The sequence below is a fragment of the Moschus berezovskii genome, chromosome 11 (assembly GCF_049115385.1).
Source record: "Moschus berezovskii isolate FMDL1 chromosome 11, NW_MosBer_1.0, whole genome shotgun sequence".
Taxonomy (NCBI): Eukaryota; Metazoa; Chordata; class Mammalia; order Artiodactyla; family Moschidae; genus Moschus; species Moschus berezovskii.
The window spans coordinates 20,743,863-21,032,220 of record NC_142470.1 but is presented as its reverse complement, the minus strand read 5'-3'; the positions used below and the strand labels follow the sequence as shown (position 1 = coordinate 21,032,220).

The 288,358-nt window shown below is 46.6% G+C and overlaps 2 protein-coding genes across 5 annotated transcripts; one reads left to right on the top strand and one right to left on the bottom strand.

Annotated features, from left to right (window-relative positions):
• Positions 1-145,080: 145,080 nt before the first annotated feature.
• On the bottom strand, positions 145,081-272,324 carry LPIN1 (lipin 1). 4 transcript variants are annotated; one of them, XM_088841197.1, is made up of 23 exons: positions 272,162-272,324; positions 238,099-238,155; positions 195,346-195,546; positions 194,338-194,433; positions 191,124-191,431; positions 188,251-188,376; positions 185,768-185,872; positions 182,163-182,292; positions 180,525-180,843; positions 179,518-179,611; positions 178,661-178,851; positions 177,590-177,683; positions 176,794-176,863; positions 173,379-173,456; positions 173,133-173,225; positions 169,552-169,631; positions 164,046-164,172; positions 162,673-162,821; positions 162,070-162,156; positions 156,978-157,130; positions 153,146-153,260; positions 151,504-151,607; positions 145,081-147,622 (listed from the first exon to the last, which is right to left on the bottom strand). In XM_088841197.1, exons 1-23 carry the CDS (start codon positions 272,240-272,242, stop codon positions 147,463-147,465), a joined length of 3,018 nt encoding a protein of 1,005 aa, XP_088697323.1. In that variant the 5' UTR covers positions 272,243-272,324; the 3' UTR covers positions 145,081-147,462. The 4 variants fall into 4 exon arrangements, with proteins under 4 accessions (XP_088697323.1, XP_055255077.2, XP_055255078.2 ...); XM_055399102.2 differs by lacking the exon at positions 173,379-173,456; XM_055399103.2 differs by lacking the exons at positions 173,379-173,456; positions 185,768-185,872.
• A 5,813-nt stretch (positions 272,325-278,137) lies between these two features.
• NTSR2 (neurotensin receptor 2) lies at positions 278,138-285,617 on the top strand. Its single transcript, XM_055400423.2, has 4 exons — positions 278,138-278,761; positions 281,568-281,817; positions 283,872-283,962; positions 285,197-285,617. Exons 1-4 carry the CDS (start codon positions 278,138-278,140, stop codon positions 285,438-285,440), a joined length of 1,209 nt encoding a protein of 402 aa, XP_055256398.2. The 3' UTR covers positions 285,441-285,617.
• Positions 285,618-288,358: the final 2,741 nt, after the last annotated feature.

Genomic DNA, 288,358 nt, shown 5'->3' with positions numbered 1-288,358 from the left:
AAAGAGAAAATGCAGGGGAAAGGTCACTCCATATAACTGCATTCTGTATGATTCTGGATAAGAGGTAAACTACAGTTCTTGTTCTGAGTTCTCTAGAAGCCAAGCAAAGAGAGAAACCTGAGCAGTGACAGGATTAATGGTGCCCATAAGATGAAAATAGGCCTGTTGTTCACAAATAGCTCTCAGCTTCTACTAAAAATGTTTGCAGCCACTGTGTAACTTCCATCACCATCATCACCACTACCACCATCACCACCACTACCACCCTCACCACCATCATCACCACCACCACCCTCACCACCACCACCACCATCACCACGACCACCACCACCACCATCACCAGTTCAGTTCAGTTCAGTTCAGTTGCTCAGTCGTGTCTGACTCTCCGCGACCCCATGAATCACAGCACGCCAGGCCTCCCTGTCCATCACCAACTCCCGGAGCTCACTCAAACTCATGTCCACAGAGTCAGTGATGCCATCCAGCCATCTCATTCTCGGTCGTCCCCTTCTTCTCCCGCCCCCACCTTTCCCAGCATCAGAGTCTTTTCCAGTGAGTCAACTCGTCGCATGAGATGGCCAAAGTATTGCAGTTTCAGCTTCAGCATCAGTCCCTCCAATGAACACCCAGGATCGATCTCCCTTAGAATGGACTGGTTGGATCTCCTTGCGGTACAAGGGACTCTCAAGAGTCTTCTCCAACACCACAGTTCAAAAGCATCAATTCTTTGGCAATCAGCTTTCTTCACAGTCCAACTCTCACATCCATACATGACCACGGGAAAAACCATTGCCTTGACTAGATGGACCTTTGTTGGCAAAGCAATGTCTCTACTTTTTAATATACTATCAAGGTTGGTCATAACTTTCCTTCTAAGGAGTAAGCTTCTTTTAATTTCATGGCTGCAATCAGCATCCGCAGTGATTTTGGAGCCCAAAAAAATAAAGTCTGACACTGTTTCCACTGTTTTTCCATCTATTTCCCATGAAGTGATGGGACCAGATGCCATGATCTTTGTTTTCTGAATGTTGAGCTTCAAGCCAACCTTTTCACTCTCCTCTTTCACTTTCATCAAGAGGCTTTTGAGTTCCTCTTCACTTTCTGCCATAAGGGTAGTGTCATCTGCATATCTGAGATTATTGATATTTCTCCCAGCAATCTTGATTCCAGCTTGTGCTTCTTCCAGCCCAGCGTTCCTCATGATGTACTCTGCATATAAGTTAAATAAGCAAGGTGACAATATACAGCCTTGACGCACTCCTTTTCCTATTTGGAACCAGTCTGTTGTTCCATGTACAGTTCTGACTGTTGCTTCCTGACCTGCATACAGGTTTCTCAAGAGGCAGGTCAAGTGGTCTGGCATTCCCATCTCTTTCAGAATGTTCCACAGTTTATTGTGATCCACACAGTCAAAGGCTTTGGCATAGTCAATGAAGCAGAAATAGATGCTCTTCTGGAACTCTCTTGCTTTCTCCATGATCCAGCGACCTCTGGACAGAGGTTCATGACATTGTAAAGGAGACAGGGACCAAGACCATCCCCATGGAAAAGAAATGCAAAAAAGCAAAATGGCTGTCTGAGGAGGCCTTACAAATAGCTGTGAAAAGAAGAGAAGCGAAAAGCAAAGGAGAAAAGGAAAGATATAAGTATCTAAATGCAGAGTTACAAAGAATAGCAAGGAGAGATTAGAAAGCCTTCCTAAGTGATCAATGCAAAGAAATAGAGGAAAACAACAGAATAGGAAAAACAAGAGATCTCTTCAAGAAAATTAGAGATTCCAAGGGAACATTTCATGCAAAGATGGGCTCGATAAAGGACAGAAATGGTATGGACCTAACAGAAGCAGAAGATATTAAGAAGAGGTGGCAAGAATACACAGAAGAACTGTACAAAAAAGATCTTCACGACCAAGATAGTCACGATAACGTGATCACTGACCTAGAGCCAGACATCTGGGAATGTGAAGTCAAGTGGGCCTTAGAAAGCATCACTACGAACAAGGCTAGTGGACGTCATGGAATTCCAGTTGAGCTATTTCAAATCTTGAAAGATGATGCTGTGAAAGTGCTGCACTCAATATACCACCATCACCACCATCACCACAACCACCACCCTCACCACCAACACCACCATCACCACCACCCTCATCACCACCATCACCACCACCACCATCACCACCTCCATCACCACCACCTTCACCACCACCATCACCACCACCATCACCACCACCACCATCACCACCTCCATCACCACCACCACCATGACCATCACCACCACCACCACTACCACCATCACCACCACCACCACCACCACCACCATCACCACCATTACCATCACTGTTCCCAGCAACACATCACAATTGATATCATCATCAAGATCAACTTATACTGTGTTTTTCAAAGTAAATGTGAGCTCAATATCATGATCATGGTCAGAAGTTTTTAATAAAATAGAATAAAACAAAACAGTTGGGGTATGATGACTGTTATTCAAGCATTTAACAGACTGTACCAAAGGAAAGGGGGGAAAGTGGAGTGATGGAAAAACCACAGACTTTGAACTTAGACCTGAGTTTGAAATTGACCATCTAGTTGCTGTGTGACCTTAGGTAAGCTATTAAACTCTCTGATGCTCAATTTTCTTAAATATTAAAAAGGAAAATATAGCACCTAACTTTAACCTTTCTGATCCTCAAATACCTAACTTGAAGGATGTTAATGAAAACTGAAAGAGAAAATTGGTAAAGCACCTAGCACATGATTGGTCTCATCTAAATTCAGTAGTTATTACTCTTGTTCTTCTAGGAGACACTTAAAGACATAAGTAGAACCAATAACTGGAAGTTGCAGGAGAAAGCTGTCTGTGTAATGGGCTTTTAGTAACTGGAATGGCTCAAAAACAGAAGAGTCTGCCTTCAACAGAGTAAACTCCTCCTTGGAAAGAGGCAGAACAGTGTAAGGGAAAGATCATCAGAGTTATTTGAGAGAATCTTGCTCCCATTTCCAAGCTGGATGAGCCAAAGAAGTCTTCCTCATTCCCCCATCAAGCTGCCACTTCTCCTCCCCAACTCCAGAGTAACCAACACCTAGACTCCTCTCACCATAAATTAGTGTTGCTGTTTTTAAACTCTACTAAATGGAACCATACAGTATGCAATCTTTCAAGTTTGGCATCTTTTACTCAGCATGTAGTTTATGAAATATTCTTATATGTAAGTGTAATTTATTCTCAATACATCTTTTTTTTTTCATTCAGTTTGTGAGTTGTCACCTTGAAACAAAATGGCTCTCAGAACAAAATTTCCAAATGGCTAAACTTCTGTAATCATACCAAATGATGGCTGTGGTTCAAAAAAACCACTGGTTTGGTATTTTTGAATCACAAGATGATTCACTAAGTTGCCCTGGAGCATAATGCATAAAACGTGCACATCCTTTATAATAAATGAAATAAACTGAGCGATAGCAGCCAACAGCTTACATAAAGGCAGGCATATATCAAAGCCTTAGAGGACTCCAAGAAGAAAGATTCAATTCGAATAAGGAGAGAATAAACATTGCCTATGCAAATAGGTGAAAAAAGAACAGAGACTTCCTCTAGGGTCACCAACAGAGTTGTTAGAAACACTCAGGCGTGAAATAGTGAGAAGAATGCAGAAGTTCATGTCGTACAGAACTGGTACTGACCTGCTAGTCTATGGCCCATTAACAGTGTGATCTTGAATGTATTACTTCACTCTCTGAGTCTCAATTTCTTTATCTGCAAAATTAAAATAGCACCTATCTCTTAGGCTTGGTTTAAAGACAAAATTCAATTCAATAATTGTGTGAGACAGAAAGTAGGTGTTTGTATGATTAAGAAATGAAAATGCCACCTCATATTCCTGACTCCAAACAAACTTGATTTTTTTTTGTTTCTATGTCAAGGGTATTAGGAGGGCTTCCCTGGTGGCTCAGTGGTTAAGAATCTGTCTGCCAACGCAGGAGATGCAGGAGACTCGGATTTGATCCATGGGTTGAGACGATCCTCTGGAGGAGGGCACAGCAACCCACTCCAGTATTCTTTCCTGGAGAATCCCATGGACAGAGGAGCCTGGCATGGTATAGTCCATAGGGTCACAAAGAGTCAGACATGACTCAAGTGACTGAGCACACTCACAAAGGGTGCTAGGAGCTTTCTGAGGGTAGAGTATGACCTTTATTTATCTAACAGTCCCAAGTGCCTAACATTTTGTACAGGAAATATATATCGATTTGAAGCTTATTTATCACAAGGCTGATGCGTGGTTGTGCTTATGCTTATATATTTGGAAGGAAGACAGTAACACTAATAAATACTAGTTTTCAAAGTGACTGGCATCGTGGCTCATGATGTCAGCCATGATGCCAGACACTTTGCAGATGGTAATGGACTATGATTTAATCTTTATAATAACTTTATGAAACAGAGTTTTACAGACCCAAAATAAAACTCAGAAAAATTAAGGTTGTAGATCCAGCTAGTTTAGGATCAAGGTTGGGACCAGGTCCATCTGTTCCCAAATGCCGGGTTCCTTCCACTCACCATAGTTTCTTACTGCTTCTCACCATCTTCTGGACCCATTCATTAATTTAGTTATTTATTGCTTCATCCATTGCCTCAATCCATCACAAATATTTATCAATTACCCACCACGTACCAGATTCTCTTTCAGGCATTTGCAATATTCTGACAAAAGGGAGATGAAGCCTCTACCCTCACGAAGATTATATCCTAGTTGAGAAAGGGTAATAAATAAATAAATAGGATTCAAATGGTTGATCTATGGTATATAAATGGTATATAAATATGGTATATAAATAGAGAAATACAATTCAGGGGCGGGAGCCTTCCTACAGAGGTGTCATCCAAACTGGGGCCTGAAAAACATCCTCTTAAATGGATCCAGATGACATTTCCTCCTGCCCTTTCACATACCCTCTTTCAAAAACTGACCCACAAAGTATTCTAAGACATCCTCAGGCCTCCCATGGGGAGCAGTTTTGGATTTACAGATCAGTAGGAATGGATCCCAGCTTGCCTCCCTGCCAAAGTCCCGTCAGCACTGACAGATGGTTCCCATGGATTACTGCCTTCCTTTCTGTCTGGAAGGACAATCTACCCAAGCGGGCAGACAATCTACCAGAGGTGGATGATTACGAAGAATCATCCAAACATTTTATGCAGCAACTGGCTCCTGTGGTTTTCACCCCATGGGAATCCTTGGCTTACATAGTTTTGTCTTTCAACTTCTCTGTCCCATTAGGGAAAAGAGCCACCAGTGACAGGGGATCCACCAGACTCCAAGCCCAGTCTTTACATACTTATCTGAAAATGTATCTACATATGAGACTCTGCATCTCATTTCCTTCTGTTTGGCGGGGCCATCTAACATTTGTTCACAAAGATGGCAGCTGACCTTTCCTCCAGGGAGGTATTCATTTGTAGATGAGGAGTTGGGTCCATCACAGATACATTCAAGGCAGACTTCTCCCTACTAAGCTGGAGAAGGAAATGGCAACCCACTCTAGTATGCTTGCCTGGAAAATCCTATGGACAAAGAAGTGGCAGGCTACAGTCCATGGGGTCACAAGAGCCGGACACGACTTAGTGACTAAACCAACCTCCCTACTAAGCATGCAATGTTGGGCTGTAGAAGAGAACTACTGCGTCCAAACAAGGAGATGGAAGTATCTGGTCAAGGAGAAATAGCATGAACTTTGAAGTCAGACAGACCTGGATTCTAAATCTACCACCTTAACAATGTGATCCTTAAGGAATCACTTAATTTCTCCATCTGAGAAATGAGGTTATTGAAATCTAGACAGGTTTGGGAGGAAGACCTTCCAAAGGAAAAGGGCTGGTCCTAGGCCAAGCATACAATGTGAAAAATGTATCCAAAGAAAAGAATGGCAAATGTAGGTACCTCTGAAATGTCCTATAATCTAACATCTATAATCTAATATCTAATCAGTTTTGTGACAGTAATAACATGATTTTTTTCAGCCCACCAAATGTCCACCCATCTCTCAAGATGGAGTCACATGGAACAAGCTCACTGTAGTGATGAAAAAACAGAATACCAACTTTGAAAATGGTAAGGACGATTAGAATTATGATAAAAAAAAAAAACCTCAAGGTCATATCAGCATGACTAACAGTTTCCCCCACTGGAAAGCACAGGGGAAACCACATTATAATCAGGAGGTTGGCTGGTGAACATGGAATCAGAACAAGAATTAGATGAAACACCTGTTTCAAGGCCTCAGGACACTGAAACCAAAATATCCACAGCCCCTCTCCCAGGACAGTGCCTGTATAGGCACTGGTGAAGTTTACCTCCACACCTTCTGTTTCCTGGGGTCCTTTGTGATGGTCTTATTTTTTTCCTTAGAAATACTCACGTGCTCAGTTGAGTTTCTTCAAATCTCTTAGACTTAAGGAACATTTTTTTCTGCTGAAAGTAGTTTTGCATTGCTCTGTTCTGATCTCCTGAGGTTGATTTTATAATTTAGATTTCTGAAAGCAATGTCAGTTGTATCCACAATATTTATCCATAGATTTTACAGAAATAGTAAATGTCATAGATTTTGTATAGCATTTGGAACGTAACAGAGATTGGAGAAATTTTGATGATGATTTTATGTACTGGTCAGAATACACTTGGGCTCCAGATTAGGGAATATATCAAAAGAAACAGCAGGAAATGTAAAGGACGGGGAATGAGTGCATCATAAATCATGGTCGTTTCTTGATTCCTTCTGCAAATAGTAAATCCTATCTCTTTACCATGAGACTGGGCATGTGACTCAAGCTGAACTAGCCATAGGACCCCAGTCCTATAGTCACAGAGACTGGCACAGAAATGAGGCATACGTCCAAAAGCAGCCTAAAGGTGCCCTTTGCAAGTCCTTGTAAGACGGATAAGCTGTTGTGCTCTAGTGTTTTGCACTGGCTCGGAGTATAGGAAGATTGGCTTCCCGCAGAGCTCAGTTGGTAAAGAATCTGCCTGCAATGCAGGAGACCCTGGTTTGATTCCTGGGCCAGGAAAATCCACTGGAGAAGGGATAGGCTACCCACTGCAGTATTCTTGGGCTTCCCTTATGGCTCAACTGATAAAGAATCCACCTTCAGTGCGGGAGACCTGGGTTCAATCCCTGGGTTGGGAAGATGCCCTGGAGAAGGGAATGGCCACCCACTCCAGTATTCTGGCCTGAAGAATTCCATGGACTGTACAGTCCAGGGGGTTGCAAAGAGTCAGACACGACTGAGCAACTTTCACTTTCAGAGTATAGGAAGAGGCCACATCCCTGTGGGTAAAGGACAGAGAATCCCCTGACAGAAGAGAAAATTCCCACCATCCTGAAATGATGTAGATCATACAGCAGGAAATAGGGGAGCAGAAAAGGGGAGGACAGAGTTTCTTCTCATTCCTGGGGCTTCTCCTTGGGTCTATATTCTGAGGAGATAGATATATGCAGGGTGCTCCTGATGGGAAGTGGAACAGTGGTTGCTGCTACATCCAATTATCCAGAACTAGCCAGACAGATCAAATCAACCTGGAAAAATCCATGTGGATGGACCAGGGTCTGTATGCTGAGAGAGCAGGCATGGTACCTATTTCTGAGCTACTCTGTAACTCCCTAATTTTATTCCAGCATTCACCTGTGCTCTGAAAAAATGGGGAGGGTCTGTAACCACCCAGAGCAGCAGAAATGTCTCAGTATGTTCAGGCTGCTATAACGAAGATCATACTGAGTGTCTTATAAACAACAGAAAGCCATTTCTCACAGTTCTGGAGGTTGGAATCTGAGATCAGGGGGCTAGCATGGTCAGGTTCCCGTGAGAGCCCTCTTTAGAGTCCCAGACTGTTGACTTATGATGCTCCCGTGACAGACAGAAAAGAGCACAAGCTCTCTTGTGACTCATAAAGGCATTAATCCCATTCACAAGGGCCCTGCCCTGGTTCAGTTCAGTTCAGTTCAGTCCAGTCACTCAGTTGTGTCCGACTCTTTGTGACCCCATGGACTGCAGCACACCAAGCCTCCCTGTCCATCACCAACTCCCAGAGTTTACTCAAACTCATGTCCATTGAGTCGGTGATGCCATCCAACCATCTCACCCTCTGTTGTCCCCTTCTCCTCCCGCCTTCAATCTTTCCCAGCAACAGGGTCTTTTCCAATGAGTCAGTTCTTTGCATCAGGTGGCCAAAGTATAGGAGTTTCAGCTTCAGCATCGGTCCTTCCAATGAATATTCAGGACTGATTTCCTTTAGGATGGACTGGGTGGATCTCCTTGCTGTCCAAGGGACTCCCAAGAGTCTTCTCCAACACCACAGTTCAAAAGCATCAATTCTTTGGCACCCAGCTTTCTTTATAGTCCAACTCTCACATCCATATATGACTACTGGAAAATCCATAGCTTTGACTAGACGGACCTTTGTTGGCAAAGTAATGTCTCTGCTTTTTAATACGCTGTCTAGGTTAGTCATAGTTTTTCTTCCAAGGAGCAAGCATCTTTTAATTTCAAGCCTTCAGTCACCATCTGCAATGATTTTGGAGCCCAAAAAAATAAAGTCTGTCACTGTTTCCACTGTTTCCCCATCTATTTCCCATGAGGTGATGGAACCAGATGTCACAATCTTAGTTTTCTGAATGTTGAGCTTTAAGCCAACTTTTTCACTCTCCTCTTTCACTTTCATCAAGAGGCTGTTTAGTTCTGCTTTGCTTTCTTCCATAAGGGTAGTGTCATCTGAATATCTGAGGTTATAGATATTTCTCCCGGCAATCTTGATTCCAGCTTGTGCTTCTTCCAGCCCATTGTTTCTCATGATGTACTCTGTATATAAGTTAAATAAGCAGGGTGACAATATACAGCCGTAATGTACTCCTTTTCCTATTTGGAACCAGTCTGTTGTTCCATCCACGTCCAGTTCTAACTGTTGCTTCTTGACCTGCATATAGATTTCCCTGTCATGGTAATCCCATCTAATCCTAATTACCTCCTACAGCCTCACCTCCTAATACATTCTAATGGGGGTGAGGGGAGTAAATTTCAACACAGGAATTTTCAAGGAAGATAAACATTCCATTCGTAACAATGAGTAAAGAGTAAGCAGCAGCCTCGAGGCAGCCTTGAAGCTTTAGCAATCAGGATTAGCCACTGGTTGAGTGGCTCAGACAGAAAACAATCTCCCTGCAATGCAGGAGATGCAAGTTCAACCCCTGGGTCTGGAAGATCCCCTGGAGAAGGGAATGGCTACCCACTCCTGCATTCTTGCCTGGAGTATTCCACAGACCGAAGAGCCTGGCAGACTACAGTCCATGGGGTCGCAAAGAGTTGGACATGACTGAGTGACTAACACTTTCCAAGCGGAAAGTGTGTCTTCCCACCAATGGTGTGAACTCACCTCCAACCCTGAGCACCTCCACTCCATGACACAGGCAGGCATAGATTCAGCCTCCACTGACAACCCCAAAGGACTTGATGTTATGAAGCACGTGACATCTCTCTTCTCCAGTTGCATTATGTATAATGACACTCAATTCATTTATGCAGATTGATTTGTGGCTCTGGCTCTCCCTTTCTATAGGGAATTTGGGAGCTGCTGATCTGGATGTCCTAAAGGAAATCAGTCCTGACTATTCACTGGAAGGACTGATGCTGAAGCTCCAATACTTTGGCCACCTGATGCAAAGAACTGACTCATTGGAAAAGACCCTGATGCTGGGAAAGATTGAGGGCAGGAGGAGAAGAGAATGAGATGGTGGATGGCATCACCGACTCAATGAATATGAGTTTGAGCAATGTCTTGGAGAGGAGATGGTGAAGGGTGGGGAAGCCTGGCATCCTGCAGTCCATGGGGTCGCAAAGAGTCGGACATGACCAAGCAACTGAACTGATATGGATGTCACAGCCTAAAAGCAGACAGAACCTATGAGCCTAGAAACAAATCCTGATATAATCTCATTACACTGGGAAAGGCAAAGTCTTTCTTTAAGTAAAGAGTATGTAATAAGGAGCAGAATTACTTTCCAAAAATGTCCAAAGAGCTCACGATGGGAGAGAAAAATCCCACATGTGTTTTACGGGGTCCAAAGGAGGAAAATTTGAACCAATGAGTAGAAATTCTACCACGATGGATTTTTAGCTCATCTCAACGGGGAAAATGTGCAGATCCTTATACTTGATAATTAAGAGCAAAGGATGACTCCCATTTTCCTTCCGAACTCACTTTTAATTCCTTCAACATGCTCTAAAGAGCACAAACATAGGCTTATGAAGCTAACACAACCATACAGGGAACAGCACCACTAAGGGCAGCTGTTATCCTGGGTAGGTACCTGCTAAGATCTTTACAGACACCTTCTCACTTTATCTTCACAAGAACCCAAAGAGGTAGGTACCATTGTTGGCCTCATTTAAGGATGAGGAAACAAACTTAGAAAGGTTAAGTAACTTGGCAAATCAACTCTAGTCTTAACTAGTAAATCATACTTTATTCATGTTTTCTAAGGTTGTTTTCAGTGTATACAGCCAGTTAATGACACACTACATGAAAAGGATTTGCTACAGAGGATCACCAGGCTGTATTGTCCTGGGATCCACCAGGAATGCTGAGTGATCCTCACCCAAGTGCAATGGGCATCAGGCTTCACAGAAGTCCCTCCACCAACTTCCAGGTATATTTCTTGTCAAATGTTTGCTTTGTTGCTTTGCGCACTCATGTCCATAAGAATCTTGAACTGGAATTTTTTCAGAGATGGAATGAGAAAAGCAGAGCAAGAGAGAAACATGCAGAAAAGTCCTTGGCAGGACATTGGAAGCTGCTAAAAGTTGGATAGAGAGGTGATGAGCAGAAACGTCTGAAGGTACAATTTGAGTCCAGATGGCCAGCTAGATTTTGCACATGAGAGTAACTATTTTGGGAGAGGCAGACGTTCTACAAAGACTTTTTTTTTTTTGTCACATCCCTCTAAATAGAGGCAGTTACTCTTCTGGGACAACACGTCACACATTGTATGCCAAAGTCATACTCAGTACAGAGAATTTTGTATTGTCTGCTCATAAAATTTTAGTATCTTCCAATAGCTTTCAACATAAAGTTTGAAATGTTTTAATTTGACACACAGAGCCCACATGTCTGGCCGCTGTGGTCGCACCTCTCATTCCTTCTACATATACACACTTGGCCCCAGAAACACTGAGTTGCCTGTAGTTCTAGAAACAAACTTACTGTTTCATGACTTTCTACTTCTGCCTTTAAAATCCTCCTGCTCTTTAAAGTCCTCCTGCTCTTTTCCTTAAATCTTATTTATTCAAGACTCAGGTCAGCTACCCATGGGCCTCCCCAGGCCTGCTTCCCTTCTTTGCCTGCATGGTATAATGTCATTCTTCCCTTTGCATGCATTCATGCTAAATCGACTCAGTCGTGTCTGACTCTTTGCAACCCTATGGACTGTAGCCCAGCAGGCTCTTCTGCCCTTGGGATTCTCCACTCAAGAGTACTGGAGTGGGTTGCCATGCTCTCCTTCAGGGGATCTTCCTGACCCAGGAAGCAAACCTGGGTCGCTTAAGTCTCCTTCATTGGCAGATGATCTCTTAAGTTTCCTGCACTAGCGCCACCTAGGAAACCCCTGTCTGTGCTCTGTAACAACTATAAACGTCCTATACCATCTGCATCAATTTATAACTCACATTGAGTTCTGTCCATTGTCTCCCAGCACTGCTTCCATCACCATCAGACAGTAAGTAGAGGGAAAGGATTTCATTGATTTCATAGCCACAGAAAGTTAGCACTGTGAACGATTTTAAAACTAAACAATTTTGGGTGGTCCAGTGGTTAAGAATCCACCTTGCAATGCAGGGGACACCAGTTCAATCCCTGGTCCGGGAAGCCCCCATATACCGCAGAGGAACTTAGCCCATGTGTCAAAACTACCAGGCTCTAAAGCCTGAAAACTGCAAATACTAAGTCCACTTGCCTGAAACAAGAGAAGTCACTGCAATGAGAAGCCTGCACACTGCAACAAAGAGTAGTCCCCAGCCAACTCGACTAGAGAAAGTCTACATAAAGCAACAAAGACCCAGTGCAGTCAGAAATAAAAATAAATATTTTTTAAATGGTCCACATCAAAAAAATCTTTTTAAAGGAATTTTTAAATAAAAAATAAATCTTTTTCAGTTCCATGTAAGCTAAAGTCAGTACATAAAAACCAATCAGACTTCTACATACTACCAGTGAACAACTGGAGACAAAAATTTGCAATAGCTCCCCACAAAACGAAGCACTGAGGTATAAGCTAACAAGTCACCTCCATCAGAAGCCAGAAAACTTGATACAAAGGGCCAGAAAGATTTTAGGCTTCAAGAGCTATTAGCGTGTCTGCTACATATTCCTCTTTGTTTTTTCTTGCCTTGCTTTGCTTTTGTTTTTTGTTTTACAACACATTATAGACAGCATACTAAAAAGCAGAGATATCACTTAGCCAACAAAGGTCCATATAGTCAAAGTTATGGTTTTTCCAGTAGTCGTGTACAGATGTTAGAGTTGGACCATAAAGAAGGCTGATGGCTGAAGAATTGATGTCTTTGAACTGTGGTGCTAGAGAAGACTCTTGAAAATCCTTGGACTGCAAGGAGATCAAACCAGTCAACCCTAAAGGAAATCAACCCTGAATATTCCTTGGAACAACTGATGCTGAAACTGAAGCTCCAATACTTTGGCCACCTGATACAAAAAGCCAACTCACTGTGAAAGACCCTGATGCTAGAAAACATTGAGGGCAAAAGGAGAAGGGGGTGACAGAGAATGAGATGATTGGATGGTATCACTGACTCAATGGACATGAGTTTGAGCAAACTCGGAGAAATGGTGAAGAACAGGGAGGCCTGGAGCACTGCAGTCCATGTGGTTGCAACAAGTCAAACACGACTGAGCCACTGAACAACAAAAATGTAAAAACCCTTCTTAGCTCACTAGTAATACACAATAGGCCATAAGCCAGATTTGACTCACAGGTCGTACTTTACAGATCCCTACAAAATCTTAACAAAAGACATCAAAAAGCTAAAAAAAAGGTTGGGGGGAGACACAGTGAATTCATAGATTGAAAAGTGAAAGTGAAAGTCACACAATCGTGTCCAACTCTTTACAATCCCATGAACTGTGGCCCACCAGGCTCCTCTGTCAATGGACTTCTCCAGGCAAGAATACTGGAATGAGTTGTCGTTTCTTTTTCCAGGGGATCTTCCTGACCCAAGGATTGAACCTGAGTCTCCTCCACTGCAGGCAGATTCTTTACCAACTGAGCTACTGCTGCTGCTGCTGCTAAGTCACTTCAGTTGTGTCCGACTCTGTGTGACCCCACAGACGGAAGCCCACCAGGCTCCCCCTTCCCTGGGATTCTCCAGGCAAGAACACTGGAGTGGGTTGCCATTTCCTTCTCCAATGTGTGAAAGTGAAAAGTGAAAGTGAAGTCGCTCAGTCATGTCCAACCCTTAGCGACCCCATGGACTGCAGCCTACCAGGCTCCTCCATCCATGGGATTTTTCTAGGCAAGAGTACTGGAGTGGTTTGCCATTGCCTTCTCCAAACTGAGCTACTAGGGAAGTCCTATTCACAGATTAAAAGACTCAATATAGTAAAGATGACCAATTGATCTTTAGACTTAATGTAACATCAATCAAAATCCCAGAACATTTTTGGTAGATATGGACAAGCTGATTCTAAAGTTTATATGGAAAGGCTAAGAAGCTAGAAAAACCAAAATTATTTTGGGAAAAATAATAAAGTTAGAAAAATTACACTAATTAAGACATTACAAAGCTATAATATTCAGAGTAGTATTGATACATATTGGTGAAGGGATAGACACAGAGATCTTGGGATAGAGTGACCCACAAATATGTCCACTGAATTTTAGATAGAGGTATGAAAACAATTCAATGGAGAAAGAGCAATCCTTTCAACAGATAGTTTTAGAACAATTGGATAATCCATATGCAAAAAAAATGTACGCATGCCTTATGCAAAAATTAACTGAAACATATTAGTTCAGTTGCTGAGTTCTGACCAACTCTTTGCGACCCCATGGACTGTAGCACACCAGGATTCCCTGTCCATAACCGACTCCGGGAGCTTGTTCCAACTCATGTCCATCGAGTCGGTAATGCCATGCAACCATCTCATCCTCTGCTGTCCCCTTCTCCCCCTGCCTTCAACCTTTCCCAGCATCAGGGTCTTATCCAGTGAGTCAGTTCTTCACATCAGGTGCCCCAAGTATTACAGCTTTAGCTTCAGCATCAGTTCTTCCAATGAATATTCAGGACTGATTTCTCTTAGGATTGACAGGTTTAATCTCCTTGTAGTCCAAGGGACTCTCAAGAGTATTCTTCAACATCACAGTTCAAAAGCATCAGTTCTTTGGCGCTCAGCTTTCTTTATGATCCAACTCTCACATCCATACATGACTACCAGAAAAACCATAGCTTAAAACATATTAACTTAAATATAAAAACCAAAAATTATAAAACCTTTGGAATAAACATAACAGAAAATATTTGTGGCCATACACCAAGAACACAGTCTGTAAAAGAAAAAATTGAAAAATTAGAGTCACCAAAATGAAAACTTTTGCTCTAAAGGGTTTTCTTTGGCATCATTTTATTAAAGAAAAGGGATGTTTACAGAGATTTAAATGAGTAGATGCCAGTGCCTTTCTGCTCATCGTCATATATTCCTTGGTTATACTCTTGATACAGAGAGTCAGACATTTACCTTGGGTTGAATAATGACTAGAACTATACACTCATTCTAGAACCATCATCAGATGCAACCCTTTCTCTTGTGTGGCTGTAGCAACTCAAAAAAAAAAGGCAAAAATTAGAAAACCATGTAGAGGAGAAACAAAATTAATCATTACATTTTTATAATGACATTTTCAAGTATTGTTTCCTCCTGGAAACCTTCCTCTCTGAAACTCCTCCTGTTGGACGTCAATTTAAAATACCACCACAGCATTTCTGTCAGGGCATTTCCTTTGAAGAGACTTTTCTAAACGTTGGTCAACAGGCTCTCTCTCATTCAGGATGAATGTTATATGTGATGAACATCTTTGATATCATTCCTGCTAAGGGGAAGCAGTCTCCTTTAAGTTTCACAGTAAATTGGGGAAAGATGTACACATTGCTGTATTTTCTTCCAGGTTGTAAGAGAAGACTTTAAAAGGTGGTATGCACCTCATAAATGATTTTTTTCTTCCCTCATTTTTGACCTCAGTTTATTTTTACCATGTCAAGCACATCACATTTCAAAGCTTCAATATACTCCTTAAATATTCGAGTTATACAACTCACAGTTTCTCAAATATCACGTGATCTGGATCCACTGGCTAGTTCAGCTCCTTCTGCTTTGGGCTCTACTTGACCTAATTGGTTTCTTTTTAACTTTTCTTCTTTGCAACTTGATTAGAATGAAGAGGAAATAAAGGGGGAGGAAGAAAGTTCAATAGAGGGTTAAGGGAGAGGTAAAAATGGAAGGAAAGTTATGACCAACCTAGATGGAATATTAAAAAGCAGAGACATTACTTTGCCAACCAAGGTCCGTCTAGTCAAGGCTATGGTTTTTCCCGTGGTCACGTATGGATGTGAGAGTTGGACTGTGAAGAAAGCTGATCACCGAAGAATTGATGCTTTTGAACTGTGGTGCTGGAGAAGACTCTTGAGAGTACCTTGGATGGCAAGGAGATCCAACCAACCCATTCTAAAGGAGATCAATCCTGGGTGTACATTGGAAGGACTGATGCTAAAGCTGAAACTCCAATACTTTGGCCACCTCATGCGACAAGTTGACTCACTGGAAAAGATTCTGATGCTAGGAGGGATTGGGGGGGGGAGGGCGAGGAGACGGGGACGACAGAGAATGAGATGGCTGGATGCCATCACCGACTCAATGGACAGAGTTTGAGTGAACTCCGGGAGTTGGTGATGGACAGGGAGGCCTGGCGTGCTGTGATTCATGGGGTCGCAAAGAGTCGGACACGACTGAGCGGCTGAACTGAACTGAACTGAAAAATGGAAGAACAAATGAGAGTTTAAAAGAGGAGAGAATCTTTAACCCAAAGGTATTTTAATCACACAGTTTGGGAACTTCTGTCCCTATGAAGCTGTAGGGACATGTGCTCTAGAGCGAAGTTTTGTAGCAATGGTCATGGGGAGATGCACAAGAATGGACAGGACTGCTTTGTAATGAACTTTTTATGAGTTCTCTCTGGTTGCAAGGTATGTGTGAAACATTCTTTCCTTGGGTCAGAGATTTTATTACCTTCCCAATGGCCAGGATTTCACTTCAATAACTGATGGAAAACATTTGTGCAGTATTCCAAGGGCTGAATAACCAGCTCATAACAGCAAGCCACATCTATGGGGAGAAATTGGAGCAGTCACTCCAGTCCAAAGAGCCCAGACAGTCCAGAAGAGAGTTCTTAAACAGAAGAATAAGGATGCTAGTCCTGGCCAGGAGAGGAGAGGGGTGCTGGGGGTGGTGGGCGGGAGGTGGAGCAGGGGACACAGGACCACCCACCACAAAAGCCAAAATACCCAAGAAAGAGTTTATCCAAAGATGCCCTGACCTGAAACCTTCAGCTACAAGTAAAGACAGAAGCGTCCTGAATTTTGGGAGAGCCAAAGAATGCGACTTGACCAAACTTAAGGTGTCACGGTTAATCTTATTTGTCTTTGCCTAAAGCAACTAACTACAGTTCAAGGGTGGAAGTTATTGAATTTTAAGTTGAGAACAAAAGACCTGAACAAGCTTTGCCACACTAGCCATGAAGAAACAAAAAGGAGAAAAAGCAAAATGTAACAGGAAGAAAAAAGAGGAAAGGAAAATGCTACTGCTCATTTAACACTTTGTAAATGCTTGCCCATGTCGTAAGGACTTTACGAGATCTCATTGTTGTGGTCAAAACAACACTGAGTGCATCCTGTTTTCTTTTGACTTCTCTTAGAAGAGAGGGGTCATTCAGACTAAAGGGATCTTAACAATGGAGTGATTTTAACCTTGTTTTTCAGCAGAAGCAGAAACGGCGAGGTTGGGATGATTTGGGAGAATGGCATTGAAACATGTATATTATCATATGTGAAACGAATTGTCAGTCCAGGTTTGATGCATGATACAAGATGCTCGGGGCTGGTGCACTGGGATGACCCAGAGGGATGGGATGGGGCAGGAGGTGGGAGGGGGGTTCAGGATGGGGAACACATGTACACCCGTGGCGGATTCATGTCAATGTATGACAAAACCAATACAATATTATAAAGTAATTAGACTCCAATTTAAATAAATTTATATTTAAAAAAAGAAACCTTTGTTCAAATGAAATTATCAGGAAACTCACTATACAAAATCAGATAAAAACTGAACTAAGATCTGAGAGGACTTGTGTTTCCTGAACAAGAGAGTTGATGATAGCCCAGGCAAGAGCTTGGGTCTCTTTCTTAGTCCATGTTCTTCCCATCAACTCACAATCATCTCTTTATGGAAAAAGCCTGATAGACATTCTTGAATTCATGTCTCATCTCTCCAAAATGATCACAAGTCTTAAAGGCATATTTCAAGTCTCACATCCTTCTTTTTGTCCTTCGTTCCATATAGACAGGGACTGACACACACCAAGAATCAATATGCATCTGTAGACAAAGTCTGGGGAATTTTTCAGTCATGCACATAGGTGCAGAGCAACCTTAAAGCTTATAAAGAAGTTGCATTGGTGAGGGGGCATTTGAAGTGTGTCCTGAACAACCCACGGGTACAGGTAAGGACACAGGCTGTGAGGTCCTGTGTTCCTCTCAAACAAGTTTATTCCAAGTGGTGTATCCATGAAGGTACTGCCCCAGAGTGGGTAGGCAAGTTTCAAGATAAAGGAAAATAAATTGCATGTGTCTGAAGCTGGGAAAACACAAAATTGGAGGATGAGCAAAGATTAGTGAGCCAAGAGGTCCAAGTAGGTCATGATGCTAATTCTGCTAAGATTGAGGAATTTATTCATTAAAAATTGAATTATTCAAATATTGTTATTATTATTAATTATATACATATCTAGGAAGAGAATGACCAATTGGTTTCTTAACTCCCTGTCCTCTCGCTTTCCTGCTGTATAAGGTGATTAGATCAGATGGAGGCCCGTGAGAAACACAGAGCTCAGTTCAGTCAACACTTACTGTATATAAATGTTGGGGAGTATATGGATAAAAGGTATAATGATTGCAGGAATGTAAACTGGTGCAGCCACTGTGGAAAACAGTATAGAGGTTTCTCAAAAACCTAAAAATAGAACTATCATATGACCCAGCATTTCCACTCCTGAGTAGATATCCAAAAAAAACCAAAAACACTAATTTGAAGAGATATACACACCCCAATGTTCATCGCAGCATCATTCACAGTTGCCAGGATATGGAAGCATCCTTGAAGTAATCCATCAATAGATGAATGGGAAAAGAAGATTTGGTACATACATATACAGTGAAATATTACTCAGCCATAAAAAGAGTTAAATGTTGCCATTTTCAGCAACATGTATGGACTTGAAAGGCATTATGCTAAGTGAAATAAGTCAGACAGAGGAAGATAACTACTGTATGATATCGCTTATTGAGGAATCTTAAAAATACAACAAATACAATATAACAAAAAGTAAGCAAACTCACAGATATAGAGAACAAACTAGTGGTTACCAGTGGTGGGGGAGCAGCAAAATAGGAGTGGGCGAATGGGAGATACAAACTGTTGGGTGAATTGTACAGGGACATATTGTACACGGGGAATATAGCCAATATTGTGTGATAAATGTAAATGGAGTGTAACCTTTAAATTTTTATATTAATAAAAATTAAAAATTTGAAATAACATGACAGTCCCTTGGACTACAAGGAGATCAAACCAGTCAGTCCTAAAGGAAATCAATCCTAAATATTCATTGGAGGGACTAATGCTGAGGCTGAAGCTCCAATATTTTGACCACATAATGAGAAGAGCCAACTGATTGGAAAAGACCCTGATGCTGGGAAAGATTGAAGGCAGGAGGAGAAGGGAGGACAGAGGATGAGATGGTTGGCTGGCATCACTGACTCAATGGACATGAGTCTGAGCAAGCTCCAGGAGATGGTGAAGGACAGGGAAGCCTGGTGTGCTGCAGTCCACGGGGTAGCAAAGAGTCAGACACGACTGAGCAACTGAACAACAATAATCATAATTTAAAAAAAAAACATTTACTGTATGTTAGGTACTTTGTGAAGAGAAAGAATATCAATTTCCTTAGCTTCAAGAAACAAATAGCTGCTCCTTTCCCTCAAGAATAAGAAAAACACAACCTGCCTTCAAGAAGCAAATAGTCTCTTCAAAAATGTTTGGGTCGTTTCAGTTCAGGGGGCAGTGCTAACGTGGTGTCTGGTGCCTAATGGATGCTCAATCCATATTTGATGGAGTGAGTAAAGGAAGGCTAGAGGTGCCACTGGGGTGGTGTGGAAGCATACAGGAGGGAAAATGAACACAGACTAAAGTGAGGTGGCTGTCCAAAAGTCATTTGATAAAAATGTAATGAGTGCAAAAGGAATGAACATTTTAGAGTACTCCGCACTTTACAAGATACTTTTGCAGGAAACATCTCATTTGTATTCACATCCCCCAATAAAGAAGGTATAATTCTCCTTTGATTTCCTTATAAGCCAATAAAGAAATAAGCTGGCCACGATCACTCAGCCGGTGAGAGTCAAAGTTGGGCTCTAACCCCACAGCTTTCAGCTCTGAAGTGGATGTGCTTTCCAGGGGGCTGTGCTGCTACCAAGAATTGCCAAGTCTCCGCTCTCTCCTGGGTACTTAACATTGAAGGTGTATTTCCACTTCCACTACAGTTGGCCCCTAAGGAGTCATTTCAACCTCAAAATGGGAGAGTGGCGAACCTTACTTTCAAAATTTTTGGATTCATACACCTTGGGTATGATGATTTTTCCCTTTTTCTTTCCCTTGCCTCATCCCATGGAAAAATAATGGTGAAAAGGAAAATGATATTAGTATAACTCTTTGCGACCTGTAGCCTGCCAGGCTCCTCTGTCCATGGAATTCTCCAGGCAAGAATATTGGAGTGAGTTGCCATTTCCTTCTCCTGGGGATCTTCCTGACCCAGTGATTGAACCTAGGCCTCCTGCATTGCAGGCAGATTCTTTACCGTCTGAGTCACCAGGAAAACCCTGGAATAAGATAATTTTAGTAAAATAGTAGGCCATGATACTTAACAAAAACTCATAAAATGGATGCAAAAAGGTCAGTCTTAAGCACAGGAAGGTGTTTTTAACAAAAGAACATTGCCACACACACACATACAGTTTTAAGGTATGGTTTCATCCATCTACCTCTGTAAAAAATTAAACTACTTTTTGCAGTTCTCTGTGAGCACCAGGTTCCTGTACATTCTTGCATGTAAATGAGAAATAACTCAGGCTGTTAATGAGAATTCAACATAAAGCTAGCACCAAAGCATGGTGCTGCATTATGAAATGGCTATTTACATTTGTTTAATTATCTGGTTAATTACAGGATCATAAAATCAGAATGAACTGGGGAGTTAAAGGGATAGCAAAGACAATGCAATTGATCATCTCTTACTCCTTATCAAATCAAGGTTCGCCTGCACAAAATTGCTCCTAGAAGCTTGCTCCCTGTTGCATATCTCGCCAAATCTAAATGAACCTGAGGCCCCTCATTCCTCCTTTGGGGGTGGCAGAAAGAAGAGTGGGCCAGAGGTGTGGCTAGAAGTCTGACTTCACCTTGAAGAAGTCCCCAGGCTTCCTCTTTCTCTTCCTTCTCCTGTCCCACGTCAGTCCTCCCAGGGCACCCTATTCACAGTCTTCCAGCCAGAGACAGAACAGTCACCCCAACACTCCCTATCTTGTACCAGAATATTCCACTCATCACCCTGTCCAGCCCAGTCCACCTCCTTATCACAGCCAATCCATCACCTCCTCTCCGGCTCAGGACAATGGCCAGGGCTTACCTCTCAACTGAGCTGTGTGTGATGCTCAGTTGTGTCTGACTCTGCAGCCCCATGGACTGCAGCCCACCAGGCTCCTCTTGCATGGAATTCTCCAGGAAATGATACCGGATGGGGTGCCACTTCCTACTCCAGGGGATCTTCCTGATCGAGGGATCAAACCTGCATCTCTTGCCTCTCCTGCATTGGCAGGCAGATTCTTTACCACTAGTGCCACCTGGGCAGTGCCACTAGGCTGTGGACATCTCCTAACGGGCCTCCCTCGGCCTCCCTCTCACTGGCCTCCATCCCCTAACGGAGCCATCTTGTACTGCCAGAGTAACGCTCTACATCACAAATCGGAGCGATTCGGTCTCTCAGCAAAAACCCTTTACTCTTTCACATCACCCCTGGGGACAACGAGAAACAAGGTCCTTCATCCTTGACATATGCCCCACTTACCACACTTCTTTAATCTGAAAATGCACCATAAATAACAAAATGACAAGCATTATATTACAATGGCAATCTAGTATTTTTGAAATTGGACTTTCTAATATTTAATATGTACCAACAATGGAGTACAAGTCTATTTTTCCCTGAAAAAAAAATGGCATTATTTAATTGACAGTGTACTTTAGAATCAAGGAAATGAGGTATGAAGGGAAAATGAATAGGAAAAAATGTGCTTCAACTATTGGGGAAAAATGGAGAATATTTTGAAAACCAAAACATCCCCACAATAGCTTTATTATCATTTTCCTTAAAGAACATGAACTTGAAGACAGATGAGCCTGAATTTTGCACCAATTCTGATACTTTTTGGACCTCTGATCTTGGGAAAGGTATTTAACCTACTAAACTTCATTCTCTTCCTTTGTGAATTTTTTTTTTCTTGTTTTAATTTTATTTATTTATTTATTTTTTTGCATTACAATAGTTTAATATGAACAATCAGAACTAATTAACAGTATAACAATATTTTACAACTGAAATAATTAAAATAAACTATAAAATTACTACATAAAACAGGTCTGATCTAGCTTATTTACTTTCTATAATCTCTTCAGTGCTGCAAAACCATTTATTTCTTTTTTTTTTCATGTTTTAATAAACACTTCGTCTTTTTGTATTGCTTTTTTTTTTCATCACAATAATAGAAATATAACATCATATATCACTGTAAGACACATTTCCACATAAATGCTGATAAGCACAAAATATTTTTCATCATTTACATTTTAACTGTAATAATATATGGCAGAATTAAAGCTGCATCCATCATGTGTCTAACTCACCTTGCTGTAATGAATTTTTAAATGTAATGGTTTCTGTCGCAAAGTAAAATCGTACATAATGTCTAGTGACACAGTACGCTGGTGGATGGGTGGATTTGGAAAATGGAAATGCAACTTCATTTTTAATTAGATTTATAAACTTCACCACCTCCACCTCCAGCCAGCTTCCCAACCCTCCCTCCCACCACCATTATTTATTTATTTATTTATTTATTTTTAAATGAGGCTTTTAATTAATGTTTGACAGAGCTGATTCAGGTTGAATAGACTAAATTTCTTTAAACAAACTTACTTATACTCCAGAGTCCTTTAAAAACTTAATAGCATTTATACATTGAAGGTATTTGATTTTCTTGTAACTAGCACTTCAAATGCAACAAGCACTTGAAGCAACAAGCATTTGACCCAACAAGTAAAACTTTCTACAGTTCATAACTTTTATAAATAAAATAAATTAAATGTACAGTGAATAAGTTCTCTGAAATATTTCAATATTTCTGCAGGTTTAGTAAATCGTAAAATACATTTCAACTAAAATTCACAAATCTAAAAATCTGTTAGGCATTTTTAGGCGTTTTAAGTTGGAAATGAAGACCAATGTTACATCGTAATATGCCAATTACAAATAGTACTTCAAATAGCAAATACTACAGTTTGTCCCAAACTTTAAAAACTATTCATGAACTCAACACTGAACTATTGATGGCTATGAGAATTGTTTCCTAGCCTTTTTGAAAATTTCAACCCATTTACGTTTAAGGTAATTATTGATAAGTACGATCCCGTAGCCATTTTCTTTATTACTTTGGGTTCAAGTTTATACACTCTTTCTGTGTATCCTGTCTAGAGAAGATCCTTTAGCATTTGTTGGAGAGCTGGTTTGGTGATGCTGAATTCCCTCAGCTTTTGCTTGTCTGTAAAGCTTTTGATTTCTCCTTCATATTTGAATGAGATCCTTGCTGGGTATAGTAATCTGGGCTGTAGGGTATTTTCTTTCATCACTTTAAGTATGTCTTGCCACTCCCTTCTGGCCTGAAGAGTTTCTGTTGAAAGATCAGCTGTTATCCTTATGGGAATCCCCTTATGTGTTATTTGCTGCTTTTCCCTTGCTGCTTTTAATATTTGTTCTTTGTGTTTGATCTTTGTTAATTTGATTAATATGTGTCTTGGAGTATTTCGCCTTGGGTTTATCCTGTTAGGGACTCTCTGGGTTTCTTGGACTTGGGTGATTATTTCTTTCCCTATTTTAGGGAAGTTTTCAACTATTATCTCCTCAAGTATTCTCTCATGGTCTTTCTTTTTGTCTTCTTCTTCTGGGACTCCTATGATTCGAATGTTGGAGCGTTTAACATTGTCCCAGAGGTCTCTAATATTGTCCTCATTTCTTTTAATTCGTTTTTCTTTTTTCCTCTCTGTTTCATTTATTTCTACAATTTTATCTTCTAGTTCGCTAATCCTGTCTTCTGCCTCTGTTATTCTATTGTTTGTTCCCTCCAGAGTGTTTCTGATCTCATCTATTGCATTATTCATTGTATATTGACTTTTTTTTATTTCTTCTAAGTCCTTATTAAATCTTTCTTCCATCTTCTCAATCCTTTTCTCCAGGTTATTTATCTGTAACTCCATTTTGCTTTCAAGATTTTGAATCATTTTCACCATCAAAATTTGAAATTCTTTATCAGGTAGATTCCCTATATCTTCTTCTTTTGTTTGTGTTGGTGGGCAATTATCTTGTTCCTTTACTTGCTGGGTATTTCTCTGCCTCTTCATCTTGCTTATATTGCTTTGCTTGGGGTGGCCTTTCCCTCTTCTTGCAGTTTGTGGAGTTCTCTTTATTATGTAGTTTCTTCGCTGTGTGTGGGGTTGGACGGGTGACTTGTCCGGGTTCCCTGGTTAGGGAGGCATGTGTCAGTGTTCTGGTGGGTGGAGCTTGATTTCTTCTCTTTCCTTTAGAAGACAATGGCTGCTTTTCTGGGAGCCTGATGTCCTCTGCCAGTATTCAGAAGTTGTTTTGTGGACTTTACTCCGCATTCAAATGTTCTTTTGATGAATTTGTGGGGAAGAAAGTGGTCTCGCCGTCTTATCCCTCCGCCATCTTGTTCCTTCCTCCCCAGAACACTGGATTCTTATATTCCACTTGATCGTGGAGTACCTCTTCCCAGCTGCTCCAGCAAGGCGCAGCCGCTGTACCTTACCTCGGACGAGGGGTATCTCCTCAAGGCTGCCCCTCCTGCTTTGAATGTGGATCAGCTCCTCTCGGCCCTCCGGTGCCCAAGCAGCCACCGCCTCCTGGACGTGGTACAGCTCCTCTCGGCCACCGCCCTAACCCTGGGTGCGGGGCAGCTCCTCTCAGCCACGATTCTGCACGTGGTCGGTTGCGCCGGGAGCCGGGCGTCTCTCGCGTCTGCGCCGCCGGGAGCCGGGCGTCTCTCGCGTCTGCGCCGCCGGGAGCCGGGCGTCTCTCGCGTCTGCGCCGCCGGGAGCCGGGCGTCTCTCGCGTCTGCGCCGCCGGGAGCCGGGCGTCTCTCGCGTCTGCGCCGCCGGGAGCCGGGCGTCTCTCGCGTCTATCATACAGTTTCATCAAAGGATGAAATTATATAAGGTGAGTTACACACTTAGGACATTCATAAAGCAAAGAGCTAATAAATATAGCACATAATGAGAATGGATATTACCAGAATCACTTTTCCCTCCCACCCCAAAAATGTATCCTAAATATCACATCTCTCTTTTCCTCCATTGATATTAGATGTGGCAACTGTAGAAAAATAAATGTATATAGTTGAACGAAACATCAACAAAACTCTGGCTATTTATAACATGAAAATATATTTTTAAAATTCCTACTTTAAAAGAAAATCTGTGCCCTAGCCTATCACCTTCATTTCAAGTAATTATAGAAATTTCAAATTCACTTTTGTAAGAAAAATGTTTAGATGACCCATTAGAAATGAACACGATGGAACTGGATGCTGTGTTTAATGTGGCTAAGCATCAGAATGAAGGACATAACTGTGTTACATACTAAATTTAATAATAATAATTTTCATCATTAAATCCTTTATTCCCAATCTGGTGGACAAGGAGCCGTTGAAACTCTTCCCAAGCTTGCCCTATACCACTAGACTAATTTAATACGCAAGACAGAACTAGCTGCATAAGCTATCCATGGTACAGTGGGTGTTATTTGAACAATCTATGCAAGGAATCCTGGAGACAGTGTTGGTATCCTCTCAGTCAATCATGGCTCGGGTCCAAAAGATTTTGTCACTGTAAATTAATCAGCCCATCCTCCCCTCACACTACCAGGGCCAAATATGAGCAGAAGCAGAAAAAGGAAAAAGGAGTGCCTGTCCTATTGAATGGACACTGCAGAAAAGGGACCATCGCAGTCAAGTTCTGCGCAGGGCCTGATGCTGCACAACCTTGGGACGACAGGCGCAAGGACAGAATGAAGAAACTTAATTACAGCGTGTTCAAGGAGCTCGTGGAGCTGCCTGGGGAGGGAGCCCTAATGGGTGTCAACACAATTAAGTTTCTTCACACACATTTGAAAATAACAGACTGTGACACAGGCTCAATGGCCATGTTGTCATCTCATCTTCACGGTGATTTGACATCCCGGATATCAGTGCAGAATTGAATTAGAGGAAGAGGTCGCACAGTAATTTCCCATTCTGGCTTTTCAGTTTCTCTGTTAGCCAAGGGAGAGCAAGCCCCACAGTCATTCTGGCAGCCCAGCCTCCCACACCCCACCCAAGTCCAGGCTCCTGCCTCAAAAAAAAAGCAGGATATGGGTCCGCATCAGTTCCTTGGCTGCCAACATTTAAAAGGTTTAGAAGAAATGCAGAAGCTCGAAATGATGGAGTGCATATGCTGAACACTCCCTAAAGAGCTGTGCCCCCAGGACCCCCTCCGTCTGCCCTCTTCCCCATTCTCCTAATCCCTTCAGGAGATTTTCTACTTGCTGCCTGGCCTGGCAACTCACTTTTCCTGAATCTCAGTCTCTTCATTTCTGAATGGGATTAGGCCAGATTAGAATCACCTAGAAAATGCTTTTAAAAGCATTAAAATCTAAATGCTTTTAGATTCATTTCCCCTACTGAATTGGCTTCCTCAGGGTGTGAAACCCAGGAATGTGTACTTTTAACAAGTTCTCCAGCCCCCGAGGCAACCAGCTGTGTACCAGTTATCCATTAGAAAGTTAGAGAGGACCAGATGATCTAGAAAGGGTTGTTTTAGTTCTGCTGCTTGTCAAGCTGCTCTTCTTATCTTCGTAGTGCACCTGGATCACTTATGAGTTACCAGCCGACATTGTGTATTTACACATAAAATAAAAGCGAAGTCGCTCAGTCGTATCCGACTCTTTGCGACCCCATTGATTGTAGCTCACCAGGCTTCTCAGTCCATGGGATTTTCCAGGCAAGAGTACTGGAATGGGTTTCCATCTCCAGGGGATCTTACCGACCCAGGGATCAAACCCGGGTCTTCCGCATTGGAGGCAGACGCTTTTACTGTCTGAGCCACCAGGGAAGTCACATAATGTTATGTCATATTGTGCAGATTGAATGACCTGGCATTGACCCCAAATCAGGTTATTTGTCCTGGCTTTTACGTCATCACAGCATCCCACTGTTTACTTGTCCATCTTCCCTAAGGAGCTGGGGACCTTGTCTGTCTTGCTCACAGCTCTATCTCCAGGGCTGACACACACAAAAGTGCTTAATCAATTTTGGTTAAATGATCATATTAAGGATGTTGAAACTGATGCTCAGAAAGGTTAAGTAACTAACTCAAGATCATAAGAATTTGAAATCAGGGCTGTCAAACTCATAAACTAGTACTATTCTTAATATCTTTATCCAAGTGGCTGGCTTCCTCTTTGCAAATAACTTGATAAGTATCTTTGCTCAGAATTCCAACCCTAGATCTCTTTACAAGTCAAAAGACAACTGTCCTGAGACTAGCACACTCAGACCTTAGATGGAAGTTGGCCAATGTGATCAAATAAACCAAGTGCTCAGAGAGGTCCCACTCACTGGGGGAGACTGTCTTTCTTACCCAGGTCACAAGGGTGCCTCTCCGCAGCTCCCAGCCATTGGTGTGCGTGCTTTCTCCTTAAGAGTCCTAACACTCCCATGAGATCAAGATGATAATCCTCATTCTATCGATGAGAAAATCCGGGTTTAGAGGAATTCAATACCCAATAGGGTCCTACAGCTGGTGAGCAGTGTCATATGACCTGGGTTCACCTCTTCCCCCAGCAAAGAAATATGTGGCATGTGGTCAAGAGTTTCACTTCCAATCTCATTTAGGTGAAAATTACCTAGAAGTAAATTGGATTGTAATTGCAAGCTAGAAAATTACGTTATTTATTTACTGACATGATTTTAGCTTATGATAAAGAATTCTGTGTCATTCTTGGCCCTTCTAAACTTAAACTTCTCCATCAATATTAACTTTGCTATTGGTTTGCTTGGTTTACAAGACAGTTGTCATATCTTTTTTTTATCTTGTGGCTTTTGAATGGGTCATTAGAAAATTCCGTCAGTAGTGGGATTTCAGCTGTATGAATTCAATATATATGCTGTTATGCCAACAGAAACCACAACCCCAAGAGTGCATTGGTCCTGCTGGTGGGTGGTATTGTGCAGTTTCACTTCCCCTTTTCACGTCCTTGGTGTAAAATGTTTTGTTTGTTCTTTTTCCAGTGATTGAGATACTGATGAAAAAATAGTCTGCCCCGTTGGAAATTAGAAGCTCTAAATAAATCATGTTTGCATCTGTTTCTGTCCAGGTGTTAACCAGTTTTAGCAAAAACCTACCATGTAGCTAGAATGATGCTCGTTGTTGGTTCAGAGCAGAGGGAATGGATGACAACAGAGGACATGCCTTGGCGGGAGAATCAGATGACCTGAGCTCAAATCTCACCTGAGAGCCACCCCTGAGAAGGGGTAGAAATTCACCTATCCTGTCTGATAAGGGTGACATCAGCACCTCTCTCAAATAAGTCAGGGGAAAGTAGTAAATGAAGTCCTTATAGGAAGCACCCTAGCAACTGCCTAGTATAAAGTATGCATTCAATAACGCAGAGACCTTGAATTGTTTTCTTTATTGAGAAACGCCACAGCCAGTGCCATTCAAATTTGCCCAGCAGACCTTTCTCGGGCCTTCTTGTCTTCAATGGCTTTGCTTCTGTGCTCTGGTCCCACCCGTCTGGATCCCTCCCACCGGCACTCCTCATCTCCCCTCTCCTTCACTTCCCTCTGTGGCATCAATCCATAGTCAAGCGATGTATCTTTCATGAGCTAAGACTCACTCTTGGGGAATAAGGACCTAACTCGTGAAATGGGAGAAGAATATATCCCTAAGAAACAACCTCTTCTTCTTTTGCACTTCAGAGTGACCCCAGTCACCAGCTTCCCTGGTGGCTCAGATGGTAAAGAGTCTTCCTGCAGTGTGGGAGACCCAGGTTTAATTCCTGGGTTGGGAAGATCCCCTGGAGAAGGAATGGCAAACCACTCCAGTATTCTTGCCTGGAAAATCCCATGGATGGAGAAACCTGGCAGTCTACAGCCCATGGGGTCCCAAAGAGTTGGACACAACTGAGCGACTTCATTTTCACTTTCCAGCCACCAGATCAAAAGGAAAGAAAGTCTGACAGTCTTTCACCAAAGGTTCCCTCCATCCCACAGACTGGCACCTCCCAGTGACACGGCACTTTCAATGTGTGGTCACCACTGCTATTCACCACTGCTATGTGTGAGCTCCTGCCACTCAGCCTTCAGATATGAATCCTTGGAAACTTGGTCTGAAATCTTTCTTACCCACAACTTTTGATTTATGCTGTTTCTGTCTAAATGACAAGAACTATGGGGGAGTCATTTATAAGATTAGTCACTGAAGCTTGGGGAAAGGGCTCTGAAAGCTGGGAAAACAATCCAGGACCAGAAACTACATGGCCTTGAAGCAAACCTCCCTCAATGGAAACCACAGACCAGACCACAGCAGGTCCCCACCCAGCAAAGCCCTGCAGACCAGAAGCTCTCAGATGCACAGAGACGCAGGCGTCTATCTCATTATGAATTATGACTCTTTCCTAAAATCAATCACCAGGTATTAAATTTAATTTTTAATGAGAAATACACATTTTTGTAAACCCTGTGTAAAAGTCAGACCATACAATGTAAAAAAAAAAAACACTATAATCTCACAACCACCGGTAACATCAGTAAGCATTTTTTTAATATATAGCATCAGTAAGCATTTTTATATATTGTTTATATTTATATTTAAAATTTTATATATAAATTTATATATATGCAATTTTATTTATAAATTATCAAAATATTTAAGAGGACAGTCATAAGAAAAATATTTATAATATCAAAAAGTGGATTGGAATTTAAATATTTATGAATATATTTATATATATTCTAGTATAATAATTATATATAATTTTTATTATATTATATAAGCATGTATTTGTATATTATACATTTCATATTTATATATTATATACATGATAATGTTTATTTATATAATGTACAAGTATGTATGATATATAAGGTATATGCATGTGTTAGTCACTCAGTCATGTCTGACTCTTTGCGACCCCACAGACTGTAGCCTGTCAGGCTCCTCTGTCCATGGAATTCTCCAGGCAAGAATACTGTAGTGGGTAGCCATTCCCTTCTCCAGGGGATCTTCCTGACCCAGGGATCGAACCCAGGTCTCCAGCACTGCAGGCAGATTCTTTACCATCTGAGCCACCAGGGAAGCCCATATAAGATATATAGGTATATATATCTCATGTAAGTATATTATATATACTTAGATTTCTAGGTTTAGATATAAACATCCTCAGTTTTGACACTATAAACAATACTGTCATACATGTTCTATTACAAAATCATTGTCTTGCTGAGGATTCACTTCCCTGGTGTTGGGTAGGGATCAATAATCCAGTACTCTCAAGTCCCTAGAGTAGGAAAGGGCAACTCACTCCAGTACTCTTGCCTGGAAAATTCCCTAGAAAGAGGAGCCTGGAGGGCTACAGTGCATGGGGTCACAGAGTGTCAGACAGGACTGAGTGACCGAGCATGCACACATGCACTCTCAAGGTGCAGGAAATATAGCATCATTTTTTCAATATCAGTTGAAGTCCCACGTAAGCCCCTCATTTGCCGAGGCTGGCTGGAAAGCTATCTACAGTCATTTTCTGTGGTCCCTCCCTCTGCCCTGGGTGGTGCCAGAACCGGGAAAAGAAAGGCAGGCCCTGGGCTTGGTTCACAGTGCTCACCAGGGCTGTTGCTCTGTGACCCTCCTAGGGTTCCCCTGGCAGAGCCTCACCCTCTGCTGGGCCCACCCAGAGGCTAGAGCTACAGCTGCCAGGATCCAGCACTTGCTGCCCAAACTCCCCGAGTGGCTGCCTGCATCACAGATGAAGGGCTCCAGCCTGTGGCTGCAGGCTCCGCCTCGGCTCAGCACAGCACAGGCTTGATCTTTTAACTTGTGATGTGTTTGCATTGCCACACGTAGGATACTGGGTCAAGTGCTCTGTATGTATTTCTAAGACTTTCAAAAAGTCCTTTTAAATTATTTCTCATGAAAATATCATATACACAAAAACACAGGAAAGTATTGACACAGTATACAGGATTATAAAATAAATATATCCAGGATCCAAGTGAAGAAATGGATCCTTAAAATTCCTTTTAGATCCTCTCTCCCTTTCCCTAAGTGAAAGTGAAGTTCGGCCAGTCATGTCCAACTCTGCGACCCCATGGACTGCCGTCTGCCAGGCTCCTCTACACATGGAATTCTCCAGGCAAGAATTCTGGAATGGATAGTCGTTCCCTTCTCCAGGGGATCTTCCCAACCCAGGAATCAAACCCAGGTCTCCCACGTTGCAGGTGGATTCTTTACCATCTGAGCCACCAAGGAAGCCCCATAATATTGAATTTTGAGTTTATTAGTGCCTTGCTTTCACAAGTTTTATTTTCTCAGTCGTGTTCAACTCTTTGTGATCCCATGAACTGTAACCTCCCAGGCTCCTCTGTCTGTGGGATTTCCCAGGCAAGAATACTGGAGTGGGTAACCATTCCCTTCTCCAGAGAATCTTCCCAACCCAGGGATCGAGCCCAGGTCTCCCATACTGCAGGCAGATTCTTTACAATCTGAGCCATGAGGAAGTAGCTTTCACAAAAGTATAACTAAACAATAACTATTTCTAAACTTGGTAAGGTTTTGTATTCTCGAGGACTCTGTACGAATAGTATCACACTCTTCAAGTTCTTTAGAAACTGACTTTTATCATTCGACTTCAAGTTCTTTGAAGATCCACTGTGGCTGATGCATGAAGCCATGGTTAATTCATTTTGCCAAAGAATAGTGTTCCAGCAGAAGAACGACCACAATTTATTCATGCATTCTCCTCTTGATCGACATCTAGGATGTTCCCAGCTTTTTGCTGTTCCAACCAATGCCACTTAGAACACATCTTTGCAACTCTCCTGGTGCACACAAACAGGAATGCATTCAGTCTCCATACCTGAAAGGAACTGCTGAGTCAGATGCACTGCCTGGCTTCACCTGAAAAGAGATAATGTCCATTTGTCTAACACGTTCACACACATCTCACACTTCCCCCAGCACTCGTCAAGTTCTGTTTTCTCTACTCTTCTTCAGTACATAAGTTCTGCCAATCTTGTAGGGATGAAATGGTGTCTACTTGTCATTTTAATCTGCATTTCTCTGATTTCACACAAGAAAGAACATCTTTGGGTACGTTTATGGGCCATCTCCTATTTCCTTTTCTCTGAAATACTTGCTCCGTCTCTTGTCCAATTCTTTTTTCCTGTTTTGTTTGTCTTTCTCATTTTGACCTTTAGATATTAAACCATTATTGATTATGATGTTCCCTGAGATATTGTTTCCATTTTTAATTGCAAACAATATCTTCTTCTTAAAGTATAATTTACATACAATAAACTCCACAAATTTCCATGCATAGTTTGAAGAGTTTTGACTAGCATTTCACAGTAAGCAATCACCTAAAGTTAGGTTCACTGTTTGTGTTGTACATTCTTGTGTTTGAACAAAGGTCTAATGACAGATATCCACCATTAGGGTACCATACAGATTATTCTCACTGCCCTAAACATCCTCTGTGCTCTGCCTATCCATGCTTCCCTGCCCCCAATCCTTATTAACAAATGATCTTTTTACTGTCTCCATGATTTTGCCTTTCCTGGAATGTCATACAGTTAATCATATAGTATTAATATGTAAACTTTTCACACTGGCTTCTTTCTCTTCAGCTCAGCTCAGTTCAGTTCTTAGTAATATGCATTTAAGATCTCTTCATGTATTTTCATAGCTTGATAGCTCATTTCTTTTCAGCTCTGAATAATCTTCCATTGTCTGGGTGTACCATAGTTTACCCATTCACCAAAGAAGGACATCTTGGTTGCTTCCAAGTTTGGGCAATTATAAAAAACACTACTAAAAAAATCCACGTGCTTGATTTTGTATTGACAAAAGTTTTTAACTCCTTTTAGTAAATACTGAGGAGCACAGTTGCTGGATTGTTTGATAAAAACATGTTTAGTTTTGTGAGAAACTGCCAACCAGTCTTCCAAAATGACTGTACCATTTTGCATCCCACTAGCAACAAATGAAAGTTCCTATCTCTCCACATCCTCACCAGCTGTGGTGTCATCGCTGTTTGATTTTGGTCATCCTAACAGGTGTGGGAGATCGTGGTTGTTTTAATTTGCATTTCCCTAGATATAGGATGTGGAACATTTTTTCATAGGCTTACTTGCCACCTGTATATCATCTCTGGGGAGATCTTTGTTAAGATCTTTGGCCCAAGTGTTTTGTTTTCTTATTGTTGAGTTTTAAGGGTTCTTTGTATATCGTAGGTAATAGTCCTTTATCAGATATGTCTTTCTCAAGTATTTTCTCTCCATCTGTGGTTTGTGCTTTTATTCTGTTGACAGTGTCTTTCACAAAGAAGACACTTTTAATTTTAATGAAGACCAGTTTATCAATTCTTTCACAGATCATGCTTTTGTGTTATACACAAGTCATTGCCATACCCTAGATCATATAAAATTTCTATGTTGTCTTCTAGTAGTTTGATTGTTTTGCATTTTACATTTAAGTCTGTGACCCATTTTGAGTCAATGGTTGTGAAAAATGTAAGATCTGTGTCTAGATTTTTTTTTTTTTTGTATGTGGACATCCAGCTTTTCCAGCACCATTCATTAAAAATATACCTTGGCTCCATTGTATTGCCCTTGCTCTTTTGTCAAAGATCAGTTGGCTATATTTATGAGGGTCTTGGTTGTATAATTCTTTTAGCACATGGCTGCTTGCGGTTTGGTGATATTTTGTTGAAGATTTTTACAACTATACTGATGAGAAATATTGGTGTGTAGATTCTTTTCTTATAATGTTTTTGGTTTTGGTATCTGTAGGAAGATTTTCCCTATGAGATAGATAGATCAGGAGATAGATATGACTATTCAGACATTTTGTTTCTTCTTCAATTCATTTGCTAAGTTGTATTTTCTAAAGAATCTAAGTTATTAAATTTATTGGCACACAGTTCTTTTTAATATTCCCTAAAATGTGCAGTGATTTCTTCTCTTTCAGTCCTAATGTTTATAATGCATTTTCTTTTTTTCTTGACTAGCCTTACTCAGGGTTTATCAATTTTGTTCACCTTTTCAAATAACCAAATTTTGACTGAGTTAATTTTCTCTAGGGTTTCCTTATATCTATTTCATTTATTTCTTCTCTAATCTTTATTACTTCTTTCCTCCAACTTACTTTTGTTTTAATCTGTACCTTTAACTATTTTCTTAATGTATAAATCTATGTCACTAATTTTAAACTTTTCTAGTATAGGCAAGTGAGACATGGAAACTCTCATCAGCAGTAATAGAAGCAGAAGTTGGTCCTCCCCCTTTAGAAAAGAGTTTGGTCTAACCTAAATCAGTTAATCATGGATATAAACTGCAACTCAGAAATTCATTCCAAGTTATATACTCTGGAGAACCTCTTGCCCATTTGTTTCTGTAAAAATATTTATAGAAGCATTACTCATTATGTCAAGAAACTGGAAATAACTCAAATGCTATACTAAAATAGTATAAATCAATACTAGAACATTAGCATGGATAAGTAAACAGAATGCAATGGGATATTACAGAGGAGAAAAATGAATGAACTATAGCCTCAATCACCAACACGAATTAATCTATATTCATGCTATAAATCTAAATAATAATGTTGCATGAAAAAGGGGGGTCACAGACTAATGCAAACAAAATCAATCAAATCATTTAAAGTTCAAAAACAGCAAAGCAGGAAAACCATTTCTTATCTAAGAAAAACAAGAGACTGATTAACACAAGGTTCAGGATTGCTATTTCCTTTCAAGGTGGCAGAGCTGAAAGCGAATAGAAGAAACAGAACTCAAAAGGGCAGACAGAGGATTTCTAAGTTCCTGGTCATGTCCTGTCTCTTAATCTGGGTAGCTGGTACACGGTTCCAATTTATTATCACTAACTAATCTTCACACACACTTTTTACTTTCTTTATTATAAATTATGTATTTCATCCAAAAATGCTCCACAAAAAAATGAAAAAATGATTTTAAACTCTGAAAATTCCAAGGCCTAGTTCTGTCAAGGTCAGGTCTACTGGTGATCCATTTAATAAGTATTCTCTCAACACCAGCTCCATTCCAGGTATTGTGTTGTGTGCACTGGAGACATAGAGATGAATAGGACTGTCCTCAGAGTTCCCAGAAGAGACCGATACCTACATGAGTGTAACCTCAGAAGGCAGAATAAGTTACAGAGTTTGTGAAGCCACAGAAAATGGTTTAGAAAGAGAGCTTAGCATCATTGTAATATCCTGTAACCAATAAGAAAAGAGGTAACTCAGAGTTTTACAAAAGGAGTGCCAGGATCAGAGTCTTTTCTTGGGATATCTAATGGTGCAAAATATGCTGAATGCCTTGCAGCAGGCAGAAACCAGGGACAGGAAGCAGAAGTCTATAGACACTAGAGTAAGAGCCCACAGAATTATCAACAGCCTGAACCAGGATAGTGAAATCAGGATGGAGAAACAGGGGATGTTGACGTGCATATGGCAATGGAGGCAGGAAGAGCATTGTTGAGAGACAGGGACAGTTGTCTGTCAAAAAGATGGAGAAGTCAAAGATGACCCTAAGAGAGGTCCAGCCCAGATGATGGGAGGATGGAAGGAGAATGGAGGCAGAGAAACACAAGCCAAGGAGAGGCTGAAGGGGCCAGGGAAGGAAGGGAAGAGAGGCTAGAGAGTTCACTGTCGGGAAACACACAGGCAAAGGTCAGGGTGGGCATCCCAGGAAAGACCTCCTGTAGGAAGTAGGGAAACATACATCAGTTCCTACCTCTCACTCCCAGTGATTTTTCCCCCTTTGGGTCAGATGATTCTCTACAGCTTCATGATCTTCCATTTGCTGACCTGCCTGATAGATTTGGAAGAAAGAAATTCCAACCCATATAAGACTAATTCCCATTTGCCTCTTTCCCACAGTTGAATAGGGTCTGCAGTGAAATGTACACTTTTCATCAAGGCTCACCTGTGGACCACGGGCTGCACCCACATGGTAGAAGAAACCTTCATTCAAAACTTGGAAGCTGACCGACTTTGGTTTGGACCTGCATTTCTTTCTAGTTCTGTGACACTGGGCAGTCCACTCAGTCTTTTTGAGCCTCAAATTCTCTCACCTCTGTGATGTCGACAGGATCTTCCCGGGTGGCTGAGTGGTAAAGAATCAGCCTGCAATGCAGAAGATGTGGGTTCAATCCCTGGGTTGGGAAGATCCTCTGGAGAAAGAAAACCCACTCCAGTATTCTTGCTTGGGAAATCCCACGGTCAGAGGAGTCTGGTGGACTACAGTCCATGGAGTCAGAAAAGAGTAGGACATGACTTATCGACTAAACAGCAACAAATGTAATGTCGAAAAAATACATGCTCCAGTTGCTTCACAGAGCCATCAAGTAAGGATACAGGAGAGAACTTTCCGACGATGACTGTAGTGAGAACCTTTGTTAAGAGCAGGATCTGCAAGGGATCAGAAGCACCAGTCACCACAATGAGGAAATTAAAACAGAAAACCAACTGCATGAACTCTTCCCTATTTCATCTGCTGTTCTGGTTTTTTTCAATACTTCCAATGTGTGAGCTTCTAAAACCCATCTTGGGTTCTGGATGGAAGTGATGCAGCAAGAGATCCACAGAACATGATCAAGTTAAATAACAACCAACTAAAGGGGAAACACCAGCCAGATCACACACTCTTCTTTAAAAGTGATTCCAGAAACAGTATTATCTCAACATAAGCCCAAAAACAAGATGAGGGAGGGGATGCCAGAGGGAGGGGAGGAGAGAAGGGAGATGGGATGCTGCTTGCAATAAGCATTTTCCCTGTGCCTAGAGCTGTGCTAAAGGTTTACACACACATTTCCCCATCTGTTCTTCACCACATAGCTCAGCTGTTAAAGAATCCATGTACAATGCAGGAGACCCTGCTTCGATCCCTGGGTCAGGAAGACCCCCTGGAGGAGGGTACAGCAACCCACTCCAGTATTCTTGGACTTCCCTGGTGGCTCAGTTGGTAAAGAAGCTGCCTGTAATGCAGGAGACCTGGGTTCGATCCCTGGGTTGGGAAGATCACTTGGAGGAGGGCATAGCAACCCACTCCAGTATTCTTGCTTAGAGAATCCCCATGGACAGAGGAGTCTAGTGGGCTGCAGCCCATGGGGTCACAAAGAGTAGGACACAACTGCACAGCTAAGCACAGCACTGCTCTGCAGTGTAGGTATAATTTCCTAACTTAATAGATGAAAAAATTGGGGCTCTTCAGATGCTAAGTTGCCTAAGAGCCTGTAGTTAGGCAGAATTAAAGTTGAGATTCAAACCCTGGTCTGAGTCAAAGCTGTTGTGCCCTTACACCACGTGGTCTCCCAAGCTGAACCCGAACAAGGAACCACTGAAGGACTCCACGCCTTGCACTAATTATTTACAATTTTATCCTCAGTTCTTCCAGTTGTAGGAGGGAAGGCTTGCATGTAATTAACTTAAGGATGAGTTCTCCATAAATTATACTTCAATCTGGTTCTATATTTGAATAATTAAGTTTAAAACAGAAAGACTAATGAAACTAATGGTTACCAAATTACTAGATTTCAAAAATCATTGATTTTCTCATTTGCCTGCTAAAATTAATTGATCTCATTTACATATACAGATTGCATTTTGCTTTAGCTTTGAGAATGTTTATCTTCCAAGTTTCTCCACCAAAGTTTCAAAATCCATTTGCAAAAATGCAATTTTATTTCAATTATGCTCATTTGCATGGAAACCAAAGCCTTATTGCTCTTCCAATTAATACTATTATGATTGTTCCTTTCATTTGAATACAATGCCCTATAACTTAAAGAATAAATTTTTAACCCAGCCAAGCAACTTTAAAAATACATATGGAAATGATCACTGTGCTGTAATGCAATTTCTTCTGCTAAGTAAGAGAAATAAAAGCACATTCTCCTGTTACAAAATACAAAACACTTTATAAAATACATTTTTAACAATATCTACAACACAAAATCCTAAGATATCATAACCATGTAATATTGAATGTTTAAATCTCACATGATTAGCAGGTATCTCTTGGAATGATTAATCAGACAAAATTTCTAAGAAATACAGAAACAAAAGGATCCAATGACTTGCAAAAAAGCTGAAAGTCTTACAACTCACTGATTTTTCAAAGAGAAAGGCACCACCTACAAAGCTGGTGGATTACAAATTAGCAGTTTTATATCTTTTATATTAGCATATATGTTTTACAATAAAATATAAGTTGAATAAAAACATTAGAAAGAGTAATTATAGTTTTGTGAAACTTTCATGTCTGTTTTAAATTTTTCTATGGGGATATAGAAATATGTGTTTGAGTATATCTGTGTGTGTGTGTGTGCTGTGTTGTGTATGTGTGTGTGCATTTGTGTTTGTCTGTGCAGGGTAGGAGTGACGGCCTGTGTCATTTCCATGACATGAAAATGTACTTCTTACTGCAGATTAAGGTCAAGAACTTCAAAACAACTCATCTGGTGGATCCCCTTTGTGCAGAAGAGTTTTGAAGGGCTGATATTTCAAAGATAATAAATAACTGACTTCAGCAATGGATAGCGTGCATTCAAAACTTGGCAAGTAACTTCATCTCCCTACACCTAAGTCTCCTCATGTGTAAAATAGAGAAAATAATAGTAATACGCCACCAGTTTGTTTTGAAGATTAAGACATAATATATGTAAAGTGTTTAGCACAGGGCCTGGCATATAATAAGCAATAAACATTGGCCATCTGTATCTTCCCGAACAGCTGAAGAGTTTCTTGTCTCTGATTAAATATATCTACTTCTAGCTGTGTCCATTTCCCATCAGTCCACACCCATATTGAGCCCCTCCTCACCTCCAGGCCATTTTCCAGGGGGAGAGACGAAGGAATGAAGGAAAGGGTCATGCATCCATGAACCCCAGTCTTACCCTACTTTCAAAAAGTGCTGAATCACCTGAGTCCCTCAGGACACTTGGATCCTTCATCTGTCATACTTGCTTCCTTCAATACAGTTTACTGCCAGAGTACGAAATGGGAAAAAAGAAAAATCTTTTTAAAAGACTGTAATAACCTACAAGGGAAAAGAATCTGAAAAGGGGCATAATATATATAGGGGCATATACACACATACACACACACACACATGCACACGTATGTATATCACTGAATCACTGCACTGTACACATGAAATGAACACAATATTATAAATCAACTATACTTCAATAAATATACATATAAATATTTGAAAAAAAGTAGTCAAAATATTGATGATCCTGAAATAATGATGTTTAGGGTCACTAAGGCATGGAAAATGTATAAGGTATGTGCTAGAGATTAGATTGAAACATCATCTATTTAGAGGAATCTATGGATGGCATCACCAACTCGATGGACATGAGTATGAATGAACTCCGGGAGTTGGTGATGGACAGGGAGGCCTGGCGTGCTGTGATTCATGGGGTCGCAGAGAGTCGGACACGACTGAGCGACTGAACTGAACTGAACTGAACTGATAAGGCAAGCTAAGGGCTTTGAACTTTACGAAAGCGAAAGCCGCTCAGTCATGTCCGACTCTTTGTGACCCCATGGACTACACTGTCCATGGAATTCTCCAGGCCAGAATACTGGAGTAGGTAGTCTTTCCCTTCTTCAGGGTCTTCCCAACCCAGGGATCAAACCCAGGTCCCCTTCATTGCAGGCAGATTCTTTACCAGCTGAACCACAAGGGAAGCCCATTGTATAATAGTAAAAATGGGCAACAGTTGCCAAGTTCTTACCCTGCCTGGTGCCAAATGCCTCACACACATTATCTGAACTAAACTTCATGACACCCACGAAACAGATTTTCTGGTTCTCCTCAAACCCATGGGAAATCATGGGAAAGCTAAAAAGTCAAGAGCCTGAGAAATCTCTTACATGGTGACGTTGAGATTCACATCCCAGACAGCTAACTCTGGAGCCAACATCCTTCAAGTTCTCCTGACTTCCTAGGGTCACAGGGAGCCATCAGAGGCTGGACAAGAAAAGACCAGCATTTTCTCTGTTTTTCCTGTAAACTGAGAACATGTCAAATCTGGGAGATTTGGAGCCTGGAAGGCTGCCAGCTAATCCAACAGCCCAAGCAAAGGGTGAGAAAGAAAGGAAAGGCTGTTTTCGGGGTGGAGGACTGGGGACAGACAGGAGAGATCGGATTGATACAGATCAGCAACTGTTTAAATGTGAGGCCAGGGGTGACCCAGCAGGGACCAAGAACAACTCTTGGGTTTCCAGCCCTCATGGATGAGCAAAGAGCCTGCACCCCTAAATGTCACAGGAGCCAGTCTGGGAGGCTAGAGCGTGAATCCCGTGTGGGGCACGTTCACTGCAATTCAAGTGGAACAATGGGGAAGGCAAAGCAAATTTGCATACAAAGAGGCAACTGAGCACTGGAAGAGGCTGGAACCAGACTGCATGGTGATGAATCTTCATTCTGACACTTAAAACCATGTGACTGAGGACAAGTCAGCTAATATATGTAAAACACTGCCTGACACATAGAAAGAAAGTGGGGAGCTTTAGCTATTAGTATGATTACACAACTATATGAAATGAAAAATGGAAGAGGCAGAAGTTCCTCGGGAATCACCGCTTTTTCCTTTTCCCCATCCCTGTACCATGTATTAGGTGCCACTTTGAGGTGCTAGGGACAGCAGAGGAGCCAGAAGGCACTAGAGAAAAACCTACAAAAAAGGGGTCCCTTCCAGGTTGTTCCTAAGGTCAGTCCCATTCCTAATCAGGACACAGGAGCAGAATGGCCTCTACGTTCATCCTTTGCTCTTTGACTCTGGCTCTTTGTTCTTTGTTCTTCTGACTTTGCTGGGGGGGGATGATTCTTTGTTCTTTGCTGGCTCTGCCCAGGTGGGTGACCATGCTGTACTTGAAGTTGGGCCTGACTCCTTTCAGAGACTTTTTAGATGTGACTGAGTCAGCCCTGCCTTCATCAATGGGAAAACAGAACCTCCTGAACAACCAGATTTTGCTGACTTACGTTCTCCACGGGAAAGGGGCAAAGGTGGAGAATTAAGTTTATTAAGAGTTTACAGGGGCTTCCATAGTAGTCCACTGGTTAAGAGTCCAACTTCCAATGTAGGGCACTCCGGTTTGATCCCTGATCAGGGAACTAAGATCCCACGTGCCATGGGGCAACTAAGACTGCACACTGCAGCAAGAGAAGTCCATGCACTCCAGCAATGACCCAGCGCAGCCCATATAAAGAGTGCGAGGTTACACTGTGAAGAGCGCTCTGTACACATCGGCTCCTCTATTCTCCATGGCGGACCTGTAAGGTAGGCAGTCAGGTAAGGAAACCGAGGCACTCAGGGATCCAATAACCCTTCCAAGTCTCAGAGCCGACTGGTGGCCAATCAGGGCTCTAACCCAGGTTCCCTGAGTCCATCACTCCTTGCAGTTTGTCATCAGGGACAAGGCCAGATCCAGAGAGCTGATTGTTGTTGCTGGTTAGTCCTTAAGTCGTGTCAGTTTTTTGCAACCTCATGAACTGTAGCCCACCAGGCTCCTCTGTCCATGGGATTTCCCAGGCAAGAATACTAGAATGGATTGCCATTTTCTTCTCCAGGGGATTGCCATTTTCTTCTCCAGGGGATCTTCCCAACCCAGGGATCGAACCTGCGTCTCCTGCATTGGCAGGTGGATTCTTTACCACTGAGCCACCAGGGAAGGCAAGAGAACTGATTAACCTATCCTGAAGTATTGTGTCACGTTCCCAGCCCTTTCCACTAAAACAGAATGCTTCCTAAAGGGAGAAAGACCCAGTGGACTAGTTTTCTCATCCCTAAAGCACTGAACTGGGGAGACCGCTCCCCAACCACCAGTTAAGCTCACTGTGGTCCCTTCCCTCAGCACCCCTCAAGGTTTTCTATTTTTCAGGCCCTGCAATAAAATAACTGAAAATTATGACAAACTTAAAACAGTATAGAACAGTATTCAGAGATACAACCACATAGATACAAGTAACCATCTTGTTAAAAAAAAAAACTTTTTAAATTAAATATTGATCCCAGGGACGGCGGAGCCTGATGGGCTGCCGTCTATGGGGTCGCACAGAGTCAGGCACGACTGAAGCGACTTAGCAGCAGCAGCAAATTTAATTAGGTTTCCCTTACCAGGGATTCTCTCATATTTGCCCTGATGTCAGAGGGCTTCTTGATTCTTGTGTGTCCCGTAAGTTTTTCCAGGCCTTGACACAGTGGTGGCAAGACAATTAGCCTGGTGTCCTTCCCATGAAAGAAGACCAGTTCCCATGTCCTCACCTCAGTCCAAACAAGCCAATGCCATAGCACTGACCACTCAATGAATCTGACTCTCTCATCCTTTGTCAGCTCTTAATAACCATGACATCTCTTCATTCCCTGAGCTCTGTGCTCCTCCCTTGGGCTTTGAGAGCTGTGTGTGTATAATGTATGTTTCTTTCTTGCTGTCTATTGTTTGGGCTAGATGCTTAAGTCAACCAGTTTCTTAAAGGGACTGATTCTTTTTTCCTACTTGAACATTTCCAGATTTCCACTTCCAGCAAAACAATCCTTTTTCCAAGACAACGAAAAAAGCTAGACAAAAAAAATTTGTATGTATATGAAGATATTGGAAGGGACCAAGGATTTCAGGAGCTAATAAGCCTGAAAAGAAGGGAAACAAAGAAAGGTGATTCCCACATTTGACATGTTTTTGTTCTTGATCAGAAAGCCAGTGATGAGAAAAACTGCAGAGATATCAACAGTTCTAAGCAGAAAAGGCCTGGTAATGCCCGGGCTTCCTGGTTGAACCCCAGAAAGGCAACAACCCAGGGATAAGAATGAGCAAAACCCAAGGGCATGCTACACCAGCTAACACTAACCAAAAGAAAGATAACTCACTAACAATTGTAAAACAATGTATCTTTGGTAGAAAGGGAAAAAAGTCCCCAGAAATAAGGATGAAGAGGGTATACAGAATAAAATATAGAAACTCCGAGTCTGCAATGCCCTGTATCAGTCAGGGTTCATACAGAAGTGAGAGGTCACGCCAGAAAGTGGAGCAGGGAAAAGTCCACATGTGGAGTTGTCAATTAAGTGAAAGCTGGTGATCTGCGAACGGGTGAAGGGGGGCAGATGGACCCACAGAGCTGAGAAATGAGCCTGGGGAAGAGTATGGCGTTCAGGTTTAGATTCCCAGGCCGAGGAGGAGTCTGTGGAGCCACCACAGGTCCACCTGGACCTGCTCTCAACTCTGAGATTTACTGAGATGACGGTATCCCCCATGGACCCTACCAAAATACATATACAATTTGTAGTAAGAATGCTGTTTTCTGGGACTCCCCTGGTGGTCCAGTGGTTAAGACTTTGCCTCTGATGTGTGTGCATGTGTAGGGGAGAGGGAATATGGGTTCAATCCCTGGTCAGGGAGCTAAGATCGCACATGCCTCAAGGCCAGAAAACCAAAACATAAAACAGAAACAATATCATAACAAATTCAACAAGACTTTTTTTTTCTTTTTTTTTTTAATTTATTTATTTTAGTTGGAGGCTAATTACTTTACAATGTTGTAGTGGTTTTTTGCCATACATTGATGTGAATCAGCCATGGGTGTACATGTGTTCCCCATCCTGAAACCCCTCCCTCCTCCCTCCCCATCCCATCCCTCTGGGTCATCCCAGTGCACCAGCCCTGAGCACCCTTCATGCATCAAACCTGGACTGGCAATCTGTTTCACATGTGATAATATACATGTTTCAATGTTATTCTCTCAGATCATCCCACCCTCGCCTTCTCCCACAGAGTCCAAAAGACTGTTCTATACATCTGTCTCTTTTGCTGTATCACATATAGGGTCATCGTTACCATCTTTCTAAATTCCATATATATGCGTTAGTATAATGTATTGGTGTTTTCCTTTCTCGCTTACTTCACTCTGTATAACAGGCTCCAGTTTCATCCACCTCATTAGAACCGATTCAAATGTATTTTTCAATGGCTGAGTAATATTCCATTGTGTATATGTACCATAGCTTTCTTATCCATTCGTCTGCTGATGGACATCTAGGTTGCTTCCACGTCCTGGCTATTATAAACAGTGCTGCGATGAACATTGGGGTACACTTATCTCTTTCAATTCTGGTTTCCTCAGTGTGTATGCCCAGCAGTGGGATTGCTGGGTCATATGGCAGTTCTACTTCCAGGTTTTTAAGGAATCTCCACACTGTCCTCCATAGTGGCTATACTAGTTTGCATTCCCACCAACAGTGTAAGAAGGTTCCCTTTTCTCCACACCCTCTCCAGAATTTATTGTTTGTAGATTTTTGGATAGCAACCATTCTGACCAGCGTGAGATGGTACGTCATTGTGGTTTTGATTTGCATTTCTCTGATAATGAGTGATGCTGAGCACCTTTTCATGTGTTCGTTAGTCTTCTGGATGTCTTCTTTGGAGAACTGTCTGTTTAGTTATTTGGCCCATTTTTTGATTAAGTCATTTATTTTTCTGGAATGGAGCTTCAGGAGTTGCTTGTATATTTTTGAGATTAACTCTTTGTCAGTTGCTTCATTTGCTATTATTTTCTCCCATTCTGAAGGTTGTCTTTTCACTTTGCTTATAGTTTCCTTCATTCAACAAGACTTTTTAAATGATCCACATTAAAACAATAAAAACTTTTAAAAAAGAATATTTTCTGGAATTTAGTCAAGAATTCATCCTAGAAGCTGGATTCCTTTCCTCTTTGAATTCTGTCATATGTCCCTCCTGAGCAGATCCTGACAAAACATCAGTACTTTGAGAAACATTCCTCCAGAGATTCACTTCCTTTTCCTTTTTCTTACTCTCAGTCACCAAGACTTTCCCGGGGTACCATCATCTCACATAGGACCACAGGAATTGTCCCCACCGTCCCCTCAAAGCTGGTCCAAATGATAGCTGCATGCAAAGCACTGGGGACCAAATGAACTGTGTGCAGAACTCAGGACGAGAGAACTGAGCTGGAACTCCAGCTCACAACCTCTCCAGGACCATCAGTAGCTTGAAAACAGCCTGAACAAGGGGGTCCCTGCCTGAGCTCACACACACCAGCTCCTCTGATGTCAGCCGGAACTCTGGGTACAGACAAGCAGGTGGAATTGGCCTCCATGCCTTAATCACAATGTTATGTTTCTCTCTGGAGTTCAGTTCTGTGCTTGGCATCTTTTATGCAATTCTTCTCAGCTTCCATGATACCTTTGGAAATCTCCCCACCTCTGGCTTAGATCCCCCTGGGTTATTTGAATATCTTAAAAGATGGAATGATCACTGAAGAATTGATGCTTTCGTAATTGTGGTGCCGGAGAAGACTCTTGAGAGTCCCTTGGACAGCAGGGAGATCAAACCAGTTAATTTTAAAGGAAATCAATCCTGAATATTCATTGGAAGGACTGACGTTGAAGTTGAAGCTCCTGAAGCTCCTTTAGCCACCTGGTGTGAAGAGTCAACTCATTGGAAAAGATCCTGATGCTGGGAAGGATTGAGGGCAGGGGAAGAAGGGGACGACAGAGGACGAGATGGTTGGATGACATCATCTGGTGTTGACATCGTCACTGACTCAATGGACATGAGTTTGAGCAAACTCTGGGAGATACTGGAGAACAGGAAAGCCTGATGTGCTGCAGTCCATGTGGTTGCAAAGAGTCAGATATAACTTAGTGACTGAAAAACAAAAGATGGACAAGGCCTATAAAACTCTCAAAGAGCTTCTGCCAAGATGCTAGAAAAGAAGCATCTTGGGTTCCTGCTTGGAGGGTGGCTCCCTCGACATCCACTCAACCGTCCACTGTGAAAGGAAGAACAGACAAATGCAGTAAAGGCAAACTTTTTTTTCACTTCTCCACCATGGCTTCTTTCCATGGTTGACAAAAGAAACAGAAAAGTAGGTTCTCAGAACTATTCTTCCCAGTAGGTGGCTGCCAAGGCATCTGCTTTGAATGCTTTCCATCTCAAATACCACCCTCACCATCCTGCACGGATGCCAGAACTCCCACCATTGGAAACCCTTCATTCTGGCCTTGGAAACTGTTGGTTTCCAGATTCTCTGTTCAAACCCAAAGAGCCTAATGCTTTGTGACAGAAGTTCCCAAAGTGTTTTCCTAAGAATGTTCTTCAAAATTTCTTAGAAAAATAGCCCCATGATCTAAAAAGGGACAAAATAAAAAAGAAGGGACACATTACATGTCTTTCCTGAGGGTCATAATGCAAATTAACATGTTGAAGGCGCTAAAGATCCCACAGTAAATAAAATCATTTCATTATGTTCAACAGTGTTTCCTAAAAAGATCTCCTCATGAAACCCCGTGTTGTTTTTCTTCCATCTATAAACACCACCCCCCCCAGATAGACAGAGACTTCTTTGGAAAACCCTGACTTAAGTCATCAATTTACAAATAACAGTGTGTCCAGATCACCAGACTCAAAGTCAAGAAAACGTGGTCTTCTGTTACCAGTATACAATCCCACCAAACCACCATTTCATCACTTGGTTGTTACAAACTTTCTCTGGCCTCTTCCAGCTCTTTCCACATCCCTGTCAAATAACCTTTTCAAATCACAGCAGATAACCTTTTCAAATACTTAACTGCAAAACCTGCAACAACCAGAAATGAACACCCTCAAATTCCTGCCCCATCTTTGAAACTGTTCCTATGTGTTTCCTCCAACCCCTCTGTCTTTTCTCCCGATTCAGAAGAAGTGGTGTCACCCTCTACAAAGTGAACCCCTTTATCCACACCATGAGATTATGTAGTCACCTCTCTTCTGAATATTTCTCCTCTGCTGATCTTTTAAGGCCCATATCTGTTCCAATTTGAGTTTTTTCAAAACACGTTCAACAAATAATCAGTACGCACGCCATGCCTTCATGGTCTAGAGGGCATGTGAACATACTGTCACTTTAGTTGTGTCCAGCTCTTTGTGACCCTATGGACTATAGCCCACCAGGCCCTTCTGTCCACAGAATTTCCAAGCAGGAATACTGGAGTGGGTTGCCGTGCCCTTCTCCAGGGTATCTTCCCAGCGCAGGGATCCAACCTGGGTATCTTGCATCTCCTGCATTGGCAGGCAGGTTCTTTACCATTGGCACCACCAGGGAAGCCCCAAGAAGGCTTGGGGGTGATATAATAAGACTCACGGATGTGTGGTACAGATTTCAAAAGTATCTCCACACTCTTTATTCCACCTGCTTATATCCATCCATGTGAAAATAGTATTATTTTCATTTTATTTGGCAGATGAGGAAGTAATAGGTAAACCTTATAAAGCACTCATTCACTAAGCATTTGACAAAAGTTAATCTCTTCTAATCCCCATCACAACCCAAGGAGGCAGGAACACACTTTTATCCTCCTTTAGTAGATAGGAATTGCAATAGAGATAGGTAAAGCAATTTGCCCTGCTAATCAGTGGTGAGCTAGATTTAAAATACAGGCAGTGTCTTTTTTGAATTGTGATTTTTTTTTTCAGGGCATATGGTCAGTAGTAGGATTTCCAGGTCATATGGTAGCTCTATTTTTAGTTTTTTAAAGAACCGCTATACTGTTCTCCATCAGATCAGATCAGATCAGTCGCTCAGTCGTGTCCGACTCTCCGCGACCCCATGAATCACAGCACGCCAGGCCTCCCTGTCCATCACCAACTCCCGGAGTACACTCAAACTCATGTCCACAGAGTCGGTGATGCCATCCAGCCATCTCATTCTCCGTCGTCCCCTTCTCCTCCCACCCCCAACCTTTCCCAGCATCAGAGTCTTTACCAGTGAGTCAACTCGTCGCATGAGGTGGCCAAAGTATTGCAGCTTCAGCTTTAGCATCAGTCCCTCCAATGAACATCCAGGATTGATCTCCTTTAGAATGGACTGGTTGGATCTCCTTGCAGTATAAGGGACTCTCAAGAGTCTTCTCCAACACCACAGTTCAAAAGCATCGATTCTTCGGCGATCAGCCTTCTTCACAGTCCAACTCTCACATCCATACATGACCACGGGAAAAACCATAGCCTTGACTAGACGGACCTTGGTTGGCAAAGTAATGTCTCTGCTTTTTAATATACTCTCTAAGTTGGTCATAACTTTTCTTCCAAGGAGCAAGCGTCTTTTAATTTCATGGCTGCAATCAGCATCCGCAGTGATTTTGGAGCCCCAAAAAAATAAAGTCTGACACTGTTTCCACTGTTTTTCCATCTATTTCCCATGAAGTGATGGGACCAGATGCCATGATCTTTGTTTTCTGAATGTTGAGCTTCAAGCCAACCTTTTCACTCTCCTCTTTCACTTTCATCAAGAGGTTTTTGAGTTCCTCTTCACTTTCTGCCATAAGGGTAGTGTCATCTGCATATCTGAGGTTATTGATATTTCTCCCGGCAATCTTGATTCCAGCTTGTGCTTCTTCCAGCCCAGCGTTCCTCATGATGTACTCTGCATATAAGTTAAATAAGCAAGGTGACAATATACAACCTTGACGTACTCCTTTTCCTATTTGGAACCAGTCTGTTGTTCCATGTCCAGTTCTAACTGTTGCTTCCTGACCTGCATACAGGTTTCTCAAGAGGTAGGTCAGGTGGTCTGGGATTTCCATCTCTTTCAGAATGTTCCACAGTTTATTGTGATCCATACAGTCAAAGGCTTTGGCATAGTCAATGAAGCAGAAATAGATGTTTTTCTGGAACTCTCTTGCTTTCTCCATGATCCAGCAGATGTTGGCAATTTGATCTCTGGTGCCGCTGCCTTTTCTAAAACCTGCTTGAACATCTGGAAGTTCACGGTTTACATACTGCTGAAGCCTGGCTTGAAGAATTTTGAGCATGACTTTACTAGCATGTGAGATGAGTGCAATTGTGCGGTAGTTTGAGCATTCTTTGGCATTGCCTTTCTTTGGGATTGGAATGAAGACTGACCTCTTCCAGTCCTGTGGCCACTGCTGAGTTTTCCAAATCTGCTGGCATATTGAGTGCAGCACTTTCACAGCATCATCTTTCAAGACTTGAAATAGCTCAACTGGAATTCCATCACCTCCACTAGCTTTGTTTGTAGTGATGCTTTCTAAGGCCCACTTGACTTCACATTCCAAGGTGTCTGGCTCTAGGTCAGTGATCACGTTATCGTGACTATCTTGGTCGTGAAGATCTTTTTTGTACAGTTCTTCTGTGTATTCCTGCCACCTCTTCTTAATATCTTCTGCTTCTGTTAGGTCCATACCATTTCTGTCCTTTATCGAGCCCATCTTTGCATGAAATGTTCCCTTGGAATCTCTAATTTTCTTGAAGAGCTCTCTTGTTTTTCCTATTCTGTTGTTTTCCTCTATTTCTTTGCATTGATCACTGAGGAAGGCTTTCTTATCTCTCCTTACTATTCTTTGGAACTCTGCATTCAGATGCTTATATCTTTCCTTTTCTCCTTTGCTTTTCACTTCTCTTCTTTTCACAGCTATTTGTAAGGCCTCCTCAGACAGCCATTTTGCTTTTTTGCATTTCTTTTCCATGGGGATGGTCTTGGTTCCTGTCTCCTGTACAATGTCACGAACCTCCGTCCAGAGTTCATCAGGCACTCTATCAATCAGATCTAGTCCCTTAAATCTATTTCTCACTTCCACTGTATAATCATAAGGGATTTGATTGAGGTCATATCTGAATGGTCTAGCGGTCTAGTCACTGTTCTCCATAGTGACTCTATTAATTTACATCCCCACCATGGGATTAACATATATACACTGCCATGTAGATAGCTAATGCAAGCCCGCTGTTAGTGCAGGGAGCTCAGCTTGGCACTCTGTGATGACCTAGAGGAAGGGGACGGGGGTGAAGGGAAGGCCAGGAAGGAGGGGATATATGTATACATATAATGAATTCACTTCATTGTACAGCAGAGAACTAACACAACATTGTAAAGCAACTATCAGTTCAGTCGCTCAGTCGTGTCCGACTCTGCGATCCCATGGACTGCAGCACACCAGGCCTCCCTGTCCATCACCAACTCCCAGAGTTTACTCAAACTCACATCCGTTGAGTTGGTGATGCCATCCAACCATCTCATCCTCTATCGTCCCCTTCTCCTCCTCCCTTCAATCTTTCCCAGCATCAGGATCTTTTCAAATGAGTCAGTTCTTTGCATCACGTGGCCAAAGTTTAGGAAGGACTGGTTGGATCTCCTTGCAGTACTCAATTTAAAAATACAAAACAGGTAATGTGATGCCAGGGGCAGGATCCTGGGGGAGAGCTTGGCACTGCCTCTCAGGAGCATTCCCCTCAAGGACAGGAGGAGGCTGGGAAGAGGCAAGTCCTGCACAAAAACCCAGATATTCAGTCTGAAAGCTCAGTGCTACGTCCATTCATCCTGAGATACAGTTCTCAGAGGGTGTGAAAAACCTGGGACCGTCAGAAGGGCGAGAGAGGGTGTAAGCACAGGAACTTTGGCTGGGTGCCTATTTCTGTGCCTGTACCGCAGCATCACAAACGTTATCCCCTTTAGTTATTCTTACCCTCCAAGGCTGTGCACGTGATCCTTCCTATCTCCGCAAAGGTGATCTGATTGGAGAGGAGGAGTGATTGGCAGCCCAGGCCCCACCTCTTGCAGACAGTGCCCACTGAGGGCGACCCCTACCTACTGACCCGGACAGTGGGCTACTGCAGCTTCTCCGCTCAGTGCCCAAGTGGACGCTCCGCCCTGGCCCCTGTGGGCAGCCGTGCCCCGCAGAAGGGCCGATGGGTGCCCCATGCTGGGAAACTGATGAAGCCTGGTGTCCGCCCAGAAGGAGGACTTCAGGCTCTCTCCATAACTCCGTGCCTCCAGCTGGCGCCCAGCGACCTCACGTGTATCCGCCCCTGCTTTGCAACAAGTCCCAGGAACACTGCGTATATTTCATATACCGAGAGAGGACAAGAGCCGTGTGCTCCCATCATAGTCAATGCTGCTGCTGCTGCTGCTGCTGCTGCTGCTGCTAAGTCGCTTCAGTCGTGTCTGACTCTGTGTGACCCCATAGACGGCAGCCCACCAGGCTCCTCCATCCCCGGGATTCTCCAGGCAAGAACACTGGAACGGGTTGCCATGTCCTTCTCCAATGCATGAAAGTGAAAAGTGAAAGTGAGGTCACTCAGTCGTGTCCGACTCTTGGAGACCCCATGGACTGCAGCCCACCAGGCTCCTCTGTCCATGGGATTTTCCAGGCAAGAGTACTGTTGCCATAGTCAATGCTGGCCACTTCCAAATCGTGATGAGAATACGCTTAAGGAGACTTGGCGGGAAACGGTTCTGCCTAGGATCGCCAGGGCCGGGGAGCTCAATTCTGTTGTGGGTTGTTGGGCAGGAACCACCCCTTCACCCCGCTCAGGATGAGGATGACCACCGCCCTTGACAGAAGGAGCTCGTCCACCCAGCCAGTGACGCAGGACACGGAAAGACCTGAACGTTTTAATACTCAGGTTTCAAGACAGCGCTGGCTGGAGCCGCAAATATTTCCCTCCTTTTCAAGAACAGAAGGAGTCAGCCAAATCGAAAAGAGGTTTAGAAGAGGAGCCCAAGGCGAACAGATTGTACTCCTAGGAGGCCCAGTGTGTCAGACTTGGCGATTCATTAGTTTAACTAGACGTGAGGACCTTGGAAATTTTGTGGAGCTACCCCTGGTGGATGGTTTGCCACTTGGAGAATGTTTCGATGGCCGTACCCCCAGCACGCTTGTGCCCCTCGATAAAAATAAGCGTGATTCAGACTCCATTCCAGAAAGACTGCACAGGACACTTCAGCATCCCAGCCCGCTACCGGGTCCCCATTCAGATGGCTCCTGATTGGCTCCTTTAACAAGTTCTGGAAGGCTCCCTTGTTGAGTTATGATGTTAATGCATTAGGGATCCCTATTAAGCACTGCTCCAGAAACGTTAATCTAAATTATGTGTGGTGCTAGATACTTCACAGATATTATTTGATTTCATCATCATCAGAAGCTTTTTTTCAGCCCTAGAAACTGGCTTAAAAACTTGCCCCAAGTTAATGCAACCAGCAGTTCTCTTAACATTAAGCAGTTAATTTTAACATCACTACAGACAATGCACGTATCATTCAATACACAGGTTTCTTTCATACCCCCACCTACCCCAGCCCCCAGCACAGAACAGGGAGTCTCAGCCTGTGACCCGACTTCTACCAACTTGCCTCACTTACTTTTGTATCACCCCCAGTTCTCTGGGGTCACTTCCCACCTGGTCTCCACTCCAGCAGCCCCACCCTCCAACACTGATCACACAAGATGAACATATGAAGTACTGAGTTGCAAACAGCAACACTTCTGTGTTCCAGCCACTTTTGTCCCAAATGCTTTGATCCAGCTTTGTCCAGAACTTAGAATCAAAGACACACTGTCTTCACCATGCATAGGCTGCCTCTTGCGAGTTGATACGTAACTGTCTGCTGTGATACATAGAATATTTTTACTCTCATTTTATAAATAATGAAATTGGGATTCAAGGAAGACCCTTGATAGACAAAATACAAGCTGTGGGACCACAAAAACAAGGCTTTTAATTCCCATCCCATTCCTTCCTGTGTGACCTTGGACAAGTATTTAGTTGCCTCCAGTCTCAAGTTCTTCCTCTGTAAAAATGAGACTAATCCACCAGGTCATGGAGAAAACTGAATTAAGCAGCATGAAAAATACAAATCCCTGCCAAGAAATAGGAGAGAGAAGAAGTGCTAATAAGTAGGGCAGCCATGCAGCACTGGTGAAGGTGAAATGAGCCCCGGGTTCCAGGCCGAAGGAGCTTGTATGTGTGTGCTCAGTCGCTCAGTCGTGTCTGACTCCTTGCGACCCCATGGACTGTAGCCCGCCAAGTTCCTGTGTCCATGGAACTCTCCAGGCATGACTGAGCTTAATCCTTGCAGAAAGTCTTGGGTCCAGAACCTCATTCTGAGTTCAAAGGGATCAGGAAAGTGGAATCAGATTGTTAATATGAAATGATTTTGAGAGTATCACACCTCTTTAAAAAAAAAAAAAAAAGACTTCTCAACTCAGTCAACCAGTGAGTACATCTCAAGTTCCTCAGGAGCAGAAGCAAAACCCAGTCCCTGCTCTCAGACGCATCAGGTTTTACTGAGAAGCTAAACCCACATGAGAGAAACAACTGAAAACCAAAGCTGAAATCTGCATGCTACAAAGGCAGGCTGGATGGGGGGAGTCAGGTAGGAGGAAGGAGAGGCTTGAATTTGGAGGTAAAGCTAGGGTGGGAAATTTCTACTCCAGGTTGTTAAGACTGAAATATATCAGAATGTGAATATGACCCAAATTTCTTAGACAAAAGTAATGGTGAAAACTTTCACTGAATGCCTAGTACATGCTGAGGATTCTCACATAAAGTGAGAAATGTGAAACTATTTTTACGGATCACAAAACTGAGACCCAAAGAGTGAAATCCCTTGACAGACAGCAAGCAACTAGTAAATAGCAAAGCTGGGAGTCAAATTCTGACCTGATGGATTCTCTCTATGGAGACACAAGGAGGCTCACATAGAGAAAATTTCAAAGATCAGAAGAAGAGGAGACTTCTTCAAGTTTGAGAGGAAGCCTAATGGACTGTGAGGGAGAATGGAGGAGAGCTGAGAGGGTGCTGCTAAGCTATGGTCCTGAAGTGTTTGAGATGTGTCTTCCCCAGCCATTGGGCACATATTACTTGGATGGGAAAGATGGTTTTAGAGATGGGGTAGCAGGTAGGGAAGGATGCTTTTGAAGATTAGAGGAAAAGGGATGAATGAATCCGGAAGTATTCATGGAAAATCCATGAAGTGTTCATCCCGAAGGAGCTGGTAGGTCCCAGTTCACACCCTTCAGTGTTACAAGACCTGAAGCCTCCTCCAGGCATTCAAAGGACACCTGGGCTGTTTTATCTTCCTATACTTTCCACTTGGCGTGCGTGTGTGACAAGTCACTTAGGTCAGGTCTGACCCTTCGTGACCCCATGGACTGTAGCCTTCCAAACTCCTCTGTCTGCAGGATTTCCCAGGCAAGAATCCTGGAATGGATGGCCATGCCCTCCTCCAGGGGATCTTCCTGACCCCATGATCAAACCAGCATCTCATGTGGCTCCTGCATTGCAGGCAGATTCTTTACCACTGAGCCACCAGGGAAGCCCGTACTTTCCACTTGGAGTACTTCTATTTTACAAACTAGCACAATAACAAGATAACATTTTTTACCACCTAACATAGGCTACCTCTTTTGTTGACTTTACTATTGCCTAGAAAATCCCATGGATAGAGGAGCCTGGTGGGCTGCAGTCCGTGGGGTCGCTAAGGGTCGGACACGACTGAGCGACTTCACTTTCACTTTTCACTTTCACACATTGGAGAAGGAAATGGCAACCCACTCCAGTGTTCTTGCCTGGAGAATCCCAGGGACAGGGGAGCCTGGTGGGCTTCCATCTATGGGGTCACACAGAGTCGGACACGACTGAAGTGACTTAGCAGCAGCAGCAGCAGCAGCATCTTCTCAATGTCCTCAGGGCTTGGTGAAATGACAGGCATTACTGAAAATCAGTACACCTCTTTTAGGCGTAAATGAGGCATTATTTTGGTTGATAACTATTTATTGTGTGTTTCCCGTTAGTCAAGCACTGCAGTGGATACTAAAGATACAAAGCAAAACACAAGTCACTGATTTTACAGAACTCAAGAGCTAACGGGGAAAAGAGAAAAAGAAAACAGAAACTGAGACTGCTAAGCTATTTGCACAAGGCACCGCTCACCTTAAGTCAAAGAATTTGCTGTCAGTTTACCCAGTAAGTCTATTTCTGGCACCTGATATGTAATACATAAATATGCTCACTGAAACACAAGTTTAAATCATTGAAAGCAATACATATGCCCAAGAACTTGCACCATTAAATAATTCATAGTACATCTATTCAGTAAAGAATTTTCCTTTTATTTGTTAAAATGATGCTTACAAGTTTTTTAATTCTAGAAGGAAATCCTTGTGTTGCTATGTTAAATGAAATAAATAAATAAATTTCACTCTGTTTAAAATATATATCTTTATAAAAGACTAGAAGACAATATCCAGGTGAATACTGACAAAAATTTAGCCAGCAAAAAATAAAATAGCTTTGGTTTGTAGTTTGTGCCCATCCCTGTGATGTGAATATCCCCACCATGCTATTTCAAGCTGCCAATGTGATGTCACTATGTGTTTGAACATGAAATGGGAATAAATGCACCTGGTTGGCACCCAGGCTGATCCCAGCCAGTTTCAGCACTACAGGCCATAAGCGCAAGATGCTGACAGTAGTCTGAAGGATGCAATTACGAGCAATCAGTTCAGTTCAGTTCAGTCGCTCAGTCATGTCCGACTCTCTGCGACCCCATGAATCACAGCACCCCAGGTCTCCCTGTCCATCACCAACTCCCGGAGTTCACTCAAACTCATGTCCATAGAGTCGGTGCTGCCATCCAGCCATCTCATTCTCTGTCGTCCCCTTCTCCTCCCACCCCCAATCCCTCCCAGCATCAGAGTCTTTTCCAGTGAGTCAACTCGTTGCATGAGATGGAAAGTATTGCAGTTTCAGCTTTTGCATCAGTCCTTCCAGTGAACACCCAGGATTGATCTCCTCTAGAATGGACTGGTTGGATCTCCTTGCAGTCCAAGGGACTCTCAAGAGTCTTCTCCAGCACCACAGTTCAAAAGCATCAATTCTTCGGCGATCAGCTTTCTTCACAGTCCAACTCTCACATCGATACATGACCATGGGAAAAACCATAACCTTGACTAGACGGACCTTGGTTGGGAAAGTAATGTCTCTGCTTTTTAATATGCTATCTAGGTTGGTCATAACTTTCCTTCCAAGGAGTAAGCGTCTTTTAATTTCATGGCTGCAATCAGCATCCGCAGTGATTTTGGAGCCCAAAAAAATAAAGTCTGACACTGTTTCCACTGTTTTTCCATCTATTTCCCATGAAGTGATGGGACCAGATGCCATGATCTTTGTTTTCTGAATGTTGAGCTTCAAGCCAACCTTTTCACTCTCCTTTTTCACTTTCATCAAGAGGCTTTTGAGTTTCTCTTCACTTTCTGCCATAGGGTGGTGTCATCTGCATATCTGAGGTTATTGATATTTCTCCCAGCAATCTTGATTCCAGCTTGTGCTTCTTCCAGCCCAGCGTTCCTCATGATGTACTCTGCATAGAAGTTAAATAAGCAAGGTGACAATATACAGCCTTGACGTACTCCTTTTCCTATTTGGAACCAGTCTGTTGTTCCATGTCCAGTTCTGACTGTTGCTTCCTGACCTGCAGGTTTCTCAAGAGGCAGGTCAGGCGGTCTGGTATTCCCATCTCTTTCAGAATGTTCCACAGTTTATTGTGATCCACACAGTCAAAGGCTTTGGCATAGTCAATGAAGCAGAAATAGATGTTTTTCTGGAACTCTCTTGCTTTCTCCATGATCCAGCAGATGTTGGCAATTTGATCTCTGGTGCCTCTGCCTTTTCTAAAACCTGCTTGAACATATGGGAGTTCTCGGTTCACATACTGCTGAAGCCTGGCTTGGAGAATTTTTAGCATGACTTTACTAGCGTGTGAGATGAGTGTAATTGTGCGGTAGTTTGAGCATTCTTTGGCATTGCCTTTCTTTGGGATTGGAATGAAGACTGACCTCTTCCAGTCCTGTGGCCACTGCTGAGTTTTCCAAATCTGCTGGCATATTGAGTGCAGCACTTTCACAGCATCATCTTTCAAGACTTGAAATAGCTCAACTGGAATTCCATCACCTCCACTAGCTTTGTTCGTAGTGATGCCTTCTAAGGCCCACTTGACTTCCCATTCCAAGAGGTCTGGCTTTAGGTCAGTGGTCATGTTATCGTGACTATCTTGGTCATGAAGATCTTTTTTGTACAGTTCTTCTGTGTATTCTTGCCACCTCTTCTTAATATCTTCTGCTTCTGTTAGGTCCATACCATTTCTGTCCTTTATCGAGCCCATCTTTGCATGAAATGTTCCCTTGGAATCTCTAATTTTCTTGAAGAGATCTCTTGTTTTTCGGATTCTGTTGTTTTCCCTATTCTGTTGTTTTCTTCTATTTCTTTGCATTGATCACTGAGGAAGGCTTTCTTATCTCTCCTTGCTATTCTTTGGAACTCTGCATTTAGATGCTTATATCTTTCCTTTTCTCCTTTGCTTTTTGCTTCTCTTCTTTTCACAGCTATTTGTAAGGCCTCCTCAGACAGCCATTTTGCTTTTTGCATTTCTTTTCCATGGGGATGGTCTTGGTCCCTGTCTCCTGTACAATGTCACGAACCTCTGTCCAGAGTTCATCAGGCACTCTATCTTTCAGATCTAGTCCCTTAAATCTATTTCTCACTTCCACTGTATAATCATAAGGGATTTGATTTAGGTCATATCTGAATGGTCTAGTGGTTTTCCCTACTTTCTTCAATTTAAGTCTGAATTTGGCAATAAGGAGTTCATGATCTGAGCCACAGTCAGCTCCTGGTCTTGTTTTTGCTAACTGTATACAGCTTCTCCATCTTTGGCTGCAAAGAATATAATCAATCTGATTTTGGTGTTGACCATCTGGTGATGTCCATGTGCAGAGTCTTCTCTTGTGTTGTTGGAAGAGGGTGTTTGCTATGACCAGTGCATTCTCTTGACAAAACTCTATTAGCCTTTGCCCTGCTTCATTCCGTGCTCCAAGGCCAAATTTGCCTGTTACTCCAGGTGTTTCTTGACTTCCTACTTTTGCATTCCAGTCCCCTATGATGAAAAGGACATCTTTTTTGGGTGTTAGTTCTAAAAGGTCTTGTAGGTCTTCATAGAACCGTTCGGCTTCTTCAGCGTTACTGGTTGGGGCATAGGCCTGGATTACTGTAATATTGAATGGTTTGCCTTGGAAACGAACAGAAATCATTCTGTCATTTTTAAGAGTGCATCCAAGAACTGCATTTCGGACTCTTTTGTTGACCATGATGGCTACTCCATTTCTTCTAAGGGATTCCTGCCCACAGTAGTAGATACAATGGTTATCTGAGTTAAATTCACCCTTTCCAGTCCATTTTAGTTCACTGATTCCTAGAATGTCTATGTTCACTCTTGCCATCTCCTGTTTGACCACTTCCAATTTTCCTTGATTCATGGACCTAACATTCCAGGTTCCTATGCAATATTGCTCTTTACAGCACTAGACCCTGCTTCTATCATCGGTCACATCCACAACTGGGTATTGGTTTTGCTTTTGCTCCATCCCTTTATTCCTTCTAGAGTTACTTCTCCACTGATCTCCAGTAGCATACTGGGCACCTACCGACCTGGGGAATTCCTCATTCAGTATCCTATCATTTTGCCGTTTGATACTCTTCATGGGTATTACGAGCAATATTATAGTTTTATTTATAGTTTTCTAATTTTCTATAATTCAGTGAGAGGAAAGCACATGGAATTTGTAAAGCTTGTTTCCCCCAAAGAAACAGTCTCTAGGTATGGCCATTAGCTAAGGATCTGATTTAAGCAATACTGGTAGGCTTTTTCTTTGCACACCAAACTAAAGAAATTCTTATGATCTGGTTTTGCATTCCATTCAGTAAAAAAATATCAGGAGTTTCAACGAACCAGAGACGACAGACCCTTCTTGGTCCTGATACAAACCACCCAGGAATGATGCAGGTCACCCTTGAAATGATGTAGGCAAAGAGGACCCTGATGACTGAGCAGGAAGAAAGGAGTCATCACAAAATTAGGCTACAGCCTACTGGAACCCTGACTAATGGTCAGTGTAATCAACTGAGACAAAACCCTTTTCACCCCCACGGGTTATGCAATTTTTTTCTTAATGAAACTAGAACTCAGCATTAGCCTCTAAGAAGTATAAAAGCATATAAGTGAGTCCGTAGGCAAGTAATTTATCTTCTCCAGCCCTCAGTTTTCTCATCTACAAAGCGGGGACCTTAGTACACACCGGTCACCACATCACAGCTGTGATGTGCTTCAGGGCATACAATGGAGATGTGCATTCTCATTTGCCTTCTTTTGCTCATTCTGCTGCCTTAGGAAGGAAAGGAAAGATCCAAAGAAAAGTCTGCCAACAGAAAAAGAATTATTCATACATAAGAAGCTCATGGCCTCACAAAATGGCCCCATAGGCTTCAGGACAGCAGGAGCACACGTGTTTCCTATCTGCAAAAGCATGAAACCACACGCTTGTGCTTTTTTAAAAAGCCTCCAACAGCTCTGCCCTAAACACACAGCTATCCTATAGCAAGGGAAAAAAATAAAGCTTTTTAGAAAGTCAGATTTATTTTGCATCTAAACCTGCAGCTCAGACAACAAGACGATTTCAGAGAAGAAAAAACACAGGGTTCCTGCCTGCAATCATAAGAGCCACTTCCAGCCGTCACCTTCCCACCAAGAGATAAAGAGTTTAATCAGAAGGGGTGGCAAAATTGCTAAATGCCGTTCCAGGTGGCACACATATACAGGTCCATCCCTTGACTGCATCCACAGAAACTCATTCCACTCTCAGAAAGCGTAAGGGCTCGTCGCTGACAACACTACATGCAAACAGATGCCAGGACCAAGAGCTTCACAGCCTCCAAACGGCAGCCAGGCATCCGCTCTCCCACCCTGGAGGGCTGACCTCATCACAGCTTCCAGCACCGAAGGACAGAAAACACGGCTTGCTCTGCAGCATAATGCAACCTGGTGCTCAGCAGCTTTCAACAGACGCCAGGTTCCTACACGATGCACCCCTCTGGAGACACGACAACCAGTCTTCTCTGGCTCTTCTCTCCTACTCTGGCCAGACTGTCGGCAGCAGATTGATTTCATGTTTGGATTTCATTTTAAACCCTTCTCTATATATTTAGCCTTTTTTGTTCGATCCTGGGATTGGAAGGCACTGGGGATTTTTTTTTAAAAAAGATGATTAAAAACAAACCACTTGTGATGGTTAATTTTATGTGTTAACTTGGCTAGATTATGGTGTCCTGTTTGGTCAAATAGCAGTGGAGGTGGTGCAGTGGAAATATGCTTTGGATGTGATTATTATAAACAACCTCAGATATGCAGATGATACCACTCTAATGGCAGAAAGGGAAGAAGAACTAAAGAGCCACTTGATAAATGTGAAAGAAGAGAGTGAAAAACCTGGCTTAAAACTCAACATTCAAAAAACTAAGATCATGGCATGCAGTCCCATCACTTCATGGCAAATAGAGAAGAAAAAGTGAAAACAGTAACAGATTTTATTTTTCTGGGCTCCAAAATCACTGCGGCCGATGACTGCAGCCTTGAAATTAAAAGACACTTGCTCCTTGGAAGAAAAGCTATGACAAAACTAGACAGCATATGAAAAAGCAGAGACATCACTTTGCCAAAAAAGGCCCATATAGTCAAAGCTATAGTTTTTCCAGTAAGTCATGTGCAGATATGAGAGTTGGACCATAAAGAATGCTGAGCGCTGAAGAATTGATGCTTTTGAACTGTGGTGCTGGAGAAGACTCTTGAGAGTCCCTTGGACAGCAAGGAGATCAAACCAGTCCATCCTAAAGGAAATCAGTCCTGAATATTCATTGGAAGGACTGATGTTAAAGCTGAAACTCCAACACTTTGGCCACCTAATGTGAGGAACTGACTCATTGGGAAAGACTCTGATGCTGGGAAAGATTGAAGGTGGGAGGAGAAGGGAACGACAGAGGATGAGATGGTGGGATGGCATCACTGACTTGATGGACATGAGTTTGAGCAAACTCTGGAGACAATGAAGGACAGGGAAGCCGGGCGTGCTGTAGTCCATAGGGTCGCAAAGAGTTGGACATGACTTAGTGACTGAACAGCAACAACAACATTTATATCAGTGAACTTTGTGTAAAACAGATCACCTTTCATCATGTGGATGGACCTCATCCTATCAGTGAAAGACCTTAAAGACAAAGGCTGAGGTTTCTCAAAGAAGAAGGAATTTTGCCTCCAGACTGCAACATAGAAATTCTGCCTGCTTTCCAGCCTTTAAACTCAAGACTTTTACCTGAATCTCCAACCTACTGTAAGCCCTACAGATTCGAGACTTGACAGCCCTCACAATTGTGTGAACCAGTTGCAGTGGTTTTCAAAGTTGAAGTTTGCAAAAACATCCCCTCCAGAGCTTGCTAGGAAATGCAGGTTCTGAAGCTCCAACAGGAAGATTTGGTTTCAAAGACACATCCCAGGTAATTCGAATATGATGTCATGTGGCCCACGAATGGAAGCTATTATCTTAGCAAGGCCAATAGCCTGTCAATACAAAGGGTGAGAAGAGAGTGGGTTCCCTTCACCCTACTCCCTGCTTCAGTCCAGTCAGCTCCAGAGATGCTGGACATGGAGGATGGTCATGCATGAAAATTTAAAAAGTGAAAGTTTAGTCGTTTAGTCACTCTTTGGAGTCAGACTGTAGCCTACGAGGCTCCTCCATCCACGGGATTTTCCAGGCAAAAATACTGGAGTGGGTTTCCATTTTCTTCTCCAGAGGATCTTCCTGACCCAGGGATCAAACCTGGATCTCCCACATCCTAGGCAGACGCTTCACTGCCTGAGCCACCAGAGAAGTCCTATGGTCATGCGTGGGAAGGGGCAAAGTCATTCCAGCCTGCCATCTCTTTCTGACTCAGTTGGTAGAAGGAGAAGTCGGCTGGGACAGCAACAAAAGACAGGGTCCATGTTGCTTCTCAAGGGAGTGTTGGCTTAGCTTGAAACTTTGAAGAAGAAAAAACTAAGGCTTGCTGGTGCCATGAGTCAAAGGTTAATTTGAAATGAAATCAGCATTGAACTGACATTCATTTTCCCTCCTCCATCAGCAGAAACATGATAAAGAAAATGTCATTAGTCAACACGAGGAGCTGGAGAAAAAGAACCCGCACATCCACCTTCTACTTCCATATTTGAGCACAAGAATCTTGAACGATTCCCTCCAGGCAGTAGCCTTCTCAGTAGCAGCACTTGACTGGCTCCCTCCTGTTCATGTTCAGTGTCTCACCCCTTCCTTCATTTCCATGCTAATGAGTCATCTCCAAATCACCCCATTCCCTTTCCTGACCCCGTCCCTGCTGACTTGCTTACAGCTGGCAGAGGCCTCCTCTGCGAGAAGCATTACCCAACCATCCTAATTACTCCTTCCTTTCTCCTCGGTGACCTGACCGGAGGCTGAAACACCACCCATATTTCTCCATCAGTCACTTTAACTATTCCGCAGTTGCTCATAACTGTCCTCTGCTCCGTTCATCACTAAAGTACCCGGGGCTTCCTGAACAGCACATAAAGCCAACCACACTTGGGGATGAAGGATGGTGAAGCATTCCACTTCATAACCTTTATCTATAATAAGAATGCTCAGAATTACAAAGGGCAGAGCTGGAGGTTAGAGAGAGGGAGGGGGAGAGGTGGCTGATTACAGGATGGTTTTAGAAACTTCGGGAAAGATAAGAGAGCATGTCTGTCTGGAGGAGGAGAGATGAGAGCTGCAGGAGAGAATAGGGAACCAGGCGGAGGGTCCAGCGAAGCCCTGCCCTTTGTAGCAAGGAGTCAGCACAGGCATTGCTAAAGCCTGGCACATCATGTTTGCAAGAGGGGATGAGGGTTGTTTAGGAGGAAATTAGTACCTTAGGGTTTTCTCCAGTAGCTAGGCGAAACTCAGTGAGTTAATAAGTTACATAAAATTCTTCACCCTAGGAGCCAAGTGATTCTGTGTCTCCATAGTCACAAGGCATCTGAGAGGCAGTCATCACAGAGCTCATGTGGAAATGTGTGTGATGAAGCAGCTATTGGACTCGAATATGTGGAGTGGGTTGCCATTTCCTTCTCCAGTAGAGACATGAAGGCCTTTGTTATAGTCCACAGCTAGATACTAAATGTGATGGATCATTGTCTTTAAGCCCACAAGGAATCCCACCACCAGTTATACAAACTCTTGTGTGGGCTTCTCCCACGTTGGCTGCAGGCTTGGTCATGTGAATGACTTTGGCCAACAGGAGATCAGGAAAAAATAAACAGGGCGCTTTCCAGGTGGCATAGTGGTAAAGAATCTGCCGGCCAATGCAGGAGACATGGGTTAGGTCCCTGGATGAAGAAGCTCCCCTGGAGGAGGAAATGACAACCTGCTCCAGTATTCTTGCCTAGGAAATCCCAGGGACAAAGAAGCCTGGCAGGCTACAGTCCATGGGGTCACAAAGAGTCAGATACGACTGAGTGACTGAGCGGGTGCTTGTGCATGTGTGCATACACACACACACAAACACACACAACACAAGCAGAGACTTGATAGGCTCATTAGGGCTTACTGTCCTGGAAGACTATGCCATGAAAAAGCTGGACTATCCTCCTTGAAAGGCCACGTGGAGAACAGAGACACTGGCTGACAGCCCTAGCTAATAGCCGGAAATGAGGGTGAGGTCACCTTGAGCCATCTCATGCTCGCAGAACAGCCAAATGACATGAGTGGCCCCAGATCAAACTAGCTCCCAGGCCAAATTGCAACATATGAGCAGATGAATTATTGCTATTCAGAACTACTGAGTTTGAAAGGATTTGTTATACAGCAATAGATAGCTGTTACGTACTTCTAATTGAAAGAGCCTGCAGCCATTCAGAGAAAATATTAGAATACTTTATAAAATCCAACAGTTGTGCATGATTAAAAACTTAACATTAAGCAGTAACAAAGAATCTTCATAACCTAATAGAGAATCTGGTAAAGCCTCACAGCAAAAAAAAAAATATATATATATATATATATGATGGAGAAATAGCCAAGGCATTTCTACTGAAGAAGGAGCACTCCCTGCCACCATGGTGTCCTCTAACTTGTGTTAGAAGTCTCAGATAACCCAACAGACAAAAGTAAGAAAAGAAAAAAAAGAAAAAAGTATAAGAATTGAAAACAAAGACAGAACAACAACAAAAAAAAACATACCAGGACTTCCCTGGTGATTGGGTGGTTAAGACTCTGAGTTTCCACTGCACTAGCTGCTGGTTCAGTCCCCGCATGTCCCATCTCATGGCCAAAACAAACAAAGAAAAACTATACCTATTTACAAACAATGTGATTGTCTGGGGGTGGCTAACCAGTCCTGGAGAGAAGCCCCCAGCCCATCCCCAATGATCTTGCACCCGTGCCTTAGCGTCACCAAATTCTCACTCCTCTCCTACGCACCTTACATTTTCAAGCCTCAACATTTCTTTGCTGTTGATACTCCATTTTGCAAGGCACTGTCCCTACTCATGAGCTAATGCCCCATAGTCTTTTCAAGTGGCGTTATCTTTATGAAACTTTCCCCAGCTTCCCAAAGAAAAGACGTGGCCCCCTCTTCAACGCTCCCGTAGAAGTTCAGTTGCAGAGAAGTCGTGTTGTTTAGCCTGTGTCTGTCTGTCTTTCTATCTCTCCCTCCAGCCTGTGGACCCAAGAGGACTCAGTCAGTATCTGATTCATCTTTCTCCCCAGCACACACTGCAATATAGAAGGCCTCAGTAGATGTTAAATAAATGTACGTCAAGTGGAAAATGAATGAGATATGAATGATGATGAAAACCAAAATACTGTGAAGTTAGTCAATCATAATGTTCAACAGGAACTATGGTAAATGATAATAGAACCTAAAACTTACATTTGCTATAAAACAATGTGTCATCCAAACAGTATGTCCCAGATTTATTAAATATTGCACAAATAAGGAAAGAAAAATAATTACAGCCAAGCTACATGCAGAGCCTGTTAATTTGTTATGTTTGTTGAAAGAGTGTCTCCATGTAAATACATATTTTCAGAAACATGTTTCATGGAACTGGTGAGTTATGAACATGCCTTGAAAGTTAAACTCTGAAAATTGGGTGATTTCCCTGAGTACAGATTTATTTAAGACTTCCATTCATGATACAACTCATCCTTCTTCCTCTAGGAACATTTAGTTAATAATTTTAAAGATTTCTGCTTCAAATCGAAGCATTCTTAAACCACATTAATCCATGCATACTAATTACATATTTCTTTACCAAAAAAAAGAGATAGAAATTAAAGGATAGCTTCTGCACTGTAGTGTTCACAGATAAAATATCTGTTCATCAAATGAATAGGAGTAATGCTATCACAGGAAGAATTTTAAGCCTGTAAGTAATCTCCCATTTTCTTGCTTAAATCCACTTGCTTTAAGCAATATGGTAGCTACTAGTGGCAGGTGGTTAATGGTCACCTGAAATGTGTCTAGGACAACTAAGGAACTGCATTGTCAATTTGATGTGTTTCGATTAATTAAAAATTACATTTAAATATCCACATTTCAGTGTAGCCAGTCACTATCATACTGAACACAGCAAATACAGAATATTTCCATCCTCTCAGAAAGTTCTACTGGATGGCATTGCTTGTACTGACTTGGCCAAAAAGTTCATTTGGGTTTTTCAAAAACCCCAGCAAACTTTATGGCCAACCCAGTACTAAACTGTAGATGGCCAAAATACAATAAATACAAATGAAATTAACAAACAATGACCAGTTCAATCAAAATATAAATTCTGACCCTAAGACATATAAAGAGGAGGAATATTCTCTGCCTTCAAAGAGCAGATGTGTAAATAGTAAAATAGAGGGGCATCCCTAAAGCAGATAAGCACAAAAAATGACATAAAAGAGAATGATATCTAGTAGATCAAGGAAAGCTTCACCAGAAGATGTGCTATTTGAGCCAGTTCATATGGGAAGGGAAAATCTGAACAAGGGCCAGGGCAGGAATAGAGGACCATCAAGCCAAAGGAGCAGAGGTAGGGGAAGGTACAGAAGAGCATCCTTGAAAAAGCATGATGTCAGGTGGCCAGCTCACAGCTTGGTGAGCCTCGGATGTGCAAAATGAGTGGAGACGGGGCAAGCGACAGCTCAGTGGGGAGACACAAAGGCCTGGGAAGCCATGTGCTGAAATTCACAGCTGTCCTCGGGACAACAGACTGGATTCCGTTTCAAGCAGAAAGGTGATATGGCCGGATCTGTCTTTAGAAAGGTCATTCCTGACTGTTGAGAGGAAAATGGACCAGATAGAGACAAATTAGAGATGAGGAGACCCAGGAGGAGACTGTGGACATAAAGCAGAAGAGAAGTGACCAAGCTGAACCAGGACAAAGCAGGTGAGGCTGGAGAGGAAGCAAGGGAGGTGAGTGTTGTTTACTTGCAGTAGATGAGTATTTATTTTTAAAAGACTTTTTTTGGAAAATACAGCAAGTGTGAGACGTGTGATCATCCTGACATCCCAATAGCATATGTTACAAGAGAAAGTGTTGCAGCGATTTTTATGATGGGCTCGGGTGAAAGCTTGCGAAACCACTTCAAAATGCTAAGCATGCAGCCAACCTTAGTAAGCCCACCACTGGTGCTGAGGTCAGGCAGCCAGGGTGCAATCGAGTCATGGATTTCTCAGGATGAAAGGAGATACCAGCCATGCCCGGGGAACAGGACATGGGGCACAGGCAGCTGGCAGCGTATTGTTTTGGCCACACTAACCAACTATTACATAGGTTTACCACAAAAATCACAATTTGAGATGAGGAAATGGCTTGAGTTTATACAGCAAATACTTGAATTTGAATGTGGACTTGCTGTGGAAACTCATTCCCCTGCATGGTTTCCCCTTTCGCAGAGCAAGTTAGGTTTTAGGCCTATCTTGTGAAATTATTACTTTCTTAAGTAAGTTTGCATGAAGATACTCTGGAGTGAGTTCCAGTTTCATCTTCCATCTCCAAGTGGTTCCCTAATCCCCACTTGAAACGAGTACTTTTTTCCAAATACATTAAACACCCGCTATGCCGTGAAGTTAACTGCAGCTTTAGTTACGGTTTACTAAATTCACTTTCCTATAACCCAAATAAAGAAATACAGAAAGGAAAGAAGACTTAGAGCCTTCATATATACCATTCTCCATGTACTACACAAAAAATTATAACTTTTTCCAATCTATCCAGACAGAACCTGGGGTGTTGTATGGAATAAATATGAAGGAAGTTGGATAATGGTGGAAAGAATGTAAGGTTGAATCAGGCTAAACTGTGGCTAGGAAACCACTACCCACAGAAATTCCAGGTTTACTGTTATATTTTGGTGGCAGGGTTGGGTAGGTTAGGAAGGGATTTGTTCTGTCAGTTGGTTGGCTGACACATGGACTAAAGGTAGCCTATATTAAATAAAATTGATATGCCAAAACTATTAATATCTTGGTTACCACACAAAATACTATATGAATTTTGTTTAGCATAAGATCATCTAAATCTATCTTCCTGTCCTTCCCTTTTTAAGTCAGAGAAGATCAGTAATTTTAAAAAGTTCTAAAACCCTAGGCTAGAGAAAACCAGGTCATGTAGAATAGTTTTTTAGTGGTCATGAAAGCAAAGACTTACTGATGCAATTCTCTAGACTCTTTAAAGAAGGTCCCTGCTCCAAACCAACCTGGATGGAGGAAACCCATCATCCTGCAGGTCTCAGATATGCATGGATTCATCAGGCAATCGTGACTCTTCTAGGCCCCCACGGGGCTTCAGAGTCAGAAAATTATCAGACAGAAATTCTCTTCCATTTCCTCCCATGGCAGAGGGCTGCCAGGTCCCTCCTCTTCTCTGAACTCTACCTCAACTGAGAAGAACAGGGCCATCCTCCTGTGTCCATCATCTGTGCTGGAGTCCATCGGGCTGTCCCAGGGACCCCCCCCAACCAGGGCCAACCACATATCAGAGTGGCGATGCTGTTGCCATGGATCGTGCCAGCATCTCCTCTGAGTTTGTCTCCCCTGAGAACGTTCTAGGCAACATTAGCAGTCCAGTCTCTCTTCTCCACACCTTCAATGCCCATTGCTCTGCACCAATTATGGCTTGTTTGGAAGCAAAGACCTACATTCCGGTATTTGGGCCCTGCACCTAACATTCATCCCTTATGGAAACAACTGATAGGAAAACAAAAGTGTGAAAGTCAAAGTCAAAACCTCCCCCCATACTTAACCCATCCCTCACTGTAAAACCGCTGGCACATATTTGCTCAGAAATGCGCCTGGCATCATAGCCAAAAGCAAAAGAGAAAACACTGGGAGCACACCTGGCAGGCTGCACAGCCCCTACCCTGGAGGAATGAGCACAGGGCAGGTCCAGGTGACTGAGCGCTGAGGATGCAGCGGAGGCAGGTGGGCGGGATGCTGTTGCAAGGCTGGGTCGCCAAGCCCCACCTCATCCGGTCCCCTCTGTGCCCTCCCAGGTCTGGAAAGTGCCCTGAATGAGCGTGCCTCAACCAGATGTGGGCGTGATCCGTGGCAACAGCATTGCCACTCTGATATGCAGTTGACCCTGGACGGTGGTGATCCCTGGGACAGCCCGATGGTCTACAAGTGAACAAAGGGCAACCCCAGCCCCCAGGAGCCAAAGGATGGGACAGGATCATCAAAGCCCCACGGGATGTCACTCACACACTGTTCCGAGTCCAGAGGCTGTCCTGGCAGGAAGGCGGTGACGGAAGTGATGCTCATTACGGAGCAGTGGGAAACAGACCCACACAAGGTGCAGAGCGCCCTGGTCTTATGCTGGGTGGCGTGGAGGTGGACTGCAGTACCGTGCAAGGCTCTCTTCTCCAGGCATAGAGACCGATTTACCACGAATCCCACACATGCCTCCCACACGCTTTGCTGGGGTCTCCTGTAGGCAGGAGAAAGCAGCCCCCTATAGGGCTTCATGGAGCCCACATCAGCACGGGACAGCTCTTGGGATGGCTCGGCCATCCTTCCCAGGCACAGGGAATGGAAACCCGCTGGGATCAGTGAAGGGCAGAGGTCTGGGGAACTGGCTCAGCCTCTGAATTTGATCCTGGTTTACTCAGCACCTCTCAGTTGGGTGGTCTCGAGTCCTAACCCCTCTACCTGCAGTTTCCTCTTCATTAAAATGGAGGTAGTAAGAACTTTCTCTTGGGTTTTGTGAGAATAGAGTAAGGACATGAACATAAAGCGCTCAGCCCAAGGCTGTCGCCTGGTAATAACAGTGACGGTGACATTTACGAGCCTGGTGCATTTACGAGCATGGCTTGAAGCACTCTGTGTGTCACCTTGTTCATTCCTCCTAACAGCTCTAGGAGACAGATATGATTAAGAGTCCCGTATTTGGAAACCAAAGCACAGAGACGCTGAGTATCACCTCTTGGTGGCCCAAGGTAACACAACTAGGAGGGAGGTGAAGCTGGACTCTGAACCCAGGCCACCTAAGCCCAGGACCTGTGGCCTCAATCACTGGTGAGAGTGGCTCACCAGGCAGGAGAGGTCGTGATGGTTTTGTCGTTTTGACAGCCTTGTAAGTTTATTGTGAGAATTAGAAATAAAACATAAAATGTTCCCAGGAAAGTCTATTGGTATCCAAAAACCAGTAATGAAGAATTAGCAACTATCACAATTGTTACCATTCTAACTAAGGACAGAGGATGAGACGGTTGGATGGCATCACTGACTCCGTGGACATGAGTTTGAGCAAGCTCCAGAAGACAGTGAAGGACAGGGAAGCCTGGCGTGCTGCAGTCGATGGGGTCGCAAAGAGTCAGACAGGACTACGTGACTGAAGAACCGGTACGAAATATGCAGCATGGGAAATAGAGCGAATAATATTGCAGTGACTTTGCATGGTTACAAATGGTAACTAGACTCACCATGGCGACCATAAAAACATCAGTTCACTGTGTTCTGCACCGGGAACCAATATAGTGCCACTGATCAACACTTAAAAAAAATCTGTCAGTTACAGAACCAGTAGCTGGCCTCAGAGTTAGTCCCAGTGTAATCACTGCCTCCCCAGGAGAAATCTCCTACTTCTGTGTTATGGTTCCTCAACTCCTTTGAGTTATGGTTAATGGCACTGGATCAGCACCATTCAGTTCAGTTCAGTTCATTTCAGTCGCTCAGTCGTGTCCGACTCTTTGCGACCCCATGAATCACAGCACACCAGGCATCCCTGTCCAACACCAACTCCCAGAGTTCACTCAAACTCATGTCCATCGAGTTGCTGATGCCATCCAGCCATCTCATTCTCTGTCATCCCCTTCTCCTCCTGCCCCCAATCCCTCCCATTAACCCCTCTGAAATCATCTTGTTTAATCACTATTTTCCAGACACCATAGTAGGTCCTGAGAACATACCTGTGAAAAGACAAATGAGCTTTCTGCACTAGTGGAGCCAACGTTCCCGTGAAGGAGACATGCCAAAAATATAGTGATAATAATACATAATTTCAGATAATGAAAAGTTCTATGAAAAAAATTTACTAGAATTACTAGATAGAGAGAGGCTGAGAGTGGTCTTAGAGGACAGTGACCTTTGAGATGTACCTCTGTATCCTCAAGCCTAAGTCCAATTGGCTAACATGAAACAGTCTTCAATATGTGTTGAAAGCAAGGTGAATGGTGGATGAACAGATGGATGGATGGATGAGTGGACAGCTGGGAGGATGGACGGATGGATGGATGGACAGATGGATGGATGGATGGATGGATGGATGGATGATGGATGGATGGATGATGGATGGATGATGGATGGATGGATGGATGATGGATGGATGATGGATGGATGGATGGATGGATGCATGGATGGATGGATGATGGATGGATGGATGGATGGATGGATGCATGGATGGATGGATGATGGATGGATGATGGATGGATGGATGGAGGATGGATGGATGGATGGATGGATGCATGGATGGATGGATGGATGGATGGATTGGTAGATGGATGATGGATGGATGGATGGATGGATGGATTGGTAGATGGATGATGGATGGATGGATGGATGGATGCATGGATGGATGGATGGATGGATGGATTGGTAGATGGATGATGGATGGATGGATGGATGGATGCATGGATGGATGGATGGATGCATGGATGGATGGATGATGGATGGATGGATGGATGATGGATGGATGGATGGATGGATAGATGCATGGATGGATGGATGATGGATGGATGGATGGATGGATGCATGGATGGATGGATGGATAGATGGATGGATGGATTGGTAGATGGATGATGGATGGATGGATGGATGGATGGATAGATGCATGGATGGATGGATGATGGATGGATGGATGGATAGATGCATGGATGGATGGATGGATGGATGGATGGATGGATAGATGCATGGATGGATGGATGGATGGATGGATGGATGGATTGGTAGATGCATGGATGGATGGATCAACAGACACTGGATCCTACCTGGCACTTATCAGTGCCTCTTCACCACCTTTACTCTCTCTGGCCCACTGGGGCCAAGACAGGTCCCAGAGAGAAGACCCAGTACCCTTTCCATATCTGGTGAGCCACCCCTGAGACCTCACTTAAGTGTCTTCTCCACAGACTCAGTGGCTGGGACATGTCAGCTGTCTGAGGTTACCAAAGGTTTGCCTTCCTCCTGAAATGCTTGCTCTGTGTTGGGATAAAGTCGACAGAACTGGTGCTGCCCACTGTCCTTTTGGAGGAAGTCAGACCCACTGTTTCTGAGTGCGTTTTGGTGCAGGCTGTGAAAGGGCTGTAAACAAACATGGGAAAATGCCAACTCTAATCCACCCCTCCCAGATTTCCCCAAGCAAGATCAGCAGGTTCACTGTCCCAGGACTTTGGCTTCTCACCAAAATGTGTTGAATACCTGGGTACTTAATGTGCATCTACTTGTCACAGTAACTCATTGTCTCACTCTCTGAGAAGGTAAGTGATTTTCTTAAGGTCGCTGGTATAGAATGGCAGGGTCACCACTCAGAGCCAGTTCCACTGAAGCAACATCAGTCAGTTCAGTCACTCAGTCGTGTCCGACTCTTTGTGACCCCATGGACTGCAGCACACCAGGCTTCCCTGTCCATCACCAACTCCTGGAGCTTGTTCAAAGTCGTGTCCATCAAGTCGGTGTTGCCATCCAACCGTCTCATCCTCTGTCATCCCCCTCTCCTCCTGAAGCAACATGGAGGAACAGAAATCAAACAGTCCTTCCTAGCCTAACAGACATGGGTTTAAATCCATATTCAGGATTTCTTAGCCCTGTAACCGGGAAACACCAGAGTAGAGTTTAGCGTAACTGTGGCAATTCAAATCCCAGAATCCAGCAAATTCCACGAAATCAGAAGTTTTTACAACCGTGTCCCAGCAGAGGGAGCTCATGCTGGTGGCTTATTTTTCTTTTTAAAATACATACTGAAGTGACTGACAAATTATATTTAAAACCCTGAACAAATTAATATAAAGTAACAATCTTCCAGATCCTGTATGCCTACAAACAAACAAACAAAAATCAGCTTAAATGACACCCCTCCCTCATAGGGGGCTTCCCAGGTGGCGCAGTGGTAAAGAATCTGCCTGCCAATGCAGGAGACTCAAGAGACGCATGTTCGATCCCTGGGTTGGGAAGATCTCCTGGAGAAGGAAATGGCAACCCACTCCAGTACTCTTGCCTGAAGAATCCCATGGACACAGGAGCCTGGCGGGCTACAGTCCATGGGGTCTCAAAGATTCAAACGATTGAGCACGCAAGCACACACTCCCTCATAAGATGCTGTGGCCCATCAGACAACGTCTCCAGGAATGCTCTCTGCTCGGGATGCGAGGCCTGGTGCCTCCTAGGGAGCCTCTTCCCTGAACCTCTCTCTGCTGGAAGATGGAGAAATTTAAGGCGGACGTGAAATTGGAGGAAGTAGGTGGGAGGAAGGGTTTTTGAGCCATTCTCTGGGGCAATCCATACTATGGAAAGTTACTTTTAATTTGTTCCATATGAATTGTGAAAAACATGAAATATTCAAGGGGTTTATCATAATTCTCAATGAGATAAATACTGTGCTCATGCAATAAAAAAAAATGTTTTTAAGTAAAATATGTATTTAGTCCAAAAGCTTCATTTTTAAAAAGTTAACATAAGGAAATGATTTCCTAAAGAGTCTTTCGGTCTGAGACGAGAGACGGACTCAACCGTCTTAAGGATACAGATCAGATTTATCACTCTGGTTACGTCCCTTGACTACGACAGACCTAAGCCAGGAGTTTCTAAGCAGCAAGATTAAATTCTGAAGAACTCAAGCATGTGCTGCTGTACTGTGCCGTGTGTGTTAAGCCTTGCTCAATCCAGGTCCTACAGTCCCACCTACCCTACTTCAACATTACCAACTGTGCAACCCTGGGCAAGTCACTGAATGTCTCTGAACTTCAGTGTCTCTGAACTACCTCCCATGGTAGATGAGAAGATAGAATGAAATAATAGAGCTTTGTTTGGTGAACCATCTAACACATATAGGTGTTAGCTACTATTGCAGCTTGGGGAGAAGGGAGTCCAGAAACACGCTCAAGTACATGCTGTGGGTTGAATTGTGTTCTCCCCTCTCCCAAAATTCTGGTGTTAAAGCCCTAACCCCCAGATGCTCCAAACGTGACCTTATTTGAAAGCACAGTCCTAATTAGGAAGGTGAGATCACACTGGAGTAGTGTGGGGCCCACATGCAACGTGACTGGTGTCCTTATTAAAAGGGGAATTGTGGCAACAGACACACGCAGGGAGGACATCAGGGGAAGATGAAAACAGATTGAGATGGTATGTCTACAAGCCAATGATGCCAAAGATTACCAGCCAACCAGCAGAAGCTAGGAGCAAGCGCTGAACAGATTCTGCCTCACAGAGGGAACCAAGCCTGCCAACACTTTAATCTTGGACTCCGGGCCTCCAGAACCCCGAGGCAACAAATGTCTGTTGTTTAAGCCATTCCATTTGTGGCACAGTCAGCCCTCCAGATCCGCAGGTTCTAAATCCTTGGATTCAACCAACTCCGTATCAAAAACATTTGGAAAAAAAAAATCCAGAAAGCTCCAAAAGGCAAATCTGAATTAGCCAAGCACTGGCAACCACTGACATAGCATTTGCATGGTATTAGGTATTTAATCAAGATTGCTGGGAGAAATATCAATAATCTCAGATATGCAGATGACACCACCCTTATGGCAGAAAGTGAAGAGGAACTCAAAAGCCTCTTGATGAAAGTTGAAAGAGGAGAGTGAAAAGGTTGGCTTGAAGCTTAATATTCAGAAAACAAAGATCATGGCATCTGGTCCCATCAATTCATGGGAAATAGATGGAAAAACAGTGGAAACACTGTCAGACTTTATTTTTGGGGGCTCCAAAATCACTGCAGATGCTGATTGCAGCCATGAAATTAAAAGACGCTTACTCCTTGGAAGGAAAGTTAAGACCAACCTAGATAGCATATTAAAAAGCAGAGACATTACTTTGCCAACGAAGGTCCGTCTAGTCAAGGCTATGGTTTTTCCAGTGGTCATGTATGGATGTGAGAGTTGGACTGTGAAGAAAGATGAGTGCCAAAGAATTGATGCTTTTGAACTCTGGTGCTGGAGAAGACTCTTGAGAGTCCCTTGAACTGCAAGGAGATCCAACCAGTCCATTCTAAAGGAGATCGATCCTGGGTGTTCATTGGAAGGACTGATGCTAAAACTGAAACTCTAATACTTTGGCCACCTCATGCGACAAGTTGACTCACTGGAAAAGACTCTGATGCTGGGAAGGATTGGGGGCAGGAGGAGAAGGGGACGACAGAAAATGAGATGGCTGGATGCATCACCGACTTGATGGACATGAGTTTGCGTGAACTCTGGGATTTGGTGATGGACAGGGAGGCCTGGCATGCTATGATTCATGGGGTGGCAAAGAGTCGGACACGACTGAGTGACTGAACTGAACTGAACTGAACTGAGGTATTTAAAGTAATGTAGAGTTGATTGGAGAAGGAAATGGCAACCCACTCCAGTGTTCTTGCCTGGAGAATCCCAGGGACAGGGGAGCCTGGTGGGCTGCCGTCTGTGGGGTTGCACAGAGTCGGACACGACTGAAGCGACTTATTAGCAGCAGCAGAGATGATTTAAAATATACAAGAGGATGCAGATAGGTCATAAACAAATGCCACATCATTTTATATAAGTACCTGAGCATCGGTGGACTTTGGTATCACAGAGATCCTGGAACTGATGCCCCACAGATACTGGTGGACCACTGTACTTGGTAACAGCAGCCCTACTGTACTCTGTACTTGGCGCTAGTAGTAAAGAACCCACCTGTCCATGCAGGAGACGTAAGGGATTCAGGTTCAATCTCTGGGTTGGAAAGATTCCCTGGAATGAGAGCATGGCAACCCACTCCAGTGTTCTTGCCTAGAAAATCCCATGGACAGAGGAGCCCAGTGGGCTACAGTCCATAGAGTCCCAAAGAGTTGGACAGAACTGAAGCAACTTAACATGCATACACAGTACTTTACTGTACTTTGTAAATATCCCAACCTCTCACCCAAGGGTCATAAAGGACTTAAGAAAGTAGCGTAGCCTGCGTGTTGAGTTGCTCAGACATGTCTGATTCTTCGCAGCACCATGGACCACAGCCCACCAGGCCCCCCTGTCCATGGGATTCTCCAGGCAAGAACACTGGAGTGGGTGGCCATTTCCTTCTAGGTCTGAAAGAACCAAAGAGAGGATTCTAGGTAGAAAAGGGGCTGAAGTTTGTTCTGGGCAGAGGAAAGAGGAACAAACCACAGGATGAAGAAGTTCCCAACAACCCCCCGCTTGCTTTCCTGAGCATCCTTCCTCTTTCTCCTGGAGAAAGAGGGAGCTGACTATCTCAGTGGCACACAGCAAGACCCAGAATTGGAAAGGACTTTGGAGATGCAGAACAAATCTCTGGTTTTACAAACAGGAACACAGAGGGGAAGGGAGAGGCAAGAAGCCACTCAGGGTCACTTGGGGAGCAGAGCCCAGCCAGAACTAGAACCTGGGACTCTAGGCACCACCAGGTGCCTTCTGCTTCCAGCGTTACTGTAACTGACACAAAATGGGCTCTGATTAAGCACAATTGTTGTTGTTTAGTTGCTGTTGTTTAGTCTTCTGTAACCCCATGGACTATATAGCCCATCAAGGAAACCTGATTAAACGCAAATTTCCCTTTAAGTCAAGTCTCACTAGAAGAAAAAAAAAATTATCCATGGCTTTTGTTGGTATAATACAAATTTTTTGTTTTCCAGGATAATCAATATATAAACCTGGACTAGTGTGAGATTTGGGTTTCCCGGGTGGCTCAGCGGTAAAGAATCTACCTGCAACTCAGGAGACGTGGGTTCAATCCCTGGGCCGGAAAGATCCACTTGAGGAGGAAATGGCAACCCACTTCAGTATTCTTGCCTGGAGAACTCCGTGGACAGAGGAGCCTGGCGTGCTGTGGTCCATGGGGTTGCAAAGAGTAGGACACGACTGAGCGACTGAACTGAACTGGTTGTAAAAGTCATAGGGAGGTTGGACATGAAAGGTTCCAAGTCCTGCGTGGGTTCACCAGGCTCCCCCATCTGGAGACCACGAGTCCTGGGCCACCCTGGGCCAGGCAATGCGGGGTCTGCCAAGAGGGTCCTCTCCTCCAGACACTGAGAGGAAGAACTCAGAATTCACCCTGGAATCCTGACCCCAATCTCTCCTCTCCTAGGCTGCGTGATGTAGGACAAGCCCAGCCTCACAAAAGGCAGCTCAGTGACTTCACGTGGATGAAGGCAGAGTGCTGGCCAAGTAACCGTGGCGTTCCTCCCACTCTAAAGGGCTGTGCTCATTTACAAAGATAAATATTAGGATGAAAGATCAAAGTAGACTTGCATGTGGGAGCCGCTGACATAAGCTCCCTTGACTTCCTTCCTCTCTGCCCGTCTGCTCTGTGACCTTCGTCTTTCTCCCTTCCTTTGCTTCAAAGTGAATCCCCTCCTCCAGGAAAGGGGAGAGGACAGCACCAGCTTATGTGTCCTTACTGCTTGGCCCCAGGTCCCTGGCTCTGGACTGAGCCTTTGTGCAGTATTATCACCTCATTTAATTCTCAGAACTCTAGGAGTAGCTACAGTTGTGCCCAGTTTACACACTTGAAAACTGAGGCTCGCAGAGGTAAAGCAGCTTGAGGTCTGGGTCTTGATCTCCAAACTTGCTCATCTTCTTTTCTAATTTAACCCTGTATCACAGTACAAATTCTTTGGTCCCCTGAAGTGAAGAACTGCTTCACTGGAAAAGACCTTGATGCTGGGAAGGGTTGAGGGCAAGAGGAAAAGGGGATGTCAGAGGATGAGATGGTTGGATGGCATCACTGGCTCAATGGACATGAGTTTGAGCAAATTCCAGGAGACTGTGAAGGACAGGGAAGGCTGGCGTGCTGCAGTCCATGGGGTCTCAGAGAGTCGGACACAACTGAGCGACTGAACAGCAACAATCATAGTACCAAGTTTACCTGGGAGTCCTAAATCTGTCCCCTGCTCCCTCCCAAGGGTCAGGTTCAGGCCTCCATCCACCCTCTTTTATTTTTTCAACCTGAAACACACCGGATCTTTGATCCTCGCTGTAGCACGCAGGCTTTCTGAGTTGTGGCATTTGGGATCATAGTTGTGGCATGTGGGATCTAGTTTCCTGACCAGGGATCAAACAAAGGCCCCCTGCATTGGGAGCACAGAGTCTTACCCACTGGACCTCCAGGGAAATCACCCCTCTCTTCACTGCTTCAATCTCACCTGTCTCCCTAAGTCATGCCACCCCACCTCTCCCATCTCACAAGTTCCCTTGTTCTCCTGAAGTTCTGTCTCAATGGCCTTTCCTCCAGTCAGTGAATTCACACATCAACACATTTCCCAGCCTCAGGACACTGGAGGATTGCTTACAGGTGACTATTTCCCACGCAATCGAACTAGTTCTCCTCTGCCTCTTTCACTCTGGAGTATCATGGGGGCAAACATGGACTGAGAGGCTCTGGGCTCGTCCCTGGTCAGTTACTTTCAGGTCTCACTGCTAATTTTTCTCCTAAATCTTTCTCTGATTCTGCCTATTCCCTGCCCAAACCTTCCACACTTTCCCATAAACTACCGCCCTGCTGGAAATAACACCATCATGCAAGCTATCTTCCAGACACAGGGCACGGGTGCAAGTATTTTGTGGATTCATCACAATGCACTTCCAAGGGAAAATAAGAATCAGGTCATCTTGCATTCATAAGAATGCTGATCTGAATGCAGAATTCAGATGCCACAGAATTGCACTGTTTATTCAGATAGATGCCAAGAAGAAAGCTTAACCCTTCCTACCTCAGAATACATTTCCATAAGCTAGAAAAGGGATCTCTTTGCAAGGGTCTGGAATATTTACGCTTCACCAAGAATAAATCAACATCTGTGAATAGGAGATATATGAAAGGGACAGTAGAGCTCTAAATTTGGAATGTGGTATTACACAATAAACTAACATCTAGAATAGAGAAGATTCTCTGTTCCAAAGTGGGAAGGATAGCAGGAGATTCAGCTTCCAGTTCTGGGCACTCCACACTATAAAAATATCCTCTCTTTCTTCTCACATCTTCCTAAATAAAGTAAAGAAAAAAATTTTTAAACACCTTAGCCAGGAATGCTTAGGATTTGTCATAGCCAGAGTATGAACAGTTAACAAAAAAGATAAGAAAGGAGAGAGGCAGCAGGGTGGTGCCAATCGTATATTGACAATTAAAGGATGAACCAAAGCATCATATACAGAAAAATTAAGTCCAAATTAACAAAAGGAGAATTCAGCTCTAATGAAAACCCACTGACTGCTACCTCTAATAACACAATTTTCATGCAAAAAGAGGTATGAGGGTGTTGTCCAAACTTTGAAGAGTCCAGATCATTGCCTTGTTTTCTGTTTCATCACTCCCAAGATGAGGGTGAGAATTCCATCCAAAGTTTGTTGAAAGAAAGAAGTGATGTCATGTATATACCCAATCTGCCTTACAGCTTGGCACCTGGTAAGCATTTCATCATTTTTAATGCTTTTCAAAGTTGAGTTCAGTGGGTCCTTTAGAACTCTCGTTCTTATTCACCACAATTGGAAGAACAGAGCTATTTATGGAGTGCCCACTATACATTCATCACTGTACAAGGGACTTATCAAGTGGAGTGTGTGGGTGCAACCCATGTGATATGTGGCATGAAATAGTCAAAGAACATTGCCTCTCTGAGCCTCCAACCATTGCAGGATTTATTTCTAATAGTGTGACGCAAGGTGTCTGCATTTCTACCTGAGACCTGACCCTTGTTTTCAGCTCAGACGCCAATAAGGAAGTGAGTCTTGCTTCCAAAAGGCATTCACCACACCCCTCCCTCCTCCACCAAGCAGTGGAATTCTACATTGAAAGAGGAGGTGGGAAGTTAAGAACAGAAAGCCATGCCTGAATTCACAAGGAAAGGCAGCCAACGTTTCTGGCAGAGTGCTGACGGAAGCTACCCTCCTCGGAGCTCCAGGAAGAGTGACTGCACAAAGGAAAATGGGCAAGTGCCCCCAGAGATAGTTCAGACGTGGTCTCCTCTACAGGAAGATGCCGTGGAAGCCATCACCCCTCAGGTGATGGGCTGAGAGGGTGGTCCTCCCAGACCACATCCTACTGGTTACCAGTCACTCCTGATAAGGAGGTTCTCGACCCTGGGTGCACTGCACATTTATCTGTGAAACACGCTCGGTTGCCCCCTGAAAAGTGAAAGTGTTAGTCGCTCTGTCATGTCCGACTCTTTGTGACCCCATGGACGGTAGCCCCCCAGGCTTCTCTGTCCATGGGATTCTCTAGGCAAGAATACTGGAGTGGGTAGCCATTCCCTTCTCCAGGGCATCTTCCTGACCCGGAATTGAACCTTGCTCTCCGGCCTTGCAGGCAGATTCTTTACCATATGAGCCACAAGGAAAGCCCCTTGGTTGCACCCCTGCTGCTGCTGCTAAGTCACTTCAGTCGTGTCCGATTCTGTGTGACCCCATAGAGGGCAGTCCACCAGGCTCCCCCGTCCCTGGGATCCTCCAGGCAAGAACACTGGAGTGGGTTGCCATTTCCTTCTCTGGGTTGCACCCCTAGCTTGACCTAATTAGACTCTCTGAAGATGGTGCCCCGGCAACTCGCAAATAATAAGCATCATTATCCTACCTTTGAACCACTACTTCCAATTCTTCAGGATCTCTCCTGCCTCATTCTCCTACATCTGTTTTTGACCTTAAAGAGACCTCTAGGTCCTGGATTCCTCCACTTCCCACACCCTCTGGGTCTCTCTCCCTTTCTCTCCCAATCTGACATCTGGATTAGTTTGTGGTCTTCAGAGAACTAGAACCAATAGGAGATAGAAACAGGGATGATATAGACACAGAGACAGACAGACAGAGACACACAGGGAGATTTATTGTGAGATTAGCTCCCGTAGTTAAGGAAGACAAGTCCCACGGTCTGAAGAGCAGGCTGGACCCAGGGAGAACCAATGGTGAAGTTCTAGTCTAAGGCAGGAAAAGACTCATGTCTCAGCTCCAGCAGTCAGGCAAGTGAAGTTCCCTCTCACTGAGAACTATTTTCATTCTAGGATGGTCCTCAACTGATTGGATGAACCCCAGTGACATTGAGAGGGACAGTCTGCTTTACTCAGTCTACTGATTCAAAGGCCAACCTCATCCAGACACACCAACACAACTTCACAGACACACCCACATAAGCTCACGGACGCACCCAGAATAATGCTTAACCAGACGCCAGGGAATCACGTGCCCCAGCCAAGTTGACACAAAACAAACCATCACAGGTTGATGATCTGGACTACAGTGATATAATAGTTTCTGCTGTCCCTGCCAGGTGAGCGCCAACCCTCCTGCATGTCTATACCCAAAGGGCTCAGTGGTCTTGGGGGAAAGTGAATGTCCTGGATTGGGCATAGCTGCAAAGTCATCTCTCCAACCCAGCTGGATCCTATGCCCTCCTTTCAACCTCTTCCCTTCTCCAGACACCTCCATCCCAAGTTCCTTCAATACACACGTTTAGCACCCCTCTCCAGCCCCCTACTAAACACTTCTCATGGCCCTACAACCTCATGCCTCCTGAGCTGTAAACCCAAACATACGCATTCCCATTGCTACTTTATTTTTCCCAATTTTCCAAAGCTTTTTCCAGCTGCACTTGATGTCCACTATTATCATTTCCTCTCCTCTATCCCCAATATCTATCCATCTATCTATAATCTTCCTGTCTCCCCCATTCTCTCTTTCCTGCCTCCTTTGCCTCAGACTTCAAACATGTTCAATTCTCTCCCATCCAGTATTTGACAGAACAATGCCTGCACCCAAAGATGTCCAGTTCCCAGAATCTGTGAATACATTACCTTATACAGCAAAAGGGACTTTGCCAATTGATTAACTGAGTACCGTAAGCTGGAGAGATTTTCCTAGGTTCTCCAGGCAGACTCAGTGTTATCACAAAAATCCTAATAAGGAGGGAGGAGAGTCAGAGTCAGAGAAGACATGACAGCAGCTGCAGAGGTCAGAGTGATGAAAAGAGGGGACCATGAACTAAGCCATGCAGACAATCTCTAGAAGGTGCAGAAGGTAAGGGAATAGATCCATCCCTGAGAAGAAATGCAACCCTGCATTGATTTTAGGACTTCTCACCTCCAAAACTGTTAGAGCATATATCTGCGTGTTTTAAGCCAATAAACTGGTGGTAATTTGTTACAGCAGCTGTAGGAAACTAATATACATCTTAAAGATGATCTCCCTTCATTCAGATCACTCTTTAGCCCACCATCCAAAACTCACCTTTCTTTCTTATACGAACTTCTAAAATTAATTTCCTGACCTCCTTTCTTAATACTCCTGCAACCTTCCATTCATTCTTTACCCTATAGCTTCCTGTCCCATCCCTATCGATGTGGATTTTATAATTTATTAGTTATCATAACTCACTGTCAAGTGCAATGGAAACCATCCAGTCATATCTTATTAAAGTCACTGCATGAGTTTACTGAACGAGGAGAGGGGGCAGGGTTTGACTGCCACACAAATACTCTCGTCCTGAAACCTACAGCTCCAGCCAGACCTTTCCCCATGGCTTCAAGTCATTATGTTCACTGCCGGCTGCACGTTTCCATATAGGCTCCCGTTAGGAGCCTTAAATTCAAGTTGTTCGAAACAAAACTCATTTCCATTTCATGGCCATCCACCCGGCAAAAAGCCTCTTAATAATCTTTCTCAGTTTGAATTACACCATAGAAAAAGTCATCGATTATAAACCCAGGGTTCATTTTCAATTCAATCCCACCAATCTTACATGGAGACTATCTCCTGAATCCATACATTTTTCTTCATTCCCCAACGGTTGCTATTTCATTCGAGGTCACCATTATTTCCTGCCTGGAATTACCTCTTAATCTATCTACCTGCTTCTACCTATATTGATCTGCTATCCCCACTGCAACCAGAGTCATTCATCTAAAATGCAAATCTGACTCTACTCCTGGCGGACAACCTTTCAGGGCTTCCTGGATGAAACAGAGCAAGCTGTGCAGCTCCCAGAACCCTTGATAAGTGCATGCCTGTTTACCTCTCCAGTCCCATTTAACTTCAGCCTCTGTCTCAAGCATCATGCACCAGCCACAACACAAACCCAGCTATTCCTTTTGCTCTTGTTCATTCAGATCCTCCCAATTCCCTGCTCAGTTACTTATCCTTCAAGATTCAGTTCAAGCATCACCTCCAAAAGTAAACTTTTCTAGACTCTCCCCGGCTGAGCAAGGCTCCCCTCTTCCAGTCTCCCGGAATGGGCTTCCCAGCATTTGGCACAGCACCCAGTGCATAGTAGGCAGTTCTGCGATGTTTGTTGAGTGGATAAATGAATATGTAAACAGTCCATGATAGTTAAAGGATGCACCGATTGAGGGGAGAAGAGGCTCTAGAAAGATAGTGGCGGACACCTCACCCCTCCTGGAGAGTCAGGGAAACGGCTTGAGAAACGGCCTGAGGAAGGAGAGGGACTGTGTGCTGGCCAGATTAACAGAGTCAGCTTCCCGGGCGCGTCACCTGCATCACTGCACAGGCACCCTGCTTGTTCTAATCCTCTGTGGCTGCCATCTTGAAATTCTTCACCTTTGAACATGGGGACCAGCATGTTCCTTTTCACTGGACCTGCAACATAGGTACCTGTTTGGACAGGTAAGATGAGAGTGTCCAAAGGCAGAGGGACAGGAGAGCTCTTCAAAGGGCTCATTGGGACTCCTGAAGGCAGCATGAGTCTGCCTGAGCTCCTCCAAGCCAGACACGCAGCCACAGTAAGAATGAATCTGTCCACCCTTTGCCCCCGCCCCACACACTGTGCATCTTGATCTATTTATAAATGTTTAGAGTTTCAGAGGGAAACACAAATCCACATTTCCAGGCCTTTTTCTGCTCAAGACTTAAATGTGCATATCATGGGGCAAATCAGATCCATATGTTTCAGATTCGTTTACACTCTGTTCAGCAGAAGGGCCTCCTACCGCCTCCCCAGGAGAACAATCTTGAGTCCAAGAAGCCATTGATGCCCTCTTGAAGCTTCTGAGTTTAAACAAAAATGGAAGGGATTTGGAAGACCTGAATCTGACTAAAGAAAACTGGATTTAAACCTCAAAAGATTCAATTACATTTTGCAACTCTTCATCCCCCGGGTTAACAAAGCTTAAATCCATCCCCTGGGTCACCCCAATATCCCCATGGCAGGCGGGGCCCCCAAGGAGGGAGATTTCCTCCCAGAGATGAGTCAAGGCCTTGATTGTACATGAGGAACTGGAAACGCAGAGGAAATCATATCGACAGTTGTTTGAGAGAAAAATAAGCCTCGTGCTCATACCGCTGCATTTAGAATCACAAATCTATAGGACTGAACAGGATCATTGAAATCATCCACAGTAATAACTACCATCTGTGAAGCGCTTTACACTTGATAAATCACTTTCACACTCATTTTCTTATCTAATCCCCGTAGCTATTTTGTAAGGGTGAGATGGTTATCATCACCTTCAATTCAATATCTAGGGGAAAAATGAGGCTCAGAAAGGTTAGGCAGATTTCCCAAGTTCACACAGCAAACAGCAGCAATGCCGGACCCAGCCTTGTGCTCTTGACAACCCCCCCAATACTCCCGGGGCTTTTCCCCAACCCCACTCACCATTTCTCAGGATGAAACAAGGCCAGCCATGTCCAAGGCCTCCCCGTCGTGCCATAGTCCGCTTCGTTCAGGAAGGAGACGACAAAGCCAGAATACCCACCTCCCCACCTGGTGCCTTTCCGCTTCTCTCAGTGGCCCCCTCTCTCTTTGTTGGAAGACGGGAGACAAGAATTCTCCTTTCAAAGGAGCAGCTTTATTGTTTCTGACATTGCAACAACCACCTCTTAGAAATAGCCATAAGCAGAGCAGCTCAGTTTAACCTATGTTATCTTTCCAATTCTTATAGCAACCTGGTAACACAGATATTCTGTAACCTCTCTTCCTCCTGGAAGAAACTGAGAGTCAGAGAGAATAAGTAACAGCCTCTGTGCTGCCCTGGTGGCTCAGTGGTAAAGAACCTGCCTGACGATGTAGGAGACCCAGGTTCAACCACGGGGTCGGGAAGATCCCCTGGAGAAGAAATGGCAATCCACTCCAGTGTTCTTGCCTGGGAAATCCCACGGGCGGAGGAGAATGGCGGGCTACAGTCCCTGGGGTGGCAAAGGGTTGAACACGACATAGCGACTAAACAACAACAGTGTAACATAAATGTACACAGCCAGCAGCCCAGGACTTCAACCACCATTTCTGACACCAGGTCTAAACCACAATAATAGCATCTGGCTCCCATCCCATGAGGATAACCTGTGGCAGAAAATGGAGCCAATGGAGGGGAAAAGGGAGAGAGGAACGATACCTCTAAAGGGCTGCGAATGGGCCAAATTACTACATGGTTTGCCCATTTGGCCAGGGTTATTAAAGCCTGTAGGAAAATCTTATGCACAAGGAGCAAGACAGAGAGGCGGGACAGGCTGGCTCGGAGAAGACTCGGGAGCACATGTGTACATGCACACTAAGGACGCTCAGCTTGCTCCGCCCCGGCCGGCCGCTGCGCTGCCTGGGTCGTGCCGTTTCCAGTTGAGAGGTGGCGGCCGCCGCAGGTAGATCGCTCCTGCTGCTCGTCTCCTCGCGGGGCGCCGGCGGCGGGGGCGCCGGCGGCTGCGGAGCGCTGACTGCGGGCTGCTTCCCCGCTCTGGGCGTCAGCCGCCACCGGCAGCAGCAGAAGCACCGGACGGTGAATGGTGTCAGATCAGAATTAAGTTGACTTCTTGGACACCTTGCTGGTGTTCAAGAATTGCTTATTGATGGTGCTGGAAAGCTCTCTGTGTTCGAATTGAGTACAGGCACCCAAACTGTTATATGTCAGGAAAGGGAAGATGGCCCAGGAGAACAATCCCAGATAAGATTTGGAGCAGTGATTATCTGTGAACCATCAGAGTCAGCCAGTTTTGCTCATTTTCTGCCTTCTGAAAATTTGCATACTGCTTTGTTGTACTTTATGGACTGTTCTCTGTATAAATTCAAATAGGTACTATATTTTAGCAGCTGAAACATATTTAGTGTGTTAAAACCAAATCAGCATTAACTTCATCTGTAGACCTCAAGTCTAGATGAGCAGCTGTTTTAAACTTGTGGTATACCTAATCAATAGTGCCATACATTGTTAGCAAAATATTGTACCAGTGACAGACTGGTTCCAAATAGGAAAAGGAGTACTTCAAGGCTGTATATTGTCACCCTGCTTATTTAACTTCTATGCAGAGTACATCCTGAGAAACGCTGAGCTGGATGAAGCACAAGCTGGGCTCAAGATTGCCGGGATAAATATCAATAAACACAGATATGCAAATGACACCACCCTTAAAGCAGAAAGCAAAGAACTCAAGAGCCTCTTGATGAAAGTGAAAGAGGAGAGCAAAAATGTTGTCTTAAAGCTCAACCATCAGAAAACTAAGATCATGGCATCCGATCCCATCACTTCATGACATATAGATCAGGAAACAGTGGAAACAGTGACAGTTTATTTTGGGGGGCTCCAAAATCACTGCAGATGGTGACTGTAGCCATGAAATTAAAAGACACTTACTCCTTGGAAGAAAAGTCATGACCTACCTAGATAACATATTAAAAAGAAGAGACATTACTTTGCCAGCAGAGGTCCATCTAGCCAAGCTATGATTTTTCCAGTAGTCATGTATGAATGTGAGAATTGGACCATAAAGAAAGCTGAGCGCCAAAGAATTGATGCTTTTGAACTGTGGTGTTGGAGAAGACTCTTGAGAGTCTCTTGGACTGCAAGGAGACCCAACCAGTCAATCCTAAAGGAAATCAGTCCTGGGTGTTCACTGGAAGGACTGATGTTAAAGCTGAAACTCCAATACTTTGTCCAGCTGATGTGAAGAGCTGACTCATTTGAGAAGACCCTGATGCTGGGAAAGATTGAGGGCAGGAGGAGAAGGGGACAACAGAGGATAAGATGGTTGGATGGCATCACCGACTCAATGGACATGGGTTTGGGTAGACTCCGGCAGTTGGTGATGGACAGGGAGGCCTGGCATGCTGTGATTCATGGGGTCGCAAAGAGTCGGACACGACTGAGCGACTGAACTGAACTGAACTGAAAGAAGCCTGGGAGAAAGAACAGGGTGATTTTTTGTTATTGTTTTCAGTGTAGAGGTTTGTCCTGCCCCAAGGAAGGCAGTATATTCTAGGAAAAATAACAGTGAATCTAACACTGAATCTAGCCTATTTATTGATCCACTTCTGGCTTTCTCTTTTATTTCATGTGTTTAGGTGATTGCCCAGAAATGTCTTATGGGACATTTTTTAAATAGAGGCAATATTGCATGCTCTGAGTAACCCTGAGAGATGTGAGGCTGGGCAGACTTAAAGCTCTACTCTTACTGCCCTTGTGGGATAGCATGGGCTATGTGATATGCTACTAAAGAAGCCAAAAGAATATAGCAAGTATTGGCAAAGAGATTGTATTGCTGATGAAACCGATTGTCCCAAATGTCAAAACTTAACGCTTCCAGAAGTTCCCATTATGATTACCTTTTTTTTTCTGAATATGATTTATTTTTATTTTATTTATCATTTTCTTGTTAGATGTAAATACGAGTCTGTTTGCAAAAAGGGACCAATAACGTTCACACTTCTTTTGTACCATTTTTTTTTGTACCATGATTATCTTTTGATTGAGCTGTTTGTGTGTAGTACTTAAGCAAGTACTACAATAAAATTCCAAAGAATTAAAAGATGATGTAATATAAGGCTTGCATTTTTAAAAAATAAATAAATAAAGATGCTCAGCTTAACCTCCGGAGAAGGCAATGGCAAGCCACTCCAGTACTCTTGCCTAGAAAATCCCATGGATGGAGGAGCCTGGGAGGCTGCAGTCCGTGGGGTCGCTAAGGGTCAGACACAACTGAGCGACTTCACTTTCACTTTTCACTTTCAAAAGGTTGGAGAAGGAAATGGCAACCCACTCCAGTGTTCTTGCCTGGAGAGTCCCAGGGACGGGGGAGCCTGGTGGGCTTCCGTCTATGGGGTCACACAGAGTCGGACATGACTGAAGTGACTTAGCAGCAGCAGCAGCAGCTTAACCTCTTCCAAGTATATGCAAACTAAGCTATAAATTAGTACTAATCAGTACCCAGGAGGTGAATTAATTAAAAAGTTATAATTCACAAGAGGCCTACATTATCACCAAAGTTTATGAATATGATAATTAATTACTTGGCCCAGATGTTGAAGGAATGCTTAATTTCTTGATCTCTTGGTTTCTAGTATCCACTGATTTTATTCAGCACTATAATGAAGCTAACAATGATTATGTTTACTAAATCATTATTTGAACAGTCATCATTTTATTAATGAGTTAATATGCCGGGTCTTGCTATGCTGGTTATAAATATTATTTAATTTAACCTTCACAACAACTACATAAGATGGACATAATTATCATTTTATATGTGCTAAAAAAGAAAAATGGGCTCTGTGATCTAAGAAGCCAAAGTCACACAAATTAAATAAAGAACTGCGTACACAAACTTGTGTCTGCCCAATTCCACCTATGGCAATGACCTTTGTTTCAAATAAACCCCTTGACATTTCTGGTTTATACAACTTCAGGTGCTAAGGATTTATTTCAATGGCTCTGGCTGGTTTTCATTCAACGCTTAGGAGTTACACTTAAACCTCAAATTTTTAGGCACATAAGTTCATTCATTTCCATGCTGTGTGTTCATTCCTAACTTGTTTCTCAGTTCCTCTTTAACCAAAACCAAACTCAAACATTTCTGACTGGTAGGTAGTACAAATAGGGAGCCAAATTCCAGTCATTGTGAGGACTGGGGGAGCAGAATGAATGTAAACAAGTTACATCAACAAAGTCTCTAGGCCCCACTGCTAAGGAAGCAGTGGAGAAACTAGAATTAAAAAAATAATAATAATATGATTCCGTGTGGTTTTGAGTTTTTAAGATGTTTTCAATTTTAATAGTAAGTTTGTATTTTCTACCATGAAGATATTTTTCTTTTGTAATAGGAAAATGCATGTTAATTGTTGAAATTACAAAGGACAATTTGACAGGGTATAGAATTTTTGAGTCATAATCCTCACAAACTTTATAGATGCTGTTCTGTTGACTGCCTTTATCCAATGTTGTAGACGAATGTCCAAGGATTCCTTTTTTCCACTGTACTTGTTTTTTTTCTGTCTGAAGTTTTCTAAGATTCTTTCATTGTTCATGGAATTCATCATTTTCACCAGGATTTGTCAAAATGTTTGTCAGATTTAATTAAATCTTCTGGCTAAGTCTCCTGGATAGGGTTCACAACTTACTTTGGTTTCAGAAATTTTTTTTCTTTTGACTATGGTTGCTGACTTATTCTTTAGGCCTAAGAGTTATTCTTTTTTCTAGTCCATGTTTATTTCTATCATCTTTTCTCTGATTATTTTTTTTATCTCTGTCATTTTTTCCTCTACCAAATTTCACTCTAATTTGGGACTCTATTATTTTCTTTACAATTCTGGATTTCTACTCTGCTATTATTTGTTTTTTTCTTTATTTTCTGGAATCTATTTTATCCCATCATGGTAATGCAATTTCAATCAAAATACAATAGAATGTCTTGGAAGGCTTAACACCCTAATGATTATCTATAGGAATAAAGCTATAAAACTAAATGGGACATTGTGAGGGAGGGAAGGGAGAACAGTAGAAATAAAACGAGGAGAATCTGTGCAATAAAAGATATTAAATTGAAATTTGAAAATAAAATAATAAATACAATGAATCGTAGACTTTTGTCAATAAAGGCAGGCAAATCAATGGAACTGGATCATTTTGTTTATTCTGAATAAAGTATCTCAACTGGGAGGAGAAAGGAATCCGCTTGGCAAAGGCAATGAAAATCCTAGCTCACTTACTTAGGGAAAAAATACCACACTAGAACCCTGACTTATATTTTACAGTCTGTGACATGTATGCTCAGTCACGTCTAACTCTCTGCAACCCCGTGGACTGTAGCCCACTAGGCTCCTCTGGCCATGGGATTTTTCAGGCAAGAAATACGGGAGTGGGTTGACATTTCATAAATTAAAGATTTCATTTTTTTAATACTTAAAGAATACTTAGATAAGATTGATGAATATTTACATAATCTTTATATATAAGAAATAATTTGAAGTATAACAACAAAAACAAAAGCCATAAAGCAAAATCTAACAAATTTAGAAGAAAAAAAATTGAAGATACAAATGGGAAATTTTTAAAAAAGAAAGAAAAAAGGAAGAGAGAGAGAGGTCAGAAGGAAGTATAATTGATCAGGGACCCACGAAGCCTTCCTTGAATAAGACTCCCCTGCTGCCATGTCCTCAACCTGCCTTTTGTCTGTGGAAAAACTTCAGTCAATGAAGAAATTTAATCAGAGAAGTGAGAAAATGCAGAAAGAAAAGAAAATAGTCAAGCAAGACAAAATAATATTAGTTTAGCCATTAAGCAAAGTCCAGGACATTTAACTCCTCCTCAAGGTCTGTAGATAATATTCTGAGCCATGTCCTCTGAGTTATTTTGCAGATACTGAAACCCCCACCAGTGGAAGAAGTGAACAGTATGCTGCCCAGATCATTTGGAACCAGAAAGTTGAAAATGTGGACTCCTGCTTACCTCACTGCCGAGGGATCAGAAGAATGTCTAAGAGCTGATCACATACCCCACCCGCCCCCTCCCTCATCCTGTCTTTATAAACCTTTCCCTGAAAGCTTTTGAGGAGTTCAGGTCTTTTGAGCACTAGCTGCCCTGGACTTCTTGCTTGGCACTCCTTGCAGCAATTTACACTGCATCTTATTTCACCACAATACAGTGTCAATAAATTGGCTTTACTGTGTGTGGGCAAGCAGACCCAAGTTTGATTCACTAGCAGGAAGGAAGGAGGGAGGGGGTGAAGGAATAAAAAGTAAAAGAAATATGTATGGCCCAAAACTTAAAACAGGTAACCTCACTGTAATCAAAGCATTATAAATGGAAGGTAACTCTAGTCAGAACCGTACCTGGAACAACAGACTGGTTCCAAATAGGAAAAGGAGTACGTCAACGCTGTACATTGTCACCTTGCTTATTTAACATATATGCAGAGTACATCATGAGGAACGCTGGACTGGAAGAAGCACAAGCTGGAATCAAGATTGCTGGGAGAAATATCAATAACCTCAGATATGCAGATGACACCATCCTTATGGCAGAAAGTGAAGAGGAACTCAAAAGCCTCTTGATGAAAGTGAAAGAGGAGAGTGAAAGAGTTGGCTTGAAGCTCAATATTCAGAAAACAAAGATCATGGCATCTGGTCCCATCACTTCATGGGAAATAGATGGGGAAACAGTGGAAACAGTGTCAGACTTTATGTTTTTGGGCTCCAAAATCACTGCAGATGCTGATTGCAGCCATGAAATTAAAAGACGCTTACTCCTTGGAAGGAAAGTTATGACCAACTTAGATAGCATATTAAAAAGCAGAGACATTACTTTGCCAACCAAGGTCCATCTAGTCAAGGCTATGGTTTTTCCCGTGGTCATGTATGGATGTGAGAGTTGGACTGTGAAGAAAGCTGATCGCCGAAGAATTGATGCTTTTGAACTGTGGTGCTGGAGAAGACTCTTGAGAGTCCCTTGGACTGCAAGGAGATCCAACCAGTCCATTCTAAAGGAAATCAATCCTGGGTGTTCATTGGAAGGACTGATGCTAAAGCTGAAACTCCAATACTTTGGCCACCCACCTCATGCAACAAGTTGACTCACTGGAAAAGACTCTGATGCTGGGAAAGGTTGGGGGCGGGAGTAGAAGGGGACGACAGAGAATGAGATGGCTGGATGGCATCACCGACTCTATGGACATGAGTTTGAGTGAACTCCGAGAGTTGCTGATAGACAGGGAGGCCTGGCGTACTGTGATTCATGGGGTCACGGAGAGTTGGACACGACTGAGCGACTGAACTGAACTGAACTGACTCTTATTTTACCAACAAAGGTCCATCTAGTCAAAGCTATGGTTTTTCCAGTAGTCATGTATGGATTTGAGAGTTGGACTGTAAAGAAAGCTGAGCGCCGAAGAATTGATGCTTTTGAACTGTGGTGTTGGAGAAGACTCTTGAGAGTCCCTTGGACTGCAAGGAGATCAAACCTGTCAATCCTAAAGGAAATCAGTCCTGAATATTCATTGGAAGGACTGATGTTGAAGCTGAAATTCCAATACTTCAGCCACCTGATGCAAAAAACTAACTCATTGGAAAAGACCCTGATGCTGGGTAAGATTGCAGGTGGAAGAAGGGGATGACAGAGGATGAGATGGCTAGATGGCATCACCGACTCAATGGACATGAGTTTGAGGGAACTCCGGGAGTTGGTGATGGACAGGGAGGCCTGGAGTGCTGCAGTCCTTAGGGTCGCAAAGAGTTGATGACTGAGCGACTGAAATGAACTGAACTCTTAACATGTTCTCAACTTTTATTTCTTGCTTCAGTGGCTCTATTTGTATGCATTTGTGAGATGCAAAAGGATTTGACTGGAAAGCCTTGTAAGACCTGAAGTTGGCAGAACTCACTGGAACCTGGTTCAGGAGAAGGCAAATAAGTAGAATAACATAATTGTGCCTGAAATAAAAAAACATAACAGGTAGGACTAAGCTCAGATGACAGAAAACTCACCATGGTCGATGTTATCCAATCATCCAAGAAGACATTCCAGAGCCTGGAATCTTGAACTTGACCTCGAGGGAAAAAAAAAAAAAACAGAACAATAAAATCGTGCATGTGTGCTAAGTTGCTTCAGTCGTGTCCAACTCTGCAACGCTATGTAGTGTAGCCTGCCAGGCTCCTCTGTCCATGGGATGCTCCAGGCAAGAATATTGGAGTGAGTTGCCATGTTCTTCTCCAGGGGATCTTCCTGACCCAAGTATGGAATTTGCATGGAGTATTCCAAACTTGGCAACCTGCCTGATGTGACCAAGATGACTATGAATTCTCAAGCGATAACTGAGCAATAAGAAATTTATTAAATCTAGTTTGCAAGGAAGTGTGCTTATGCATCATACTTTATAATTTAAAAAATCAATCAATATATTATTTTCACATAATCTTCCTGTAACCCCTAGTATTAGGCAATGCAGAGGTCATACCCCTCATTTTAAGAAGAGGAAATCGAAGCCTAGAGAGATGGGATGATGCACCTGCAGTTGAACTACAAGACCTTACTGAAGGAAGCATTTTAGCCCCATTTCATAGGGGAACCCTGCCTTTTTTCCTGACCACTCCTGTTGTCATGTGGAATAAAAATTGCCAGCTTCATGCTTCCACAGTACAGCTGCACCAGCTTCAAACAGTGGAAGCTCATCCAAATTTCAAATGGTCGTGCTAAGGAACACCAACTGCTGCTGCATGTAAAACGTTCTTGACAAATCCAGATGCTCTTACCACCAAGAGAACTGAAGGCCTTTCTGGAAAAAGTAGGGAAACGCTGCAGTGAAAGTATAAAAGTTCTCGCCACTGTAGCATCAGAGCTGTAAACAGATAAATCAGAAAACACTTCTTGGGTTTCCCTGATGGCTCAAGATTAAGAAATTCACCTGCCGATGCAAGAGACATGGGTTCAATATCTGATTCAGGAAGATCCCACATGCCACAGAGCAATGAAGCCCATTCCCTGCAACTGTTGAACCTGTGCTCTAGAGCCCACGAGCAACAACTACTGAGGCCCAAGAGACCTAGAGCCATGCTCCACAACCAGAGAAGCCACCAAAATGAGAAACCCCACACACCGCAACAAGCCTGCACAGCAACTAAGACCCAGCACAGCCAAAAATAAATAAAAACCATTATAAGAAAACACTGCTTGGGACATGCCGCCAACCACACAGAACTTGCTGTACTGATACTCCTTACACTGGACCTCCGTTTCTCCAGGTACAAAACTACAAGTGAGAAGCTCCCTAAGTTCTCCTTCACCCCAACTCTTATAGGTACCACTGTTTGAGAAGGAAGTAGGCACACACAGAGAGAAGATTAAATAGGGCAAGAGGACTGGAAACCATGTGATGAAAAGGCGTGACCAAAGGAACCAAGGACTAGAGATGAGGAGACACTGGGGGACCAGAGTGAGGTCAGCAGGGCTGGTTTAGGAAAGACTGACTCGATTCACCCCCACGAGGCCACACAGAGGCAAACAGACTGATGGGTAAAAGCCCAGGGAGTCAAAACTTGGGTCTAAAAATAAACAGACCCATCAGAAGATGAAACAAGCAGCTTCCAGGGAAAGGAAAGAGAAAGGAGAAAAACAGTTATTGCCCTCCTGTCTCAACTTTGACATGCATGACCTCTGACCTCTATAACAATCTTGATACCCGGGCATTATCAACCCTATTTTCCAGGTTAGGAGACTACTGCTCAGAAAGAAACCACATGATCAACATCAGGGTCATGAGTTACTGAATGCCCCATTAGAAGGATGTTGAAATGGAGGATGAAATATTAATTCAAATGTATTTAGGCATCACATATTGAAGACTGGAGGAAAATTCCCTCCATCCTCAGAATCCCAAAATTATATTGTCCCTGGTGACTCAGGGGTAAAGAATCCACCTACAATGTAGGAGACATGGATTCAAGCCCTGGTTCAGGAAGATCCCCTGGAGAAGAACACAGCAACCCACTCCAGGATTCTTGCCTGGGAAATCCCATGGACAGAGGAGCCTGGCGGGCTACAATCCATGGGGTTGCAAAGAGTTGGACATAACTTAGCGACTAAACAAGAACAACAACTTCCTAATCACAAAGAAGGATCATGTACCCCAAATACTGAATGGGAAGAAAAAGTCCCATTGCCTCCCAGCAGCCACCACCATGATAACCCACCACCATCATTGCCATCACCACCACCATCACTACCACCACCATCAGCAGCACCATTATCACAGCGGTATCTGTCATGTGTCAGGTACTGCTGCTGCTGCTGCTAAGTTGCTTCAGTCATGTCCGACTCTGTGCGACCCCATAGACGGCAGCCCACCAGGCTCCCCCGTCCCTAGGATTCTCCAGGCAAGAACACTGGAGTAGGTTGCCATTTCCTTCTCCAATGCATGAAAGTGAAAAGTGAAAGTGAAGTCGCTCAGTCGTGTCTGACTCCTAGTGACCCCCATAGACTGTGGCCTACCAGGCTCCTCCGTCCATGGGATTTTCCAGGCAAGAGTATTGGAGTGGGTTGCCATTGCCTTCTCTGGTGTCAGGTACTAGTATAAGCTATAACGTGAGATGCTGATTGCCATCAAATACAATGGCTATCAAAGTAAGTTTCTTTGTCATCATTTCACAGATGAGAAACTGAGCCTCAAAGAGGTAAATTATTATTATCATTGAGCAAGTAAATGGTAGAACTTGGGCTCAGGCCAAGTTCTGATTCCAAAGCTGGCACTGTCTTCAGAATACCTATCCACTCTCTCCCTAATGCCCCCAACACGCCACCATACCAGTCGTGCACCTGAGCATAGAATACGCCATGTTAGGAAGTAGAGGATCAGGTGTTAGAGCAGTTCCTGTTTCCATGGTTTGTGTTTTTTGTTTTTGTTTTTGTTTTAAAAAAAAAGCTCTCTTGTAACAGAGATCATGGCATCTGGTCCCATCACTTCATGGGAAATATATGGAAAAACAGTGGAAACAGTGTCAGACTTTATTTTTTTGAGCTCCAAAATCACTGCAGATGCTGATTGCAGCCATGAAATTAAAAGACGCTTACTCCTTGGAAGGAAAGTTATGACCAACCTTGATAATATATTAAAAAGCAGAGACATTACTTTGCCAACCAAGGTCCGTCTAGTCAAGGCTATGGTTTTTCCCGTGGTCATGTATGGATGTGAGAGTTGGACTGTGAAGAAAGCTGATCGCCGAAGAATTGATGGTTTTGAACTGTGGTGCTGGATAAGACTCTTGAGAGTCCCTTGTACTGCAAGGAGATCCAACCAGTCCATTCTAAGGGAGATCGATCCTGGGTGTTCATTGGAAGGACTGATGCTAAAGCTGAAACTCCAATACTTTGGCCACCTCATGCGATGAGTTGACTCACTGGAAAAGACTCTGATGCTGGGAAAGGTTGGGGGTGGGAGGAGAAGGGGACGACCGAGAATGAGATGGCTGGATGGCATCACCGACTCTGTGGACATGAGTTTGAGTGAACTCTGGGAGTTGGTGATGGACAGGGAGGCCTGGCGTGCTGTGATTCATGGGGTCGCGGAGAGTCGGACACGACTGAGCGACTGAACTGAGCTGATGTAGCTTTCACAACAAGTGTTAGTTCACTAGCTACCACTCTTCTTGAGTAACATGAACTTGATGGCATATTAAGAATGAGCCTGGCTTCTCAGCTCTCTGTAGCTCTCAAAAGGAAGCTCCAGGACACTGGCCAAGTCAGCAGGAAGCTCTACCTGCAGAACTTCAAGGAGACAAGATGCTACCTTTCAGAGCATTTCATTGTTGTTTAGTTGATAGGTAGTATCCAGCTCTTATGCAACCCCACAGACCGCTGCCCACCAGGCTCCTCTGTCCATAGGATTTTCCAGGCAAGAACACTGGAGTGGGTTCCCATTTCTTTCTCCCTGGGATCTTCCGAACCCACCAATACAAGCCACACCTCCTGCATTGTCAGGCAGGTTCTTTATGCCCGAGGCACCAGGGAAGCTATGCAGATCATAGCGCACTGGAAAGATTCACCTCCCAGAGCCATCCTCCCCGTTGGGGGTGCAGGCTTGGCTTACCCTCCTCACAAGGTGCGAAGGCCATCAGCAACTTTCCCCACACTCAGCACTTTTTCCAACTCCCTGGCTCTTTCAGCTGAGGCTGCAATGTTAAACACGTAGTTTTGTAAATTAATTCTTTGAAGATTCACTCTTGTCAGCTAACTTTTCTCACTGCATTAAGCCAAGAAAGTCACTTCCTTGCAACAGAATTTTCCCCTGTCATGTACTCTCAAGCCTTTTTAATTTAAGACAATGTTCCAAACTCTCTATTCAGCAAAACCCAAAAAAGGTCACTTAAAACTAGTGGGGAAATTGATGAACCCAGCTTGGTCTTGGGTTTTAAAAACTGGGTGTATCATCAGGAGGGCTTCCCTGGTGGCCCAGACAGTAAAGAATCTGCCTGCAATGCAGGTAGGGTGGGGAAGATCCCCTGAAGAAGGGAATGGCAATCCACTCCAGTGTTCTTGCCTGGAGAATTCCATGGACAGAGGAGCCTGGTGGGCTACAGTCCACGGGCTTGCAAAGAGTCAGACACAACTGAGCAACTAAGACACACACACATTATGATCAACATCATCATCATCTGGGATAAGAAAAGAGGCAGAAGATGAAGAAGCATTCAGCCAGCATTTGACTTAAAATAGTCCCAGTTTTCCAGTTTTGTTTTCTTCTCCAGGCTCAGTTCAGCAGTCATGTGTGCCTTGAACAGATTGACCAAACCACAGGTAAGTGTCACTACAGGTGAGAACTTAGAAAAATGAGCCCCTGTCCCTGCCCTCCACGAGGTCACAGCTGAACAGCTAAAGGACACAGCATCCACCATGGGGCAGACAGTCTTCAGAGGTGCAGGGGTGTCCTGGGGGCTGCTCTGGGCTAGGAGGCCTGAGTCCTGGCGTGGGTTCTGACTGCACCCCTCATTTACTCCATAAATTTGGGCGTGTCTCATCCCCTGCTGAATTTCAACTTACTCATCTTCTAAGAGAAAAAAGGTAGAACCAGATGATAACTAAGATTCCTTCTCTCGCTAGCTTTCTGAGAGTTAGGAAGAGACAAATGTTCCAGGAGAAAAACAAAGGTTCTAGCAGAAATGAAGAGAGGGCTTGTCTTCAGGTTGATGGGGGGAAATGCTGGGAAGGTGGCCATGCTGGGCTTTGAGAAACACCTAGAACATTGATGGATCTGGAAATGAAGTGCTGAGAGACATTCTTGTCAAAGGGAACAGATGACAGCTCAGAAGCTGGGAGAGAAAGGGAGATCAGAAAGGTAAGCAGAGGGGAGACAGAAGGAAAAACAGGAGGAATGCCACCTGATGAATAAGAATAACAGGATCTGTATAGTGCTTTATAGCTCACAGAGCAATTCCATAAACATGGGCTCATTTAACTCTTGTAACAAAACTGGGAGGCAGGAATTGGCACTTTACCTCTTCTTATGGTCTCAAAGGGGATTCCCTGGTGACTCAGATGGTAAATAATCCACCTGCAATACAGAAGACCCAGGTTCGATCCCTCGGTTGGGAGGATCCCCTAGAGGAGGGCATGACAACCCACTCCAGTATTCTTGCCTGGAGAATTCCATGGACAGAGGAGCCTGGTGGGCTACAGTCCATGAGGTCACAAAGAGTCAGACACAACTGAGTGACTAACACATGCACACACACATGGACTCAGAGTGGCTCACACATCTGGTAAGTGGTGGAGCCAGGACTCACACTGAGGTGTGAAAACTGACTGCAAACCCCACGTTTCACACAACCACGATCACAAGCTCAGCAGGCTGCCCCCACACGACAGAGGGTCCAAAGGAGGTCGGCACACACATCCCTGGCTGTGCTAATGGGTAAAGTGATCTCCAGAGGAGAGGAAGGAGAACCATGCTGTGTTCTGATTAGCCCGGGACCACAGCTTTCAGCGCTAGGTCCCACACATCGTAAATCCCCCAATAGGAACACTGCAGAGAATGGATAGTATTCCTAAAGCCAAGCAATGTTAGCCACAATTGAGGAATCCTGGCACATTTGAGTGAAGAAGACATCATGGGTACACGGTGTACTAGAATTATCTGAAGGGCTATTATATCAGCCAGAGTCCCAACTGGAAACAGATGGCTTAATCCAACTGGGGTCATTCAAGGAAGATTTGTCTACAAAGGGACTGTTTGCAGCGGAATAGGTGTGAAATAAAGTGAAAGTTGCTCAGTTGCGTCTGACTCTTTGTGACCCCATAGACTATACAGTCCATGGAATTCTCCAGGCCAGAATACTGGAGTGGGTAGCCTTTACCTTCTCCAGGGGATCTTCCTAAGCCAGGGATCAAACCCAGGTATCCCGCATTGCAGGTGGATTCTTTACCAGCTGTGCCACAAGGGAAGCCCAAGAAAACTGGAGTTGGCAGCCTATCCCTTCTCCAGCAGATCTTCTCAACTGAGTTATCGAACTGGGGTCTCCTGCATTGCAGGTGGATTCTTTACCAACTGAGCTATCAGGAAAGCCGGGAATAGGTGTAGAGGAACCAAATGAATAAGGCTAGAATACGAGATGCTGTTCCCCTGAGACACAGAGTATATAAAGAGGAAGTTGTTCCTGAAACCTGAAGAAAGTCATGTAGAGAACAAGTCTCCTTGAAAAAAAAAAAAAAGCAGTATCAGTAAGAACAAAGCCAATTAGAAGGAAACCCCCAGGCAGGGACCTGAGTAATCAATCACACATTCCAGCTTCCTCTCCTCTCTCCTTTGGCCTCCTGCCAGGACACTCCTATGGCCAAATCCAGACAGAAGTCAGAGCACACAGGACCGCACTGATGAAGCCCAGTGAATTCCACACAGGTCAGCCTCGCAGGGGAGAGGGCAGAGTGACACTGAGGAGAGGTCTGGAGAAGCAGAGGGATGTTATCAGCCATGGCTGTTCTTACAGAAGAACTAGACTTGGGGGTGAGACCATAAGGGGAAATGGGGAGGTGAAGAAGGAAGTAGGTCCAAGGAGACTTTATTTGGAAATGAATTTTAGCTAAATTTTACAATAGAAAGGAAGAAATCAATAGTCGGAGAGGGAGGGCTAAATTAGGAGGTTGGGATTAATAGATACACACTACTATGTATAAAAGAGATAACCAACAAGGACCTTCTACATAGCACAGGGAACTATACTCAATATTTTGTGAAAGTGAAAGTCACTCAGTTGAGTTCAACTCTTTGCAACTTCAAGTCCTATACAGTCCATGGCATTCTCCAGACCAGAATACTGGAGTGGGTAGCCTTTCCCTTCTCCAGGGGATCTTCCCAACCCAGGGATCAAACCCAGGTCTCCCGCATTTCAGGCATATTCTTTACCAGCTGTGCCACAAGAGAAGTCCAAGAATATTGGAGTGGGTACCCTATCCCTACTCCAGCAGATCTTCCTGACCCAGGAATCAAATCAGAGTCTCCTTCATTGAAGGCAGATTCTTTACCAACTGAGATATCATAAAAGCCCTTTTTATAATAACCTGTACAGGAAAAGAATCTGTTAAAAAAAATAGCCATATATATGATATACATTAATATGTATCAGTTATAAATGTTATAAATATATGTCAGTTATATATATATATATAGTTACATATATAACTAACGTGACACTGTAAATCAACTATTCAATTTTTTAAAAAGTCTCCCCCTCCAAAATAACTAGGAAGACTACTAGTTCATACTGAAATTCCCATTGCCAAAATTCAAGTCAAGGTTAGAAGACCAGAGAGTCACAAATTCTCTAGAGGAAATTCAGTGGTAAACTGTATTAAATGACTTGTAAAGTTTCTTCTAACCTCGATATTTCAATACTTCATACATAACAAAGGAGATAAAAAGTAAAATAATAGAAGGGACTTTTGAAATCTATCTAAAATTTCCCCCAATCTTCCTCCTCAACCTTTTTCCAAATTAAGTACCTGCATTCATTGCCTAGGATGTTTAAATAAAGGATGTTCATTGACTAAGGATGGTACCCCAGAGTTAAAATTCTGATTAGGTAGAATTCTGAAGTCTTTTGAGTTTTTTAAATGTATCACTTTTTTGGTTTATTTTGAAAATAGAATACCTTGACAAGGAAAGGAAATGTTCTTTTTTATGTGATCTTTTTTTTTTCCACCAGTCCACATGGTATGTGGGCTCTTAGTTCCCAGTTCAGTTCAGTCGCTCAGTCATGTCCGACTCTCTGCGACCCCATGAATCACAGCACACCAGGCCTCCCTGTCCATCACCAACTCCCGGAGTTCACTCAAACTCATGTCCATCGAGTCGGTGATGCCATCCAGACATTTCATTCTCTGTCGTCCCCGTCTCCTCCCGCCCCCAACCTTTCCCAGCATCAGAGTCTTTTCCAGTGAGTCAACTCATCGCATGAGGTGGCCAAAGTATTGCAGTTTCAGCTTTAGCATCAGTCCTTACAATGAACACCCAGGATTGATCTCCTTTAGAATGGACTGGTTGGATCTCCTTGCAGTACAAGGGACTCTCAAGAGTCTTCTCCAGCACCACAGTTCAAAAGCATCAATTCTTCGGCGATCAGCCTTCTTCACAGTCCAACTCTCACATCCATTCATGACCACTGGAAAAACCATAGCCTTGACTAGATGGACCTTGGTTGGCAAAGTAATGTCTCTGCTTTTTAATATACTATCTAGGTTGGTCATAACTTTCCTTCCAAGGAGTAAGCGTCTTTTAATTTCATGGCTGCAATCAACATCTGCAGTGATTTTGGAGCCCCAAAAAATAAAGTCTGACACTGTTTCCACTGTTTATCCATTTCCCATGAAGTGATGGGACCAGATGCCATGATCTTTGTCTTCTGAATGTTGAGCTTCAAGCCAACCTTTTCACTCTCCTTTTTCACTTTCATCAAGAGGCTTTTGAGTTCCTCTTCACTTTCTGCCATAAGGGTAGTGTCATCTGCATATCTGAGGTTATTGATATTTCTCCCAGCAATCTTGATTCCAGCTTGTGCTTCTTCCAGCCCAGCGTTCCTCATGATGTACTCTGCATATAAGTTAAATAAGCAAGGTGACAATATACAGCCTTGACGTACTCCTTTACCTATTTGGAACCAGTCTGTTGTTCCATGTACAGTTCTGACTGTTGCTTCCTGACCTGCATACAGGTTTCTCAAGAGGCAGGTCAGGTGGTCTGGGATTCCCATCTCTTTCAGAATTTTCCACAGTTTATTGTGATCCACACAGTCAAAGGCTTTGGCATAGTCAATGAAGCACTGTACAAAAAAAATCTTCACGACCAAGATAGTCACGATAACGTGATCACTGACCTAGAGCCAGACATCTTGGAATGTGAAGTCAAGTGGGCCTTAGAAAGCATCACTACGAACAAAGCTAGTGGAGGTGATGGAATCCCAGTTGAGCTATTTCAAATCTTGAAAGATGATGCTGTGAAAGTGCTGCACTCAATATGCCAGCAAATTTGGAAAACTCAGCAGTGGCCACAGGACTGGAAAAGGTCAGACTTCATCCCAATCCCAAAGAAAGGCAATGCCAAAGAATGCTCAAACTACCGCACAATTGCACTCATCTCACACACTAGTAAAATCATACTCAAAATTCTCCAAGCCAGGCTTCAGCAATATGTGAACTCCCAGATGTTCAAGCAGATTTTAGAAAAGGCAGAGGCACCAGAGATCAAATTGCCAACATCCGCTGGATCATGGAGAAAGCAAGAGAGTTCCAGAAAAACATCTATTTCTGCTTAGTTCCCAACCAGGGATCTAATTGGTGTCCCCTGCATTTGAAGCGCAGAGTCTTAACTACTGGACAGCCAGGGAAGCCCAGGAGTGTTTTTTTTCAGACCAAACAACTTCAGAAGACCACTTTCTACAGTATCTCAAGACATGTCAAAATTTTCAGCGATAATTTCCCCAGAATCTTTCTAAAATGGGGTCCAAAACTACAAATAAGGGAGTAACTGACAAGTGACTTGCAAGCTTTATTAACCTTTAGGTTTTTCCCTCTTGTTTACCAAATAACTATAATAATATGTTCCCCTGACTTATTTACCCAAAGGGTTACATTGTGATCACTGCCAAGGTTAATTAAAATCTACATTTGCTGATGTTTCCATTTCCTGAATTTTCAAACAAATGCTTTAGTAGACTTTAGCAATTTCATAATTAGCCATAATGTATTTCATATACTAGCGGCATCTCCTGTGGGGTTTGTGTAAATGAGTAATAGCAATGTTGCTCTGAGTGAATAATAGTTCCGTTAACTCCATTGTTACTAAGTAATTTACACTCAGTTAGAAAACCAAGAAGGTCATTTGGAATTGTGTGCATTGAAAATTGCCATACCTTGGTTACACAATGTGCTTTCCATTATTTCACAATGCCTCCAAGAATGGAACTAATAAAGCTGATATTCCATGGTGTAGGGTACAGACTAGCAGTTTGATGTAATTTACAAGGAACAGATTAATCTATTCAGCCAGAGAAAAAGACCACCCAAGGTTTAACTGCCCAGGTGAGATGCAAAGAAAAACTGGCTGACAACTATTTTCTCGCAGAATTAAATGGATCCAATTGGCATATATCCCGAACAAGCATGACAGAGCCATAGGTCGATGAATTCCAGTCCTGTTCTAGGAAAACTGTGAATTAATTCAGTTATGTTCAGGAAGCCGAAACACTGCAGCCATTAGGGAATCTTTTAGAAGTCATGGTTTTTATTTCTTTGTTCCTACAAAGAAGACGTGATTGTGAGCTCAAGCCATGTCACGGCACATTAGCACAGAACACTGCCTCCCAGGAAGGCCCTTGAGAAGGGCAAGAGGAACACTCATGCCTGGGAAAATCTTCAAAATGCAATTCTCAATGCCAGAATTTCACCTAATCACCACAAAATTCTTGCCACCTACATAATCTCTCCTACCCTCTCCCCAATATAAGGTTTTTAAGTCCTAAACCAAAAAAAGCAATGCCTGCCTCTTCTCTGCATTCATTCAACAAAATCCACTGTCATTCAACAAAATCCACCTGTTCACATTCGTTACAGACGTGTAGGCTCTTCACCTACACTAGGCAAGTCTTCACAGACCAAGTGTCATCCCACTGGCACACTAAGTCTGCCGTGCATGAACATCATTGGGGTTTTTATCATTATTTTTTGTATTTTTGCTCCCTCACAACAATGCTGCTGCAGATGCTTGCTAATGCAGCATGGCTCACAGATGCAGGGACAGACTCGCATGGGTAATGACTGTTGAAAGTGAAAATGTTAGTCACTCAGTCTTACCCAACTCTTTTCGACTCCATATTAGCCTGCAAGTCTCCTCAATTCACGGGATTTGCCAGGCGAGAATGCTGAAGTGGATTGCCATTCCCTTCTCCAGGGGATCTTTCCAGCCCAGGGATCAAACCCAGGTTTCCTGCATTGCAGGCAGATTCTTCACCATCTGAGCTACTAGGGAAGCCCCCACATGGGTAATGGACTTGCCCAAATCACCTGGTGCCTTAGTCCACTCAGGCTGCTATAACAAAAATACCAGTGACTGGATAGCTTATAAACAGTGGATATTTCTCTCTCATAGTTCCAGAGGCTGGAACTCCAAAATCAAGATGATGGCAGATCGGAAGTCAGGTGAGGGCCTGCTTTCTGGTTCATAGTCTTTCTGCTGAGTCCTTGCCTGGAGGGACAAGGGCTCTGCCCTGGGGTCATTTTTATAAGGGCACTAATCCCATTCATGAGGGCTCCACCTTCACGACCTTGTGTATGTGCTAAGTTGCTCCAGATGTGTCGACTCTTTTCGACCCCATGGGCTGTAGCCTGCCAGGGTCTTCTGTCCATGGGATTCCCCAGGCAGGAATACTGGAATGGGTTGCCATTTCCTCCTCCAATGACCTCATCATGACCTTCATGGCCTCCTCATGACCTCCTTCATGACCTCAGCATCTCCCAAGGGCTCACCTCCTAATACCAACATATAGGGGGTTAAGTTTCATCACCTGAATTTAAGGGGAACACAAACATTCAGCTTATTATACCTGATTAATAGTCACAGAGCTTGGGTAGCATTCCAGGTGAGTCTGACAGCAAATCCCATAATCTTTCTACTGCAGCATACTATTTCAAGCATGATAGTGTCCACCATTTTCTCATGAGCTCAACCAAAATCTTATAGAAGACTCATCCTCATCACTTCCAGTGGACTCACACATACAAATGTCTGGTCCTCATTAACCATTTCCCTTGTGCCAGGCAGTATTTAAATGCTTTTGCGCTGCTTCCACACCGTTCAATCCTTACAACTATCATAAGGAGACTGATTAGTATTATTCTCATTCCACAGATGAGAACAGTGAGGCACAGAGGGGTTAAGGAACTTTCCTAAGATCACACAGCCAGCACATAGAAAAACTGAGATTCACAACCAAGTAGTGTGGCTCCAGAGTCTGTGCTTTGAACCTCTATATTGCCCTCCGTCATCATACTCTGTCTTCATTTATTCAATAAGCTACCACTTGCTAAATGCCTCCTGTGTGCCATCATTGAACAGGTCCTGGGCATTCAAAAAGTAATAAGATGGTGTGGTCATTTCTGTGCTAGGCTAGGCGCAGCGTAACGGGAGAGATGGAAGTCAAACATGTAAGAGCAATGGAGGAAAACACGCCGTGAGGAGAAAAGGCGATAACGCAGAGGCAGGGGACAAGGTCCTTTTTAGAAAGAGTGGTCAGAAAACGCTTCCTGGTGCAATTCGAGATTCATAACTTCAGAGAAATATCGATGATGGATGACAGGGACACAGATTCTCCCTTCACAGTTCATTTCCTCGGCCTGAGTTTACATCTCAGCCTGGACCCTTCCCAGCATGGGGCTTTGACTAAGTTACTTCTTTGAGATCCCTTTTTTGTTTTTGTTTAGTCATTAAGTCATGTCTGACTCTTTTGTGAACCCATAGACGGAAGCCTGCCAGGCTTCTCCGTCTGTGGGATTTCCCAGGCAAGAATACTGGACTGAATGGCCATTTCCTTCTCTAGGGGATCTTCTTGACTCAATAATCAAATCCGCGTCTCCTGCACTGGCAGACAGATTCTTTATCACTGAGCCACCAGGGAAGCCCCTTAATCAGCTATGTTGATCTCTCAGTCATGTCCAGTTCTTTGCAACCCCATGGACTATAGCCCACCAGGCTCCTCTAATCCATGGAATTCTCCAGGCAAGAATAATAGAGCAGGTAGCTATTCCCTTTTCCAGGAGCTCTTCCCAACCCAGGGATCATACCCAGGTCTCCCACATGGCCGGCAGATTCTTTATCGTCTGAGCCACCAGGGAAGCCCTCCAATACAAAATAAAAAGGTTAAAAAAAAGACGATGAAGAAGAGTGCAGCACCCACATCCTGGCCAGGATGATGGGAGGTTGAGGCCAGTGGTTAGAACAAAAAATACAGCAGGTATGAGCAAGGTGCAGGTTTCCGATGGGCTCACAGCATCACCACGAGGCCCCAGGGGGCCTTTGCTGAGCATCCTTGTGTCCTTAAACAGGGACCCTAAAGGCAATCAACACAAAGCTCAGCTGGAGGGGAAAACGTCCCACAATAGATCAGCTCTGCCTGTCAGTTACTGTTCCAGAGACAGACAGCCTTTCTGAACACTGTTCTGCTAAGGGGCAAAGGTGCTACATCTTATATTTTTCAAGAGGTAGGTCAAAAAAACATTGTAAACATGAAATCGATGACTGTTACCAAAACAGAAAGAAAAACAGATTGAACGAGGAAAACTTTTGAACTTCTACATGTCAAAAAAATTCCCCAAACAAAATTAAAAGGCAAAGGATAAGCAGGAAAATATTTGTAACTTAGCAAACGTGAATACAGAGTAATTTGTACAAATTAATGTAACATGTACATCTTTCTTTTTTTCAGGAAAAGGGCATTTACAGTAGAACTATAAATGGTCAATAAGCATTTCCAAAATGTTTATCCTTACTACTTAGCAGGAATGCAAATTAAGATAAGGTACCTGTTTGTTTGTTTGTTTTTGCCTAATTGGTAAAAATGATCTTTCTTCTCTTTTCAAGATAATACTTAGCACTCTTGAGAGTGCCACAGTACAGGTCTTCTCCCACAGGTCTATAAGAGAATAAATTCCAGGAAAGCAATTTAGCTAAATGTATCAGAAGCCCTAGAAATGTTATCTTCTTTGATCTAGTAATTTACTTCTGGGAATCTGTCCTAGTAAAACCACCAGAAATGTGGATAAAGATTTATATTCCACAGTTTTTAATATACTGTCATTTATACTGACTAAAAATAAACAAAAAGGAATGCAAGGAACATAAACAGCAAAAAAAAAAGAACTAATAAATTAAAGACGGGGTAAAAATAAATATAGTGGAGAGACAAGATAGAATACTAAAAGATATATATTCAAGAATTATTTGGCGACATGGGAAAATGTTCCTGATATAATCAGTTAAAAAGGAAGGCTTGGATATTATTCTTTTAAAGGAAAATATTACACAAGCATATATGCACACACAATGATAATTCACTCACATGCTCATAAGACAGGAGGAAACACAATAAAATACTGACAATGATTATCTCTGAGTGGTACATTACAGATGATTTTTTCCTTCTTTAGATTTTTCTATATCTCCCCAATTTCCAAACTAACATATCAGGTTGGCCAAAAACTTTATTTGCATTTTCCATAATATCCTATGGAAAAACCTTTCTGGTTAACCCAATAGCAAAGAAAGGCAATGCCAAAGAATACTCAAACTATCGCACAATTGCACTCATCTCACACGCTAGTAATGTTCAAAATTCTTCAAGCCAGGCTTCAGCAATACGTGAACCGTGAACTTTCAGATGTTCAAGCTGCTTTTAGAAAAGGCAGAGGAACCAGAGATCAAATTGCCAACATCCACTGGATCATGGAAAAAGCAAGAGAGTTCCAGAAAAACATCTATTTCTGTTTTCTTGACTATGCCAAAGCCTTTGAATGTGTGGATCACAATAAACTGTGGAAAATTCTGAAAGAGATGGGAATACCAGACCACCTGACCTGCCTCATAAGAAACCTGTACGCAGGTCAGGAAGCAACAGTTAGAACTGGACATGGAAAAACAGGCTGGTTCCAAATAGGAAAAGCAGTACATCAAGGCTGTATATTGTCACCCTGCTTATTTAACTTATATGCAGAGTACATCATGAGAAACGCTGGGCTGGAGCAAGCACAGCTGGAATCAAGATTGCCGGGAGAAATATCTATAACCTCAGATATGCAGATAACACCACCCTTCTGGCAGAAAGTGAAGAAGAACTAAAGAGCCTCTTGATGAAAGTGAAAGAGGAGAGTGAAAAGTTGGCTTAAAGCTCAACATGCAGAAAACTAAGATCATGGCATCCGGTCTCATCACTTCATGGCAAATAGATGGGGAAACAGCGGAAACAGTGTCAGACTTTATTTTTCTAGGCTCGAAAATCACTGCAGATGGTGACTGCAGCCATGAAATTAAAAGACGCTTACTCCTTGGAAGGAAATTTATGACCAACCTAGATAGCATATTAAAAAGCAGAGACATTACTTTGCCAACAAAGGTCCGTCTAGTCAAGGCTATGGTTTTTCCAGTGGTCATGTATGGATATGAGAGTTGGACTCTAAAGAAAGCTGAGCACCGAAGAACTGATGCTTTTGAACTGTGGTGCTGGAGAAGACTCTTGAGAGTCCCTTGGACTGCAAGGAGATCCAACCAGTCCATCCTAAAGGGAATCAGTCCTGGGTGTTCATCAGAAGGACTGATGTTGAAGCTGAAACTCCAATACTTTGTCCACCTGATGCTAAGAGCTGACTCATTGGAAAAGACCCTGATGCTGGGAAAGACTGAGGGCAAGAGGAGAATGGGATGACAGAGGATGAGATGTTTGGATGGCATCACCGACTCAATAGACATGGGTTTGTGTGGACTCCGGGAGTTGGTGATGGACAGGAAGGCCTGGCGTGCTGCAGTCCATGGGGTCACAAAGAGTCGGACACGACTGAGCGACTGAACTGAACTGAACTTAATATATACATGGTGGTGGTGGTGGTTCAGTCACCAAGTCGTGTCTGACTCTTTGCAGACTCATAAACTGTAGCCTGCCAGGCCCCTCTGGTCCTTGGGCTATTCCAAGGAAGAATACTGGAGTGTGTTGCCATTTCCTTCTCCAGGGGATCTTCCTGGCCCAGGGACTGAACCCTGCATTGCAGGTGATCTCCTGCATTGTAGGCAAGTTCTTTACAGTCTGAGCCACCAGGGAAGCCCTACAATATATACATGATACATATATCATATATACATTCATTGTTATAATTTTTTAAAGTGTTTTGAAAACAGAATGGAACAAATGAACGACAGCAACATGTATTACTCCCCTCTTATATCCATATCCTTGGAGGGATGTCACCACACTGACTCTGAGCCAGGTGACTTGGTCAGTGAGCTGTTACACATCGTGCTGCAAACAGAGGCTCAAATGCATTCACACGCTGGAGCTTGTCTGACCTGGCTGCTCTTGGATCTCACAACAACTACCATGGGATGGAGCCTGAGTCTGTTTGCAGTGTGATGGGAGACACGTGGCCCAGTTACCTCACTGCCCTAAACATAAGCCAGCTGACCTCCAGAAACAGAGCTGCCCAGCCAACTGGCAGCTCACCACCAATGCAGAAATACCACCCAGCTGAGCCCAATCTAGATCACCAACCCAGAGAGTCATCAAATAAATAGGCTGTTGCTCTTTTAATCACTAAGATTTGGGGTCCTTTCTCATGCAAATAAATGACATAGGAAAGAAGAAATGGTTCTAGTAGTAAAGTGGGAAAATCATGAGTTTCTCCATTGCATTCTTCATTTAGCTGCTCAGTGACTCTATTTCTTAATCTCTAACATGAGAAATAACAGCGCATGACTCCCTGGGTAGCTGTAAGAGTCAAGTGAGTTAGGATGCATGAAAGTGTCTGACATACAGTGAGACTAAATGAACATGGGATGAATCTGAATTACTATTGTTAGGAATCGTTAAGAAGAAAGAAACACTTCAGAACATTAGAAACAGACGAATCAGGATACAGCTATGTCCGCAGTGTAAAATGGACTAAAAACATTATTTCAGTTGTCAAAGGATTTCATTATTTTGAGGAGAGGATAAAGCCTCAGGCTGGAAACTGGGTCCATAAGTTTTATACCCTAACTCTTCTAATGACTTGGAATGTGGCATAGGACACTTTTTTCCCCAGACTTTAAACTTTTTATTTTATATTGGAGTATATCTGATTAACACTGTTGTGATAGTTTCAGGTGAACAGGAAAGGGACTCAGCCATACATATACAAGTATCCATTCTCCCCCAAACCCCAGGATACTTTTTTTTTTATATAGAAATTAACTCCTAAGTGGTAGCCTCTCAGGTCTGAGCCAACTACAATAGTGCAAGGGAATATGACTGCATTTGGAGACAGGCATGTAAAGAGGCAATTAAATTAAAATGAAGTCTTTAGAGTAGGCCCTGATTCCCTGATGACTCAGATGGTAAAGAATCTGCCTGCAATGCAGGAGACCTGTGTTTGATCCATGGGTTGGGAAGATCCATTAGAGAAGGAAATGGGAACCCAGCCCAGTATTCTTGCCTGGGAAATCCAATGGTCAAAGGAGCCTGATGGACTACAGTCCATGGGGTCACAAAGAGGCAGACATGACCGAGCAACTAACACCTCAATCCAGTGTGACTGATGTCCTTATAAGAGGAAATGTGAACATGTAGAGGCATCAGAAGAAAGACCACGTGAGGACACAGTGAGACGGTTCAGTTCAGTCCAGTCACTCAGTCGTGTCCGACTGTTTGCACCCCCATGGACTACAGCACCCCAGGCCCCCAGTCCATCACCAACTCCCGGAGCTTGCTCAAACTCACGTCCATTGAGTCGGTGATGCCATCCAACCATCCCCTTCTCCTCCTGCCTTCAATCTTTCCCAGCATCAGGGTCTTTTCCAATGAGTCAGTTCTTCGCATCAGGTGGCCAAAGGATTAGAGCTTCAGCTTCAGCATCAGTCCTTCCAATGAATATTCAGGACTGATTTCTTTTAGGATTGACTGGTTGGATCTCCTTGCAGTCCAAGGCACTCTCAAGAGTCTTCTCCAACACCACAGTTCAAAAGCATCAATTCTTGGGCTCTCAGCTTTCTTTATGGTTCAACTCTCACATCCATACATGACCACTGGAAAAACCATAGCTTTGACTAGACAGACCTTTATTGGCAAAGTAATGTCTCTGCTTTTTAATATGCTGTCTAGGTTGGTCATAGCTTTTCTTCCAAGGAGCAAGCGTCTTTTAACTTCATGACTGCAGTCACCATCTGCAGTGATTATGAAGTCCAAGAAAATAAAGCTGTCACTGTTTCCATAGTTTTCCCATCTATTTGCCATGAAGTGATGGGACCGGATGCCATGATCTTCGTTTTCTGAATGCTGAGTTTTAAGCCAGCTTTTTCACTCTCCTCTTTCACTTTCATCAAGAAACTCTTTAGTCCTTCTTCGCTTTCTGCCGTAAGGGTGGTGTCATCTGCACATCTGAGGTGATTGATATGTCTCCCTGCAATCTTGATATCAGCTTGTGCTTCTTCCAGCCCAGCGATTCTCATGATGTACTCTGCATATAAGTTAAATAAGCAGGGTGACAATATACAGTCTTGACGTACTTCTTTCCCAATTTGGAACGAGTCCATTATTCCATGCCCACTTCTAACTTTATGAGAAAGTGGCTCCCTACAAACCAAGAAGAGAGGCCTCAAAAAATTCAAACCTGCTGACACCTTGATGTTGTATCTCCATCCTCCAGAAATGGGAGAAAAATGAATTTCTGTGGTTTGAGCCACTGGCAGAGGCGACAGGAAATGTGAGTTTCCCAAATGGGTCACTAGGGGGTAATAGTGAGCAAAGCCAGTCTTACGCCCATCTCTTAGTTCCTGGACCCAGGTCATCTATCGCTTCCACAGCCTATCTCACTCCAGGAACTATATTTGTCTGTCTCCTCACACCTCCTTGTCCAAGGGCTCCTGGAGGCCAGGTCTGTTTTCATTGCTCTCTGCACCTTTCATAATTCACAGTGCCCAGGATATAGCGAGGGGGAAGAATAGAGGAGAAAAGTGCTTTCTCACAAATATCATGCCTCCAACAAAACATCAATTCTCTGGTCTTCAAACCTGACACAGGGACGATGGGTCAAATGTTAAATTGGGACCGTCCCAAGATGCCTGTGGGGATTCCCTCGTAGCTCAGTCAGTAAAAAGAATCTGCCTGCAATGAAGGAGACCCGGGTTCGATTCCTGCATGGGAAAGACCCCCTGGAGGAGGAAACGGCAACCCACTCCAGTATTCTTGCCTAGAGAATCCCAGGGACAGAGGAGCCTAGCAGGCTACAGTCCATGGGGTCGCAAAAGTTGTGATTTAGCGATTAAACCACAAACCACCACCATAAGATACCTGAAGCATCGGTAGCTACTCAATTTGGGACAGTTCCTTAAAGACCTGGAAAAAATTTAAATACCACCAGCAGCATATGTATGGCTGAGAAGAGGGAGAGGGATGCCAAGGACCAGGGTATCCAAGGTAAAAAACCAGATGCTGAAGATGAAACCCATTTCCTTGCCAGGCAAGGCTCCCCTTATGAGGGAAATGGGGCTGAGAGATAGTCACCTGGGGTCACAGCAGAGTCAGGTCTCTGTCCCCAGGACCACATCAGGTTCTGGGAGTTGGAGACAGGAGGGCAGAAAGAGTAATGGTAAAAAGAGCTGGACAAGGATGGGCTCCCTGGCCACAGCCAACCCCGGACATCTTGCCTTGGCCAGAAGGGGCCTGGAAAGGAAGCAGACACAGAACAATTGGGAAAGGTCTAAAAACCACAGGAGTTTGATGAATAAAGCCAAGAGGCTGCCCAGTGATGCAATTCATGGGAGACAAAAAAGAAAGAAAAGGAAATAAATAAGAAAAAAGAACTCTCCAATCCTACCCAGGAGCATTCATCATTCAGCGTGACCTTCCAGGAATCTGCTGACAAACACACAGTATTCTGTGTGACTTTCTGCCTGGGTCCTGGAATGACTGAGAAAAGGAGGAAGGCAGGGAAGGGGCTGGAAAGGGGCTGGGGAAACTGAGGAAACAGGAGGGTTGGGGAGCTGAGGGAACCTTGTTCCCAGCACCGCACGTTGTTGGGCGCCATCTGCTGATGGTCTGGGGAACTACAGTCATCTCCCTGACTAAAGTGAAACAACGTTTCAGAGAAGGTACATGTCAGAGGAGAGGAACAAAAAATTAGATTTCCACCTCTGATGAGCCACAAGCGTCCATGTACCTCGAAGGTTACATTCCTGTTAGGTAAGAATTGTTCTGCTTGTTTTACAGATGGGAAACTGAGGTTCAGGGAGATGATCCATTTCACCACAGGCGAGGCGACCAGTGCGTTGTCTTTGAAAAATCCATGCTCTTTCTGATCTCATAGAGCCTGGAATCATTCCTGGAGTGTAAATGCTCTGTCAATGAATGACTCGACAAGGCTTGAATAACTGAGTCTTTTTGCAATTTGTCTGTTTGAATCCAACAGAATAAGAAGAACTAAATGCAAAAATAAGAACAGCAGCTCTGTTTGTCAGAGGCACTCAGGAAATGCCCAGGGCTTTATCATCCTCCAAGACTGCAAACTACTTCAAAGCCTGGGAGGGATCTGATTTCTTTCTGACCTCTTCAGAGCACTGAGCTATCCTGCAGGGACCACATCAGGAAGAAGCTCAAGCTTCACCGGGTCACAGGGACTTGAACCAGTCCCAAGTAACAGGGGGCAGCCACCACAGAGAGTTCTGAAAAAAACATTCACTGCCGTCACAGCCTTACTCCAGTCACCCCTTTTTCTCCTGTCCCAGACCAGGACCCTTCTTCCTCTCCAATGTCTGGTGGTACTCAGGCACATCCAGTCTCTTGATGCTAGGCCCTACCTACCTCTTCATCCACCACCACCCCCCCAACTAGTTACCACACTCAGACATATACACTCGGGTTTCCTACAAACATGCAAGCATGCCTGCTATCTATACTCCTACACACAGGCAAAAACTGCACAGATCATGGACTCCAGCACAGAACCCTCAACATTCACAGACACACTGGAATCTGACACTTCTTTGAATCTCGGCAGTACTTTTCTTCCTCTTGTTTTCTGGCTGAGATGACTAGCCTTCTCAGACAAACTCCTATTAAACCTTCAAAGCCCATCTCCAATATCACCCCCTTGTAAAGCGACATCCCTGACCCAAACTACATTCACTATTTAGTTGTTCTCTTCTCTGAATACCCAGAGTTTGTGCATATTTTATATACTACCATGCGTAAAGACCCTTCATGGATCACGGCCTTGTCATGGTAAAGGGGCATGAGTCATTCAGGGAAGCTATGAGTCATGCCATGCGTTCTAACAGAATGTGGTCCAGTGGAGGAGGCAATGGCAAACCACCTCAGTACTTTTTTCCAGTAATTGTGTATGGATGTGAGACTTGGACCATAAAGAAGGCTGAGTGCCGAAGAATTGATGCTTTCAAATTGTGGTGCTGGAGAAGACTCTTGAGAGTCCCTTGGACTGCAAGAGGATCAAACCAGTCAATCCTAAAGGAAGTCAACCCTGAATATTCCCTAGAAAGACTGATGCTGAACTTTGACCATCTAATATGAAGAGATAACTCATTGGAAAAGACCCTGATGCTTGGAAAGATTGAAGGCAAAAGGATAAGGGGGTGGCAGAGGGTGAGATGGTTGGATGGCATCACCGACTTAATGACATGAATTTGAACAAACTCTGGGAGATAGTGAAGGACAAAGGAGCCTGGCATGCTGCAGTCCACGAGGTTACAAAGAGTCAGACACAACTGAGCAACTGAACAGCAAAAACATAAAGCACTATCTTCATCTACACATGCCCTAGATAGAAGTAGACATTCAGTAGGTATTCATTGAAAGAGTAAAGAAGAGAATGTGCCCACACTTCTTATGAACCCTGAGAAAGAGAAGAAGTATCAAAGTGGAAAGGAACCTGCCTGCCACTAGCAGCTAGATCCCAGCTTTAGGATCAGGCAGCTCTCAACTCCTGGATCTGGTCTAGAGCCCCTCAGCAAAGGGGTGTGACTCTCTGGAGGGGAAAGGAAGTGAGAGGCTCCCAACTTGTGGAAGAACAAGGGACAGCTAGTCAGAAAAAAAATGACCCTAAGGTCAGCTACATGTCCGCAGTATTGAGATCTAGAAGCTTCCGCATCAACTCAGCTCCTGTACAAACCTGGTCGAGCCCTGGGCACTCATTTTTTGTGCTTAGGCTCTAATCTCTCTTGATATTTTCCCATCATATGGGATTTGCTGAGTGCCTAGGCTAGGAAGTAGCACTGTAATTCTTTCCTGATTGAATGCTTTAAAAAGAACAGGGACTTTAAAAGAGGACAGGGACTTCCCTGGTGGCCCAGGGGTTATGACTCTGTCCTCCCCATACAGGGAGGGTTCAATCCCCGGTTAGGGAACTAGATTTCACACGCCCCAACTAAGAGTTCAAGGAGATTGAAGACTCCATGAGCTTCAACTAAGACTTGGCACGGACAAATAAGGAAATAAACCTAAATTTTTTTAAATATATGTTTAAAAAAAAAAGAGGACAATAGGGATCAAAACCATGGTAAACCTGCCCATCCGAGACTCTCATCCCTGCCCCAAGACACTGAGCCCTGGATGACAGTGACCCCCCAAGGGAGGGAGAGGAGCGCCAACAGTCAGTCAGTGGCCATCCCCTGAGCAGCAGCCACTTGACCTGCACAAACAGCTTCAAGGTAGATGCCACCTTTCTTCTCTGGCAGCTGAGGACAGAGGCTCAGAGAAGCAGAGGAACCTGCCCAGGGGACCCAGCTGGTCAGTGGGGCAGCCGGCCTCACACAGGGGCTCACTGCAGTGCATCACCCAGCCCAACATGGACAGCCCCCCACAGACCCTGGGGGCTGGGGACCGGGTACAGAGACAGCAGCCTTCCTTTGCCGCTTATCTGTTAAATGACACCCCTTTCAACTCTTTACTTCACATGGAAATGACAGGGACTCTACAAAAGGTTTGAGGGAAACTTGGGGCTTCCCTGATAACTCAGTTGGTAAAGAATCTGCCTGCAGTGAAGGAGATCCCGGTTCGAGTCCTGAGTCAGGAAGATCTGCTGGAGAAGGGATAGGTTACCCACTTCAGGATTCTTGGGCTTCCCTGGTGGCTCATCTCATAAAGCATTCACCTGCAATGCGAGGGACCTGGGTTCGATTCCTGGGTCGGGACGATCCCCTGGAGAAGGGAAAGGCTACCCACTCCAGTATTCTGGCCTGGAGAATTCCATGGACAGTATGGGGTCACAAAGATTCGGACAGGACTGAGCAACTTTCCAAAAAGCACAGAGAGGAAGGCAGCAGCTGAAGTCTGCTCTTTATTGGACGAGCAAGCACATCCAGGGAGGGCCAAGTGAGGCTGTCCCAGGGAGGCAAGGCCTGCAGACCAGGGGCTGGCCCTCCCACCCACGGCACCAGGGGCGAACCAGCGCTGCCCACCCCCCCACTGTGGGGCAGTGCCTCAGGCCTTGGGAATGTAACACTGGGTTAGGGTTGCAAACAGGTGCACCACCACATTTTTACCAAAGGGTGGCCAAGGCAGAGAAGTGACAAGATCCCATATTACAGGATGTGAAGCTAAGATTCAGGCTAGCAAACCCTTGATCAGCCTTCCTCAACAGTATTGTCATGGAGCGTGGAAGAAACACTCACTGTCTGAGCCAAACACTGCCTGGCTATTGGGACACAAAGGCAAAGACACACCAAGTGATGATTCTTACAGCAGAAACAAAGGACACATCAAAATGACAAGACCTTCCCTCTGGGAGAGAAAGATGCCGAGCGGTGGCAGGGATATTTGCACCATTATTTCCCATTTGTTTATTTATTAACAAAAGGGCAGTTATATTCTGAAGCAATGGGGTTGGGACTTCAACATATGAACTTGAGAGGTTATAATTCAGCCCATAACCCCTAGATTATCAAGAAGCAATTTCCCATGGATAAAGAAAAAGAGGCTGGAATATCATTCAACCATAAGAAAGAATGAAACATTGCCATTTGCAGCAAAGTGGATGGACCTGGGGGCTTCCCTTGTGGCTCAGCTGGTAAAGAATCTGGCTGCAATGCGGGAGACCTGGGTTTGATCCCTGGGTTGGGAATATACCCTGGAAGAAGGAAAAGGCTACCCCCTCCAGTATTCTAGAGATTTGGAGGGACTGATGCTGAAGCTGAAACTGCAATACTTTGGCCACCTCATGTGACGAGTTGACTCACTGGAAAAGACTCTGATGCTGGGAAAGGCTGGGGGCGGGAGGAGAAGGGGACGACCGAGAATGAGATGGCTGGATGGCATCACCGACTCTGTGGACATGAGTTTGAGTGAGCTCCGGGAGTTGGTGATGGACAGGGAGACCTGGCGTGCTGTGATTCATGGGGTCGCAAAGAGTCGGACACGACTGAGCGACTGAACTGAACTGAACTGAAGTAAGTCAGACAGAGGAGGACAAATATCATATGATATCACTTATATGTGGAATCTAAAATATAATACAAATAAATCTATTTACAAAACAGAAATAGACTCACACACATAGAAAACAAACTCAAGGTTACCAAAGGGGAAAAGAGGGGAAGGATAAATTAGGAGTCTGGGATTAACAGATACACACTACTAATGTATATAAAATACATAGACAATAAGTATTTACTGTGTAATACAGGGAACAATATCCAGTATCTTATATTAACCTATAGTGGAAAATAATCTGAAAATACATATATATATGTAGAACTGAATCACTTTGCTATATGCATGAAAAGAAACAATATTTTAAATCAACTATACTTCAACTTTAAAAAAATGAAATTTAAATTGCTTTAAAAAAAAAAATTTCCCTCAACCCGTTCACAGCAAAACTCCTCAAAGTGGTCATCCACACTCATTGCTTCCACATCCTCACTTTCATTCCCCTGAAAACGATCTCAGGATTCTAAAGACTTCCATGACACCAGATCCAATGGACCCTCATATACAACCACCCGCCAGGCATCTTACATTTAACATGACCTAAAACCGGAGAGAGCAATGGCAAGCCACTCCAGTACTCTTGCTAGAAAATCCCATGGATGGAGGAGCCTGGTGGGCTACAGTCCATGGGGTCGCTAGGGGTCGGACACGACTGAGCGACTTCACTTTCACTTTTCACTTTCACACATTGGAGAAGGAAATGGCAGCCCACTCCAGTGTTCTTGCCTGGAGAATCCCAGGGACGGGGGAGCCTGGTGGGCTTCCGTCTATGGGGTCACACAGAGTCGGACACAACTGAAGTGACTTAACAGCAGCAAATGGAGTTAGGGCCTTTCCTAGTGGCTCCTATGGTAAAGAGTCTGCCTGCAGTACAGGAGACCCGGGTTCAATCCCTGGGTAGGGAAGATCCCCTGGAGAAGGAAATGGCAACCCACTCCAGTATCCTTGCCTGGAAAATTCCATGGAAGGAGGAGCCTGGCAGGCTACATTCCACGGTGTCACAGAGAGTCGGACACAACTGAGCGACTTCACTTCAAATGGAGTTAAGTGGATGCCTCCCTCCGCCTGTCCTAATTCACTTTATCTGCTATCACCGTCTTGCTAGTTTAACCACAAAACAAGAAACACTCTTGATTTCTCCTTTTCTTTTAAGCCTCACATTTAAACAATCAGTCAGAATCCCTTGATTCTACCTCCAAAGTATTTCTTACATTCACTGGGTGCTCAGTGTCTCCACTGTCCCTCCCTTGGTTCGAGCCTCCACCTGCCTGATACCTGAGTTGCCTCTCTGCTACTCATCCTTCCCACAACAGCATCCCTTAAAATACCTCAGTGAATTCCCTGTGCTCTTAAAATCCACTTCCTCACCATGGCTTAGGGAGGCCCCAAGTAATCAGCCCCCCGCAATCGGCCCCCGCCATTTCTCCTATCATGTCCCTCCAGCTGCTGTCACACCGGCCTTCTTTCACTGCTCTGAACACACCTGGCTCCCTCCAGCCCCACGTAATATCCTGTTCCCTCCACCTGGAAAGCTCTTTCCCCAGCTCATTTGATGGAAGACTTGCTCTCAACCTCAAAGCTCAACTTCAGCACAGACCTTAGCCGGACCCTTTACAAAAGGAACGATCCCACCCCCTCCCCAGCCGGACCCTGCAGGGATTCTGCCTCACCTCCAAGCAGCTCCTTTTAGAGCTCCTCTTGCTCATGCTGTTACCGTCTGTACATCAACTACAAGGGCAATGCCAAAGCAGCAGGGACCTTCTCTCCCATCACTGCTGCTGCTGCTGCTAAGTCACTTCAGTCGTGTCCGACTCTGTGTGACCCCATAGACGGAAGCCCACCAGGCTCCCCCTTCCCTGGGATTCTCCAGGCAAGAACACTGGAGTGGGTTGCCATTTCCTTCTCCTATGTGTGAAAATGAAAAGTGAAAGTAAAGTCGCTCAGTCGTGTCTGACCCTTAGCGACCCCACGGACTGCAGCCTACCAGGCTCCTCCATCCATGGGATTTTCTAGGCAAGAGTACTGGAGTGGCTTGCCATTGCCTTCTCCGCTCCCATCACTGGACCAGCGCAAATAGAAAGAGCCACAGCTGAGTGGAGGCGCCAGCAGATGTGAATGGAAGCGTCAAGGTCTAAGTGTTCACACAGCACCACCCTGGACAAACACACCTGGCCGGCCCTCAGAACATTCAGGCCATTCCGAGCAGGTGTCTGAGGAGGACTTCAGTCCTGACCACCTGAGATGCCTTCCCCCACCCCCAGCATTCAGGGAAGAGCCACTCAGCCAAAGACCTCTGTCTTTGCAGGTGTCCCTGCTCCCTGCCCCCAACAAACAGGACAAGAATCTTCTCCATTGCTTGGTTTCGCTTTTCTCCCTAGGACCGCCCCCCCCATTAGCTCCTTATCACCTACAGGCACTTCAAGCCATTGTACCCAGCCCCACCGGCCCACTCCGGCCTCATCTCCCACCATGAGCTCACAGGGCCTGCACTCCAGGCACACAAACCCCAAGAACCCCACATGCCCCATCTTTAAGCCCTCGGTTATGTTTTACTCCCAGCCTGGATCGCTTGCTTGCTTTTTCTCTACTTCTCTAGACTTAAGCACTCTTCCAAGCTACTCCACACCTCTGTATTGATATTTCCCTTTTGAGTCTCTTCCATCGAGTCTCTTGGATTGATAGATACCAGTTCACCCCATTAGAGGGCTGTGAGACCCTCTAACACCAAGCTAAAGTTATTAATAGCATGTGATCACCAGAGAAAAAGGTCATGGCCGGGGCAGGACAGCTGAGTAAGATGCCACAGAATGGGGTGGAAGCTGGTATGGGAAAAGAACTGGATTTGGAGTCGGATGGGGACCAGAGTTCAAAACTCACCTTTGACACTTCTTAACAAGGCAGGCTTGACCAAGCCACTTGCCTTCATGATCTCACCTTAGATCATGAGGTAAGTGAAAGTGTTAGTTGCTCAGTCATGTTGGACTCTGAGACCCCACGGACTGTAGCCTGCCAGGGTTCTTTGTCCATGGAATTCTCCAGGCCAAGAATACTGGAGTGGTTGCCATTCCCTTCTCCCGGGATCTTCCTGACCCAAGGATCAAACCTGAGTCTCCCACATTGCAGGCAGATTCTTTACCATCTGAGGCACCAGAGGTGATTAAATGAGATCATGTAAAATGCTTGGTGCCCAATTAGAGTCAATAATTTTCCAGCCCCTCCTCCATCCCCAGGACTCTGCTCTGAGCCACCTCAGCACTTTGTAGCCTCTCTGCCTCTATCTCCTGTTCTCAGCTCTGACCTGAAACTCTTGGGTCTGAGAGATGCATTTTGGATATCACCCCAGCCTTCCCCAGCCTAGCTCCATCCATAGACCTCACTGTTGCAGCCTTGCCCCTGCTCACCTCCCCTGATGTTTGCAACCATGTGAGATTTCAAATTTCAGACTCAGGTTCAAGTTCCAGCTCTGCCACTGACAGGTCACCCGATCTTAGACTCAGTAAAACACATCTTCACAGGATGGCATTGATCCACTTACCAGCCCTGGTTTAACCCTCTGGTTGACGTGTGAACGTGCTCTGTGACCTGCAGACTCTACCTCATCATTGTTACTTGGAAGCCAGGAAGTACGTTTTCTCCACGGTTCTTCTCATATCCATGAAAATTAGGGTTCAGTTCAGTTCAGTCGCTCAGTCGTGTCCGACTCTCTGCGACCCCATGAATCACAGCATGCCAGGCCTCCCTGTCCATCACCAACTCCCGGAGTACACTCAAACTCATGTCCACAGAGTCGGTGATGCCATCCAGCCATCTCATTCTCCGTCGTCCCCTTCTCCTCCTGCCCCCAACATTTCCCAGCATCAGAGTCTTTTCCAGTGAGTCAACTCGTCGCATGAGGTGGCCAAAGTATTGCAGTTTCAGCTTTAGCATCAGTCCCTCCAATGAACATCCAGGATTGATCTCCTTTTGGATCTCCTTGCAGTATAAGGGACTCTCAAGAGTCTTCTCCAACACCACAGTTCAAAAGCATTGATTCTTCGGCGATCAGCTTTCTTCACAGTCCAACTCTCACATCCATACATGACCACGAGAAAAACCATTGCCTTGACTAGATGGACCTTGGTTGGCAAATTAATGTCTCTGCTTTTTAATATACTATCAAGGTTAGTCATAACTTTCCTTCCAAGGAGCAAGCGTCTTTTAATTTCATGGCTGTAATCAGCATCTGCAGTGATTTTGGAGCCCCAAAAAATAAAGTCTGACACTGTTTCCACTGTTTTTCCATCTATTTCCCATGAAGTGATGGGACCAGATGCCATGATCTTTGTTTTCTGAATGTTGAGCTTCAAGCCAACCTTTTCACTCTCCTCTTTCACTTTCATCAAGAGGCTTTTGAGTTCCTCTTCACTTTCTGCCATAAGGGTAGTGTCATCTGCATATCTGAGGTTATTGATATTTCTCCCAGCAATCTTGATTCCAGCTTGTGCTTCTTCCAGCCCAGCGTTCTTCATGATGTACTCTGCATATAAGTTAAATAAGCAAGGTGACAATATACAGCCTTGATGTACACCTTTTCCTATTTGGAACCAGTCTGTTGTTCCATGTCCAGTTCTAACTGTTGCTTCCTAATCTGCATACAGGTTTCTCAAGAGGCAGGTCAGGTGGTCTGGTATTCCCATCTCTTTCAGAATGTTCCACAGTTTATTGTGATCCACACAGTCAAAGGCTTTGGCATAGTCAATGAAGCAGAAATAGATGTTTTTCTGGAACTCTCTTGCTTTCTCCATGATCCAGCGGATGTTGGCAATTTGATCTCTGGTGCCTCTGCCTTTTCTAAGACCTGCTTGAACATCTGGGAGTTCACGGTTTACATACTGCTAAAGCCTGGCTTGGAGAATTTTGAGCATGACTTTACTAGCGTGTGAGATGAGTGCAATTGTGCGGTAATTTGAGCATTCTTTGGCATTGCCTTTCTTTGGGATTGGAATGAAGACTGACCTCTTCCAGTCCTGTGGCCAGCGCAAATTAGGGTAATTGACCGAAATTACAGACCACATCCTGTTGGACGATAGCAAGTGAAAGTTGCTCAGTCATATCCGACTCTTTGTGACCCCGTGGACTATAAAGTCCATGGAATTTTCCAGGCCAGAATCCTGGAGTGGGTCACCTTTTCCTTCTCCGGGGGATCTTCCCAACCCAGGGATTGAACCCAGGTCTCCCACATTGCAGGCAGATTCTTTATCAGCTGAGCCACAAGGGAAGGTATATTGCATGATACCTTAGGATAATTTATCACTCTGCCACTCCACTGTGGGTTTCTTCTGTCTTCCCCTATGGAAGCACAGTCCTGGCACAGAGAAGATGCTCAGGAGTTTGTCATTGGAGTCAAGGACTTGCAAACTAAATGACTTCAATTTGACCAAACCTCTCTTCCAGAATCTCTGGGCCCATTTCTTCATCTGCAAGATGGAGAGCATGTGACTCCATGAGGCAAATGTAGTACAAGTTCTCGTCATCCCTCTCCATCAGGCTTTCCTTCTGGAATCCTCTCTGGACAGGCTCCCCACCTCCACCCAAGCGCCACTTGTTCTCATCCTCATGCAGCCTTTGTCCAAAGGAAAGACTGCAGATGAACGACACACTCTGTGTGTGAGCTTGTGATCACATCGACGCCTGACCAAGCGTCTCATCAGGTACAGTTCCTGTGACTTAACCTGATGGCTCACCTGTCCAGGAATATCCATACCCGCCGAGAGAACCAATCACATAGGTTTGGGGGCTGAAGGAGATTAGAACCCTAAAGATCGCTGGCGGTGAAAATTCAGATTCTGTGATGACAGATAGGAAGCAAGGTTCTTCAGGGAAATCCACATCCCAGAGGGACACAGCTAAGAAGAGACTGTGATGGAGACTTCCTTGGTGGCCCAACAACTAAGATGCCATGCTCCCAATGTAGGGGCCCTGGGTTCGATCCATGGTCAGGGAACTAGATCCCACATGCTGCAACTAAAAACACCCTGCATACCACCACCACCACCACCACCACAGCAACAACATCAAAGATCCTGTGTGCTGCAGCAAAGACCCAGGGCAGCCAAATAATTAACACATAAACAAATTTTTAAAAAACAGGCTATGATGTTTTCCATCCATCTAAATACCTGCTGCTGCTGCTGCTGCTAAGTCACTTCAGTCGTGTCCGACTCTGTGTGACCCCATAGACGGAAGCCCACCAGGCTCCCCCGTCCCTGGGATTCTCCAGGCAAGAACACTGGAGTGGGTTGCCATTTCCTTCTCCAATGTGTGAAAGTGAAAAGTGAAAGTGAAGTCGCTCAGTCATGTCCGACCCTTAGCGATCCCACGGATTGCAGCCTACCAGGCTCCTCCATCCATGGGATTTTCTAGGCAAGAGTACTGGAGTGGCTTGTCAACCTCAGTTCAGTTCAGTTCAGTCGCTCAGTCATGTCTGACTCTCTGCGACCCCATGAATCACAGCACGCCAGGCCTCCCTGTCCATCACCATCTCCCGGAGTTCACTCAAACTCATGTCCACAGAGTCGGTGATGCCATCCAGCCATCTCATTCTCGGTCGTCCCCTTCTCCTCCCACCCCCAACCTTTCCCAGCATCAGAGTCTTTTCCAGTGAGTCAACTCGTCGCATGAGGTGGCCAAAGTATTGCAGTTTCAGCTTTAGCATCAGTCCTTCCAATGAACACCCAGGATCAATCTCCCTTAGAACGGACTGGTTTAATCTCCTTGCAGTACAAGGGACTCTCAAGAGTCTTCTCCAACACCACAGTTCAAAAGCATCAATTCTTCGGCGATCAGCTTTCTTCACAGTCCAACTCTCACATCCATACATGACCACGGGAAAAACCATAGCCTTGACTAGACGGACCCTACTGGGGTACAATTCAAGTCCAGCCACTTCCTAGCTCTGCTGACTGAGGATAAGTTAATTTTGCCCCTTTTACCTTACCATTTGTAAGATGGTGGTAATAATCCCTATTTAAAGGATTACTGGGATGATTAGAATAATTAAATAGATATATTAAAATCAATAGAAGAAATAGACACAATAACTAAAGACATGGAATAGTTAGACATAGAAACCCGTTCTGTGATAAGTACATCATTTGCCTGCATAATAAGTACTCAATTGGAGTTGTGCTTAGTCACTCAGTTGTGTCTGGCTCTTACCACTCTTGGACTGTAGCCCACCAGGCTCATCTGCCCATGGAATTTTCCAGGCAAGAATACTGGAGTGGGTGGCCATTTCCTACTCCAGAAGTACTCAATAAATAAAATTAAACTTAGTGTCTGGACTCAAAATTTACTTTTCATGCGACTTGGGTCAGGATCTTTCTTTTCTGCACTCTAGAGTTTTCATCTGGAAATCAGAAACAACTCCCCCCAGCAACCCTGTGATGAATATAATATGACGTCAGAGATGGGATGCCATCAGACCTGCCACGAGGCAAAACATAATTTCCTTCCATGGGTTATCGATAGGCTGGGAGCTGGAGGTCAGGGGGCTGAGATCACACATCCCTCCTTCCTTGCAGCACCAGGAGCCCCGGAGCCAGCTGCTCAGATTTGATTCTGGGACTCCTCTTGAGCCCCCAAGCAATTCTTAGAAGCCACCCAACTTGTGATGTTCGTCACATCTACTATGTGCTAGGCTCTGAGATACCTATTTCCTGGCTTCATCCCAGGCCATCTCCAGATAGCAGAAGTTCTGTGAACAACGAATGTGTCCGCAGGATCCAGGGAAGCCCCCCACCAAAACAGATCACCACTCCTGAGGCTGCAGGCACCCTTCCAGGGGAGTGCGGGGCACGCAGCTGCAGCTGGGGGCTGGCCGGGCCAATGCACACTCGCCTGATCATGTCAGAAACCAGTGGGAGAAACACGACCCGCTCTGAGACTCACAAAGCTGCCAGGTCAGCCCCCCTCTCCAGGTGCTGCCCCTGGGGAACCTTTCAGGGCCTTTCAGGACAGCGAGCAGCACCGTTCTTAATGCATTCCCTGTGGGGCTTCCGGACCTTCCCATGGCTCTGCTTTCAGCGTTTGCTTCAATAAATTAGTAAATGGAATTCAGGTAACAGTGATAATAGGTGATGCCTTGAAAGGAGCTTACCTAGCCACCTATTTTAGTTCCATTTTCATTGTGTGAGTCCGCCCTCCCGCCCGTCGTCAGCAGCAGATGTCGTTGGTAATAGGTACAATCTGTCCTCTTCCCAGATAAAAGCAGGGAATCATAGACTCTGAGCCAGAAGGAAATGTAAAATTCACCTAACCCGGTGGTTCTCAGACTTTAGGTTATATTCAAACCACCCCTTCCAAAAGGCCTGGGGAGACCGACGACTGCAGCCTGAGCCCCGAATGTCTAATTCCAAAGGTTTGGGGTAGGGCCCGAGAATTCAGATTTCTAATGAGTTACCATTGCGGAGGCTGATGCTGCCCTTGGAGAACTGTGGTCCAGCCCATCAATTATTACCTTGATGGTGGAGCAACAGGAGCCCAGGGAGGGGAAGGGACTCTCCAGAGGTGACACCAGGAGTGGGAGGTGGGGGGCGGACTTCTGACAGGCAGGGCAGTCTTAGCCCACCTACCCAGGGCCCTTCAAGCTTGTTTTTTGCTGTATAATCACCAGTGATGATCTGGTCTCTACCACTGGAAACTAATGACAGAAGTTAGAGTGGGGATAGCCTGGGGTCTATCTGATGTGTTTTCAAAAAATGGTCCCCAGATTTCTCAGTAGAGAAGAGACAGGGCAATGGGATGGGTTAATGGCTCAGGGTGGCTGGGCTGGAGGCAGTGGGCAGGGAAGACCCGATGGGCAAGACCCATTCCAGGCCCCACCCCCGCAGTCCGCTGGCCAGGCTCCAAGCCGCATAAGAGATTCCCTGTCCCTACCTCTTTCTCTGCTCATCTGTCCCTCTGTTCTCCACAGACCAGCATGGCTCAGGGAAGCCTGCCCCACAACAGATCAGAGCCGCTGAAGAGAGAGATCCTTATAATCTCTGTGCAGAGAAACTCAGCCCAGCTCTGGCACCAGCTTTGGGTTCAAGTCCAGCTCCATTACGCACGCAGCCTTCACTCTCCTTGCCTTGAACATGAAGTTATAATCAGCACAAAGCCCCTCTCATGATGCCTGATATAGAACATGTGTCCATGTCACCATTCCACACCGTTGTTCTAACCCCAGTGGTGACTCCACAGGTTTTTATCCAAACTGAAGACCGTCCCACAAACAGAAAAACAGCAGAGAATTAGAGATGCCGTCTCTGATCGGGTGAAAAATCTCTTAAATGCCTTTGGAGGCTGTTCTGCTGAGCTGACAGGAGCTGGTCCATTCAGACAGGAGGAAGGGTCTGCAGAGTTATCACCGCCAACATTTCTGAGGGGTCTTGAGGGTTTGCAAGAGCCTTTTAAGTCAAGCCCACTTTCAACCTCTATCACGTGTCTCCCACGTTCAGGACCAGCAGCAACTGAACCACTGAGGCCAGAGTCAGTCTTTAGCAGGAGTTAAACATAAATCTTTAAGTTACTGGGTCCAGAGATTTAAAAAAAAAAGCTACAAACAAACCAAAAGTCCAGATGGAGCCAGCTGGGACCAAGATGGCAAAGAATCTGACCTTGAACAGACCCTGTCTCATTATACACTGACTTGACTATAAAGCATATTCACACCTGCCAGGGGTCGGACATTAAGGACCAATAAGGATAAAGGGGTGATGCCTCCTCCCTCAAAAAGCCCTGCCCCTTCCCAGAAGACTAATGCATGTGCCTCCCTGTTATTAGCCTCACTCCTCCTCCCTTTTTCTTTACTCTTAATTAAATTCCTCTTGCCACATGGGTGAGAAATTGATCTGCGACCTTAGCTCCCACTTCTCCATCTTTTGGCCACTGAATAAAGCCTGTGCAGCATTGATCCGGCTTCCATTTCATTATTCCAACAGCTCGAACCCAAAAGGAAAAAGAACTGTTTCCTCGGAGGTTGGGCACCTCGGTCAAGCTAGGGCCAGAGCAGAGTACATACGATTTAATTCTGTACCAGCTTAGCCAGGGAAGAAATGACCTGTGGGAGAAAACAGAACATGGTAAAATCCAGTGAATGCATGACTGTGGTTTAGCAGTTCAGCATAGCAACCAGGATATATGAATGTTGTCCTATGACTTTAGTCTTTCCCTGACTTGGGTGTGAGTTTGAGCAAGCTCTGGGAGTTGGTGATGGACGGGAAGCCTGGCATGCTGCAGTCCATGGGGTCTCAAAGAGTCAGACACGACTGAGCGACTGAACTGAACTGAACTGACTTGGGTTTTTACGTTGAAAATACTCTTTGGACTCCCCAGGTGGCTCAGTGGTAAAGAATCCATCTTCCAATGCAAGAGACTTACATCTCTTGTATCTAGGATTGGTGCTAGAATAAATATAGGTTCAATCCCTGGGTCAGGAAGATCCCCTGGAGGAGGAAATGGCAACCCACTCCAGTATTCTTGCCTGGAGAATCCAATGGACAGAGGAGCCTGGTAGGCTACAGTCCATGTGGTCGCAAAAGAGTCACTCACAACTGAGAACAGCATAGCTTTTTGTTCAATCTATGTATAATAATTCATTAAATAGTTAAAGCTAATACTTACAATGAACTTAGTAGGTGCCAAGAACTGTTCCAAATGTTCACAAACAATAACTCATTGATTCAATCTGCACAGATTACAGGTATCATCTCCATTTGAAAGGCAAAGATGCTGGGACCTTCCTGGTGGTGCAGTGGCTGGGGCTCCAAGCAACACCAGGGGGCCCAAGTTCAATCCCTGGTCAGGGATCTAGATTCTGGTCACCGCAACATGCCACAGCGACAGACCCCAAGGGCCAACTCTAAGACCCAGTGCAGCCAAATAAACATTTTTTAAATAAATTATAGAGGTGAAGATGCTGAGACACAGAGAGGTTAAGCAACTTGACCAACAACACAGTTAATGAGCCAAGTCAGTGTGGCTGACTGAGTCACTGCTTACATGCCCTGGGCCACCCTCCCAGGATCCAGCTATCCCTGTGCATGTCATGGGAATTCATAGTTACTGATGTACTTGTTCACCTGTCTCGTTGTCAGCCCCGCCACCAGTCTAGAGCTCCTCCTGATTCCTTGGTGACTTAGGGGTAAAGAACTGTCCTGCCAGTGCGGGAGACCCAGGTCCAATCCCTGGGTTGGGAAGATCCCCTGGAGAAGGACCCACTCCAGTATTCTTGCCTGGGAAATCCCATGGGCGGAGGAGCCCGCTGGGCTACAGTCCGTGGGGTCGCAAAAGAGTCAGACAGGATTTAACCACTAAAACAACACAACAACCCTAGGATGTGCTCATGGTGTGGTCGTTAGCTGTGTGTTAGCCTGGCATGTGCCTGGTGTCACAGGCCTTCAGCAAATGCTGAGGGACAAACGTACGAGTGAAGAGATTATGGGAGAGGGAGTTCGCACATCTGTTTGAAAAAAATACAGTACAAGGGGACTTCCCCAGTGGTCTAATGGTTAAGACATAGAGGGTTCAGAGGTTGCAAGTTCAATCCCTGGTCAGGGAGCTAAGATACCACAGGTCTAGAGGCCAAAAAACCAAAACATAAAACAGAAACAACACATTGTAACAAATTTGATGGTTCACATTAAAAAAAAATACAGTACAAGAAGATCTAATATTGACTGAAAGAATTTTTTTATATGTCAGAAAATTTTTATATATGGTATCATTTTTCACCTGCAAAACAAACCGGTAAAGAAATATCAGCTCTATTTTACAGATAAGGAATGAAGGGGTTAAATAACATGCTTAAAGCCATTATTCCAGTAATCCCCAGGGTCAGAAAAAATATTGTAGAGGTCTCTAAAATGAGAGGAAAAAAAAACAGATTCCTATGTGTTCTTTCTGGAGCATCCCATCCAGGTATGTAAACCTGTGCTTCTCTGTGCTGTTTACTACTCTGTGAACTGTGGAAAACTGATAGTAAGGCAGACAATTTTTGTCCATGGAAATGCAAATGAATTTGGGTCCTTGGAGAAGCAACTATTATTGCCCCGTGGACACTGCATTCTTTTGCATCTATTTGCAAATTCATTTCCCAATTCCTGACTGCCTGTGTTGTATGTTCTTTGAATTCTCCATTCAACCTGTTTCTTCATTTTACTGGTTTCCTTGTTAATGAGTTAAGTAAAATTCTTAGCATGTATTCATTATATATTCCCATGAGCGTTTTGATTTTACCTTTATTTTAATTTTAGCACCAATTAGTATTCAAATCCATGTTTGTTGGTTCTTTCCAATTTATTATACACACATGTACACACACACACTTCACTGCTGATCGCAAGTTCTTTATCATTAAGCTCTCTGTCAAAGGCAAACTAAGCTTGGCTAAAATGTCAAAACAACACATGTTTAAATAGGCCTTTTAAAAATTGTATTTTTCAGAACTTCCCTAGTGGTTCGTCCAACTGTTAAAACTCCATATTTTCATTGCAGGGGGTGCAGGTTCAATCCCTGGTCAGGGAATTAAGATTCCACATGATATGGTTGAAAACTTTTCAGAATGGTGTTTTTCAGTATTGTCTATTAAGGGCTGAATTGGAAAGGTTTGACTGGGTGATATGGCAGGTCGCTCTCAGGGGCAGCCCTGGGTTCTCGCTGTAGTATGCATTACCCTCTTCTTTATTCTGTGCATTTTTTGTTTCTCTGCTTACCTGCCTCCACCTCCGCGCGATCCACAGGGCCTGAACCATGCATTTTCTACTGTCCTTCCTGTGCTACACAGTGGCCCAGAGCACACCAGCACATGGTCAGTGCAAAAAAAGTCCAGGTTGGATTCAACCGAATTGCCTGAACTGGATCAGCCTTCAAAGTCTACCCAGGAACCCTTACTTTCCCAAAAGCTGGGTCACGGAGAACTGTCTTCCAGAGATGCTATTCTGAGAAAACAGGGGAATCCCAGATCTTTTATTTTCCCTATAAGGCGACCAGATTTTCAAAGCAGGAAAAAATGGCTGCTGCCATCGGAGAACCTGAGCTAATAGGCCCAGAGCTCCTACCCATCCGTACACACTCTAAATGAGACAGCATGGCTTTAACGGAACAAATTCTGTAGCGTCCCCCCAGCTCAAACCCTAGCTACATCACCAATGCTTCTCTGAGTTTCAGCTTCATCAACTGCGAAGGTTAATTTTTATACATCAACTTGGCTAAACTATGCCTGGTGCCCAGATATTCAGTCAAACACCAGTCCAGATGTTGCTGTGAAAGTAATTTTTAGAAGTGATTAACATTTAAATCAGTAGACTTTGTTAAGCAGATAACTCTCTGTAATGTGAGTGGTCCTTTGTTCAATCAGTTGAAGACCTTCAGAGGAAAAGACTGAAATCCCCTGAGGAAGAAGGACCTCTGCTTCCAGAGAACCTCTGGACTTGAGCTACACCATCAGCTCTTCCCTGGGTCTCCAGCCTACCAGCCTGCCCTGCAAATTTCAGACTCGCAGTCCCCACTATGGTGTGAGCCACCTTCTGTCTCTTTCTTTCTCTTCCCCTCTTCTTCTCCCTCTCCCTCTTTCTCTTCCCTTCTCTCTCCAGATTAAAAAAAAAAAAAAATTTAAATGACAGTCCAGGGATGAACCTGCAGAACTGGGTTGTCTTGTATGTTATAGAACAATAAAAATTCACTTTCAGAAAGCTTTCCTTACTTGGCTGAAGTCCCCCTGCAGGTAAATGAAGGGACAAAGGAAACCATGAAGCATCACAGTGAATCCTCTGCTGTCTGCTCTGAGTAACCACCTCACTCCCAACAGGTATCTGCATCTTTGGCTAGAAAAAATAGAAAACTTAATCCAACCAGCTGGAGCAGGAAATGGCACCCTGTTCCAGAATTCTTCCCTGAAAAATCCCTTGGACAGAGGAGCCTGGCGGGCTACAGTACATGAGGCTGCAAAGAGTCAGACACGACTGAGTGCACAGACACACAATACATCCGGAGAGTGGATATTTGCCTGGCATGCTGCTGCTGCTGCTGCTGCAGCCCACCAGGCTCCCCCGTCCCTGGGATTCTCCAGGCAAGAACACTGGAGTGGGTTGCCATTTCCTTCTCCAATGCATGAAAGGGAAAAGTGAAAGTGAAGTCGCTCAGTCGTGTCCGACTTTTAGCGACCCCATGGACTGCAGCCTACCAGGCTCCTCTGTCCATGGGATTTTCCAGGCAAGAGTACTGGAGTGGGTTGCCATTGCCTTCTCTGTTGCCTGGCATGAGGTGGTATCAAATCCATAATTCACCTGAAATGTTGCACAACTAAAAAATGAAAGATGATTTACGAGAATGTGATCTCTTCTGAGGAGCACTCTACCAACCCCAGAAAGGTCAATGGGAAAGTACTCGAATGTCTTATGTCACCCATGGTCCCCAGGTTATTCCACCTGATCAAATGCAGACTGAAACCAGTAGCTTGGCTGCTGCCACCAAGACCCCGGGTTGCATTCTCAGGACTTGTTTCAATTGCATGTGTGTCTATGAGTCAGCTGTCCTCCTGAAGGGATGTCACTCCCCAAGGTGTGACTTCCACCCTCTCAACTCCTACCACTATTCCGAACGTATTGACAAAGGCTCTGAAATGGGAAAGACATAATAATTAATTCCAGGACCGCGTCTCTCTCTTCTGAAAATTCACCCTCATTTTATTTCACTCTGTACATGAATTCAAACATATTGTCTAATACAACCCAGGAGAGACTGCCCACTGAGCCCAAATATACATTAAAGAAGGCTCTCAAATACGGACACTGAAAATTGTTTCCCATTTGTGAATTTCCAGATAGGAACTAAAGGCCAGAAATTGAAGTCTAACATAATCTCCCTTCAAGTGTCTCATTCTGCTCAGGATTAGAGAAAGAGGTCCTGACGGAAGTAGCTTTTGGATGGATTTATTCTGAAGCTGCTGTCTCCTAAGCTCCTTCCAATGGAACAGATGTGATTTTATTTTTTAACACCTGCAAAGGGGCAGATGTCCAATGCCATGTCTCTCATACACCCCAGTTTCCCAAAGATCCATGAAGAACCACAAGTGCTCAGTACTACTCTCACACCCACATACGTTAGAAAACCCTAGCAAATTCCTAGCGCTATGAAAACTATGGTGACGAGACCAGTTCATTGCAAAGTTCAGAGCTCAGCCAAATGCCATTACAGATTTCAAAAATGTCTGTGAGAGGAGAATAAAGGGAAAACATATGGAAAATGTTCAATATGCTTGGTTTCAAATTCAGCAGAAGCCCCGTGAGTCTGGCCAGTTGTTTGTCATGTTTTTTGTTTTTCCCAGAAACACAAATTCAGCAAGAAGCCTTCACCTTTGAGGAGGCTCATGGTGATGGCTACAAACAGGCTGCTCTTCAGAAAGTGACATTTGAGACACTGCCGTCTTCCTGAAAACTTGAAACATGTGAAGTCTCTGAACTTATTAGAGGCTCCCTTCTGCCTCTTATAATCTCTTCTTTTCTGTCTCCTCAGATGTTCCTGGCACCCCCATGCTGAACCCTGTATCCGCTCTGTCTTCGCTCCCTCCTGTCAGCAGAGTGCACCACATTTATTTTTAGCATTTTGTTTCCTGATAATTCATTTTGGTTTTTTTTTTTTCTCTGCCTTACTCAAGAAGATGGAATATCCCTCATAAAATAACTCCATCCCCCAGCTCACAAGGGTCTTTATCTTTTGTAGATAATATCCACCACCATCCACTGTGGTTGAACCCACAGTCTGGGTCTTTCAAACCTCCAATAATCAGAGTTTATGATCCGAGCACTTCCGAGCAAGCTGACCACCCCTCCCCCCAGAGGATGGAGATACAGATTCAGTCGGTCTGGGGTTGGACTTACACATCATGATGTTTAAAACACCCTCCCCCAATTAATTCTAATAACCCACAAAGGTGAGCAGCTTTTATGGTAAGACCTCGAAGATTCTCTGCTCTGAGACTTCTCACCAGCATCAGCCACAGCTGTAATTCTTGTGGGAGGCACGCAGCTGCGACCTCGGCTCAGGACAAGGGAAGCCCACAGGGTCTGGCAAAGCTCTGCCTCCCGCCAAGCATCTCCTTCTCTTCATGTAAAACTCACAAAGCTTATGCTCAAAGATTCCCAGCCAGAATGCACCAAAATGTATCTGTTACTCCTCCTCCATCCTGCATGAAGAACTCATAGGCATAGAGGAAACAATTGGTAGGTGTTTTAAAAAAAAACCTTGACAAGCAAAGAGAGAACCAACCAGTCTATCCTAAAGGAAATCAGTCCTGGATATTCATTGGAAGAACTGATGCTGAAGCTGAAACTCTAATACTTTGGCCACTTGATGTGAAGAGCTGACTCATTGGAAAAGACCCTGATGCTGGGAAAGACTGAAGGCAGGAGGAGAAGGGGACGACAGAGGACGAGATGGTTGGATGGCATCACCAACTCTATGGACGTGAGTTTGAGTAAACTCCAGGAGTTGATGATGGACAGGGAGGCCTGGCGTGCCGCAGTCCATGGGGTTGCAAAGAGTCAGATATGACTAAGTGACTGAACTGAACAAGGTGTCCACAAACCCTTCTCTCCTGGAAGAGCAGGAGAAGGGCTGGGATGAAGACAGCCTGGATCTAAGCTCAGGTGAGACCCACCTGCCTCTCCACAGGTGTGAAGATGCTGTGTGCCCGCTTGGCCAGCCTTGGACTCAAGAGTTTGAAAGAGTCGGGGACAGAGATTGGGACCCACCCCCCTGCACACATTGTTGGAGCTGTGCCCAGGGCAGGGGGTTATCAGAGAGGGTCTGAGAGTGTCCAAGACTTGTTCGACCCAAAAATGAGTCCTGTCCTGACTCCAGGGTCCTCCCTAAGCAGACCAGCCTTTCCTCCTCCGGGAGTTTAGGTCTCGGGGGACAGACAGACTTCCAGGGGAGGGGGAGACGGGAGCAGCGTTGGTGGGGGCGGTAGGGGCACCAGGGCCCATGTCAGAATCTCTCCTGTCCACCTCTTTGGGGACAAAAGTGTGTCCAACTGGACACATTGCCTGCAGTTCAGGCCGCCAGGTGGGGAGTCCTTGGGGCTGAACCAGACACATGTCTTGGGCTGACTCTCTCTGCAGGATTCCTGGGCTCGTCCTGTGTGCCTGGGCTCCCAGGCACTCAGGTTCATGTCAGACCTCAGAAGTCATCCTGGGTTTTCCCGGGCGCCCCTGGTTCCCTCTCCTTCATGCTGTGCTGCTGCCATGCTCAGGGCCTCAGCCTCCCCTGCCCCAGGGGGCTGCCCCATCCTCTCCAGTGAATGCTCTGGGCTCAGCCCACCCCTCTGGCCCACGCACGCTGCCACCGCGGCCAGCGCAGTGACCCTCTCCTTCATTCAAATGGCCTGCCCTTGCACGTGTGATGAGGCCAGACCCTCTGGCCTGGCTACACCTCTAGACAGTGTCTCAACACGCTCCTAACCCCTCCTCCTACCATCAAGTTCATGAAGCTGCTCCCACCCCCATGCCTCTCCCTGCTTTCCAGGCAGAAAAGATGCAGGCATCCCTGGGCACTCAGCCCAGGCACCGCCGCCCGGGGAGACCTTCCTCTGCCTTCGCGCTCACCGTCCACGCCCCCACCCCAGGTGCACTTGACCTTCCCTCAGCGCTGCTCCCCCAACCCGCACCCTGACAGCTCTGTCCCTGGTCCTGCCCACCTCAGCACACGGCTTCTTTTGTTCTTTTTTTTTTTTTTTGGCTGCTGCACAGCTCCACAGCTCGGCATGTGGGATCTTAGTTCCCTGACCAGGAATAGAAACCAGCCCCCCTGCCATGGAAGCATGGTGTCAGAATCAATGGACCACCAGGGAAGTCCAGCACATGATTTTTTTTTAAATTAATTTCTTTAATTGGAAGCTAGTTTCTTTACAATATTATGATGGTTTTTGCCACACACTGACATGAATCAGCCTTGGGTGTACATATATCCCCCCATCCCAAACGCCCCTCCTGCCTCCCTCCCCATCCCATCCCTCTGGGTTGTCCCAGAGCACCAGCTTTGAGTGCCCTTGCATTGGTCATCTATTTCACATATGTAATGTACATGTTTCAATGATATTCTTTCAAACCATCCCACCCTCGCCTTCTCCCAGAGTCCAGAAGTCTATTCTTTACATCTGTGTCTCTTTTGCTGTCTTGCATATAGGGTCGTCGTCACTATTTTTCTAAATTCCATATATATATGCTAATATACTCTATTAGTGTTTTTCCTTCTGACTTACTTCACTCTGTATCATAGGCTCCAGTTTCATTTGCCTCATTAGAACTGACACAAATGAATTATTTTTAATATTTGAGTAATATTCCATTGCATATATGTACCACAACTTTCTCATCCATTCATCTGCCGATGGACATCTAGGTTGCTTCCATGTCCTAACTATTGTAAACAGCAGCATGTGATTTCTTAAACATCCATCTCTCCCTGGCCACGAGCTCCTCAAGTCCCCTAGCACCTGGCATTTTATTGGGCATCCCCTGGCATTTCATTGGGCTTATAATAGGTCTTCAGGCTTCCCCAGTGGCTCAGTGATAAAGAATCCACCTGTAATGTAGGAGCTTCAGGAGACTCAGGTTCAATCCCTGGGATGGGAAGGTATCCTGGAGAAGGGAATAGCAAACCACTCTAGCATTCTTGCCCGGAGAATCTCATGGACAGAAGAACCTGGTGGGCTACAGTCCATGGGGTCGCAAAGAGTTGGAAACAACTGAGTGACTAACACACTATTGACTCGTTAGGATAAAGATTTTATTTTCCGCATACCTCTTCTCATCCCCAAACCTTCTAGTATAAATGACATGATATTTTGTAGGTCTATAATTTTTTACTCCTCCTGAGGCTGAGAATTGCTCCATTTTGTATTGCTCATTACTCTTTCCATGTATTACGAATGCTCACCACTTCCCCAAAACATATATTATGGGAGAATACAGCTTCTCAATAACATTTTTTCCCATTGTCAAATCTCTCTCCCCTCCCCCCCCCACCCTTTTACAAACAGAAAAAAGAAAAACTCAAACTCAGGATGAAACACTACTTCCTCTAAAGCACAGTGACCCTCGCCATCACAGGAGGCCTTGGCAGCCACCTGCCCTGACTCCCCAGGGCCGGTCTGCCTTTGTGTCTCTCTCCAATCCCTCTTCCCTAATCTGTTCTCTCATTCCACTGCTGCTGTTCAGTTGCTCAGTTGTGTCCGACTCTTTTCCTCCCCATGAACTGCAGCACACCAGGCTTTCCTGTCCTTCACCATCTCCTGGAGTTTGCCCAAGCTCATGTCCATTGTGTCGATGCTGCCATCCAACCGTCTCATCCTCTGTCATCCCCTTCTCCTCTTGCCTTCAACCTTTCCCAGCATCAGGGTCTTCTCCAATCAGTTGGCTCTTGGCATCAGGTGGCCAAAGTATTGAAGCTTCTGCTTCAGCATCAGTCCTTCCAATGAATATTCAGGACTGATCTCCTTTAGGATGGACTGGTTGGATCTCCTTGCAGTCCAGGGGACTCGCAACAGCCTTCTCCAGCACCACAGTTGGAAAGCATCAGTTCTTTGGCACTCAGCCTTCTTTATGGCCCGGCTCTCTCATCCGTACGTGATGCTGGAAAAATGACTACTCATTTCATTAGATAATGCTAGTTGTTGTCGCAAATAAACCTCTGAATCTCAGAGGCTATCACCATAGAAACATTTCTCACTCCACAAATTTCACGAGCGTGTTCAGCTGGCCACCTACCACCAAGTGGGTCGGTGATCCAGGTTCCTTCCGTCTTGTAACTCTACCCTGGAGACCTTTGCTTCCAGTGATGGAGAAAGACAGCAAATGTGAAAAGGGCACACATGTGTTTTATCTGCTATGGCCCAGAGGTGGTTCGATCACTGCTGCTTAGATTTACACTGCCAAGATGCAGTGGAACTCAGCCCCCAGATAGGGGGCTGGGAACTGGGGGACTTAGTCCCTGGGAGGAAGCTTTTTTTCAGCAGTAACTCTCCAGAACAGTAGGACTCTTTAGAAGACAGCTAGCCACCTCTGCCACACGTTCTAAGGCTCAGGGTCCCCAGATTCCCTGTCCCTGCCTCATTTTCACAGCAAGACCAATATCGATTTGTATTTCCACCAGGATATTATACAGAAGGAATGTAGCAACTGAACAGGAGTGTTGTTCCTCTGTGCAGCTAGGATGTTGTAACACGTCTATGGCAAACGCAGAACAGAAGGCTGGAGAGGATCACACACCATCCATTCCGTCCCCTGCCCCAGACACTGCTTCCTCAGCTCACACTCTGCTGCTTCCAGCCGGCAGGTCTCATGGTGCCTGGCAAGTCCTCCAGTGTAGCCTGACAATGGTGCCTTTGACAGGAGTGTCCATGACATACGCTCCATCGCCCACCCAAGCGGAACTGGGTCCTTGCAGATATTTTCGAATTGAAAGGTTGAGCTCTGGTTGGTGAGAAGAACGGGCCCTGGTTTGCAACTGTTTCTGGTCAAAACAAGAGGAGCTTACCCCATTTTTCGAAATGTGTTAGCTCTTTCAAAAGCAAAAGGCGTTGTGGCACACACAGTGATTCAGCCCTGAGTAATCTGTGGAAGAGTCTGCAGGTCTTTCTCACGGCTTGCTCCCTGCTCTGGGTCCTCTCATCTCCACCAGCTCTGCCAGGACAGATGTCAGTGCCTCTCTTGTGTGTAGAGTTCGGGGCATACGGTGGAGTGACTCTGACCTTTGCCCACTTCACCGTCATCACCCCAGCGGCCACCCATACTACTGCCACTCTCAGTGGGCACCATGGGATGGGGCCTGTTAGCACTTGAGAACATTCTGGATTTGGAGATCTGAGTTCCTGCTCTACCTTTTACTCATCAGAGGACACTAGACAAATCAGTCTCTCTGAATGTCGATTTTCTCAAGAAAACGAAGAGAATGTAAAAAGCGATCTGAAACAGCAATGATAATAAAATTTAGGATTGTCCCATGTCCAAAGTACAGAGACACCCATTATTTTGTGCTGTTATCTGCTCCATGGCAACCATGTAGACCAGCAGGGAAAACGATTAAGAAACTCAGGCCCAGATAGGATGCTGGAGCCCATAATGGAAGACCACAGACTGACTGGTGACAGTCCACATTGTTTCAAATCAACCTTTCTGGGCATAAACCAGGTGCCAGGCACTGGTTTCTTCCAGCAGTCATGTATGGATGTGAGAGTTAAGACTATAAAGAAAGCTGAGCACTGAAGAATTGATGCTTTTGAACTGCGGTGTTGGAGAAGACTCTTGAGAGTCCCTTGGACAGCAAGGAGATCCAACCAGTCCATCCTAAAGGAAATCAGTCCTGAATATCCATTGGAAGGATAGATGCTGAAGCTGAAACTCCAATACTGTGGCCACCTGATGCAAAGAACTGATTCTTTGGAAAATACCCTGATGCTGGGAAAGATTGAAGGCGGGAGGAGAAGGGGACGACAGAGGATGAGATGGTTGGATGGCATCACCAACTCGATGGACATGAGTTTGAGTAAACTCCAGGAGTTGGTGATAGACAGGGAGGCCTGGTGTGCTGCAGTCCTTGGGGTCGCAAAGAGTCGGACACGACTGAGCGACTGAACTGAACTGAACTGAGGCACTGGGATCATTGCTTTGGAAAAGAAATCTAAGAGCACGTCCTTCCGTGGGGCTCTAAATAGACCTGGGATGACAGAGGGAAATGGAGAGTTCCTGTTCCCGGCCCATCTCCCTCTTGCTCGGCAAGTTGGGATGAATTCAACGATGGGCGTGTGATGGCCGTCCAGAGAGCTTCGTGTGAGCCAGCTGCAGAGACTAGATGGTGGGGATTACACCAGGCCTCCAGAGATGCTGGAGACTCACCAAGGGGCAAGCAGGGCAGGCCAGTGAACTGAGAATGTGCGAATACATCGCAAACTGGAAAGAGATGCTCAGAGGTGCGTCACTGTAAATGCAGCCTACCAGCACCCTAGCTGAAAGGTGGGCTTAGAAGCTTGGCTTCAATGAACACATTGTCAGTGAAAATAATCAATAAACAATCTATAATAAGAACGTGCTTGCTGCGTGCTAAGTTGCTTCATTCGTGTCTGACTCTGGACCTCTATGGACTGTAGCTCCTCTGTCCATGGGATTCTCCAGGCAAGAATACTGGAGTGGGTTGCCATTTCCTCCTCCAGGGGATCTTCACAACCCAAGGATCAAGCCCAAATCTCTTATGTCTCTGCATTGGCAGGCAGGTTCTTTACCACTAGCACCATCTAGACAGTTCTATTTGAGCCTCACTGAAGCCAACTGCCTGGAAGCCAGCTTCCAGATCACACTGGGAAACTGCTCCAGAGAAGCCTCATTTTCAGCACATGAAACATATCTTTTATATCTTATCAAAACAAAAAACATTAAATTAATCGGAGATACATTTCTTCAAGTTGTTGTTTAAAAAAAAAAACAGAAAAACATACCAGCACATGCAGAATGATTCAGTACGTCCTCAGCACCTAGGAAGGAAGCCTTATCATGTTAGGTGTCCCAGTGCTGGCGTCCCAGGAAGGGAGGTGTTTATTTTTTAAAATGGACGTTCTTCGTGGTCAGCAAGCCCTTTTCTTCAATACTTACAGCAGATTTACAACGCACACTTGGTAGGCCACAAAACACCTGTTCTAGTTACCATGAAATTCAGGTTATCTCATGCGTAAGCCTGAGCAACTTCCGCAGACCTCAATATGTGACCATTTCTTTTATCACCATGAACAGACATAATCAACTATACAGAAGCAAGCTGCCTCAACAGTGATGTTTTATCCACAGGCCTGGGTGACATCCTCCCACGGACACTCAGGACATGCTCAGTTTTAATGTCTGCCCTTTTGATAAGCTCACACTTTTCATACATTATACATCAACAGCCCTAAATTATTTCTTGTGTCCGAATTTTTTTTTTTTGACCATGCATTGCAGGAGACAGGATCTTAGTTCTTCAACCAAGGATTGAACCCATGCCCCCAGAGGTGGAAACTGCATGGAATCTTAACCACTGGACCACCAGGAAAGTCCCTCAGTTTCAATGTTCAATTTTTGTAATCAGTTGACGGTTTTACGCTGTAGTAAAAGAATGCTGATTGCAGGTATGGCTGTTCGGCTGGGAGAAAAAGCCAAACCATCTCTGAGCCCCAAGTCAAGTTCACTGTCCTCTCTCCCCACCCTACCCCCAGACCATGTCGGGGGTATCTCAGGCACCCAGGTCTGGAGCTTTCTCATCAGCTGAGTATTGCAGGGGTGAGGAGCTAGGAACTCAGGTGAGAAAGACGCCAAAGTTGCATTCACCTCTGGATGTCAAGGTTAGATCCCTCCCCCATCTCTTCTCCAGATGCTGTGTAAACTGAGACAGACTTTGGGGATCTGCGGGCTGCTTGGCTCCCCTACACCAGTTCCTGCAACAGGAAGTGCTCTTGGGAAGTGGAGGTGTCAGGCCTGGTTCCCCAGTCCCCAGGAAAGCCATCCCAGGACCCCCCCGAATCCATGCAAAGGTGATTTACCTGGCCACTCACCAACTTCATCTCAAAGCAAGACAAACCATCCTTCAAAGTTTCATAACAGCTTTGGCTCCCTAGAAACAGAATTGCCCACCTCCCTCCCTTAAAGCGCACAGGTAAGAATTTAGCTTATTGGACCCTCCACCTTGTTAGAGGGATGCAGCAGGAGGGAGTATGAGGGAAGCAGCTGCCAGTAGGACCTGTCCTCTCTGCTCCATCTGGCAGGTGGGATGGCTGGGCGTCTGCCACGTGATAGGGGTGCAGGCCGGCTGGAATTAAAAGGCTCTGTCCTCCATGAAGCCAGAGATGGGAGGAATTTTCTAGTTTGGGGGATGAAAAGAGGTATTTAAATGTCCCAATGTGACTTCAGGCAACTTCCATAATTTCGGTCACTTTGGGGAAGAAAACTGACCCACGAATGTCCACTGAATTCAGTTGTACTCCATCAATCAGAATCCTGGAGGACAGGGTGATGGGCATTCCAGACCCAACCTCCAAGTGTGCTGATGCCTTGAGTACCAAACGCTGTCACACAATGTCCAAAAGGAGGTTTGACGGCGCGTCAAACACAGACTAGGACCATGGGAGTCTCCATAGGGCAATCCGTGGCTAAACACCAAAGTCCCATTTCCAAGCTGTGGCAGGCTTGTCCCATCAGACAACTCACTGAGGGGACCCCATCCTGTTGGGAGAATCTGCAACAGCTCGTTAGCCGTCAGTGTAGATGGAAATGGGTAATAAGAACTTTTTAATCACTGTTTTGTAGATCAGTGCTAATGATCGTTTAAATGATGACCCCCCGTGCTCAAAAATTGAAAGAATAAAGTTGACAAGTAACACATAAAGCATGGATACCTCTATTATCAACCCCAAAGTGAGCATCATCTTACTGGCTTTAATACATCATTTTCTACCACATAACATTCAGGTTTATTTGAATTTCACTGATGCTATAGTTCTATCTGCACTTAATTTTAAATGCATTTTGGTTTTATTATTATATAAGGGCTGTTGCTTTCCGTTGATGCATATTTAAATAAAATTACATAAAAACAATTTTGTTCAACATTTTGAGAAAATGGCAACCCACTCCAGTGTTCTTCCACGGATAGAGGAGACTGGCAGGCTACAGTCCACAGGGTCGGACACGACTTAGAGACTAAACAACAACAAAGAAGGACCCGTGCTTTCTGTTGACGCGTATTTCAATAAAATTATACAAAAACAATTTAGCTCAACATTTTGAGAATCATTGTATTATTTGAATTGGGGGGAAGATGCTATGCAGCTCTGGTTCACTGAGCATACACTCTCTAATCCTAAGATGCTCACCTATTCAGGTAGCATAAACTGACTTCTGCAGAAAGTCCAGATGAAAACCATTTTACTGCATAAGAAATTATCTCCTTTATCATTCTTTGTGAGCTGCATGAAAGCAAGAGCACGAACTTTTGTCCAGAACTAAATCTCCTTCAATAAATCAGAGGTTAACCGCCTCACTCAATCAACAGGCACTGCTTATTTTTCGGATATCCCGAAGGTATGAATCAAGCAGACAAAAGAATAAAAGTGAAACTATCAGGTCACTCTGGAAGGAAAAATATAAAGTTCCCAGATGAATGTGTTCCTTGAAAATATAAACCATTTCTCCTTAGCTTGGCGCTGTCATCCATCTCGGAAAAGGATGTTTTTACAATCAGAGCAGAAATATGACTGGCGCTCCTACATTTACATTTCTTTGTTGCAAAATGAATGTAACTTGTTCGGATTCCAGCAGTGGGAGAAAGCTGCAGAAGTCGTGGTTACTTTCCAAAGTGAAACCTAAAACCACCATCTCCGGTTCACAAAAGGCGGAATGAGTCACCGGAAGAGGCTACTTGCTTGCAAAACTCATTAAAGGCAATGCAGGCCTGAATGGACTTCCTGCACCAGTGAAAAGATCGCTGGCGTCAGGACAGCACCTCAAGGCTCCAACAAGCTGTGGGAGGGAGCCAGCTGAAATCTGGACCCAGCCCAGGGCTGCTGGTTCACACGCACTCTGGCTGCCCGGCCTGGTCGAGGGCACTGCCTCCCCCCAGCTAGGACCAGCAGACACGGCACTGAATGCCCAGAAGGTGGCTTAGGCCAGCGGCTGTGCATCGAAGGCTCAGGATACCTTGTAGCTCTGGCGAGCCGCTGTATTGGATTTCCAGAGGTCCTCCTCTCTCAGCAACTCCTGTGGCCCTGACCAGGCCAGATTAAAGTAAAATGAAGTAAAATGTCATGTGCGTGCATGCTCAGTCGCTTCAGTGCGTCTGACTCTTTTAGAGCCTGGAGGGCTCCTCGGTTCATGGGTTTCTCCAGGCAAGAATACCGGAGTGAGTTGCCATGCCCACCCCACCCCCGCGGGGGATCTTCTCAACCCAGGAATCGAACCCACGTCTCTTATGTCTCCTGCATTGGCAGGCGGGTTCTTTACCACTAGTGCCATCAGGGAAGCCCATAGATGTCGGGTAGAGCCAGGATCCGCCCCCCATGACCCCCAGCTCTGTAGAAGCAGAGCACAGTGCTTTGTGCAGTTTCAAAGGGATGCAGATGAATACGAAATGATGGGTGATGTGACAAAGCTCCCTGGAACAGCTGGTGACAACGACACTCCTGCTGAAAGGAGGAAGTCAGATTCCAGAGTTTAACTTTTTAAAATAATGCTGTGTAACTTGCTTCCACGCCTGTTCTTCTGGCTTAGGATTGTATGAGGGCTGCCTGTGTTACCTTTTATAGGAAAGGTCACTCTGAGGCCCGGTGGTCACTGGCTGGGTGTCAGTGTTGCTTAACATCCGCTCAAAGGGCTAGTGCATCTGGTGGGGTGTGTCAGGGTTTGAAAACCAAGGCAGGAAGCATTTTAAATATTCAGGTGATTACAGCTGAGATATCAGAAAATGCAAGCTGCTGAACGGGTTTTCCCTTGCACGTGTGAGGGCTGTCTGCACAACCGAATGGAAACAGCATAGCCTAGTGGTTCCACAGAGGAGTGGGGGACAGGCTCAAGATTGCAGTTTACATTCACTTTCCAGAGAAGCACCTACCATTTGAATTCAGGGTAGGACTAAATCTGCGATGTTCAGCTAATGTGACAGCTTGTTTTTAAGACGCACAGGCATGAATTCTACAGACACCTTGAGATGAACTGCTTGGATCTAGGCTTCACAAGGAAATAACCTGGTACCCTCGGTGGCCATCTTTGGGGCCAATATTCTTGCATTTATTCCAAAAACATTTAGGCTCATGCAGGTAAACTGATAGGAAGTCTCGGGCATGTCAACAAAATGCAAAGTCAGTAGGAATTTTGACGGTTTTCAAGTTACCTGAGTGAACTCGTCAAGGGTTTTGATTTGTTCAAAAAGTCCAAACACTGCGGACAGTGGACCTGAGGCAAGGACACCTGTACTGTCTCTACTTTTACTTTACGTATATCATGCCGCTTAGGGACTTTTTAAAAAACTTTTAATTTTATATTAGAGTATAGGCAATTAGGGCTTCCCTGGTGGTTCAGACGGTAAAGAAGAATCTGCCTGCAATTCAGGAGACCTGGGTTTGATCCCTGGATCGGGAAGATTCCCTGGAGAAGGGAATGGCTACCTACCCTTGTATTCTTGCCTGGCAAATCACATACACAGAGGAGCCTGGGGGCTACAGTCCAGGGGGTTGCAAAGAGTCGGACACAACTGAGCTAGTAACACGTCCACTATTCAAAGCCGATTAGCAGAGTTGTGATAGTTTCAAGTAAACAGATCTGAACAACTTTCTGGCTAGGAGAGACTTGCCAGGCATTTTTTAGAGATAGCAGAGGGCCCAGCTAGAGCATGCCTGTGGAATGCAAACTAGATGATGCCGAGACCCAGAGCAGGCCTCCTCTGTCCGGCTGGCACCACAGCTACACCACACCGGCGTTCGCACTATTTCTCGGCCCTCATCAGCCCAGGGCCAGGCACCAGGCAACCGAAGGCCATGCCTATAGCTTAGAGGGCACTGAAACGAGCCACATCCGGCAGTCCTCAGCTGCTCCCCTGGCCCTGCCTTTCGGGCAGAGACCCCAGTAAAGGCTGTGTCCTGGGCTTCCCCCCTCACTCTTCTGCCTCCTGACCACCCTGGGGGTTTTCCCGTGTGGCCTCCCACTCTTAGAACCTGGGAGTGTAATAAGCTTGGTTTTCCTGAGCTCTCCTGGGGCTGCACCTGACTGACGGCCCATACGAGAGCATAGAACACAGCCCGCCTGTGCAGTAGCCACATGTTAAACATAGATTATGGGCCGGGTCCTGGAAGATACCTCACATATAGCATCTAGCACAATTCTCCCTGCTTCTCAGTCATTCCGTTCAAGGTGAGATGAGTCCCCGCCCCTGGGTGGGGAGCGGGAAGAAGGAGCCCAGCCCTCTCCTGTCTTCACTCTCTTTCCCTCCCAAGTGTACACAGAGGGTCAGGATTTCACCAAAGGCATCAGAAAGGATGGGCTTTTTTTACTCCAATATTGAACAGTTCAAAGCTTTAAGGGTTTTGCTTTTCAAGTAGAAAATAAAATAGTATGCTTGATATCACACAACAGGAAATCAGTAACTTAACTTACTAAAAACTAAAATTCACACTCCTGGCTTCCAGGGAAGTCTTTCATTGGTCTCATTTATTACAATATATTCTAGCTCTGCATTCAGGACAATGTAATCAAGGATTACAGTGATTTTTTTTTTATCATTGTACCAGCATATACAAATACAGATCAAGTGTTGTAAATAAAATATATTTTAAATGGCAATCTCAAACCTAAAATGGAAAAGGGAATTCTCTTTGAAGTTGTCATCATTTTCCCCAGTGTACCCGGGATGTACATTTTTCTCCATCACGTGTGATGAACATTTGATGACCTGTCACTATGGAGGGATTTGTTTCCATTGGGCAGCATTGAAATGTGTGGTCCAAACACAGCATCCTAGCCCACGGCCATGGGGTCACAGAGTTGTGGGTGTGTGAACACTGATTAAACTAGCTCACGCATGCGTGAGTGCTTCCTTCCCAGGCACAAATCTCATTTTCCAAAGCCCACGAGGCAGGTATGAAAGTTATAGCCTCTCCAGGGGGTCACACTCTGATTTTGACACAAACCTGACATTGCAACTTTCTGGAAGGCACGCTTTGTTTCAGAGGGCAGTGGTATGGAAGCTTAGGGTACATCCAAGTTGCATGCTCTCAACGGCTGGTCATCCTGATAAAGGGCACTCGGCACGAGGGACAGATGACCCAGGGCCATGGCCAAATTCCTCCCAGGGCAAGGGAGAAACTGGGCCAGCCTCTGCAGACCTATGAGCTGATACTCAGTTAAGCAGTTAAAACTCACCCCAAAATACCCTTGAGACAGAAAGAATGAGTGCAGCCTCCGAACGTCACTAATGAGCAAGACCAAGGTAAGGCAGGATTATTTTAAATTGTTTTTAATGCCTCCTAAAAGGGATCTGCACACATGGGTCGTGCTTCCGTGCAAATCTGCGATTAGCTACACACAGGCGTTGCTGTTTCCTGTGTGGCCACATGGACCACTCGGGAGGGCGTCCACTGCAGCAAAGCCCACCAATTACAAGAAAGGATTTTCTTTCACAGAAAGAGTAGAATTGCCTCAGCTGTTCCACTGTTTGCCTCCTATGACTCTAACCATGCGATTTAAATAGGAGAGCATTTCAATCAATGGAGTAAAACACTCTTTAAAAAAAATAATAGCTCAAAAAGTAAAGCAAAATCTTTCACCAAAATAATTTTTTCACTTTTCAAATTATTCTCTCCAGGAGCCAATTTAATAAACAAGTAAAAGAGTATCTTCTACCGGCTTGAAGAATGTCATTCAAATAACTGCTGACCCACTTCCCCTTAATCTGAGTGGGAAAAAGTGAAGAGAAATAAAAAGTGTTACTCATAAATTCCAAAAGAAGGTCAGCGTGGTGAGGATTATAGAATAAGGCTCTTTGGATGGTCTAACAGGTATATCTCTTTAATGTATTACTGACAGTTATAATAGATTATGGCTAAAATGCTTATAACAGTAACCCCAATCAGAGTAAAGTAATAAATAACACTATCTACAAAGAATATATAATTTAACTTTTTCAAACTGTTTTTCTTAAAACCAACCAGTTTCTGTTGAAAGAAAGCAACACCATCACCATTTGGCATAAGCTCTGTTCGAGCCCCCATTTTCAGCAGCACCTTGCAGGCTAGGTTGCTGGCAGAGTGTCGAACTAATTCGCAATACTGCCTTGGTAGTTATTTCCTATAATCTGAACTTAAGGCATTGCAGAGTCACAGGGAGCTAGCCAAAGCACATTCTACATAAAATGTCTGCCATGGATGCGTTAAGGCATAAACATTCCAGCCTCGTGCCACAAAAAATGGGGGAATATATGCTAGTTTATATAAGTTAGCTTTAACTGGAGGAATGAGAGAACTTAGCCAAACATTTGACTGGTCAGCAAACACCGCAAAGGGACATCCGCAAGGTCAAGGCCCAGCACGGGGAGGTCTGGAGTGCCTACCGAGACCTCAGATCCAGCTCACAGGACCCTGCGCAGCCCTCCCGCCGCACACAGCAGCCATGGTACAAACCACCACGTAGCGATGTGTCCCCCACTCTCTCGGAAATTCTGCACACTTGGCGCCCTTCCCTGGATCCTATCATCCTGAGGACCCCTGGGGTTCACAGCCCATCTTGCACACTAACCACTTCCAGCCTGGACTGGGCTGCGGAGGGTAGCAGGGCACGGCCTCCATACCAGGGGTCAGCCGATGCCCCCCCCAGGGACAGACACCCTTTGCGTGTCACTTAGAAATGACAACCCCGGAGGGGGGCAGGGAGGGGAAACCCCCTCCTCAGTCCTCTCTGCTCTTAAGCAAATGACTGCACGTCCCCAAACCTATCCTTTAATGGAGGTGCCCATTCTTCATGGGATGTCAGGAGGGGGTGGCCGGGAACCTTCTAGGCTGACGCAGAATGAACATCCTGGTTTTCAAAGGGTGGAGGTGGCTCTCTCCAAAAGGTGAAGTTACTGAAGGTGTCCGAGCAGGGGAAGTCAGAAGAGTGGCTCCTTTTCAGCAAGGGGAAGACATGGTCGACCACTTCACAGAGTCTCACGTACCTGGAAGGAGAATGGACTGCATCACCGCCTGGACATGTGGGACACCTGCACGTAGCCCATGCTGCGCCTGGGAGTCAGGGGGAATCCATGAGCCCGTGGAGGGGACCACACGACTAACACAAGGGAGGCTGTTCTAGAATAGTTCCTTGCTAACTTATAGGAAAATCAGAGGGTCCACCAACCAAGGAGGAGTCAGAGATGTCCCCATGGGCAAGGCGGGTGTGACCCGACCTGACTCGAAGGACAGAGCAGAAGTGAAGACAGGAAGCTATCAGTAGGACAGACACAGACACATCGCCTGCCTGGGAGCGGGGGGAACCACAGAAGAAAAACATCTCCTAGGCATCACCCGGAGGCTGCAACACTGGGCAGTGAAAGGGCGCTGGGCCCCAGGGCTAAGGAGACTTGGATTTGACCTTCAACTCTGCCATTGAGGGCGTCCCTGGTGGCTCAGGCAGTAAAGAATCTGCAGACTCGGGTTTGATCCCTGGGTGGGGAAGATCCCCTGGAAAAAGGAATGGCTACCCACTCCAGTATCCTTGCCACTGATGAGCTGTGCCATCTCCGACAAGCAGTTTCATCTCTCTAAGCCACAATCACCTGGAAATTGAGAAGATGAAACTGGAAAGTGAGAAGATGAAAATGGTGCAGGGTATGTGCGAGGATTAAATTAAATGGCATCTGCACAGTAAAATAATGGGAACGGATGCCCCATAAATGCAACAATTAACCATTACACTCTAAAATAGTTCACCATGGCTAATAGTCTCAGGAAAAAAAAGCCCTAGTTGGCACAGGGTCATGAGAGCCGGGATCTGCTCCTGTCTTACTGCTATGGAACCCTGGGCAGGTGTCTTGCCCTCTCTGGGCTTCAGGTCCTTCTAGAATGTGGACACGGGCCTCATCAGTGTTTCTCAAGGCTCCCTGCAATGCTCTCTCACTCTATTTTCTGTGTATTCCCAAGGAGACGTTGCATATTAGTTTCTGTGGCCTAGAACTACAAAGAGAAAGTTGCGTATTGAACACGCATTTTCAGACCTCTGGGCTCCAACCAGAAACTGTGATGGGCCCAGGCCTCCTTGATGTTCCCAGAGCCTTCCCTGACAGTCCCCGGGTTCCTCTCCAGTTCCAATTTGCTGAGAACCAGAAAGGGCTTTTGAAATCCAAACTCTAGGAATTCACATTTCTGAGGCATAAAACAACTTTTAAATATTGGTGAGTGTGTGTATTTAACAAAGACTTCCAGAGAACTTACGAGAAACACTGTGCTTACACAGAATGGAGAAAATCTCTCTTAATAAGCAAGAATTGTGTCTTTCCCGAGGATTGAAACAAAATTTTAAAATACTTCCTGGCTTGGAGACCCGTTTGCTTGAGTTCTGTGACTCAGGGAGGTGGCCCCTCCTTTCCCAGGGGCGGCTCACTTTCATCATCAGGGTTCGGCGGCACCAGACCCAAACCTGGTCCATCCGTGCCTCTCTCAGGCCAGCCTTCCTCACCAGGGGCTCCTTCAGAGCAAGCAGCACCGATGCACTGCTGGCCACAAAGGCCAAGAAAGAAAGCGCTGAAGCCCCCCACTTGGGGTGGGCTCCTGACTTCTCAGAGACAACACGCCAGCTCCCTAGGGGCAAGGACCTGCTGGGCTCTGATACCAGGGGTCCAAGCTCAGACACAGAGGTTCCAAGCTCAGGGTTCCGAGCTCAGGGCGCCAGCTTGGCACCCGAGCTCCAAGCCAGAGAAAAGCACGTGCTTTCCTGAGAAAGGAGGGCTGTTCTCCCACAGGAACAGCCATATCTCCCAGTCCATGTAGAAGGTGACATCATTCTTTGCCAACATGTAAAGTCTTTCTCCCATGAGGCATGGGCACAGCGTGCATGTGGGCTCCTGGGCAAACCTGCATAGCTGAGGGAGTCCCCATTCCCACGCCCCTCGTGACGAGACTTGCCCCTTGGCTGCGGTTGGCTGGGCAGAAAACTTTGCCATTTCCGGGCAACATTTCACTTGACTTTTTGACCCTAAATGGAAATCCGCTATCTCCTCAAGACCAGGAACTGCTCTCACAGGTGAGCAGAGGGAACAGAGGGAACTCAGACACTGTGGGGCGGGGTTGGGGGCCCCACTGAGGACTCGGGAGGGAGAGGAACTGCACGGAGAGGAGGAGGAAGAAGAGTTCCCGCTGCCGTGGGCTCACGAGGCCATGCCCAGTGCTGCTGCTGGTTCTGAGGGATGGAGGAGGGTCCTGGCTTCCTGGCTCTGCCCTCCCCTCGCCACCCCCCAACACCCTGAGAGCTCCTTAGGCCTGACCTGGGGGAGGGAGGCTTAGGGGGCAGCCCCTAGGGCGCCTCTAACCTGCAACTGTCCTATTTAGGCTGGATTAGACTCCAACAGGTAAAAGGACCATCTTGAAAATGAACATCTGCGTGAGGAGAACCTAGATCTCTAATTTACCAAAATAAACAATTCCTGGGAAGCTGCTGGACCCAAACTCCCCCAGTCTAACTCCTCCATACAAGGAAGGCCCCACAGGCCCTCTAGGGTGGCTCAGGCCAGAGGCAGGTTTCCAGATCTCCAGTGACCAGGCCAACAGGGATACAGCCTCTGATACAGACAAGGCAGGATGACATCTTTCTGCCCGACGTCACCCAGTGACAGGTGGTGTCACCCAGTGGGCACAGCTGAGGACATGTGATCCACTCGAAGCAATTAAGAACCTAAAGCAAGACACATCCAAGTCAAGAGGGGCCCCAGCCAGCCAGGCGGCCTCCCTGCAGACAGTAACCCTGTTGGGCCCACGGCCTCGGGGAAGAAGGGCTTCGGCCAAAAATACAAGAGGAACTCATAGTTACACGGTGATGTTTCTGGTGAGAATATTATTACAGGTCAGGATATGAAGGGTTATATACATTCCTCATCTTTAAATATAGCTTCTCATGATATTTTAATTTGGTTACATTTCTCATTCACATTCTAGGCTTTCAAAGCAAATTTGGCAAATCTCAGCCAGTAGTTTTCAAAGTCATGCCATTCCACTCTGTGGCAGCATCTAATTACGCATTTAAATATTCAGCCCAGAGGTGGTTGTTACAGCAGCTAAGTCCTGTCCAACTCTTTGCGACATAATGGTCTGCAGTATGTACACCAGGCTCCTCTGTCCTCCACGATATCTTGGAATTTCCTCAAACTCATGTCCATTGAGTTGGTGATGCTATCTAACCAGCTCATCCTCTGTCGCCCTCTTCTCCTTTTGCCTTCAATCTTTCCCAGAATCACCGTCTTTTCCAATGAATCAGCTCTTCACATCAGGTGGCCAAAATATTAGAGCTTCAGCTTTAGCAACAGTCCTTCCAATGAATATTCAGGGTTGATTTCCTTTAGGACTGACTGATTTGATCTCCTTGCTGTCCAAGGGACTAGTCTTCTCCAGCGAAAATGCGAAAGCATCAATTCTTCGATGCTTAGCCTTCTTTATGGTCCAACTCTCACATCTGTACATGACTACTAGAAAAACCATAGCTTAGACTGTATGGACCTTTGCTGGCAAAGTGATATCAATATTTTTTAATACACTGTCTGGGTTTGTTACAGCTTTTCTTCCAAGGAGAAAGCATCTTTTAATTTCATGGCTGAAGTCACTGTCTGCAGTGATTTTGGAACCCAAGTCACTGTTTCCACTTTTTCCCCTTCTATGTGCCATGAACTGACGGATCTGATTTAATTCAGGTTGTCCAAAACTTAGGTTCTGGACAAAATCTGAGAAATTAAAACATGTTTTCTTTGTAGGGACTTAAAAATTAAAATGTAGGCAACCAAAGGATTAGAAAGGTATACTGCTAACTGTAAGACGTCACTCCAAGGTCATTGCCAATGACAGTGATACTCACGAGGAGATGTTGGTCTTGGCATGTTCCTGCACGAGCTCTCCTTTGGGGTTCACCGTGAATATCCTGTTCAGAGACACTCCCACTTGCTTGTATGAGTACACATCCTATATTTGGAGAAGTGTTAATCAATCAGAAGAAAAGAGTTCATTGTATATACAAATAAATGATTTTTCAGATTTGATACAAATGCAAAGGTAGAAAGGGCAGACCTTGGGGATACGGCAGATTCAGATCCAGATGTCACAACCAAGCTAGTAAAGCCAATTGTATGAATGTTTTGGTTTCGTGGTGTACCTAAAAGTGATGTTTACACTATACTGTACTCTGTTAAGTGTGCAACAACCTTCTGTCTCTAAAAAAAAATGTGCATACCTTAATTAAAAAATACTGCTGAACAGACATATATACACTAGCATGTATAAAACAGATAGCTAATGGGAAGCTGCTGTGCAGCACAGGGAGCTCAGCTTGGTGCTCTGTGATGACCTAGAGGGGTGGGAGGGAGAAGGCTCAAGAGGGACAGGATATATGTATACTTAGAGCCGATTCACGTTGCTGTACAGTGAAAACTAACACAACATTGTAAAGCAATTATCCTCCAATTACAAAAAATGCTATATAAAAAAACGCACTCTTGAAAAACATTAACCATCATTTTTGAAAGCACCATTGAGCTTTCAGTGAATCCTACTAGTCACATAAGAGATTACTGATCCCAGATCAGCACAACATATAACATCATGAAAAAGCTTGAAATAGTGCAAGAATCACCAAAATGTGACACAGGGACAGAAAGTGAGCAAATGCTGTTGGGAAAATTGTACCAACAGGCCCACTTGATGCAGGGTGTTTCAACTTTGTTTGCTGAAGCACAAACTTTCAACTTGGCAAAAAAAAGTGCATTACCGACAAAGCACAATAAAACGAGTTCCACCTGTATTACAGAACTTTCATTAAACCAGAACAATACCCCCAAGTAGAGTCAAGAAATAATATCTCTGGATGTGAAACTAGTAAGTCAGTTGTCCTCTATGGGGCTCAGTTCACTCATCTGTTGAAGAGCTGAGTTAAAAAAATCAACCACCTACCACATCCCCTGCAAGTCTAATAACTTTCCTTAAGGTTCTTCACTCACCCATTTTCTTGGGCATGAGTTTCAAAAACAGGAGAATTTGATCATTAGGAAGTCCCAACTACATTCTCTAATACGCTGAACTTTCTAGCCAATTTGGGTGGTATGCACAAAATCTCAAAGTATGACTCTTGCCATAGAAAACAGCACCATTCACATAAGACACTGAATTCACCTCTGTGCTCTGTGGTTTCGTGGTTCCCTTCCTGTAGAAAGGGTCTAATCCTATTTAACATTCTTGTTTTGCTAATTTAGCACATAATCTGGACTGTCAAGTTTCTAGTTTAAAATTTCAAGCTGAAACCCACGAGCCCACCTTCAAAAAAAACTAGAGGCTGTGAAATGAAGATGCTATCCTTGGCTTCAGATGCGAGCAAGTGGATCTTTAGCAGCTATGTCTAGGAAGAGGAGGGTCTGGCCTCACAGTGGAGTCTAGGCCAGCCTTTCAGATGAAGGCCATTAGAATAGTCAGTAATTTCAAGAGCTCAGATATACCCAACTACTACTTACAGCCGGTCTGTTTCCAAAAGCAGCATAGAAGGGTTCCGTGTTCGGGAAAAAAAGGTTTTTGATATCTGTCAAACACTGGACTTTAAACTTCTCTGGCTTCTTTTCGATCACTTCCCTGTTAAATCGATAAAATAATGAGTCAGCGCGAGCCTATTAAGAATTCATTAGCATCAAACTGTTGTTAATTGTCAAAGATGCTGGGATACTGGAGTGAATTCATATCTTTGGAAATTAAATATGTGTAAGTCAGTTAATTTTGGGGGGCTCCAAAATCACTGTGGATGCTGATTGCAGCAATGAAATTAAAAGACGCTTACTCCTTAGAAGGAAAGTTATGACCAGCCTAGATAGTATATTAAATAGCAGAGACATTACTTTGCCAACAAAGGTCCATCTAGTTAAGGCTATGGTTTTTCCAGTGGTCACGTATGGATGTGAGAGTTGGACTGTGAAGAAAGCTGATCGCCCAAGAATTGATGCTTTTGAACTGTGGTGCTGGAGAAGACTCTTGAGAGTCCCTTGTACCGCAAGGAGATCCAACCAACCCATTCTAAAGGAGATCAATCCTGGGTGTTCATTGGAAGGTCTGATGCTAAAGCTGAAACTGCAATACTTTGGCCACCTCAGGCGACGAGTTGACTCACTGGAAAAGACTCTGATGCTGGGAAGGATTGGGGGCGGGAGGAGAAGGGGACAACAGAGAATGAGATGGCTGGATGGCATCACTGACTCGATGGACATGAGTTTGGGTGAACTCAGGAGTTGGTGATGGACAGGGAGGCCTGGCGTGCTGTGATTCATGGGGTCGCAAAGAGTCGAACACAACTGAGCAACTGAACTGAACTGAAGTCAGTTAAGCCGTCCCAGGAAACCACTAGACAGAAAGTGAATCCATACTTTCAAGTCTGCCCACAAAGAAATGCCCTGGAGCAGTGATTTTGCTGAAGAACTCAACCAATCATCCAAAGAACAAAGAATTCCAGGACACAGAAGAAAGAGACTTTTCGCTCTCTTCATGAGGCCAATAGGACCTCAGAAACTAAACGTAAAGAGGTGAAGTAGGTGGAAAGGAAGGTCGGTGCAAAGGTTCTAAATAAGTGAAAAACCTCACTGCCACAGATTAGGGAAGACCTAAATAAATGAAGAAATATACCATCTAACTGAACTGAAGATTCAATATTACAATGAAATTAACTCTCTATTGGTCTATAAAGTGAAAGTGAAGCTGTTCAGTTATGTCCAACTCTTTGTGACCCCATGGACTGTATAACCTACCAGGTTCCTCTGTCTATGGGATTTTCCAGGCAAGAGTACTGGAGTGGGTTGCCATTTCCTTCTCCAGGGGACCTTCCTGACCCAGGGATTGAACCTTGGTCTCCCGCATTGCAGACAGACGCTTTACCATCTGAATCACCAGGGAAGCCACCTATTGGTCTATAGATTCCCTGTAATTTCAATTCACATCAGGTTGTTGTCTGTATGTTTTTACAGAGCATGACTTGAATAACACAGATGAATCAAGGCCAGAAATGGAGGCTCACTTTATGGGCCCTCGATTTATGACCCTAACGACAAGTCAGAGCAGAGGAAAAGGGCAGCCTTTTCAGCCAATGGCGTTGAGGCAACTGAACATCCATAGAGGGGAAAAAAAAAAATGGACACCCTACTGCACTCTATGTACAAAACTCAATTCCTGGTGAATCACAGATGCTGGTGAGAAAAACAACACCTTTAGATAAAATATGGAAGACTATCCTTGGGCCCACAGTCAGAGAAGGCTTTGTCAATGCACAGAAAGTACAAACCACAAGAGGAAATGATTCTGTTCATCAGAAGCCATAAGCTGGGGAAAGATACTTGTAGTACTTGTAATAAAGGCCACATCTATAGAATCTGTAAGACTCTTAAAAATTAGAAGGAAAACAAGGGAAAGACGTGAACAGGCTCTAGAAGATGACGCCCAAATGGCCCAGAAACACACAAAGACATCTCTTTCCCACCAGACTAGCAGAAACATGAATAGCTGACAGTGGGCAGGCAAGAAAGGAAAGCTGATGGGAAGAACACCCAGCACTGTTTGCTATTGGTGCACAAATTGTTTCAACCACTCTGGACAACAATGTGCAGTGATTTAAGAAAACCAAGCATGTGCACGCTCTGTGGCCCAGGGACCCCACTCTTGAGCGTCCCTACGAGTGGAGAACCACGAGTGGCTCGAGCAGCCCCCAGCAGGAGAAAGGATAAACGGGCGGTGGTGCAATCCAACCACGGGACCTACAGAAGCTAAGACGAGCCAGTGACGGCCACCTCCAACAATCCTGGAGACAGAGCATCGAGCAATAAAAACAAGCTCCAGGAGGACACACAATTTGTTTCCATCAAGTTAACAAACGTGCACAATTAAAACACTGGTTAGGATTACATGTATTTGTACCAACTATTTAGAGGAACAGGGAGGGATGAACACAAAATCCAGGGAGAAGGGTTACTGTTCCTGCCCAGGGACGAGGGATGAGAGCAAACAGAACTTGGGGTATAACGGCTTATCCTCTGGCTTTATCTGAGTCTGGGGCCCGCTAGCGTTCACTGTTTGATTACTGGATGATCTCAAAGGTCCCTTTCAGCTTGCATATAGAAATACTGTATATGTATGTGTATACAGTATGTGTGTGTTAGTCACTCAGTCGTGTCAGACTCTTTGTGACCCTGTGGACTGCAGCCCGCCAGGGTCCTCTGTCCATGGGATTCTCCAGGCAAGAATAGTGGAGTGGATAGCCATCTCCTTCTCCAAGGGATGTTCCCAACCCAGGGATTGAACCTTGGTCTCCTGCCTTGCAGGCAGATTCTTTACCATATGAGCCACAGGGGAAGCTCATATACAATATGTGTGTATATATACACACACACTGCATATATTTTAGAACTATTCTTCTGCGGCTAAACAAAATGTAATTTAGATGATGATGGTGATGATAGTGATGATGATTGGTGATGATAACAGAGCCCCAAACTGAGTATCAGAAGACCCAGGGGCTGGTCTCAGCTCTGCATGGACTAATGTGGACTCTAGAACCCTCCTTAGCACTATAAGGGCCTCACTGTTGACATCTCAGGACTCTTATAGACACGTGAGTGGCTATGAGTCTCAAACTTAATCCACTGTGGGACACCGCCCTGGGCCCCGAGCTCCAGGGAGGCTGCTGTTTTCCTGTCCCACCCCAGGAGACCAAACAGTTTGGCTTGGTTGCCCTGAAAGCGGGCATGAAGGCGAAGGGAGAAGGGTCATTGGAAAATGGGCTGGTGGCGGTCTGTAAAAACAAAACGGTGTGACCAGGGCTCAGGGAGTCCCAGGCCAGGTGGTGGTGGTGGCTACAGAGAGGCCACTTAACCCAGCCTAGGTCCCCAATCAGACAGGAAGGAAGCACATGGATTCTCAGAGTTGCTAAGACGCAGGCCAAAAGTGCAAGGTTTGGGGCAGGGGCAGCTCCCCACAAAGGAGGGCAGCATGTGCCAAGGCTCCAAGCAGAGACCACCTCTCTGGACAGTGGAGACTGCACCCAGGAACCAGAGAGAATGAGATGGGAGAGGAGGACAAGGCAGGTGGCAGAGAGCCCGTGATGCTGAGCTTGTGGCCGCCGTGGCTTTTCTCCCGAGGGCCATGATGGGCCGAAAGGAGCTGAGGGTCGTGGGGTCAGACCTGCCCTTGAGGATGAACCCTCCAGTGCCCAGCATGGAGCAGAGGTGCTGGTGGGGAGGACGAGTGAGCAGCACAGGTCCAGAGCTGGCCCACAGGTGCAGGGCAGGGGCCGGGGTGTGGGCAGGCGAGCCTCACCTGTGCAGGGCGGAGAAGAGGCTGCTCGGGCTGAGCAGCAGCGGGCCCTGGGGCAGCACCGTGCCACGCTCGTTGACCCAGTGCAGGTAGCCCCGCGTCATGTCCGCCATGCCGATGGCCCGCGCCGAGCAGTACAGAAATTTGTACCCGTTTCTGAAAGAGAGACAAAACGTTCGCCGTGAAGGGCATCGCACAATGGAGCCGCTTTGCATGCACAAACCCTGATCCGTATCTGCTCCGTGAAGATGGGCTCAGCTGTAATTCCCAAGCAAAAGGCCACCTCCTCTAAAATCTCATTTTCAACTGAACCCCATTTCCTGTCATTACTAAAGCACCTTCCTGGCCTCACTTGGTTTAATCCTCATGGATACCTCACTCCTTCCACTTTACTGTTAGGGAAACTGAGGCTGGAGGTACCAAACTGGCCATCCTACCCGCACTGGGATCATTCATACCTCTCCATCTGTCTGTTCACCCGTATCCTTTATAACCCTGATAAAATAAACATGTGGATGTGTTTCCTTGAGTCTTGTGAGCCATCGTCAGCCCTGAGGAGGGGGTGTGGGACCCTCATTTTGTACTCAAGTCAGGCAGAAGTGTGGGTAAGCTGGGGACCTACCACCTACAACTGGTGTCTGAATTTGGGGCAGCCTTGGGGGAATAAGCCCTTAACCTGTGGGGTCTGCACCAACTAGGTAGTGACAGAATTAAATTGTCAGATACCCGCTGGTATCTGCAGAGAATTGCATAATTGCTTGTGAAAAACAGATCACATGGGAATATTCTTCTGTTAAATACAATTTTATTTAGTAGAAATGAATTTCCCTTTTTTTGAGACTTTGAAAACCTAAGGATCCAAAAAAAGACGTGGTATAAATATTAAATAAATGCCAAATTCAATGCTTTACTCTAAAGACAGAATATAAGATACATCCCATTAAGAATTTCTGTATTGATGACATGTTTAAATATTTTAATGTATTAGATTAAATATATTTTAAAAAATTTAAATACCAACTGTGGGCTTCCCTGGTGGCCCAGTGGTAAAGAGCCCGCCTGCCAATACAGGAGACACAGCAGACGTGGGTTTAATGCCTGGGTCAGGATGATCACCTGAAGAGGGTCATGGCAACCCACCCCAGTATTCTTGCCTGGAGACTCCCATGGACAGAGGAGCTTGGTGGGCTACAGTCTATAAGGTAGCAAAGAGTTGTATACAATTGAAGCAATTTAGCACAGTACAACGTAAACTACCCACTCCCCAGCCCACTTACTGCTCCACTTTGACTGTTTCACGCTGGCCAAAGGACCTGCCTCAAGGTTTTCCTAGTAATATGTTTTTTAAAACCAGGAAACAGGAAAGAGCTACAATGCAGAGAATCTACAAACACCAGCTTATCCGGAGTACAGAAATATATCTGAAAATCAAGCAACCTTTTTAAGGACACATCTTTGTATCTGAGCTGTCTAATTAATGTATTTCTTTTTTTAAATCACTATTTCTGTATACAAGTCTTCACATCAAAGTCCTAAAAGCTGCCACCTGCAGGGGTCTGAAATGCTCATTTTATTCGAGCCTTGATTTTCAAATGCTCTTCACGGCTGGATCATGCCACTGGCTGTCCTCGCTGGCTGGTCTTGCCGAGCACGTGTTTTGCTTCAAAGGCTGTTTCTAAACTTAGCTGGAAAACCAGTTCCAGGATGTCCTAACCAGAGGAACGCCTGTTAGTGGCAACAGGGATCACCTTTCCTGAGCCTTCACCCCCTGGAGAGCTATGTGAAAGACCAGGTGTCCCCATCACTCGCTCGGGGGGTAGGCAGCACTCCCACAGCACCCAGCACAGTCCCTGGTACACAGTAGGGTTTGGCTGTGAGATCCTCAGGGCTCTCACGGAGGACTGGCTTGAACAAAACACCCGCTTGTGACTTCAATCGCCCAACCCAGCGGCATAGCGCAGCTGGCCTAGCAAAGACCTAGGGGATCCTGCAAGCCGGTTTCTCACTTCAGCGAGGAGGACACTACAGCTGGGTGCGGGGGACGGATCGCAGGGTCTGCAGGGAGCCGACGGTTCCTAAAGCCCAGGTCCACAACCCCTCCCCCATTCGCCACACGACCCCCTCCCTTCTGGGCAGACAGTGACGATGACGCAGTAACCTGAAGAGAAAGACAAGAACTGCTGTGGCAGGAGAAAGATTCTAATGAGTCTGCGAATGATCGCTTCCCATCATCACCATCCTGACTTCAGAAGTTGCATTCCTCGGGCCACAGATGAACTAATCTATCTATGGAAACACAGGAAGCAGTCACTCTCGCTAAGTCATGGAGGCACTGACTTGGTTTCATGAATCAGTTCAGTTCAGTTCAGTTGCTCAGTCGTGTCCGACTCTCTGCGACCCCATGAATCACAGCACGCCAGGCCCCCCTGTCCATCACCAACTCCCGGAGTTCACTCAAACTCATGTCCATAGAGTCGGTGATGCCATATCACAGTATTTATCAAGCAACACAGGAAATTAGAACAATTACTGTCCATTCTCTAATCCTCCTTGGCTCAATGATCTAGATATTTTAGGAGTCAGTCCTTCTTTTCTTTCCTTCCACTTATTGAACACATATATTTGAATGAGGGAATCTTCCGATCTCTTCCATTTGTATCTGCTAGAGTTCTTTTTCGGAGAAAGCAATGGCAAGCCACTCCAGTACTCTTGCCTAGAAAATCCCATGGATGGAGGAGCCTGGTAGGTTGCAGTCCATGGGGTCGCTAAGGGTCGGACACAACTGAGCGACTTCACTTTCACTTTTCACTTTCACACATTGGAGAAGGAAATGGCAACCCACTCCAGTGTTCTTGCCTGGAGAATCCCAGGGACAGGAGAGCCTGGTGGGCTTCCGTCTATGGGGTCACACAGAGTCGGACACGACTGAAGTGACTTAGCAGCAGCAGCAGAGTTCTTTTTAATCAATAACCAAGTCAGCTTTTTAAAATCAATAACCAAGCAAGCTTCTTATCCTCTCTGTGAACAAGGTAATAATCAACCTGACAACTAATTTCTCATGGGCTGACTTACTCAAACAAGCTATTACCCTGGCAAAAAAATAAAAATTGCCCTCATTTTCTGTTGTTTCCAGGTAAACGGTTATCTGCAACTGGTCTTTCCATTAGAAAAATACTGCAGAGTGTAAAATGCAGGAGGGAACCAAACTCAAGGAAAGCAGAAATTCAAGAGCAATCAGTCCAAAACCATGCAAGCAAATGGCCTCTGCGCCCTGGTACTCTGCATGCTGAACATTTCTCTGAACGCGTCTCGAGTAGTCACAAACATGACATCAACAGAAACGACCTCCCAACCTTTGCCAGTTCTCAATCCCTGTACTTTTCCCAGTTGTGGCTGCCTAAGACCTGGAGGAGGTGGCGTGTGAGATGCTGCCTGGATGGGTATTTGCTCTAACCAGCTACAAAAGCCGACGCCATGTCCAGCCTGAGCGAGGACTCCACGATGGCACCTGGGCCACCAAGACAGGGCGAGCCCTTGGGTACCAGGGAGGCCGGGGAGGAGGACACCGAGCTGCCTGAGCATCAGTTCTGGCCTGGAGAGGCTTTGGGAGAAACCACAGGGTCTGAGCCAGGCATTACAGGCAGGAAACCTGTGAGAGGCAAACATCAGAGGTAAAGGCCCTCCAAGCAGGAGCCATCAGGTGAGGAAAAGTGGGAAGATGGGAAAACGAAAGATGGGGTGGGGAACAGTCAGACTGAGGTCGAGCAAGAAGTTATGGGGCGAAGCCACAGAAATCGGGGACTAGCAGAAGCCTGACCCAACACTGCTGGGTTTGAAAGCCATACAGAGGGGCCTGCACATGCTTGCGTCTGGAGTCCCTTAAGGCCATGGCCAAGCTGAGTGAGGGTCCAAACGTCATTGGTCTAACCCTGTGGGTGCCAACGAGAACACACATCAAACTCAGTGAACAAGTTAAGTGTCAGGCTCTTTACTCTCAATCGCAACTAAAGTGAAAACACCACAAGTCCTCTGTAACTCTTAAATCCTCATCCACAGATCAGATTCATTCTAAACCAGTCGATCAAACAAAAGAATGATCAGGCATTCTTTGGTAAGCAAGATAACTTTTGTAGGAAAACCTAAGAGAGACACAAATCAATACCAAAAAATTTTTAAAAAGCATCAGCACCCTTTTTAATATTACAGTAAGAACAGGAATAGATTTATGTTCCAAAATCCAGAATCAGTCAGGCTGGGAACTACTCAATATCCTGACGCAAAGGGGTTTCTTTCAACTAAAAAATAGAGGTAGTTTTCAGTGTCAGGCTAGTCAATCAGTGCATTAATCTTCAAGGCAAAGCGTCAGCCATGGGGAGGCTGCAGGAGACTCCAGTCCACAGAGAGAGGGTGGAAGTGGGACGAAGCACCTGCCGGTATCGGGGAGGGAAACCCCAAGGGCTCTGAACCCTGGAGATGAACCAGAGCAGAAGCAACAGACCGGGAGCTGGGCCAACCAGGACTCCAGGGGGTTCCGCCTGGTAGCAGCTATGGGAATATGGACAAATCATTTTAACTCTCTAAGCTTAGAAATGACAATACTTGCTTCCCAGAATTACTGTAAGAATGAAGTGAGGTGACACACGTGCCCAACAAGTGAGAGCAACTCAAGATGTACGCTCCACCCTGATGTCCTGGGTACGGGCCCCTCAGTGGAGTGCTCCCTGGACCAGGTGAATAAGACGGGCACTGCGGGCTGTACTACAAAACCTGCTTGAAATAGGGACTGTTTTTAGCCTAAAATACATCCCGTGGCCAACGTCAGGCTACCATGTCCTCACCTGACTATGAACCTCGACCTAACCCCTGAGGCTGGCTGCCACCATCTTCCCTCCCCATCAATTTTCAGTATCCCAACCACTTCCTTTCTTGCCTTTCGCTACTGAATTCAAATGAGGAGCTGGCAGGCTTCCACAGTGCGCTCCACCACCACCCCCACCAACTCTCCCTGGCTGAGGGTGTGCCTGCCTGTGTAAGCCAGCCCAGCAGGAAAGGTTGTGTGTGCAGACTGCCGCGTGTTCCCCGGCTGTGGACTTACTGGCTGACTTTATGGTATAGCTTGGCGATGCCCTGGTGGGTCCAATCCTTCCCCAAGGTGGGCAAAATGTGCCCAAGAGTATCTGATCTGAATAAAGACAGAGAATAGAAAAATTAAACAACAAGGGCACTGCATGAACAGCAAGTTCCTACTGTCTAGCACAGGGAATAATAGTCGATATCCTGTGACAAACCACAGTGGAAGAGAATATGAAAAATACATACAACTGAATCACTTTGCTATACAGAAGAAATCAACACAACACTATAAATCAACTACACGTCAATAAAATCTTTTTTTAAAAAAATAAAAAGGGGGGCATCACTAAAGGAAAAAAAAGTTCACTCTGATTCATTGCACCAGAGAAGCCTCATTAAAAATGCAAGTGAGATACACGACTTGCTCTCTGGACAGAAACCCTGAGACTGAGCAACGATGTCAGGGAGCCGCTGCCCCAGAGGGAAGAGATCCCCAAGCCCCACTGCAGCTGTTTAATTCAAGGAGCCCCAGAAACTGAACTACATGAGCCCTGAGAAGCCCCAGCAAGAGGAGCCAACGCACGTCCAGGCCCAGGGCCCACAGCCCCAGAGCAGCTGGACTCACCGAGTGATGGTCCCATCGATGTCAGAGATGACGACCTTATCGTCCCAGTTCCACAAGTAGATGGTGCCCTCGCAGCGGCACGTGCCCTGGTACTGCGTGGTGACGCTGAACACCACGTCGTTGGGGCCGTTCTTCAACTTCAGGCTTTTCTGAAAGACAGGAGCTCTGTGTCCACTGGAGGGTGAGGCCCAGGGGGACACGTGGTTTCTATTCCACGAGAAACCAGATCTGGACTTTTTTTTTAATCACTACCCCAGGCCACCGTACCATTCTATCCCTGTCTTGCTCTCGATGAGGATGGTTCTTTCCAGAACTTGGGCAACCTGAACCCCGGCCCTCCTCACAGGACCATGTGTAGGGCAGGTGTAACACATCCCTCAGGGGCAGATGACAGGCACTGGGGCTCACTACAGGAAATCACAACGCCAGACTGGGATGTACTTCGTTGGCCACGGCTGAGCATAAAGGGTCATGACCAGCGAAACGAGTCTAAGCCAAGTGCGGATCTATGCTCCCCACACCAGTCATGAGTATGGATGGTGACGCACACAGACGGGAAGAAAGCAGTCTCAGTTATCAAGCACATCTGTGTCCAGAAGCACAGAGGCTGGGTTCCAGGAAATCACTCCAGCTCCTAAAAGCAGAAGCCCCTTTTGGGGGTTCTCAGTCTCTGCACCGGGGCCCTCAGGTGCCAGCCAGCTGGCGGCCAGAGTCCAGGTCGACCGCAGCACTGCTGGACGGGGCCCCTGCCACCCAGCTGCTGCACTTGGACCGCGGGCCACAGGGGTCTGGCCTGTCCCTTCTCTCTTCCCAAAAACATCATCATGGCTAGGCCCGGCCGCCACCAACTCTTGGAACAGCTGAACGGAGACACCCGCTCACTGTCTGCTCGTGGGAAACAGGGGCCAGGCCTGACTCATCCTGCTGGTACAGAAAGGACGCCGTGGTCAGGATGGCCCCCTGCTGCTGGTAGCTCTCGGAACCCATCACGAGTGCTCTGGCTTCCCCCGATTCAGGAGAGCCAGCTGACTAACAAACATCTCCGGGAAAGCGGAAACAGCCCAGTGACGTGTCCTCTATCAGTCATTTATACCTCGAGACAAACACCCTCAGGCCGCCCTCCTCCAACACTTGAGGCCAGGGAGCCTCCAGGGCAGACACAGGGGAGCGCGGCTGGACAGGAGCCGGCCTGGACAGGAGGCACCGAAATGGGGGGGATGTGAGACCAAGGAGGAGGGCAGCGGGTACTGGGACAGAGAAGGTGCTCGGGGCTGACTCGGGGTGGGGGGAACCCAGTCCATGGAACTCCACCCAGCACGGGCGGCAGGAGCCGGGCCAGAACCCACACGGCGGAGGGAAGAAAGGGCCCTCACCAGCTGCTCTGACGTGAGGCGCAGGGTCTTCTTGTAGCTGACGCTGGACAACAGGGGGAGGTGGCTTGTGCTGGACGGCTTGGCGGCCGCGTGCTCCTCGTCACTAGAGGATGACTCATGCTTTATTCTGAAACACACAGTGATGTAACTGCCAATTAGGAAGTCCATCTGGGCAGCCATTAAACATGCATTAGGCCGGAATCGATGACAGAGTGCTGTCCCTGGGGTGGTCACTTAGCAGATGCCGTCACTAATCCCATTCATGAGGCTCCTGCATTATTCACCCGGGGCCGCCACTCCTCATTCAGGTGCCTGCTTGCTGACATCATCACTTTATTTTAAACCGAGAGGCTCCCCCCGTCCTCCCTGCAGCCTCGGAGGGTGCCCGTGTTCTCTCTTTCCCCATCCCAGGCTGCTGGCCAGGCCAGTCACAAGTAGCCCAAATATTTCCTACTCCGTTCCCTCCAAACACACAATTCCAAATAACGAGGTCACTCTAAGGACTTACAAACAGGTGCCAGGGAAGCCAAGGAAGACCCCCCCACCCTCCTTCAGAACCCCTCAGCAGGCTGCCCCTGGACCACAAGCCACACCTCACTCGCCTGCACAGAAGTCAGGCTCCGGACCTCTCCACATGGGGGGTGGGGGTGAGAAGGACCTGGGAGGTGCAGGTGGGGAGCAGGCTCATTTTCTTCAAATAACCTGTATAAAGCCTGTCAGCAAATAACTGCTCCCTGGATTCGAATCCTGCTATGGCACCGTACCCAATCTATAGATCTGCTTCCCACGACCATCTTCTTTAAAATGCCTTAACACCATACAAAGTGCTTCCTAAACGTCTATCAGGCTAAAGGGTGACGGCTGAGTGATCTGGAACAAACCGGTCCCGAGGCCCCGGGTGTGCATCTCCCCATAAAGCCTTCTGCTCAGCACATCCCTTTACACAAGACTCCAGCTTCTCCTGGTGTCTCAGAGGGCTCCCGTCTTCTCCTCAGCGCCCTGGGCTTCCCCCTTGCCTCCCCACCCTTTCTATCAGAAAATGGTTGGGTGTTTCCTCTGCAGCTCGTTGCTTTCTTCCCCCCATGTGTTCATTCCAGAAGCAGTTCCTATAACCCAACACCGCCCTGAACTACAGAGATGCGAGGGAAGGCCCATTACCATGCTTCTGTGTTGTTTCTCCCAGCTCTTTCCCCTTCAGAATGAGCTGCCCCTCCCCAGGGCCCTGCTCTCAGCCCTACAAGGGGTGACCCCCAGTGGGCAGGGGACTGGTGGACTGGAGCTCAGGCCACCAATGCTTCTAGGCACCGTGCCAGGCGTGCAAGTGAAAGTGGAAGTGTTAGTCACCCAGTCGTGTCCTATTCTTTGTGACCCTGTGGACTGTAGCCCGCCAGGGTCCCTTCTGTCCACGGGATTCTCCAGGCAAGAATACTGGAGTGGGTTGCCATGCCCTCCTCCAGGGCATCTTCCCGACCCAGGGATCAAAGTGCCAGGCGTGGATGATACAGCAAACAGCCTGGCCCTGGCTCCCTGAGGCTTTTTGTCTGAATAATGACAACAGAGCAGGACAAGGGCTGCCTTAGGAGGTCAGAGGGTGTCCTGGGAGAGGCTGGACCAGAAGCACCAAGGCAGAGAACATCAGGGTTTTGGCTGGACTGGAGGCCCCGGACCTGTGTGGATCAACCGCAGCTGAAGTCCCAGACTTGGCCATCATGGGGTCGCAGCCATGGTGAATGAGGGTGGGGACAGATGGCTATGTCCACAGAGACAGAGCACGCAGGCTAGAGCCCTGACTGGTCCGTGGCAGGGCTAAGCCGCATGTAGACAAATCAATGTCCATGACACTGAGGACGGGTTCCAGGTAGAGTGGAGACCTGGGAAGCCCAGGTGTGAACCCCAGGAACTTCAGGCTGTGTTTTCCTGCTCAGACTATTTTCTCTCTGGCTTGATTTCCTCATCTTAAAGCAAAGGGAAGCAAACAGCATCCCACGCAGCAAGAGATCCCGGGAGCCAGCAGATAACAGACAGACAGACAGACACGCATCCCAGGAAAAGCCTCACAACCACAGAATTCCTCCCCGGGCTTCAGTGGCTTATCTGTAAAATGACACAAAAGCCCCTGTCCATCCCAACCCTTGCCGATCCTAAGAGCAATGCTGACCCTTCTGAACAAACAACCTAGAGGTTTCAGACAGGCAGGTACACGTGGTCCTGGAGCCAAAGCAGCCTAACCAGAGCCAGGGTGGGAACTTAGGACAGGCAGTTACAGGCCCCTTGTTGAATCAGGAAATGTTTACGTTCCATGCAGACAGTTTGGAGGGAAATGAGATCTAAATGTGAACCGAAGCTTGCAGTGACTACAGATTGACGTGAGCCGCTGCTGGCGATGTGCAAGCCAGGCGGGTTAGCTCTCAGCTCCATCTGCCGCTTTAAGACAAAACCCCAAACCCCTCGATCGGTGCTGCAGCAAGCCTCGTTTGAGGGAGCATAGGAAGGAAAACACAGAGACAGAAACTGAGACAGGAGCCGTACATCTGAGCTGGCAGTGCCAGCTGGGGGCAAGGTCGCGTCATGGACCTGGCCGCCCCCGCCCCTACTCTTGCAATGGTCCTTAATGTCACTGGCTTTGCGGCGTCTGCAAGGAGAGACAGGACGAAAAAACAAAAGGGCTCATCTCACTCAAGTATCCGTGTTCCACAGAGGAGCTGTGAACAACATTGAAGTTCGCACTTGTCAGTGTACAATTTCCGATGGTATTTTAATGACTTGCATGGTGACAAGCTGTTTGCTCAATTATGAGACTTCAAGGACTGTTCTGTCAATCACAAGTCTGTCAATTAGGAGAGCACTCCAACACTTTTTCTCCCAGGCAATTGCATGAATCTAATTAACAGATGAGGATGCCAGTAAAAATGAAAAGATGCATACTGCTCAGGAGAACTTCGTAGGAAAACTTTTCAAAATCTCAACTCCTTTTCGCCAAGAGTCAGTTCTTCATTTCTCAGGTTTTGTAAAGAAGCGTACGTAGCATGACTAACTCAGAGTGGTCAATAGTCTATTTCTATCTATCTGGGCAAAGCATTAGTGTCAACACTTGGATAGGATCGCATCAGTTCAGTTCAGTCGCTCAGTCGTGTCAGACTCCTGGCAACCCCATGGACTGCAGCACACCAGGCTGCCCTGTCCATCGCCAACTCCCAGAGCTTGCTCAAACTCATGTCCATCGAGTCAGTGATACCATCTAACCATCTCATCCTCTGTTGTCCCCTTCTCCTCCCACCTTCAATCTTTCCCAGCATCAGGATCTTTTCCAGTGAGTCAGTTCTTTGCATCAGGTGGCCAAAGTAGATCGTATCAGATACTAAGAAAATCCGAAACACTTTAGACAAACTGTCAGCCAATCTTCCAACTGGGGAAGAGCAGCAGAAATGACCTGCTGCTCGGCCCACCCTCGGCCCACTCCACGGCCTCCGGGAGCCACCACACTGCTGCTGGAAGGAAGAATACAGACCCTATACCAGCCGCTGTTGTGTTCTGTCCCTTCTTTTAAATCTCTCTGAGCCCCTGGCCTGCCATTTCCAGGTCTCAGACTGGCATATCGCAGGCTAGACTTGGCGGACATCCTGCGTTTGGCCCGTACTGTGCAGTATAATTTTAAAACACTTGCAACTGCATGGTTAGGATGAGCCACCCTCCTGACGCAGGCACAGCCCACGTGGCCCTGTTGGGTTTTACACTCTGGACCTCCTTTCCCATGAAGCTGTGAGCTCAGATTTGATGAGCCAACTTGTGTGGTGTGTATGTCAGTCTTCTGCCCATTTCCAAGACGATGGAAGAAACACTGAGGGGCTGATGATTTGCCAGAGATTAGAGAGAAAGTCCTGGCTTGTGCTGCCTCTTATGCTTGGAAACTACTGTGGGACAGAAAACCCACTGACTTCCTACCTGGTTACCGCCTTACCTGCTCAGGACTGTACACTCTTAGCCCGAGCTCCATCTTGAACACACCTGCCCTCTCCCTTCCAAACTCACTCAAGGTACACTCAAAGTTCCAGGTCAGGGGACTTCCCTGGTGGCCCCGTGGCTAAACTCCGTGCTCTCAATGCAGGGGGCCAGTGTTTAATCCCTGATCAGGGAACTAGATCCCACATGCCGCAACTAAGAGTTCACATGGCACAATTAAAAAAAAGATCCCGCATGCCAAAAATGAAGACCAAAATTCGGCATGCTGCAACCAAGACCCAGCGCAGCAAAATAAATAAATTTTTTTTTTTTAATTCCGGGTCAGGAAAAAGAAATCAGACTATCTCCTTCGTGACACCTACATGCGTTTCTAGTTCCAACAATGAATTCTAGAAATGACATCGTTTCAGATACAGAGCTATGGCCAGGAAGCCAAGGACTGGACAGCTAAGCCTGCCTTCCCTAGGAAACAATAGATTGGGAAAATCTCACTGGCTAGTAACAGTACACTTAAGGCATCCGTTCCATTCTGTTCCATCGCTCAGTCATGTCCAACTCTTTGCGACCCCGTGGACTGTAGCCTACCAGGCTTCTCCGTCCATGGGATTCTCCAGGCAAGAATACTGGAGTGGGTTACCAGTTCCTTCTCCAGGGCATCTTCCCGACCCAGGGATCGAACCCGGGTCTCCCGCATTGGAGGCAGATGCTTTAACCTCTGAGCCACCAGGGAAGCCCAAACTGCCTACCCTGAATCAGGCACTGGCTTGGCCTCCAAGGTATAAAAGGATGGAGGTAGGCAGCTTGCCTTCCATGAATATGTCAGAATTTTCTGCCTGTAAATAAGAAATGCAATCCTGGTTCTCTTAAGCACATGAACACTATAAGGGCAAGGTCATCTGTAGAGTTATTATATCAGATCATTCAATGCTGATATAATAACACCATCAAATTAGTGGCTGATGGCACTGCCCTCAGAGGAGTTACCCTCAAATCCCATAGCATCAAAACAAAAACACCTAACAAGCAGGTTACCCTGAAGATAAAACAATACTAATGTGGATAAGTATTATCAAATTTTAATGTCTCCTAGGCCAAGTTAATATGAATCCCTGTCAATACTTAACATAATAAGTCCTGGTTAGTGATTAAACCAGAGAGAAAGGCAAGCTCCTGCAAAAGGGTCACTTGTTTTCACATCATCCCCATATCACCCATATCATTATTTATCACCACAGCCCGTTATTACCTTCTGAAGACTGAGGGCTGTCATGTTCCAAGACCATGAGGAATGCTCTTGTGACATTATCTCATTTACTTTGGAAGGTCAGTATCTATGGAGTGCTTCCATTTGATTCATGAGAAGATCAATTTCAGTAAATTACTCCAGGTCATTAAGTAAATGACAGAGCACCAGGTCTGCAACCAAAATCGGTCTAGATTCAAGGCCCGAGCTAATGTGGTGAACCCTATCAGCGTCTATGAGGCATGTGCCTTGACTTTGGACACAGACATGGGCTACAACACCCCAGGATGACTGGCACTGTACCTGGTGGCCATGCCCAGCTGTGACGGCTGCTCCCCGGTACTGTGGCTCTTCCCCGCCAGGCACTGCTCTGGCTTACTTTCCTGGAGAAGAAGACGACAAAGAATCATGGACATAGCAAAGGGAAACCATCTGCGTGACAGCAGGTGTTCCCTGAGGGGCTCCCTGAAGTCCAGGGCAGGGCCTCAATGCCTTCCCCAATGGCACACCCCACCTCCAGGGATGGAGGGTCCTAGTTATTCCTTTGCTTAGCCGTCGTCTACAATCGAGCTGAGAAACATTTTTGACAAAAATAAGTCTGTTTTCCATAAGCGTTTGTGGCGCCAAACCAATGCTCCATAATCACAGCAGCTTATGCAAATGCTTTATCAAGGGCTGCTTGGATACGCGGGGGCTTTCAAAATATTTTCTTCTAATTGCTGATAGAAATGCCTGAAAATATTTTCACACCATATTTTGCTTGAGAGAAACATGGACGCATTCTCTTTCTCAATCCCACGTGCTCTTAATAGAAGATGCTCCCTTAATGTACTGCCAGCGCTTTGGAATACTGAGAGCTCTGGGCCAGTCCCACTTCTCTGGCTTAAAAAGCTCAGGCAAGTCATGGAATGTTTTAGTTTCCTTTTCCCACCAGCAAAGCAAGTGTGATAACATGCAGCTCCTAACAGTGTCGGGAGGACCACAGAGATGCTACACATAAACCCAGAGCCTGGCCTACAGCAGGCAGGGGAGGGGGAAGACATCCACCTGCCAGCAGACATCGCAGGAAGTCGTCACAGGCCAGACGGACATGTCAAGGGACAAAGGTCTTACAATCACATCTCCTTATCTATGGTCATTTGGTCTGGAGGAAGGTTTAATGTTGATAAAGAAAATGAGTGATAAAAACAATATAACAGGGTGACTAGCCTAACACATGATGGGTCCAAGCTATTTTCAAAAATTCTTTAGCTTTCTATAAGCATGCAGATAAATGATGTGAAAAAAGGCCCAGCAATGTTTAATCTATCTATTGAGGCAGGAAACTTAGCCACCGCTATTAACAATTCTTTATTAGACTTGTTCAGAAATACATGTCTATGTGAAATGTGTTTTGTGTTTTTAAGAGATATTTCATAACTCTTCCTCATTTCATGCTGGCATTCCCCTCAATTCCAACTAATGAGACTCTAGATACTCTGGGGGAAAAAAAAAAAACAGGTCCCTAAAATTGTCTAAATTCTAGAATGTTCTATTCTTTAGTAAAGGAATCAGAAAGACCTTTTCCACTTTAAGTCTCCTAAAGTAAAGTGAATGCTAGCTATAACGTGTTTATACACTCTTGAAGGAAATGAGACGGTCAGAAAAGCTCAGGGATGCTAACAGAAAACGCCCCAAAACAGTGTTATCTTGGTAAAAACACTCCCAACAGACTCTTTCCTTTGAACTAATGAAATAAACAAACTGAGCATCTGAGCTTTTTTTTTTTTCACTCTTGTAACAACCAACTCAGCTATTGTCCTCAGGGTTTTTTCTCACTATATTCCAAGTATGATCAGCATTCCCTCTAATATCTGCCAAAGCCCTGCTCTGGGTCCAGTTTGGGCCCTAGGGAGACCACAGGGATCAAAACCATACGTGGTCTCTGTTTTCATGGAGTTTAGGGTCTGGAGGCGGAGAAGGCAATGGCAAGCCACTCCAGTACTATTGCCTAGAAAATCCCATGGATGGAGGAGCCTGGTAGACTGCAGTCCGTGGGGTCGCTAAGGGTCGGACACGACTGAGCGACTTCACTTTCACTTTTCACTTTCCACTTTCACACATTGGAGAAGGAAATGGCAACCCACTCCAGTGTTCTTGCCTGGAGAATCCCAGGGACGGGGGAGCCTGGTGGGCTTCCGTCTATGGGGTCACACAGAGTTGGACACGACTGAAGTGACTTAGCAGCAGCAGCAGCAGCAGGGTCTGGAGGAGAAGGGAGGGTTAATCAAACAGTCACACTAATCAGTGTGTAATTATAAATGCTGGCAAAATTTGTGAAGGAAAAGTTCACAGGCAGGGCCATGAGGGCAGAGAACAGCCGACCAGACCAGCCTGCCAAGAAAGGGCCATTTAAGATGCTCAGTAACTAAGTGAAAGGGATGAGGGGGGCCCAGAGAAAGTAACACAGGCAGGGGCCCTGGGGTGGAAGCGACGCCACAGCAGAGGGCGGGGGAGACGGCAGAGGATGAGACCCTACAGGGAATCAGGGGCCAGGACACACAAGGCCTGTGGACCATGGTAAGGATTTTGGTCTTTAAGAATCTGGGAATCCACTGAATGCTTTTAAGAAGGGAGTAACATAAATTGGACTATTACCCTAAACAGACCAAGGCAACTACAGAGAATGAGGAAGAAGAGAAGGCAGGAGTGGATACAACTGGACCATTCGCAAGAAATCCAAGGAAAAAGATGGCAGCCTAGATTTTGGGGGGTGAAGATGGAGAGAAATGGAAAATTGGAGCAACATACTGGACAGTAAACTGAAAGGAAGGGTGAGGGAAAAAGGAAGCATTAGTTTATGATGGACAGTGGTATCACTTTCTGAATATGGTCCAGCAAAGGAAGAACTCTCGAAAAAACCATCAATTTGATTTCAGAAATGACGAGTTTGAAGAGCTGAAGCATCCACCTGGAGACATTAACCTAGCTGGGTACTAGATAAATGAATGTGAATTATAAAATATCTCCTTGGTTAATAAAAATGGAGCTGTTGTACAGGCGTGAGTGACATTGCCTGGGGAATAACAGGAAGTCTTTGAAGAAGAGAGGTTCCTAAGACAACCCTGTAACAGCAGTACTGTTAGTAGCTCAGTTGCATCTGACTCTGTGCGACCCCATGGACTGCAGCCCGCCAGGCTCCTCTGTCCGTGGAATTCTCCAGGCAAGAATACTGGAGTGGGCTGCCATGCCCTCCTCTAGGGGATCTTTCCAACCCAGGGATCAAACCTGGGTCTCTCGCATTGCAGGCAGATTCATTCCTGTCTGAGCCACCACCAGGGAAGCCTGAGGACCCACCTGCACAGCGGCTGAGCCAGAGGACAAACAGCCCCTGGGGCAGGCGGGGAGCGGGGGAGCAGGTGGACACACTGACATGGAAGACAAGAAAGAAAGTGCTTCCAGAAATAGGCTGAGAGGCTGGCAAAGGTCTGAAGAAAAGTATAAGCATTTATAAAAACAGAAACCGAAGTCATGTATATTTTAGACATGCTATTGACAAGAAATGACTAACAGGAATCAGTCTACGCTATAAGTCTGCCTTGCTAAGGAAGATATTTTACTTAAAAAAAAAAAAAAAAACAGGTTAAATCTCTTTTTCCTATAGATGAAAAAACGTTCCAGAGCGGGTGTGACCTGACCACACTCTCCAAGCTGAGAGGTAACAGAGCCAGGAGGTGAGGCCATCTCTGCCCACCCATCCAGGTCCTTCTCCAGCTCCCCTTGTTCTGTGCTGCCTTCACCTCCGTGGTGGCAGAGCTGGCTCCTGGCTCAGTGTGACGACGTTGCTCACTGACACACGAGCCCTTGCTGAGCCAGGCAGAAACACTTGTGTTTTCCAGGCTTACCTCTTTGATTGTGGTGTTTCTTCCCCTCCATGAAAACCACCATCTTCCTCCCTTTCTGGGCATCTTATCCCTCATGATAGACTCCACCGTGGCCTGTTTTAAATGGATGGTAACATAAATAATGGAACCAAAAAAAGATCAACTTAGCACATTCAAACCAAAAGACACGCACATGCAAATTAAAGTAAGATTTTAAAAAAAAAAGAAAGAAAAAAACAAAGAAAAATCAGAGAAAACACGACATACTATTTGTGGATCAAAAATTTTCGAGAAGCAAAACCTAATGGCATCCAAAATTACATTAAGGTAACTTAGGCATGAAGACTTAAGAAGATGTTAAAGGAATAAACAAACAACAAATAAAATACAACACAACAACAACAGAAAAAGAAAGCATTGAAAATCATTAGTGATTAGTCAGCAAGTTTTCAAATTAAAGTGGTTTACTGATTAAGATACTGTTATTCTCAAGAAGATGATTATAAAATGAAAAATGAAATGATTAATATGAGGTACAAGGTAAACAGTTTTAAACAAAAAGTAAAATGCGTGGGATCTTTTTAGTAGATGTAAATTTCCAAATTTGGGCAAACTGAATATTCACAGATGCATTTGACTTAAAAGCTCAAGAATCAAAAAGAAAATCCATACTCTTGTCCAAAATAAATGCAAGTTGAATAGGAGATTAAATATTAATCAGCAATATTCTTTGTAAATCAGTTGTACTTCAATAAATTTAAGAAAATAATAATTTTCTACAAATTTTAAAGAACAAAATAGTCATCTTGAGGCTAATTCAAGTACCAAAGTAAATATTATCTAATTTCCCTTCTTTGGTTTATAGAACTCTCAGGCACTAATACCTCAGCTAGTAATGAGAGAATTGTCTTTCAACCAAACAAGTTGCATGTAAGTGGAAAGATAAATAATTCACATATTTAGCCTGAAGTGTGCTTCTTTTTATCATTTAAGAATCCCTACCTGACACAAAAGAAAACCTGAATACAGTGAACAGGCCCATCACACCCCCCGATTAATGAATAGGACAATTCATAAAGATGTCGATTACCCTACTTCTCCTATTTCTATTTCATCCATATATTAAACAAAACTCCAATTTAAAAAATAAAAACAGGATTATTTTCAAACCTAGACAAACTGGTTGTAAAGTTCATTTATAAAACAAACAGAAATGGCCAAGAAAACTGAAAATAAGTAGGCGTAAGCCTGGCATGTGTGTGTGCTACACCACTTCAGAGTACTGCAGTGGGTTGCCATGCCCTCCCTCCAGGAGATCTTCCCAATCCAGGGGTTAAGCCCATGTCTCTTATATTTCCTGCATTGGCAGGTGGGTTCTTTACCACTAGTGCCACCTGGGAAGCTCAGACATAAGCCTTACTAGGTATTAAAATATATTTAAAACTTACAGTAATTAAAAGAATGCAGTCTTGGGACATAATTTAACATATTATTAGAACAGAAGACAAAGTCCAGAAATAAACCTAAATTCACGGGGGAATGTAATATAAAGTTGTCATTGCATATCAATGGGTAGACAGTTATATAATGAAAGGTATGGAGATAATTAGGGAGCCACCCATGACCCTCTCAGCTGACTCCCTGGGTGAACTACCCGCTTTGTTTCTCACCATCACAGCCAAAACTCTGCTCAAGAATCAGACCGCACTATGCTCCATGAAGGCAGGTTCAATTCTGGGGGAGAAACTTAGATTGTTCTGCACCACTCATGGCCATTCCATTGTGTTGCCAACGACTGGCTTAGAGGTGATCATGTGACCAAATTGTGGCCAATTAACTGTGAGAAGCCTGTCTCCATCCTTCCTATTTTGGACACTTGTATGAGGAGCTGTTGGATAAAACAGTCATCTTGGGATCATAAAGGGGAAGCCAGGAAAATCAGAGAAGATCATCTAGCTTCATCCAGCCTGAAACTACCAAACTCTAAGATTCTTATTATGTCAAATAAATCCCTGCTATTCCAATCACTTGTAGTCATTCTGTTTCCTGAAACCAAAGCATTCTGATTTAATAACCAGCTGGAAAAGAAAAACAAAAGCACTGATTTCATTTCTGATACCTCAACTCATGACTTTCAAAATAAAATCAAGATGGATCAAAGATTTAAGAAAGTGCTGGAAGAAAAGACAGGGCATAGTTTCATAAGTTTTGGAAATGGGAGGCAGGGCCATTCCAAGTGTGATACAAAACCTAGCAGCCTCAAAAGATAAGACTGATGAATTCTCCACATAAAAATAATTTCTGTTATTCAATAAACACCAAAAACAGAGTCCAAAAAGCTACCGACAACCTGTACAATATTTAGGCTGCCTACCACAAAGACTAATTTAAGTTCAGGAGTCATGTGTCTTTCTTTTTCTGTGAACTATATAGCCTTTATCAGTAAATTTCTATTGCACTGGTCTTCCTTCTTTCTTACTGATTTGTAAGAACTGAGACACATAAGATAAAAACTTGTCCTGGGCCACACACACTGTACAGAACCTGCTAAGGACAAAACAGAACCCACTCTGGAACATAGGCCCTCAGCTCAGTCCACAAAGAATACTCACAGATAAAGCTCCACGAAAGATGCAGTCTCAATCCCAAAGCGTGCGCGCACACACACACACACACACAAAGTCACAAAGGAGAGAACGTGAGCTAAACAAAGTCAAAATAGACCTGCACGACCCTCAGGTATGAGAACTACCTGACAGGCCACAACATCCACGGCAGCACAAAGCCTTTGCCAAGCATGTGAAGGATGCAAGTGTGAGATGCGGGCTCTGCAGCCTAAAGAACGGAGCATCTGGAACAAAGTCCCATGCCAGAAAGCGATCAAGTCCAGGCGAGGCCTAGGGAACCGGCAGCGGGAGGACACGGGCACGGCGCGCTGCTGCAGTGCATCTGCCTGTCACCCTGACTCTTTTCTGCGGCTGCTCACCTGCTCTCAGGTGCAGCCAGGAGCTGCCCAGGACCTGCACTTGCTCCTCCTTGGCCAATCGGCCTCTAGCCTGCTTCCTGGCTGGGCCAGGCCTGATGTGAGTGTGGGCACCTGGTGTCTGGTATAGTACTACCCTGTTCCCCTCCTTCCTCCTTCTCCCCTCATCACCCTCGGGCTCAGCATCCACCTGCTTTGCCCCCATCTGTGTCCCTGGCACGGCAGGTGCGGGGACAGGAATCCAGGAGAGGCAGGACTCGGTCTGGCACTGCCTCCACTGGGAACTTTTGCTTTGTTGAGAGAAGGAACAAGGACATTCAAAGTGCAAGGGAGACCCCTGCAGTTTACACCCGTGAACTTCCAACCAGCACAGTGTAATTAACCTCATGGTCTCTAAAGAAAATGAAAGAAAGTGAAGTTGCTCAGTTGCGTCCGACTCTTTGTTACCCCATGGACTGTGGCCTACAAGGCTCCTCCGTTCATAGGATTTTCCAGGCAAGAGTACTGGAGTCAGTTGCCATTTCCTTCTCCAGGCGATCTTCCCGACCCAGGGATCGAACCCGGGTCTCCCGCATTGTAGACAGACACTTTACCATCTGAGCCACCAGGGAAGTCCAAAATAAAAGCTAAATTCCAATCCCCCAGATTCAGCGAACCATCATTTTCATGTCCCTTTTTCTTTCTCATGGTAAAGCTCACCTTTGGCAATGGTTTCTGGAAGGCCTGCATGGCTAGGAGCAGAGGCGCTGCTGTCGTCCAGTTATAGTATCTGACACGAAACAATGAAAAGCAGTCAGAAGACCAAGGCTCAGACTGAAACTCTAATGTCCCGAGAAGCGGTCATGTGAGGCTCTAGACGTCCAGAGGGTCCTTAAAGAGCCCAGTACTGTGGTCAACACCCCAGGTCAGCCGCCACATGCCCCACCTTTGCAGAAGCCCTTCCTCCAGCCAAACCCCCAGCAACCATTGTGGTAACAGGACAAACAACATGGCAGGTGAGCCAGCGGCCACCTGAGAGCAGCCCACGCCCCGCTGGACATCAAGCCACTGATGTGCTGGAGCATTTCTTGCCCACACTTCAAGGAAAAGGAAACGACGACCCTCAGCTAACATGTAAACATCTATGGCTTCCTCTACTGGAGAAAAGTTAGCCAACAGCCTGTAAAAACATGTGCACATCCCTTGACCCCAGACAACAAAGCTTTCAAGGGGTGGGTGCACAGTCTATCGTGTGATAGAGTCCAGGGCTGTGACGTGACATGTACCATTGTAAAATCTGGTGCTGAATGCAAGCCCCACAGGATCCAGTTACATCAACGTTCTAACCATATAAGTGATGCAGCATTTTGCCAATAGTAAAGAGACAGTAACAGATTTTTAACAAAGACTTAAGTTTATACATTTCTAAGGGCTACTGTCCAGGTCTCTATAGCTGAGAAGCTGAAGCTGAACGGGTATCACACGACGGCTGAAATGACTTTCAGGAGGAACTTACTTATTTCCAATCTTCACCACGAGATTGGGGTCATCAATGAGGGCAGGGTTGTCCGCAAACTGTTGATATGACACGGCCTGTTCCAAAAACGCGTCTGTGAAGGCAAACGGAGGGGGGAAATACAAAGAAGATTTAGTATAAACACCAGGCCTGTTTTCACTCCCTCACAAGCATCTTCTGAGAGTTTATGCCATCCAGCTAAGCAGACAATCCTGTCAAATCTCTTGTCAACAGCCCTTCAGTTAGTTTTGGGGACTGTATCTGTGCAGAAATGAAGGGAGATGGGGGCAGTCAGAGGATGGGGGACAAGTGCACCCTTAATCACGGCACATGTGTTTACACGGGAGCGGGGATGTGGGAAACACCATAAACACAGGCTCCTACAGAAGCAGATGACTAGAGCTCACGGTATGGTCACCCGGGTCTGAGTCACAGTCACTGGTGTGACCTTCAACACCCACCTCCTCACCAGCGGTCATGAGGAGGGACAAAGTCACGAATGAAAGCTCAGTGACCTGCCTAAAGCAGGTGGGGACACCTAGGGCCACCTGGTCCAGGGGTCATCAGCTGCAATGGCTGACTGCACTCTCTCTCAGGGCCACCTCACCATGTAAATAGCACAAGACCCTGGGAAACTAGGGATACAAATAGGGTGGGGGCTATGATTTAACTCAGATCACCTAAGCCAACCCTGAGACACCCTTCTGACAGCCAGGAAGGGTCCAGGGCTCGCTCAGACACCCCTCCCTCCTCCAGCGTTTCTGCACACTTGCCACGCACTCTTTTCCCAGTGTTGACGTTGCCACCACCCCCCGGACCCACCCCACTGCAGGACGGGCACAAGCTGTACTCAAACACAAGACCCCAGAGGCCTTGTGGTCGCCTGGGGCCGTGTGTGTGTGCGCCCTGCAGAACACTGCAGTCAGCCAGCAGCCGCCGCCGAGCAGCTTCGTTTGGGCCCTGAGCTGCAGTGAGTCCCGCGCGCCCCCTCGTGAGCCCGGGGCTGGGCCGCTCCAGCCGGCGGCCACCAGGGGGCGCTGCCGGCTCAGAGACGGCGGCGGCCCGCGGTACCTTTGGTGATCTCCCGGTTGTCGCTGAGGCCCCCGCACAGGGAGATGGCGATGGACGGCAGGTCCCGCAGGCCGTCCGACGTGCTCTCCACGCCGCTGTCGACGCCAGAGCTGCCCACGGACTGCGGGGACTGGTTGGCGGAGCGGGCTCCGCTGTCGCTGGCGGGTTTCGTGAGCCCGGAAGGGTCTCCGCTGGAAGGAGAGGGGTGGGAGGAGCTGTGGGGAGGACGTCCCGAGCCCGGGGGGCCGGGGGTGTCTCACTCAGCTGTCAGGCGACCCCAGCAGTTACAGGGACGAACGGCGGCATCCCAGGAGACCCTCACCAAGACGCAGAGACAGGCACAGAGCTACATGAATGACCTTAGCCGGGAAAACAACCATTTTAACCTCTACGCCTCCCTGCGTTTTTCTCCCAAATGCACTGGAATTGACGGAAGCGAGAGCATGCCATCCCAAGGGGCCACCGTCCTGTCATGCCCTCTGCGGAGCCAGGCCTCCCCACAAATGATGGGAACCCCAGACGGCGGGCCCCCGAGGCTCCAGGGGACTTGCCCTGGGGAGGGGCAGGGCTGTGCATAGCTGATCTGAGATGAGGATTACTGACCGCTGCAACATCGCCTTGGTATACCTGGGGAGATGGCCTCAAGCCTGTGTCCCCGGCTCAAAAGCCATCCCAGGAGGGGTGGACAGCCAGGCCCTCACGTCTACACAGGGTCCATGCTTTGACCGGTTGCTCCTCACGGTAAAACATGAGACTCCTGCAGCCTTTTCTCACTCACTTTCTAATCAAATATAAGGAAAAAGCGACTCCCAGGTTAACATATACAAAACGATAGGAAGCATAAAAAGGGCTCTTACTTTTTGGGGAAATACAGGGCAGCGACTTCGGGATCCATGTCTGTGAGGTCATCTAAGTAGACGCCGTCAGCCCCCAGGTGTCGGCTTCGTTTGTCTGAAAGGGCACACAGGTCGGGTCAGAGCACCGTTCTTCAGATGCAACCTCACAGACTTCCGAGCCTCTCTAGAAAGAGCACTTGAGCACCACGTGCGGATCTGCTCAGAAGGGTCCACTGAGTGAGCCAGGTAGCTTCCGTGAGCCTCAGCTCCCCAGCACTCAACGCTGACACAGTGATGACTATTTCCATTATTATCGGTATTGGTTTTGTTACTATTATCACTAAACTGAGCACTTCCCCATCAGTACTCTGAAGCCTCCTGAATGGTACAGGGCAAAGAATCACATCATCGGTTCATACCGACTAGAACCAACGCGCACAAAGCCATGCAGCTAACAGATGGGGCTTCATGTCATTGGTCTGGACAGGCAGCCAGCTGGGCATTTGACTACATGTATGGAGCCCCCACCATGTGCCAACCACTATACGAAACACCAAGGAAACAGGTAAAAAGACAGAAATATTCTTGACCTCACAGAGCACATATGTTGTAGTACGGAAGTCAGGCAAAAACACAAACAAGTAATCACTTGAAACAGTGACACACAGTATGCAGAAATTAACACAGGGCAAAGCACTAGCGGGAAACCAGGGGCAAGGAAAGCGGGGTGCAGACTAGCTTCATCATCTGTGTCTGGTGCAGTCCCCGCATGGGGGACCCCAGCACCCCTGACCTGTACAGTGGGGGGCGGCGGGGGTGGATCACTGCACCATCCCCGAGGCCTCCTTCAGGTGAGATTTTCCACAACTCAATGACGAGAAAACACATATTCAGCAAAAGGGCACGGACTGAACAGGAGAGACGTCCTGTCTCCCCTCTGAAGAATCCTGAACTTTGAGGGGGAAAAGGCTGTGGTGGGCAGAGCCCCCAGTGCACAGGAAGGCGTTGGGAAGCGTCGGCTTTCTCACCCTTTTTCCTGGAAGGTGAGTCCGTCTTGCTCGCAGCTACTGGGGCAGTGTTGGCAGAAGGGGCTTTGGGCTCCTCGATCGTGGGTATAGGGGGCGCCGCTGCTCCCAAGGCCTCGACATCGTCTTCGTTCACAAACTGCATCTCTGTCTGTGGCTTGTTCTGCTCCAGCAGTGGCTGCACCGGAGATGCCCTGACCAGTGTCGGCGACTGGTCACTAAACCCATCTGAAGATTCACTGTGGATGGCTTGAAAGTGCATTTTATCACAGATTTTCCTGCTGTTCAACGGGCTGGACTCTTTCATCTTGTGTGGCGAGGACTGGATCAAAGGGACAGGAAGGCAAGGAGAGAGAGAAGGTCAGAGAAGAGTCGAGTCAACCAAAGGGCCCCTGGGCAGGCACAACTGTACGGGACACAGTGAAGCCGTGGCGGGTGGGAGGGGGTGGTGCACCTGGTGATTCCCGTACCTGCCGAAAGGTCTGGAAACCAAGGATAGTGTTTCCAAAGCAAATGAACTTTCATACGAAACATTAAGTGCCAAATGGGAGTGAGTGAGCAAGTGAGTGAATGACCACCCATCTAACACAAATGTCCAGCAGGAGAAAGGGGCACGGATTCACACCACAGGGCGATCAAGGTGCTGAGAGGAAGTGAATTATGACACATGGTAACAGGATGAGCCTCGCAAAACTAAACTCTGCTGTTAAAGTCAAGATTGGGTTTATCATTATTGGGGTGGGAGGAGTCAGAACAGTAATTGCAAAGGGTCGGGGGGCTTCCAAGTTCTGATTCAGTCCTGGTCTGGGTGCAGGTCACGTGGACACACTCACCTGTGTGAAGTGTGTGAAGATGTTTCAATCTTGGCACTCAGGATCTGAGTGTTTCTCTGCATGTGTGTTACAGTTCAATGAAGTACACCCCCAAAACGTGAGTGAACAAGGGCACATTTGGTGGCTGGTTCCCATGACTGGGAAACGGGCATTTCTGACACTAACTCTCCAAGGAATTTCCAGTTATAGAAAAGATTTATCCAAAGAGAAATCAAAACGCAGCTTGTGGGCTGGAAAGCGGGGTGCGGGTATGCATTTCTGCATCTGATCCTACAGCTTCGAGCACAGGGGAAAGCAATGCAACAGTGGATCTGTGGTCGGAACTGTTTTGCCAAAAGTGATGGGTTTGCACATTTGTGCCGTTTCTCCGCAACAGATGACATGCATTTGTAAAGATGGCTGGCTGGGTCAGCACGACCGCTTATAGGCAGAGAAATCAGCATTTTCCATGAAAGCTAAATATAACCTAGAAAGGGAATGAACCCACAGCTTCAGCCTCAACGGACCTACTCTCCAAAGAGCTGTCTCTTTGAGTCATCACAGAAATGCCTTCAGTCTTCACTCGCTCACTCATGTATTTATTCACATCACCAAGATTTACTGGGGATACAAGAGGCGGTAGCCTCTTCTAAGGGTCTTACAGTATTTAAAAATACCCAGCTTGAAATACCATAATATAGTTCGAGATTCTTCTAACAAATTGGAATATGAAATAAAATTTCTTGAAAGAAAAGATTGTGACCATTTCATGTCTTCAGAAACTACCTTTGATGGATGGCAGAAATGAGGAAGGAAAAAAAAAACCTACCTTTGTGGCTTGGGGCAGTTCTCCCCAGAGCCAGAGCATTTCTAGATTATTCTTCTGCATTGTCCTATCCGCAGATTTGCTGACCAGTTCTGAATCGCTTTTAGGTGTTGAGGGTCGGGAAACTGAAGGACTTAAGGAAACACAAACGGAAGATTGAAGTGGGAAGAGAAACTTTGGGAATGTTTTTGTGCCCAGCATTGTCTGGTTCAGAGAACCTAGAAAACAGACCCAACACACCACTGCCTTGCGACCATAGCGTGTGACTGTCCTCTCTGTGACCACCAGGGGTGGACAGAACACGCACCCGGGAGAAGGCACTCCCCATTTGAGTAACCTTGTCCCAGCCTGCTGCCAAATTCCAAGTAAAGATGAGAACTAGCATTTAAAAGGGGGAAATGGGAAAAAAGCAATGAAATGGAAAAGGGAAGGAAAAAAACTGCTGCCATCTTTGCAGGCCTCACTCTGACCTCAATGCTCCTGCAAGCCCAATTTCCAAACCAAAATCCTCAACTCTCACACAGCTGCAAATAGGTCCGGGCCATCTCGGACATGCACCCATCACATCCTATATTGAAGATATTTATACATCTGCACCAGCTTTGAAAACAAGGAAATGGATCATCTGTCAACTTTACCATAAATGCTGGATGCCACCAGTAACTCACTAACATGCAGGGCTCTCTGAGCTGAGATTCTGCAAAATATTTCATCTTCAAGAAATACTTCCCAGATTCCTATTTGCTGAGACTTCCTACAACAGCACAGCACGAGGCTTAATTCTCAAACGAGCTTTTAAGTGGCTGTGACTTGCATTCGGGTCTCCACATTTTCTATATTTTTCTCTCCTGAGACCCGAGCTGTTTTACTTCTGTCTAACCACAGAAACCATTGATTTAGGCACAAAATTCTTGGAGCCTTCTAAACAACATATGGATGAGAAAAAAAGACCCACTTGATTATTTCAGTCTTTGATCTCCTATACCCTTTCCTTTCAGACAACAGTTTTAAAGACGTGAGAAAGCAAGCCCTGCAATTCTCCTTTTCCGCCTTCTCTCACACCTCACACCGGCTCTGTCAAGCGCCTCACATCATGTGCTTGGTCTCACGTGTCTGCCTGAGTCAGACATCAGCTCCAAGAGGACAGAACTTGCCTGTCGGGACAAGGCGAGATCATAGATGACCCACAGCTTGTCTCAAGACAAATGGGGACCCTTAATGGCTAAACTGACGCTGGCTGTCTTTAGTCCAGCCTTTCAGACAAACAGATTCAATGCTTCTCTCCATCATTTCACACAGAAGTAGACACGGGCTGGTCCCTCCTCCCTTGGCATCTGCTGCCCTCCATCCATGGAAAGGCATGTGGCAGCCTTCAGGCTCGATGTGGCCAGTCTGCAGAGAGGAGGAGCCTGAGATCGCATGCTGTGGATGTGTAACCAAGGGGACCCCTCTACACACACACACACACACACACACACACACTATGCCCTTCAGAAAGCTGCCCCCTGAGAAGGAACTCTGGGCCCTCCAGACAACTGAGAGAGAAAGTGCGTATCACCTCCTTGCTCTTGCTTCCTCCAGTTTCCTAATTCTGCTTTTCTCCTGAGGCTCTTCTGGCACCAAGGTCTCCAGAATTACATGTTCAGGACCGTGAAATGTGCAAAGGGAGCATTGTGGCCTCCAGTAAGGGGACCTTGTGCTGACAGCTCTGACCTGGATGCTTCTCCAGAGGCATCAAGGGGGAAACCCATCGTAACTGGCTTCCTACCCTCATCAGCACAGCACCCAAACCTCAAACTGTTTGCTTAAAAGGAACATATTTTTTTATTTTGCTATAACAATTCTCTGGAACAGTATCCACTGCACTAAAGTAAAGCCCTCTAGACTGAGCCTGCTCTGGAGCCAAGTGTCAGCAAACTTCCTCTGTAAGAGGCCAGACAGCTAGTACTCCAGGCTCCAGGGGTTATGTGGTCTTTGCGGCAACAACTCGAGCCTGCCCTTGTGGTGGAAATGCAGCCACAAACAGTATGTGGACAAACTGGCTGTGCCCCCAAAAAACTTTACAGAAACAGAGGGTGGGCCAGACTGGGGCCATGGACTGTGGTTTACGAATCCTTGCTCTAGGAGATTATAAACACTGAACACAGGTCTCCATCACCCTGCCCAAATCCAGAATCCTTAACATCTGATCCTGTGATGAAAGCTACAAGCCATCAAGATGCTGAGGTGGGCAAATTCAGATTCACAAAGGATCAAGCCCTGTGTGATCCATACACTGGGTGCACCACCCCTCAGTCACGTGCCCCCAGCCACACCAGCCCCACAGAAGGACGCTGCACCCAAATACACATGCACCATCTGTGCTGAGTGTTGAGGGAATTCAGACAGATGGGACATAAACAAGGGAAGAGACTCCTGACACTGAGTGTGACTGACGAGAAAGAGGATTCCAAAATTGCCCATTATCAAATATGAGACTTTCAAGATCAAAGGTTGTTCAAAAAAGTAAGCTTCAAGGCCACACTGACTGATCTGTATCAATAATGCATTTACTAGCCATAATCATTATCAGCATTTTTTCTGAAATCCCAATTAGGCACATCAGTTATATAACTGCTCACAACTTAGCAGACCTCATTTTAAAATGGCCTTTGTTCTGCACCCATAACCTGGGAGGGAAGTATTAAATACATCCCGAGACTTGGTTCTTCAAAAAGAAAAACAGTTTCCCAGGCTGAAGTTAATCACGGCTTCACTGCTCAAGTTTTTTACAAAGCAAGCAGGTCAAAGTGTGGGCAATTCCAAAGGAATGGAGGCAGGAACCTATGGCTTCTGCATCAAATGAAAACTCTAACCTAGGATTCTGAACCTTCTGTTCCATCCAACGCTACTCTCCAAAATTCTATTCTACAAATGCTATGGACACATCTGATCACATTACTCAGAAAGTCTATAGCTCTTTATTGAGTTACAATAATAACTCTCCTTATGCTTAAATGATGGGACTTCCCTAGTGGCTCTGATGGTAAAAAATCTGCCTGCAATGCAGGAGACCTGGATTCAATCCCTGGATCGGGAAGATCCCCTCAAGAAGAGATGGTAACCCACTGCAGTATTCTTGTCTGGAGAGCTACAGTCCATGGGGTCACAGTCAGACATGACTGAGTGACTAAATGAGCAGGCAGACATGCTTAAGTGATATCTGAAAAAAGTTTTATAAACTTATTTGTTGAACAACCCCAGATACAAAGATCATATTCCCAATTTTCAATTCCTTATTCTATTTTTCAAAGCACATCACAAAATTAGAAAGGACTCTATGCTTAACCATAATTTCCAGAGTCAAACTTAATATTTTAAAAAAATATAACCATCTACAAGTGCTTCAAATGAAAGGAAAAGAAATAATCTATATGTATTTTCTTCATAAGTAATTTGGTTAGTGGATAAATAAATTGGTAAGGGTTAGATCAAAATTTTCACTTCCAAGAATCTATACGGATTCTCCACATAAGTAATTTGGTTAATGGCAAAACTTACTTATTTATAAGAGTTAGAGCTAAGTTTTTATTATAAAGACATCCACAGCGGGAAAATAACCCCTCTACCTTTCCGAAGCGTGGAAGTGGGAAGACTGTGGAGGGCAAGAGCTAGAAAGACCGCCCTCGGCTGCAACCGCCAGGTGAGGGGGGGCCCTCCTGCAATCTACCAGGCTACAGCATACCACGTGATCCACATTAAAAGAAAGAGAAATCAGAGGTCAATTCAATGAAACAAAATTTCTTATCAGTTATTTGACTACTCTCACAATAACAACTATAAGAAGGTGAAGGTACTTGGGCAGCTGACAATGGCAGAGGACCATAAGTTGAAATCACAGAGAAATCAACACGATCTTCTTAACCATGAAAACAGAAAACTGCCAAGACTTGGATTTCAGTTTCTGTTTCATCCACCGGCCCATAATGAATTGCTTTTCTTGGGTCAGAGTTTAGCGCCTAATCAAATGACATACTCCAAAAGGCTTGGTAATCCGGGCTGGCAATTGTCTCTTAAAAAAAAATACATAAACCCAAGCATAGATATGCATCTGTTTATTCTAATTTGCAATTTCATTTAACCTTGGTCAGATCACCTCACCTGACACGGTTATTATTCTGGACTCACAGAGTAAAACATAAAAGAGAAACGTATTCAGGATTGTGTTTAAAGGATATGCTTTAAATGCTTAAAATTAATGTAGAATGTTTGAACAGTTTTCTACCTGTTAGTGACTTCTAAGTATTCCACATAATTTTCTTCCTAAGTACTATGATTTTCCCTCCGTAGGGTTATAACTGCACAGACCGCGGGAGAGAATGTATGAGGTTCTAGAAAGGTCTATACCTACACAGTCCAATACAACAGCCAAAGGTTGTGTGGAGCTATGAGCATTTGATGTGTGACTGGTTCAAACTGAGAGGGTCTGTACATGTTGAGACACACAACTTCAAAGGCTTGTGAAAATGAGAATGTGAAATAGTTCCACAGTGTTTTACAAAACTGATTACTTGAAAAAAAAAATCTGATTACTTGAAAATAAATTTTAATGTATTGAAATACATCATAGATCATCAAAATTAATGTTATCAGTTTCTTTTCACTTTTTAAGGATGGTTACTAGAAAATTTTAAACTACATATGTATCTAATATTATGTTTCTACCGGACAGGGCTGGCCTGAAGACAGACAGACCCCTGGAAGGGGACTCCACAGGCCCCCAGTCCCACCCTGGCTGATGTCCATTCACGATCACGTGATGCGTCTACTTCTCTCCGATATCAACTTCAACGCATGGCCATGACCGTGCAGTCTCATTAATGAGATTACTCCAGTCAAACTGGAACTGGGAGAGGTGTATACTTTAGGTGGGAAGCCCTGAAGCATGTTCCAGGACTTGGGGGCTCTGACACCAGAAGCAAACCTAACACATTAGGAGCACGAGTAACCCAAGAAGGCCACTGTCACCCGGATCAGTGCTGCCCGTCTCCTCTGCATTCTCGCCAGACCCCTGAGACCTTTTCCTTCCTAACAGCCCTCCCTCCACCATGACATTTTAATGCCCTGCATATACTCCACGTCTGCTTATGTTACTATGCTCCTTTGGAGGTCACACGGCTATTGAAATATCTAAGATTTTTTTTGCCACCCAAGAACCAATTTTTTGTGCCGATGAGGGTGATAATCATCCCCACACGCTTCAGATCTGTCCCTTGCACAGTCCTTCTGGAAACTGCTCAGAAGGGCTCACATGTCCTCACAGCCTCCACAGCCTGAAATGTTTTAGAGCCTTCTCTGCACACTGAGCAGCTGTGGTTCTTCAACCTCATCCTGGAAGTCTATGGCCCCTGAGAGTCCATTTCGGGGAAACCAAAATCAGTGAGGGCAGCGGGGGAAGACGGCATCATTCTCACAGCCCCAAATGACCTCAGGCCCCTGGGGCAGCTGCCCTGCTCATTAATCTCACTTTAGGGATAAGTATCTAAAAAGGCTGTCACTGTTTTCTCCTCCTGACAATAAGCTTTATGTAACATTGGAAGGACTGATGCTAAAGCTGAAACTCCAATACTTTGGCCACTTCATGCGACGAGTTGACTCACTGGAAAAGACTCTGATGCTGGGAGGGGTTGGGGTCAGGATGAGAAGGGGACGACAGAGAATGAGATGGCTGGATGGCATCACCGACTCGATGGACATGAGTTTGAGGGAACTCCAGGAGTTGGTGATGGACAGAAGGCCTAGCATGCTGTGATTCATGGGGTCACAAAGAGTCGGACACGACTGAGCGACTGGACTGAACTGAACTGAACTGAACACGTGGTTTCCCTTTCATATCTGCAGTTTGATTTTGCTACTAGATAGAAGTTTATGATCTGCTCATGTTCCGTGTTTAATCCTGATCTGTACCTTCTAGCCTAAGCTGAATTTTTGGGGGCTCTAATTCTATTCAATTTTTACGTAGATTTCACTGTGAAACATGCCTCCTGTGACTGACTTGGAATCCTCTGGACTAGGACAGGTAAACACACATGGACACCCACTAGCCACTCACCTGGCATTGGGTGACCACTCTCTGTCGGAATTAGGGTAAGAGGCTGACTGAGGGTAAGTCATGACAGGGGAATGGCTCTCCTTAGGGACATCTTCTTGGAATGGAGGTATATCATCAGGAAGAGTCCTGGAGAAAGAGAAAAAAAAAACACATCAAAGTCAAAGAGATTTTACTGATAGATACATAATAAAGGCAAATTTCCATTTCTCCTTATCTCTAATGCTTTGTAGATCAACATGATCTCCTGGTATACCCCCAGGGATATTCTGGGCAGTGAAAACGAAAAAAGTTACTCAGAAATGTTCCGTGTGTTCACACTTTGGCTGAATTATAACTGGAAAATGATTAAGTAAAAGAACTTGGACTTCAGGGCTTGATGACCACACTGCTCGTTGTTGCTAGTGACACTGTGTGCTCAGTTGCTCAGTCATGTCCAGCTCTTTGCGACCTCACGGACTATAGCCCTCCAGGCGCTTCTATCCATAGGATTCTCCAGACGAAAATATTGAAATGGATTGCCATTTTCTCCTCCAGAGGATCTTCCCAACCCAGGGATCAAACCCGCATCTTCTGCATTGCCAGGAGGATTCTTCACCACTGCCTACCAGGGAAGCCCAGTTATACTGCAGGCCCTACAGAGTTATCTTTCACACTTCATCTTGCAAAAGCCTGAGAGGTGAATGGCACCCGAAACTGGACCCAGAGGTTATAAAACTCTTGCCATGCACGACTGAACTACCAAATCCCTGAATAGCCAAACAGAGACAATGTTTCGTCTAGCACAATAAATAAATGACACAACCAATCCTATCTTATACTTGCAAAATGGCTGCAAATCTACCTCCTTTCAGGCACAGCACGCTTTAATAAGAAATACGACTCACTATTTCACCCATGCAGAGGCTACCTGTCTCTGTTTTTGATGTGACCTCAAACATCTGACACTAAACTTTGCAATTAAAAGCCATGCAGGGCAGGTGACTGTAATAAGCCTGACCACCCTCCCATAAAGATGACTGAGAGCCAAAGAAGTGATGCTTTCGAACTGCAGTGCTGGAGAAGACTCTTCAGAGTCCCTTGGACAGCAAGGAGATCAAACCAGTCAATCCTAAAGGAAATCAACCCTGAATTTTCATTGGAAGAACTGATGTGGAACCTGAAGCTCCAATCCTTTGGCCACCTGATACAAAGAGCCGACTCACTGGAAAACACCCTGATGCTGGGAAAGACTGAAGGCAGGAGGAGAAGGGGAAGACAGAAGATGAGATAGTTGAATGGCATCACTGACTAAATGGACATGAGTTTAAGCAAGCTCCGGGAGATAGTGAAGGACTGGGAAGCCCGGCGTACTGCAGTCCACAGGGTCGCAAAGAGTCGGACACGACTGAGCTACTCAACAACAACCACCACCACCCGCTTCTGAGCCCACAGCAAAGCAGAGGCCACGGTCAGGGAAAGCAACATTGCCCACAGGCCTTTACGTTTTAGCTAGAAAAACAAAAATTCTAAATAACAAAGCAGGTGAATCCTGCGTTTCTTCTTCCTCCTTTTGTTTTTTAACTGAAGTACAGTTAATTTACAATGTTGGGTCAGGTGCACATGTATGCTAAAGTGATTTGGTTATCCATCCTTCACCCTTCTTCTGTGTTAACAAGACACAAAAACAGTGATCACAAATTACACTGAATTGCATAAAAATCTGAATGAGTCTGACTTTTAAAACTGGCAGTGTTCACCAAAATAGTAATTCACAGAAATAGAATTTCACCACACTATTAAAAGCAAAGAAAAATAAAACACGTGTCCAACTCAGCTTTGGGCCTCATGAAAACTGAAAAGGAAAAGTTTGCTTATGGATAAACTGATCACGTTCTAGATTCACTTGTGGCCCTAAGTCTATCACAGGTCAGCCCCTGGCTATCAATCGGTCCAACTGCCAGGCTCATAGTTGGTGCTCAAGTGAGAATAAGGAGGTTCTGAAACAACAGTTGTGTGCATGAAGTGTTCACTTCCTGAGCTCCCGTTTCTTGGCTCTGATCTGGAAGGCTGGAGTTGTCACCAAGGCTATTATCAATCCTGTCTCGGTTACAACGTCCATCCCATCCTCATGTGACTCTAGAATCAGGCCTGCAGGATTCCAAAATTCAGTCTTAAATGCATTAACAGAAAAATAAGAAATTCCGGCGGGGAGGGGAACGCTTACAAAAAATCTTTCTACTATAATCCCACTCTTGGGCAAATACAAGAGGAGAAAACCATAATTCAAAATGATACCTGCACCCCAATGTTCACAGCAGCACTATTTACAACAGCTAAGACATGGAAGCAATCTAAAGGTCCATCGACAGCTGAATGGATAAAGATGTGGAACCTATATACAGTGGGATGTTACTCAGACTTAAAAAATAATAAAATAATGCCATTTGCAGCAAGACGGATGGACCTAGAGATTATCATACTAAGCCAAACTGAGAACAAATACCATATGATATCACTTAACATGTGGAATCTCTAAAAAAGAAAAAGATACAAATGAACTTATATGTAAAACAGAAATAGAAGCACAGACATAGAAAACAAACTTATGAGGGGAAAGCAGGGGAGAAGAGTTGGAATTAACATTTACACGCTATGTGCAACATAGGTAACTCACAAGGACCTACTATATCGCACAGGGAACTCTACTCAATATTTTATCATAACTTATAATGGAAAAGAATCTGAAAAAGAATATATACACATCTAAATGAATCATTCTGCTGTACATCTGCAATTAACATAACACTGTGAATCAAGTGTACATCAATTAAAAAAACAGGACCATCCGAAACACTGAATTCACCTAGTGCACCCCTTCCGTCACCCACACTTACCTACTGCTGTCTAGCGGCTCAGCCTCCTCGTCCGAGCTCATCTCTATGGGGAACATGTCTTCATCCTCGGACGTATTCATGTTCTCGTCCCTTTTCAGGCTGTCCAGCTGTGACTTCCTCCTCCTCTTCCTGCGCTTCTTCACTAAAGAGCCACTCGATGGGGTCTCATTGGGAGGGGAGACCTGGGCTGACGTGTTGGCGTCCAGGCCTCTTATCCGATCTGCGGAGTTCCTCTTCAGCTGGGACTCCATCCTTGAGGCTCCTTCCGACAGGATCGGGGAGGTGGCCAGGTGCATGGGGATCACCTCCTGAAGGGCAGCAAACATGTCCGAGAAAGAACCAGGTTAGCTGGGGGCAGGTGGTTAAGGGTTGGGACAGTGCTGACAACCCGCCAGCATTAATTCAGGGGTCCAAGCACAGGTGGAGGGGTACAATGAGGAGCGCAGGACAAATGCAAGATTTGATATTTGGTCATAAAGTCAACATGTCATTAAATGCTATTTTGTACTGAATCCTGTGTTTTCATAATTATAAGAAAGTGAAGAAATTTTCAGTCATTTCAGACTACCAAAATTCAACATGGTCTGAAATTTCCAGGGAAAAGAGGAAAGAAATCAGCTTGGAGTTATTATATTACCCTGGGAACTGAACTCAATTTTGCACTCCAATGTGTGAGTGTGTGTGTGTGTGTGTAAAAGAGAATGTGTGTGTGTGGAAAAGAGAATGTGTGCGTGAATTTTTAATACACACTGAATTAAGATGATGATAATAATTTTTAAAGAAAGTTTTTCTGGTGCAGCCAAAAACCAAATAAAATTAAGAGGCTTAGAGAACATCAAATCATGTACTACACGTATCAAATCCACACCCAGAAGGTGAGGCTGAGGCTGGGAGGGATGGGAAATAGGTCACACCTCCGGAGAGACCGAAAGAAAGCAAAGCCTGGGACGGTTTTGTCCTGAGATTGAAACTGTGGATATTCATTTTAAAGCCTGAAGCTACTCAGAGCCATTCCTTGATAGCCAGGCTATCTTCCCATAAAGGAACCAGTTCAAGCGGATTTTATTGAGGAATCACTACATCAGATCCCTTCAAAGCGACTTTCTTAGTGAATGAAAGAGTAAAAAGAAATGGTTTATCTTAGAAGAAAACAGGCGGTAAATCTTCACGACTTGGAATTTGGCAAAGGATTCTTAGATATGAAAACAAAATCATGAGCCACAAGGAAAAAGCAGATAAAATGGACTTCATCAAAATTGAAAAGTTTTGTGTTTCAAAGACAACATCAAGAAAGTGAAAAGACAGCTCACACCATGCAAGAAAATCTTTACAAATCATCTATCTTATAAATCATATAAGTCCCTTAACAAATCATAAAAGGGACTTATTTCTGCACTATATACTGAACTCTAACAGCTCAAATGATAAGACAAATAACCCAATAAAAAACTGATCAAAGGATCTGAACAGACACTTCTCCAAAGAATACATACACAAGGTCAATAAGCATGTGAAGAAGGGCTCAACATCATGGCAATAGGGAAATGCAAATCCACACCACAGTGAGACACCACTTGACGTCCACTAGGATGGCTAGAATCACAAGGCCAGAGAGAAGGTGAAGATGAGGCTACAGACAGATCAGAACCCTCGTGCACTGCTGCTGGGGCCAGAAAACGGCGAAGCGGCTTTGGACAGCAGCCTGGCAGCTCCTCAGTGTGAAACGCAGTGTTGCTGGAGAAGACTCTTGAGAGTCCCCTGGACAATAAAGAGATCTAACCAGTCAATTTTAAAGGAAATCAATCCTAAATACTCTTTGGAAGGGCTGATGCTGAAGCTGAAGCGCCAATACTTTGGCCACCTGAAGCAAACAGCTGACTCATTGGAAAAGACCCTGATGCTGGGAAAGATCGAAGGCTGGAGGAGAAGAGGGCAAAAGAGGACCAGATGGCCGGATGGCATCATCGATTCAATCGATGTGAACTTGGGCAAAATCCAGGAGATGGTGAGGGACAGGGAAGCCTGGCGCGCTGCAGTCCATGGGGTCGCAAAGAGTTGGACACGACTTGGCGACTACACAACAAAAATAAACGACTCAGCAATTCCACTCCCAGGTACAAACTCCCCAAAGTGAAAACATATGCCTATGTGAAAACCTGTACACAGCATTATTCACAGCAGCCAAAAGGCAGAAACAAACCCAAGTGTCCACCAACACATGAAAAGATAGACTAAACATGGTCTATAGATACAGTGGAATACTATTCAGCCAAATAAAGGAATGGAGTACGGACACTGCCACAATACAGGTGACTCTTGAAATTATGGTACATGAAAGAAGCCAGGAGCAAACGATCACAAACCGTGAGATTCTATTCGGATGAAAGCTCAGATCAGGGAGGTCTACAGAGACAGAAAGTAGATTAGTGGTTGCTGAGGGCTCGGGGTGGTGGTGAGTCTGGGGTTTAGGAAGAGGGGAGGAGATAGCCTGTCTCTGAGGTGATGGAGCTCTAAAATTGACTGTGTGATCACTGTGGGTATCTGTGAAAATACTAAAATCCACAGAACTGTACACTTGAGATGGATAAATCACATGGTATAAAAACTATAATCTTAATAAAGCTGTTAAACAGTTTTAATAATAAAAACTTAATGTGATCTGGTCACTCACTAAGCAAAACTAAAAGCACTCAGCCATTCGAGACTTGACACACAGGTTTAATTTATACGCTTTGGATGATGGCTTCAGGCCAGCATTCTTCAGCTCCTCTGTCTCCCTGGAAACAGGGAGCAAATGGAGGAGGCAGGGACCAACGTGTCTCATGTGGACACAGCACGCACCCACCCTGCAGCTCAATCCCCTGATACAGGGAAAAGCCACTTTCCTCCTCCACCCCAGCCACACAGCAGGCACCTGCACTTCTCCTGCATCTCCCTGAGAAGTGTCCCACAAAGCTCAAAACTAGGAAGTAAGCATCACCACCCAGCTTCCCAGGTGGCTCAGCAGTAAAGAATCCCCCTGCCAAGGCAGGAGACTCAGGTTCAATCTCTGGGTCGGAAGATCCTCTGGAGGAGGAAACAGCAACCCACTCCAGTATTCTTGCTGGAGAAATCCCACGGACAGAGGAGCCTGGCGGGCTACGGTCCATGGGGTCACAAAGCATCAGACACGACTAAGTAAGCATGCGTGCAAGCATCACCCAGCTGTCCTTACCTGATCGTTATCAGTCTCTTGAACAAAAAATGCTTCTCCATTATCTCCCAGTTTCATGTGCAAATCCACAGATTCCCCATTGATTTCTATGTCAACCTGAAGGAAAACCATACTTCACCACAACAGAAAACGTCACAGGGAATGCCCGGGTCTCTACACGCACTTCAGTTACATCCATCCCCAAATATCTTACAGTCCCTAATCTCAATAGGTCAATCTGGTCCATTGAGAAACAGAGTCTAGGGGACCTCTCTGGTGCTCCGATGGATAAGACTCCATGCTTCCAATGCAGCAGGCATGGGTTAATCCCTGGTCAGGGAACTAAGATCCCATATGTCACAACATAGCCAAAAAAAAGGAACAGTCTACTACCCCCACCACCAACCCCTGGATCCCTGCAGGCTTGTGATTGCCGAGTGAGTTGAGCACAACAGCAGTGACTACTGAAGCTAGTTCGCCTGGCTCCCTCCCTTGCAAGAGGTTCGCCCTTGCAGCCAGCCACCATGGTGTAAGGAAGTTCAGGCCACATAGAGATGACAGAGGTGTTCGGACAACAGCCTCAGCTCAGAGGCCCCAGGCAGCAAAGAGCAGAAACCAGCCAGCCTCTTGCACTTGGCATGCATGCCAGGGCCTCCCCCACAAGAGCTTAATAAATAGTTGCTTTCAGTTCAGTTCAGTTCAGTCGCTCAGTAGTGTCTGACTCTTTGCGACCCCATGAATCACAGCACGCCAGGCCTCCCTATCCATCACCAACTCCCGGAGTTCACTCAAACTCATGTCCATCGAGTCGGTGATGCCATCCAGCCATCTCATTCTCTGTGCCACTATAAATCTTGGAGAAATTGACATAGTCACAGTTAACGAGAACAGTTGTTAATTGTCAATTTAGGGACCAGCCTTCCCGAAGGAGAGCTAACCCTCAGGTTCCTCGAGGAGCTCCAGATACATAACGCTGTAGAAATGTGAAGGGTCTCTCCAAGGAGGGCCCCTGCCCCCCAGGCCACTCACCACCTTCTCCCGGGAGCGCAGGACCCCCATTTTCCCGAAGCGCACGTGGAAGGGGGAACACTGCAGGCTCCCGTTGGGCTGGCGGACCACGATGATGTCGATGCATCCCGACAGGGTGGCGGGGTTCAGCCCCTTGTAGAGCTCCTTCACAGTGACGAACACCTGGCCCGCCAGCTGCCCGACGTAGTTCATGGTCTGAGCCTGGGCGACAGAGACACAAGCGAGACACACACGCAATTAATTCAGCTCCAGAGGTGGCTCGGATGGTAAAGGATCTGCCTGCAATGCAGGAGACCCGGGTTCCATCCCTGGGTCAGGAAGATCCCCTGGGGAAGGAAATGACAACCCACTCCAGTATCCTTGCCTGGAGAATCCCATGGATAGGGAAGCCTGGTGAGCTACTGTCCATGGGGTCACGGAGAGTCAGACACAACTGAGTGACTAAAACTTTCAATAGAGCCAGTCAGGATGAATGTGTGTGCACCACACGCCCGACTTCACACCCTGCTCAGGGCATTTTGCTCTACCGGGATGGGACTCGCACGCCCCACTCAGCTACCCCCACCCCAAGCCCCGGCCACCCGGCAAGGCCTGGTCTCGGTTGCCCCTGGGCCACTCCTCTCCGAGGCCACAGTACCTGTTGAACTGTCCTTACGGTTCTTGCTCTAACTCATGTGCAGGTTTTACAAACCAAATCTCAAGACTCCTGAGAAGAGAGACTGTATATGAAATCTTTCATATTCCCCACCACGCCAAAAAGAGTGAAGTGATGCGACGTGAAAGTCACTCAGTCGTGTCCGACTCTTTGTGACCCCATGGACTATACAGTTCATGGGATTCTCCAGGCCAGAATACTGGAGTGGGAAGCCTTTCCCTTCTCCGCAGGATCTTCCCAACCCTGGGATCGAACCCAAGTCTCCTGCTTCACAGGTGGATTCTTTACCAGCTGAGCCACCATGGAAGCCCAAAAAGAGTAGGTATTTAATAATATTACTAGAGACAAATGACTATTTTTCCTTGAGAAGGAAAAAAAAGTGACTTTTATTTTGAACGATTTCCACCCTAGGCTTTGCCTGCCTGCCCCATGCTCTCACATTCTGAGGGATATCTGTGCCAGGCTTCAGGCTGTCTGCACAGCTGACCCACTGGAGTCCCCTGAGCAACAGAGCCGCTACTCTGCAAGGGGCCTGGTGCTGGGAAAACAGATTCAAAAGACGCAGGCCCCCTCCCTCCAGAGGGACTTGGGCTCGAGGAGAATGCACGTCCATGAGGCTGTCTCTTTTAAGGAGACACTGAGGGAATTCACTTTGCTAACAAAGGTCCATCTAGTCAAAGCTAGATGGCTTTTCCAGTAGGCACATATGGATATGAGAGTTGGACTATAAAGAAAGTCGAGCACCGAAGAATTGATGCTTTTGAACTGTGGTGTTGGAGAAGACCGTTGAGAGTCGCTTGGACTGCAAGGAGATCCAACCAGTCCATCCTAAAGGAGATCAGTCCTGAATAGTCATTGGAAGGACTGGTGCTGAAGCTGAAACTCCAATATTTGGTCACCTGATGCAAAGAGCTGGCTCCTTTGACAAGACCCTGATGCTGGGAAAGATTGAAGGTGGGAGGAGAAGGGGATGACAGGATGAGATGATTGGATGGCATCACTGACTCAATGGACATGAGTTTGAATAAACTCCAGGAGTTGGCGATGGACACAGAGGCCTGGTGTGCTGCAGTCCATGGGGTGGCAAAGAGTCGGACACGACTAAGTGACTCAACTGAACTGAACTGAACTGAGGGAATTCTGTCCAGGGGAGGAGGAGAGCCATTGCGGAGGAGCTGGCAGTTGGCAGGCGGGGAGGAGGGCGGGGATGCTCACTGGCAGAGGGAGGCGGACGGGACACTGCACGTGGAGATGTGCGCCTGCAGAGGGAACGCACAGAGGGGGACCAGAGCTGACACCTGCCAGGAGACGGGCCAGCGCGTGGTAGCAACGGGAAGCCACAGGGGACTTGGGAACACAAAATGATGACTCGATCCAAGACTTAGAAAGAGCATTGAGGTTACAAAAAGGTAGAGAAGGCTGGCAGGAAAAGACCCTGAAGGCAGGCAGGCCAATCTGCAGCTGCTGGTGATCACACAGACAAGAAAAGATGCCAGCCTGAAGGGCAGCAGTGACGGGAGAAACGAGGCAAACGTTGGGGGCCGGAGCAACGGGAGCCCCCGCAGCGCTGGGCCCTGGTCCTCTCCTCATAGCTGGGGCTCCACCAGCCACCCCAGTGTGGCCCGCACCTGCCCAGCTGCCCAGACGGCCTCGCCCGCCCTCCAGATGCCAGTCTCCTGCCCTGATGGGACTCGGATGCTCAGAGGGGCCCGGCCTCCCCTGGGGATTGGCTCACAGTCCTGTCTCTGCTGGGTCCTGCCTTCTCCGGCTCCAGCCGCGCCTCCACCTCAGCACCGAGTCCACATACTTCTGTCCCCTCCACTCTGTACACTTCGGTGGACTTGTGAGGCCACATGGTTTCAAACATCATCTGAGCACCGAGGGGTCACACAACGTGACTTCTGACCGACGGGTCCCCAGCTCTCGGCCAGTTTCCCTGCCCTCAGACAGGTTAGATTCCTCAGCAGATCTAACCAGGAGCTCACGGGACTGACCACACTGACTACCACCCAGGGTCCCTACGATGACTCCAGCAGCTGCCACGGTGCGTGTGTGCCCACCTGGCCCTGACAAACCTCCATTTACACGGCTTGTAATTGTGAACTTTCTTGCTCTGATGTGTGTCCATTTTTCCATGTGGTTTTCATGTCACTCACTGAAGCCAGATTCTCCTTGAGGCCAAGGACCAAGCCTGGTCCTTTCAAATTATTACCAAAAAAAAAAAAAGAAACTACCTTTTATGAGCCTCTCATCTCAACCCCTACAACATAAGCAGAAGTGATTATGACTTTCCCTGCTCCCAAGAAAGGAAACTGAAGCACTGAAGTGATCAGTCAACTGCCCTGCATGCAAACAAGAACTGCTGATTTGATTCTAACAGAACAAGCCAGAGGCCTGAAGCAGTGAGCAAAACCCTCAAAGAAAAGAGCATGAGAAAGTCCTCCGGCTCATGGTACAACGTTAAATGACGTTCTCTGGATTAATACACTTCCTCCCTCAGATGCAGAAGTAAGCCGGCCTTCAGAAAACACACTCAGAGATGCACAGACCTGCCTCCCAGCTGCACGGCCTCCACCACTAACTAAGGCCCAGGTACCTAAATACATAAAATCACACACGTTCTAATTTGGCTTAGTGGTGCAGGTTAACCAACTCCATGCACAAGGGGAGGCAAGACATTTCCTGAGCCATACAGAAAAGGACTATTTATAACCCTGACACTTTCTCTAGAGAGTCATTTTATAAAAGGAAAGCATCACCACAATGGTCAACCTAGGTTTTAACATACTGGGCTCATGAGACAGCAGTACCTGCAGTATAATAACATTTTTTTACAATTTCTGTCATATGTGTGCGTGCATGCTAAGGAACTTCAGTTGTGTTCAACCCTATGGGCTGGAGTCTGCCAGGCTCTCTGTCCACGGGATTCTCCAGGCAAGAATTCTCCGGAGTGGGTTGCCATGCCCTCCTCCAGGGGATCATCCCAACCCAGGGATCGAACCCGCATCTCCTACATTGTCAGGCAGGTTCTTTACCATTAGCACCACCTGGGAAGCCCCTTCTGTCATATACATGGCCTCATATTCACGTAATTCTCATAATAACCCTGTAGGTATAAGGCCTTTCAGGTAGGAAAACTGAAGGACAAGCAAATGTGCAATGCAGCAAATGCCCAAGATCACCGACGTGGAATCTGACCTTGGCTTCGGTTATGTTGAGCCCCTCTCCCATCCCCCACGGCTTCCTCCAACTTCACCACCCTCACATATAGGCTTTGCCCACCCCTGAATGGCAGTGACCCCTGAATGACTGCTCCATAGCACCGCAGTCCTGAACCCAGGCCAATGTCACCGCTCCACTGGCAGGGCTCCTGAGAAGGCCTCAGGACCTGCTGGTTGGCATTTTTTATTCATGAGAAAGAGAAAGCTCGTAACTGGATGGTATTACCAGCTCTGGTTCCTGGCCTCTCATCTGTCAAATGAGCATACTGGCCTGGGTGACCTGCGAGGTCCAGGTCCAGCTCCAATCATCCAAAGATAAAGGCTGCACTCTTCAATCCTTAGCAACTGGAAGGGCATCTTTCATAATTTAAATGAAATGTTGATCTGTGCTCTTGTCCTCGAGAACGAAGCATCCTTCCCCCACCCACCACTGAGAAAATTCAAGGTAAATGGGCAGAAACTGAGAATTCTGAAGCTGGCAGGATCCTAAGCTCATGTCCCAACACCCTCGTTTTAAAGAAATAAGCCCAGAAGTGGGACATGACTCAGGCGAGCTCCCCACAACCAAGAGAGAATCAGACATCAATTCCTCGATTTCCTCCCCTGTGCATGGGCCATGGGTGGGCTGATGTGTTTTTTCTACCACAAATAATCAGAAGTTGCTCTGAGATCTTTAGCTACCCTCTCTATTGAATAACTTATTTGCAAATCTGAAAATATCTCCATTCCGAAGCAGAAAATCTGTTCTATAATCCTTAACAAATGACTGAGCCGGGCCCCACCTGCCAACACACTCCTAGGAACTGTCGGTGTCTATACCCTAGGCCAGCTGGAACCGAGCATTCAAAGTTTTTTAAAAGGGAGAGCACTCACTACCACCTCACACTTATTTGTGATTTCAGAGATGCAGCAGTGAGCGGTAGCTTGAAGTGAAATTTTAGTTCCCTGCCCAGGGATCGAACCTGGGTGGTCTGGATGAAAACCAGGAATCCCAGCCACTAGACCAGCAAGAGACAGTGGCTGGAACAAAGCTTGCCCTGGCTCTTGTCCCTACTGATAAATGCCTTTCTCAAGAAGGTGAAAACTGTAAAAACAGGTATAAAGTTTATTATCAGAGACACAGCACCAGTGGGAAAGCTCACAGAGAAACGGTTTAGTTAAGACAGAAGCAAGGCAGAGACGCACACCGGGAGAGAAAGGGTGTGGGTGTCCCCATAACGAGAAGGAGTAAGTAAAGCAGCAATTAAGTTGTTTACATAGGGCGGTTCTTCTGGGTCTTTGCTTTCCTTTGGCCAGTTAGTTATCTGGTTTCTTTTTCCTCGCCTGACCTACCATAGGACCCTCTCCAACATCCATGCACTACTTTTTTCAGGAAGAATTCCAACCCAGAGGCCTATGGGGGTGGGGGGTCTTGGCATCACATATTATGGGGTGGTGCCCCCTCCTTTTGACCCCCAAGAAGTCTTTCAGAGCATGTGCAGTGTCTCCCTTGCCCCAAGGATGGGAAATAAATGGCTTCTTTATTTTTTTTATTTATTTTTTAATTGAAGGATAATTGCTTTAATAAATGACTTCTTGATCTTCTACTCAAACAGAGTTTAGCCCTTCTCTGGTCCTGCCATGACTGTTATCTTAAGGTGTCCTCAGGAGACAAAGCCTTGCTTTTTATACTGTTTCTGTTATTTCTATCTCCAAGTGCAAATAGGAGGCTGGTTGTAAATATCTAACCTGGAGCCCATCTAGCTCCTGTCTCCCAAAATACAAACAGGAGGCTAGTTCTAAGTGTCTTGCCTGAAGTCCATCTTTTCTCACCCCAGAGAAATGTAAACAGGAGGCCAGTTGTAAATGCCTTGCCAGAGGCCCATCTATCTCCTGCCTCATTAGGATGACTACTGCCTAAAACGCAGGAAAAAACATGCACTGGTGAGGATGTAAAGAATATGGAACCTACATACACTACTGGAGGGTAAATGGTACAGCTATAGAACACAGAACGGTGATTCCTCAGAAAAATTTAAAATAGACCTACCCTCAGTTCAGTTGCTCAGTCACGTCCGACTCTTTGCGACCCCATCGACTGCAGCACGCCAGGCTTCCCTGTCCATCACCAATTCCCGGAACTTGCTCAAACTCATGTCCATCAAGTAGGTGATACCACCCAACCATCTCATCCTCTGTCATCCCCACAGCCAGTCCCTCCCATCAGGAAGCTTCCATAAGCCTCTTATCCTTAAACATCAGAGGGCAGACAAATGGAAACCACAATCACAGAAAACTAACCAAACTGATCACTTGGATCACAGCCTTGCCCAACTCAATGAAACTTTGAGCCACGCCTCATGTAGGGCCACCCAAGACGGAAAGGTCATGGTGGAGAGTTCTCCATGTGGTCCACTGGAGAAGGGAACGGCAAACCACTTCAGTATTCTTGCCTTGAAAACCCCATGAACAGACCTACCCTATGACCCAGCAATTCCACTTCTGAGTACACAGCCAAGAGAATGGAAAGCAAGCTCTCAAACAGATATATCTGTGTTCATAGCAACATTATTCCCAACAGTCAAAAGGCAAAAACAACCCAACTGGCCATCGATGGATGAATGGATAAACAAAATGCAGTATGATACACACAATGGAACATTATTCAGTCTTCAAAAGGAATGAAATTCTGACACATGCTAAAGCTTGGTTGAAACTTGAGGGCATTATGATAAGTGACATATACCAGTCACAAAAGGACAAATACTATGTGATCCTGCTCGTATGAGGTACCCGGAGCAGATAAACCCACAGAAGCAAAAGGCAGAATGGCGAATACCAGGGGTTCGGGCAGGGCAGAGGAAGTTCGTGTTTCATGGGGACAGAGCTTCAGGTGTGCAAGGTGAGATGAGCTCTGGAGCTGGACAGTGACCGTCCACTGTGTGAATGCACAGCCACGTACGTGTACTTATATTGAGTCTATTGAGCTGTTCACTTAAAAACAGTTAAAGACTGGATTTTATGTCGTGTATTTTACCAATTTTTTTTTTTTAATTTACAACACAGATACAGGAGAATACTGCATCAACCAGAACTCATTTCAGAAAGATGAACATTATTTGGATAGAAAGTTTCTTGGAGGGACTTCCCGGGCAGTCCAGTGGTTAAGACTTCACCTTCCAATGCAGAGGGTGTGGGTTCGATCCCTAGTCAGGGAGCTAAGACCCCACATGCCAAAAAAAACAAGACATAAAACAGGAGCAATATTATGACAAATTCAATAAAGATTGTAAAAATATGTGTAAAATATTAAAAGTTTCTTTGAGTGACAGACTGGGTCCAGGAGACCAAGCGGAGAAAGTGGATCCAGGTCACCTCCAGCATCTGCCTGACTGAGAAGCACAGGCTGGCTGGAGGCAGCCACGCTCCCCTTGCCCTTCTGCTCCTCCAGGATCTCCTCCAAAACACATGTGGTGAGTGAAAGCAAAAGTCACTCAGTCGTGTCTGACTCTTTGCAACCCCTTGGACTATATATTGCAAGAAATTCTCCAGGCCAGAATACTGGAGTGGGTAGCTGTTCCCTTCTCCAGGGGATCTTCCCAATCCAAGGATCGAACCCAGGTCTCCCACATTGCAGGCAGATTCTTTACCAGCTGAGCCACAAGGGAAGCCCAAGGATACTGGAGTGGGTAGGCGATCCCTTCTCCAGAGGATCTTCCCAACCCAGGAATCGAACTGGAGTCTCCTGCTTTGCAGGCAGATTCTTTACCAACTGAGCTGGTGAGTAGGTACCGAATATAGGAGCCAACCGGCTAGGGACCGCTTTCCAAGTTTCACTTCTGTCGACTCCATCGGAAATCAAAGCCTCAAGGAAGAAGCTAATTTGCTGGTGAAGAAGCCAGGCCAGCCAGAGTCCCCTGCCAACCCCCTTTCACCTCCCCTCCAGCTGTGGTGTCCACTGAGACAGGATAGGAGAAGGCCCGGAGTGGGTGTGTGCCCTCAAGAAGAAAGTGCCTTCGGAACCTCAAGAAGCAGCCAGAGATAAGCAGAACCTGTACACAAAAGAAAGGCTGAAATTTCCAGCTGAACAGCTCTGAGACCCCTGCTATCCACTCACCCCACTCCAAGTCACTTTCTGATCTCTTGATTTTAATCTCGGGATCTGGTAGGAGCTACCTGCTCCACCCGACAAGCCTTCACTTACGGCTCAAAACAGAATTCCTTTAACCCTCGTGCAAAAGGTTTTCAAGGAAAGCTGACCCAGACCTCAAAAAAACAAAGATACCCCTCCTGACAAACTCAGGTTCTCTATGCTGTGCTTAACTCTGAGGTTAAGAAACAGGTAAATATATTTTTCTCAACGTGACACCTTCCAGCTTGACCTCCTGGAACACTACTAACTTCCTAAGATTATTCCACGCCACTGAAATACTGTCTTTCTGGATGCTCTTCCATAAGTTATAAACTACTACAGTACTTGTGTTAGACCCCAATAGATAACACACATGGAACACAAAAATCTAAAAATGTATTCCCACCTGGGGTTCCATCTGCAACATAAATAATCAACAGAGCATCTTCAGCCTGAAAAGCATCAATTATTAAAACTAAATATGGGCTTGTGAATTATTTCAGGCCAACCTCCTCACTCAAAATTCAGGAATTAGGTCCATTCATTTATTATGCAAATGGATAAAAGTGATTTTAATTAATTCCCTTTCTAGTTCTCTCAACAAGACTATTATCAAAGTTACATTATCTACAAGGTAAGTTTCTCCATTTTCATCTTGTGGGTGTGCCTAAAGACATGCGATGTTATGACAGGCAACATCCAATCTGGAGATACTCTGCCCCAGGAAGGATAGTGGGTCAGGGCTTGGGGCTCGGAAGCCTCACCTTAGCAAAGGTCAAAGAGAGTGCAAAGCTGTCTCAGTGGACACTACCCTCAGAATCGCCATTTTTGTAAAACCTTCCTCACCTTGACACTTTTCTACCCTCAGCTCTTTAAGCCCCAGAGAGTTCCACTGTCACTCCTTAAGCTGCATGTCCCATCGCCACTTCTGTGTCCTCGCCTGCGTTTCAGTCTGCCTCGTCCATCTCCACACCCAAATTAACTCATTGTTCTGTGAACTGAACCTCCCTCCCGGCTCTCCTGTTCAGTTGATCCCCTCTCCTCCTATCCTGGGCAAAGTCTGGAGAGATCCCATTCACCAAGCTGTCTGCCCTCCTTGAGGACAGGGAGGGGCCTGCTCATCTCTGGGCACCCAGCCCCTCACATGGCACCGGGCCCATCCCAGGGACCCAGGAAATGTTGTGGCCACACATGACCACGTTTGAATTACTTCCCAGACTACTGTTGACTCCGTTCTTCAGCATTTGCTGGGAGCTTCATCTCTTCTATTTGTCCAGTAAGCAAAGTACCTCTGAAACGACCTGACTGAATTAAATCTATACTGTGATTGTCTTCCAACAAACTGCTTCATTGCCTGGGGACACTTTTACGTTGGTTTAGTGGAAATAGAGGAGGTCCCATCCAAGCTGCTTGCATCCTACTCTTAGAACACTGAAACAGACGCACAGCTCAGAGTGAAGGACCAGGGTGCGGGGGACGGCTGTATCCTCCTGGTACCCATCGCGGCAGAAGAGGACAGGAGCAGTGGCAGGTAGGAGGGTGTGGAGCTGTGTCAGAGATGGGGGGCCCCACTTACCGGGGCCCAGCCGACCTCGGGGCAGTCATGGCCACACGGGTGGGCTTTCTTGAGGAATGAGGAGGCAGGTCATCACACAAGGAGAAATGAGGAGACATCCGAGAGCAAACGGAAGAGAACTGCTGAGACTAAGCCCCTCCCTACACCCGCGCCCCAGCAAAGGCCGACCTGAGGGCCATCTTGGAAAGGATGTCCAGAGTGAATCTCTGAGAAAACAAGTTCTGCAGCATGTAAGAGGTTAATTTTCTGTCCGACGGCCCAGTCTCCCTGAGACTGAACCTAGTTTTTCCCAGAGGCTCTGCAGGGAGCTGCCAAGTGTAGCCGGGAAGTGCAACCTTCTTACCTGACACAACCAGGAACTCCAAGGGTAATAAGTGGTGATGAGAAGACAAAATGATGCTTGTTGAGAAAGACTTAAATGGACTTGGAAAACCGTGACGGGTGCCTGCTGTCTTTGGGAAGCAAGTGAAGTAAAAGTCACTCAGTCGTGTCTGACTCTTTGCGACCCCATAGACTATACAGTCCACGGAATTCTCCAGGCCAGAATACTGCAGTGGGTAGCCTTTCCCTTCTCCAGAGGATCTTCCCAACCCAGGGATCAAACCCATGTCTCCCGCATTGTAGGTGGATTCTTTACCAGCTGAGCCACAAGGGAAGCTTTGGGGAGCAAGGAACACTCCAAAGCCATCAGCACCCATCCCATCCGGTAGATGCTGTAAACAAACCCCTAGCAAATCACTAATGGCTAATGTCACTTCTTTCCGAATCCCAGGCGAAAGGCCACATAAGATTCCAGCACTTCACAACATACGGAACTCCTTTGCCTATGTGGACTCATCTGATGAAGATCTAAGCATACTGAGAACTAACAGCATTACCCCATTTCCAAAGAGGAACTGGGGCACCGGGTTTGTGTAACATTCTGGGTAGCTCAACTGGTAAGCCACAGTGAGGACAGGGGCCCAGGTGGAACCCCTAGTCTTCCCAGTCCTGCTGAGCACAGCACTGTCTCCCCATCCCACTGGACAGAACTGGTATAAATGGGTGACACAGCCAACATGCATGCTCAGTCGTGTCTGACTCTTTGCCACCCTTTGGACGATAGCCCACCAGGCTCCTCTGTCTATGGGATTTTTCAGGAAGAATACTGGAGTGGGCTGCCATTTCCTCCTCCAGGGAATCTTCCCGACCCAGAGATCGAACCCGCATCTCCTGTGTTGGCAGGCAGATTCTTCACCCACTAAGCTACCAAGGAAGCCCAATAAATGGGTGAGGCTCATTACAGAAAAATCAGTTTTGCTTTAGCAAAACAGATGGCAATCGTCTAGTTCTAAAAGCCAGATAACAACATTCACCACATGTTCACAGGGTATCCCAGTACTACCCAAGTGACCAGAGATTGTAAAGAAAGTTGGAATTACAGACAGGCCATTCCAGAGCCAGGATGGAAAGCACAATCTGTGAGACCAAGCTTCTAAGAGAAGTGACTCATTCGGGCGGCAGGAGGGTGGAGAATGAGCTCACCATCAATGGGGGCATGCAAAGAATCTAAACCATGATCTGACAAAGAGGTTGTAAAGGGAATTCAAGAATGGGGCTCTGAGTTCATGATTCTATGACTTGGTCATAACAGCTTCATGAAATCAAGTTTTTGTCTCCAGCAAGAAACCAGGAGTTTAGAGTTGCTTTTTATTCTTTTAGGGGTTGTTTGGAGGGTGAGGAGAGAGGTCGTACAAGGGAGAGGGATTTGTTTTGGAATTATTTTGTCCCATCACAAAAAATTCCAGATGTGCACACATCAAGGGGCACATACCACTTCAAAGTAGCTTAGCAGGTATGGGTATGGGGGGACGGTGCTAGAATTCAACAATTAGAAGAAATTAAGAAAATGGGAATTGTCCTCTCCCAGGAACACAAAACTAATGAAGACAATGCCCCACACTACATTCATTGCAAACACAGTTTAGATAACAGGCTCATTACGCATTTCTTGCCAGCAAGCAGGCCACAGAAGATAAGGATTAGTCTAAAAAAAAAACCAGAAACTGCACAAAATTAGGCGTGTGAACAACAACAAAAAAATGTTGCCTTCCATTTCAGTAAACAAATAACACTGCCTGCCGCTCGGGTGAACAATGAATGTTGCCCCCAGTCAAGCCATCGGCCACTGCAGCCGCCCAGCGGGGCACCCTGCGAAGAACTCAGGATAGAGAAAAACAGGATACCCCTGTGGGCAATTAAGATGCACATCAAGGGAATCACTTCAAGGTGCCAGACTCCTGCACCTTCCTGTACACAGACGAGCACTGAAACCATTAACTTGACATGGCTATTTTTTGTGTGATTAGCAGTGATCTTTCATATTGAACTACATTTTTTTCCCAGCAAAAACTTTCTATATATCCTGGCTCCTCCCTCTCCTCTCTGGAACACCCAGGCTATAGTCCTCAGGTGAAAGTGAAAGTTACTCTTTCCGACCCCATGGACTATGCAGTCCATGGAATTCTCCAGGCCAGAATAGCAGAGTGGGTAGCTTTTCCCTTCTCAGGGGAACTTCCCAACCCAGGGATCCCAGGTCTCCCACATTACAGGCAGATTCTTCACCAGCTGAGCCACAAGGGAAGCCCAAGAATACTGGAGTGGGTAGCCAATCCTTTCTCCAGCGGATCTTCCCGACCCAGGAATCAAATCGGGGTCTCCTGCGTTGCAGGGGGATTCTTCACCAACTGAGCTATCAGGGAAGCCCTCAGTAAGGTCACCAAATAAAACATAACTCTCAGGTTTTAGGTTGTGCATGTATTTTTTTTTTTAGTGTACAGGGGTCAGGGGGCCCAGATGTGACTTCTTCCTCCAGCATTCAGGAGCTCTGTGCTGGGGGCCAGGTCTCCCCCAGCCTCTCTGATGAGACTCACCAGCTGTCATCAAGAGCGCTGAACAAGATAACTTTGAAAAGGTCTTTGCCCTTGCAAAGCACAGGCCGAAAAGTGAGTGGTTACTGTCATTTCTTTCTTGAGCAAGTGGCTAGGTAAGTCAGACTCGGTTGTGGGCTCTGGGTGTGCTATTTTCACAGGCATCCACAACCCCCCTCACCTACCCCTACCCTCAGGGCTGCTTAGAAGGTAAATCCAAAACCTGCCCCCACAGTCCTCAAGGCCTAAAAGGTCAAACGCCCTCCTTTCATCGGTCTGTGACTGGAGACATCTTTGGCGCACTTGTCCCCAGAATGAGTCATCACTTCCAGGAGCCAGCCTGCCTCGATCCCCCGCCCGTGTGTGCAGAGACAAACGTGCACTCTGTCACCTCTCCCCCGACAGCAGGTCTGGAATCTGGGCTTAAGGCACACGCAGGGCAGGTCCTGATTGGAAAACCGATCCAACATCCCCTGGCTTTGCGTTCCTGTTACCAACAGCAGCACTGCAGCCCCAGACACCCAACCAGCTACTGCTACACTGGGGGCCAAGGTTCCCGCCTGCCAGCTACTCTGGTTACAGAAGTGCATCTGAGAGATTTCTCCACATCCACCGAGTTCACGGTCGGCATGAGGCAACGACAGCACGGCGGCAAGCCAGTGTGACACAAACCTTCAAACCCGCTGCCCGTTTCACACACCACTACGGCTGGCTCACTGTCCAGATGGTGATAGTAACAAAGAGTTTAAATCATTTGCTTAGTTATCAGAACGATGCAAGGGATATGATTTTCCCATTTTGCAGAGAAGGAAACTGTTAGTTTATGTAACTTGGGCTGGGTGAGGTGGACGCACCATCCAAACTCACATTGAACCTCTATCCAGCACTGGGACATTGCTGTCAAGCTCCCCAAGACTTGACGGTCCAACCTACATATAGGGCAGTGGGCAGACCTTAAATTATATACACAGGAGGTGTAACGCACAGCAGTGTGAAAACTGTTCACTTCTCCAATGGGGAGGTCAAACTCAGCCACGATGGTACATTTTAAGAGCTTGATTTCCTGGTTTGGAAACTGGTCTGCTTACGCCAGAGGTCAGTCTGTGCTTGCTGGTAGGTCAAGCAGCAGCAGCAGACGAGTCTCGTCCTCCCAACTCTCCAGGTGGCACACGCGGGCAATCGGAAGACGCCTGGGGGGCAGGTACACAGGCTGGGCAGAGCCCTGCCACCGGCTGACAATCAGGGCCATGCCCCTTGCAGATCTGGACAGGGTCTCATCACTTTTGAGCTAACAAAGAAAAAGGGCAAATAATTTACTAGTATAAGAAAAAAAATCTAAATTGAATATCCATGGATAAAATCTTCTCCTCCTCTTTATCCAGATCTACACCTCAAGTCGTTACTGAGGGTTGGTGAGCAACTGGCCGATACCTTCCTGCCCACACCCACTCCCCTCTCACCCAGTCACACAAACTCTCACCAGTGCCCAGCACCGGGCTTGGCACCGGCCAAGACTTAGTTCCTGTCCTGAGACACTGAAAGTCTTATATCTTAACTGGCTCGGTAATTGAACAACTAACTGAACATGGATGTCCTTTATAACCTTTCTGAATGGTGAAGAAATTTGCTCTGGGAGAATGAGCCTCAGTCACTGGGAGGATGTAAGCCACCTGGCTTTTCGCTCAGACTGTTCATCCTCAAGGATACGACAGAATCTGCCTCCTGGGAGTTCTCTCTGTGGCTTCCTGAAGTCCTGGGATGTCTCCTTCCTCTGAGGATGACCCCTTGCGCCCTAACACCGGAGCAGGGCCTCAGAGGGACGGTGGGGGGCCTCCACCCACCACCCCTGGCTGATCTCCTCTGAGCATATTCAACTGAGCCCCCACGTCTGGGGTCCAAATCCAAGGTCTGCCCAGCTTTGAGCAACAAAACAGACAGGTGCTGCTTCGGGACTGGCCAGGACCACATCCACCTGAGAGGTTATGGGATAAATGATGGCTTTCATACAAAGCGTGAAAAAAAAAAAAAGACAATTCCTAAGAAATTCCAAAAGGACATGATGACTAATATGACTTATGTGAAAATGAAATTGGTTTATAAATAGCACACCTTCCTCTTGCTATTTCTATTAACAGCAAAGAGGAAGTCTTCTTCTCAGAGCCCCTGTGCACTGATAGTTATCAGCTGGCAAGGGTGATAAATTACATATAGATGACAGAAAAGGAAGTATGACTTTGGTGCAGAATGATGCAGGAGAAACAATGCCAGACTGGAAGTCCAGGTGCTGGGGCTTCCTCCCTACTCCTGCCCCTGACCCAGCCTCAATGACAGCACAGGGGTGGGGGAGGGGGGTTAGTCCCTCCCCTCCCAGCCAGCCTGGACCAAGTGAGACCATCAGCAGATGCTCCATGTGTTAGTCCGACCATGGTGAACGGACCCCTAAGAGAAACTTCTTACAGACAAGCATGTGCTCAGTCATGTCCAACTCTTTGCAACCCCATAGACTGTAGCCCGCCAGGCTTCTCTGTCCATGGAATTTTCCAGACAAGAATACTGGCCTGGATTACCATTTCCTACCCCAGGGGATCTTCCCGACCCAGCGATCAAACTCGCATCTCCTGCATCGGCAGGTGGATTTCTTAACACTGAGCCATCAGGGAAGCCTGAAACTTCCTACACAAGAGAGCAAACTCCTGAGTCCATCAGTGCCTGTGGGGATTCAGGGACTTTACTGGCAGGCCAGTGTTTTTCAGGACAGTCTCTGGTCCAATAGTAGAAAAATTCACCAGAAAAGCTTGCGATGCCTTGAAGAGCTTGCAGGTCAGACTAAGACTTCCTGACAAATGAAGCAGCAAATCCAGCCAGCCCTGGCATCCCGGCAGCAAAGCCTGTTCTGCATTAAGCAGTCCTGCCCATGGCAGTTGGGCTGCAGGCCATCCTGCAGGATGTGGGGTACCACAGGAGGCATGGGGAGTGCCTGCATCTGGGATGCAAGGAGCTGTCAGCCTGTAGAAATGCGTCAGGAAAGCAGACACCCACAGCAACTCCAGACACACAGGAAATAGAGAAGGCACGGGAGGTTTCCTCTCCTCCTTTAAGGGCCCCACCCGGCAGGAAAGCCCCACACTCCAGGCACAGAGCCGATGCACAACACACCAGTTACCCCAGTCTTGTATGGTTCCCCAGGGCAGGGCTGCTAACACTTTGTGTCACAATGAGGTAATGGAGGTCTCATGACTTCTCACCTTACTGCTACATCAAAAACATCAGCATTTCATCTAAAACTGGCAGAATCCTTCTCCAGGATTCGCAAAACTGTCAAGAACATGGCTTTGGTGGAACTTGTGCCCAAATTCAACACCCCAGCCACAGCTCTCGTAACCCCACTGCTTTACTAATTTCATTCACCTGTGGATATTAAGACTAATTTAAGAGGGCCTCAGACCAACCCAACAGAATAATGAGCAAAAAAGAGTTGATAGAGAAAGAAGTCCATAGGGTCAATGAGGTACAAGAAAATATTCAATTCTATTCGTAATTTAAGATATGCAAATCAAAGCTGGCCTTTCAGATGGTCCAAAATCAAAGCAATTTGTAAAACCTGAGGGCTGGTGAGAATGGGGAAAAAAACAAATGCTCACCACTCCCTGCTGGTGGGGTAATAAACCGGGTAAGCACTGTGGCAACAGCTGTTGTCTTTTTTGCACACACCAGCAAACCCCAGCAATTCTGCTACGAGACCCAGGCACAAAACAGTAATTACGGCCCTGATTATAATGAGGAAAACTGGAAACAAATATCTACAGGACTTCAAATTGGGGACCACTCAAACCATATAATTGAGAATTATTAGGGTGTGAAAAGATAAAGAGACAGAGAGGTAGTTCCCCAAATACTATTAATAACATGAAAAGACGTATATACTAGGTGAAAAAGGTACAAATATATTTATCATATGAAATCATTTTAAAGAACGACATTTACACATATTCCGATAAGCACAAAAATGATGGACTGATATGTGTACCATCAAGGTTCACAGGCTCACCCCTGGGGATGAAGACGAGGCCTTCCCTTTCCATCACAAATACTTCCACAGTGTTCATTTCTGGGTTTTTATTACATAGGCATGTACTGCTTTAGCATTAATTTTTAATGACCTCAGAGACCTGGGGGGAAGATGGCGAACTCTGGCCTGCTGGGTATCAAGGTCCCCCCCACCCATCCTTGAAACTGCTGAGACAGGAGCGGCTGACGGCGGGGAGGACGCCTGCTTTGGTCGGAGAGGTCAGATGGGTGACCATCTCCAGCACTGGGATTGTGCAAGGCTCAGATCTTATAATCCCATAGTGATGAGTGTTCTCAGGTCCCTGCCAAGCAGCACAAAAGGCCTGGGGCAGGGGAGGGGGTGGGGCAGCTGGCACCCGGGGGCCAATGTGCTGGGCAAAACAGGCCCCGGTTTAGGCCCCGATGCCCTGGAGGAGGAAATGGCTAACCACTCCAATATTCTTGCCTGGAGAATCCTCTGGACAGGGGAGCCCTGAGGGCTATAGTCCATGGGATCACAAAGAGCTGGACACGACTGAAGTGACTTAGCACACAAAGCACACAGCACCCTCAGCTCTTAACCACTAACTCATGAATGGAACACAGGACCGTGTAGCCTCTCTTTATACACCGGCAAGGGCCGTCTGTCCAGGTCTGTGTCTTGGCCAAAAAGCAAGCCCCACTGTGGGACTTCTGCCCGATCCCTGTCCCGTCCCCTCAGCAACTCATGGAGAGGCAGTGGCTAAATATCACCTGGATGCTCCCAAGTGCTGCCTACAGCTCAAGGATAAGAGTTCGGGGCCTAGAGGGAGACACTGGCCTTCACATCCTGGCTCCCCACCTGCTAAGCTGTGACCGTGAGCAACTGACCAGTCTCTCAGCCACTCAGTCTCAAATCTGTAAGATGGACGATCCTAACAGCGCCCGCCCCCTGGGATGGGTATGAGGTGGTACACGAGAAGTTCTTTTCCAAGTGCACAGCCAAACCAAAGCCAGGTGCTACCCTGTGGTCACAAAGGGTCCAAAGGCTGGACTGAAAACTAAGACTGCAGCCTGACAGCACTTTGCCTAAGTTAACTATTTAAATCATATTCTCCCAAAAAGTCAAGGGCAAAGAATTCCACTGGTTAAAATGAATATAGAAATACCAGAAAGGTATGGTTAGATTTCAATAGACTGGGCATACATTTCCATTTTGTCCAAAAGGTCTGAGTCAAAGGGAACCCCAAGACTGGGCCACAATCTGGGCCGACGCAGAGTTCACCGGCAGGTTAAGTGCCTGGTTATACCCCAGGACCCTTGCTGCTTCTATCTTTTGTCAACCAGAGGTGGATGCCTAGTGAGACCAGGAGGATTTCACCAAAAAGAGAGAAGACATGTGTCCAAGGAGATGCTGGACCTTTAGGAACAAGGCACACAGTGTAAATCCACTCATCCTGTCCCCGAAGCTGGGCCAGCAGGCTCTGTGGGTGCCCTTAGGAGCAAACAGGCGGTGGATCTGGAATCAGGACTCTGACCCAGCAACTGATAGCCTTTTTCTGGAAAGTACAGCATTCAGCACCAGGGAAAAAGTCTCACAGGAATTGCAAACCTGCTGTATGGGTTGAGGGATGTGGTTGCAATCACCAGAACAACTTCCTCTCCAAACTGAGCCCTGGGCGTTCGCTCCCACCCTCCCTCCAGCTGGACCATCCCGGGCCACCCCCTCAGCCGGACTGCCGGGGGCCAGCACCTGACACACGCAGGCCCCTCCCCACACACCATGCACTGGGTCTCACACACCCTTCTTTCCTCCATCGGAGCTCACACACACACACACAGACATGTCAAGCTAAAACAAGTTTCACAGAACAATGTCTAACCTTAGTATGCCTGGGTCCAATATTTTCTTTTCTACTCTTATCTCTTTTTAAAAAAATGCCCATGGACCCACTAAACTGATTTTAGGGCCAGTGAGTCGCAAGCTCTCTGTGAAAAAATTACTGTGTCCAGAGCCAAGGCTCTCTGCAGGCAGAAACTCCAGCTGCTTCTCACTTTTTGTTTGTTAAGTCAAAGGTGGGGAGAAGCGGGGAGGCATGGGAAGAGGAAGCAGCAGGGGAGCACAGGGAAGTGGGGGGGACACACGAAAAAGTGGGGGGCAGGTCACGGGCTCCCTGACAGCCCGCTCCCACCGTCAAGAGGCTGTCCCACTCCCGCCTGCCATGCCCCCCGAGCTAGACCTGCAGCCAGGACCCAAGCAGGTGTGGGGCCCTGGTTCTCTCTCCAAATCCACCACTCAGAGCTTGGAAAGGTCCCATTTCACAGACAGCCACCGAACAGGCAGCTGGAGTCACCTATACACTGAGAGCATATCAAATCACTGAAGGGCTTGTGCAGGCTTTGCTCAGCTTCTCTTCCCAAATCCCATTTCGAGTCCCAGTGAGCTTATCCCATAGGAAACCTGGCCAGGGTTCAGTGACACGTAACATGAGGGACTTCGCCCAACCCTCCCCAGGCATCTGCCCCAACGCTGACCCTGCATCCCAGCCTTGCATGTTCCTTGTCACCTCAACAGCTCCGGGTTCTCACGCCCAGGTCACACTGAGGAAGTTAAAGCGCCCGCAGGTCAAACCACCAGCCTCAGGGTCACAAATGGACCACCGTCGTCTAGGCCTTTCTCAAAATGCTCCAAAAGTCGCCCCTGCCAACAGGCCTTCCCTGAAATGAGCCGCCTGCAGCCTCAGCTAGCCCCAGCAGCACCCTCTCACTAATCAATCCATCGCATTTAGATACCTTTTAGACCTTGAACCCAGAAGAGTAAGGATCCAAGAGAGGCTGACTCACAGGGGACAGGGGGTCCCACAAGGTGATTCATAGCCCAGATCGCAGTGTCAGGCAGGACTGTCTCAACTCTACAAATAGCCCTCCTCACTGGCACCTTGCGACCTTCCCTTAAAATAACAATGACCACGGTGACCCCACGCTCAGTCCCAGGAGCTCTTATCCATCTTAGGGAACTTTTACAATAACTTGCAAATGGGTGTGATCCTCTCTTCACCTCACAGTGGAAGAAACCTATATTCAGAGAATTTGTCTTTGGCCCAAGTTACAGGGCTAAACTACAAAGCCAAGTTCTTTGCACCAGCCTGTGTGCCCCATTGGCCTCAAGCCCTTCTTTTGAAATATCACCCTCCATCTCCTGCCCCCTCCCTCTGGTCCAGGGCCCTGAACACAGCTGACTGGGTGGAGGGTAGGCTTGCTTCCTTCCTTCTGGGCTGGCCACCCCCACCCCTTCAGGGCAAGACTTCTCCTCGGCCTTTCCGAGGTCCCCTCAAGACCCAAGATCCCCCCACTTGCAATAAGACTCAGCCAATGTTTATTTCTTGATTCCTATATGTTCCTCACTTGCTTACTTTAATTCTTAAGACCCAAATTATTGAACAGGGAATGAAAATTAACTTTCACAATCACCCCCCCATTACCCGCCCCCTCCCATGAAAACACTGTAAGCTCATCTTTCCAAAACACTCCTGTTATCCTGGGGAAACTACTAGGTTCTAAAAACTCTGAATCAATACTGCCAGTTGTTTTAGTCAAGTTCCTGTTTGGGGGTCAAAGCCTGGGTTGACATCTGCTTTCTCCAGCAACTACCCTCCACACAAACTACCCTTCAGTTATCTACACACAATGCGGTTCCATGGCACTTACCAGTTATTTCCAAAACACTACTTTCCATCCTGCATTTTCCCCGGCTTCCCCCAAATAACATTATCCCGCAGGGGCATTTGATGGGAGGCCTAGCACCCCTCCGGCTGCAGGAAAGGTGCACAGAAGCCGGCAGAGCAGAGACCAGGCTGTAATAGGAGAACTTGGATTCCAAACCCGGCTCGGTTGTGTGACCTTGGGCACGGTAAGTCAAGCTCCCTGAGCCTCAGTCTCCTCAACAGCAAAGCAGAAAACCTTAACATTCCCCGTCCCCGAAGAGCTCCATAAATGTCCCTGACGCTAAGCAGGGGCTGTTCGCTGCCCAGGTAAAACCCACCCGTCCCTCCCCGGATGGAGCTGACTGCTCCCGCCGTCCGGGGGTGGAGGGGGTCCCTCCTCGAGTTGGCCACGCCGATCAAGGTCAGGTAAACCCTGCAGGAAAAGGCCCGAGGGATGCTCACGAGGCCGCCGGGCCCCTGGGCCTGTTCTCCGCCTCCCTCCCCGAATCTCTTGCCCCGGAAGGACCACAGGGGACCGAGTGCAATCCGGGGAGCCGGGTGGACTGGCATCTCCCCGCCCGCGCCCGCTACGGCCTGGCTGCATCCCCCGAATCCGGCCCTGCGGGCCGCGCCCCGCCCCTCCTGACGCGGCTTCCCCCAGAGGCTGTGGCCCCCTACCTCGGCTGCGGCTGGGCTGGGACAGCAGCTCCGCAGGGGGTTCGACACCGGAGATCCGTAGCGCGGAGGCGGCTACAAACCCTGCAGAGCCGCGCGCGTGGCCGCCTTTGTATGCAAACACCCAGCCCGCAGCGCGCTCCGTCTGCCTGGCCCCTCCCCCAGGGGCGGGGCCAGTTGTAAGGGGCGGGGCCATCGGGGTGGTGCGGGGCCGGCGAGGTGGCGCGAGAGTTCTTTCGACCCCGCCCCCGGGGCAGGACCAGCGGGGAGGGGCGGGGCCAGCGGGGTGGCGCGAGGGCCCTTTCGAGGAGCGAGCCACTCCGCAGCTTCCTGAGCCCGTCGGGCCCCAGGCGGCGGATCCTCCCTGGCAGGAAGTCCCCGAGCCGGCCCGCCCCTCCTCCCTCGCCTACCTTTAGGGCTGTTTACTGAGATGCAGAAGGAAGAGGGAAGAGTCCTGCTTGGAAGGAAGCAGGAGTGCCGGTTCTGGCCACTCTTAAGATTTGAAGTTTCTCCCAGCCATCCCAGACATGTCGGGAAGGGTTTCTGGTGCTCGTTGGCGAAGTCCCGCCGGCTCTACGTGGAAGTAGGGGGGTCGTCTGCTATCTTTCCCTGCTCTCCCTATTACTGTCACAACTAAACAAGGCCAGACTTTTGCAGGGAGAATTTTTTTTTCCCCCAACAAGCAGTGAGAAAACACTAAACCACATATTTCAGTACAAGCGGAGTTGGATCCCCGGAGCGCTTGCCCGGCTTATGTTGCCGATCGGGAGTCCCCCCCCACCTCCCCGAGGACCCCTGCCCTGTGGTCTGCAATCACCCAGCTGTGACTCAGCCCGGAGCTGAGGTGATCCCCTGAGCCAATCCCAGGACATGCCGCTTTCTGCCCAACTTGGGTGAGAAGAAGGAAACCGCGGGGATGAGCAGACTCGCTCCAGGCTGTGGAGGAGGGAGGGAGGAGTGATGCCCGGGCCAAGTGACGCAAGCCTCCTGGAGGCTGAAAAGACTCAGTTTCACTATCTGAAAAATGGGAGGCAGATGCTCAACACACGGGTCCACTTTGAGGATGGAAATAGCCATCATGTGAAATACTCCAAGGCCTTTCACTAACTTGAAAGTGAAAGTGGCTCAGTCGTGTCCAACTCTTTGCCACCCCACGGACTATGCAGTCCATGGAATTCTCCAGGCCAGAATACTGGAGTGGGTAGCCTTTCCCTTCTCCTGGGGATCTTCCCAACCCAGGGGTGGAACCCAGGTCTCCCGCATTGGCAGGCAGATTCTTTACCCGCTGAGCCAATTCTAGAACTTTATACATGAAGGCTTCCCAGGTGCTCTAGTGGTAAAGAACCCACCTGCCAGTGGAGGAGATTCGGTTTCCATCCCTGGGTGGGGAAGATCCCCTGGAGGAGAGAACGGCTACCCACTCCAATATTCTTGCCTGGAGAATCCCCATGAACAGAGGAGCCTGTGGGGCTACAGTTCATGCGGTCTCACAGAGTCGGATACAACTGAAGTGACTTCGCATGCACGCATACGTGAAAGAGTGGCGAATCCCAGAAAGATTTGTTCAGTGCTTAGCCCAGTTGTGATACAGGGAGTGGCCTGCTTGCCCAGTCTCAAGACTGGGCAGGCTGCTGACCTTCCTCCTGGGAGGGACAGCCTAGAGAAGACTGATGCTGTGTAAGGCTAAACAATTATGACTCCTCCATTGTCAGAATTTCTCTCGCATATAAAAACCCCAAGAATGATACAAGCTGCCTGGTTCTAGCTGGAAACCTCCCTCCTTCTATCCACAGACAATAGCAACCCTAAGAATTCTTAAGATTTCCAGATTAACTACCTACACAATTGAAAGGGCTCTGCAAGTGGGAGGGGGAGACAGGAGGGGTGAAGGCACGCCCCTCTTCATTGGAGTCTCGTGAAACAATCCAAGTAGGTGTGCAGTTGACTGATCTCCTGACAGTCACATTAAGCAGGTGAGCTCTGTAAATGCCTGGGGCAGAAAGAAAGAGAATGGATTCTTTCCCCTGGAGGGCTGCACATTATCTCTGGCGCCTGACTTGGGCTCCTAGGAAGGGAGGGAATCTTCCTGGCCAGTGCTGGGCTAGAGGCCTCGTGACTTCAGGGCTCCCTTGCTTGAGACCTCAAGAATCAGATGGGAACCAGGGACTACCTGGTGCAGCCTCGTTCCCCCCACCCCTCAGAGGGCAGGGGACAGAACAGCCTGGAATCTACCAGAGATGGACTGGGTCCCCCAGGTGCCCATAGGCGGGCTAACCACAGCAAGTTTCTTAGGGGAAGAGGCAGGAATGAGGGGTGCTGGGTTCAACTGGGGAAGGAGGAGGAGGAAGAAGGGTACACCAGGGGTGGGAGGGAAATACTTGGAACTAAAGCACACAGGGCACACCCCCAAATTAGGGTGAGGGTCACAAATGAGGGCAGAGGCATCCCTGAAGGCAAAAAAAAAAAAAAAAATCGCAGGGAGACAAAGGGGAGTGGCTAGCAGTTGGCCTAATTCACCCTAACAGATACATTAGTTAGACAGCATCATTCTCCCTCCCCTTGGGCCATGCTGGGCAGAGTCCAAGATTCATGGGTCCTGGCACATGGTACAGCTGGGAAGCAAGGAAAGCCACAGGTTCAGGGCAGAGAGAGATACTGCTCCCCTGAGGGGCCTGCACTGTCGCCCCTCCTCCCCCTCGACCGGTGGGCCATTACTGCGGCCACCCATCCCCCATCCATTGTCCCCTGGCCCTGCCTTCATCCCCGCACTCCTGCATAGAGTACCCACCCTGGGCCAGACCCCATGGGGGGTTCCACTGGGAACCAGGCCAGTCATGGCATCTATCCTCAGTTGAGTGTTCTGTTGGGGGCAGTAAGGTGAGTCAGTGGCACAAATACACATAAAAACTGTTACCCTAATCAGTGCCACCATGACCTGACCGGTTGTACATGGCTATGGGATTTGACCTGCTCATCTCCGGAGGAGTTGGCCCACTCTAGTCCCGGTGTGGAGGAGCAGACCATGAAAGAAGGCCAGCCTGTGCAAAGTGGGCTGGGCCGTTCAGGGATTGAAGGAAGAATTACACACACACACACAATGATGGGGTGAGCACACCAAGTCCCCTGACTGCCCTGGCAGTGGCTCCCAGCCTGTGTCCTGGTGATGGAAGGGGCTGGGACAGCTTTTCTCCCCTGGCCAAATGGGGAAGACTTCTGATGAACCAGGCAAGTACAAGAAAAGTGGTTTTGCTAGAAAACTATATTGTAGTGAACAGGTTGATGTGCCAGACCCAGGATTAGGATTCTCTCTATTTGTTCCAGCATGAGCACCTGTCAATCACCACAGACAAGAGCACAGCAGACCAGGATTCTGCTGGATTGTGGAGAAGGTGGGAGGAGAAGGGAGGAGGAGAGATGAGGTAGCAGGAATGAAGCCACTTCGGGAACTTGGGACCGCGAATGGTCACAGGTATTTGAGTCATTGATTGGCAAGGCCATGTTCGTGCGTGTGTGTGCATGCTCAGTCATGTCCAACTATTTGCAATCCCATGGACTGTAGCCTTCCAGGTTCCTCTGTCCATGGGATTTTCCAGGCAAGCATACTGGAGTGGGTTGCCATTTCCTCCTCCAGGGAATCTTCCCGACCCAGGAATCAAACCTGTGTCTCCTGCATCTCCTATATTGTAGGCGGATTCTTTACTTGCTGAGTCATGGGGGAAGCCCATATTTGTGTACACTAGATGAATCTACCTAAGAAGAAAATACATTTGGAATTCAACTGAGAAATGCATCTGCTATGGACCAAATGTTTGCATGCGTGCTAAGTCACTTTGGCTGTGTCTGACTCTTTGCAACCCTGTGGCCTGGAGCCCTCGAGGCTCCTCTGTCCATAAGATTGTCCAGGCAAGAATACTAGAGTATGTTGCCATGCCCTCCTTCAGGGGATCTTCCCAACCCAGGGATCGAACACACATCCCTAAGGCTCCTGCATTGGCAGGCAGGTTCTTTACCACTAGCATCACCTGGAAAGCCCTGTACTAAAAGTGTATATCCCCCCAAATTTATTTGTTGAAGCCGTAACTCCCATATTGATGGCAATTGGGATGCAGAGGTAATTAGGTTTAAAGATGAAGTAATGAAGGTGGAGCCTCACTGGAAACCTGGACCCCAAAGCTAAGCACAGTGATCCATCCTCTGACCTCAGCTAGGGAAACTGGCTCCAGAATAAAATCAGGTTCCTACAAGAAGATGCTACGCAACCTGTTACAGCGCTGTGGGCTCAGGGCCAACCACAGGGTCACTGCTCAGCGGTTAGAGTTTTCAGCTGATAGACCTTTGCACTCAGTTAAGATAAAATCTATGATGCTAACTCATATAAGCCTTTGTCAGCTCTAAACAATTAGGAAAGCAGAAGAGGACTGGATTTGCCAACAACTTATGTGTTAACATGAGTTTTTATGTGCTGCTTGTCAATAGCCATGCACATTGGCGTCTGCTTGTTGCCTGGAGTCTAACCACAACATTTTTGTTGACCTAGAACCTGGGCTTGGTTGAGGAAAGTCACTCTATACTCTGAGGACTCCAAGTCTTTGCTGGTGACTCAGTGGTAAAGAATCTGCCGGCGATTGCAGGAGACTCAGATTCGATCCCTAGGTAGCACCGATCTCCTGGATAAGGAAATGGCAATCTACTCCAGTATTCTTGCCTGGGAAATCCCGTGGACAGAGGAGACTGGGGGGCTACAGTCTATGAGGTCCCAAAAGAGTTGGACATGACTCAGTACCTAAGCAACAACAACAAAGCAGTGTTTACCACGAAAATTTATCACGTAGTAGAATCACCTGGAGAACTGTTAAAACTCTCTATACCCAGACAAGCGTTGACACCAATTAACGACAGTCTCTGGTGGCAGGACACAGGCATCAGTATATCACAGAACTCCCCATGAGATTCCATTGTACAGTCACATTTGAAAACCAGTGTTCTAAGAGTCCACTTCCCTTCATACTGTATCCTGGCCAGCTGCCCTCTTTCAAAGTGCACCCTCTCTACCAGTGCCCTGTTCCAAGGGTCGACATAAAATTTATATTTCTTCTAAATGTCCATATAAACCAACTCAAAGTAGAGTGTGTGTGTGTGTGTGTGTGTGTGTGTGTGGAGCATGATACTCTGAAAGGAGCCAGGTATTCCAGAAGTCGGCCTTGAACTGCGGCGGATTTCTGTCTCTCACTCTTTCCACTTCCTTAACTCTGCCCCTTCCCTTCTCCCAGCTGCTTCCTCCCAGAATCCCTCCCTCATCAGTCAGGCCACACATGGCTCCCCAGGTAGCTCTTTCCTTCCCATGACCACCTACCTCGGTTCCCCTAACTCCAAAATGTCAACAGAGAAACCGTATTGATTCAGCTCATCTTCTCAACCTACAATCCCGAGTCTTGGGTGACCAACATCCCAGGAATGACCACCCTTGCTGGTCTGTCCCTGTCTGGAGCCTCCCAGTGCTGCTCACGCCCCGTTTCCCAGCACCTAGTGTGCCCCAGACACTGAGCTCCACATTCCTGGAGACAGCGCCGTGATCAGACACGGAGCCTTCCTTCCAGGCCTCCTCAAGTCTGTCAGATACCCAACACTTGATGTCAGGAAGCACTGAGGAACAGAGAAGACAAGATCAAGCCTGACGGGAGACCCCAGGGCAAGGGGCTCCACGCTGCACTCTGATCCCCGCCTTACCTCTTGCTAATTATGCGACCTGGGGAAGGGATGTTTGACCTCTCTGACCCTCAGTTTCCTTTTCTAATGACTTGGGGTGAAACATCTGACTCACAGGGCTGTTGGACTTATGGCAAGTGTTTAGTGCATTGTACTGTAGCAGTGCAACGTCTGACACAACGTAGATAGTTCACTCTGGTGAGTTTTATGTTAGTAATGATAATTGCTATTATTGTTATTTATTATGAACACTTAGGAGCCTGATAAAGAATGCATTTATCAGGTTTGGGCCTTCAGGATGGGGAAGACGCCTAACACAGGGAAAGTGGGTGGGAGGAGGCGTTTCAGGCTGAGGATGAACAGGTGGAAAGACCCCTGGGAAGGCAATGGGGAGTGGGGAGCTCAGTGCCTTAAATGGGGAGGTCATCTCCCCAGTTTGGATGCAAGAATGAATTCATACCCTTCTCTCTTCCCCAGTGTCCAGTGCCTGCTGGGCCCACAGGTGGTCTCAGAAGATGTGTGAAATAAATGTCTGAACTGGTAGTCCAGGAAGGGGATTAACCACTCTGGAGGGCTAAAGTCAATTTCCTAAATTAAGGCACATGCTCCTTTGTGCTTAGGAGACTTAAATTCAGTTTTCACTTAGCCCAAAGCAGAACCTTCACATCACACCTGAGTGGAACAACGCGCATCTACTCGGAGCATCCGTATCCCCCTCCTTTGGCGTCCGTGGGAGCTCTGCCTCACTCACCTCTGGCCTCTCTCTCCGTCCTCGCCTCTTCCCTCTTGCGGAAGGAAGTACAGAGGTGTGGCTCCTTGGCTCCTCTTCAGTGTGACAGTCAAGACAAATCAAGGAAAAGAGTCCATCTTCCCCGATGCATTAAGGGGAAGATCCTGCCTCCTCCTCCCCACCTTTTCTTAGAGCTTTTACTATGCGAGCCTTCTTATATATTCTTTCTCTGCCCCTCTGAGTTGCAAGTAAATCTTATTTTAAAGATCTAGATAAGCCTCTGGGCACCTGTAGGACTCAAATGTTCAAAGAACCTGGCAGCCCCCTCTTGGAAATGAGAACAGGAAGTTTGTACCCCTGTCTCCCAGCCGCTCTGGGAGGGCAGGTGCCTAACTCTGACAGGTGTCATGCCTCAATCCACGGTGCAAAACTAACTCTTGTCATAAAGGTACTAGAGGTTTCATTATTCCTTTGGAGAAAAGCAATAAGCTAACACAGATGGCCGCTCCATTACCAGGTGAGCTGTGTGTGACAAATAGTCCTGTCAAGTCCTCTTACTGAGGACTACTGTCATTTAACTTGAGAACATGTAACCAGCCTGACGAGACGAAGGTGTGAAATCCTTCATGTCTCTGCAGCCTCTACTGGCTGGCCTGTAGAGGCCAGTGATTGCTTATTCAGTAATCACACTCTCTTCTTTCTCATCTCCCTCTGTGGAGAGGTTCTCTGGGCTCAGAGGAGATTTGTTCTTCATGGTGTGTCCCAGCAGCCTGGCTGTCCTCGGGATGTGGGCCTTCTCCGCCCCGGCTGGGAAGCTTGCAAATGTGACGTGACTAAGGTTAACTCATGAGAGAAACTCTGGTCACAAGCCAAGTTGTGTTTCTGTCGTGTCTCCCTCAATCTGCGAGCTGTCTCTCAAAACGTGCTGGTTAGGAGTCCGAAGGATCCGAGGATCCATAAAAAAAAAATCTAGGCATTCAATGTGGAAACAGTCATATCTTCACTACCTTCTAAATCCAGTGCAGCAGAGTGTTCTTCGATTGTGAATGTCGGCAACAAAACACAGCAGGATCCACAGTACCTGTAACCGACACCATCACCACCAACAACAAATCACAAATGCTTTCATGTGACACCAAAGTTGTTGCCGATACTCAGAAACATCCTTGACACTCATTACTATTTAAAACTTGTGGTTGCTATTCTATCTGCAGCTCAGAGACAGGAGGACCAAGGCAACTTGACCCTGGAGAACCAAGGACAGGAGGTTGCTTCCTCTGGGACTTAGTCAAAAGCAACAGAGAAGGTCTCCCTCTGCCACCTCACACTGCCGAGCTCACAGCAACAACAGGAGGGTCACAAGAACACCAGGGAGAGGAAACCTAACAGGCAAAGGGACCCTCTCTGAGGTCCAGTGCAAAGGGAAGATCTAAAGCAGAGAGGCAGGGAGGTAAACCCACTGGCACCCTGAAACTCAAGGTGTGCCCACAGGAATGTGAAGGGTTCAATGCACTGAGGGCAACCAGAGCAGCAAGGGACTTCAAACCCAGCCCAGCTTCTGCCCACGCTAACCCACACCCCCACGCTAAGGGCCTGCCACGAGGAAAAGTAGGTCTGTTTCCGGAGATAAGAACAATTTGTATGTTTCCATAGTTCTACTGAGATGTCCAGCTTTCAAGAAAAAATTAGGAAGCAAAGGAAGAGGCAAGATAACACCCTTGCCTTCTGCCCTCAATGGTTCCCAGACCCTGATGTTAACCATTAAAAACATAGAATAATCAGCTCAGTTCTTCTTGATTAATGAAATATCTAAGTCAATGTGAAAGTAAGTAATTTAGAATTATGGTTAGAGTGAGAATTTGCCTCCTGCAAATAGAAAAATGGTGCCTCATGTGGCACCTCAAATGGCACTTTAAACTGAAGGCCCTCGAGAACCCATGAACAGCTTATAAGCACCTCCATTTTATGGAAGTGAATCTGGCCAGGGTGGGCCAGTCGTGCAGGATGGCGGTGGGCCATGCGGCAGGAGACAGCAGAAGTAGCCAGCTTCTGCCACGACCTGGATATCCGGTTCTGGGATCAAGTAATGATCAGGCACCGGTTGCCATGGAAAATGGATGAAGGGACAACAAGTTTCCAAATGGCTCAGCTTTTGAGTTTGGGGACCCATGTGGCTCCAGTGATAACACTGCCAATCCTCCCAGGCTCCTGGAGGGGTGTGGGCAGTGCCTCTGCAGGCTGTGAAGTCTTGACCCCAAGCTGTGAAATGTGAGCTCTTGGAACTTCCCTGAAGCTGAAGGTAGAAAACCTTCTTTTTTTCTTGGAGGTAGAAAAACGGACTTTTTCATTTGCTTTCGCAGTCAACGTGAAAGAAGGGCAAGAGACCCATGGAGAAACAGTGCTTCAGGAGCTGTGCTGAGCTGTGTTCACCTGTCCCCCGCCCTGGGCTGGGGCCCTCGTGTGGGCCTCTGTCTACACAAGCTGGCTTTGTGGGGAGGTGCCTGGCTACCACGATGTCCCAATCGGAAACATAGCAAGACCAAGAAAATACCCACCATCTTAAAATCCCAGTGAAACTGCATGTCCCATAAATATTTGTGTGCTGATGGTGGTTCATGACTAGCTTGCCCTGAGGGTCTCGACACCTCTGCTCTGCGCCTACAGGAAGGGGAGGAGCAGGGAGCCCCTAGGGTTTGGAGGGCGAAGGCAAAGGTCACCTACTTTATAGGGGCGCTGTGGGCTCGGCTTGGGTCCCGGTTTGGGAATCGAAGTTCCTGTCCCTATTGTCTCGTCCTTCTAACAGGAATTAAGACTCTGGAGGTTTCTGTTCGGCACCAACTTGCAGAACTCCCTGAAAATACACTCAGTATCACAGGCCTGCACGTACATCTAAATGGCATTTCCTTTGCATTTTCCCACATTAATGAGACAAAAATATTGGAAAATTGTTTGTATAAATTCAAATTTTACAAACACCACCATGGCTTACCCTTCTTCAAGGAACTCTACCAGTAGGCGACCAACGACACTGAGCAGGTGAGGAGTCCTGGGTTTAACAGCCCAGAGCAAACCACAGAAGGTCACAGAAGGGAGAGCTGAGACCCCAAGAGTCTTGTAACAGGGCTCTCACGTCACCACACCCCAGCACTGGGCCCACTCTTCAGTGGGTTCTGTGCCTGAGAAGGCCGTGGGGAACGGCTGGACGTGTCGCCTGAGGACTAGCATCTGGTCGTGTCCACCCTCCCTGCTGCCTTTTACCTTCACTGCAGGCAGAAAGCCTCGTCTTCTCCTCTTGGAGGGCATGTCGTCAGGACCCTGTTCCACTCCCGTTAGCTTCATATGGAGGTCCCTGCTTGTGGGAACATTGGCCCCTGGGTCGATTTTCCTCTTTCTCCCAGATTTCTGGCTCCCAGCAGGCCAGGCCAGTGCTTACAGGCTGTGGTTAGGACAGGCATGGCGGCCGCCCCACCCCCGTCTCGCCCCTGTCTCTCTTTCCTCCTAATCTCACCCCTCAGCCCCCCTGCTCCCCTCCCATGTTCCCTCCTTGTCCATCATCCTTTCAACTGCGCCCTCTGCAAAGACCCCAGGGAAAGCTCATTGTTGGGCGGCAGGACTGTGACAGCCCCGCTGGGGTTATGATGTCAGAGAAGACAGGGAGGGCTCGGTAAGCCAACTGATTGGAGCTGGTCAGAGGCCGGCGCTGGTCCAGAACAGACCTGATAGACACTAGGGATGATCGAAAGCTTGGAGCAGGACGTGACCAAATTCTCCCATGACGTTGGATTTTTCCTGGCTGAATTCTAAGTTCACAGAAAGCTGACTAGAAGGGACTTTCAATTCATTTTTAATTCACTCCAACAAAGTGAGAAAAACACATTAAGGGAGGAATTACCTTATCCATTTCTTACAGAGCACAAAAATTTGGTGTTATTTATAAAGTATACTGGGCTTCCCAGGTGGTGCTAGTGGTAAAGAACCCACCCGCCAATGCCGGAAACATAAGAGACACAGGTTTTATACCTGGATTGGGAAGATTCCCCTGGAGGAGGGCAGGCAACCCACTCCAGTACTCTTGCCTGGAGAAACCCATGGACGGGGGAGCCTGGCAGGCTCCATAGGGTCGCAAAGAGGCAGACACAACTGAAGCCATTTAGCACACACATGTAAAGTATATTAGTAAAAGATTTCTGTCATAGACCTTGTTACAGAAAAAGCATCAATTCTAAAAAGTTTAGGCTATATAGGAACCCTTTGAAATGCCTAAATGATAGACAAAAATGATGAGTGATTACAAGATACAACTGTTTACCTATTATCCAATAAACTAAAAACTAGTTTTTAAATGATGATAAACTAGAAAGTTATTGTACAGTTAGAATAGAATCCTTTAAGATATGACAACACTGCTAGATAAGCATCAGAAGTCTTTGCTCAGGTGTGACCCTGTGAACCCAAGCTTTCAGCTGAATATCAAGGACCACCTTGTGCCCCTGCTGGCACAGTCTTTGCCTCGATACCTAGGATTACAGTGGGGTTGTTTTCTCGTAAGCAATTTCCTCAGGCATGACCAGAATATGGTGGTTTAGTCGCTAAGTCGTCTCTGACTCTTGTGACCCCATGGACTATAGCCCTTCAGGTTCCTCTGTCCATGTGATTCTCCAGGCAAGAACACTGGAGTGGGTTGCCATTTCCTTCTCTAGGGGATCTTCCCAACCCAGGAATCGAACCCGGGTCTCCTGCATTGCAGGCAGATTCTTTACCAACTAAGCTACAAGGGAAGCCTACCAGCTTGCCTACCAGCAATGCCTATCAGCAAATATTAGACATCAGAGTAGAAGGTAAAACTTGGAAATACTGGTTCACAAACCTGGAAATACTGCTTCGCAAACCATGGGCCTTCTCATTCTTCAGGGAAATCCACAGTTAGAACCAGAGGTGGTCTTCCAGATGTAACACCCTGCTTACCACCGCCCCCCCCCACATCATCTTTGGACGGTGCTTTTGAATCTTGATGGAAAAGTTGCACGTGTAAGACCGACTCTTACAAGGAAGAGAATGCTTCCTCTCTTCTCTAGCTCAGAGTAACTTGGGTAGATTTGTGGTTAACCGACTCCAGGATTCTTGCCTGGAGAACTCCATGGACAGAGGAGCCTGGTGGGCTACAGTCCGTAGGGTCGCAAAGAGTTGAACACGACTGAGTGACCAACACTGTAGAGTCCTATAAAGCATGCTCTGCTGTCAACATTCTGGGAAGTAGGTTCTGCTAACTGCGTGGGATTTGTACATTGCTCTCTGCACTGGTCACTATGCAACCCAGCACCTCTGGGAAATCATGTGTAAATCCACCATGTTCTGTCACGTATTAAGAGAATGCTGTTCGAAGCAGTGTATCTAAACTTTCTACAGATCATTTCAACCAAATACAAGGCTCTTCTGTAGTCTTTCCAGATCTTGTCAACAAGAAAATATTAACTTGTTTCTTGGGAGTCTCATCTTAAAAGTTTACTCTTTGCTATTGAGACGTCAAGTCAGCATATTCATGGCCATGAGATTTCAGCCCGTGTGCCCCTCTGCGAGCCTCAGGAGAAGAAGACCCCGAGGGTTCACATTTCCCCCCACCCTGGGGTATTGGGCTGCTCAGGTAGATGACTGACAGCCCAAAAGAAAGGAAGTCATTTTCCCTGGTTTTCTCTGCAGGTCACACCATACTCACAAAACCACATTTGGTGCCAGCCTCCGTGCTTGAGAGATATTAGGATGGCCTGGAAGGAATGAGCTAGCATGAAAGGCAAGGCCAAACCACTCTCTAAGTATAATGACCAAAGCTGCTTAAATTGCAAAAGAAAACCCAGTGGGGGGAATGGGAGATGGAGAAATAGTGACCTAATGAGAGGACAGGATCATATTTGCCTGTAGATTCCAAACCATCTGAAGGATGGAAGTAGGTAGATCTCGAGCATGATAAAAGGGACCCACAGCAAAAGGTCAGGCCTCTGCAGAGAGGCTCCTCTGCCCCTGGAGCCTGGGGGCTTCCTGCTGGACCCCCACTAGGAGCAGGGCTGTGGAGACAGATCCAGAGTGAACAGCTGGATCTTTCGTGTGACCAGGTTGAGAAATCTGGGCTCAGCTTCGTGGTCCCACCAGAAAGGCCCGCAGAGGAGTGGGGGTCTGTGCAGAGGTGGGCAGTTGGGTTCGGCATGCTTCCACCTGCTTCTGTGATGCCTGGATTGAATTAGCTGCTCCACCTCCCTCTGCCCTCCAAAGAGGATGACCTGGTTCTAGCGAAGCTCTCCACTGGGTGAAATGGAGACGATCCCTGAGGTTTCTGCCCTGAGGAGACAAGGGACAGGGGCACTTCTGCCTAAAGGGACTCTGAGGATAAGCTGGTTCCCAAAGCTAATTTTGAGTTTTATATCTCGCCCTGGTCCAGCCCTCAGGCTCCCCAGAGGGAACATGTCCCCACCCCTGCTGCCCCTCAAGCTCATCACCAAATCTGACCTGGGATTCTGTGATTTTTCGTCCCAGAACGGCGAGAACGTAAGCCCAGTAAAAATATCCCACATGTCTTTGTGGAAACAAAGGTGTCTTAGGGTGTGGTTCTGGGGACCCGGAGATCTAGATCCTTGTCTGTGTTCTGCCACTTACAGGATCCTGCCTTGGTCACCTCAGTCTCCAGGATGGAGAAAGAGAGGAAGTGGGAAGAGAGGACCATCTGCTCTGACCTGTTATTTACACGTCTATGCTGTGACTTCATGGGGACAGACAGCCTCATATCATCACGACTGTCTGATCCCCCAACACACACAGTGCGCTGTCAGTCTGGGGCCCATGCCCCCATTCCAGGGCATCTCCATTCATTTCAGAGGATATTGAGGTAGCTTCAGAAGGAATAACTGTGAATCTCTTTCATTTTAGAATATCACATCTCCCCCTCTTACCCCATATTCTCCTCTCCTGTCTCCCTCCCCGGGGGATTTGTAAGCAAAGGCTTGGACATAACTAACCTAAACAGAGGAAATTCTGAGCCGGGCAGGGCATACTCAAGACAAAGAATGAGTTGGGAGTTTCTTGAATTTCCAGCGGAAGGCCGGGAGTGGGGGCTGGGCAGACCAGGGCTTATCCGGGCCCCAACACTGCTCAGTTTCAATTCTATTCTACCGTCCCCTGCCCTGTAGCACTGAATATACCACAGTACGGTCTTGCTCCACTGATGCTCAGCTTAGCTGCAGTGTTCTCAGGAGACCCAGAGACAGCTGGATCAGCCAGAGAGCATCTGGATGGGGAGTGGTTCTCTGACAGACAGGCACCTGCTTCTCCAGCATCAGACATCTGACGACCTGTCTGGGGCCCAGCTGCTCTGCCTTCACCATTTCCCCACACAGTCGAGGCTCCAGATGCACTGGATAATTTTCAAGTCCTTGTGCTTGTCCTGTTCCCTCCTACCACAGGGCCTTTGCACATGCTGCTGCCTCTACATGGACTCCTCTCCCCCTTCTTCTCCAGGTTAACCACTGCTCATTCTTCATCCTTAGTTCAAGCATCATTAACCTCCCCAATGATGTCAGTGTTCCCTGTTAGACACTTGCATTGCTCTGCAAATCTTTCATTTAGAGCACTGATCAAATTTAAACGTTCCATTTGTGTGTGCAGTGATTGTAAAATCTCTCCCCCAGCAGACAGACTCTACAAGAGGGAAAAGACCATTTCTGTTTTAAGGATCTAGCACCATTTCTGGTACTTAATCGGTGTTCAATAAATATTTTGGAATGTATGCTTAATTATCATATGGGGTCATAATGCCCGATTGCAAATATATGTTCATCCTAATGAAAATTTACTAGGCATGCACTGGTGTTAAAGATACCTGTGCCCTTATCATGAATGAGGCAGGAGGGAAGTCACAAAAGATACACCGATTTATGCAACTAGCCATTTCTGAGTGCTTATCCTGTGTCAGGTACAGTGGGGACGTTAACAATTAAGAGACACCTCTGGCCTTGAAGAGCTCACGATCAAATTGATACATAGTGTGTCCCGCAAGAGAAGACAAGGACACACAATTCAGAACAGGATGCCCACCGGAGGAGGGGAGGAATTGCTAAGAGGGAGGATTGGGAATACATGCTATAAAACCTAAGCATTCACTGAATAGGAAATGATCCTTCGTGGTAAGATTCTAATTAAATACATCATTGTTGGATCTGATTGTGCTAATGCCTGGCACTGATCCATCTTGGACAAGAGTTACAGAGCGGGGCTGTCATGATTCAGGCTAAGAAATGCAATGGGCTGTAAGATACCTAGAGTATTTCTAGATAGGAACACAGTGAATGTCATCGGACAAGTTCAGAACAGCTCCGGTAATGATGCTGGACAAGCAAGAAAATCCTGGATCAGGATGGCAGGTAAAGCAGGATGAACACAGGCGTTTATTTTCCCTTTACTTCCAGATGTTGTTGTTCAGTCACTGAGTCGTGTTCTACTCTTTGTGACCCCAAGGAGTGCGGCACACCAGGCTCCTCTGGCCTCCACTATCTCCTGGAGTTTGCTCAAATTCACCTCCATTGACTTTATAATGCTATCTAACCATTTTACCCTCTGCCACCCTCTTCTCCTTTTGCCTTCAATCTTTCCCGGCACCAGAATCTTTTCCAGTGAGTTACCTCTTTATATCAGGTGGCCAAAGCGTTGGAGCTTCAGCTTCAGCAACAGACCTTCCGAAGAATATTCAAGGTTGACTTCCTTTCAGACTGACTGGTTTGTACTTTCAGAAACCTCACCTCTTTAGATTTCAAGGAAACTTCAGAACTTGAAATTTCACAACCGTGAAGAGAGGACCATCCTCCATGGAAAAGACGTTTAATCAAATTTGGAATGTGGAAGCAAATGGGAGGGTTGAGTAAAGAAATAACACGGAACGAGTTATAACCTGGAATGCCTGTAAAAGGGCTGCAGCGGAGGGCGGAGCTACCTGCCCAGGAGAACCTCAAAGCGGGGCCAGAGCCAGAACTATGTGGTCCCCTGGGTAACAGCTCCCTGACTGTTTATTCCAGAGCAAACCCCAGCAATGGGAAATTCTAGGCAACCTTCCTACCCCATCCATGTTAAAGAAAAACAGTCAACTGCTAATCACCAGATATTTGAGGAAACTGCAATCTGAAAGAAAAAGAACGACAGACAAGGGGAAACCTGACTCCAGAAGAAATAAAAAATAATTAAGGGAACAGAAGAAAATTAATTGGAAGAAATCCCCGAATTTGAAGCTCGGGAAGATCAGGGAGGTTATTTCATACATAAAGCAAAAATAGAAGAATGCTGTGAAAGAGAAAAAAACTAGAGAACAAAAAGGAATCTGTTAAAGGAAATTGTTGATTGCCAAAGATAATAATGAGAAAAATAGAAGGTTAAGTTAATGAAATCTACCAATCATAGACCAAAAAGTTGGGCAATGAGGGAGATAGGGAAGGAGAACTTCATTGGTCTCCAGTCACCACTGTTGTTTGTTTTCCATTTTCCTTTAATCTGTTGAAATATCTCATCTGTTGATATTCATTAGCTTACAAGTGTGTTGTCCACCAGGACAATACAGACTCACACTCCAAGGTCTGAGCAGAATCAATGGGACACAATCCACTGCTGAGGCTTCAGGATACAAAGGGTTAACCGATACCCAGAAGCTTCCAGATAGAAAATAATAAGTCATCCAGGAAGGAACAAAAGTCAGACTGGCATAGAGGTAACATTGGTTCTTAGAAGTCAATGAAACAATGCATTCAAAATTCTGTGAAAAGTTAATGTCAACTTCAAATTCTCATTCCAACCAAACTAACAAACATGAAGCCTAATTAAAAAAGAGATTCAGACACACAAGGACACAAAAACTTCTCTTCTATCCCCCTTTTCTGGGAGATCACACGAAAATGAATTCCAGTTTGCTTACTTCCAAAGAGTAAACTAAGAAAAGAAGAAAATAAGGATCTGGGTTAAGGTAGGTGTAATGAGAGCCTCCCTTGATGACAGCTCTAGTGGAGGACTGAGAGCAAGCAGGAAGAGAGGTCTCCTGGAGTGAGAGGATATCCGAGAGAAAAAGGGCTCCTACACAGACAGCTTGGAAAAATCAGGGAACATGATACAGGTACTAAATGCAAGGAATAAATGAAAAGAATTAGAAACTACGGATCAAGAGAAACTTCTTATACAGGCAGCATACTACAGAGCTTAAGAACAAAGTCTCTAGAGCTAGGTGTGGGTCTGAATTCTAACCCTGCCCTTTTTCAGTTGTGTGACCTCGAGCTAGTGGGTCAACTTCTCTGTGCTCATTTTTCTCATCTCTCAATTAGAGATAATAATAAGATCAACTTATAGAACTATTGTAAGGAAGTAAATGAGTTAATATTTATAATGCTCTTACAAAAAAAAACCTATCACTTGTTCCATATAAGGTTTGTTGAATAAATAAGAAATAAGTAAGAAAACCAAAGTGCTATATGAAAATCACGGTCATCCAAATAAATTAGTAAATAGATTCCAATTAAAACAAGTTAGTGGACTTAAAGAATGTGATAGTTTCCAAGTGACAGATTGAAGTAAAAGCTTATCAGTGTGTGTGTAGTGGGGAGGACAGGCAGGGACTGGGAAACATATATTTTTCCTGCTAACAAGGAAAAAGGCAAACATAACTTCCAGGAAAAACACACCCCCTGCCTAAGAAAAACTCCGTATGTAAGAAAGACAGAGTCTAAACACAGAACAAACTAAACAAGGATAGGATTATACATAAATCGAAGAGTCTGAAAAAGAAGAATGCATTTACATATGATGATCTGTGAGAATCAGCTAGATTCTCCTCTCTCAGTAGGTCCATAGGATAAGGTACAAAGCAGATACAGAAGTGGTCAGGGTAGGAACCTGGAACTATGGCTTCAGCTGTGAGCCAGCATTTCCAAGTTGATTTTCTAGAAAGTAGGTACATGAAGCACTTTGATAAAATATTTCAAAAATTAATTCAAATCTAACCAAAGGCACTTCCTCCCCACGCAAAACATGCTGTCCACCCTAAAGTCCTGTCCTTTGTCAGACCTGAAGACAATAAAGAAAAACAGTAAGCAAAACACAGCTCCAAGAAACTGTGCCAGGATCACCTAGAATTCTGGGAACTGTTGTTTTTGTTAGGAACGGTGCAATCAAAGCACAGGTTGGCCAAGAGGGAGGATTCATGTGACGAATTGTACCATGTTCCCTCGTCGGAGTTAGACGACTTACGTAGTTTGGTTGGACGTTTCATTGCTCAATTCTCCCTCCAGAATTCAGGGCCTATTGCCTTGAATGAACCTCTCTTTGGTGGGGAGAAGTTAGATGTGCTGCTGTGTATCTGGGGCAGGGGGAGGTTTCTGCATCCCATTGCCAGATTCTTCAAACTGAGAGCAGGACCCCCCAGGGAAGCCCGCCCTCAGACATTCCTTGGGTCCATGAAGAATTCATCACTGGCTTCTCTGTACCAAGCAGCCCACACGGAACTCCACCATGGCACATGATACAAGTCTTGTCACTGCGTTATTTCTTATGCCTCTATCTCCTCTACCGGTCGGTGAACCCTTCAGGCCAAAGACTAAGTACAACACACTCATCACTATACCTTGTGCGTCACACATTTATCTATACAATAACTAGGAGAAGAGACAAGGGCAGGGACAGAGATCTTGAATCCTACTATCTGCCCCATTGTACTTTCCCTTCGTTTTGGGTTTTTCTCATCACTAAGCATTTTTGGCATTTATGAACCTATTGTCTTAAGGATAACAACATACCAAAAAATTACCAAAAGCTGTCATAGTAGAGGTTCTGACTGGAAACCCACCTATATGACCTCGCCCACCTCCCCATGCCACACACACTCCTGAGTGATTCTGTCCCCCTTGGAGACTTCGGTGACACTGTTCTGCTGTTGACCCACAGTTCAGTATCTCCAGTCCTGATCTTGCCTCTCGGCTCGACCGTTCATCCGACTACCTCCTACACACCTCCATTTGGGCAGTCCTCCAAGCACTTCAACTCAGTTCATGACCACTTTGCTAAAGGGTCTCCCTGCCTCCATCCCCACCCCATGTCTGCCCTGTAACAGGATGCAGATCTGACTTAGCACTGTCTGCTTAAGTCCCTTCAGTGCTAACCCTTCCTCCATTACCTTTTCTTGTAAGATAAAGGCCAATCACTTAGAACAGCAAGTGAATCCCACCCCCCATCATTGGCACTGCTTTCCCCTCCTCCACTGTCATCACCCACTTTCAATTAGATGATCCAGTTCTTACCTCCATGCCTATCTCACTTAGGCCTTTTTCAAGACCATGCTTCTCTTGGACTCACTTTCTCTTGGAAGCATTTTTTCTGAATTGCTTCTAAACTCTCCACCCAACCCAAGCTGAGTTACAAGCCCATCTTCTCTTCTACGGGCTTCCCTGGTGGCCCAGTGATAAAGAATACACCTGCCAATGCTGGAGACACAGAAGACACAGTTTCCATCCCTGGGTCAGGAAGACCCCCTGGAGGAGGAAATGGCAACCCACTTGAGTATTCTTGCCTGGAGAATCCCACGAGAAAGGAAGACTGTTGGGCTATAGTCCATGGGTTGACAAAGAGTGGGACATGACTGAGCAACTAAGCAAAAACATATACACACAATTCTCTTCTACACGATACCTGGTGGTAAACAGTGAGCACTCTGTGTTCACAATGGGATGACCTCCCAATGTACCAAAGGAAATAAAGCTCAGATAAGTTAGGGAACTTGCTCAATATCACACGTACTCTAAAAGTGGCAACTGTCACCAAAACTGCTCTCCTAATTTAGTTCTCCTGCATAGACAGTTAAGATTTTCTGTAATTTCACCCTAAAAAGCAGAAACTTCACATCCCCTGTCCATGGCTTCTTTTCTTGTTAGTTCATGAGCTCTGTGAAGGTCCAGTAGAATTCCTAACAGTGAGGTCCAACTGATGCCTTTCCCTGACCGCCTCTCTCGTAACCATGGCCATTGCCCAGCACCATGGACCGGAGGCTGGGCCTGGAAACCTGGTGGCCATGGGCTCCAGACCCCAGGTCTGGAGAATGGGATTTGGCCATGGAAAATGGCAGCCTCAGACCACCTCATGACGGCCAGCCCCCACGGCTACCCACAGGCGGAGCAGCTCACTTACCAGGACATCCTGCCCCTTCTCTCCTCCACAGAGGATGGCTCCCCTCACTCCAGCCTCAACTGCTGCTAACTGCCCGCCCCACTCAGGATTCCTGGCTTCTGATTGGGCCCAGTCCCTGCCAATCCACTTGGAAATAGAACCTGTGTTTTCCCAGCATTCCCAGGGCCAGGTCTTCCTCAGGAGCCTTCTGCATTCACTTAACTGGAGTCTCTGGATTCACGTATGAAGATGTGCTCTGGCTGGCCCTGCATTGGGCCTCCTGGGTCCTCTGCAAATCCTCCTGGTCCACACTCTGACCAGAGTCCCTCCCAGACTAAGCTCTTTGAGAGCAAGACCAAGTGTTACTTTTATTCTATATCCCCAAAACTTAGCACAGGCCACAGTCGAGACAAATGACTATTGAGGCTTTATTCCTTCCTCCCTGTGTGTGCATGCCAAGTCACTTCAGTCATGTCTGACTCTTTGTGACCCTATGGACTATAACCTGCCAGGCTCCTCCATCCATGGGATTTTCCAGGCAAGAATACTGGAGTGGGTTGCCATGCCCTCCTCTAGAGGATCTTCCCAACACAAGGATCAAACCTGCATCTCTTCTGTCTCATGCATTGGCAGGCAGGTTCTTTACCACTAACGCCACCTGGGAAGCTCACTTCCTCCCTAGAGTATTCCAAAAGCCTTTACTTGAGGCCCCTCCACCTGCAGCATATTCTCTCAAGTCTCTTCTCCACAGGAGAGAATCTCAGGTTTAAAATCTACTGGGCAGAGCAAGTTGTAGATCCAGCCAGTCCATTCTAAAGGAGATCAATCCTGGGTGTTCACTGGAAGGACTGATGCTAAAGCTGAAACTCCAATACTTTGGCCACCTCATGCGATGAGTTGACTCACTGGAAAAGACTCTGATGCTGGGAGGGATTGGGGGCAGGAGGAGAAGGGGACAACAGAGAATGAAATGGTTGGATGGCATCACCGACTCGATGGACATGAGTTTGAGTGCACTCCGGGAGTTGGTGATGGACAGGGAGGCCTGGCGTGCTGCGGTTCACGGGGTCGCAAAGAGTCGACATGACTGAGCGACTGAACTGAACTGAACTGAAGCTTAAAGTCTGGTCCAGGGCAACGTGCAGGTGATTTGCAGGTACTGTGAGAAAGGAGCCAGGATGTAGAGGGACCACTGCCAGTTATGCTTCAGCAAAATACGCCTGCCCCCACACTACATACATAGGCTCAACAAGTCAGACTCGTGAGCAGAACGTGGAAGCTGGCGTGGGCATGCGGACAAGAGAGGTGCTGGCCCTCAGGTTGCTGAACATGGGGATGAGGGAGACCCTGAAAGAGCAGAGAGCAAAGTGCTGAGAACAGTCACAGAGACAACGTGAAAGGCAGGGCCAAGGCTTGGGGACCAGGCAGGGGGCAGTGACCAAATGGACCAATAAGTGCAGGAAGAAGAGGCAGAATCTGTAAGAGGACTCTGAGGGGTTCAGCAGCAGCTGCAAGGGCTTTTATTCATGTGATGGACATCTGACCATCTATCAGGGACAAACAAATAGCCTGAACTTGATATGAACCATTTCCCGTTAGCACTAGGGAGCCACCAAATGCTTTTTAATCAGGGAGGTGATAAAATCAGATCTATGACAAGCTCTAGGTCCCTCTATGTCACTGCAAAATGGCATGACTTCATTCTTTTTAATGGCTGAATAATCTTCTGTCGTACATATGTACCATGTCTTCTTTATCTACTCCTCTGCCAATGGACATTTAGATTGCTTCCATGTCTTGGTTATTGTAAATAGTGCTGCAGTGAGCATTGGGGTGCAGGCATCCTATTGGACCCACTCTGCTCAATGTTAAGTGGCAGCCTGGATGGGAGGAGGGTTTGGGGAAATGTATACATGAGTATGTATGGCTGAGTGGCTTTGTTGTACACCTGAACCTATCACAGCATGTTAATCAGCTATACTCTAATATAAAATAGAAAGTTAAAAACAACAAAAATCAGATCTATGCCCGAGGGAGGATGGCTCACAGGCAGAAAAGATTAGAAACTAGCCAAAATGTTCTGGGCTTCATCTGGGGCTCATCAAACCTTTAGAAAGGGCTACAGAGCAACTCTGAAAGCTTTGGGGGAATGGTAGTCCTGGTTTGGGGACTGCGTGTATCCATGGCAATAAGCCAGTTGGTCAAAGAGTATTTTCTCTCATCTGGAAATGTTAAAGTATCATTAGGACATTCATAGCAGCTCAACTCACATTAATGTTTGAAGACCAGACATTTCGAATCCATCCAGGGTCTCTCATTATTGGAATCTGGAAAACAAAAACATTAGAAAATAATTCATGGTGATGCTCTGAAATTACTGGTAGCATTTGCACAACCTCGTGAATGTACTAAAAACTACTGAACTATATGCTTTAATATGGTGAATTTTATGGTATGTGAATTATGTCTCAATAAAAAAAGAAACTGAGGACTTCCCTGGTGGTCTCATGGCTAAGACTCCACGCTCCCAACATAGGGGGCCCAGGTTCGATCCCCAGTCAGGGAACTAGATCCCACATGCTGCAACTAAGACCTGGCACAGCCAAATAAATATTTTTTTAAATAAATAAACAAAAATAAAAAAGGAAATTGAATAAGAAGAAGGATGTGGTGAGGTTTTTTTCCCGTGTGCTCAGTTAGAGAGTGGGGTGGTGAGGTTTTTTTCCCGTGTGCTCAGTTAGAGAGTGGGGTTTGATAAGAAAGGACACAACGTGAGGTCATAAATCTCTCTCTTTCCTTCATCATCTTCGCCCCCCCAAAGCACGCATACCTACTGGGGAAACTTCAGGAGATAAGGCAGCATGGAGAAATGACAGGATGTGGAATCTGAAGACACACTTTCATGGGCTTCCTCTACTATGTCTTGGCTATAGGGCTGCACAGGGCTAGTTCTCTTATCTGTAAAATGGATGTAACGATAACCTCAGAATGGACAGATGTGTTGTGAGCATTAACGGAGTCCATTCAGGCGAAGGGGCACAGCCTCACACACAGATGAGCTGCTGAGACTGTTGGTGTGAAATTATCCAAGCAAGTAGGACCCGCACTATCTGCTTTTCCCACAGGGACCCCAGTTAGAGCTCCCAGCCTAAGGGGCATGTTGAGTTTTCACGGGCCTCAAATTATCCCCTAAGTTGTACTTAAAAACACCTGTGTTCTGAATTCAATTACAGCAGTCCAGAGTCAACACCCTTGAAGGCCTTCACTCCCGTTCCCCTCATCCTGTCACCACCCTGCCTACTACTCATCTGAGGCACTTCGCTTTCCCGCTTGCATTGTTGATCATTAATGGTGTTGCTTCACCTCCTGGTTTATTGAGTTTCTCTCAGGGGCCAAGTACTTTGCTAGGTAGTGGGAACACAAAGACAAGTAAAACATAAATCTTGTCCTTTGAGTCATTCATGATCCGTGGACTGTGTTAGTCACTCAGTCGTGTCTGACTCTTTGCGACCCCAGGAACTGTAGCCCGCCAGGGTTCTCTGTCATGGGATTCTCCAAGCAAGAATACTGGAGTGGATTGCCATTCCCTTCTCCAGAGGAACTTCCCAACCCAGGGATCAAACCTTGGTCTCCTGCCTTGCAGGCAGATTCTTTACCGTAAGTTAATGATAGCTACACGGAAGTCTGTCATTCATGATCTAGTAGGGCTGATTGGGCAGGAAGATGTGTAGAAAAGGTTTCCATGGCCGGGGCCACCATCGAGACACAGCTGGGGTCGGGTGGGAGGACAGATTGGGGCTGGGGGAGGGAGCCAACAGTTTGCCTGTGGGATACATCAGGATGGCTCCGTGCCGTCCTCAGAAGAGGACATCTCAGTTGCTTCTGAAGGGTGAGTGGGGCTCTCAGAGGAGAGAGGAGGGGGAGAGTCTATCCCAAGCAAAGAAGGCGTGTTCAGGGAAACAGAGGCAGCACACATATGTTTGGGGAGCAGCCAGGAGCGCTCATGACTGGAGAACGTTCCATCGTGTGCAAGAGACACGGAGGGGCCTGGGATGGTCTGTGGTCAGGAGACATGGATAGACTGGAGCTATTTTAAAAAAATTGTTATGCCCCCGCCCCAAACCAAATTTTTTGCAGAAGCCTGTATATAAGTAGAAGGGGAACACTATGGTCATTTCAGGGAAGAGGACTGGAGTCCCCAGTCTTGGCTTCAGAACCCTGGCTTCAGAGAACATGGGGTTTGTTTTTGTTTTTTTGGCCATACCATACAGCATGTAGGACCTTAGTTCCCTCACTAGGGATCGAACCTGTGCCACATTGCACTGGAAGTGAGGAGTCCCAACCACTGAGCCATTAGGGAAGTCCCCAGAGAACACAGTTTGAGAACAATCCTGTACACAAGCGGGGACAGCAAGAGGCAGGATGGTCAGACCTGTGTTTCACGTAATTGCTCTGACATGTGTATGTTGGAGGCAAAGAAGCACATTTAAAGGGTTTGTGTGTGTGTGTGACTGAGCCACATGGTTTGCAGGATCTTAGGTCCCAGCCAGAGACTGAACCCACACCCTCGGCAGTGAGGTCTTCCCAGGTGGCTCAGTGGTAAAGAACCTGCCTGCTAATGCAGTACACGCAGGAGATGTGAATTCGATCCCTGAGTCAAGAAGATCCACTGGAGGAGCAAATAGCAACCTGTTCCAGTGTTGTTGCCAGGATAATCCCATGGACAGAAGAGCCTGGTGGGCTACAGTCCATGGGGTTGCAAAGAGTCAGACATGATTGAGCGATCGAGCATGCACACACACCTCAGCAGTGAAAGCTTAGAGTCCTAATAACCACTGGACCACCAGGGAATTTCTGGGGCTTTTGTTTGTTTGTTTGATTTTTAAGATGATTCTAGCAAAAGGTGGCCAGGGTGTGAAGGCAGGTGGTGACGGGTGGGGGGTGAAGAGAAAGGGGCAGCTGTGAGTCCTGCCTATGGGAGAGGGCCCCAGACTTGGTGAGATACTCAGACTGGTCAGGTGAGTGAAGAGGGAGGTTCTCTGGATGACAGAACTTTCTGGGTGACCTGGGTGGCCTGAGTGACCAGGTAGATGACATTGTCATTAACTAAGTGAGGGAAACTGGAAGGAAAATTTGGAGAGGACTACTTGAGTATTCTGGAACACCTGGAATAAAAAGGACAGAGCTTTCTCTAAGAGAGAAACTGGGAAGAATGCAGACCCTGGCTGGGAAAGTGGGGCGAGGCAGCTGGTGTTTTCATCTATAAATTGCTTAATATAGTAACCGTTTCAGTCCTGGTTTCAACCGATCAATGCATTTGAAATGCTTCTTGAAATCCAGCTACCACCTCCACTTCATCTTCTGTGGATTATTATAGCACGTGGCAAAAACCATACCCCTTGGATTCAGATGTTCTATGCCATCCAACTCAGATTCTTCAAGGGCACAAACACAGTCACATGCCCACCAGCGCCAGCCAGGTACAATAGTTGCACTGATTTTACACTCACGAGGTAGGTTAGGAAGGCTGGCAGCAGTTTAAATTCACACTGCTTGGATTTGGTCCCGACTATAAAGGAAGTTTCAAGTTAGATACCAGATATATATTTTTACTGCCATGAGAGCAATGATTCCGATCCCCCAAGAGTTTCGTTTGATTTCAAAGATTAAATATATATACAAGAACACCAAAAATGGTGAACCCATGTATTTCAACAATAGTTTATCTCAAAGCTAAGAAGAAAATTATCTCATTCCACCCCCACAGCTATTTGTTGTCATTCAAAATTCTAACACAAAATTTGAAGCCCAACCTATGGACCCTGGGCACCAAGCAGTTAGCAACCATGGAGGATGCCAAAAATGAACTTGGGTTTGAACCCCCATTCTCCCACTAAGAACTATATCGCCTTTAGGGAGGAATTTAACCTTCCTAAGCCCCAATCTTCTCGTCTGTAAAAAGAAGCGAACTGTAAGAGAACAATAAAATAGTTCTGGAGCTGATGTAAGAATGAAAAGAGATAACACTGTATAAAACAGTAACGCACAAATGTTAGCTGCTAATCCTGGATGATGATCATAATGTGGGAGGCTGGATGTCAGGAGCAGGCAAATGTCTTCTGAACAGCTGGTTTGCTTCCCCCTTATTCACACCATGAAGTGTGTGATTGCTCAGGTCCTTCCTTAGTATTGGGGGCCAGAGCCACACTTCCACTTCCACTCTTCTCCTTGTAAATGAGCCAAACGCTATCACATTCACATTTGTGTTAGCCTCATTCTTGGCTCTATTTTTTTTTTTGCCTCTACCTCCTTTTCCCTTTTCTTTCTCACTTAATTTAAATGTATGTAACCACTATGGACTGACTGTTCGTGTCCACCCTCACCCTGTTTAAAATTCAAATTCGAAGCCCTAATCCCCAGTAGGATGTTACGTGGAGGGAGGGCTTTGACAGGTAACAAGGTCTTAAGGGTGGAGCCCTTGCAATGGAATTAGTGCCCTTAAAAAGAGACAGGACAGAAATGAGCTCTCTCTGCCCTGTAAGGGTACATCAGGAAGGTTGCCATCTACAAGCCAGGGGAGGGCTTCCACTGAACCAAACTCTGCTGGCACCTAAACCTTGGACTTCAGCCTCCAGAACTATGAGACTTAAACTTCTGTTGTTTAAGCCACCCAGTCTGTGGTATTTTTGCAACAACAGCCTGAGCTAATCAAGACAGAAATTCTGTTATGTTTTAAACCATCTTTTATCCTTTGATATATACAGTAATAGATACGAAAAGACAGGCAGAGAGCTAGACAGCTATAGAACATGGGAAAATGGTTTGGAGAATGGACATAGTAAATATAGACCGAATAATAGATAGGAGATAGACATGTTTCTACTCTTTTCCTTTATGCTGTGTTGATTTGCTGCTCACTTGACTACATTAATCGTTATATTGTAGAGAGCACCTGAAATAGAAACCAAAGGGCAGAATTACACTAAGTGATTCCCAAGGGCTCTTTATCTCCAAAATTCTATAAGCTTAAATGCACGTGCCTGCCCACATCATGATTCCAATGCCATGACGCCTGTCTTCCGCAGTTCAGCCCCCTCTGTCAGCAGGACTCAAAATAAGGGAAGAGGGTAGAGAAGGGTTTGTCCTGGTGGGAGGGCATGGGTGCAGACAAGGACACTATAGGCAGGGCTGGAATGGGACCCAGTTAGCCTCTAACCTGGATCCCCCAGGTTCCTTAGAAGAGTGTAGAAATGGAAATAAGATCTGTAGTCAAGAGAACTGGATCTAAGCCCTGGTTATAATACTTAACTAATGCTTCGTCCTAGGTAGGTCACTTCATGTCTCAGAAATTCAGTTTCTTCAACTACAACACAAGATTAATAACACTTCCTCCATCTTCAAAGCTTTCGAGGGCAGGGCAGGTGCCTCTGAGATTTCATGTCTCTGACCCATTCTCTGAGTTCATGGGATTACACCAGGCCCACCAGGATAATCCAGGATAATCTCCCTATTTTAAGGTCAGTGATGAGTAATCTTAATTCCATCTGCAACCTTAATTCTTTTCTGCCATGTAATTAACATATTCACAGTTTCTGGGGATCAGGACATGGACACCTTTGGGGGAGGGGTCACTATTCTGCCTCCTAATGGGTCTGCCCCCCGTTTCCTCCTGCTGCTCTATAGTTCATTTTCCGTGCTGTAGCCAAGGGGAGCTTCTTGAACACAATCTGTTCATTTAACATCCATGAGTAAAATCATTCAAGTCAATATATAAAATGTATCAAGTGGTAAAGAATCTGCCTACCAATGCAGGAGACCCAGGCAAGAGACTCAGATTCCATCCCTGGGTTGAGAAGATCCCCTGGGGAAGGAAATGGCAACTCACTCCAGTATTCTTGCCCAGGAAAGAAAGAGGAGCCTGATGGGCTACAGTCCATGGGGTCACAAAAGAGTCAGACACGAATGAGCACATACAATTTTTAAACTCTTTCTTAACATGATGAACGAAGTTTCTACCCACCTGTCCAGTCTCACCTCCCACCCGCATCCTTCAGTCTCTGACCCACTCACACTGGGCTTTCCCATCTCTCCTATTCAATAGATTCCATCCAGCTGCAGGGCCTGGGCATATGCTGTTTCCTCTGCCCAAGACACATTTCATCTGGTGAGCCGCTACGGATCCCCCAGACCACACCAAGTGTCATCTCAGAGAAATGGTTCCTGGCCTCAACAGCGGTTCCATCCTGACTGCACTCCCAGATCGATCACCCGCTGATGGCACCCTCATCTTTGCTTTCCAGCACTTAGCACGGTTGGCAAAGTTACAACCGTTGGTGTCATTCTCCAGCTCAAGACATCCATCAGGGACAGTACCTGTGGTTCTCACCACGGCATCCGCTGAAAGGCGGTCAATAGACAGGTGTTGAACGCAAGAGAAGAAGTGTCACTTTTTCAATATACAGAGGACACTGGAGCTCAGAAGGTCAAGGAACGTGGCCAAGGTCACACAGCTAGCAAGCAGGGGTTGGTGAGCTGGGATTTCACCTGAGAGCTCCAACATCACTCCATTTGCATTGCAGACAACTGATACGGGAGTGGGGCTGCTGCTGCTGCTGCTAAGTCACTTTGGTCGTATCCGACTCTGTGCGACCCCATAGACGGCAGCCCATCAGGCTCTCCCATCCCTGGGATTCTCCAGGAAAGAACACTGGAGTGGGTTGCCATTTTCTTCTCCAATGCAGGAAAGTGAAAAGTGAAAGTGAAGTCGCTCAGTCATGTCAGACTCTTAGCAACCCCATGGACTGCAGCCTACCAGGCTCCTCCGTCCATGGGATATTCCAGGCAAGAGTACTGGAGTGGGGTGCCATTGCCTTCTCCAAGTGGGGCTGAGGACGGTTTGATTTTCATGATCTTAAGGGAAGAGGAAGGCGGTGCTGGTCCTGTAACTGCTTGAGATGTAACTTCCAGGACAGAAACCTCCACTGAAAGGAGTGACCCCAGCACAGACTCTTATCTTAGTCTCCTAAGGTAAAAGTGCACAGCCCTCACAGCTGCCACTGTTTCAGGCCCAGATGTAATCGCAGTGGTGTGCTTAATAGGGGAAGCGTGTGTGTGTGTGTGACTGATTACAGATGGCCTCAAATTCTTTGCTGCCCTTGACAAGTGAAGTCTAGTAGCCCTCCCCTTGAATCTGAGCGAGACTCCTTATTCATTTCATGTGATAATTTTTGTTATTTTTGTTTGTAATGTTTCGGATTGCAAGGCAATAGGTAATATAGTGTATGTAAAATACCCTTTGTCTATTATTTAGTACTGGTATTTTGATTTGTACAGTCATAATTTGTTTCAATGATTTCATTTTAACATCCTCCACTGATGTATATTAATAATATAAGTTCAGATTTAAAGAATGATGGGAAAGTGGTGCATGGAATACTTTTGCAAGTAGTGGGAATTCAGTATGTTTTGAAAATAGTAATTTACTAATTCAATGGACATGAATTTGAGCCAACTCCAGGAGATAGTGAAGGATAGGGAAGCCTGGTGTGCTGCAGTCCAAGGGGCTGCAAAGAGTTGGACACGACTTAGTGGCTACATAACAACAAAATTTAACTTTTGGGGTGTAAGGAAATGGGTTTTATCAAAGTCCGTTGTGGGCAATGGTAATACTGGCATTATTACCTGGTAATACTGGCGCAAAACATTAACTCCACACCTGATTAACAGTGAGATGAGTATGTTTAAGAAAAATTTTTAAAAACATCTGAGCAAGCCTGACAGACTTGCTTGCTCAGTAATGTGGAGGACAAGTGACATCCTTCAACTCCTGAGGTCATAAAAATCCTTCCTGCACCCCCTCCACCTTTTGTGATGCTCTTTGTGGGAGATGCCAGCTACGATGTAAGAGGCTTGACTACCCTGAGATGTCCCATCCAAGAGGCCCTGTAGGCCCTCCTGGCCACAGTCCCGACTTGGCCCCACCTTCCAGCCAACCCCACTGAGCTATCAGACACGTGAGAGAAGCCAGTGTGGTCCTTCCAGGCCAGCCTGTCCAGCAGTCAATTTCACCGAGTCATCATGTGAGGAGGTGAAGCATCACCCAGCCAAGTCCTGCCCGAATCCTGACCCATGAAATCACAAGCTGTAATGAGACAGTCGTTGGATGAAGGCACTACATTGTGAAGCATTTTGCTTTGGAGGGATAAATAGCCAGGACAGAGGATGTGTGTCAGGGGGAGGGGTCTGGGTTGTGTTTCCCTGTTTGTTTATACACAAAACTACATCCTCACATCGTTTTCTGGTGGACAGTGATGGTGCTTATTTCTGCAAACATGTCTATGTTTTGCTTGCATCCCTTGGACTGCAAGGAGATCCAACCAGTCCATCCTAAAGGAAATCAGTCCTGAATGTTCATTGGAAGGACTGATGTTGAAGCTGAAACTCCAATACTTTGGCCGCCTGATGCGAAGAACTGACTCATTGGAAAAGACCCTGATGCTGGGAGAGATTGAGGGCAGGAGGAGAAGGGGACGACAGAGGATGAGATGGCTGGACGGCATCACCAACACAATGGACATGAGTTTGAGCGAACTCCGGGAGTTGGTGATGGACAGGGAGGCCTGGCGTGCTGCAGGCCATGATGTCCAAAGAGCCGGACACGACTGAGCGACTGAACTGAACTGAACCCAGCCTGTGCTTCTGTGTGTTTACCTGTGTGTCTTCTTATTTTCTGTGTCTTCATGTGTGTATTTGTGGCAAAATGATGAGGATAACTCTCTCATGTGGAGTCCAGTCCCAGTGTATATACACCTGCTTGCCTATGTTTGAGAAGGGCCCACACAGACCTATCAACATACACACATGTGCGTCTATACAAGGATAAGGTTTGACGGGGAAGAAGGAGATAACTTCTAATTAGCTGGTTCTGATAGGGAACTCATTCAATACAGGCAACTATAGAGCACCCACTGTTTGCCATGCACTGTGCCAGGAGCCAGCGATTCAGAGAGAAGCAAGACTTGGTAAAAAGCCTGGGGCAATGCCAGGAGTCTAGGGACCTGGAGAGGATCAGGCCAAGCTGAGAGCCCAGGGCTGTCAAGACAGTGACTCTGGGCTCCTGGGGCACCTGAAGCCCAGTAAGAGTGCTCAATCCAAGCCCATGAGAGGGCAGCTCAGAGCCGAGCCACCCCCACTCCACCCTGCACACATGACAGTCTTCCCCAAGGACTTCTCCTGGGTTGGTAGGAAAGTGAAAAGTGAAAGTTGCTTAATCGTGTCCGACTCTCTGTGAACCCGTGGACTGTAGCCAGCCAGGCTCCTCTGTCCGAGGAATTCTCCAGACAAGAATACTGCAGTGGGTTGTCATTCCCTTCTCCAGGGGATCCTCCCAACCCAGAGACAGAACCTGGGTCTCCTGCGTTGCAGACAGATACTTTACTGTCTGAGCCACCAGGGAAGCCCATGCAAAAACCAGTTCTGAGGTGGGGCAGATAAATCTGGAAACATCAGATAAAACAGAGATAGAGATTTATTCCAGCCTAGCTTCTTAGCACTCTTACTACCTCATTGAATGCTGTCCGTCTCCTAAAGGGAATATAAAATGCAGCATTTCCCCAAACCACACAATCTTGAAATCCCTTTTCACTGAGCAGATAATGATACCTGTGTGTTCAGTAACTCATTCAGGGGATATCCTGGGGCAGAAATAACAGGTGTGGTCTCCAACCCCAGGGGCCAGTCAACCACATTTCCCATCTCCACCGTCCCCCGGGGAAGGCAAGGCAGCAATGCAAGTCTGAATGGGGAGACTAGTGGAAGGAGCCACAGGAAGTCTGGGACAGAGGAAGTGAAGTGAAAGTCGCTCAGTCGTGTCTGACTCTTTGCGACCCCATAAACTATACAGTCCATGGAATTCTCCAGGCCAGAATACTGGAGTGGGCAGCTTTTCCCTTCTCCAGGGGATCTTCCCAACCCAAGGATCAAACCCAGGTCTCCCACATTGCAGGCGGATTCTTTACCAGCTGCGCCACAAGGGAAGCCCGGGACAGAGGGAGGGAGGGTGGTAAAAATGAATGAAAACAGAACTTGTCTGTCTGTCTGTGCTATGGCGACGAGGTACGAGACCGAACCAGGGAAATTATACAAAATAGTTGAGAAACAGTTTTAGTACAGCCACTGCCCAAACCAAAGAGACTCCCAACCAACCAGAAGGGACACATCAGCCTTGGATACACCGATTAGCATTTCAAGTAGTTTTTTACAGGTGATTAAAACAGATTCTAGAATCCGACCAGCTCAAATCCTAGATCCATCACAGACTATCTGTGTGACCTTGATGTAGTCCCTTAATTTTTCTGTGCTTCAACTTTTTCACCTGTAAAATGGGGATAAAGCTACATTGTTATGATGAGGATTGAATGCAAATGAACTTAAAGCACTTAGCCCCAAAACAGCTTCATAGCATACATTCAATAAATGTCATATTATTATGATGGTAACCAGTATGTGTAATTTAATGACAGAATTAAGCTCCGGTGAAGCTTCTCACTGGTGCTGAGAGTCCACTGTGCATGTCCCCTCTGCCAGGGGATGTGAACAAGCTTGAATGCTGTTGGCTGCTGCTGCTAAGTCACTTCAGTCGTGACCAACTCTGTGCAACCCCATAGACGGCAGTCCACAAGGCTCCTCTGTCCGCAGGATTCTCTAGGCAAGAACACTGGAGTGGGTTGCCATTTCCTTCTCCAGAAGAGTGCTATTGTAGTTCAGAGCAGAGAAACCAGCAAGCCAAGCTTAGTCACGTCTGGTCACTAATTATTTCCTCCCTGCCCTGCCCTGTCTAGGTGCTGAGTTCATCATCAGGACAATTGCAAAGGTGACTAAGCCTTGAGTGCTTGTGTGATTCAGAGATTAGAGTTGACTCATAACACACACCTACTGCGTGTCCCGTGCTGCACCAGGTGCTTCCTACATTCAAATTCTCATCATTCCTCTCTAAGTGTTGTGGGTATCACCATCCTGGTTTTTATTGAAGCCAAATTTCAGAATGGTTGAGTGATTTTCCCAGGGCCACACAGCCGGCAGGCTCTTTCTACCCCAGACCATTCTGTCCGACTGACCCCCTACCTACTCACCCTCCATCTGTTTTGTGCTGCCTGACCCAGCTCCTGCAGGTACAATCAATCATTTCCACGTCAGCATTTCCCTGGCACCTTGTTCTTAACAGCACACCTCTCAACTTGCCTTGCCTGCCTGTCCCCCACTGGACTGGGAGCTCCCCAAGACCAGCCACCAGCTTACTCTTCTTTCTGTTTAGAGCCCAGTACATGTGGCCACTCGATGACCATTCTGTTGGATGTCTGAATGAATGAGTGAATGATGTAGCCGCAGGTGTGGTCAGCTGGCACACAGACCATACTTATATTAATAGCACTAATAGTTTCTCAACACATTAGAGAGCAATTCCTCAAAGGCTTTACATTTCATATGTAATATAAAATTTCATATGCTCTGACCCATGGCCATGGGGAAAAGTGTGGAACTTCAGTTTCTATGTTCTCTCTGTTTTATCATCTTTCTCCTGAACATCCTCCAGCGACTCAGACCCCTTACGTCACGGAGGTGGTGGAGTGAGAGGTGACATCTGACCCTGGCAGGGTTTCCCCAAAGGACTGGAAACCGCACGGCCCATGAAGTCAAATGTTAGTTCTCCCAAAGCGGAGCACAAGTCAACTTATAACACACTTTATTCTTTTCCACTACAAATCATGACTTGGCCTCAGCAAGCAAGTGCCCCTTAGAAAGGTTTTACGTAGATATACTTTTTTAAAGAGACACAATAATACAGTCCTGCCAGTTCAAATATTTGTCTGAGTTAATAAGCTCATCTTTTAAGGTAGAAACAGCCTTTAGAGAGAACAAACAGAGCAAACCCACAGTGTCCACAGATTAAATACACTCAGCAGATTCAGTTGCTCTGTGAGAAAAACAGTTTATGATGGGAGGGTGGGAATGGTGGAGAGTAAGGTTGGAAGGAGTGTTTGGGGAGAAAGAATCAGAAGCTGATCCACCAGTTCAAAAGTGAGCGGGTTTCTGGGCAGAAACAACCACCAAGAAGGTGAAGCAACTGCTGCCTCTGAAGACATTAGATCCACGTGACTCTGTTCTTGCTGTTCTTAGAAGGGGCGGGAGAGGTGCGAGCCAGTCACAGCAGCACTGATTCCGGACACGACTTTTACATAAAGAACCCGGAGAAAGCCTCTTGACCCGGCGTACATCGAGTTCCTTCTATGAAAGCATCTGGTATCCTGAGACCGCTGGCCCCCTGCCAGGCTGGAGTGCGGGCAGCGGACAAGAGAAGGCGACAGCAGAAGAATCAGGACAGGGCAGGACACACTGTGCCCCAAGGACTCCAGCTCTGCCCCCAGCCCCGTCCCAGAGCACCACGCGCTGAACTGGCCCAGAAGACAGACATCCACATCCCTGCACACCTGGGACCTGCAGGGGGCGGTGGGCGGGCTTCCCAGGCGGCGCCTGTGGTAAAGAATCCGCCTGCCAACGCAGGGTACGTTAGAGATGCAGGTTCGATCCCTGGGTCAGGAAGAAACCCTGGAGGAGGGCATGTCAACCCACTCCAGTATTCTTGGCTGGAGAATTCCATAGACAGAGTGGCCTGGCGCATTACAACACATGAGGTCGAAAAGAGTAGGACTGAAGCGACTTAGCACACACGCATGCAGGGAGGCAGGCACTGGATGGAAAGATTGCCTGCTGCTCAGGAGAAACTGACAGCTCAGCTGTTTAAGTGCTGGACACAGTGACGCTCTCTGACCATCCAGCCGCCTACACCCTGGCCAGGACTGCAGGCAAAGCTGGGCAATTCCAGGCTGGGATGTCACTCAAAGCTGAGAGAAGCATGACAACCCTTCCCCTGGGGGTGGACTGGGCCTGGAGAGGGGCTTGCTCCTGGCCTGGGGAGATGGGCAGGAGGGGTGGTAATTGGTGTGGACACAGGAGGGGCTTGGTATCAGGCTCTGCCAGGTGCCCACAGTGAAGAGGCTAATTAGGTGGGAGAGGTTTTTCAGCCACCAAGATGGCCAACCAAGAGCTCCTCCATTCAGCCTGCCTGTGATGGTGGTCTTTCCCTGTCCCCTGGTCAAGCCTCATCACTATCAACAACAAGCAAGAAAGAAACCAGCAGGTCACCAAGGTTCAGTGAATGCCAGCTTCCCAGAGCTGGGAAAACAGGCTGAATTCCTTGGTCGCGATGCGCAGACTCCTCCAGCTGGCCAGGCTTTCAAGCCAAGGCAGCGAGAAGCAGGAGTCAAAGCCTGGTGGGGCCCAGAGTGACCAAGGGCTCTCCTTCCTGCCCCCCAACCCCAGCTCAGCTACCAGCCCCCAGGAGTTGCTGCTGCCCCAGCCTGGAGGGCGGTCAGAGCCCAGGGTTTCCAAAACACGTCTGGGATGTGCAGGGGGCTGGCCTCGGGGCACACTCAGGGAGCCTGGGGTTTGGGGGGCTGCCTGTTTGAATGATGGCTTCACTTTGGAAACAGAGAGGGAATAAGCCAGAGATCCACGGAAGTGGGTGCCTCCTCCTTGGGACCCAAGCGAGGGGACCACGCGCCTACTCTTACAAGATGCAGCCCTGCTCTTGGGAACAAACACCTTCCCCTGGACCAAAGGCTGGGGACCCAGAGACAGGGTTGGGGGAGGGTCCCTGCTCTGAAGGGATCCCTGCCAACCTGGAAAACCATGTAACAGAGAGCATAACAGGATAAGTTCGCCAGGAAGGCCACAGGGGAGCAACAGCCAAACTTAGCCGTGAAGGTGGGTAGGGGTCTCAAGGCTGAGAGGGGGAGGAATCTCCCACAGCAGGGAAAGGGGCACGAAGGCTCCAAGCTCAGAGAAGGGGCTCCTGGTGCCTGCGGCTTGATTCGGGGCCAGAAAGGGGCACCCTTGGGCCACGCCAGGCTGGCAGTGCTGAAGATGAAGCTGGCTTTGCTCCTGATTCTCCCCATCTTGCTGGAAAGCCCAGAGGCTGCACCAGCCTGTGCATCAGGGCTTAGGAAGTCAGCCTGCTGCCCCCACACCAGGGACAGAGAGAAGCCCCTCTTAACACATCATCAGCTTTCCCATCTCCACCGTTGATCCATCCAATCAACAAGGAAACACTCTATCTATTGTTGCCTTGTCTGTTCAGTGCCCAGCAAAGCCCCTCTCTTCCCGGGATTCCCCTGCCAGCTACTGCCCATATCCGGTTCCCTTCCCAGCACACGCCTCTGCTTGTTTTCTTCAGTCTCATTCTTCTTGTCCCTCTCTTAAACCCCTTTAGTTTGATTCCCCCGCCTCCTCCACAATTTCACCAGAACTGTCTTCATCGAGGTCATCAACAGCATCCGGGTTGCTAAATGCAATGCACATTTCTCAGTCCTGAATTATGCTTTTCACCCATCAACAATGTTGGACACCATTTCACTCCCTTGTCCTTGAAACACTTCCTCCTCTGGCCTCCAGGGCACCAAATTCCCTTGGCTGTCCCTCCTGCTCCAATGTTGGCTCTTGTTTTCTGGCAGGTCTCTCTTCTGCCCTCCAGGGACCAGACCGAGCTCCTCTTCTCAAGCTGACTGACTCCCATGGTGACGTCATCCAGTCTCGTGGCTTTAAATACCTACGGTATTCCAAATGTATATCTCCAGCTTCAGTCTCTCTACAGAGTCCAGAATCATATATTCAACTGCCTGCTCGTTATCTCCAATACGAAACCTAACAGCATTCTCCAAGTCAGCACGTGCAGATCTCCACTGACCCCCATACTGCTCTGCCCGCAGCTTTCCTCGTCTCGGTTGATGGTCACAATAGCCTTTCAGGTGCTTGGGCATTCTTCTCTCCTCTCACATCACCATCTGATTCATCAGGAAATCCCAATGGCTCTGTCTTCAGGACGTGTCTGGGATCTGATCACTTCTCACCCCCTTCGCAGCTCTCCCCTTAGTCCAAACCCCCTTATCTATCTTCTCATTCACGACAGTGGCCTCTTATATCGACTTCCTGCTTCTCTGATCCTACCGACTACTCTCCACACCGCAACCCAAGAGGTCAGAAAACATCACTGCTCAGCTCAGACCTTGCAATGGCCAAAACAAAAGCCCAAGTGCTGACAGTGGCCTGGAAAACTCTAAAAGCTCCCTCCTCCACCCCACCCCCACCCTGCCCTTCGCCTCCTGATGCACCACCTCCCTTGCATTTCATTCCAGCCACGCTGGTCTCCTTGCTGGTCCCCAAATGCTCTGTCTTAGGCAACAAAAACAGCAAAGATCCTTACTGGTTATTCTTTCTACCGGGAAAACCTTTTCCTGCAAATAAAGTGACCAACTCTCATCTCCTTCAAGTCTTTGCCGAAATATCACCTTTCCAACAAGCCACTCTTGATTACAGTCTGCCCTCTCAGCTCACAATCTCTGATCCGTGGGCTACTTTTTTTCCATTGCACTTTTAACTCTAACACATCAGATATTGATTATACTTATTGTTTATAGATTGTCCAGTTGTGAACTCCATGAGAGCAAGACTTCATTTTTTATTTGTTTTGTTTTGGTCAGATTTGCTCACTGATGCATCCCAAGTTTCTAGCACAGTTCTTGACATACAAAAGGCTCTTAATAAATATTCTTGAGTGACTGGAACTGAATGAATTATAGCCTCCTGACTGACTTGGACCTTGGTTTTAAGATGCTTTTGATGAGCAGCAAAATCAAACAAATGAGCCATATGATGTCACAGACAATGGACTGTCATGGACATACACAGTTGCTGAAAAAATGATTGGAGAGTGCTACATTGAATCTTTCAGCTGTAATAATCCTTTTTTTTTAAGCAGTAGTAGGGATGCAAATATTCATTATATTATTCTGTGTCACAGATGTATGAAATATTTCCTATTTTAAAACACTAACAGATATTCAGCAAGTTAGCACTGACTATCATGTACTCAGTCCCGTGCTAGGTATTGGGCTGGGGAGCAGATGGGAACCAAAAGAACCCTGGCCCTGCCCTCCAAGAGCTTGAAACATACAGTGAGACAACAGAGCAGCTTCCAGAAGAAAAACACAGTGCGGACAGGACATACGAGGAGGCCAGTCCAGGAGGCATGGGTTGATGAGTGATACCAACACTCAATGGCACAGAAGTTCAGAGGGTACAGAGACGGCTGGTCAGAGGGGCAGGGGACACTCACGAAGACAGGGAGCTGAGCTCAGCTCTGGGGAGCCAAGAGAAGGAGAACCCACAGAGAACAGGTGTTCTCACAGGAAGCCCTGTCCAGTTCAGTTTAGTCGCGACCCCATGGACAGCAGCACGCCAGGCTTCCCTGTCCATCCCCAACTCCCAGAGTTTACCCAAAGTCATGTCCACTGAGTCGGCGATGCCATCCAACCATCTCATCCTCTGTCGTCCCCTTCTCCTCCTGCCTTCAATCTTTCCCAGCATCAGGGTCTTTTCAAATGAGCCAGTTCTTCGCATCAGGTGGCCAAAGGATTGGCGCTTCAGCTTCAGCATCAGTCCTTCCAATGAGTGTCCGAGCCTAGAAATGTCTGTCAACCTCACCATACCTTCCTCATCCATTCACAGCGTCCCCTGTTCTATACAATCCAAAAAGTCTTTTCTGCTTGGAGGATTCTATCATTCTGTGTGCCAAAATGACTGATCTGCTCAATGCTAGGCATTGGGCAAGGGGAAAATTTTTAAATACATTGAACTTGCCTCAAAAATTCACAGTCTAATATGGGAGCTGGGCATTCGTTCCCTTAACAACCTTGAGAAGAAGGTACAATAAAGATGGAGAAACTGAGGCTCAGAGAGGTGCCAAGGACAAAGCACAGACCGGGTCTCCCGGATCTCCCATTCCAGGGACAGGTTCCCAGGTACACCAGAAGCCCCATTCTCTGTGACCTCGTACTCCGATCCGCCTCTGAGTCAGCCAGAGGGCTCGCTCTTGTGAAGAAGTCAGGTTATGACCCAGCAGGTCTGGGGTGGAGTCTGAGTCTGCACTTGTGATTGGTACCCAGGTCTGAGGACCAGCGCACAGCTCTAAACTCAGACAGGCTCACATTTATGTGCCTGGACCACATCTAGATCATTAATCTCTACATCAGTGCTTCCCAAGCTGGGAGTACATCACAGTTACGTGGGCGATTAGTTAATGCCTACAGCTGGATTCCAAAGATATGGGATCTGAAATTTTATAGTCTTTTTTTTTTTTAAACAAGTTGTTCGGGGATTCTGATACACGACCTTTGCCCCGCCTCGTCTTCCTGAGACCCCAGGACCAGCTCTCTGGCTTTTCGATGTCTCTGACTCTCTAGCTCCACCTGCTGGCTCCCCTTTGCCACAGTGACCTCACTGCTGCTGCTGCTGCTACTAAGTCGCTTCAGTCGTGGCCGACTCTGTGCGACCCCATCGACGGCAGCCCACCAGGCTCCTCTGTCCATGGGATTTTCCAGGCAAGAGTACTGGAGTGGGGTGCCATTGCCTTCTCCGAATGACCTCACAGCCTCCTTCAGTTTACAACTGGACACGAGCTTGAGAAAGCTTCTGGGTATTTGAAGTGCACGAGGAAGCTTGCCCCTGACCCAAAGAAGATATCTCCCCGACTCTGGCTGATCTTGATGTCCTAGGTTTCTCAGCTGCAATATAATCCCAAGATCTCAGGGCAGGATCCTGTCTCTGTATCATTGTTATTCTTGTTGTCCAGTCGCTAAGTTGTGTCCGACCCTTTGTGACCCCAAGGACTGCAGCATGTCAGGCTTCCCTGTCCTTCACCATCTCCCAGAGCTTGCTCAAACTCGGGTCCACTGAGTCAGCGATGCCACCAACCATCTCATCCTCTGTCGCCCCCTTCTCCTCCTGCCCTCAATCTCTCTGTATCACGGGGCTTATCAAAGGGTACAGAAGATAGACCTGGTTCAGTTCAGTTCAGTTCAGTCGCTCAGTCATGTCCGACTCTCCGCGACCCCATGAATCACAGCACGCCAGGCCTCCCTGTCCATCACCAACTCCCGGAGTACACTCAAACCCATGTCCACAGAGTCGGTGATGCTATCCAGCCATCTCATTCTCGGTCGTCCCCTTCTCCTCCCGCCCCCAACCTTTCCCAGCATCAGAGTCTTTTCCAGTGAGTCAGTGGCAGTGAAATTTAAACAGAAACTTTGAAGTAAGCATTGCTCTATCTTCTATTTGTATCAAAGGCAAACATCTGGAGAAGAGCATTTTAAATGAGTTTCCTCCTGTGGTTGTCCTCTGGGATACAGAGTGGGTAGCACCAGAGCCCTAAGTGTCTCAGAGGAAAGGAGAGGTGGGATATGGGAGAAGAAAAGGAGGTGGGGGCCCCTGCAGGGCACTGAATGTGTGCTAAGCCCTTTACAAACGCTGTGATTCAGGATCTAAACCTGCTTGCTCATCAGAAATGACTGGAAAAGTCACTCACATTCTTTATTCTAGGCCCCACTCTAACCTATCGAATCAAACTCTCTAGTGGGAGCTTCGCGAAGCTCCCAGGTCATTCTGGTGGGTGGGAAGCATGCATTACATCATTTACCCTCTCACAGCAGCCCATTTTACAGATGAGGCCGTTCAAGTGCAGATGGACTTTCTGAAGTCACAAGGTCAGTAAGTGCCAGAGCCAAAGCAAGGAGAAGGAAGTGGGACCCACTTTTCCAGTGGCATTTTTATAGGAAGTCCTGCTTTTTGTTCAGTTGCTAAGTCGTGTCCGACTCTGTGACCCCATGAACTGTAGCCCTCCGTCCAGTGGGATTTCCCAGGCAAGAATAGTGGAGTGGGTTGTCATTTCCTCCTCCAGGGGATCTTCCCGACCCAGAGATCAAGCCTGAGTCTCCTGCATTGGCAGGCAGGTTCTTTACCACTAGCGCTAAGACTTAAAAAGTCCATTGTGTAACTGATAGAAAAGGCCTCGCCATCAGCAGTTATTAAGTTATTAAGTAACTCTGACTGCTTTGATCTTAGAAAACAGTAAGAGATATTTAAATCTAGAATAAGACCAGGAGTCATTGTACATTGTACTGGTCAGATAAAACTCTAAGAAGGACAGTGACAAACTAGACTCTCTCTGAAGGGTACAAGTGGGTGGCAGCAGAAGCAGAGCAGAAATCACATCTCATCTCACGACAAGGAATAAAGTGAAGAAGTCAAGCATATCTGAAGAAGAACGGATGAAACACGGTCATACATACTGTCTGCATGCCTGGTAAAGAGACACAGACACTAAAAAAGTGTATACAATGTAAACAATAGATAAAATATTATATATAACATTCATAACTATTATAAATCATATATTTATTAACTTTATATATTAATACACAAGCATATTTGATGTTTTTAAACTATGTTCTTGGAGAAGACTCTTGAGAGTCCCTTGGACTGCAAGGAGATCAAACCAGTCAATCCTAAAGGAAATCAGTCCTGAATGTTCACTGGAAGGACTTATGCTGAAGCTGATGCTCCAATACTTTGGACTCCTGATGCAAAGAACTGACTCATTAGAAAAGACCCTGAACCTGGGAAAGATTGAAGGCAGAAGGAGAAGGGGACCACAGAGGATGAGATGGTTGGATGGCATCACCTACTCGATGGACATGAGTTAGAGCAAGCTCCAGGAGTTAGTGATGGACAGGGAAGTCTGGCACAAAGAGTCAGACATGACTAAGCTATTAAACTGAACTGATATTTGTATATATTTTTGTGAGGCTGAACCCCACAGATTGTGAGTCTATATTATTCAGAAACTCTGTGAGTCTGATAACCAGGACTGGGAGTGACAACAAGACTCCCACGAGGCCAGCTGTGAGTGTAAGACTACATTATGTGATAGTCAACAAGGCCCCCGCTCAACTAACATTTGAGAATCCCATACATCGTGAAGTGTTCTCTCATCCAGAAAATTTCCAGGGCAGGACCCATAGAGAACATGTCTCTCCTGCTCCCCGCTGCCACCCCCATGTCATCCTAGGAAGAGGCACCGGTACCAGGGTCAGTAGGAAAACGACTGTCGTTCAAGTGAGATGGTCGCTACTAGAGAAACAAACCTCTAACCCTGAGTTTCAGGGCTGAGCAGAGATGCGCAGCTGGGAGACTGGCTCCCATGAAAGTCAGAGTTCAGTCCTCTGAAAGCTTCCAAAGAAAAATAGGAAGGCGGCACTTCCAGGGGAGAGATTAGATCTTAGAAGCAGGAGACTAGCACAGAAATAATGGTTTCACTGCTGGCTGTGAGACCTCAGCCCAATTAAGTAATGTCTCTCAGCACCTCTGTGTATAAACTGAGGCTAATAATCCATCTACATGGTTCTTCTGACGCTCCAATCCTTTGGCCACCTGAGGCGAACAGCTGACTTACTGGAAAAGACCCTGATGCTGGGAAAGATTGATAGCAGGAGGAGAAGGGGGCGACAGAGGATGGGATGGTTGGATGGCATCACCGACTCAATGGACATGGACTTGGGCAAATTCCAGGAGATACTGAAGGACAGGGAGGCCTGGCATGTTGCAGTCCATAGGGGTCGCAAAGAGGCGGATACAACTTAGCGACTGAACGGCAACAACAATGGTTCTTATTGATGACAAAAAGAAAATGCTTCATCAGGTGCCTAGCATACAGAAAGCACTCAATAAACAACAACAACATTAATAAACCTAGACATTTGTCATTTTGAAAGCACTTTAAATTATCCATAAATTACAAATAACTATGTTTGCAAAAATACTATTCTACGGCCGCTCAGAGTGCAGCCTATAACACTCACTGTTCTTTCTCTTTCCATCTGGTAATATTTCACCCACTGGGCATTGCTAACTGGATAAAACCCAGAAACTTGATCCCATCTTGCTTCACCTTTCACTCTGAAGTGTCCATCAAGGGGCTATTAATAAACTCAGTTTCTGCCCATGTCAGATCAGGGGAAGATATTAGCTATCCCAAGTCCCCATTGCCTTTATCTCGAACTATTTGAAGTTCAAATCACCTCAGATAAAAAATAATTCACTCAATAATTTCAACAAAACTCTCTGATTGTTGGCTAAAACGTTTTATGTATTGATTCAGTTTTCATTTGCCCTTACTTGTAGAAGAGTGTGCCCTGTCCTGGGTCCCCGTGTCACAGCGCCCTCTAGAGGGCATTTCTGGGCCAGGACACCAGACCCTGAATGACAGCAGTTATGATACTCAATATTCTTGGGCTGCCCTGGTGGCTCAGATGGTAAAGATTCCACCTGCAATGTGGGAGACCCGGGTTTGACCACTGGGTTGGGAAGATGACCTGAAGGAGGGCATGGCAACCCACTACAGTACTCTCGCCTGGAGAATCCCATGGACAGAGGAGCCTGGTGGGCTACAGTCCATGGGGTCCTGGTCTAAAATTACATATCCTAACAGCTGATCCAGTGTTTTTCATTAAACATCTATTGATAAAATGGAGTCAGGAGACAGTGGAAAAGGGAATCAGGTGTAGGTTTTAATACCAGCTCTGCTGAAACTACATGAGTGACTCTGGGCCACTGGCTTTCTCTCTGTTAGAGGAGCCTGGAGGGCTACAGTCCATGGGATCACAAAGAGTCGGATGTGACTAAGAACAGCACAGAAAGGGCTGCACTGAAACAGTGTCTGAAGTCCGGAGACTGTCCCTCCATTTTGCTCCCCAAAGAATTCCAGTCTGTGGTTCCCAAATGGTCAATTTGGATGGGCCACAGGAGGCTGCCTCCTCCTTCGGGGGTTCAAACTGTGCTGCATGGAGCCCTGGGTGACTAGGGAGAGAGAGATGGGGGTGGGGGGTGGTTGGGTTGGCAGGAGGTGGTGGGTGTGGGAGCTCAAGAGGGGAGGGTGCCGAGTGTAGCATTTCACACGTCGCCCCATTTTTAGTTCATTTACAAGGAAGAGTCTGCCGACATTGTCACCGATGGCAAGGGTTCTGTATCAGGGATAGCAGGTGCTGCAAACTGTGGTCAGGCGCAGCTCTGGAGACACGGCCGGCACACGGGGCCCCTCTGGGCAGAGTGAAAAAAGAGCACTCTCTGGATGAATGGCTTTCAGGGAGGAGCCCCTTCTTCCTGACCATCCCAGGACCCTCTGCCCCTGAGCCCAGCAAGGTTGGTGAGTGGGGAGCAGGGTGGCTTTCTGCCCTGGGTGACCCCTGGGCCAGCACTCTGGACCACAAACTTACACAGCAGCTCTGCCACACCCTCATTCCACAAAGGCACCTGATAAGGCTTGTAGATAGCTTAGCTCCTCCGAGTGGGCACTCCTGTGCCCACAGCTATGATCAGTAGACAGCCCTATGGGGGAGGGATCATAGCTCCCGAGTGACAGCAGGCCTGCTCAAAGCCACACCATGAGCCTAGAACTGAAACGTCCTTCAAATTCTGTGTTGCTCTCCTACTGAGACAGAGTCTCACTCTCTTCATTCATCTAACAATAAACTCTTCCAAGTTTCAGAGGAATTTGGAATTTACTGTCTCCCCTTGTTGTCCCTGCTGTAAGGGATGTCCATTCTTCAGCCCCTCCCCCTAGACTATAGACCCACTGGCCAGGAATATCACATTTCCATAATATCCTGCTTTCCCATCCATCCTGCTTAAAAAAATAATAATAATAAGGTCTTTTTATTTCAATTTTTTGGTAATTATTTGTTTATATTCTTCAACAATTCCAAAAAGGATCTCAAGTAGCTTAGGGAAAAACTCAAGCAATCAAACTGTTTGCAAATAGATCAAAAGCCATGACATGGAGCAGTATTTATAATGATGGGAGGAAGTAGACAGAATCACTCCTGACATCTAGGCTCAGATAATCCTGCTCTCAGGGACTCAACAGAGCCCAGGCCCAAGGCAGCCAGGGCAGAGGAGGAAGATGAAAAACAGGCTCTTGTCCAACAGAAGGACTCACATTGATACATCACTTTAGACAACATTCCAACCGTGCATCCTGTGAGGAATGGATTTATAACACTTCACCAGGGGCAGACAACAACAGAAGAAGGTGTCTGGCCCACCGGAGCCTCGGGGGCAGGCATCTTCTAAATCACTCACATGGGATGAGTGTGACCTTTCTGGTGAGCATATGCTCTGCTCACAGTGCCCCGGGGGTGGCCATGCACCCCACTCCTGTACCTTTAAACCAGGCCTGCTTACCCACAAAAACACCACACAGTCTCTGTTCAGCAGCAAATATCCGCCAACCTCAGGCATTCCAGAATAACTCACCTGGGCCAGACCCTCTGGCACCACCCTTTCCTGTTCCATTCAGTCGCTCAGTCGTGTCCGACTCTTTGCGACCCCGTGGACTGTAGCCTACCAGGCTTCTCCGTCCATGGGATTCTCCAGGCAAGAATACTGGAGTGGGTTACCGTTTCCTTCTCCAGGGGATCTTCCCGACCCAGGGATCGAACCCAGGTCTCCCGCATTGGAGGCAGACGCTTTAACCTCTGAGCCACCAAGGAAGCCCTTTCCTACCAGGCTTTCATTTTCCCAGTCTTTCCAGCCTGACGTTCTGGTCTTTGCCTCCCATTTCTCACTTGAGCTTAACCTCAGAGCTATCTCTAAATTGTTTCTGGGGCCCCCTACTTTCTGGCTCCTTCTTCTCCAAGGGCCTCCCACCAACTCAGGGCAGGGCTGTCTGTGTAGGATCACCCAGCAAGTGCTAGAAGTGGGGTCAGGGAGCCTCGGTGTGTAAATGAAGACAAAACCAGGCAAAAGCTCGCCATCGTGTGATGAAGACCTGGGGGTGCTTACTTTGTTATTTCATTCATCCTCTGTTCCTTCTAGAAATGCCAGGCACTTGCTGTGCACCAGGGACCAGTCTCGAACAACTATGACAAAAGCCTGTTCCAAACAGAAGTGGGGGTTTAGGAGGGAAGCATCACTCCCAGCTGGGGTTTCCAGGCAGAGGCTACACTTGGGCCAGCCCTTAAAGGAAAAGTGGACAGCTGACAGTGGCAACCGCTCCCCCAGATTCTCTACTAATTGAGCGTAAACTGTGAATGAAACCTCCACCTGCCAGTGCAGGAGACACAGGTTCCATCTGTCCAGGGAGTTTATAATTTTGCCAGTTCTGTCTCATCTCAGCAAAAATTTGAAGCGACTGACGTACCAGTGTCACAGTTTGGAGTTACAGCTCAGTTTTCTTTGGCAAGCAAAGGAACATACATCCTCTAGGCATCAGGGTGGGCCGACCCAAAAGATGCAAAGAGAAGAAAGCCCGTGGTGGCATAGTTCTGGCTCCTCTTTTTATGTTTTTTTCTGCTCCCCCTGAGCCTGCCTTATGTTGGGCTAACCAGGAGGGTTGTTTGCTTCACCTGAGGTTCTCACTCTGGTCCTCGGACCTTCCTTTGTTCCATTTTCACTGGCTTTTCCCCTTCTTTGTCTTTTAGCCACCACTATTCTGGACTCCTTTTTTCTGTTCTAACTACCTAACACATCCCTGGTCCGGGAGGATCCCACATGCTGAGAAGCGACTAAGTTCGTGCGCCACCACTACTGAGCCCGCGCTCCGCAACAAGAGAAGCCACCGCAATGAGAAGAACGTGCCCCACAGCTAGAGAGTATCCCTGCTTGCTGCAACTAAAGAAAAGCCCCAGATGAAGACCCACCGCAGCCATAAATAAATACATTTTTTTTTTAAATGAGGGCTTGCACCAGATCTGGGGTTCTTAAACACTGTGATTCAGGGACTGAAATTACATTTCTAGCCTCGACCTCTTCCTTGATTCCATCGTTGACCTCCAACTCCAGAAGCTTCTCACCCTCTCCATTGCAACCGCCCTGGTCCAAACCACCTTCACCTCCCTGTGGGATTAATACAGTGACCTCCCAACTGGTCCCCTGCTCCTGCACTGCCCCCCCGTGCCCCCAGGACTTTCTGTCTCGGTCCGAGTCAAGGCCAATTCCTTGATGATGCCTGGTCAGATCCCGCCCCTCCCTTGCTTTCGGACACAAACTCCTATTCTTCCCCTTGTGGTCTTAGCCCAGCCACACCGGCGTCTGTGTTGTTCCTCAAACCTGCCAATGGCCTTCAGCCTCAGCGGGGCCTGGACACCCACCAGGCCCTCTGCTCACCCCCGCCTCCTGCCCAGATGTGCTTTCTCAAGTCAGGATCATTCTTGATGCTGCCAAAAGGTGGAGTTCCACCTCCAGAAGCCAGTATGGATCCAGGGCCAGCCCCAGATCAGTGAGGACCAGTGTGACACCAGCCTATGGTTCACAGACCTTATAGCTCACTCTGAATTTTTCAGTGACTTGTCCTTTTCCACAGCTCCTTCTACTACATGCTTCATGCAGCTGCTAAGACTCTCAAACCTCACCCCATTTACCTTCATGATAAGTTAACAAAGGTGGTTTATTAGTCCCAGTGGTAAAGATGAAGAGCCCGAGGATCAGAGCACCTTGGTGGAGGTGGAACGGGGAGGCCCCACCCCCGCCCTCTCATCTCTGTAGAGCCTGGGGCAAGGGTCAGGGGTCAGGAAGTCTGTGCCTTCCTATGTGATCAAAGCAAAGAAATCGAGGAAAACAATAGGATGGGAAAGATTAGAGATCTCTTTTAGAAGATTAGAGATACCAAGAGAACATTTCATGCGAAGATGGGCACAATAAAGTACAGGAATGGTATGGACCTAACAGAAGCAGAAGATATTAAGAAGAGGTGGCAAGAATACACAGAAGAGCTATACAAAAAAGATCTTCATGACCCAGATAACCTCAATGCTGTGATCACTCAGCTAGAGCCAGACATCCTGGAATCCAAAGTAGGCCTTAGGAAGCATCACTACAAACAAAGCTAGTGGAGGTGATGGAATTCCAGTCAAGCTATTTCAAATCCTAAAAAATGATGCTGTGAAAGTGCTGCACTCAGTATGTCAGCAAATTTGAAAAACTCAGCAGTGGCCACAGGACTGGAAAAGGTCAGTTTTCATTTCAATCCCAAAGAAAGGCAGTGCCAAAGAATGTTCAAACTTCTTCACAATTGCACTCATTTCACACACTAGCAAAGTAATGCTCAAAATTCTCCAAGCCAGGCTTCAACAGTACGTGAACTGAGAACTTCCAGATGCTCAAGCTACATTTAGAAAAGGCAGAGGAACCAGAGATCAAATTGCCAACATCTGTTGAATCAGAAAAAGCAAGAGAATTCCAGAAAATCATCTACTTCTGCTTCATTGACTACGCTAAAGCCTTTGACTGTATGGATTACAACAAATTGTGGAAAATTCTTAAAGAGATAGGAATACCAGACCACCTTACCTGCCTCTGAGAAATATGCTTGCAGGTCAAGAAGCAACAGTTAGAACCGGACATAGAAAAACAGACTGGTTCCAATTAGGGGAAGGAGTATGTCAAGGCTGTATATTGTCACCCTACTTTTTTAACTTATATGCAAGTACATCATGCAAAATGGCAGGCTGAATGAAGCACAAGCTGGAATCAAGATTGCCAAGAGAAATATCAATAACTTCAGATATGCAGATGACAACACCCTAATGGCAGAAAGTGAAGAGGAACTAAAAAGCCTCCTGATGAAGGTTAAAGAGTGAAAAAGCTGGCTTAAAACTCAACATTCAAAAAATGAAGATCACAGCATCCAGTCCCATCACTTCATGGCAAATAGATGGGGAAACAATGGAAACAGTGAAAGACTTTATGTTCTTGGGCTTCAAAATCACTGCAGATGGAGACTGCAGCCATGAAATTAAAAGACGCTTGCTCCTTGAAAGAAAAACTTTGACAAAGCTAGACAACATATTAAAAAGCAGAGACATTACTTCGCCAACAAAGGTCTGTCTAGTCAAAGCTATGATTTTTCCAGTAGTCATGTATGGATGTGAGAGTTGGACCAGAAAGAAGGCTGAATGCTGAAGAACTGATGCTTTTGAACTATGGTGCTGGAGAAGACTCTTGAGAGTCCCTTGGGCTGCAAGGAGATCCAACCAGTCCATCCTAAAGGAGATCAGTCCTGAATATTCATTGGAAGGACTGATGCTGAAGCTGAAACTCCAATACTTTGGCCACCTGATGCAAAGAGTTGACTCATTTGAAAAGACCCTGATGCTGGGAAAGACTGAAGGCACGAGGAGAAGAGGGTGGCAGAGGATGAGATGGTTGGATGCCATCCCTGACTCAATGGACATCAGTTTGGGAAAACTCCAGAAGATGATGGATAGGGAGGCCTAGCATGCTGCAGTCCATGATGTCCAAAGAGTCAGACAAGACTGAAGGAATGAACAACAAACTCAGGTTAATCTATTTAATATTTAATCTATTCCCTTAGCTTTTCTGCTGACACACCAAGGCATGGTGTCTGCAGGGAACAACATCCTCAGGGAACCGGACCACACAGTTTCTGCTTCCTGTACTAACGTTAGACCCTAATCTTTGTGTGAAACACAGCACTGCCATACAAAGGTCTCCATCCCTCTCCAGCCCTGACCAGAGGAGATGACTAGGACCCCTAAGTGGCAGTGAGAAAAGACCTTTGGGTAAAGCTGTGGGTGAGAGGATGGCCCCAAAGCCAAATGCAGGTATGACCTTACAGATGTGTACCAGGTAGGGTGATCACCCTACTTTGGAGCAAAAGGGGGTGCTGCAATATTACATCAAGGCAAAAGATAAAAATCCAGCTTACCCAGACAAGTAACACAACTGTGTTAGGAGCTCTGGGCAACACCAAGAAGGAGACACTCTAGCTGCCTTTGGGGCTCACAGCCCAACAAGAGAGAAGAGGTTATAAATAAGGTGAACGGGACAGACAGAAAGGGAAGCTGGCAGCAAGAGTCAGAGTTTAAAAGCACGGTGCAGAATGTAATCCAACAACAGTTTCCTGCAAGGAGTTTAATCACAAACAAACTTAATGAGGAATTCAGATTTGATCCAATAATCACTGACTTTGCACCACTGAGTTTCTGTGTTCATCCTGTTTCTGTCCCTAGTAAAAGTCCCATTGGCCACTGGGCTATGATACGACTGGGTGGTGGTTTTCCTGTAGTTTTTCTGTTTTCCTGTTTGTAGGCATTCTGTCGGAGAAGGCAATGGCAAGCCATTCCAGTACTCTTGCCTAGAAAATCCCATGGACAGAGGAGCCTGGTAGGCTGCAGTCCCTGGGGTTGCTACAAATCAGACATGACTGAGCAACTTCACTTTCACTTTTCACTTTCACACATTGGAGAAGGAAATGGCAATCCACTCCAGTGTTCTTGCCTGGAGGATCCCAGGGACGGCAGCGCCTGGTGGGCTGCCATCTATGAGGTCGCACAGAGTCGGACACGACTGAAGTGACTTAGCAGCAGCAGCAGGCACTCTGTAGTGGCAGAGTACCACCTCCAGGGGGAGCTCCAGACCTCCCTTTCGACTTCACAGGAAGCAGGGGTCTGCTTCCTGTGGGTGGGCCCAGGGCACTGGAGACACGCAGCAAGGAGGCCGAAAGCTCTGCTTCTCATGGCGGGGGACGTGTGGGGACTGCTTCCTGGTTTCTCTCTCTGCCCATCTCCCATCACTCAACCAGGAAGCCGGTAGTTTCAGGCTGATCCCAGGCAGTAGCCTCTTGGGATCCTGCCTGGATCAGGTGGGCAAACAGGTGTCTCAAGTCAGCTGGGCCTCTGGGGAGAGGTGGACCCTGTCCCTGAGTCTGTCTTTCCACGCCCCCAGCACTGTCGGGGTGCTGGCCCTAGGGGTCCCTGAGGAAAGGGGTCCCGGAGACTATGACCTGGCTTCTGCCCAGGCTTTTGGTCGGCTTTGCCAACGGAGTTTAGTGGCAAACATGTGCTCTGGGAAGTTGGGGCCCAAAGTCCAGCCCCTTGCCAAGTCTCGGGGCTGGAGACAGCAGGATGGGTCTGAGCTCCTGATGTTCATTCCCTGGAGACCCAGCAACATAATGGGCTTAGCGCCTCCGAGGAGAGGCACTTGCCAGGCAACACATGGTCGTGGTAGATGAGGACAGAGCCAAGAGCAGGAAGCCCTTGAGAGGCCTTGAATGCCGAGCCAATAGGTCTGCACAAAGTTTCAGTCCAAATTCTCCATATTAGGGGATGTGGGGCTCTGATTTTGTGCATTATCTCTTTACCAGGCTGAGATCAACAGTCCAAATGCAAATAATTTTCTCTTCACTGGTATTTACAACCCAACTTGTAACAAGCTATTTTTTTTTTCAGGTTTATTAATGATAGCTCATTCACCAAGCACTTGGTGCCAAAGCTCTGATACTTTGGCCACCTGATGCGAACAGCCAACTTGTTGGAAAAAGACTCTGATGCTGGGAAAGATTGCAGGCAGAAGAAGAAGAGGGCTGCAGAGGATGAGATGGTTGGATGGCATCACCGATTCAATGGACATGAAACAGGGTGACCTCCAGATGATGAGGCCAGGGAGGCCAGGTGTGCTTCAGTCCATGGGGTTGCAAAGAGTCGGACACCACTTAGCAAGTGACAACGATGAGCAACCAAGTCCCTGTGATTGTTCCATTATTAGGTATTGTTAAGTCCCATTTTACAGATAAGAAAACTTCAGTTCAGTTCAGTCACTCAGTCGTGTCCGACTCTCCATGACCCCATGAATCACAGCATGCCAGGCCTCCCTGTCCATCAGCAACTCCCGGAGTTCACTCAAACTCATGTCCACAGAGTCGGTGATGCCATGCAGCCATCTCATTCTCTGTCGTCCCCTTCTCCTCCCGCCCCCAACCTTTCCCAGCATCAGAGTCTTTTCCAGTGAGTCAACTCGTCGCATGAGGTGGCCAAAGTATTGCAGTTTCAGCTTTAGCATCAGTCCTTCCAATGAACACCCAGGACTGATCTCCTTTAGAATGGACTGGTTGGATCTCCTTGCAGTACAAGGGACTCTCAAGTGTCTTCTCCAACACCACAGTTCAAAAGCACCAATTCTTCGGCGATCAGCCTTCTTCACAGTCCAACTCTCACATCCATATATGACCATGTGAAAAACCATAGCCTTGACTAGACGGACCTTTGTTGGCAAAGTAATGTCTCTGCTTTTTAATATACTATCAAGGTCGGTCATAACTTTCCTTCCAAGGAGTAAGCGTCTTTTAATTTCATGGCTGCAATCATCATCTGCAGTGATTTTGGAGCCCCAAAAAAATAAAGTCTGACACTGTTTCCACTGTTTTCCCATCTATTTCCCATGAAGTGATGGGACCAGATGCCATGATCTTTGTTTTCTGAATGTTGAGCTTCAAGCCAACCTTTTCACTCTCCTCTTTCACTTTCATCAAGAGGCTTTTGAGTTCCTCTTCACTTTCTGCCATAAGGGTAGTGTCATCTGCATATCTGAGGTTATTGATATTTCTCCCAGCAATCTTGATTCCAGCTTGTGCTTCTTCCAACCCAGCGTTCCTCATGATGTACTCTGCATATAAGTTAAATAAGCAAGGTGACAATATACAGCCTTGACACACTCCTTTTCCTATTTGGAACCAGTCTGTTGTTCCATGTACAGTTCTGACTGTTGCTTCCTGACCTGCATACAGGTTTCTCAAGAGGCAGGTCAAGTGGTCTGGTATTCCCATCTCTTTCAGAATTTTCCACAGTTTATTGGGATCCACACAGTCAAAGGCTTTGGCATAGTCAATGAAGCAGAAATAGATGGTTTTCTGGAACTCTCTTGCTTTCTCCATGATCCAGTGGATGTTGGCAATTTGATCTCTGGTGCCTCTGCCTTTTCTAAAACCTGCGTGAACATCTGGGAGTTCACGGTTCACATATTGCTGAAGTCTGGCTTGGAGAATTTTGAGCATTACTTTACTAGCGTGTGAGATGAGTGCAATTGTGTGGTAGTTTGAGCATTCTTTGGCATTGCCTTTCTTAGGGATTGGAATGAAGACTGACCTTTTCCAGTCCTGTGGCCACTGCTGAGTTTTCCAAATTTGCTGGCATATTGAGTGCATCACTTTCACAGCATCATCTTTCAAGATTTGAAATAGCTCAATTGGAATTCCATCACCTCCACTAGCTTTGTTCGTAGTGAAAACTTAGGCTCCAGTTAATCAAACTTGCAAGTGGTAAAACTAAAGCTTGAGCCCAGGCCCTGTGTGGCCCTGGATTCATACCGAGTCCCACATATTTGGTCTGTGACTGTTTGCTTTCTCTCACAGGCTGGGGGCCTGACCGAGATGAATGTCACCACGCACACCACAACTCAGGAGACATAAAATCCCAAATGGCTTGAGGAACTGAACTTGCAGACTTAGCTTTAGGAGAACACCCTGTTCTCGCAAAGCCCAGCTGTCACTCAGGCTGAACCCTTGGCCTAGAAGTCTCTGCCTGCCACCCCTCCCCCCATGTGTTCTGTTTATTGAAATCCTACCCTCCTCCCAAGGCCTGGCTCCGATGCCAGCTTCACAAAGACGCCTTCCCCAGCCCTGCCGGTGGGAATTCCTCCTGATCTGTGTTCACAGGAACTTGGCAGCTGGGAGACACACCCACTCACACTCCACCCTGACCTCCTGCGGGTGGGGACCAGGTCTCACCCATCACTGGGCCCCACGGGGCTCTGTACACACTCAAAGCCTGGACATCAAGCTCACAGCCTCTGGGAAGGGATGTGGCCTGTGTTCAGGGAGCTGTTGCCAACTTAACAGGTGCCTCCCAGGACTCTCGGCACTGCCAGCTGCCCTTTCCTGGCCCCAGGAATGAAAGTACCCCACGATGGCTGAGCCATTCTTACCCTCCCCAGAAGCAGCCAGCTCAGCCCAGGCTCCTGGCCATGGCAGCTGCAGTTCCCGCCTCTCCTGCCCTGCTTGGCCAGCTCTCCTGCAGCCACCTCCTAAGCTTTCCTGCATGGCAGGCAGTCCATCTGGGCATCCACCTCAATTTCTTGCTTTGTGTTCCAGTCCAGCTTTGCTGAAGCCTCACTCAGGACCTGGCCGCCTCTGTCCTCCTGGGGCTGGACCCAGCCCCCAACAGTGGAAGGAGGCCAGCACTCTCCCTGGAGCCCTGTTAGATTCCCGGGATCCCTTCCCTGCAGCCACCCTTCAGCTCAGCAGGTCATATTCTCCTGGAAGCGGGCACCAGCAGGAGCAAAGCCCAAGTTCCTGGGCCTATTTAAACCCTGCACCCAGGAGTAGACAGACTGCAGGGCCAGTGCAGCAGCTCCAGAGTCCAGCAAACTGTCCCCCGTCACCCTTCACCCTCTCCTGCCATGGACACCTGCCTCCGCCAGGAAGATAGCCACAGATGTCACACAGCAAGGGGTCCAGGCCACAGTGGACAGCCAGAGGGCTTCGGGGATTTTAGGATCAAGCACATAGGACAGTGAAGGGGTTGAAATGAAAAAAGAACTAGAGACTTTGAGATCCTTTCTGTGGCTTAATTACAATGAGCCTCCAGGGAAACACAGGGTGACCTCAGTTGACAAATTTCCCAGACGACCTCCCAAGCGGTGAAATGATTGGCATTTTACTATCTTATTAACATTTACACTCCACTGTAGAATCTAAACCTTTTCTAATACACATAATTTCATAACCAGGAAAAATTACTAATAATCCAAAGATAAAAGCAGTAAGCAGGTGTTGTCAGAGCTTCCCCTGATCACAGAGTCCGCAGGTGCCAGGAATGACGGCAGGGCTGGGCTACCACCCTGCTTCCATCTTCCCCACCCCTCCCATCCCTGAGCCACTTGTTGGGCAACACCAAAACCTCAGTTTCCCCGGGCTGTCAAATGGGAATGACATTTGACAGCCCAGGGAAACTAGACGAGAGAGATGGGCCATACAAGAGAGATGCCATGATGATGAGACCTGTGTCCCAGGGCCGACGAGACTCGGTCCTGGAGTGGACGTGGGAGAGCTTTCTGAGAGCGCAGTGCTGCCCATACGAGAGAAGAAAGGGGCACTTCTCAGGGCTGCTCTGTTCAAGAGAGACATTCCAGGAGTGGGGAGCAAGACACAACCGTCTTAATCTCCAATGAACCACTCTGTCTAGCTAGAGTGTGAGTGCCGTCGATGTACAGAGCTCTACGGAGGAGTGCTCCCATTCCTGCCCTCCACCTGCAGAGGGAGGCTCACTGCGAGCATCTGTCTGCCCAGGAAACACCGGCCCAAAGGGCCAAGTGGCAAAGGGTGGGAGAAGAATGCAGAGGCCTTTTCTCGGGTGCCCCCTGCCCCCCGCATCCCCCTGAATACCAACAGCAAGGTCCCATGTCCCCGCGGGGAAAGGAGCTGCCCTGAGGGTGGACGTGACTGAAGTGACAATGACAGCGGCTTTGGGGAATGGGCAGCTAGGAGGCTGTGTCTGCTCCGTGCACGCCACACCCCTCACCCTCTCCCCATAGGTGCAACAGACCCCAAGCTCTCTCCGTTTCCAGGGCGTGTGGAATCCTCCAGGACCAGCCCAGCCTCCACAGCTGGGGGCCAGACCAGGAGTGTCAGAGGTGTCCTAGACATTTGGGGCAGGGGAGTGACACACTGGTTGTTTCCCTGGTGGCTTAGACGTAAAGAATCCGCCTGCAATGCAGGAGACCAGGATTCAATCCCTGGGTGGGGAAGATCCCCTGAAGGAGGAAATGGCAACCCACTACAGTATTCTTGCCTGGAGCATTTCCATAGACAGAAGAGCCTAGAGGGCTACAGTCCATGGGGTCACAAAGAGTCAGACACCATTTTGTGACTTATGTTCACTGTGGCCAAACCCCTAGACTTTGGAAGAAATAGCCAAGCCCAAACTCTAGTCCAGGCTCCACCCTTGGTCCCTGCTTCCACTTGGGGTTGTCTGAACACCCTCTACTCTTGCTTTTGGGGTTTCACAAAAACATAACTACCTTTGAACAAAGTCTGGACATCTAGGATGTCCAGATGTCTAGATGTCTAGAAAACACAGTCGGTGCAACCTCTGGCTTTGGAATCCAGGGGCGCCCGCAGCACACACATCACACTTGCTGACACAACCGTGCTCAAATGCCTGTGTTGATCCCATAACTTCAACCCTTGGGGCCACCCCTCCTTGCCTGCATGCAAACACAGAAGACAGCAAGCATTCCCTGCACAGTCCCCGGTGAGCAGGAGTCCTCAAATAACTCTCTGTCTTGAGGATTAAAGCAGTCACTATTACTCTCCATCCAAGGCAAAGAAAAACGCCTTGACTTCTCAAGTCAGTTCTAAACCCTCTTCCATAAATGCAGCCTCCATCCCAGGAGCCTCTGGGGAGCGGCTGGTCCCATCACTTCTTTGGAAAAATGTGGACGCGCCAATCCTCTACGAGACCCAAAGGGCCCGTCCGCACTCCTCAGCTAGGCGGGGGGTGGGGGGTTTGCATGTGGCCATGCCCTGGCCCTTACCCACGACCAAGGTGAGTCCGGACGGCTCTTTGCCTGTGGGGGCTCCCAGGTGGGGTCAGAGGCGTGGTCCTGCTCCTCCATGGCTGGGCTCGGGGGGACGCCAGTGGCCTCCCCACCCAGCGCCCAGAGAACAGTGTCTGCGGAGGCTAATTTCAGAAGCTGGGGAGCTGCCCCAGTGACACCGAACCCAGAGCAGGCAGCTCTCTTTCCACCCAGGAGCCCGGCCAAGTCACAAGGCTCAGGAAAAGAGCAGAGTGTTGAATTGCAAATCCTCTCCCACCTGGAACTGGCTAACAAAACAACACCAGGACACCTCCCTGTCCCTGAAGGATGCAGAGGTCTCCAGCAGATGCCGGTTTCTCTGGACTCTGTGAGACTGACACCTGGTCACAGGGTGTGACCCGCTGGGTACTCTCGCCTCACCACTGACTTTCCCAAGGTCACACAGCCGCCAAGGACAGAACTGTGATTCAAACGCACGAGTGCTGCCTCCAGAGGCGATCTGAGGGGAGGAGGTGTCGGGGGGAGACACCACCTCACATGCTGGGTGCAGGGAACCTTGCAGAAGAGGATGTGCGGGTCCTGTAGTCCCCTCCCTTCTCCTCGACCACTATAGAGGAGAAGTCTTAGTCTTAGAAAGAAAGACAAGAAAGCCTTAGTCGCTCAGTTGTGTCTGACTCTTTGAGACCCCCTGGACGATAGTCCACCACGCTCCTCTGTCCATGAGATGCTCCAGATAAGAATACTGGAGTGGGTAGCCATGCCCCTCTCCAGGGGATCTTCCCAATCCAGGGATCAAACCAGGGTCTCCTGCACTGCAGGCAGATTCTTTACCATCTGAGCCACAGGGAAGCCACTGGTTTCCCACTGGTTTCCTTTGTCTCCGGGCACAGCACCCTTTGGGGAGACAGGAAGGCTAGGGTCAGCGGGCTCCCTTCCCCAGGGGGCCACGGGCATCACCTCCATCACACTCAGTAGCATCATCATGCCAACTCTCTGGACATGAGTGCTGCCTGCACACCAGGAAGCCAGGGAAGGGAGAAAATAACACTTTCAGACACACCCCCAGGCAGTCAACTGCTCTCCGGTACACACTCTGCATGGCAGCCCTATAAGGTTACAGAAGTAAAGGAGGAGCTTGAAGAACTGGTCTTGGGTCACAAAGCGGAAAGCGACTAAGCAGGGTCGGATTGACCCCAAACATGGTGCTTGAAATGTGGTTCTGATCCTGCCAGGAGCTGCAGGTTTGTGCTGATGGTGCTGGGCTCCATGGGGCACAGGTATGCAGGCCCGCAGCTGGGTAGGGGGAGGCAGTTTCTGGGCAAGATGGGGCTGGGGGGTGGGAAGCACAGGGAGAGCTGTGGGCCTGGGTGAGAGGCTCCGATCTCGTCTGACGAGGACTGAAGGAGACATCTTCCCTGACCCCTAGCATAGAGGGTCCCCCTGGCCCCCAGAATCCCTACAGCCTGTGATGCTAAGACCGCCCACCTCATAACACCTCTCACCTCTCAGCAGAAGCACCAACCCTGGTCCCTGCCTACTCCCCAGCCAGGCCTTCTGCCTTTCCACTCACTTCACTCCCCTTCCTCCTGCTCTCTGGAGGAGACCCTGACCTGGAATCCATCCAGGGATGTGCTGAGGGTGGAGTGGACAAACACCTGAAAGATGCCGGGCATATCCTAACAAATGTGATGGGTTATAACGACCTCCCTTGACAGGTTGGAGGTCAGCAGCTATCCCAGGTTTGCTGCATCTGGTAAGTCGCAGGAAGGTTCTGAACCCCAGGCTTCCACGTGCCCAGGTCACCACAATCCTGGCCACACACTGTGCAGCTGGCCTTGCTCCCCCTGGAGAAGAGCAGAGAGGGCGGGTTGGCCCCCCGCCCACTCCCTGGAACAGCTCCCACGGACTGAAGGTCCCTGAATGTCCTCAACGGAAGGGCGAAAATAATAACACTTTCAGACACTTCTACTGAGCTGGGTCCCCACTACTCTTACTATTTTTAATTCCTGCTGTTGAGATATTTTGAGAACCTCGTGACCAATCAGTGATAAGACTGTGAGTCATTATACCAGGTCATGGGGAGCGCTTTGCTGGCTGTATGATAGGTGCACAGAGCCACACGGGAGCTGTGAGTCCTCCTGCACCCATCCCCAGGGCCAGCCACGTGGAGCCTCGGCGTGAACAAGCGGGGGCGTGCCTGGTCTTCGGGGCTCTGAGCCCAGGCGGGTATCACACCCCTGCTCATGGGGAGGTCAGGCTGATGGGTGTCCTGCTGCTATGTCAGGCCAATGACAGCCAGCGCTGGCTGGGCTGGTGCGCTTAGAAATAGGGACATGTGGGTTGATGGGGCTCCTGGAAGCAACACGTGATGACTGAGCTGCACCATCTGAGTCACACAGACCTGGGCTCTGGGGCTGACTCGGCGCCTTGAAGCTGTTCTGACTCAGCCCTTTAAGGACCTTTGTTTCCTTATCTGGGAAACACAGGGATAAAAATAGTCTCTCCGTCACAGGGCTGTTGTGGGGGCACTTGAGGCCATGAACAGAAAGTCCTTGACGAACGATGGCGTGTATTAGACCCTCAAAAAGCCGTCACGACTACTAATCCTTATAGTCACTCTCAAGTAGGCACGAATAGCTCCATTTTACAGACAAAAAAACAGAGGCTCTATTTTACTTTGGACTTCTGTTGGCCAAACTCTCCAACTTGTCCTCCACTGGAGCTTCTGAGGACTCCCGCGCTGCTGCATGGGACCCCAGGCAGGACCACGCTGAAGTCTGCCCTGAAACACTGCCCCCTATATGTCCCGGCCACAAGAATTCACAGGGCACCCCTTTTCCCAGGCTGCCAGGCCCTGGTTTGGGAGTCTCCTGTGAACCACCCCACCCCCAGCCCAGAGCACCTTGTCTGGTCCCATTTCTAAATCGTAACTCATGCTGTGACCCATTTCCTGGAAGGTCTTTCCAAATGCGTCCACTGTCTGGTGCCAGGCCACACCTCCTTCCTCCACGGAGCCTTCCTTGATTTCTCCACTCCATGAAGAGGCTTCCATTCTTAGGTCTTTGAGAAGAAGGATGGGAGGTTGGACCCGAGGTGTGAAATGCAGGATATCAACCCCCAAACGGGTCAATGTTCTAATCCCAGAACCTGCAAACATGTTACATCTCCGCCTCCCTCTCTGTCTCTCCCTCATAGAACACACACACCCAGTGACTCTCTGTTGTCCCCTCTTTCTCTGAGTCAGAAAACCCTACTATGACTCACTTCTGGAGTGATGGAAACAGGGAATTAACTGTCTTTTCTCAAGGTTCAAGTAGCAAGTAAATTCTCTGGGTCATGTGCTGGCATCAGGACAAAGGCTGCTTGGGGAAGGAAGCTGAGTCGCTCAAGGTGCCAGAACAGCACGCCGGGGACTGTGGGGCTTAAACAGCAGAAGTTTATGTTCTCACAGTCCGGGAGGCTGGAAGTCCAAGATTAAAGTGCCAACAGATTTGGTTCCTGGTGCTAGCTCTCTTCCTGGCTTGCAGACTGATCGTCTCCTCCTCATTGTGTCCTTGTGTGGCAGAAAGAAAGAGACAGAGAGATGTAGGGAGCTCTCTGATATCTCTTCTTATGTGTGCATTAATCGCTCAGCCGTGTCCAACTCTTTGCAACCCCATGGACTATAACCCGCCAGGCTCCTCTGTCCATGGGACTCTCCAGGCAAGAATACTGGAGTGGGTTGCCATTTCTTTCTCCAGGGGATCTTCCTGACCCAGGGACCAAATCCACATCTCCTGTTTTATCATCTGAGCCACCAGGGAACTTCTTATATGGATACTTATCGCCTATGATCTCCTTTAACTCTAAATTATCTCCTTATTCCAGATGCAATCACACTAGGGGTTAAGTCTTCAACCAGTGGGGAGAGGAACACAGTTCAGGCCAAGGCACAAGCCCTTTTGATGGAACAGGCAAGAAAGTTAGGAATCTAGGTACACAAAGCAAACAGAACACCCAGATTCTTAGACCCAGAGATGCCTTGCCTGGGAAGCCTTGTCAGTACTTCACACCACTGCCCAGACAGCCCAGAACAGGGAGGCATCCTGCCTCTGGCATCTCTGGACTCGTGATCCTTCCCTTCCATAACTGCCACCCCTAGCAGCTCCCTCCAGTACTGGGTAGTTCTAAATTATTTGCTGCACAATTAGAGATCGAGAAATTTAGCTTGGCCTGTGACTCAACAGGCTTCCCTGATAGCTCAACTGGTAAAGAATCTTTCCACAATGCGTAAGACCCCAGTTTGATTCCTGGGTCAGGAAAATCCACTGGGGAAGGTACAGGCTACCCACTCCAGTATTCTTGGGCTTTCCCGGTGGCTCAGCTGGTTAAGAATCTGCCTGCAATGCGGGACACCTGGGTTCAATCCCTGAGTTGGGAAGATCCCTTGGAGAAGGGAAAAGCTACCCACTCCAGTGTTCTGGCCTTGAGAATTCCATGGATGCTATAGTCCATGGGGTCGCAAACAGTCTGACACGACTGAGCAACTTTCACTTTGTGACTCAACAGGGAAGCCCAGATTTTGACTCTAACATAGACAGTGGAGGATATCAAGGATCAGAGTCTTCCAATACAGGCTGAAAGCAATCTTAACACAAGTGATAAGTTTATTCAGAGGCAAAATTAAGTTCTTGTGGGTACTGAAGAAGCAAGTGCTAGGCCCAGAGCATCCACACACAGATATGTTCTCAGAGTTTCAGCTTAGAGGGACCAGGTATGGGATTTACAACCAGAGGGCATATCAGTCAATCTCTTCTAGTCCCCTGGGTGAAGACAGAAATCCTGAGCCAGCTGCACACATCTGCAGGGAGAGCCCACTGGGTGTGTCATTGGTGCTGAGTCCTCCTCACTCCCTTATTAACCGCATCTCCCCTTCCTGCACTCCGCAACTAGAGAGTGGCCCCCCGCTCACCACAAGCAGAGAAAGCCGGGGTACAACAGTGGAAAACCCAGTGCAGCCAAAAAAAAACTTAAGTGAATTAAGTTCTGGTGTTCTAGATGGGTTTAGGAAAGAGACCTACGGAAGGCTTTAAAACATGCTCAATACTTCTTTCCACTTTCTCATACTGCTCCATGAGCATGATGTCCACAAAGGATGGGAAAAGCAGATATCATGTGGGCGCAGCTGACAGTGACAGAGGACTTCCTTGAGGACATTACTGTGGCACTGAAACAGCCTTTAGCAAGATGAACGAGACCTTTCCCAAGAATAACAGCTGCAAAATGTTGCATGCATGCTCATTCGTGTCTGATTCTTCATGACCCCATGGACTACAGCCCACCAGGCTCCTCTACCCATAGCATTTTCCAGGCAAGAATCCTGGAGTGGGTTGCCATTTCCTCCTCCAGGGGATCTTCCCAACCCAGGGATCAAACCTGAGTCTCCTGCATTGCAGGTGGATTCTTTACCACTGAGTTACCTGGGAAATGTTGACATGTGGGCAGATTCTTGATCAGTTGTCCTGGAATGGTATACACAGGCAGCAGCAGAGCACATGGTCCATGTGGGATGCCCGCTTATCCTGCAGGTAAAGAGTTGCATACGGATTCACCCACTCAATCTTCACAGGAAGTCTGCAGTGCAGATAATATTTTTTAAATGCAGAAATGGGTTGAAAGAGGGCAAAAAATAACTTGCCCAAGGTCACATAGCTAGTGAATGGAGGCATCCGGCCCAACTCACTGTCTCTCGGGTCCTCCAAAAATGAGCCCACCCTCCATCCAGCACGTGTTTTCCCCGCAGGGAACTGAACTGAGAAACGTGAGAGCAGCTAACAGGCTTACCCTCGCGGTCCTGCGCCGCTCCGGGCACCCTTCGCGGGGCGTGTCCTCTCATTCTGGAGGTTCCCAGAGAACAGGGGAGGCGCTGGCCAACGGGGCAGCTCGCCCAGTCTCCGGGCAGGGAGAGGGAGGGAGCGCAGTCTCGGGAACGCGATGGAGACTGACGGCCCGCGGGCCCCGGGACCCAGCCCTGGGCCCGCGCTGAGCCTGGACGCGCGGCTGGGCGTGGACACGCGCCTCTGGGCCAAGGTGCTGTTCACCGCGCTCTACTCGCTCATCTTCGCGCTGGGCACGGCGGGCAATGCGCTGTCCGTGCACGTGGTGCTGAAGGCGCGGGCCGGGCCCCCGGGGCGCCTGCGCTGCCACGTGCTCAGCCTGGCGCTCTCCGCCCTGCTGCTGCTGCTGGTCGGCGTGCCCATGGAGCTCTACAACTTCGTGTGGTTCCACTACCCCTGGGTCTTCGGAGACCTGGGCTGCCGCGCCTACTATTTCGTGCGCGAGCTGTGCGCCTACGCCACGGTGCTCAGCGTGGCCAGCCTGAGCGCCGAGCGCTGCCTGGCCGTGTGCCAGCCCCTGCGCGCCCGAAGCCTGCTGACACCGCGCAAGACCCGCCGCCTGCTGTCCGTCGTCTGGGCCGCCTCGCTCGGCCTGGCCCTGCCCATGGCCGTCATCATGGGGCAGAAGCACGAGCTGGAGACGGCGGGTGGGGAGCCAGAGCCCGCCTCGCGCGTGTGCACCGTGCTGGTGAGCCGCACCACCCTGCAGGTCTTCGTCCAGGTAAGCGGGAGGAGCGACTCTCACTGCCCGATTTAACAAAGGACTTGGGGAGAGACTTGGCCAAAGGGAAACACTGAGAGAAGTCCAAACAAGAATGAAATAATGCCATTTTGTGGCGACACAGGTGGACCTAGAGATTATTATAATGAGTGAAGGTAAATCATAGAAAGACAAATATTACACGATATTGTTTATATGTGGAATCTAAAGCATAATATAAATGACTAAATGCAAAACAAACAGACCCTCAGACCTAGAAAATAAATTTACGGTTATCAAAGGGGAAAGGGAGGGAGAGCCCGGGGATAAATTGGGACTATGGGATTAACAGATAAAAAGTACTATATATAAAATAGGCAAGCAACAAAGATTTGCTCTATAGCACAGGGAATTATATTCAATATCTTGGAATAACCTATATGGAAAATAATCTGAAAAATATATATGTATGTATAACTGAATCACTTTGCTGTATACCTGAAACTAACAGTATTGTAAACCAACTATACCTCAATAAAAAAATAAAGAGAATTCCAGATTTGAACTCAAGATTGACTCTGAAGTCTTCCCAGTCTTGAAGGAGTGGTGAGCAAATGTGATTGGGTATAAGAATTACCTGGAGAGCAGGTTAAAAAATGTAGATTTCATAACCCACCCAGTTTTCTGCTTTTCTATTATCACCCAAACTAGTGATCTTTATCCCCATGACAAGAACAACTAGTTTATTGGGTCATTGTACAGATAGAAAAAGAGGCCTAAACATTCAACGTTAATGAAGGATTTCAAAAGAAATATATATATATCAACTGCAGTCTTAACAGGAATATGGAAAACTGTGGAAATAGGAATAATAACGTGATAGGAAAGCATTCCACTTGCTTTCAAAATTGCAAAGAGTTGAACACAACTTAGCGGCTTAGCATGCACACCAGAAGTATAAATACCCTGTCAATATGTTGAGCCCCGTCAGGTAATCAACCAACCTCACCTTGTATTTTTCAATCATGCCTGGAGCCCTCTCCTCTGCTCCAGCACCTTGCCAATGCTACCCCATCTTTCTGCTCCTCTGGGGGACACCCAATCTGGGGATCCCAGGTCTCCCTCTATGTTGGTTCACAAGCTTATTTTGATGGAACATATGCTCTTGTAACCTCCTGAGACCTGAGAAAAGGTCCATAGAAGGTAGAAACACTTTTTGAGAATTTACATGTCTGAAAATATTTCATTTTATCCTCTCATTTCTCACAGTACGGCTGGGCAGAACTTTACAAGATGGAAACTGTTTTCCCTCACAAATTGTAAAGCATCAGTCTATTATTTTCTAGCTTCCTCATTGCTCTGAGTGAATCTAAGGCCAGTTGGTGATGGACAGGGAGGCCTGGCGTGCTGCACTCCATGGGGTCACAAAGAGTCAGACACGACTGAGCGACTGAACTGAACTGAAGGCCATTCTGGTTGCCCTCCTTTGTACGTGCCTTGTTTTGTCCCTTTGGGAGCTTTGGAGACCTACTCTATCTCCAGGTGCTAAGTGTCATAAGAACATGTCTTGATGTGGATTTATTTTCATCCATTGTTCTGAGCACCCACACGCCTTTCAGTCTAGAAGTTCACATCCCTCAATTTTGGGAAAACTTTTTTAAAATATAGTTTTATTGATTTATGGCTGGGCTTCATCTTCATTGATGCATGGGCTGTTCTCTAGTTGTGGCAAGCAGGGGCTACTCCCTAATAGCTGTATGTGGGCTTCTAATGGCCATGGCTTCTCTTGTTGCAGAGTGACGGCTCTAGGGAGCGTGGCTTCAGTAGCTGCTGTATGTGGGCCCAGTAGCTGTGGCTCCTGGGCTTAGAGCAGAGGCTCAATAGTTGTGGTGCATGGGCTTAGTTGCTCTGTGGCATGTGAGATCCTTTCAGATCAAACCTATGTCTCCTACACTGACAGGTGGATTCTTTTTTTTTTATTTAATTGGAGGCTAATTACTTTATAATATTGTAGTGGTTTTTGCCATACATTGACATGAATCAGCCATGAGTGTACATGTGTCCCCCATCCTGAAACCCCCTCCCACCTCCCTCCCCATCCCATCCCTCAGGGTCATCCCTGTGCACTGGCCCTGAGCACCCTGTCTCATGCATTGAACCTGGACTGGCGATCTGTTTCACATATGATAATATACATGCTTCAATGCTATTCTCTCAAATCATCCCACCCTCGCCTTCTCCCACAGAGTCCAAAAGTCTGTTCTTTACATCTGTGTCTCTTTTGCTGCCTCGCATATAGGGTCATCATTACCATCTTTCTAAACTCCATATATATGCGTTAATATACTACATTGATGTTTTTCTTTCTGACTTAGTTCACTCTGTATAATAGGCTCCAGTTTCACTTTTAATGGCTGAGTAATATTCCATTGTGTGTATGTACCACAGCTTTCTTATCCATTCGTCTGGCAAGTGAATTCTTTACCAATGAGCCACTAAGGAAGCCCTGGGAAAACTTTCTTAAATGTGTTTTTCCCCCTACGTTATCATTTACTCCACTGTTTTCTCTATTTTTCTTTCCAGAATGGCTATTATTTAGATAGTGAGCATCCTAAACGCCCCCTGTTTTCTTATCTTTTCTATTTTCACTGCTCTCTCCTTACTTTCTGAGAATTTTCCCAGCATCTGTGAATCTGCTGCCACCCCCACCCCCAACCCCAGCCCTGCTCCTGTTGCTGCAGATTCCTGGGCCCTTGGGCACACCTGAGGACCAGCGGTCACCAAGCCTTGGAGCTACCTCCATAACCCTTGGAATCACCTTTTCCAGGTGAACGTGCTGGTATCCTTCGTGCTCCCTTTGGCGTTAACCGCTTTCCTGAATGGGGTCACTGTGAGCCACTTGGCAGCCCTCTGCTCCCAGGTGCCGTCCCCTCCCACCGCGGGCAGTTCTGCCCCCAGCCGCCTGGAGCTACTGAGCGAGGAGCGGAAGACACTGGCCCTGGGGGACCAAGCCATCCTGGTGAGACACAAGGACTCCCGCCGGATCCGTGGCCTCCGGCACAGCATCCAAGTTCTCAGTTAAGTTCCCGGTAACCCCGCCCGGAGTGGAAGGGCCAGACCAGAACCATCTCCACCAATCCCTGGCCACATGGCCTTGAGCTAGTTCCTGCCTCTGTCTAGGTCTCATTTTTCTCTATGCCCTGGGGAGTTATACAATCACCAACAGGCTTCTGTAAGGTACAGTAGTATAATTAAAAGAAGGAATGGGAACTGTGTACACTAACCGCCCCATCAGCTCCAGGGGGTGGCACACAAAGACAAGCAGACGCCTGGCTTGTTTTCAGGGAGTCTGGTTGGTCAGATGGACACGAGGAACCAATGTATTTAAGGACCCGCAGACCAGGCATTGTGGACGCAGGCCAGCTAGGTCTCCAAATCCAGTTCCCCACTAACTCTCCACTTTCTCTGATGAGACATTGATGTATTTTTTTTAAAGTATCTGGGCAAACTTGGCTCTGTAAGGGCAACTTTAAAGGCACAGGAAAGCAGAGGTCTCTCCAAGCACCTATGTGATCAAGCACACACAAAAGTCCAGAAGGATGGAGGAAGGGACAGGGTCTCTGCTGCCATGTGTATGTCACAGTCTTGAGCACAGGACTGAAATACAAGAGCTAAGTGTGAGGTGATGTGCCAAGTAGCAAAAGCAGCACGTGAAGGGCCTGGACTTCTTTCCATAGACAACGGGCCATCGTTGAAAACACCGGGGCCCAGGAATGACAGGGGGAGTTGCTCTTGAGATACACATGCTCAGCAGTTTTGCAGGACAGGCTGGTCCGTGCTTCTCAAACTTCCGTGCATGTGAGAATGCTTGGGGAAGGCTGTCAGACGTGGACCCCTGGACCCCCATCCAGAAATTCTGATGCATCTGGTCTGGGTGTGCCTGACAGTTACATTTCTAACAAACTCCCAGTGGAGGTGGATGCTGCTGGTCCAGGGACCTCGGTGGATTAGAGAATGGGTTTGCCACTCAGGGCAGGAGGAGAAGGAGGGAAGGGAAGGAGGAGAAGTTTAGGTCTCTAAACTTCTTTAGTTGGGAGACTGCTGTCACAGTCCAGTGGAGGGAAGATGTCGTTCCCTGGGGGTGGGCACAGTGCGGGTGGGGAGAAAAGGAGAGAGGATAGATGCTAGGGAATAACTTTTTAATAGACTGGATCTTGGGGGTATTGGAAAGAGAAGACTCTCTGGCTTATGACTTGGGTGTCAGATGGACAGTGGTGCCATCTATCAACCAGAAAAAGGGCATACAGGAGGGGAGAGGCTTTGTAAGGCAGGACATTTGAGTTCTATTGTCTATGCAGTTGGGCTTCCCAGGTGGCGCTAGTGATAAAGAACCCTGTCAATGCAGGAGACACAGAGGCATGAGTCCAACCCCTGGGTGGGAAAGATCCCCTGGAGGAGGGCATGGCAATCCACTCTAGTGTTCTTGCCTAGAGAATCCCATGGACGGAGGAGCCTGGAGGGCTACAGTCCATTGGGTCGCAGAGTCAGACACAACTGAAGTGACTCAGCAGGCACACATGCACACACATCTATGCAGTTAGACGACCAAGGGGGAATATCCAACCCTGAGCTGGGAGTATATTCTAGTAGGCAGGAGGTTATAGATGTTGTAGAAGTTTCTGGAAGCATGTCAGTGGACCAGTTAGGATTAAAGTGGACATTCACTCAGAGGACAAGGTAACAGCAGGTTTGGGAACAGATTCAGACAAGAGTGGGGCTTTCCTAATACCTTAGTTGGTAAAGAATCTGCCTGCAATGCGGGAGACCTGGGTTGGGAAGATACCCTGGAGAAGAGAAAGGTAGCCCACTCCAGTATTCTGGCCTGGAGAATTCCATGAACTGTATAGTCCATGGGATGGCAAAGAGTCGGACATGACTGAGAGACTTTCACCTTCACTTTCTTTCCAGACGAGAGTGTGCCAGATAACCTCAAAGTCTCCTGCCAACCCCTAGACTCCAGGAACACACTCTCGGGAAACGCTGTTGTCACCCCAGGCAGCTTCCGCCCCCCAGAGTTGCATAACTGCTAATGTGATGGCTGTCTGTCTGTCTCTCCCCACCTGTCCCACAGGAGCCATTGTTGGCGTGTATATCGTCTGCTGGATGCCCTACCATGCCCGCAGGCTCATGTACTGCTATGTCCCTGACGAACGGTGGACTGAGTGAGTGCGGGGAGGAACCCCAGCTCATGGGGGGCGTGGCGTGGGGCTTGGATTGCCTGTGCTCTCCAGGGGAAGCCCTTGGTTGCTGGCCTCTCCAGAACTCTGGCCTCCATTCTAGCTGGCCCTGCCCAGTCTGTTACCCAAAAGTTTCCAGTCAGGGTGGGGAACCAAGCATCATCTAGAAAACTCTCTGAACTGCTCAGGCCGTGTGAGTGGCAGTCAAGGCTTCCAGCCTCCTGACTCCAGGATGGAGAGCTGCCTGCAGGCAGGGAGCAGGGAGAAGGCCATGTTCTCACAAGGAGGGAGAGAGGGAGGAGGCCTCAGAGCTGGGACTCCACGAGCTAACAGAGGCTGCTTAGAGATGAGACCGTGCACACCCATTTCATGACACAGTGGGAGAAAACCCAAGCTGAGAATCCCTTCTCTTCCTGTTGGAAATCACTGCACCCTGATGATAAGCAGAAGTCAGACATCTGAGAGGAGAGAGATCCTATGTGGCCCCCAAGGAAATAGCTGTGTCAACAGATGATTGGTTCTCGGGAGCTGTAATCTCCCCAACACACAGTCACACAAGTCCACGCACACATATGCACAAGCGCAGGCACACAGGTATACACATACGAGCACACACACACACACATACAAGCACACACACACGCACACACAAACACAAGTGCACGCACACATATGCACAAGTGTGCACACACAGGCACAAGCTCGGACACACGTGTGCACATGTGTGAGAATGCACACATATGCATGTATACACACACAAACACACACACAAGTGCTCGGAAACACAAGCATGCACACACACACACACATACACCAACATGCACACAGGTGCAGCCCTTCCCAAGGCAGCCAGGGAATTCTCAGAATGCCTCTCTCCCCTGCACGAAGCCACATCTCCTTGACCTCACGCAGCAGCACGAGGCTCCCCACGTCTCGGGAGCCTGGACGATGGTCTCTGTCCATCAGCAGGCGCGCTTTTCACTCTGCAGGCGGCTGAGCCTGGCAGCCAGGAACAGGGACTCCGATGCTGGATGGAGCGTGGCAGCCAAGGGCAGCTAGTGCTGAGGGAACGTTTCCTGAATGCACGTTGTGCTTCTCGATAGCAGGAAGCAGGCCTTCCTGACCTGGCCCTGTGGAGGGAGACACTCCCAACAGGAAGGGGAGGACCCGGCGGGCAGGCAGCAGACCCTCTAACCAGCCTTCCGGGTTTCCCTTCCAGCAAGCTCTACGATTTCTATCACTACTTCTACATGGTGACCAACACGCTCTTCTACATCAGCTCGGCAGTGACCCCTGTCCTGTACAACGCGGTGTCCTCCTCCTTCAGAAAACTCTTCCTGGAGGCCCTCGGCTCCCTGTGTCGAGAGCATCACCCCCCGGGGACCCCGGAGCCCCACCCGAGTGGGTATAGCTTTCAGTTCTGGGGCTCCCCCAGGACCCCCAGCCTGGATGAAATTGAATAATGAGCAGAACAACCCTGACTGCCTAGCCCTCTAGTGCTCAGCAGTTTCAACACTAATAACTCAAGCCGCCTGATCAAGTGGACCCAAAGGGAACCCAGCTCTGCCGCTGACCAGCTGTGTACCTGCAGGCAAGTCACCTGCCCCTCTTAGCCTCGGTCTCCTCATCTGTATGGAGATGAATAGTACCCGTCTTTTCATGCTGTCTGACGATTACATGCTTAGTGCCTAGAGCATAATAAAGAATGTATTGTCGCTGCCATTATTTTTGTTGTTACTGTTGTCACTACTATTATTTCCTTTTTTTCTGCTCTCCTAGAAGTCCTCCAGCTTTTACAGGTTGTGGGCTCAGACGTCCCATGAATTTCCACAAATGACAAATCAACAGCGCCCAGAGCTGACTGCACTGTGAGGTCACATAAGTCATAGTAAAATCCTCTAGTCTTTCCCAGTAAGGGAGCAGCTATTCACCTCACCAGGGTGTTCTGTGCGCTCCGGAGAGCCTGCGGGCACCAGCTGCCCGCTTCCTCTCTGGCCTGCATGTCCCCCTGCTCTGAAGGACAGCCCTGCAGATGCTCTCCAGCCAGCATGGTGTTCAGAAGAGCTGCACTCCCACTCTTCTCATCCAGGCAGGCTCCCTCCAGTCCTCCACAGACCCCATCCCCACCCGGCCCCCATCTGCACTGGCTTGACACGCCAGCCTTGCTCCTGAAGCCTTGTGAGGCCTGAGCCCACAGACAAAGGGTAGTTTTCCTATGAGTGGCTAGAAGCTGTTGAAGCCACAGGCCTGTGAAGGGGCAGGAAGAGAATACTGGGGCGCAGAATAGAAAGAGCCAGAAAAGGTTCTTTCTGATGAACTGTGTTGATGTTTCTCCAAACTGAGTCCAACTCCTGATCCACCATCACCCACCTGGTTCATGTCAGAGCCAGCACATGTGCACACACATCACATGCACACAATCACACAGACACACCACACGCACACATAAGCACAATCAGACACACCACGTGCACACAATCACACAGACACACGACACACACATAAGCACACAATCACATAGACACACCACGCACACAATCACATAGACACTCCACACACACCACATGCACACAATCACAGACACACCACACATGCACCACACACCACGTGCACAATCACAGACTCACCACACACACACAATCACAGACACACCACACATGCACCACACACCATGTACACACAGACACACCACACACACACCATGTGCACACACATGCATGCACGTGTATCACACCACGTGTATACTTGACAAATCAACACACCACACACACACACACCTGGACGGGCACCCTGTTTGAAGTGAGAAGCTGGAATGGGCAAAGGGAGACAGAACGTGTGGTTGGAAGAGGAAGGCCCAGCCTGACACACGGCCCAGGGTGCTGTACAGGGACTGCTGCATGACTGGGAGGCGACTATCCCAGCCCCCAGCCCCAGAGGCTGTAAGAAAAGGCCAGAGGCGATGACACACACTTCACGGGGAGCCTGCACAGAGCCAACCACCCTCCTTGTCGGGGAAGAAGGGCATCCTGGAAAGGAGTCGCCCAGCACTGGTCTCGGGGACCTCCTGTCAGGTGGCTCTGCAGTCGGGCATAAGGTTGCCCGGTGGATGGACAAGGACATGCTCCAGATGGGCATGTGGAGGGGCAGCCCCTCTGCCCTGTGTGGCTGGGCTGTGGCACTGGCTGAGGACCCCTGTTGCTGTTCTTCAGTTGCTCAGTCATCCGGCTCTTTATGACCCCATGAACTGCAGCATGCCAGGCTTCCCTGTCCTTCGCCATCTCCTAGAGCTTGCTCGAACTCATGTCCATTGAGTCGGTGATGCCCCGGTTGTTTTTGGTCAGTCGCTAAGCCATGTACGACTCTTTGAGATCACATGGACTGTAGCCCACCAGACTCCTCTGTCCGTGGGGTTCTCCCGGCAAGAATACTGGAGTGGGTTTCCTTCTCCAGGCAGGAATCAAACCTGCATCTCCTGCACTGGCAGGCAGGTTCTTCACCACTGAGTCATCTGGGAAGGCCTGTGGTCTGATTTTAAAGGCCCATCTCTGGGGCTCTAGTAAAGCATCCTTATCTTCAGCTTCTGATGGTCCCCAGCAGTCCTTGGAATTCCTTAGCATGTAGATGGACCACTCCAGTCTGTGTCCGTGGGCCCATGGCATTCTTCCTGTTTCTCTTTCTCTTATAAGGACACCACTTACAAGTAGATTAGGAGTCTGCTTGACTCCAATATGATCTCATTTCAACTAACTACATCAGAAACAACTCTATTTCCAATTAAATTCACATACTGAAGGACTGAAGGTTCAGTTCAGTTCAGTCGCTCAGTCGTGTCTGACTCTTTGCGACCCCTTAGACTGCAGCATGCTGGGCCTCCCTGTCCATCACCAACTCCCGGAGTTCACCCAAACCCATGTCCATTGAGTCAGTGATGCCATTCAACTATCTCATCCTCTGTCATCCCCTTCTCCTCCTGTCCTCAATCTTTCCCAGCATCAGGGTCTTTTCAAATGAGTCAGCTCTTTGCATCAGGTGGCCAAAGTATTAGAGTTTCAGCTTCAACATCTGTCCTTCCAATGATTATTCAGGACTGATTTCCATTAGGATGGACTGGTTGGATCTCCTTGTAGTCCAAGGGACTCTCAAGAGCTTTCTCTAACACCACAGTTTAAAAGCATCAATTCTTTGGCGCTCAGCTTTCTTTACATTCCAACTCTCACATCCATACATGACTACTGGAAAAACCATAGCCTTGACTAGAGGGACCTTTGTTGGCAAAGTAATGTCTCTGCTTTTTAATATACTGTGTAGGTTGGTCATAACTTTTCTTCCAAGGAGTAAGCATCTTTTAATTTCATGGCTGTAGTCACCATCTGCAGTGATT

Coding starts and splice junctions, on each gene's coding strand:
- LPIN1 (XM_088841197.1), bottom strand. CDS start 272,242: ATGGAGGAGCAGGACCACGCCTCTGACCCCACCTGGGAGCCCCCACAG. Junction 182,293..185,767: donor CACTTCCACGCTTCGGAAAG/GTAGAGGGGTTA, acceptor TGTTTCCTTAAG/TCCTTCAGTTTCCCGACCCT. Junction 178,852..179,517: donor GCCCTGTATTTCCCCAAAAA/GTAAGAGCCCTT, acceptor CTCTCCTTCCAG/CGGAGACCCTTCCGGGCTCA.
- NTSR2 (XM_055400423.2), top strand. CDS start 278,138: ATGGAGACTGACGGCCCGCGGGCCCCGGGACCCAGCCCTGGGCCCGCG. Junction 278,762..281,567: donor CCCTGCAGGTCTTCGTCCAG/GTAAGCGGGAGG, acceptor CACCTTTTCCAG/GTGAACGTGCTGGTATCCTT. Junction 283,963..285,196: donor CCTGACGAACGGTGGACTGA/GTGAGTGCGGGG, acceptor TTTCCCTTCCAG/CAAGCTCTACGATTTCTATC.